This window comes from Entelurus aequoreus, linkage group LG21 (assembly GCF_033978785.1).
Source record: "Entelurus aequoreus isolate RoL-2023_Sb linkage group LG21, RoL_Eaeq_v1.1, whole genome shotgun sequence".
NCBI lineage: Eukaryota > Metazoa > Chordata > Actinopteri > Syngnathiformes > Syngnathidae > Entelurus > Entelurus aequoreus.
The window spans coordinates 23,661,270-23,920,813 of NC_084751.1; the positions used below are offsets into that span (position 1 = coordinate 23,661,270).

The window sequence follows — 259,544 nt, forward strand, 5'->3', positions numbered from 1 at the left end:
TTATATTATATATGTTTGTATTATTTTATTTTCCATCCATCCATCCATCTTCAACCGCTTATCCGGAATCGGGTCGCGGGGACAGCAGCTCCAGCAAAGACCCCCAGACTTCCCTCTCCAGAGCAACATTTGCGACTTCCTCCTGGGGAATTCCGAAGCGTTCCCAGGCCAGAGAGGAGATGTAATCCCCCCATCTGGTCCTTGGCCTGCCGCAGGGCCTCCTCCCAATGGGACGTTATTTTATTTTATTTCTGATTATTATTATTAATAATGTATTATTATTTATTTTGTCTTTATTTAATTGATGTATTTGCAAATACTATTTTGTTTTTCTGCTTTTTCTTTCTTTTTTTGGGGGTGGGGGTATGGTTGGGATATAAATAAAAAAATATATTTTGACATTTAGGGCAGACAACAGATATATGATGTACAAACCCCGTTTCCATATGAGTTGGGAAATTGTGTTAGATGTAAATATAAACGGAATACAATGATTTGCAAATCCTTTTCAACCCATATTCAATTGAATTCACTACACAGACAAGATATTTGATGTTCAAACTCATAAACGTATTTTTTTTTTTGCAAATAATACTTAACTTAGAATTTCATGGCTGCAACACGTGCCAAAGTAGTTGTGAAAGGGCATGTTCACCACTGTGTTACATCACCTTTCCTTTTAACAACACTCAGTAAACGTTTGTGAACTGAGGAGACACATTTTTTAAGCTTCTCATGTGGAATTCTTTCCCATTCCAGCTTAAGTTGTTCAACCGTCAGGGGGTCTCCCTTGTGGTATTTTAAGCTTCATAATGCGCCACACATTTTCAATGTGAGACAGGTCTGGACTACAGGCAGGCCAGTCTAGTACCCGCACTCTTTTACTATGAAGCCACGTTGATGTAACACGTGGCTTGGCATTGTCTTGCTGAAATAAGCAGGGGCGTCCATGGTAACGTTGCTTGGATGGCAACATATGTTGCTCCAAAACCTGTATGTACCTTTAAGCATTAATGGTGCCTTCACAGATGTGTAAGTTACCCATGTCTTGGGCACTAATACACCCCCATACCATCACAGATGCTGGCTTTTCAACTTTGCGCCTATAACAATCCGGATGGTTCTTTTCCTCTTTGGTCCGGAGGACACGACGTCCACAGTTTCCAAAAACAATTCTCCATTTTATTTTAGCCTGAATTCGCAATTCATCTCCTTTCTTTGTAGCTTGTAGCTTTGATGTAAGCTACCTAGCTACATGGGTCTAAAAGTAGCTAAGCTACAGGAAAAGCTACTCGTTAAAAAAGTAGCTAAGCTACTGCCAGGCTACTAGAAAATGTAGATAAGCTACGTAGCTTAGCTATAAGTAGCTTGTTACTGCCATCACTGTGTTTAATGTTCATATTAGACAATCGTAGTAATTGTAAACGTTTTATAGTCTAACGTTCGTTACGCTGTAAAATACAGTTTCGACAAAAACTTTTATAAAGTTGAACTTACGTGCCTACTATTCACGAACACTAAAAGTGCTAGTCTGAACGTGCAGCCTCCACAAAATAGAAGGCTCTGGAGCACAAAGCCAAAGGGTCTGAACGTGCGGGTCCACAACGTGGAGCCTGCGGGTCTGCAGACTTTGTCTTGTGAACAACGAGCTTACGTTCAAACATTTATTCCTCCCTCTTTTAATTTATCCAAACATGTCTTCTTTCTTACATTTACCTGAACATCGTTATCCAGCACCCTCTGCTGGTCATATGGTGTATCAGTCAGTTTAGCTGCATATCATGACACAGAAACTGTATGCCACTCGAAAGTGCAGATTTTAACCATTGGAATAATTTCGATAGTTTGAAAATATTCAACAGGCCGCATTGAAATGTTAATTATGTTGTAACCCAGTTAACTGCCTTTTTTATGCTCTTTTGACCCGTGTCACGTGGCTTCAAAATTGACACCTCATTGACTGGTTCTGAAATATGCTCGATTGCTATAGTCTTAATTTGTCGGAAGTGAGTATTACTTTTTGAAGCAGCAAATTTTTCGACAGTGAATTTTTCAGCCCTGTATTTTTAAACACAGATTTTTTTTTTACACTGAATTTTAAAACACTTAATTTTTTTTCAATGAAGTTGTCAGCATAATTCGATGTAAAAAAAAATCAGTTAAAAAAATTCAAACGTAAAATATTCAGTTACATAAATTCATTGTCAAAAAAAAAGTTTTTCTAATAAAGACACAAGACTTAGACTTAGACTTAGACTTCCTTTTTATTGTCATTCAAATTTGAACTTTACAGCACAGATAAGAACGAAATTTCGTTACATCAGCTCATGGTAGTGCAGGATAAAAAAGCAATAACATCCATATAAAATCCAGACCACATGGAGTGCCCGGAACTTAAAATAGACGAATATTGTTTCCTCAAGACTGTGTGTGTGTGTGTGTGTGTGTGTGTGTGTGTGTGTGTGTGTGTGTGTGTGTGTGTGTGTGTGTGTGTGTGTGTACGGCGGACACAGAAAAGTGCCGATGGGGAGAGATGATTTAAAGAAAAACGACGAGGGGGGAAAGAGAGCAAAGGGCCCAAAGAAAACAAGAGAAGCTGCTAAAAGTTTTGCAATCATATTAAACTGAAACATACAGACATTGTGGTAAAATATATGCACTGTCAAACAGCTGGCATTTCACAATAGCACTACAGCAATGGTGCAGCACATTTAGAGAAAGCATCCTGAATATTTACCGAAAACTAGGCAAAGTCTATTATGGTACCTAACGCCATCTTATATGTTTGCCTTGCATAACTTATGTTTTATTCAAACACAGGTGATGACATCTTACAGTAGCTTCTACAAGTAGTAGAAGTTTTTTTGTCCAAAAATCACACACCACTTTTCTAATCAATACATTTTTGAGCCTGCTCAGTGGCCTTGTGGTTAGAGTGTCCGCCCTGAGATCGGTAGGTCGTGAGTTCAAACCCAGGCCGAGTCCTACCAAAGACTATAAAAATGGGACCTATTACCTCCCTGCATCAAGGGTTGGAATTGGGGGTTAAATCACCAAAATGATTCCCAGTGCTGCTCACTGCTCCCCTCACCTCCCATGGGGTGGAACAAGGGGATGGGTCAAATGCAGTAAATGCGGTAATTTCAGCACACCTTGTAAATGGTAAATGGGCGCTTTTCTACCTTCAAGGTACTCAAAGCGCTTTGACACTATTTCCACAGTCACCCATTCACACACACATTCACACACTGATGGCGGGAGCTGCCATGCAAACCCTAACCACGACCCATCAGGAGCAAGGGTGAAGTGTCTTGCTCAAGGACACAACGGACGTGACGAGATTGGTAGAAGGTGGGGATCGAACCAGGAACCCTCAACTGTTTGTGACTATCAGTGGTACTTTAACTTTCATGTTAAATTGTTACACACATTGTCACTCAATTTAGAATATGTATTTATTAAAGTTGCAAATTGTGTTTTTTTCTTATTATTCAAGAAATATTACCTAAAAAAAAAAGTTGACTTTTTTTCATTATACTTTGTCAGAGAACCTTTTTGTTTAGTTAGGTTGTTGATTATCAGGTTTCTTTTTAACTTTTAAATAAGTAATATGCCTATAGAGTACCACTGATAGTCACACACCCTCTGCATTTGACCCATCCCCTTGTCTTGTCCCCCCCGGGAGGTGAGGGGAGCAGTGAGCAGCAGCGGTGGCCGCGCCCGGGAATCATTTTTGTTGATTTAACCCCCAATTCCAACCCTTGATGCTGAGTGCCAAGCAGGGAGGTAACAGGTCCCATTTTTATAGTCTTTGGTATGACTCGGCCGGGGTTTGAACTCACGACCTACCGATCTCAGGGCGGACACTCTAACCATGTCAAAGCCCTTTGAGTACCTTGAAGGTAGAAAAGCGCTATAAAAAGTTAAAGTTAAAGTACCAATGATTGTCACATACACACACGAGTTGTGGCGAAATTATTCTCTGCATTTGACCCATCACCCTTGATCACCCCCTGGGAGGTGAGGGGAGCAGTGAGCAGCAGCGGTGGCCATGCCCGGGAATCACTTTTGTTGATTTAACCCCCAATTCCAACCCTTGATGCTGAGTGCCAAGCAGGGAGGTAATGGATCCCATTTTTATAGTCCTTGGTATGACTCGGCCGGGGTTTGAACTCACGACCTACCGATCTCAGGGCGGACACTCTACCCACAATGCACCAATGGTTTGTGCATTTATAGGAAAATGACATCAGTTTGGTTTGTTTTATATTTTCTTCCCTCTAAAAGACGCATTGAAGCTATGAATTTGTTTATTCGATAATTCGAACAAATTAATCAACATATTACGCGATTCCTAAAATAATCAATAGCTGTAGCCCAGGGGTGTCCAAACTTTTTCCACTGAGGGCCGCACACTGATAAATCAAAGCAAGCGGGGGCCATTTTGATATTTTTTTCATTTTAAAAACCAATACAATATATATATATAAAAACTATACATTTAGGCCTCCACTCAGGCTTAATCCCGGGGGTTCCCAAAGGGTTTTGGTAAAAAAAATATAAAAAATGTGTCATTATTCAGTATTATTATTATTATTCAAGGTTTAAATCTCTAGATAAACATTAGGTTTACCTGTCAATATAGTGTTTTTAAAGATTTAAGTTGTATGCTCTTTTTGTCAAAGAAAACCCTGTTTTTATGGAAAAAAAACACAAAATATTTATATTTTCACCCAATAAAGTGGAATATTTGAGATTATATAATAATTGGAGCCTTAAAAAGGTCAATAACTCATAACTACATTGATGTTAATTCATTATTATTTTTTTTAGCAATGACACTTAAAAACAAATCACACTAAAATAATTGGGGCTCCAAAAGGGTCCTACTCATTAAAGTGTTAAAAAATAAATTATAATTTTTTTTTTACTGTCTAATTTTCACACAAAAATCTCGAGATCAACTTCAGATCTATCCGTCAATTATAAGTTGTATTGTTTATATTGTTTGTTTGTTCCTTTTAGGCCCTTCTTTAAAAAAAAACAGCTTAGTTTTTTATATGGCAAGCACAAAATATGCAACATTTTCCCCAAAGAATATCTCAAAGTGGAATATTTCATGTGACGCAATTGGAGCCTTGAATAGGTCAATAATTCATAATGACATTGATTTTGATTGATTGATTGAAGCTTTTATTAGTAGTAGATTGCACAGTACAGTACATATTCCGTACAACTGACCACTAAATGGTAACACCCGAATAAGTTTTTCAACTTGTTTAAGTCGGGGTCCACGTAAATCCATTCATGGTAAAGAAAGAAACAGCCTGCATGACAGCTTTGTGTTATTAGAGTAAACGTTGCAACATTTTCTTGTTACATTTCACCTGGTTGCTTTTTTATACCACTTTTTATGTTTGTTTGTTTTTTTATCGTATTTTTAGAATGTGCCGTGGGGCCGTTAAAAAATGACCTGCGGGCCGCACTTTGGACACCCCTGCTGTAGCCCTACTGCTAACATTGCACTCACATTTTTACCAGCAACACCATGCGAGGTTATCCTATTTGCTGTAGGAAAATAAAATGCTAAAATAACGTTTGATGTTCATAAACAAGTCCTCGGGACATATTAATGTTTACACAAAAAGTCAATTGTTCAGCTTTAAAGCTAATATCTGTTGCTTTTGCGATGATTAAAGAAGAAAAATGCATTACACCATACATGCTATCTCAGTGTTAGCTCATGTTGAGAGGAACGCCTCCGACTGTTATTTCCAGGGGAGAGTGTCACCGTTTGAAAGCAAATTCTCTTCTGAACATCAAAACGTGCCAGCGTCTCTCTGAAGACGCGTTAGAGAACATCAAAGTTTTGCTTTGCACAAGAGCCCCCTTCTCCTTTTGTGCGGTTCTGCTCGTTTATTTTGCAGCCTCTCCCACACTGGATGAGAGAGCGGGTGGAAGTTGCATCACAAAAGTGCTCATTGTCATTTGCTGCTCAAGGTCTTGTCGGCCGTTGATTGTAATCACTCGCATTCATGTTCAGGGTCTGTGCGAGACGCCTGAAGCAAAAAACAACAAGAGCGGGTAGGTCATGGCTAAGGTGTTCCTCTGATGACCTCCTCTGATGGTTTATCCTCATTAAAAAGGAATCCCTTTTTTGCCCCTTAAGGCGTTTTGTTCCCCGCTCAGATTCACGTTTCACAAGGAAGGCTTTGAAGAGGATATGACTCTTATGGTGGCCTGTATTCTCAGACCGTGTCCACACAAACACAAATATTAAAAAAAAAAAAAAACATATCTCCACTCTGGTGTTAAGCAAGATAAAAAATAAAATGTGTCCTCATAAAAACACTTTCACCAGCCTTAAAAAGCAGCCACAGCGAACATGGTCGTGCATTATGAAGCCTTTGTCTATCAATACAGGAAAATATACTGTATATCCTTAGTAAATTAAATGTATTTGTACAAAACCCAAATCAGTGAAGTTGGCAAGTTGTGTAATTCGTAAATAAAAACAGAATACAATTTGCAAATCCTTTTCAACCTATATTCAATTGAAAAGACTGCAAAGACAAGATACTTAATGTTCAAACTGAGAAACTTAATTTTTTTTTGCAAATAATCATTAACTTAGAATTTGATGGCAGCAACACATTGCAAAAAAGTTGGAACAGGGGCATTTTTACCACTGTGTTACATGGCCTTTCTTTTTAACAACACTCTGGAACTGAGGAGAACGATTTTTGAAGCTTTTCAGGTGGAATTATTTCCCATTCTAGCTTGATGTACAGCTTAAGTTGTTCAACAGTCCGGGGTCTCCGTTGTGGTATTTTACGCTTCATAATGCACCACACATTTTCAATGGGAGACAGGTCTGGACTACAGACAGGCCAGTCTAGTACCCGCACTCTTTTACTATGAGCCACGCTGTTGTAAAATGTGGACTCGTCAGACCACAGAACACTTTTCCACTTTGCATCAGTCCATCTTAGATGAGCACAGGCCCAGCAAAGCTGGCGGCGTTTCTGGGTGTTGTTGATAAATGGCTTTGGCTTTACATAGTAGAGTTTTAACTTGCACTTGCAGATGTAGCGATGAACTGTAGTTACTGACCGTGGTTTTCTAAAGTGTTCCTGAGCCAATGTGGTGATATCCTTTACACACTGGTGTTGCTTTTTGATGCAGTACCGCCTGAGGGATTGAAGGTCCGTAATATCATCGCTTACGTGCAGTGAATTCTCCAGATTCTCTGAACCTGTTGGTGCTATTATGGACCATAGATGGTGAAATTCCTAAATTCCTTGCAATAGCTCGTTGAGAAATGTTGTTCTTAAACTGTTCGACAATTTGCTCACACATTTGTTCACAAAGTGGTGACCCTCGCCCCATCCTTGTTTGTGAATGACTGAGCATTTCATGGAAGCTGCTTTTATACCCAATCATGGCACCCACCTGTTCCCAATTAGCCTGTTCACCTGTGGGATGTTCCAAATAAGTGTTTGATGAGCATTCCTCAACTTCCTCAGTCTTTTTGCCACTTGTGCCAGCTTTTTTAAAAACGTGTTGCAGGCATCAAATTCAGAATGAGCTAACATTTGCAAAACATAAGAAAGTTTTCCAGTTCGAACGTTAAGTATCTTGTCTTTGCATTCTATTCGATTGATTATAGGTTGAAAAGGATTTGCAAATCATTGTATTCTGTTTTTATATACGATATACACAATGTGCCAACTTCACTGGTTTTGGTTTTTGTACATAAATTTGTGTCCTGCACATTAATCTGATTCCATGTTAATAATTTGATTGAAAAACTTAACTTTAATTACATTGAAGATAAAAAAAAATGCATTTGTTGCATATATATATATATATATATATATATATATATATATATATATATATATATATATATATATATATATATATATATATATATATATATATATATATATGTATATATATATATATATATATATATATATATATATATATATATATATATATATATATATATATGTGGTATGCTCTTTATTGTCATTACACAAGTACAATGAAATTTCATTTTCACCACAAACCTGTTCAAGATTAGACAAACATTTTGCAGAAAACAGAACAGGAACGGTAATGGGTCGCCACTCACAGCGCCCAATAAAAGGTGGGGAAAAGGTAGACGCTGGGAGAGGATGAGTAAAAAAAGTCGCTTTCAGACTGGGCTTTTATTGAGGGGGGCTCAGCCTGGAGTGAGAAAAAAATGTTCTCTAGCAAAGCACTAAGGATGTCATGGCATGAACATTTCTTTTCACAGTTATTGCGACCAAAATGATCAGGGTTATCATTATTGTCGCGGTATTTTTAAATAGGCTCAACATTTTCAAAAAGTACTTATACTGAAATCTTTTAACACGTCTATTAAAAAAAACACAAACAACACATTCAAAATGATTTCCTTTGTAGAAGAACCATTATTGTAGATAAAAACACTGTTTCTCGGACCGCAAGTAGAAATTGAATGTATTTATGAAAACAACAAAAGCATTACAAACAAAGTAATATGGCAGAAAACAAAATAATAAAATAAAACAAATGTGAAAATTGTGCAAGATAGCACTTTATGGACATTAGACATACAAAAACAAAAACAAATGTAAGAATTTTGCAAGATGGCACCTGATGGCCGTAAGACATTTTTTGTCCATGTAGATAAAAATAGTGTTCATGAGTGTTCATGAATGATATCTCGTCTTATGCATAGGGCTGCACGATTATGGCCAAAATAATAATTAAGATAGATTTTATCAACATTGAAATCTCGAGTATTAATTATGTTAGGTAAAACAGAGTTGGGGTGAGGTGTGAATGCAATATTTAATGACAAATATTTGTGTTTTGTTCATTAATAGTATCAATGTGTGATCTTTTTCTCATTACATGATGCCTTTATCTCTATTTTTACATTTTGATAGAGCAAGATATTTTATTAAGTTAAGTACATTTATATGTACATGTACATGTTGTATTAGGACAGAGTCATTAAGAGTTTGAGCAGAAATATAGGAATAGTATAGGAATTAACTATACACAATAAAACATCAACAAAATGCTATGACACATGAATGGTTTTTAAAGTAATAACTTTACCATGTTTTAACAAAAACATGGTATTGTTGCGCTTGTAACGCGAAAGCAAGACAACTTGAAGTATCTTTTGACACACAAAAACGTGTGCGTCATTTATTTATCAAAGACGAGAATGAATGACTGCGTACATCCAGCGACTCAAAATGGCGGTCACAACAAACTCCCACCTTTGGGAAAATCACCTGACGGTCACTTAAAGGGGCCGCTCCGAATTACTCACTCTTAAAGGCCTACTGAAATGATTTTTTTTTATTTAAACGGGGATAGCAGATCTATTCTATGTGTCATACTTGATCATTTCGCGATATTGCCATATTTTTGCTGAAAGGATTTAGTATAGAACAACGACGATAAAGATTGCAACTTTTGGTATCTGATAAAAAAAAAAGGCTTGCCCCTACCGGAAGTAGCGTGACGTAGTCAGTTGAACATATACGCAAAGTTCCCTATTGTTTACAATGATGGCCGCATGAAGTGAGAGAGATTCGGACCGAGAAAGCGACAATTTCCCCATTAATTTGAGCGAGGATGAAAGATTTGTGGATGAGTAAAGTGCAAGTGAAGGACTAGTGGGGAGTTGAAGCTATTCAGATAGGGAAGATGCTGTGAGAGCCGGGGGTGACCTGATATTCAGCTGGGAATGACTACAACAGTAAATAAACACAAGACATATATATACTCTATTAGCCACAACACAACCAGGCTTATATTTAATATGCCACAAATTAATCCTGCATAAAAACACCTGCGTGTTTGTTACGCTAGCTCCTAGCTCCTCTGCTAGCTCCTAGCTCCATAGAACACGCCAATACAATTCAAACACCTGATCAACACACACAATCACTCAGCCCAAAAGACCATTCACCTAACCCAAGGTTCATAAAGCTTATATATTTAAAAAAGTTACGTACATACGCAAAAAAAAGTTGCGCACATACGGTCAAGCGATCAAATGTTTAGAAGCCAAAGCTGCATACTCACAGTAGCACGCCTGCGTCTTTGTCATCCAAATCAAAGTAATCCTGGTAAGAGTCTGTGTTGTCCCAGTTCTTGGTAAGAGTCTGTGTTGTCCCAGTTCTCTACAGGCGTCTGTGTATCGAAGTCAAAAGTCCTCCTGGTTAGAGTCTCTGTTATCCGAGTTCTTCCATCTTGACTGCATCTTTCGGGAATGTAAACAAAGAAGCGCCGTACTGTTGTTGCTGACTACGTTCGAAAAATACGTCCATTTCGCACCGACAACTTTCTTCTTTGCTTGCTCAGCTTCCTTCTCCATAATGCAATGAACATGATTGCAACAGATTCACGAACACAGATGTCCAGAATACTGTGGAATTATGAAATGAAAACAGAGCTTTTTCGTATTGGCTTCAATGTGGAAGGCATACCCGTGTTCGCCGGGCTACGTCACGCGCATACGTCATCCTCAGAGGCGTTTCGAACCGGAAGTTTAGCGGCAAATTTAAAATGTCACTTTATAAGTTAACCCGGCCGTATTGGCATGTGTTATAATGTTAAGATTTCATCATTGATATATAAACTATCAGACTGCGTGGTCGGTAGTAGTGGGTTTCAGTAGGCCTTTAACTGCATATATGAATGCTAAACAAGAACAACAATGTTATGTGCATGACGAAAAATGACAGTGAATAATGACGAGAAAGTCAAGTAAACAGGTGTGCTGAATTATGTCCTTAAAGCAACCGCTACAGTATTTACATTTTGATATCAATATAAAAGTCAAAACAGTTTGGCTAATGAAGATAACGTCTAAAAAAAAAGCGTTGTTCTTCTCTAACAACGCCTCCTGGTGGTTCAGTGCAACAGTTTGGCCAACAAAAATAAACAGGAGTGATACCTCTCACATCGAATACACAATCTTCACAGCCTGCGTTCAGTTTCGATGAGATAACAAAAAATAATAGCTAGTATTGATGTTATTTGAACACTGATACAGTTTGCAATTAAATAAAGGACGAGTGAGCATCCCAGTAAACAAACTAAAGACTTTATAAAGAAGTTGTGGTAACGTTCCCGACACATCGCCTGCTGCATGTTTCCTCACCTCATTAACTCTCAGTCACAGCAGTTCATGGATGCTGTATTGAGAAAATAAAAGCAACATCAAATAGTTTTAAAAATGTAAACAGTATTGCTAACCGTCTGAAATTTTACCGCGGTTTATCATTATACCGTTTACCGTTACATCCCTACAAGGCACATATACATGTTACGATTAGGGCTGCAACAACAAATCGATTAAAATCGATTATAAAAATAGTTGGCGATTAATTTAGTCATCTATTCGTTGGATCTATGCTATGCGCATGCACAGAGGCAATTTTTTTATAAACCTTTATTTATAAACTGTAACATGTACAAACAGCTGAGAAACAATAATCAAAATAAGTATGGTGCCAGTATGCTGTTTTTTTCAATAAAATACTGGAAAGGATAGAAATGTTGTTTGTCTCTTTTATCCGATTATTAATCGATTAATCGAAGTAATAATCGACAGATTAATTGATTATCAAATTAATCGTTAGTTGCAGCCCTAGTTACGATATACAACTCGAGACTTGCAACAAGTGCTAAGGGCGCGGGCATCCGGCCCAAAGCTGTCTGCCACTAAGGGCGCTGCTCCGTTTTCCGTCATACCACGTGGGGTGAAGCGCCAAAGGCGTGGGATTGGGGGTGGGGTATGTGTGTGGGGCGTGTATTTTTCGTGGATGCTTATGTGTGTGTGCGCCTGCAGCATGTCTCTTTTCCACGACCTTGGTGCTCTCGCAAACGCAATAGCACAGCCAGCCAGTCCAAAAAAGTCAACAGCAACAGGTGTGTGTCCATGAGAGACAGGGAAGGAGTTTGTTGCATCACTGCACTGTCCTCTGGAAGAGTCTCAAAGCAGCGACCTTGCCACATTCCTTGCAGACAGGGAAAACAATACAGATTAGAATGTTTGAGTTTGGCAAGCGAAAGTAAATTTAAAGGCCTACTGAAATGAAATTGTTTTATTTAAACGGGGATAGCAGGTCCATTCTATGTGTCATACTTGATCATTTCGCGATATTGCCATATTTTTGCTGAAAGGATTTAGTAGAGAACATCGACGATAAAGTTCGCAACTTTTGGTCACTGATAAAAAAAAAGCCTTGCCCCTACCGGAAGTAGCGTGACGTCACAGGCTGGAGGGCTGCTCACATTTCCCTATTGTTTACAATGCAGCGAGAGAGCTTCGGACCGAGAAAGCGACGATTACCCCATTAATTTGAGCCAGGATGAAAGATTTGTGGATGAGGAACGTGAGAGTGAAGGACTAGAATGCAGTGCAGAACGTATCTTTTTTCGCTCTGACCGTAATTTAGGTACAAGGGTTCATTGGATTCCACACTTTCTCCTTTTTCTATTGTGGATCACGGATTTGTATTTTAAACCACCTCGGATACTATATCCTCTTGAAAATGAGAGTCGAGAATGCGAAATGGACATTCACAGTGACTTTTATCTCCACGACAATACATCGGTGAAGCTCTTTAGCTACTGAGCTAACGTGATAGCATCGGGCTCAAATGCAGATCGAAACAAAATAAATAAATCCCTGACTGGAACGATAGACAGAAGATCAAAAATACTATTAAACCGTGGACATGTAAATACACGGTTAATAATTTCCAGCTTGGCGAAGCTTAAAAATGCTGTTGCTAACGACGCCATTGAAGCTAACTTAGCAACGGGACCTCACAGAGCTATGATAAAAACATTAGCGCTCCACCTACGCCAGCCAGCCCTCATCTGCTCATCAACACCCGTGCTCACCTGCGTTCCAGCGATCGACGGAAGGACGAAGGACTTCACCCGATCATCCGTGCGGTCGGTGGCTAGCGTCGGCTAGCGCGTCTGCTATCCAAGTCAAAGTCCTCCTGGTTGTGTTGCTACAGCCAGCCGCTAATACACCGATCCCACCTACAACTTTCTTCTTTACAGTCTTCATTGTTCATTAAACAAATTGCAAAAGATTCACCAACACAGATGTCCAGAATACTGTGGAATTTTGAGATGAAAACAGAGCTTTTTTGTATTGGATTCAATGGTGTACCAATACTTCCGTTTAACTAGTGACGTCACGCGCATACGTCATCATACTTAGACGTTTTTCAACCGGAAGTTTAGCGGGAAATTTAAAATTGCACTTTATAAGTTAACCCAGCCATATTGGCATGTGTTGCAATGTTAAGATTTCATTATTGATATATAAACTATCAGACTGCGTGGTCGGTAGTAGTGGGTTTCAGTAGGCCTTTAACCTTTTCACTCTTGTCTATTTCTGGTCCTCAAATTCACTTCACCATAAGAGCAGCCGGCGTCTCCAAGATGTCGCCAAACATTGCAATATAGTCCAAAATCGCCTAAAGTCTGAGTGCCCACAGTTCTGCTCGCATCCTCCAATTATTTGTGGCAGCTTTACGGTACTTTGAACAGCTCCAGCATCTTCCAACTTGTTGATACAACAGAGCAACGCTTATTCCAATCAGCAGATGTCCTGTTATCATGGCTCCGAAAAGGTAGATATCTTCAACGTCCTCAAATGAAAGGGTCGCCAGTCGTGTGTCCCGCAATAACCCCGCAATCCCCCAAACCAGAGATTGTGTCTATTTTGTTGAGAGGCCTGTCAATCAATGCTATTGTTTAGATTATAGAGAGAAGTGCAAAAAGAGGCAACAAGAAAGTTAAGACAAGACAAAACAAAGAAGCAAGCAGGAGATATAATGGAGAGGAAAAGGGAGCGTCCGCCTTCGATGAGTGCCATTATATATACTGTATATATATATATATATATATACTGTATATATATATATATATAGATATATATATATCTATATATATATATATATATATATATGCAAAACCCAAAACCAGTGAAGTTGGCTCGTTGTGTAAATCGTAAATAAAAACAGAATACAATGATTTGCAAATCCTTTTCAACTTATATTCAATTGAATAGACTGCAAAAACAAGATAACTAATGTCCGAACTTAGTAACACATTTTTTTTTTTTTGCAAATAATCATTAAAGGCCTACTGAAATGACATTTTCTTATTTAAACGGGGATAGCAGATCCAATCTATGTGTCATACTTGATGATTTCGCGATAGTGCCATATTTTTGCTGAAAGGATTTAGTAGAGAACATCGACGATAAAGTTCGCAACTTTTGGTCGCTGATAAAAAAGCCTTGCCTGTACCGGAAGTAGCGTGACGTCACAGGTTGAAGAGCTCCTCACATCTGCACATTGTTTACAATTATGGCCACCAGCAGCGAGAGCGATTTGGACCAAGAAAGCGACGAGTACCCCATTAATTTGAGCGAGGATGAATGATTTGTGGATGAGGAAAGTGAGAGTGAAGGATTAGAGTGCAGTGCAGGACGCCAGGATGTATCTTTTTTCGCTCTGACCGTAACTTAGGTACAAAGGCTCATTGGATTCCACACTTTCTCCTTTTTCTATTGTGGATCACGGATTTGTATTTTAAACCACCTCGGATACTATATCCTCTTGAAAATGAGAGTCAAGAACGCGAAATGGACATTCACAGTGACTTTTGTCTCCACAACGAAACACTTTAGCTTCGGAGCTAACGTGATAGCATCGTGCTTAACTGCAGATAGAAACAGAAGAAACATGCCTCTGACTGGAAGGATAGACCGAAGATCAACAATACTATTATTACTTCTACTATCAGGAGACACTGAACCAAACCCTGGACCTGTAACCACACGGTTAATGCTGTCCCGCCTGGTGAAGCCTAGCAATGCTGTTGCTAACGACGCCATTGAAGCTAACTTAGCTACGAGACCTCGACAGAGCTGTGCTAAAAACATTAGCTCTCCACCTACGCCAGCCCTCATCTGCTCATCAACACCCATGCTCACCTGCGTTCCAGAGGAACGGAGGACTTCACCACGATCATCTGTGCGGTCGGCGGCCCGGAGACAAAGGAAGTCAACCCAGACACCGGTGAGGACAGCGGCGCGGCGGCGGACGCCGTTGTGTTGCTGTAGCCAGCCGCTAATACACCGATCCCACCTACAGCTTTCTTATTTGCTGTCTTCATTGTTCATTAAACAAATTGCAAAAGATTCACCAACACAGATGTCCAGAATACTGTGGAATTTTGCGATGAAAACAGACAACTTAAGCTGGCCACCGTGCTGTTCCAAAATGGCTGCTACAATCCGTGACGTCACGCGCAAACGTCATCATACCGAGACGTTTTCAGCCGGATATTTCCCGGGAAATTTAAAATTGCACTTTATAAGTTAACCCGGCCTTATTGGCATGTGTTGCAATGTTAAGATTTCATCATTGATATATAAACTATCAGACTGCGTGGTCGGTAGTAGTGGGTTTCAGTAAGCCTTTAACTTAGAATTTAATGGCAGCAACACTTTGCAAAAAAGTTGGCGCAGGAGCATTTTTACCACTGTGTTACATGGCCTTTCCTTTTAACAACACTCAGTAAACGTTTGGGAAGTGAGGAGAACAATCTTTTAAGCTTTTAAGGTGGAATTATTTTTCATTCTTGCTTGATGTACAGCTTAAGTTGTTCAACAGGGTCTCCGTTGTGGTATTTTAGGCTTCATAATGCGCCACACATTTTCAATGGGAGACAGGTCTGGACTACAGGCAGGCCAGTCTAGTACCCGCACTCTTTTACTATGAAGCCACGCTGTTGTAACACGTGGCTTGGCATTGTCTTGCTGAAATAAGCAGGGGCGTCCATGATAACGTTGCTTGGATGGCAACATATGTTGCTCCAAAACCTGTATGTACGTTTTAGTATTAATGGTGCCTTCACAGATGTGTAAGTTACCCACGCCTTGGGCACTAATACACCCCCATACCATCACAGATGCTGGCTTTTGAACTTTGCGCCTGTAACAGTCCGGATGGTTCTTTTCCTCTTTGGTCCGGAGGACACGACGTCCACAGTTTCCAAAAACAATTTCAAATGTGGACTTGTCAGACCACTGAACCCTTTTCCACTTTGCATCAGTCCATCTTAGATGAGCTCGGGCCCAGCGAAGCTGGCGGGGTTTCTGGGTGTTGTTGATGAATGGCTTTGGCTTTGCATAGTAGAGTTTTAACTTGCACTTACAGATGTAGTAACAAACTGTAGTTTTTCAGTGGTTTTCTGAAGTGTTCCTGAGCCCACATGGTGATATCCTTTACACACGGATGTCGTTTTTTTGATGCAGTACCGCCTGAGGGATCGAAGGTCATGGTCTTGCCACTTACGTGCAGTGATTTCTCCAGATTCTCTGAACCATTTGATGATATTACGGACCGTAGATGGTGAAATCCCTAAACTCCTTGCAAAAGCTCGTTGGGAAATGTTGTTCTTAAACTGTTCGACAATTTGCTCATGCATTTGTTCACAAAATGGTAACCCTCGCCCCATCCCTGTTTGTGAATGACTGAGCATTTCATGAAAGCTGTTTTTATACCCAATCATGGCACCCACCTGTTCCCAATTAGCCTGTTCACCTGTGGGATGTTCCAAATAAGTGTTTGATGAGCATTCCTCAACTTTCTCAGTCTTTTTTGCCACCTGTGCCAGCTTTTTTGAAACATGCATCAAATTCCAAATGAGCTAATACTTGCAAACAATAAACTTTACCAGTTCGAAGGTTAAGTATCTTGTCTTTGCAGTCTATTCAATTGAATATATGTGAAAAGGATGTTAGGATCCGCTGCTCGGATCACAGTTTGTTTACTTTTTAGTGTCACGTGTGTTTTCAGCACCTTGTTTTTGTTTCTGTTGCCATGACGGCAGATTGTGCTCACCTGCCTCTGGTTAGCGTTCGGGACGCAGGTGAGCACAATCTGCCGTCATGGCAACAGAAACAAAAACAAGGTGCTGAAAACACACGTGACACTAAAAAGTAAACAAACTGTGATCCGAGCAGCGGATCCTAACAAAGGATTTGCAAATCATTGTATTCTGTTTTTATTTACAATTTACAGAACGTGCCAACTTCCCTGGTGTTGGGTTTTGTGTATATATATATTAAAAAAGTTTAATAATTAAAACATTTCATGACCCTCCTGCAGTACTTCTGCGAACCCCCTGGGGGTTATGGACCCCCTTTTGAAGACCTCTGATCCAGACCACAAGGAAGTGTGTTGAATGTAAATAATAATTGTCATAGGTCCCCTTCAGGTGGATAGGCATAAGTCCCTATTTGCCAGTAATGTTATCGTACTGAACCGACCAGAAGTAAAGTATTTCTGGCTATTACGTTATCTCTCCTGCTGCCTGGTCACATATAGAACTGAAGATGCAGTTGATGGAAAGGGGCTTAAGTGTTCACACGGTTTTGAAAAAAAAAGGTTTGTGATTAGAGCCCATCCGGATGCTTTAAGGGGGGTTAGTCATGCTATGAGCTGTACGTTGAAAAAACATGAGAGGATGACGGATGTTGGCAACAGTGACAGTGACATGAGGCTCACTCGTCTCTAGATACAAAACAACTTGGGGTTTTTTGACAGAATACTAAGTCCATCCTTCATTATCTCTAAATACTTTTTTAAATCCCTAAACACTTCCATACATTCAAAGCATGCTTTATTTTCTCATTTCTAAATACAAAATGCATTCCTTATTTTCATTTCAAGACCAGCTGACCATGTCTGGATTTAAATAGTTTAATAATCCATTTAACTGATTAAGATTAAGATTAAAGATTAAAGTACCAATGATTGTCACACACACACTAGATGTGGCGAAATTTGTCCTCTGCATTTGTCCCATCCCCTTGGGGAGCAGTGGGCAGCAACGGCGCCGCGCCCGGGAATCATTTTGGTGATTTAACCCCCAACTCCAACTCTTTGTTGCTGAGAGCCAAGCAGGGAGGTTATGGGTCCCATTTTTATAGTCTTTGGTATGACTCGGCTGGGATTTGAACTCCAACCTACAAGAATCCTTTAAATCAGGGGACCCCAAACTACGGCCTGCGGGCCGCATACAACATCCAAAATCCGGTCCCAAATTGAACATTTATTGAATTTTTATTTTTCATTTTTTTATTTTTTTTAATCTGTCCTTTATAATCCATTTTCTACCGCTTGTTACTCTCGGTGTCTCCGAGCATATTGTTTAAATTATATTTTCCCATCCATAACGTGACATAATTGCGCTCTGAATATATCCATCCATCCATCCATCCATCCATCCATTCATATATATGTATATATATACATATATATATATACATATATATGAATGGATGGATGGATATATATATATATATATATATATATATATATATATATATATATATATATATATATATATATATATATATATATATATATATATATATATATATATATATATATGTACCACCTCGGCCCGCGGCCAAATTTTTTTAACCCAATGCAGCCCCCCAAGTCAAAAAGTTGACCCCTGCTTTAAATTACGTGAAATCGATTGTTGATTAAGTTGAATTTGAAGCAATCGCAGTGCAGTACAGTAGAGCCACGCTATTGGTGGGGTTTACGTTTTGAGACCCCCCAGTGAATGGTGGGATTAGATGCTCTAAACCAGGGTAAAAGGCTGCATACTTAAAAATTAAAATCGGCAGGGACCATTTTGATACATTTTTTACTTTTTGGGGTATAGGTGACAAAGCATATGATTATTACATTCAGCTTTTCCTTATTTCATTACGTCTTTTTTGCTCTTTAATTTATTTTCTTACATTTTTATTTTTATTTTTATTTTTATTTTTTTCGACAAACAAAACTCGAGCTGTGGGCCAAACTTTGGACACCCCTCTAACCCAATTCAAAATAAATAAAATATGAATAATTATTAGCTCCTTAATATAAGGAGGATGAGCTACAAGTTTTAAAAGCTGTGCTAAACAGATCCAGCTTTAGTGAAATATTAAGCATCATGTAGCAGTATTGCTAAGTGCTAAACAAGAAATACAAACTACAAACTTAATAAAACGATAGCTTACTGTACAATGTCTGCTCTTACTTCGATGACGACTGATAGGATGTCCATATATTCCCGTTTATATGAAGGATTAATCATTATGCACACAAAGTGTTAACAAGGAAAAGACTCCCTGCAGACACCGTCTTCTGTTGTTGGTTTGTCTCCATTTCCGGGTATACACTGAATGTAACAGATGAACAACTTCTAGATTCATCCTCTTAATATCCAGATATTATCTTCGTGCCGCATACATCTAGTCAAGCATATCACTAAGGCAAGGCAACTTGCATACAATAAAAAATTAGATTAACACGATATAAAAATATAGCGTGCCATGTATGACTGCAATTAATTCGTCAGAATTAACAATATTTTGACACCCCGAATGGTAAATGGATTAAACTTGTATGGCGCTTTTTTACCTTCAAGGTACTCAAAGCGCTTTGACACCATTTCCACATTCACCCATTCACACCCACCTCCACACACCCACTCACACACTGATGGCGGGAGCTGTCATGCAAGGCCACGACCCATCAGGAGCAACGGTGAAGTGTCTTTCTCGAGGACACTACGGACGTGACTTGGATGGCAGAAGCTGGGGATCGAACCGGGAACCCTCAAGTTGATGGCACGGCCACACTACTTCTGGTGAACGAGATGGAATTTCTGTAAATAGGTGGTTATTACAATTTCTAAATCTAATTCAAGAATAAAACTGCAAATTTGCAGAGGAACGAATGCCGAACTTCAGATAGGCGAGGATCTGCTGTACTTGGCTGCAACCAGGAGGGGCGCTGTTGATTAAATCTCATCTAGTTTACTGTCTAAAGAAGACGGCTCCATCCACGAGGACCTTCACTATAACACAACTCCTCCAACATGTGCATCAAAACAGGAGTTGAGAACATTCAGATAGAGAGATTCAGCCATTCCATTAAAAGACATTGATTGATCATTCATTTTCCCCATAATCAAGTAGGGATGCAACTGCTTTTACTATTAACCATGTTTAAACATGTCACAATTATTTAATCGCAAAGGCTCCATTACACTGTGTGTTTCAGTCCTCCTTACTCGTTATAAAGCGACATTATGCTGCTACTATTTTTGACACAATCTGCACGGAACGAAAACAAAGTTATGCCAGTGGTGCACACACTTATACGCACCTATCAAGTGCATTAGCTTAAAGGCCTACTGAAAGCCACTACTACCGACCACGCAGTCTGATAGTTTTTATATCAATGATGAAATCTTAACATTGCAACACATGCCAATACGGCCGGGTTAACTTATAAAGTGCAATTTTAAATTTCCCGGGAAATATCCGGCTAAAAAACGTCTAGGTATGATGACGTTTGCGCGTGACGTCACGGATTGAACGGAAGTATTGGGACACCATTGTGTCCCAATACAAACAGCTCTGTTTTCATCGAAAAATTCCACAGTATTCTGGACATCTGTGTTGGTGAATCTTTTGCAATTTGTTTAATGAACAATGGAGACAGCAAATAAGAAAGCTGTAGGTGGGATCGGTGTATTAGCGGCTGGCTGCAGCAACACAACCAGGAGGACTTTGAGTTGGATAGCAGACGCGCTATCCGACGCTAGCCGCCGACCGCACCGATGATCGGGTGAAGTCCTTCGTCGCGCCGTCGATCGCTGGAACACAGGTGAGCACAGGTGTTGATGAGCAGATGAGGGCTGGCGTAGGTGGAGAGCTAATGTTTTTAGCATAGCTCTGTCGAGATCCCGTAACTAAGTTAGCTTCAATGGCGTCGTTAGCAACAGCATTGCTAGGCTTCGCCAGGCTGGAGAGCATTAACCGTGTGGTTACAGGTCCAGGGTTTGGTTCGGTGTCTCCTGATAGTAGAATTAATAGTAGTATTGTTGATCTTCTGTCTATCCTTCCAGTCAGGGGCATGTTTCTTCTGTTTCTGTCCGCAGTTAAGCACGATGCTATCACGTTAGCTCCAAAGCTAAAGTGCTTCACCGATGTATTGTCGTGGAGATAAAAGTCACTGTGAATGTCCATTTCGCGTTCTCGACTCTCATTTTCAAGAGGATATAGTATCCAAGGTGGTTTAAAATACAAATCCGTGATCCACAATAGAAAAAGGAGAAAGTGTGGAATCCAATGAGCCCTTGTACCTAAGTTACGGTCAGAGCGAAAAAAGATACACCCTGGCGTCCTGCACTGCACTCTAATCCTTCACTCTCACTTTCCTCATCCACGAATCTTTCATCCTCACTCAAATTAATGGGGTAATCGTCGCTTTCTCGGTCCGAATTGCTCTCGCTGCTGGTGTAAACAATGTGCAGATGTGAGGAGCTCTTCAACCTGTGACGTCACGCTACTTCCGGTACAGGCAAGGCTTTTTAATCAGCGACCAAAAGTTGCAAACTTTTTTGTTGATGTTCTCTACTAAATCCTTTCAGCAAAAATATGGCAATATCGCGAAATGATCAAGTATGACACATAGAATGGACCTGCCAACCCCGTTTAAATAAGACAATTTAATTTCAGTAGGCCTTTAAACATGGCAGCAGGACAAAGCAGCAGATTTATCCTATCCCCCCAAAAAATGCTGAAGTCCGTGGGAACATTTTGGCTACTTACAAAATGACCAGGAAGTCACTGAGGCTCACCCATTTGCAAAACCTGCCGAAAGAAAGTTACGGCTAAAGGGTACATACATCCAATATGGTGCAGCATTTGCGGGATCACCGCCCAGCTTTACACAACACAATAAAGGTAAGACACACATCAAAAGTGGTAAAGGAATGGCTAAATCAGGCTAGAATTAAGGTTTTAGAATGGCCTTCCCAAAGTCCTGACTTAAACGTGTGGACAATGCTGAAGAAACAAGTCCATGTCAGAAAACCAACAAATTTAGCTGAACTGCACCAATTTTGTCAAGAGGAGTGGTCAAAAATTCAACCAGAAGCTTGTGGATGGCTACCAAAAGCGCCTTATTGCAGTGAAACTTGCCAAGGGACATGTAACCAAATATTAACATTGCTGTATATAGAGATGTCCGATAATGGCTTTTTTGCCGATCTCCGATATTCCGATATTGTCCAACTCTTAATTACCGATTCCGATATCAACCGATACCGATATATACAGTCGTGGAATTAACACATTATTATGCCTAATTTTGTTGTGATGCCCCGCTGGATGCATTAAACAATGTAACAAGGTTTTCCAAAATAAATCAACTCAAGTTATGGAAAAAAATGCCAACATGGCACTGCCATATTTATTATTGAAGTCACAAAGTGCTTTTTTTTTTTTAACATGCCTCAAAACAGCAGCTTGGAATTTGGGACATGCTCTCCCTGAGAGAGCATGAGGAGGTTGAGGTGGGCGGTGTTAGGGGGGGGCTGGGTTGAGGTGGGGGGGTAGGAGGTAGCGCGGGTGTATATTGTAGTGTCCCGGAAGAGATAGTGCTGCAAGGGCTTCTGGGTATTTGTTCTGTTGTGTTTATGTTGTGTTACGGTGCGGATGTTCTCCCAAAATGTGTTTGTCATTCTTGTTTGGTGTGGGTTCACAGTGTGGCGCAAATTTGTAACAGTGTTAAAGTTCTTTATACGGCTACCCTCAGTGTGACCTGTATGGCTGTTGACCAAGTATGGCTTGCATTCACTTGTGTGTGTGAAAAGCTGTAGATATTATGTGATTGGGCCGGCACGCAAAGGCAGTGCCGTTAAGGTTTATTGGCGCTCTGTACTTCTCCCTACGTCCGTGTACACAGCGGCGTTTTAAAATGTCATAGATTTTACTTTTTGAAACCGATACCGATAATTTTGAAACCGATACCGATAATTCCCGATATTACATTTTAAAGCATTTATCGGCCGATAATATCGGCAGTCCGATATTATTGGACATATCTAGCTGTATATGTATACATTTGACCCAGCAGATTTGGTCACATTTTCAGTAGACCCATAATAAATTCATAAAAGAACCAAACTTCATGCATATTTTTTGTGACCAATCACTCTATCACAAAAAAATAAGAGTTGTAGAAATTATTGGAAACTCAAGACAGCCATGACATTATGTTCTTTACAAGTGTATGTAAACTTTTGACCACGACTGTACATACACACATATACATATCGGCCCCAGACACATTTATTTCTCTCAATGTGGCCCCTGAGTTAAAATAATTGCCCAGGTCTGACTTAAAGGGTGTGTTTGGAGTTGGAACACACAACTGACATTGTGTGTGTGTGTGTGTGTGTGTGTGTGTGTGTGTGTGTGTGTGTGTGTGTGTGTGTGTGTGTGTGTGTGTGTGTGTGTGTGTGTGTGTGTGTGTGTGTGTGTGTGTGTGTGTGTGTGTGTGTGTGTGTGTGTGTGTGTATGTTGATACACATCTTCCATATTGGCTCAGCCATCTGACACCTGCTTGGTCCCACTAAAGGACCAATCTAGTCCAGTCTGGTTTCCAGCAGAGACGCACATATTCATTTAACGTCTATCTGTTGATGAGTAAGACCGTGTTTACTACGACCGTAGCCATGATAAAAAACTTCTGAAGGCAAAGAGGCGAGAAGAAAATGTGCGTGAAAGTCGGAATTTAAGGCTGCCTTGCTACCGCAGCAGTTATGGACGTCTATTTAGGGCTATGGATTGGGACCCTGCTGCAGGTTTGCCAAGCTTCGGTCTACACAAACGACTGGGCAGTGAGAATAAACGCAGGGCCGGAATCTGTGAGCCGGATAGCAGAAAAATATGGATTCAGAAATATGGGACAGGTACGTACAATGACGCAACACCGCCGCAAACTACAAACACAGCAATGAACATATTCAAATACTAATGTACATTATTATCTGGTTGCAGTAGAGTCTGCATGTGTACCTAATAAAGTGGCCGGCGGGAATAGCTTTAGTCAGAAGCAAACACTGCCAAACAACATATAAAACAACATTCATTATAAAAGAGGCAACTGGAGAGGAACCATAAATTGTGTTTCGCCAGACGATGGGGGCGCAGTAAATGAAAATGTATTCTATGCAATTTGCGGAGAAACATCTGCCGGACAGGCTGATATTTATTATCCGTTCAAGATATCAAGTATTAAAACATTGATCAAATGTGACAGTCAAAGCTGCTGCAGTAAACCAAGCGATGAAGGAAAGAAAAAATAGGGAGGTAATGAAGTGTCACTGTAAGCTGCTGCAGAATTCAGTTAAAATATTAGTTTAATTACATAGACGGCAACACTTGTGTCGAGCGTAATTTACGCCTATTTCACCTCTTGCACCCTTTAATTCGCTCTCCCCCCGCCCATATAATATTAATTAAGCGAACAGTTAACCCCAAAGAAGCAGGCCTCTACTGTTTAAATCACCTAAGTTTGCAAGGAAAAGGCACGATTTATAGGCGAGGACGACACGCAAGCGATCCATTATTTAAGAGCTAAAGCAGAAGGGACTTATTTACGTCATGTAATATTATATCGTGTAAGATCATATCATGTAAAAGCTCCTGGGAGAACAGCTTCTGCGAGCACTGAGGTCAGAAATCGGTATTAAAATCTCCCAACATCTGGATTACTTTTTTTAATTAAACATATAATTTATTCTTGTCAATGGCCTCGTTATTATCGTCTGGTTGATAAAAATCTAATTAAAATGACCACCCCCACCTCCGTGGCTTGAAATAAAATCCGCAACCGTGGTGACGTGTAGAGCTGGCAGCTCAGGTTTTGGCCGCTTGAAAAATGACGCCGAGTGTACCGTTACTGCCATTGATAATTGAACAGGTGTTTAGTGCACTGGAGAGACACGGTGAGTCACCTGGAAACAAGATTCATAATATGTCATTGTCATATTATGATTGTTTAATCTACATTTAGCACACTAGGCCGGTGTTTTTCAAACTTTTTTGAGCCAAGGCGCATTTTTTGCGTTGAAAAAATCCGGAGGCACACCATTCATCCATCCATCCATCCATTTTCTACCGCTTGTCCCTTTTGGGGTCGCGGGGGGTGCCACCAGCAGAAATCATTAAAGGCCTACTGAAACCCACTACTACCGACCACGCAGTCTGATAGTTTATATATCAATGATGAAATCTTAACATTGCAACACATGCCAATACGGCCGGGTTAACTTATAAAGTGCAATTTTAAATTTCCCGGGAAACTTCCGGTTGAAAACGTCTATGTATGATGACGTATGCGCGTGACGTCGATGGTTAAAGCGGAAGTATTCGGACACATTGTATCACAATACAAACAGCGTCTGTTTTCATCGCAAAATTCCACAGTATTCTGGACATCTGTGTTGGTGAATCTTTTGCAATTTGTTTAATGAACAATGGAGACTGCAAAGAAGAAAGCTGTAGGTGGGATCGGTGTATTAGCGGCTGGCTGCAGCAACACAACCAGGAGGACTTTGAGTTGGATAGCAGACGCGCTATCCGACGCTAGCCTCCGACCACATCGATGATCGGGTGAAGTTCTTCGTCGCGCCGTCGATCGCTGGAACGCAGGTGAGCACGGGTGTTGATGAGCAGATGAGGGCTTGCGTAGGTGGAGCACAAAGGTTTTTATCATAGCGCTGACGAGGTCCCGTAGCTAAGTTAGCTTCAATGGCGTCGTTAGCAACAGCATTGCTAGGCTTCGACAGGCGGCACAGCATTAACCATGTGGTTACAGGTCCAGTGTTTGGTTCAGTGTCTCCTTATAGTAGTATTGTTGATCTTCTGTCTATCCTTCCAGTCAGGGGCTTATTTCTTTTGTTTCTATCTGCATTTAAGCACGATGCTATCACGTTAGCTCCGTAGCTAAAATGCTTCACCGATGTATTGTCGTGGAGATAAAAGTCACTGTGAATGTCCATTTCGTGTTCTCGACTCTCATTTTCAAGAGGATATAGTATCCGAGGTGGTTTAAAATACAAATCCGTGATCCACAATAGAAAAAGGAGAAAGTGTGAAATCCAATGAGCCCTTGTACCTAAGTTACGGTCAGAGCGAAAAAAGATACGTCCTGCACTGCACTCTAGTCCTTCACTCTCACGTTCCTCATCCACGAATCTTTCCTCCTGGCTCAAATTAATGGGGTAATCGTCGCTTTCTCGCCCCGAATCGCTCTCGCTGCTGGTGTAAACAATGTGCAGATGTGAGGAGCTCTTCAACCTGTGACGTCACGCTACTTCCGGTACAGGCAAGGCTTTTTTTATCAGCGACCAAAAGTTGCGAACTTTATCGTCGATGTTCTCTACTAAATCCTTTCAGCAAAAATATGGCAATATCGCGAAATTATCAAGTATGACACATAGAATGGATCTGCTATCCCCGTTTGAATTAAAAAAAATCATTTCAGTAGGCCTTTAAAAAACGAAACTCAGTTGACAGTAAAAAGTCGTCGTCGAAATTGTTGGATATGACTTTAAACCATAACCAACCATGCATCAATATAGCTCTTGTCTCAAAGTAGGTGTACTGTCACCACCTGTCACATCGCGCCTTGACTTATTTTGAGTTTTTTGCTGTTTTCCTGTGTGTCGTATTGTAGTTCTTGTCTTGCGCTCCTATTTTGGTGGCTTTTTCTCTTTTTTCATTGAAGTATTATGTTGATATTATTTGTATTTTCATTTTTAACGAACAGAAACCAGAAAGTCACAGTCGATACTATGTCAGGAAAGGTACTTCTATGTCTCCCCCTCCTGTTTATTTAGTACACAAATATGTCAGAGTACTAATGACAACAGGACAAAAATCTAATAGGGTGATGATTCAGTAATTTCTTTCTTTCTTTTAGTTTATTTCGAACATGAACACATTTACATCATAATACATCACACAAATTCATAGCATTTCATTTATATCATGCCCGAAAAGGAGTAGGAAGAAGCAAAGCTTATTTAATCCTACCCCTTTCCCACTTCAAAGCATTTACAATTATATAAAATCATTTACTGACCTTTTTATATAATAAAATAACATCTATGAATTAGTATATACAACAGTTTGTAATATGTAATTAATTAATTCAGTCATTATTAACATACTGAGATGAAGAATATTTTCAATAAGGTTGGAAGTTTTTCTCATAATTCTTCTTCTTTGTACTTTGTAAGCACTATTAATTTAAACAACCTCTTAAACTGGATCATGTCAGTACAATTTTTAACTTCTTAACTTAATCCATTCCATAATTTAATTTCACATACTGTTATGCTAAAAGTTTTAAGTGTTGTACGTGCATATAAATGTTTTAAATTATTTTTTCCTCTAAGGTTATATTTCTCCTCTTTAGTTGAGAAGAAATGTTGTACATTCTTTGGTAGCAGGTTATAGATTGCTTTGTACATCATTTTAGCTGTTTGCAATTTTACCAAATCACCTAACTTTAATATTTTTGACTTAATAAATAAAGGGTTTGTATGTTCTCTATATCCAACATTATGTATTATTCTAACTGATCTTTTTTGTAACATGGTTAACGAATGTAGTGCACATTTGTAGTTATTTCCCCATATTTCTGCACAATAACTCAGATATGGTAACACTAGTGAGCAGTAGAGAATATGAAGTGATTTTGGCCCAGGACGTGTTTTGTTTTATTCATTATTGAAATGTTTTTTGCTACCTTATGTTGTATGTTTTGTATATGAGATTTCCAGTTCATTTTATCATCTATTAATACTCCCAAAAATCTGGTTTCTTTTACCCTTTCGAGGTCTACTCCGTCTATTTGTTTTTGCGTATGATGCTCTTTCCTACTATTACCAAATAGCATTATTTTAGTTTTACTGAGATTCAAAGATAGTCTGTTTTTGTCAAACCATCTTTTTAATTTGTTCATTTCTTCTGTTATTATTTGTTATTAAAACTAACTTTAAGTCCTTTGTAACTTTACAAATGTCGTTTATATAAAGATTAAACAATTTTGGTCCCAATATTGATCCCTGCGGCACACCACAGGATATATCTAGCCGTGTTGACATATTTTCACCCATCTTCACATATTGCTTCCTGTTGGTTAAATAGCTTCTTACCCAGTTCAATACCAAACCTCTGATGCCATATCGTTCTAATTTTTGTATTAAAATATCATGATTAATTGTATCAAATGCTTTTGTTATGTCCATGAATACTGCTGCCGCACATTCTTTACCATCTATTGCATTGGTAATTTCCTCTGTTATTTTAATTAATGCTATTGATGTTGAGATATTTGCTCGAAATCCATATTGGTTCTCCACGAGCGTCCCACTTTTGTTAATAAATAAATATAATCGACTATTGAATAATTTTTCCATGATTTTGGAGAATTGTGGAAGTAATGAAACTGGTCTGTAGTTAGTAAACCGGTGTACGTCTCCTGGTGTACGTAATTGTTAGTTTTTTAAATGGATATGCAGTCCCGGGTGGCAGCTGTCAGGTGCTAGTAGTCGTTGTTTGTTTGCATAGACGCGTCCTCACAAGACGCAAAGTTGAATCATGAAATGCGACCACCTTATCCGAGCAAAAACGATGCATGACTTTTCCGGGAGAGTCATGATACCCAGCCACACACAAGGAAGTTCTAGGCCTCTATGCTTTTACTAGTTTACATCTGTTTTGTCGTGTAGAATGACGTCCTACCACAAAATAGTTCAATATGTCTTGGAACTACATCGACAAATAATCCTTGATATCACTCTACAAGTCTTTTTTTTGATAAAGTATAAATATCTACTCCATTGCAAAGTAGGATCATTTGCTCATATCTGCTTTTTGAAGGAAGATCTAGGCCCCTTGCGTACTCAGATAGTTCGCATGATGCTTGCAGCACAACAGCCATCTTGGCTTGGTTGACCACCGCTTTTTTTCACTTCAGGGAAGAAGTCACGTGACGAAATAGAAGCAATTGAAGACAGCAAGAGGTTACACTTTCGGAGACGTTATTAATTTCAAAGGATTAAACATACCAAAACACACATCAATGTCTCCAAAAGAATAAATAGTAGACCGGTACACTGCAAAAAGTCAGTGTTCAAAAACAAAAACAAAAAATACAAAAATTAGGGGTATTTTATTTGAACTAAGCAAAATGATCTGCCAATGGAACAATACATTTTGGCTTGTAAAAACTTTCCAAAACAAGTAAAATTAGCTAACTTCAATGAACCCAAAAATACCTTAAAATAAGTATATTCTCACTAATAACAAGTGCACTTTTCTTGGTAGAAAAAAAAGGAGACCTTTTTGCTCAATATGTTGAAACATATTCTTAAAATAAGTAAATGCTAGTGCCATTATCTTGACATAATGATATGCACTAGGCATTACATATCTTGAAACCAGCAAACTTATACTAAAAATTAATTTATTGTTCTTAATGGAAAGGCAACAAGGTAACCGCTTGTTACTCTCGGGGTCTACTAGCCGCTCAGGCAAATCATATTGCCAAAAAATGCATTTGTCCATTGATAACATGACATCATCGCGCCAAGTGCGTGCTCTTTCAGTCAATTAGTGCGCATATATACAGCCCCGCCCCGGGCCAAAACATTTTTAATTGTAATTTTTAAGAATTTACCTGAATGTGCATGAACTATTTCTGTTCAAAATAGTTTGAAATGTCACATGTTAAATGTTTAAATATTACTGTACTGTGCCAACTGTACTACTATATGACTGCGTATTTTCTATTGTTTCATTGAAAATAAAACAGCAAAGTCCATTTGGCTGTCATCTGTTTTAATTATGAGACAAAATTGTGTCAAAGTCATGACTCTTTTTTTTTTATGCTTGAAGTACGAAATTATTACTTTAAAAAAGTAGTTTTATACTTGTGAGTGTTGATGACACAGCTTTGCAACAGTTGATATTCTAGTTTCCAGCATGTTTTACTCAATATACTGTAGGTCATAAAATCTCAGCTACAAGCTGTAATATCTTACTGAGATAATTTAGGACCAAAACCTTTAAAACAAGTAAAACACTAACATAAAATCTGCTTAGTGAGAAGAATTATTTTATCAGATAGAAAATAAGCAAATATCACCCTTATTTGAGATATTTAATCTTACTTAGATTTCAGTTTTTGCAGTGTAGGCCTGAACGTCAAAGAGGAAGCTGCATGTGTGTGCACTTAATAGAAACAGTTTGAAGTCATTTAAGTTCAAAACAACAGGGTGAATTTAAGTGTTTATTTGCAAAAATATCCTAACAGCGCACTCTTTCGACGGCTTCGGTGCCATAAGGCTGTAAGTATACAGGCTACGTGTTATTGTAATGTTTGTCTCCCTATTTGAAGTAGTTATGGATGTAAGAATATAGCATTATACATAACCTGCTTATGTCACATCGACATGGAGTCTGGTTACACTACAATGCTATAATTGCAAACATAGCATTGCAAATTGTCAATTGTGTCATGTCTGTGTGATCATGTTTTGTTTTAGTTATGTTCGGTTTTGTTTTTGGACTATTTGTACGCTCTTGTTTTGTCACCATGACGACCGATTAGTTGCACCTGTTTTCACGTTCGGTCTCACACACCTGTTGTCAATCATGTCTGTATTATTTAAGTCCATTGTTTTCAGTTAGTCTGCCTGGCGACATCACACTTTATGATCCCTCTTCTTCATGCCATGTTCACAGTTCCTTGCCAAGTAAGTTTTTGTTTTATGTTCATAGTCTTTTTGCCTTTGTGCAAGTCTTTTGTTTTCATTAGCCAAGTTTTGTACCTCCGCTGTGAGCGCTTTTTGTTTGTTTTTTTTTGTTGTTTTTTTTTCTAATAATGTCCTGCTCAGCTTCTCGGGCAAATCATATAGCAGATGTAGATGCCCATATCGGCTGTTCAGATTTACTTTACAAAAGAGAAGTGTAGGATGCTTCTCTTGTTGCCTTACTTGTATTTTGACTTTATTAAATGTATTTATATTATCATTTGGTGCAGCCGGGCCGGAGCAGGAGGGAATAGAAAGAGAGAAAAAGGAAGACAGAGGGGGGAATTGTGGGGACAAGAGGGGGATTAGACAGAGAGACCAAAACAACAACAGCAAACACAACAACAACAACAACAACAGTGCAACATCAGCAAATACGACATGTACAAATATGATGGTAAAAGTAATAGCAAATAAGCAGTTAGCGAAGATAAAAAAATAATACAGAAATGACAATGAGCATTATTACACTAAAAATGGAGCAATATGAATACTAATAGAAATAGTGCTATTGATAATAAACAATACCAATACTTTACCTTTATTATCAACAATACAATTGTTCAAATGCAACAATACATATACGTAATGATAACTTGAGATACGAAAGAATGCAGAAAAATGGAGGGGAAGAAAGAGAAGCAACCTACATCAACCTTGTAGATTGTTATAGTAACAATAGGTTAAGCTTTGTCAGTGTGCCATGTGTTATACCCAGTTTACCCTAGGGCAACAACGTTAATATATGTTTGATGAAACGTGATTATGTGCATGAGTGTATGTGTGCATATGTACTTGTATATGTACAGTATGTGTATATGTGTGCTTGTACAGTGAATGTATATGTACAGTATGTGTATATGTGTGTACAGCGAATGTATATGTACAGTATGTGTATACAGTATGTGTGTTTGAACAGTGAATGTATATGTACAGTATATGTATGTGTGTGTTTGTACAGTGAATGTATATGTACAGTATATGTATGTGTGTGTTTGTACAGTGAATGTATGTGTAGTATGTGTATGTGTGTGTTTGTACAGTGAGTGTATATGTACAGTATGTGTATATGTATGTTTTTACAGTGAATGTATATGTACAGTATGTGTATACAGTATGTTCGTATAATGAATGTGCGTGTGGATGTACGAACTTTGAGTGTGTAAATATGTACTGTATTTATTTGTATATGTATGTGGGAGCGTAGGTACCTATGTATGTCTGTATGTATGTGTGTGAGTATATGTGAATTTGCATGTACAATACATTTGACTCCCAGTGTGTGCGGGAGCCAGAGTACGGCCCCAGCCTCCCCGAGAGCCCATCCCACAAACAGTAGGTGTGGTGCCCAGGGAACCAGGGGCCACCGCCCCCACGCAGCCAAGCCGGACAGCGACAGGAACCCCAGAGCCTGGCCCACCGCGCCGCCCACAAGGGCCAGCAGCAGGCCGCAGACAGACGCACCCGGCAGAGGACAAGGCACGAGAAAAGCAGGGGGCAGCCAGACCCCAAGCCAGCGAGAGACCACACCCCACACGGACAGAAAGGCGGGACGCCCCGCCCGAGGGGCCCGGAGACCCCCCGCAACCGGACGGGAAGACCGCCCCCGCCCCACCGGCAACCGGGCCCCCACGAGCCCCCCCCCGCCCCACCCCCGGAGAGCGCGGCGAGGCCAGCCCACGGCCACCCCACCCAAGCCGGCCGCCACAGGACCACCCAGCACGGGGCCACGGGAACCACCCACCCCACCCGCAGGGACCCCAGCGATGGAGATGGAACAACCAGCAACCGCCCCGCCGAGTCCCCCCCTGAGGTAGGGGAAATAAATAAATAAAATAAATAAATAATCAACATCAAGTCGCCAACAGAGACCCCACAGCGCAAGGTCGGGCCACACGGGCACCCAACAGGAAGCGAGACCCGCGCGACGCCACACACAAATAAATAATAAGATTAAACAAAAATAATAATAATTTTTAAAAAATAATAATAATAATACAATGAAATACAAATTAAATTAAATAAGAAATAACAAATACAAATAATTAAATAAAATAAAGTAAGTAAATAATAAAAATTATTTTTAAAAAAAATAAAAAAATAAAAAAATAAAATAAAATAAAATTTAAAAAAAATAAATAAATAAATTTTTAAAAAAAATAAAAAAAATTTAAAAAAAAATATACATATATATATATATACATATATACATACATACACACACGTGTATATATATATATATATGTATATATATATATATATATATATATGTATATATATATATATATATATATATATATATATATATATATATATATATATATATATATATATATATATATATATATATATATATATACATATATATATATATATAAAAAATAATACTAATAATAATACATTAATAAAAGCCTGGCAGGCCACCAGAACGCAGTCCCCGGAATCCGCGCCGGCCGACGAGGCAATGAGGGGTGTGCCGAACCCCAACCCCCCCCACATGCATGTGTACAAGGCCCCCAGAGTGTCTACTGTGTAGTTAAAATTAGGAGGTCAGCCATTACAGCCGACCTCCAGTCCCTATTGATGCGTGTACTGTAGCGTGAGTGAGATATGTATGCTTGTGGGAACTAATAATGCGATTAAAATTGGGGGACATCAAGGTCCTAAGTGTCTAATATGCAGCTAAGATTGAGGGATGGACGAGCAGGGGACAAGACAGGAGGACTGGAGCCCCATAGGAGGCATCCTCAACCCCCCGCCATGCCTCCCCGCAGGACAATCCCCCAAAGTCCTATATTTGTGTGACTGTGTGTGCTATAAGTAGGAGGAGTAGAGGGCCCGGACATCCCCCCCAGTCCATGCGGCCGACAACCAGGAACTACGGCCAGGAAGCCGCCCCCCCCCCCCCCCCCACGGCCCGTGACTCACACCACTTTAGCGTGACGCCACGCGAGCCCACCCCTCGCCAAACAAAGCCAGCCCCCGCCCGCCCCAACCCAACCCCGCAGAGCCCATTCCAGCAACCAAACGCAGAAAAACTGCACAGCCCCATGCCCAATGCAAACACCGCATCCCGGCCATCCACACAGCAACGTACCCATTCGAGTTCCGGCCAGGGGATGGCGCCCCCCAACTGGGGAAGAAGTCAATGCACCCCGTCCGCACGCCAGCCCCCAAACCAGCCGACAAGCCAACGCCAGCCAGCCCCCACAACCCCACAAGCGCACAGATACCAGCCACAGTCCCCCAACCACTCCAACCCAACACAGCGACGCCAACCGCCGGCAGTACCACAGCAACCATCACCACCACCGCCCGTCCGCAGTACAAACACCCGCGGCCGCCGAAACCGAAACAAAAAAAAGCGACCTACCCCGTAAACCACAACAACGCACACCCCCAGCTACCACAGAGGCCACCAACCCACCTACCCCAACTCATCCACATACAGGCCATTCGATCCACCGGACATCCACACCCATACACACACCTACACACACCTACACACATACATACACACATACACATATACATACATATATGTATATACACATACATACACATACACACATGCATGCATATACATATACACGTACACACACACACACACACACACACATATATACACTTACATACACATACATATGCACACATATACACACACATACATACACGAAAACAAAACAAACAAAAAAAATAAAATAAAAATAAAAATAAAAGTAATAATAATAATAATAATAATAATAATAAATAAAATAAAATAAACCCTTTAAATAAAATAAAATAAAAATAAACATGAGGCCTGGTTGCCAACAGTGTCCAGCGCCACCAAACCCCGCAGCCTTTCCCGCACGTCCAGGCCGCCCCGCCCACCACCCACCAGGCACCCCATCCGGCAAAAAGCCATAAGGGCCCAGCCCCGCGCCCACAGCCGGCATGCCATGGCATCTCTGCAGGCCTGGTGCCGCGATCAGCAATGCACACCGGGGCAGCGACACACACACATGTACCTACATACATACACACAGATTCCACCATACATACATACAAACGTACACACAAACACACACACGCGCACCTATATATACACATATATAATTTAACAGAATAAATAAAATGTATTAAATAGATAATTAAAAAATATATATAAGTATATATATAAATAAAATTAATAAATAAATAAGGGCGGAGTAAAACACAGGAGGGAGACCCCCGCAGGGCAGTCGGGCAGCACCGCCGGGGCCCCAACAAGGGAGGCAAGCAGCCAACCCAGCACCAGGCGGGCCGGAGCTTAGGGCGACCCCGGGCAGACCCCGCCCCGTGCCCCAGGGGAAGGAGGAAGCCCACGGACACCCGAAGCCAGAGGGGCACGAGCCGACCCCCGCCCGACAGCGGCAAGGCCCCGGCCCCACGGGCGCAACCCCCCGCCCAACCACCCACGAGAGGGGCAGCCCCCCACCCAACCCAAGGCGGCCGCCCCCAACAGCTCCACCCGCACCCCAACCCCCGCACAGGCACCCCCATCCACCCCCAGCTCCCAGACCACTCACGGATCGGCCCGCCAGGCCGGCACCAGGAAACACACCCCAGGCCCACCCGACCCCGCGGCACACGGCCCCCCGGCACCCACGACCCCCCACCCACGGAGCAAGACCCCCGGGACAGAGCCCCAGCCCCGGCCCCCATGGGAATCAGGTCAGGAAATCAATTAGCGGTGCCCAAAGAGATCTGAATTCTGTCAGTTGTTGTTTTGATTCAGCAGACATTCTTTCCATAACTACATAATCTAATAAAATGTTTTTGTAAAGGTTTATACATAAATTATTTTTTGATTTCCAATTCATGAGAATAGTTTTCTTGGCGATGCCTATTGCATTTATAAGGAGGTATGTTTTGTTTATATCAAAGTCAGTTGCGGAGAGATCACCCAACAGGCAGAGTGCGGGGGAGATGGGAATAGGAATCTCTAACGCTAATGATAGGTTCTCGCACACTCCAAGCCAAAAGTTACTCACGGGAGCGCAGGACCACATTGAGTGTAAGTAGTTATCTACCTTATTATCTGAGCAGTGTACACAAATGTTAGAGTCAGCTAAACCCATTTTATACATTCTTAGACCGGTGTAATGTATTCTGTAAAGTATTTTGAGCTGAATCAGTCGTAAATTCGGATTCTTAATCAAACGAGAAGTATTGAGGCATATTTGTTTCCAGAATTCTGGGTCTAGGCTTGTGGATACGTCTGAGTGCCATTTGGAAGTTGGGATACTTATTGTGTTATCTATTTTTGATAAGAGAGCCTATAATTTGGATAAAGCTTTGGGGGCAGATGTTTTGAAGAATTTAACGGTCGTAGGATTACTTTCCCATGTTGTTTTGTTGAATCTTGCGCTAATTACAGATTTCATTTGTATATATTCTAGGAATTTATTAGGATTGATTGCATATTGTGTTATTAAACTTTTAAAAGAGATAAAACTGTTTGCATTGATGATATCCCCAAGACATCTGACTCCTTTATCATACCATGTTGGAAAGTTCAATGGCTTCTTGTTTAAAAGAAAATCAGGATTATTCCAAATAGGCGTAAATTGACAGGGAGTGAGCGGGAATCCAGTTATTTTCAAAAACTCCCACCAAGCTGTTAAGGTAGTGCGTATATTAATACTTTTGAAGCAGTTGTGTTTTCGGAGAATTTGGTTAATAAAGAGCAAGTTAGATATTGGGATCTCCTGGCTAAGTGATTGTTCAATCTCTAACCATAAACTATCTAATAAAGTGGGATTGGTCCATTTTAATATATGTTGTAGTTTATTTGCAAGGAAGTAATATGAAAAGTTTGGGAGTTCTAGACCCCCGTAGTCTTTGGGTTTTTGTAAAGTTTTAAGGCTGATTTGTGCTGGTTTACTCTTCCAAAGAAACTGATTGATGTGTGAGTCTAGTGATTTAAACCAGATTTGAGAAGGTTTGGTTGGAATCATTGAAAAGAGATAATTAACCCTAGGCAAGACCATCATTTTCACGGTAGAAACCCTTCCCATAAGTGAGATTGGCAGTGCTTTCCAACGCGCCAGATCATACTCAATCAATTTTAAGATTGGGGAGTAATTCAAGCGATTCAGATCTGACAATGTGGAGGAAATATTGATTCCCAGGTATTTAATGTTCCCTTTATGCAGTGGAATCGATGAGGTGCTCTGAAAGTCAAAATTAATTGGTAACACAGTAGATTTGGACCAGTTGATTGAGTAATCTGAAATAGAACTGAATTTATTGATAAGTGAGATTGTATCTTGAAGAGAAGATTGTGGATTTTGTAAGAAAAGTAATACATCATCAGCATAAAGGCGTATTTTATGATGAACGGTTGCGGTATGGATGCCTTTAATATTTGCATGCTGTCGAATTGCGGTTGCAAGAGGTTCAATAAATATAGCAAACAGTGACGGAGAAAGTGGACACCCTTGCCTTGTGCCCCTCATAAGATTAAACCTTGGGGAGATTTGGCTATTCGTTCTAACCGAGGCTGTAGGGAAACTATATAGGACCTTGATCCATTCTATAAATGAGTCTCCAAATCCAAATTTCTGTAGAGTAGCTAAAAGAAAATTCCAATTCACTCTATCAAATGCTTTTTCAGCATCTAATGAAACAACAGCTGTTTTTAAATTATGAATAACAGAATAGTCTATCACATTGAGTAGACAGCGAACATTGTTGGACGATTGTCTCTCTTTGATGAAACCTGTTTGATCAGGATGTACTATATATGGAGTGACTTTTTCTAATCTTTGAGCTAATACTTTGCAGATAATTTTAAGATCAGCATTAATCAGGGAGATTGGCCGGTAACTGGATGGAAGTGTTGGGTCTTTATCAGGTTTTAGCAAGAGACTGATTGTGGCAGAGTTCATATTTGGAGGAAGGAATGAGTTTTCTTTAATCTCTAAAGCCATTTTCGTAAATATCGGAGCTAGCAGTGACCAGAATGTTTTGTAGAACTCCACAGGGAACCCATCAGGCCCTGGTGCTTTATTGTTTGGCTACTGTTGAAGAGCATCGTGAAGTTCATCTACATAAATAGCAAGATCTAAATTTGATACCTGCCTTGTATTTAATTTAGGTAAGTCTATACCATTGAGAAATGTCTCAATGTCTGAAAGAGATGGGTCAATCTGGGGTGTATACAAGTTTCTGTAAAAGTCTCTAAATATGGAGTTAATTTCCTCAGGAACGTGAGTAATGTTCCCAGCTGAATCCTTAATGGATGGTATGGAGTTTTTTTCTTTGTTTAATTTTAGTTGGTTAGCCAAATATTTGCTTGGTTTATTGTCATGTTCAAATTTTTCTAAGCGTAACCTCTGGAGCAGGAATTGACTTTTCTTATCAATTATTTCTCTTAAATCTAATTAGAGTTTTCTCATTCCGTTCAGAGTATGTTCATTTTGTGAGTTCGCATAAGCTATTTCTAATATTTTTATTTCATTTTCAAGTTCCTGCTCTAGTAAACGTTACTTTTTTTTCTTGTATGATGAATAAGAAATTATTTTTCCTCGCATAACTACTTTGGCGGCCTCCCAGAGAATGCACGCCAATGTTTTCTGGTTGATCATTAAAATCTAAAAAATCTGTCCATTCTTTCTCAAAATAGTTGAGGAAGTCTGGGTCCTTTAGTAATGATGTATTAAGTCTCCATTGTTTTATAGGTGCAGTTATAGTTTTGTTAGTGAGGGAAAGTAAGACAGGTGCATGGTCACTGATGATGATAGGATGAATATGAATGTTTGCGATATCAGATAAAATTGAGCTACTAGTTAAAAAGTAATCAATGCGAGAGAATGAGTGGTGAACTGGGGAAAAATAAGTGTATTCCCTAAGAGTGTGGTGATAAGAACGCCAGGCATCGCAAAGACCATAATCGTTCATATATTGCTTAAGTATTACCACTGATTGAGACTCACGGTGACTCCCAGTCACTCTGGACCGATCTATATTTGGATTAAATACTAAGTTGAGGTCCCCTCCTAGAATCAAGCAGTGGTTTGAGTGAGGAGAAAGTGAAGAGAAGAAAGTGTGAAAAAAGGAGGGGTCATCAACATTTGGACCGTAAATGTTGGCGATACATAAGTTTCTCCCGTCAACAGAAATATTAAGAATTATGTATCTTCCCTCTATGTCAGTAATGGAGTTATGGAATGTAAAGTTGACCTTTCTACTAATGAGAATGGCTACGCCTCTCTGTTTGGAGTTGTAACTAGCAAAGTATGTGTGTGGTTATTGCGATGAATGCAGTTTTGAGGTATCGGACTTGGAGAGGTGAGTCTCTTGTAGTAAAGCAATGTCTGCTTGCATACTCTTCAAATGATTAAGAATTTTTATATTTTTTTCCTTTGACCCGACTCCACGCACATTCCAAGTGACAAATTGCACAGTGGACATACTAAACTAGACTGTAACTAAGTGTGTGGATGTATGTGTGTACTTTATGTGTAAATAATGCATGTCTGTATCTAAATGTAAGCCTATCATGCATATATGTAGGTGTGTAAAGTGTGTATAGTTGTGCATGTATTAGCTGTGAGTGTAAATGCTGATGACGACAAGGGGACACACACAACAGGTGGAGAAATATAAAGAGAAAAACAAAACAAAAAACATAATAGAAAAAGAAAAGAAGAGAGTGGTGGATTAAACAGGTAGTGAAATAAGTAACATAAAAAGGAAAACAAAAATGTAAAACAGTAAACATGTTGGTTTACCAAAAGAGAGAGAGAGAGCATATGGTGTTTACGTGTGCGCTATGATGACGCACAGGTGTATTGTGAGCAAGAGGGGGGGGGGGGGGGGGGGGGAAGAGAGGGATTGAAGCATAATGAAATAACAAAAACAAAATACAACATTTACCGTGTTTCAGACGCTAATAATACAGCCACGGCGTGGCTTCCGGATCACGGTAAAGTTGGCCGTTGATGAAAAGTTTATCCACCGCGATGACTGCACGGCATCCTTCGGTGATGAACTTCTTGCGAAGCGGAAACAGATGGCGTCGCCGGTCGAGAATTTCCTTTGGAAACTGGTCGTTGATGCTGAAGTTGGATCCTTTCAGCTCTCGACCTTGGTTCCTCACTCGCTCCTTCTGCTTGAAGTGTTCCAATTTGGCTATGATGGGTCTCGGCCTCCTGTTCTCCGGCTTTTTGGTTCCAAGCCGGTGGACGCGATGGAAGGTGATGTTCCTGATGGTGTCTGCTGGAAGCTTGAGTTGTTTGTTCCTTTTTTGATAGATTAATTAAAAATGTACTCACATTCACGTCTTGCCCACGCCAACTTTCCGTTGCCTTCCGGGAAAACAAACCCCAAGGACCAAGTCTTGACAAATCGACTCTTATTGCTTCATTGTTTCCACCGTTGCCAAAAGTTCTAGGAACTGTCTCATAAATATGTCATATTTAGTAAAAAAAAACTAGTTTATGTGCTTGCAAACCTTACAAAAGCTCCTGATTCTAGTAAAACTCACAAAGATACATGATTACAGGCCTTTTTAGACATATTGCATGTTTGGTTTTGGAGTTATGTTTGAATAAGTTTCATATTTAGTATGACAGTTATACTGTCATATTGAGTAAAACAACTTTTTTTTGGTGTTTGCAAACCCTACAAAATCACATGTTTCTAGTAAAACTCAGTGAGATATATTTTTTCAGGCATTAATAAATATTTTGCATGTTTGGTTTAAGAGTTATGTTTGAATACATTTTGTATTGCTTTTTTCGCATTTTCTCAGGATTCTAAGAACATTACTGTCATATTGAGTAAAAAACTAATTTCTGTGTTTGCAAACCTCACAAAAGCACATGTTTCTAGTAAAACTCACAAAGATACATTAATACAGGCATTATTAGATATATTGCATGTTTGGTTTTGGAGGTATGTTTGAATAACTGTCATATTTAGTATGACAGTTATACTGTCATATTGAGTAAAACAACTTGTTTTTGTGCTTCCAAACCTTACAAAAGCACCTCATTCTAGTAAAACTCACAAAGATACATTATTACAAATGTAGTTTTGGGTAAATCCTTCGGTATATTGGCCACGGACCGAGGAGGGGCTTTTAGCCAGGCTTTGTGCTCCATGCCAAAAATTAACCAGACAATTCTTACTTCTTTAGATAAAGCTGGAGGTTGGTGTAGTGACAGCATTTAGGCTTATGGGGTCGCATCTGAGCTGGAAAACATTGACCATATATGGAGGTATCGGATGATGTCACAAGGTCGCATAATATACACCAGGAGTCACCAACGCGGTGCCCGCGGGCACCAGGTAGCCCGTAAGGACCAGATGAGTCGCCCGCTGGCCTGTTCTAAAAATAGCTCAAATAGCAGCACTTACCAGTGAGCTGCCTCTATTTTTTAAATTGTGTTTATTTACTAGCAAGCTGGTCTCGCTTTGCCCGACATTTTTAATTCTAAGAGAGACAAAACTCAAATAGAATTAAAAAATCCAAGAAAATATTTTAAAGACTTGGTCTTCACTTGTTTAAATAAATTAATTTTTTTACTTTGCTTCTTATAACTTTCAGAAAGACCATTTTAGAGAAAAAATACAACCTTAAAAATTATTTTAGGATTTTTAAACACATATACCTTTTTACCTTTTAAATTCCTTCCTCTTCTTTCCTGACAATTTAAATCAATGTTCAAGTAAAAAAAAAAATTTTTGTGTAAAGAATAATAAATACATTTTAATTTAATTCTTCATTTTAGCTTCTGTTTTTTCGACGAAGAATATTTGTGAAATATTTCTTCAAACTTATTATGATTAAAATTCAAAAAAATTATTCTGGCAAATCTAGAAAATCTGTAGAATCAAATTAAAATCTTATTTCAAAGTCTTTTGAATTTCTTTAAAAAAATTTGTTCTGGAAAATTTAGAAGAAATAATGATTTGTCTTTGTTAGAAATCTAGCTTGGTCCAATTTGTTATATATTCTAACAAAGTGTAGATTGGATTTTAACCTATTTAAAACATGTCATCAAAATTCTAAAATTAATCTTAATCAGGAAAAATTACTAATGATGTTCCATAAAAATTTTTTAAAAGTTTTTCTCTTCTTTTGTTCGTTTGAATTTTGAATTTTAAAGAGTTGAAATTGAAGATGAACTATGTTTCAAAATGTAATTGTCATTTTTTTCGTGTTTTCTCCTCTTTTAAACCGTTCAATTAAGTTTAAATATCATTAATTATTAATAATAACATAGAGTTAAAGGTAAATTGAGCAAATTGGCTATTTCTGGCAATTTATTTAAGTGTGTATCAAACTGGTAGCCCTTCGCATTAATCAGTACCCAAGAAGTAGCTCTTGGTTTCAAAAAGGTTGGTGACCCCTGATATACACTATATTGCCAAAAGTATTTGGCCACCCATCCAAATGATGACAATCAGGTGCCCTAATTACTTGGCCTGGTGTATAAAATCAAGCACTTAGGCATGGAGACTGTTTCTACAAACATTTGTGAAAGAATGGGCCGCTCTCAGTGATTTCCAGCGTGGAACTGTTATAGGATGCTACCCGTGCAACAAATCCAGTTGTGAAATGTCCTCGCTCCTAAATATTCCAAAGTCAACTTTATTATAAGAAAAGTGAAGAGTTTGGGAACAACAGCAAGTCAGCCACCAAGTGGTAGGCCACGTAAACTGACAGAGAGGGGTCAGCGGATGCTGAAGCGCATGGTGCAAAGACTTTCTGCACAATCAGTTGCTACAGAGCTCCAAACTTCATGTGACCTTCCAATTAGCCCACGTACAGTACGCAGAGAGCTTCATGGAATGGGTTTCTATGGCCGAGCAGCTGCATCTAAGCCATATATCACCAAGTTAAATGCAACGCGCGGGATGCAGTGGTGTAAAGCACGTCGCCACTGGACTCTAGAGCAGTGGAGACGCCTTCTCTGGACTGATGAGTCACGCTTTTCCATCTGCCAATCTGATGGATGAGTCTAGTCTGGGTTTGGAGGTTGCCAAGAGAACGCTACATTTTGGACTGCATTGTGCCGAATGTGAAATTTGGTAGAGGAGGAATTATGGTGTGGGGTTGTTTTTCAGGAGTTGGGCTTGGCCCCATAGTTCCAGTGAAAGGAACTTTGAATGCTCCAGAATACCAAAACATTTTGGACAATTCCATGGGATGACACTTCAAGTTCATATGTGAGTAAAGGCAGGTGGCCAAATACTTTTGGCAATATAGTGTACGTCACAAGGCGAAGCAAATCACACACGGCTCGTTTGGAACTAGGGCTGCAACTAACAATTAGTCAACGTTTATCTTAACGATTAGTGATATCATAAAGCGTACACATATTTAATGGCTCTAATTTTTCCATCAACTTCTAAATGCAGCTTAAGTTATTTTAGGCATGTGCTTACTAACAACCAATATGAGTAATTAATTCAGAAAAATTTATTTTTACTATAACTGTGCTGCTCATGCAACTGTTACAAAAAAAAATTTACTATTAAAATGTTGTCCTTTTTAAAAAAAAAAAAAAAGAGGAAAGACGAATTAAATTAACCTTGTTTATGGATTAAAAAAACAGTTAAAATAGCAGCAATGAAAACAACAATACACACAATCTAACTCCCTCAAAAAGAAAAGAAGCATTATGTGATGTTTAAAAAGCTGCACACTGGTATATTGACTATTGATTAACTCTTGGCAGTTTTAGGCTCCTTAATAGACTCAATGTGTAGAATTGTATCTTTGATTAATTCTTTAAATGTTGGCTATTTAATAGATCGTATATTTAATCTTATGATACCTCTGCATTGGTGCCTGTCAGTCTTACTGAATGTGGGTGTGTTTTTGTTCTGTCCGCATTTGTTACCTCGCCCTTTTTTACGGCATTGCAAATTGACGCTGTTTTAAAAAGTACTCAAATTGATGTAGACAAAGTTTAGCTGGCTGACTTTACTAAAATGAAAGTTAAAGTTAATTTTCACACATTTTCGTCTCACTCTTGTAGCTAGCCAGCAAGGTACAAGCTAACAATCTTACCGAGGCTGAGACCGCGTCCTCCCTTCAAATGTCCGACATCATGTTTCCGCTTCAAATGCTTGCGAATCACAGATGTACAGCCATATAAACAAGGTATGAGCAAGGTATTCATGTTTTTAACAAGAATAGGAGGAAATACAGTACTTTAATCTTAAAAAAAAAACATCTTCTCGGCTGTTTAAAATTGGTGCAGTGGATAGCAAGTTATGTATGAAGTAGCAACTCTTGTTCATTTATTGTGGGAATGTCAGAGAATAAAAGAGTTATGGTTGAAAACAACAAAAGAAGCAATCACATTCCTAAATATAAACATCCCAATGACACTGCAAACTTGTATTTTTGGTGACCTGCATCCATTTAATAATGTAGTGTTTTTCAACCACTGCGCAGCGGCACACTAGTGTGCCGTGAGATACAGTCTGGTGTACCGTGGGAGATGATCAAATTTTTACCTATATGGGTTAAAAATATTTTTTGCAAACCAGTAATTCTAATCTGCAAGTTATGTGTTGTTGTTGAGTGTCGGTGCTATCTCGCGCTCGTCAGAGTAACCGTGTAATACTCTTCCATATCAGTAGGTGGCAGCCGGTAGCTCATTGCTTTGTAGATGTTGGAAACAGCGGGAGGCAGGCTGCAGGTAAAAAGGTGTCTAATGCTTAAACCAAAAATAAACAAAAGGTGAGTGCCCCTAAGAAAAGGCATTGAAGCTTAGGGAACAAAACTAAAACTGACTGGCTACAAAGTAAACAACAACAGAATGCTGGACGACAGCAAAGACTTACTGTGGAGCAAAGACGGCGTCCACAATGTACATCCGAACAGGACATGACAATCAACAATGCCCACAAAAAGAAGGATAAAAACAACTGAAATATTCTTGATTGCTAAAACAAAGTAGATGTGGGAAATATCGCTCAAAGGAAGGCATAAAACTGCTACAGGAAAATACCAAAAAAAGAGAAAAAAAACGCCAAAATAGGAGTGCAAGACAAGAATTAAAACAGTACACATAGGAAAACAGCAAAAAAAACTCACGGCATGATGTGACAGCTCGTGACAGTACACCTACTTTGAGACAAGAGCTATAGTGATGCATGGTTGGTTATGATTTAAAGTCATATCCAACAATTGCGAGAACGACTTTTTACTGTCAACTGAGTTTCGTGTTTTAATAATTTCTGCTGATGGTGTGCCTTCTGAGTTTTTCAACACAAAAAATGTGCCTTGGCTCAAAAAAGGTTGAAAAACACTGTAATAACGTGTCATCAAGCGTTAATTTCAATATGCATCATAACAAAAAGGGTAATACTAAAAAAATGGATAGATGATAGTCCAACTCATACTGACCAGTATATACAAGCTATGGAGATGATATCAGTAGAAAAAACTGCTTTTAGTTTAGATAATAATGAGTCATATATTGGAATATGGGATCCATTATTTAAGTTTGTTTTAACTAATAAATGAACCGGAAACATGACTTATTTTATCTTTGTGGAATATATTGGGCACAAAGTGTTGTCAAGCTTATGAGATGCGACACAAGTGTAAGCCACTGTGACACTATTATTCATTTTTTATTTTTTTTTATTTTTTTATAAATAGCTGTGATGATAATGTCAATGAGGGATTTCCAAACACTGCTCTGTTGGAATTCTTTTGAATATTGCTACTGTTGTTGATATTATTCATTTTTGTCTGACTACTTTTGGATTGTTTTGTGTCATGTTTGTGTGTCCTCCCAATTGTTCTGTTGATTGCTATTCTGAATGTTGCTGGGCCGGGTTTGGTTTTGGAATTGGAATTGTATTATTGTGTATTATTTTGTTGGATTGATTAATGAAAATAAGAAGAAAAAAAAAAAAAGAATAAGAGGAAATGTTCTCACAATTTAAATGTTATCACTGGCGTTGTTTTTGTGAGTGGCAGTGCTGACCCGCTTGCGGCTGGAAAAATACGAGTGATGACGTCAAGACTATTGTCTACAAATATAGTTGTCGGTGACAAATTTTATTTAACTATCTCCACAACCTCTACATGGTTTGAATTCAAATATTGGCACTTATAGGTACAGAGCCCCTAAAGGGCGCACGAGATAGTTTGTCGTGCACACAAAAAAGCATTGGATGCGTGCGTATGGTTTGAGGTGTGTGAAAATGTCAGTTCCGGAGTTAATTCGGCTGTATTTCCAACTACGACTTTCCCCCATGTCCTTTTAGAGGTGTTGTGGCAAAATGTGAATGCCTGCGAGAGCAGCGGATTACTAGGTGAAAGACAAACACTTTATCTTCATGGTTATTGTAACGCTACGTGTTTGACATTATTTAAGACTTTATCGTGCCCGGAAAATGACAGTTTGCCTTTTCTGTGGTATTGATGAGATTTAAAGGAGTGTTGTTAGTCTGATGTTGATGTGATAAAACCTCTTTCTTGTTTGGAAGATACATACAATTGTAACTGTTATTTCTTCCTGCACATAATAAATATGTATAAAGTGTTTGGATGTATTAATTTATGTAAAATTGTCATAAAATGTAATATTGCCTGACAAAAAGTGATTCAATGTAATATTTTGATATTTACACATCGCATATTTACACACGCATATTTTACTAGAATACTCTTATGGGTATCACATCAGTGACGTGCGGTGAGGTTCATGGCTGGTGTGGCACTGACTTCATCACAGTCAGAATTACAAACATATGAACCCTAAAGAGTATCTTGTTCACCATTTGATTGGCAGCAGTTAACGGGTTATGTTTAAAAGCTCATACCAGCATTCTTCCCTGCTTGGCACTCAGCATCAAGGGTTGGAATTGGGGGTTAAATCACCAAAAATTATTCCCGGACGCGGCGCCGCTGCTGCCCACTGCTCCCCTCACCTCCCAGGGGTTGATCAAGGGATGGGTCAAATGCAGAGGACAAATTTCACCACACCTAGTGTGTGTGTGACAATCATTGGTACTTTAACTTAACTTTAACTTTACACATACAAACTGTAGCACACAAAAAAGTATATTTAATAAAAAAAAACGTTATGATGGCCTTACCTTTACTTATAAATGAAGTCCATGCGCCGCTGTTGTGCTGGATTAATGCACACCCGCCGTAGAATGCACCCCTTGACGGGAGTGTTATATCAACTAAAGCCCACACTTAAACTTTCCACATGCAAGATTGAATCTATTTAAAAAAGGTATTTAATAAGAAGCCAAAAAGTGCAAAAACAATAATGTTCGTGTTGGAGGAGTTGTGAATGAATGAAATATGAAATCCGTGCTGCAGTCTGCAAGTGTACCTAATGTTTTGGCCCTGCGGTCATTCACAACTCCTCCAACACAAACATTATTGTTTTTGCACTTTTTGGCTTCTTATTAAATAACTTTTTTAAATAGTGTAACCGAGGGTTTATAAATGTCGCCTATACTGTATGAAACTACAAAATAATAAACACGGAGGCTCCAGTTTACACGAGGACCACTTTATTTACCTTCTTTCAAAAACCTCCGCTCCACTCCAACGTGTCATCACTTCCGCTCTTAGCGCCTTCAAAATAAGAGCGCAAGGTATATACTGTATAACAGCGTATAACAGGAATTTAACATCACAAAGAAGAAAGCCCATAAAAATAGGTTACAATAGATTCAATCTTGCACGTGGAAAGTTTAAGTGTGGGCTTTAGTTGATATAACACTCCCGTCAGGGGGTGCATTCTACGGCGGGTGCATTATCCGGCACAAGGAGGCAGGATTACTGCGAGCCTCAGCCAGTGTGTCTTCGCAGCAGTTTTATGATTGCTCAGCACAAGAAATACGTTACACACATACAGTTGTTGAAAAAATACACTGTACATTATATACCTCAGCTAACTAAACTATGGAAATGTATAATATAGTTCATATAGCAATACGGTCTCACTGCACAGCAGCCCAGCAGTTAGCCGAGTCCGCAATCCATGTTGAGGCTCAACTGAGTGACGTGCCTCAACTGGCTGGTGACTCACCGCAAGTCTCTTCTCAGTATTTGAACGGCAAATGTGAAAATTCAGCGATTTTGAATAAAAATAATCTAAAACTGGTGAAGTTAAATGGAAAATAACTTTATGGTATAATCACTGGATACATATAACAATTTAATAATTTTTTTTTCTTTTTACATTTTTTTTCTTTCCATGATGGCAGGTGAGGCTGAGCCTCACCTGCCTCTAGTGACTGCACGTCACTGTATTACATATATCAAAATCAAATACCTACTGTACTGTTTACTTGTTGAAATACCATTTTTAGAGCAAATATCTACACAAATGGCCACTTTGCTGCTGCCAAACATTGATTTAAAGTAGTATTTTGATATTGACGCATCTTATCTCTGCATATTCTACTAGCATACCCTTATGGGCTTTACATATATATAAATCAAGTACCTACTGTACTGTTTACTTGTTGAAATATTCTTTACAAAGCTAAAATATACCAAAATGACCACTTTGCTGCTGCCAAACATTGATTTCAAGTAGTATTTTATTATTGACACATTCCATCTCTGCATATTTTACTAGAATACTCTTATTAGCATTACATATATCAAAATCAAGTACCTACTGTACTGTTTACTTGTTGAAATAGTACCCTTTTAGAGCTAAAAACTACCAAAATGACCACTTTGCTGCTGCCAAAAATGTATTTCCAGTAATATTCTGATATTGACACGTCATCTCTGCATATTTTACTACATTACCCTTATGAGCATTACATATATCAAAATTAAGTACCTACTGTACTGTTTACTTGTTGAAATACCCTTTTTAGAGCTAAACACTACCAAAACGACCACTTTGCTGCTGCCAAAAATGTATTTCAAGCAATATTTTGATATTGACACATCTCATCTCTGCATATTTTACTAGAATACTCTTATTAGCATTACATATATCAAAATCAAGTACCTACTGTACTGTTTACTTGTTGAAATAGTACCCTTTTAGAGCTAAAAACTACCAAAATGACCACTTTGCTGCTGCCAAAAATGTATTTCCAGTAATATTCTGATATTGACACGTCATCTCTGCATATTTTACTACATTACCCTTATGAGCATTACATATATCAAAATTAAGTACCTACTGTACTGTTTACTTGTTGAAATACCCTTTTTAGAGCTAAACACTACCAAAACGACCACTTTGCTGCTGCCAAAAATGTATTTCAAGCAATATTTTGATATTGACACATCTCATGTCTGCATATTTTACTAGAATTGCCTTATGAGCATTACATATATCAAAATCAAGTACCTACTGTATTGCGTGCACGAGATGCATATCCCAAAAAAAATGGGCTCGTATATAGGAAACCCACCTACACAAAAACAAGTACAAAGAAAAGTGGGTTTTGCACAATATGACCCCTTTAACTGATTCTCTATTTGTGCCGCCAGATTGGAGACCTGAAGTTTTACGTCTTTCGCCACCGCGATACCCCAAAGCGGTCCACGGTGCCCAACAATGTGGCGACAACTAACATGGCCATGGAGACCAAGGTGTAGTACTTGTAGCTGTACTCCAAAATCTGGGAATATTTATCAACAGCACATTTCCACATGTCAGACATTTTCAAACTAGTCTCAAAGTGGTCTTTTTTAAGTCACCATTTCAATGAACAACGGAAGACCAAGCACATGCTACATGGCTGCAACCAGCAGGGGCTCTGTTGATTTAATCTCAACTGGTTTGTATCAAAACAGAAGTTCAGAACCGGCAGAGGGACTGAGGAATAGTAACTGGACATTGAAGTCTGATATAATTATTGATCAGCTGCATACTTACATTTAATGGACACATGAGCACACGCAAAGTGGTTCAATCGAACATAACAAATGCTTACAAATACATTACTAGTAGAGTGGGAAAAAAAAGTTGACTTTAAATGCTTAAATGTGTTTCATTGTATCCATTAAACCGTATCCAATTGTATTTACAAATCCACGAAGTATGTGAAAATACCGTCTAAAAATCGCAAAATGACACAAATTCAGTCAACCATTTTGAATATTCCGCTCCGAAATTCTTTGGTAATTTCCGCAGATTGACATCACTGGAGTAGCACTTCACACTATGGCCATAGTATCAGATCAGTCATACTAAAAATATGCAAAAATTACAGAGAAATGTGCTGTCTGTCATTCACAATCCTTATGTAAGACATGAAGTCCTAAATAAAGACATAAATTGTCTGTCAATGGGGGCTATCTATTTCGCGCACAAAACCCTCTAAATAACCATCCAAAACCCGACAACAATGCTGATCGGAATATTAACCAAATATTAGCGATGTTTTTACAAGCGCTAACGCAGTCGAAATATTTTTTAGCACACAGCTCAGTAACCCTCTGCTGCTTTACTGTGAGCTGGTCGTGACGTCCTGCTGCTTCCGCATCATCGCGTCTCGGCTCGTCAAAGGTATTCTAGATTATAAATCGTGCCTCTCATTTGGATGGAGGATTTAGCCATGCATCTAGAAGTTGTTCATCTGTGACATTCAGTGCATACCTGTAGATGGAGACAAACACTATTGAAGAGGGTATCTCTAGGGAGATGTTTCCTTGTTAACCCCTTGTGTGCATCATGATTAATTCTTCATATATCCCTGTATATATGAAGAATTAACCATGATCCCAAAGTAATCGTTGTTGGCTCTCACAAAGTCTGCATGATTCGCATTGCGATGACGTGACTGGTGAGTTTATTATCTCTCAAAAAGGCTCGGGAATCTCTGAGATTGATACAATTTTAAAAATATCTATTTACTTGCAAACCTTGTAAGTCTTTCGGTGTCATGCATAATTTATAAGATAATAGCTTCAATATAGAGGCAACTTGTTTTTCCAATCTACTGGTTCTTTAAGAAAAAGATACATCAATCCCTGTTTCATTTGTGGTGGTTATTGAATAATTTATGGGACTGTTTAACCACTGATTTGTACATTGAAAAAATATTGTTTCTGTCAACTCCTTATTGTTCAGGTTTGCTATTACTATAGAAACTAGCCATACACTCTGTTAACTCTGCTAGAACACGTCTTTATCTTTTTATGGTATTTTATTGTTTTAAAAAAATGGTAAGCTGTTACACATTAAATACAGTCATTTTTACTCCTCTTTGGACATTTTTAAATGTTAAACTGTAAACAGGAGATATACTGCAATGTAGCTTTAAAAATAAACAAAACAATTACAATCAAATGTGTCTCGAGAAAGTAAAAATCTACCTAGATAGCAAAAGTAACCTCTTTGCATTTAATCAGCGATTAGATGATGTCTTGGTTAGAGACACTGATTGAACAAAAACGTTACAAGAGAGAGAACAAAACAGCAGCTGCGGTTGTTGAATGATATAAAACCATAAACAGTCCAGTCAAAGGTAAAACTTACCCGGATAACGAAGCAACAAACAACTTTTGTGGTTCCAGAAGAGCTTCCAAGAAGTAAAAAGAGTAAACAGACTGTATATTGATAAGTCTGTACAAGCCATCAACAGTTGTGGAAACCCGGAATTGTGAAGTCAAATAGATGGATGGTGGCTCAGAAATAATGAGCGTTAATTATTGATTGACTCGACGTCCCAAAGGTAGCCCTTTTGCAAACATTTTTAAAGTATTTGAATTATTAACTAGAAAATTTGTGCGGAAATTTTGATGGGCCTGCTATCTGTGCCCTGGACCTTTGGCCATATTAGAATGCCAGGCATGTCCAGGGTAAACAAAAAATGTTCTACCCATAGAAAATTGCTACCCAAACTTACTGAACCATGCGCACGCATGTGCTTCAACGCTAAAGGTTTCCTTAAAATAACCATAGCAATAATGGTAAAAACTACAAAAGCATTTGTTCCAGGACCTATTTCGGACATTTTCAGAAAATGTCATCCAACTGGTTGCATTTTTTTTTTTATAGAGCAGCACATTTTTTCACAACACCACGTCTATTTTTGTCCCGCAGCTCGTTTTTGTATGCGCCTGTCGGCATATTAAAGATAAATAAAAGAATAGAGAGATATTGTAGGGGGGTTGTAACATTTTTTCTTGATTAAACTTTTTTTCTTTTTTTTTTTAATAAAAATGTATGTACAGTCGTGGTCAAAAGTTTACATACACTTGTAAAGAACATAATGTCATGGCTGTCTTGAGTTTCCAATAATTTCTACAACTCTTGTTTTTTTGTGATAGAGTGTTTGGAGCACATACTTGTTGGTCACAAAAAATATTCATGAAGTTTGGTTCTTTTATGAATTTATTATGGGTCTACTGAAAATGTGACCAAATCCGTTAGGTCAAAAGTATACATACTGCAATGTTAATATTTGGTTACATGTCCCTTGGCAAGTTTCACTGCAATAAGGTGCTTTTGGTACCTTTTGGACATTCTGGAGGAAAGTTCTGTGGTCAGATGAAACAAAAATGACAACATAAAATCATCAGCCCGGAGGTTGGGTCTTGGGCGCAGTTGGGTGAGCAAACAGGACAATGACCCCAAACACACGTCAAAAGTGGTAAAGGAATGGCTAAATCAGGCTAGAATTAAGATTTTAGAATGGCCTTCCCAAAGTCCTGACTGAAACGTGTGGACAATGGGGAAGAAACAAGTCCATGTCAGAAAACCAACAAATTTAGCTGAACTGCACCAATTTTCACCAATTGTCAAGAGGAGTGGTCAAAAATTCAACCAGAAGCTTGTGGATGGCTACCAAAAGCGCCTTGGCAAGTTTCACTGCAATAAGTTAAGTTAAAGTTAAGTTAACTTAACTTTAACTTAACTTATTGCAGTTAACTTAACTTTAACTTAACTTATTGCAGTGAAACTTGCCAAGGGACATGTAACCAAATATTAACATTGCAGTATGTATACTTTTGACCCAGCAGATTTGGTCACATTTTCAGTAGACCCATAATTAGGGATGTCCGATAATATCGGGCTGCCGATATTATCGGCCGATAAATGCTTTAAAATGTAATATCGGAAATGATCGGTATTGGTTTCGTTATTCAATCAATCATCAATCAATCAATGTTTATTTATATAGCCCTAAATCACAAGTGTCTCAAAGGGCTGCACAAGCCACAACGACATCCTCGGTACAGAGCCCACATACGGGCAAGGAAAAACTCACCCCAGTGGGACGTCGGTGTGAATGACTATGAGAAACCTTGGAGAGGACCGCATATGTGGGTAACCCCCCCCCCCCCTAGGGGAGACCAAAAGCAATGGATGTCGAGTGGGTCTGACATAATATTGTGAAAGTCCAGTCCACAGTGGATCCAACACATCAGCGAGAGTCCAGTCCATAGTGGGGCCAGCAGGAAACCGTCCCGAGCGGAGACAGGTCAGCAGCGCAACCGATGCACAGGCTAGCGGTCCACCCGGGGTCCCGACTCTGGACAGCAAGCACTTCATCCATGGCCACCGGACCTGTGCAACTCCCCCTCCCAAGGAAGAGGGGAGCAGAGGAGAGAAGAAAATAAACGGCAGATCAACTGGTCTAAAAAGGGGTCTATTTAAAGGCTAGAGTATACAAATGAGTTTTAAGATGGGACTTAAATGCTTCTACTGAGGTAGCATCTCTAACTGTTACCGGGAGGGCATTCCAGAGTACTGGAGCCCGAATAGAAAACGCTCTATAGCCCGCAGACTTTTTTTTGGCTCTGGGAATCACTAATAAACTTGTCGGGACATATGGTACAATACAATCAGTGAGATAGGCTGGAGCTAAGCCGTGTAGTATTTTATACGTAAGTAGTAAAACTTTAAAGTCGCATCTTAAGTGCACAGGAAGCCAGTGCAGGTGAGCCAGTATAGGCGTAATATGATCAAACTTTCTTGTTTTTGTCAAAAGTCTAGCAGCCGCATTTTGTACCAACTGTAATCTTTTTATGCTAGACATAGGGAGGCCCGAAAACAAAACAAAATAATACGTTACAGTAATCGAGACGAGATGTAACGAACGCATGAATAATGATCTCAGCGTCGCTTGTGGACAAGATGGAACGAATTTTAGCGATATTACGGAGATGAAAGAAGGCCGTTTAGTAACACTCTTAATGTGTGACTCAAACGAGAGAGTTGGGTCGAAGATAATACCCAGATTCTTTACCGAGTCGCCTTGTGTAATTATTTGGTTGTCAAATGTTAAGGTGGTATTATTAAATAGATGTCGGTGTCTAGCAGGACCGATAATCAGCATTTCCGTTTTCTTAGCGTTGAGTTGCAAAAAGTTAGCGGACATCCATTGTTTAATTTCATTAAGACACGCCTCCAGCTGACTACAATCCGACGTGTTGGTCAGCTTTAGGGGCATGTAAAGTTGAGTGTCATCAGCATAACAGTGAAAGCTAACACCGTATTTGCGTATGATGTCACCTAGCGGCAGCATGTAAATACTAAAGAGTGCAGGGCCAAGAACCGAACCCTGGGGGACTCCGCACGTTACCTTAACATAGTCCGAGGTCACATTGTTATGGGAGACGCACTGCATCCTGTCAGTAAGATAAGAGTTAAACCACGACAATGCTAAGTCTGACATACCAACACGTGTTTTGATACGCTCTAATAAAATATTATGATCGACGGTATCGAAAGCGGCGCTAAGATCAAGAAGCAGCAACATAGATGACGCATCAGAATCCATCGTTAGCAATATATCATTAGTCATTTTTGCGAGGGCTGTCTCCGTAGAGTGATTTGCCCTGAAACCGGATTGAAAAGGTTCACAGAGATTGTTAGTCACTAAGTGTTCATTTAGCTGCTGTGCAACAATTTTTCCGAGAATGTTCGAAATAAACGGAAGGTGGGAGACCGGTCGGTAGTTTACCATGAGGTCAGGATCGAGGTTAGGTCTTTTGAGCAGAGGATGAATAACCACTTTTTTAAATGCTAGGGGAACAGTGCCGGAGGAAAGTGATAAGTTTATAATATTTAACACTGATGGACCTAATAATACAAACAGTTCCTTGATAAGTTTCCCAGGAAGTGGGTCAAGTAAACATCAATCAATCAATCAATCAATGTTTATTTATATAGCCCTAAATCACAAGTGTCTCAAAGGGCTGTACAAGCCACAACGACATCCTCGGTACAGAGCCCACATATGGGCAAAGAAAACTCACCCCAGTGGGACGTCAATGTGAATGACTATGAGAAACCTTGGAGAGGACCGCATATGTGGGGGATGTTGTTTGTTTTATCCCACTTACACGCTGTAATAATTCCTCTAATGTTATTTCATTAAAAATAGAGAGACTGTTTTGGAGGGTGGTATCCGTCGTATATACAGTCGTATTTGTGTTAATAGAACCCAGTTGTAGCTGGGATGCGTTGTCTTTAATCTCCTTTCTAATGAGTTCAATTTTCTTATTAAAGAAATTCATAAAGTCCTCTGCCGAATGGGTGGAGCTACTGGGAGGAGTCCCTTGTTGGGTTAGCGATGCTACTGTACTAAACAGAAATTTAGGATCGTTTTTGTTGAGGTGGATGAGATTTCAGTAGTATTTAGCTTTAGCTAAGGTAAGCATGCGTTTATAAGTTATTAGACTATCATTCCATGCTTGATGGAAAACCTCAAGTTTAGTCGCACCCCATTTGCGTTCCAGCTTTCTACATGATAATTTATGAGCTCTAATTTCTTCTGTAAACCATGGGGTGCGCCTTTTAGGGGCCCTTTTTTGCTTTAGCGGTGCTATACTATCAATAATTTCGCGCAGGGCATTGTCAAAGTTGTTAGTGAGGTTATCAATAGAGCCGACATAATTTGGGAATGGTGCCATTACCGAAGGCAGTAGGTCAGCAAGAGTCATCGTTGTGGCAGCATTAATGCTGTGGCCACTATAGCAGTTATTATTATTATTATTAGCTTTTTGACAATGAGTCAAAACTTCAAATTTTATAAGGTAATGATCGGACATTACTTTAGTATATGGAAGTATCATAACTTTGGAGGTGGTGACACCCCTGACAAGCACTAGATCTATTGTATTACCGTTGCGATGCGTGGGTTCATGTATTATTTGTGTAAGACCACAGCTATCAATTATGGTCTGGAGCGCCACGCACTGAGGGTCCGATGGGGTATTCATATGGATATTAAAGTCCCCCATTATGATTATATTGTCGGCGTGCGTCACTAGATCAGCAACGAACTCTGAGAATTCACTGATAAAGTCCGAATACTGCCCAGGGGGGCGGTAGATAACAGCCAGGTCGAGAGGTAGCGGTGTGACAGACCTCATAGTAAGCACCTCAAACGATTTATATTTATTGTTTAGGTTAGGGGTAAGGTTAAAATATTCATTGTATATTAGTGCGACACCCCCTCCCCTTTTAAGAGGACGGGCAACATGTGCATTCGTATAGTTAGGAGGAGATGCCTCATTTAGCGCAAAAAATTTGTCTGGTTTGAGCCAGGTTTCGCTAAGACCAATGACGTTAAGATTGTTGTCTCTAATGACCTCATTAACTAATAACGCCTTGGGAGACAATGATCTTATGTTTAAAAAGCCCATATTATAGGTATTGGGCTGTTTTGACGAGTTTTTGTTAAGATTATCCGTAGTAGCAATATTAACAATGTTGCGTTTATTATGCGTAGTGCACTTTAAATAGTTTCGACCATATCTAGGAATTGATATAACTGGAATTTTCAGAGTGTTTGCTTGGTGCTGCAATAGACTGGACATATCATAATTTTCCACCTCAGTAGAATGCATGTCCACCTCTGACATAGTCACAACAGAAAAAACATTATGTGAGTTGTGTTTTATTCTAAGAGAATTGCTATGCATACATGGATTATCCAGCCTGGCGCTGGCTAATTCTAGTTTAACTGACTCCTCACCCGGACTAACAGACTCTGTAATTGTCTGTGACCGGGCTTGCTCTAGTGTAGTCAGTCAAGTGAGACTTAAACAGTAGTCTAGGTTTCTAGACAGGATGATGGCGCCTTCCTGGTTAGGGTTGGTTAGGGTGAAGGCCGTCTCTCATCAGCAAGCCTGGTTTGCCCCAGAAAGAGGGCCAGTTATCGATAAACGTTAGTCCCTGTTGTCTACAGAGGATAGTCAGCCACTTGTTAAGCGAGACTAATCTGCTATATCTCTCATCATTGCCTCTCGCAGGCAGGGGGCCAGAGACAATTACTTGATGCCTGGACATCTTTCTGGCGAGATCACAAGTCCTGGCTATGTTTCTCTTTGTAATCTTTGACTGTCTCATCCTAGTGTCATTGGAGCCAACGTGTACAACTATATTCGCATAACTAGTGGTGCGATTAGCCTGTCGTACGTGTTTCCTAGGCCTGTTGCGAGTTAGCTCCCTAAGATTAGCTTCAATGTCAGGTGCTCTGGCCCCGGGGATACACTTTATTGTGGCTGGTTTGCTAAGCTTTATGTTTTGGGTGATGGAGTCCCCTATGACTAAGGTGTGGTGCCCGGAAGACTGGGGTGTAGGACTAGCTAAAGAGCTAAATCTGTTATGCGTCTCAACCGGTACACCGTAGCTTGTAGGCCGCTTAGGACTGCTACAAGCTGGGCTAGTTAGCTCGCTACAGCTAACGCTAGCAGATGTGTCCGCAACATCTAAAGTTACGCCATTACTCTGCTCTAACTGGCGGACACGGCCCTCTAGCAGAGCCAACCTCTCCGTGAGTATGGTGCAAGACGCACAGGAAGCCATTACTCACAGTGTTTTCTGTCACCGAGTGAAGTTCCTGCTGTCCTCCGGGAAGTGGTCACGGTGTGCGGGAGTAGCTTCCTACTTACCTTCTGACCGGCGCTGCCTTTCTCCGCGCTAGCTTAGCAGCTAGCTAGCTGAGGAAGAGGTGGTGAGACAGAGATCGGGTGATTTGCAAGTTACATAGTACCACTAAATATGTTTGAGAAGTAGTAAGAAAGTTGTAGAACAATTAAAATACTTAGCCTATTTCGCAACAGCGAACAGACGGCGAGCAGTCACGCACGGTGAACCGGAACCGGAAATGGTTATGTTCCAACGAACATGACCATTATCGGTATCGGTTTTTAGAAGTAAAATGTATGACGTTTTTAAACACCGCTGTGTACACGGACATAGGGAGAGGTACAGAGAGACAATAAACCTTTAAGGCACTTCCTTTACATGCAGGCCATCCCAGTCACATAATATCTACCGACTTTACTCATCACGAAATAATGCAAGGCATACTTGGTCAACAGCCATACAGGTCACACTGAGGGTAGCCGTATAAACAACTTTAGCACTGTTACAAATATGCGCCACACTGTGAACCCACACCAAAGAATGAATGACAAACACATTTCGGTAGAACATCCGCACCGTAACACAACATAAACACAACAGAACAAATACCCAGAATACCTTGTAGTACTAACTCTTCCGGGACGCTACAATATAAACCCCCCCACTAACCCCTACCCTTCACCTCAACCCCGCCCACCTCAACCTTTCATAGTCTCTCTCAGGGAGAGCATGTCCCAAATTCCAAGCTGCTGTTTGGATAGATAGATAGATAGATAGATAGATAGATAGATAGATAGATAGATAGATAGATAGATAGATAGATAGATAGATAGATAGATAGATAGATAGTACTTTATTGATTCCTTCAGGAGAGTTCCCTCAGGAAAATAAAAATTCCAGCAGCAGTGTACATAATTGAGATCGAATTTAAATAGTAACAAGTAAATAATGGGGGTATAAATGGAAACAGAATAGAAAAATATTACAATAAGAATAAAAATAAAAATCAACAATGAGAATAAAAATATAACAGTAAAATAAGAATATAAAACGAGAAACTAGGCAGTAGTGATCATGTTATGAAAAAGTATTGCACTGTTATTGTTTTGAGGCATGTTAAAAAAAAGAATGCACTTTGTGACTTCAATAATAAATATGGCAGTGCCATGTTGGCATTTTTTTTTGCATAACTTGAGTTGATTTATTTTGGAAAACCTTGTTACATTGTTTAATGCATCCAGCGGGGCGTCAGAACAAAATTAGGCATAATAATGTGTTGATTCCACAACTGTATATATCGGTATCGGTTGATATTGGTATCGGTGATTAAGAGTAGGACAATATCGGAATATAGGATATTGGTAAAAAAGCCATTATCGGACACCTCTACCCATAATAAATTCATAAAAGAACCAAACTTCATGAATGTTTTTTGTGACCAACAAGTATGTGCTCCAATCACTCTATCACAAAAAAATAAGACTTGTAGAAATTATTGGAAACTCAAGACAGCCATGACATTATGTTCTTTACATACCATACATACCAACTTTTGACCACGACTGTATATATACATATACCATTGTATTCAGGATATATAAGTAGGGGGCCCCCCCATCCATCGCTCCATTAGTTTGGGGGTCCCCTATATTAAACACATTTTCTTCATCACCTATGACAAAAAGCTATTATGTCAATGTGTTGTTCAAATAGCTCAGTATATATTGACCCACATTGGATCAGTGTTAGCATCTTAGATGTACAAAATATATCAACACCCGGGCATCCTTCAGTTTTCCTGTTATCGGATATGCAAATTGTTTTTTGTTTTTGTTTTTTTAAGGTGCAATGGCTGCAACAGCAGGTGATCCAGAAAAGAACCAAAATAACTGTTCACATCCTTGACAAAAAAACCTCACATCTTTGCACCGAAATGCAACTCTTCAAAAACCAAACGTGGAAATGTCTGTGGTATAATGTGAGTAAAACATAACGTTTTAAAGGCCTACTGAAATGAATTTTTTTTTATTTAAACGGGGATAGCAGATCCATTCTATGTGTCATACTTGATCATTTCACGATATTGCCATATTTTTGCTGAAAGGATTTAGTAGAGAACATCGACGATAAAGTTGGCAACTTTTGGTCGCTGATAAAAAAAAGCCTTGCCTGTACCGGAAGTAGCGTGACGTCACAGGTTGAAAGGCTCCTCACATTTCCCCATTGTTTACAATGCAGCGAGAGCGATTCGGACCGAGAAAGCGACGATTACCCCATTAATTTGAGCGAGGATGAAAGATTTGTGGATGAGGAACGTGAGAGTGAAGGACTAGAGTGTAGTGCAGGGCGTGTCTTTTTTCGCTCTGACCGTAACTTAGGTACAAGGGTTCATTGGATTCCACACTTTCTCCTTTTTCTATTGTGGATCACGGATTTGTATTTTAAACCACCTCGGATACTATATCCTCTTGAAAATGAGAGTCGAGAACGCGAAATGGACATTCACAGTGACTTTTATCTCCACGACAATACATCGGCGAAGCTCTTTAGCTACGGAGCTAATGTGATAACACATCGGGCTTAAATGCAGATAGAAACAAAATAAATAAACCCCTGACTGGAAGGATAGACAGAAAATCAACACTACTATTAAACCATGGACCTGTAAATACACGGTTAATGCTTTCCAGGCTGGCGAAGCTTAACAATGCTGTTGCTAACGACGCCATTGAAGCTAACTTAGCAACGGGACCTCACAGAGCTATGCTAAAAACATTAGCTATCCACCTACGCCAGCCAGCCCTCATCTGCTCATCAACACCCGTGCTCACCTGCGTTCCAGCGATCGACGGAGCGACGATCATAGATGCGGTCGGCGGCCCGGAGACGGAGGAAGTCAAGGTGAGGTCGGCAGCTAGCGCGTCTGCTATCCATCTCAAAGTCCTCCTGGTTGTGTTGCTGTAGTCAGCCGCTAATACACCGATCCCACCTACAACATTCTTCTTTGCAGTCTTCATTGTTCATTAAACAAATTGCATTTTACCAACACAGATGTCCAGAATACTGTAGAATTTTGAGATGAAATCAGAGCTTTTTGTATTGGATTCAATGGTGTACCAATACTTCCGGTTCAACGATTGACGTCACGCGCATACGTCATCATACATAAACGTTTTCAACCGGAAGTTTAGCGGGAAATTTAAAATTGCACTTTATAAGTTAACCCGGCCGTATTGGCATGTGTTGCAATGTTAAGATTTCATCATTGATGTATAAACTATCAGACTGCGTGGTCGGTACTAGTGGGTTTCAGTAGGCCTTTAAGTATTTAAAACAGGCCAAAAAAAATGGTGTATTTAAATGAGTCAACAGTTTAGTACAGTATATGTAGCCACTGATTTTTTTCTAACCCCCACAGCGACTAATTTGGATGTCCCACAATTTGTTCCACAGCTCTGCAGGCACAAACCCAAACTCTGCCGGTCCCCTATGAATATTGCTGGGGCCTGGAGGAGGGGGTTCACTGGCAGGGGTGTTGTGGTGTCCGTCCTAGATGATGGCATCAACGGAGAGCATCCAGACCTTAAACCAAATTACGTAAGTACCCCCGGGACGGGATGGTATGCTCTCCGCGGTAAGGGGGGCATTAATCATGATCAATCTAGTGCAGCGCTTAGTGTAAGAGCGCATAAGAGAGACAGATATAGCAGACATACTGTAGCTTTTGGGCCAAAATACTTGGAGAGGACTATTGGAATGGACGTTAGACGTCGGATCCACTTAAACATGGAGCGGATTAGTGAATAATGCTCTTTGTGATTGGTTTGATGAAACAGAAGACGGATAGCTGCTGGCATCCTATTATGTGCTGCTACTCATAATCCAATCTCACTCAGGATCCTCTCGCCAGCTTTGATGTGAACGGACAACACCGACGTCCTCCTCCGAGTTATTACGGGACCGCTGCCAACTAGTGAGAACTTTTCACTCTGATCTCCTTGTGCCGTATCCTCTCCAACCCCCCCGTGATGATCCTTACTTTAATTAATGCCCCATTTTCTTATTCATTCTGCTGTAATTACATCCATATATGAATATGCAAATTCCCCACCCATTTTGAGTTCTGTCTTCTCACTAGTTTGATCTAACCGAAATAGCCCAGCTTCATGCAATATGCATCCATGCTTATGTTCTGATGTTCTCCTCCTTTTTTCTCTGCAGCCACGGGACTCGGTGCGCGGGGATAGTGGCCGCCGCAATCCATTCGCCGTGCACAATAGGAGTGGCTTTCCGAGCACGGATCGGCGGTGAGTCCACGTGGAAACACTCCAGGAGGTCGGGCTTTTTTGACAAACATGACCTTTTACGGCTTGCCCCGTCCACAAACAGGCGTCCGGATGCTGAATGGGCTGGAAGGGGAAACGACGGACATCGTGGAGGCGCAGGCGCTGAGCTTCAAACCTCAACATGTGGATGTTTATTTAGCTGGCTGGGGGCCGCAAGACGATGGCGGCACTGTGGATGGACCCGGGCCTGTGACTCGCCTCGCTTTGCAGAACGGCATTGAAACAGTGAGCATATTTCTTCAAATAATGGCCAGTGGTGCTTAACTGCGGACAGTATAAGGCCCCGTTTAAACTAAGCCGGATAAGGTTATCCAGGGTAAATCCCACCTAACTTTATCCGTGTCCACACACAACAATGCCACCGTTTAAGACCCCTCCACCCTCCGTCCGCCAGCGCAATGCGACTTAATACGCATGCGCGAAAAATGCGCACGTCATAGTCACCTCCAGTGTTGCTTTGTGTGCAAGTTCTTAAATTTAACTTATCTGAACAATATCCAGTGTTGTGGTATTTCAATTAACTGGAATCCAGTGTGCTGTAGTGAATCACACCTGAGCCATCATAAATTAATCAAATCGTTAATAAACACGTAAAATTACACAATGTGACGGAGAACATTTGACAACAATCAATCCAGGAAACTAGATATCTGATCAGGATACTCCTCACTCTTTTGCCTTCACCTTCATTGTCCATTCGTTTTTGGTGACTATATACTCTGGACCTAGACGTTGAGTTTGCGACATACATGGTGGACAATAACTGATAGTCTGCTTTGCCAGTCCAAAAGCATTCACCGTTTTCCGTAGTCTTCCCTCGACGACCAGGTAATACAAAGCACACGCTACCTTTTTTATCACATCCACGGGAGCTCGCATTGTCGTTGTCTCTCCTTTGACAAATGGACGATGTTTTTCAGTAAGTAGAATCACAGCTGACCTGGACATTCGAAAGTTCTCTTGCCGTCTGAGAAGTGTTGTATCCGAAATAGCTGCAATCGCTTTCTCTTAAGGTATTCATGTGTGATTTCCACAAGCGTCTGTACATGTAGAAGAATGAGAAACACGGACATGTCTGGATGACTCGCCTCCATATTTCCAGTGGTTAGTTCGGAGTTACGAAACCGCTTTATTATGAAGCTGGCTGTGGTGCGTTCTTTCTGACGTCACTTCCTGTGTGGGGCGCGGTCTTTCCGGCGTCACTTCCTCTCCGAACTCAGTTTGTAAACGATCAATGAGTCCATACAAAGCTAAGAGCCGGAGATTCAAAGAATACACGGCGCACTTACCCGTGTAAAAAATTATCCAAGGAGGGGGACCTTAAACGATGGTTTAGTGTGGCTGAAACGGGGCCTAGGCTAAATAATTATTCGTTTAAGGGGTTATCCGGCTTAGTGTAGACATAGCCTAAGGTGTGTAAAGAGGCGTATATTTAACATAAGGCCTTTATTTGTACAAATGCTTAATAGGCCTATAACGTCCAGATGATCTAAATTTCCCTAACAAGTTCTCTTTATGTAGTTTTTGATCCTGAACATAGTTAGTTTTTGAGTAGATAACTAACTGTCGAGTCTGGCAATGAAAAGCTTCCTTTCCATTGCCAGACTCGATATGCTGCCCCATCTTGGTGTGACGTCACCTACAGAACTGGAGCCTATTTCCTCTGGATAAAGACGCTATTACCGTATCTTTCGGAGTAATAGTTTTAGAAGAAAACCTTTTTTTTTTCATATTTTAGCCACGCCAGATTATACGCCGCAGATAAACAGTACACGGTACGTTGAGATATTTACATAGAAATGTTTTGTAAATGTTTATTTACATACCTTAATTGTTTCCAAACGGTGCCTGAAAGACAGCAGTAAAACGACTGCTCAAACAAGACAGAAAAGTCATTGATATCTTTAATCATCCTTTATAAGATTTTTTTGATAAGGTTAAAGTTAAAGTTAAAGTTAAAGTCCCAACGATAGTCACACACACACTAGGTGTGGTGAAATTATCCTCTTCATTTGACCCATCCCCATGTTCACCCCCTGGGAGGTGAGTGGAGCAGTGAGCAGCAGCGGTGGCCACGCTCAGGAATCATTTGGTGATTTAACCCCCAATTCCAACCCTTGATGCTGAGTGCCAAGCAGGGAGGTAATGGGTCCCATTTTTATAGTCTTTGGTATGACTCTGAGTTTGAAGATTTTTGTCAGGTTTCTTCCTCCTTGTACTTTGTAAACACTTTGAGTTTGAACAGTTTCTTAAAGTGTATTATTTTAGTGCATTGCTGGATTTATTTGCTTAATTCATTCCATACTTTAGCCACTTGCAAAGAAAAAAACGTAAATTAGACACCTTTGTTTAAGCCACAGGTTTCAAAGCTTGGGAATAAAATAACGGTTACAGTCCGGGATTACGGTATTTTGATCACTTAATTGCATGTTTTTGTCACCTTGGTCCACGATTACGACAAAACTGATATGGTAACAGTGTGAGCAAAAAATAATTACAAAACAATCTGGATATCTAACCTCCAAGGTTTCTCATTGTAATCCCATTGGGTTTGAGTTTTTTCTTGCCCTGATGTGGGATCTGAGCCGAGGAAGTCGTTGTGGCTTGTGCAGCCCTTTGAGACACTCGTGATTTAGGGCTATATAAATAAACTTTGATTGATGATTGATTACATTTTACAGTAGTTTGACAAACATACCTTCTTTGCAAAACGGTTCTGATTCAAGTTCCGAGTCAGAGATGTTGCGCTGGGATTCTACCGACAAAAAAAGATGAAAAACACCATAATTATCCTTCAATCGCAGACTTTGGTAGAGGTCAGAGGGGCCGCAGACGCAAATTGGTAGCCACTTCTGTCAATGAATGATGGGTTCTTACTTCTCTGTGAAGCGCTTTGAGTGTCTAGAAAAGCACTATATGTCTAATCCATTGTTATTATTATTAATTTGTATTATTAACCGTACTGTTTCAAGTCTGAAGCCGAGAAAAGGGAGGCTAATCCTGACTGTGAAGCTGCAGATCACTGTGCTCTTTTAGCATGTGTACAAGTATCTTGAGGAAAACATCAGTAGAAGAGGATGCAAAATAGAATACGACCTTCTTTTTTCAATTTTTGAGCAACCGGTCTGTTCCTTTTTCTCTGTTTTCCACCGATTCTGACTCAGTCTTTCTCCCATTGAGGGTGCCCCTGATTTTCGGGATCACATTTGGTTTGAGTCTTAAATTTTCCGTCCAAACTTTGACTTTTTTGAAGTCAGACTAATTATAAAAGTGATAGCTGCAAATGATACTACTTTCGCTTGTTCCATCCAATTTTATACAAGTCAATTTGACTGTAGAGGTCCATACTTTCCTCATATTGCCATCATTTAGAAATGTATGCAGGCCGACCCCTTCTTTAGTTGTATTGCTACAACCCACAACAACGCATCTCGCAGACATATTTGGTAATTCCTTCAAATTCTGTGCGATAATAACATGATTCGGGATGAAGATGCTACCAAAACAACATACCACGCAGTATGAAATTGCCTGCAGGTGACGTCAACACACATTCTGGAGCTAAAAGCGTGCGTTCCAAAATGTGTTAGAAAACAAGCCTAACATCACCAGCGTGGTGAAGTTGGTTACTGGTTACTGGGGTTCAATATCCACCTTCTACCATCCTAGTCACGTCCGTTGTGTCCTTGGGCAAGACACTTCACCCTTGCTCCTGATGGCTGCTGGTTAGCGCCTTGCATGGCAGCTCCCGCCATCAGTGTGTGAATGTGTGTGTGAATGGGTGAATGTGGAAATACTGTCAAAGCACTTTGAGTACCTTGAAGGTAGAAAAGCGCTATACAAGTATAACCCATTTATCATTCATCATTTATTTTGGGGGTAATTGATTGATTGATTGATTGAAACTTTTATTAGTAGATTGCAAAGGAAGAGAATACATAATATGAAACAGTACAGTTTACACGGTACAGTACATATTCCGTACAATTGACCACAAATGGTAACAACAAAATCATTTTTTCAACTTCTTTAAGTCGGGGTCCACGTTAATCAATTCATGGTACAAATATATACTATCAGCATAACACAGTCGTCATACAAGTTATACATCAGAACAAGGACACCAATGTTCCATGTTGACATTATTTTTAGGTCTAGAACTATCAAATAAGTGCCAATGTTTTCAACATAAGAGGGGTTTATTAAGGGTAGAGCAAGTACACTGAATTTGAATAGTGGATGTAGAGTTGTTACTTCCAAAAGTGTAACTACCACATACTGTATTAGTATTCACAGTTACTGGATGCACTGCTGAAATGCTCAAGTGCACGCTCTCAGGCAAAGTTATGATAGTAGGACAGGGTCTTGCAAACAAAACATAACAACTTTTACTTTGACACTAAACATAGCAAGAGACAATTGCTTTCATCACAACAAGGTGAATAAAATGAGTGTCAGGTGTTGAAGCAGAACTGCACTTTTTGGGAATTTTGCCTATTGTTCACAAATCTTATGAGAGACAAGAATACATGTTTTTGGGGTTTTTTTTGCATTCGGATTTGTAAAAATCGGCTTGTTCTAGGTGGCTAGCAATGCTGCTAATGGGAGCAGTCCATTCTGCCTCTAAATTAGTCTAAATATGCAATCAAAAACCTCCAACATACTTAATTTACGATCTGTAACCTGTATAATAACTTAGCTGTAGCAACATTGTTATTGTCACAGAGACACTCACACCGCTAAGGCATTAGCCGTAAGCTAGCTTCTGCGTCAACAGCCAAATGGCTTTTGGGTTAGTAAAGCACAACACAATGCGATGGGACACCAATCTGTACTGACTGAAAAACATGAACAATCATATACAGTATCTGTAATGTATTAGCCCACATTTCAAGTTTTGTTTGTACACAGCTAGCTTGACAGTGTATGTAGTTTTACTAACAAGCATGAGGTATGTATCGTGATCAATATATAGGGACTCACTCAATGAACAGTTGTCTGTTTGGTCTAGCTGGCCGGGGACAGTTCTTTCTACTTGATTTTGGGTCAATAGAAAAAAGTTTCTACCACTACAGGGTAGGGTTGTACGGTATACCGGTATTAGTATAGTACCGCGATACTAATTAATCATATTCAGTACTATACCGCCTCTAGAAAGGACCGGTCTCGCACCCCCAGAATTTTACTATAAGATTTACATAGATTTTTTTACATTATATTGTTAATGGAAAAACAGTACAAGTTCTTATTTTATTCTGGCAAGTTAGCTGCCACATTTTCTACCGTAAAAACAAATGTACCGTCTTTCCATTTACAGTAATACACCGTTAAAACAACAACTGTAGATTTTACAGTCAAAAACTGGCAGCTCAGTCAACAGATTTTTTACGCAAAAAACAATAGTAGTTTTTTTTTTAATTTACAGTAATATGCTGTAGAGAACAACATGAAATTAATTGTCCATTTTATTAATGTATTGGGATAGTATGCTGTAAAGTTAAGTATTTTTTATTTATTTTTATTTAGACAAAAACATGTTTGGAATGTAGGATAATATACTGTAATATTTGTTGCAATATTGGATACAATTAAAGTTTCAAATGTATGCAATGTCATGCAGTGCATATATTTTTTCTGTTAAAATGAAAAAAATCAATTACATTTAGTGAGAAAATATTAAGTACTTTATTGACACATATCATTTCCAGGTGTTTGCGGGCCAGGTAAAATGATGTTGCGGGCCAGATCTGGCCCCCGGGCCTTGAGTTTGACACCTTTGCCCTACAACTACCTCTAGGGGTCCCCGCAGCCCACTGTACGTATTTATTTAGTTGGCCTTTTCTTTGGCCCACACCTGTAATGTTATTCATTTTCTCTGCCTACAGTAAAAAAAAAATGCAACTATCTATATCTTGACAAAAAATCAATGACTTGTGTGTTGTTTATGTGTGTTGGACGTGTAAGATCAGGGGTGAACAAACTTTTTCCACTGAGGGCCGCACACTGAAAAATCAAAGCAAGCGGGGGCCATTTTGATATTTTTTATTTTAAAAACCAATACAATATATGTATAAAAAATATACAATTAGGCCTCCACTCAGGCTTGATACCGGGGACTCCAAAGGGTTTAGGTTAAAAAAAATTAAGAAAATGTCATTATTTAGTATTATTATTATTATTATTATTATTATTTAAAGTTTAAATATGTAGATCAACATTAGGTATATCTGTCAATATAATGTTATTTTTTTTATTTAAGTTGTATGCCCTTTTTGTCAAAGAAAACCCAGTTTTTTATGTAAAAAACACAAAATATGAAATATTTTCCCCCAATAATATTTTAAAGTGGAACATTTCAGATTATATAATAATTGGAGCTCATAACATAACTCATAGCAACATTGATTTTAATGTATTATTATTTTTTGAGCAATGACACTTAAAAAAAAAAAAGGCCCACTAAAATGATTGGGGATCCAAAAGGGTCCTGCTCAGTAAAGTGTTAAAAAATAAATCGTAATTTTTTAAAAAACTGTTAACGCAATAGTCTCGAGATCAACTTCAGATCTATCCGTCAATTATAACTTGTATTGTTGTTTATTATGTTCCTTGTTTGTTCATTTTAGGCCCTTCTTTAAAAAAAAACAAAAAAACATTGTTTTTTATATGGCACACACAAAATATGCAACATTTTCCCCAAAAAATATCTCAAAGTGGAATATTTAATGTGACCTAATGGGAGCCTTGAATAGGTCAAGAATTCATAATAACATTGTTTTTGATTCATTATTATGTTTTAAAGAAATAAACAGCCTGCATGACAGCTTAGTGTTGTTAGAGTAAACATAGCAACATTTTATTGTCACCTGTTTACTCTTTTATACCACTTTTTATGTTTTTTGTTTTTTTTTATCGTATTTTTAGAATGTGCCGTGGGGGCCGTTAAAAAATTACCTGCGGGCCGCACTTTGGACATCCCTGTCTTAGATGAAGAGAGCAGTTATGATTTTGGTTTACAGAGTGAACAACTAAAAACTAAATGCATACACTTGTCTAAACATGGCCAAGGACACGCATTATTGTGGGTTTCTCGCACGTCATCTTCATCACTAAAGGAAAAATCTAATCTGTGGGAGAGAATTCCTCTGCCATTTTCAAGCATGCTTCATTTGTTTTTTTGAGTCAGCTTGAAACGTCCCTCCATCTCTGACTCACTGACCGTTATGATTTTGCTTAATAGTTTCAGTGACCCGCCGTATCTTGTCTATGATTAGCCAGTCCGTAATGTTTCGCTCTAACCTTGGCCAATTGTGTCTCATCATAAGAACACCAACTTATCATCATGGATTTTCTCCTTATGTATGGATGTTCTCATTCATTCAGGTCACTGTATTTTCTCCATATTTTGGGGGGACCATTTGCAGTCCAATTTTTCTCTTTGTAGTTTGTAGCTTTGATGTAAGCTACCTAGCTACATGGGTCTAAAACAGAGGTGTCAAACGTAGGGCCCGAGGGCCGGATCAGGCCCACCAACAGGTTTTATCCGGCCCGTGGGATGAGTTTGCTAAGTATAAAAATGTACCTGAAATTTTTGAATGAAAGAAACAGCTGTGTCGCAATAGCAATTCTTTGTATCTTTGTAGATGATGCAACATATATGCAAAATAAACCACATGATGTTAGTACATCATCCATCCATCCATCCATTTTCTACCGCTTGTCCCTTTCGGGGCCGCGGGGGGTGCTGGAGTCTATCTTAGCTGCATCAGTCGAGGAAAATGATCAAACTACATAAATAACATCCTGTAATTTGATTTTGATATAATTGTTTTATCTTGATTGAAAATTAACACCAATGAGTTGACTGATGAACATTATCACATAATTTATTCAGAAAATACAAATAACGACAAATAAATATTAACCGCAACATGTAAGTATAAAAAAAAAACAACAACTAGAATGTTCTATTTTGTTCTATTTTTAAACAAAGAAAACAATCTGAAGTTGTCTTTATTTTTAAGTTATCGTGCCGTGATTTTACCAGTCCGGCCCACTCCGGAGTAGATTTTTCTCCATGTGGCCCCCGATCTAAAATGAGTTTGACACCCCTGGTCTAAAAGTAGCTAAGCTACAGGAAAATCTACTTGTTAAAAAGTAGCCAAGCTACCACCAAGCTACTGGAAAATGTAGTTAAGATACATAGCTTAGCTACATGTAGCTTGTTACTGCCCATCCCTGCACATTTGTTGACAAAAGTCGGAAGTGCATTGCTGTGGGCACTGAAATTAGGGCTGCAACTAACAACTAATTTGATAATTGATTAATCTGTCGATTATTACTTTGATTAATCGATTAATAATCGGATAAAAGAGACAAACTACATTTCTATCCTTTCCAGTATTTTATGGGGAAAAAAACAGCATACTGGCACCATACTTATTTTGGTTATTGTTTCTCAGCTGTTTGCAAATGTTGCAGTTTATAAATAAAGGTTTATAAAAAATAAAAATAAAATAAAAAGTAGCCTCTGCGCATGCGCATAGCATAGATCCAACGAATCGATGACTAAATTAATTGTCAACTATTTTTATAATCGATTTTAATTGATTTAATCGATTAGTTGTTGCAGCCCTAACTGAAATAAATGCCCAGTATTGCTTAAAATGACCAAAATACGGTAAATATTGTACATATTACATATTGTTATGAATGTGTCTGTAACTACATTGTATATAGAGTTAGATTGTGTACATAAAACGTTGATGAAGGATTGGATTTTAGAGGTTTTAGAGGGCTTCGAAGGTAACAGGTAATACACTCCATTAGCCACATTTTGCAAGCAGTTCTATTAATCTTTAGAATCGTTAAAAAAAAAAGAAAAGATGTGTGTTCTGGTTGAGATTGATAGACAAAATTCTAAAAAAAAAAAAAGTGCATTTCCCCTTTAAACTTGTCCCTGCTGTTGCAGAATACCCTGAAACACAGGGTTTCATTTCACCACCAAGGTCAAAATTGCTGACATTAGATATGTTAAGTTCTTGATACTTCACCCACCCACTCCCAATGCCACCCTCACTGGTTTAAATGTAACTTAGATAATGGGGTTCACTATGTAAAGCCCTTTGAGTCACTAGAGAAAAGTGCTATATACAGTAAATATAATTAACTTCACTTCACACAGTTCATCGAACATCGAGGCCCAGTTCCGGTCAGAAGTCCACATACTGTACATATGTCATATTATCACAGTTGACTGCAGCTGATAGTTTCTCTTTAGCAGCATACAACACGCCTGTTTAACACATTTATTAGGTAGACGCTTCCTGCACTTGCTGCACGACCTTAAGACCATGCTAAAGTGTATTTTGGTTTATCCATTATTTCATGGGTCGGTTTGTCTCTAAAATAATTTGCCACAAACTGGGACAAAAATAAAACACACTGTCCGCTTGGTGGGATGTTGGCTAGAGCAGTGTTTTTTAACCACTGTGCCGCGGCACACTAGTGTGCCGTAAGATACAGTCTGGTGTGCCGTGGGAGATTATGTACTGTAATTTCACCTATTTGGGTTAAAAATATTTTTTGCAAACCAGTAATTATAATCTGCAAATACGCCGTTGAGTGTCGGTGCTGTTTAGAGCTCGGCAGAGTAACCATGTTATACTCTTTCATATCAGTAGGTGGCAGCAGGTAGCTAATTGCTTTGTAGATGTCGGGAACATGGTTTGTCGTGATCACAATGTGTGCAGGTAAAAAGCTGGTAATGCTTAAACCAATAATAAACAAAAGGTGAGTGCCCCTAAGAAAAGGCATTGAAGCTTACGGAAGGCTATGCAGAACGAAACTAAAACTGAACTGGCTACAAAGTAAACAAAAACAGAATGCTGGACGACAGCAAAGACTTACTGTGGAGCAAAGATGGCGTCCACAATGTACATCCGAACATGACATTCAACAATGTCCCCACAAAGAAGGATAAAAACAACTGAAATATTCTTGATTGCTAAAACAAAGTAGATGTGGGAAATATCGCTAAAAGGAAGACATGAAACTGCTACAGGAAAATACCAAAAAAAGAGAAAAAGCCACCAAAATAGGAGCGCAAGACAAGAACTACAACACTACACACAGGAAAACAGCAAAAAACTCAGAATACTGTATTTTTCGGAGTATAAGTCGCTCTGGAGTATAAGTCGCACCGGCCGAAAATGCATAATAAAGAAGGAAAAAAACATATATAAGTCGCACTGGAGTATAAGTCGCATTTTTTGGGGAAATGTATTTGATAAAACCCAACACCAAGAATAGACATTTGAAAGGCAATTTAAAATAAATAAAGAATAGTGAACAACAGGCTGAATAAGTGTGCGTTATATGATGCATAAATAACCAACTGAGAACGTGCCTGGTATGTTAACGTAACATTTTATAGTAAGAGTCATTCAAATAACTATAACATGTAGAACATGCTATACGTTTACCAAACAATCTGTCACTCCTAATCGCTAAATCCCATGAAATCTTATACGTCTAGTCTCTTACGTGAATGAACTAAATAATATTATTTGATATTTTACGGTAATGTGTTAATAATTTCACACATAAGTCGCTCCTGAGTATAAGTCGCACCCCCGGCCAAACTATGAAAAAAACTGCGACTTATAGTCCGAAAAATACGGTAAGTCACGGTGTGATGTGACAGGTCGTGACAGTACACCTACTTTGAGACAAGAGCTATAGTGGTGCATGGTTGGTTATGGTTTAAAGTCATATCCAACAATTGCGAGAACGACTTTTTGCTGTCAACTGAGTTTTGTTTTTTAATGATTTCTGCTGGTGGTGTGCCTTGGCTCAAAAAATGTTGAAAAACACTGGGCTAGAGTAACAGTAATTTGCAGTGGCGCCACCTTTTGCGAGGTAAAAATGAGGCGTTCGTGTAGAAAAAGGCCATTATTTGAGGATATACGACAGAATAGAAGAAAAAAGTTGTTGCATCTGCGAGGGCTCAAGGACTCTTTCACCCCCTTCTCTAATGAGCAGCATCACGGTTGATGAATGGCCTCTGTCTGCTGCTCTAATTAAAAACAGGGCCGACACGGTAGGGGCTCTGTTTATGTCTGGCCGACGGGAAACGGCGGTGAAAAAGGTGATCAGTGCTCGTGCGACGGCTACAGCAACAGCATCTACACCATCTCCATCAGCAGCATCCAGCACAGGAATGAGGCAGGCTATCAGGAGAGTTGCTCATCAACGCTGGCTACAGCTTCCACTGCGGAGGAGATTGTGAGTAGAGGGTGTAAACACTTTTAAAATACCTTCAGTGAACAGGAGCACGGAGGGAATACATTATTCCATCCATCCATTATCAATCGCCTGTCCCTTTCGGGGTTGTGGGGTGCTGGTGTAGAAGGCAGGCTAAACCCTGGACAAGTCTCCACCTCATCGCAGGGTAAACACAGATAGACAACCATTCACGCTCATATTCACACACTAGGGCCAAATTAGTTGTTTAGTATGTTCTCCCCGTGATTGCGTGGGTTCCCTCCGGGTACTCCGGCTTCCTCCCACCTCCAAAGACACGCACCTGGGGATAGGTTGATTGGTAACACCAAATCGGCCCTAGTGTGTGAATGTGAGTGTTAATGTTGTCTGTCTATCTGTGTTGGCCCTGTGATGAGGTGGAGACTTGGCCAGGGTGTACCACGCCTTCCGCCCGAGTGCAGCTGAGATAGGCTCCAGCACCCTCGCGACCCTGAGAGGGACAAGCGGTAGGAAATGGATGGAGTGGCAATCAGCCTATTCTTACTAAGGGAAAACAAAAGGCACAGGTATAAAAATGTTGTTTTTTTTACTGGTAGGCTTAAGCTAAACAACACATCAATTAGATAGCAGGTCACTTCCAGGTACACTATATTGCCAAAAGTATTTGGCCACCCATCCAAATGATCAGAATCAGGTGTCCTAATCACTTGGCCCGGCCACAGGTGTATAAAATCAAGCACTTGGGCATGGAGACTGTTTCTACAAATATGTGTGAAAGAACGGTCCACTCCTTTAGGAGCTCAGTGATTTATAGCGTGGAACTGTCATAGAATGTCACGTGTGCAACAAATCCAGTCGTGAAATTTCCTCGCTGCTAAATATTCCAAAGTCAACTGTCAGCTTTATTATAAGAAAATGGAAGAGTTTGGGAACAACAGCAACTCAGCCATGAAGTGGTAGGCCACGTAAACTGACAGAGAGGGGTCAGCGGAGGAATTATAGTGTTGGGTTGTTCTTCAAGAGTTGGGCTTGGCTCCTTAGTTCCAGTGAAAGGAACTTTGAATGCTCCAGGATACCAAAACATGACAGAGTCTGATGTAGATGAACTTGACTGGCCTGCACAGAGTCCTGACCTGAACCCGATAGAACACCGTTGGGATGAATTAGAACAGAGACTGAGAGCCAGGCCTTCTCGACCAATATCAGTGTGACCTCACCAATGCGCTTTTGGGAGAATGGTCGAAAATTCCCATAAACACACTCCGCAACCTTGTGGACAGCCTTCCCAGAAGAGTTGAAGCTGTAATAGCTGCAAAACGAGGACCGACATCATATTGAACCCTATGGTTTAGGAATGGGATGGCACTTCAAGTTCATATGTGAGTCAAGGCAGGTGGCCAAATACTTTTGGCAATATAGTGTACTTCCAACTGGAGAGAGACATTTTTTGGATTCTCACCATTTTTTATATGTTCCATAATTTGTAGGACCTAACCATAGATGAAAACATCTGATCTATTTAAATAGAGTGGGATAAACACTAAATGATCTAAATGGAGGTAATAGTAATTGTTTTTTCCTAGACATCATTTTTTAATTTGGAAAAAAAAAAAAGAGTTTAATTCATTTTGCATATACTGTGCATGCCCTTTTCCAATGAATGTCAATGACTGTTAGAATGATAAACAGCTGAAGGGACTTCATCTGCTTCACAGCCGGTGTTGACTCCACAGCAGCGCTGTGGCACAGCTAAATCCGGGTCGGCCCTCTCGGCTTCCATGGCTGCCGGTGTCATAGCGCTCACGCTGGAGGCAAAGTATGTTCACTGTGAAGCAAAAATAAATACACGACCTGAACAACACTGAAACAAACTTGTATAATGAGGTGGTATTCTTCTCTGTGTCACCTTTCCCCAGCCCTCTGCTAACCTGGAGAGACGTGCAGCACATCATTGTTCTGACGTCAGATGCCCGTCAGCTTGTGGCGGCCGACTGGAGCACGAATGGCGCCGGACACAAAGGTACTACCTGAAAAAAAATCAACTACAATAGTTCTGTCAAAAAGTCAGCCTTTATAATGTTAATAATTCATTTAACATTATTGTTTACTAATGTGCTTGTTTATTTAGACCTGCTTTTGATATACAGTATATTCGTTACCCTATTTAGTGATATGTGATGGGAAAAATATTTGAAATAACTTCTTTATTAGTTTATTTGTTGGCGATTATACACAGAAAACACTATACACAAGGGGAAAATACTCTGTACCAAATAATTGCGTTCTCGCTCATTTCCATTAGTAGTCCCTGTGGTAGGCAAAATGAATAATTCCCACTGTAGAAACACACAAACTGAAAGCACAGGTTACAAAACACAGGACAGAAACACAATAAAACGTCTTGCTGACGCACTCGGTTTCCTAAAATCCAATTTTTTTGTTTCTTTAAACAAACCTCTAAAAATGTTGTTGTTTTTTAATTCCGTTCACGTAATGCTTTATAGAAAAAGGCTGACTGTCCAAAAACGGATGTGACAGCTGCATCTGTTGGAAATCTGTGTTATCCTTGTCGTTTGTTTTAATCAACGTCGGAACAAAAGACGAGAGATGGATGTGCAGTGCCATGAATGATTTTAAAGGCAAGACAGACATTAGCAAAAGCTGGTCATATTATAAAAACTGAGGATATTATACTCGGAGTGGTTCTCAAACTTTTTTCACTAAGTACCACCTCAGAAAAAAATGCGTCTCTCCATGTACCGCCATAATGACCGACATTAGAATACAGTAGCGTCATAGGCCTGAGTATTCATTAAAAACAAGGCAGAAGTTCTATCAGGCCACTGTGACATTATAAATGGTAAATGGGTTATACTTGTATAGCGCTTTTCTACCTTCAATGTACTCAAAGCGCTTTGACACTATTTCCACATTCACCCATTCACACACACATTCACACACTGATGGCGGGAGCTGCCATGCAAGGCGCTAACCAGGACCCATCAGGAGCAAGGGTGAAGTGTCTTGCTCAAGGACACAATGGACGTGACTAGGATGGTAGAAGGTGGGGATTGAACCAGTAACCCTCAGATTGCTGGCACGGCCACTCTCCCAACTTCGCCACGCCGTCCATTACACACAGTTTGAACAGTAACACCGTGTTTGACTATAGGAAAATAAAACAGTGTACTTTAATCAAGTGATTCTTGGGCATACCACTAGATGGATACCACAGTTTGAGAATCACTGCCTTAAAGTAAGGATGCTGTTGTGTCTTCTCGTCCAGGACTTTTTAGATGCAGTAATTAAAATGTGCTAAAAATGTTGCACTGTTCGATGCCTGGGGAGTGAGTGAGTTACTCATGCTTTTACCTTTGCACTATTGTATTGCAGGGGGCAGCTCGTCTGTTTTATATGTTTTTTTAAAGCTAAGCGTGGCATCTAATGTAAAACCAAGGTACTTAAACTCTGTGACATTATCAATTTACGTACGGTTAACTGACACATAGGGATAATGTGTGTGATTTGGTCTTTTCCGTGTGTCAGATGACCGTGTCTTCTCATACATCTGAATGGTTATAACAGTGTCACAAACCGATAGAAGGTCATTGATATACAGGGTGAAGAGCAGTGGACCTGAAATGGAACCTTGTTGCACACCCTTGATCAGCGCTTTTAGAGATGATAGTTTAGTACGAGGGGCCGTTAATGACATTATTCGGAATTACCTCTTACATACACTACTGAAATGCTCTCACATAAACAACTGAAATGTTTTTTCTCTCACACACTACTGAAACACTGTCATACACATCACTGAAACACTCTTGTACACACTACTGAAAAGTTCTCACATGAACAACTGAAATGTTTTTCCCTCACACACACGACTGAAACTCTCTCATATACACTACTGAAACACTCTTATGAGAGTGTTTCAGTAGTGTGTGTGAGAGAAAAACATGTCAGTTGTTTATATGAGAACATTTCAGTAGTGTGTATAAGAGTGTTTCAGTAGTGTGTGTGAGAGAAAAATATTTCAATTGTTTATGTGAGAGCATTTCAGTAGTGTATGTAAGAGGTAATTCTGAATAATGTCCCTAAAGGCCCCTCATATATTTCTGTCATATCATTGTGAGCCAGGGAATGTTTTTGTCGCCCATACACGTACACACACACACACACACACACCAGTAATTAACTAGAGTTCTAATTGAATGACTCCTGTTGCTGCTGACTATTTTAGTTAAATAATTTCAGTGAAGATACAGATACGACATATTTTAATGTTATGTGATCACCACTATAATTACCGCTGTTATCAAAAGCTTGTTATGAGAAAAAATGGCCAGCATCTCGTACATTTAATAGATTCTTAATAACGGAGAATATTATCCTGGGTTAGAATGATTTGGTAAATGTTTTCTCTCCGCTTGTTTTCAGGGAAACTAGCAAAATAGGAAGCGTACACACTAATGAGACACTGTGTGCATAACACTGATAAACGCCTACAAACTCCCGGGAGTGTGCGAGGTTATGTGAAACTAGAGCACCTTTTATGCACCAGATAATGAGTGTCTGTGTGTATGTCTGCGTGTGTGTGTGTGTGTGTGTGTGTGTGTGTGTGTGTGTGTGTGTGTGTGTGTGTGTGTGTGTGTGTGTGTGTGTGTGTGTGTGTGTGTGTGTGTGTGTGTGTGTGTGTGTGTGTGTGTGTGTGTGTGTGTGTGTGTGTGTGTGTGTGTGTGTGCGTGTCAGTGAGCCACCTGTATGGCTACGGCATGTTGGATGCTGAGAGCATGGTATTGCAGGCTAAGCGATGGAGACCAGTCCCCACACAGCATGTGTGCGTGGCGGAAGCACCCGCCCAATTAAACAGGTATGACGCTGTGCATTCAACACTTTGCCATCTTATATCGCCACTCTCTGGCCACAAGATTTGGTACACCCGCACAATTGAATGAGATCCAATGTAAGACAGCAGATGCGGTACTGTTTCACTCCAGCAGTATCAAATTACAAAGTAGGTACAGTACAGTACTTCTCAGATGGTGGGGTGAGGTGTCAGGAGGGGCGTGAGAGAACGACACAGGTGGTGCATGGTTCCTCTATTAAAAAAAGGGGACCGGAGGGTGTGTTCCAACTATTGGTGGATCAGACTCCTCAGCCTTCCCGGTAAGGTATATTCAGGTGTACTGGAAAAGACGCTATGCCAGACTCAGGAGGAGCAGTGTGGTTTCCGTCCTGGTCGTGGAACTGTGGACCAACTCTTTATTCCAAGCAGGATCCTTGAGGGTGCATGGGAGTTTGCCCAACCAGTCTACATGTGTTTTGTGGACTTGGAGAAGGCATTCGACCGTGTCCCTCGGGAAGTCCTGTAGGGAGCGCTCAGAGAGTATGGGTGTATCGGACCGCCTGATACCCTCTCGGGGTCAGAGCTTGGTCCGCATTGCCAGCAGTAAGTTGGCCCCGTTTCCAGTGAGGGTTGGAGTCCGCCAGGGTTGCCCTTTGTCACCGATTCTGTTTACTACTTTTATGGACAGACTTTCTAGACGCAGTCAGGGCGTTGAGGAGATCCGGTTTGGTGGCTGCAGGATTAGGTTTCTGCTTTTTGCGGATGATGTGGTCTTCAACTCTCACTCGATCGGTTCGCTGCTGAGTGTGAAAAGACTGAGATGAAAATGAGCACTTCCAAGTCTGAGTCCACGGTTCTCGCCTGCAAAAGGTTGGAGTGCCACCTCCAGGTCAGGGAGGAGATCTTGCCCCAAGTGGAGGAGTTCAAGTACCTCGGAGTCTTGTTCACCAGTGGGGGAAGATGTGATCGTGGGATCGACAGGCGGGCGGGTGCAGCGTTTGCAGTGATGTGGACCCTGTATCGGTCCGTCGTGGTGAAGAAGGTGCTGAGCTGGAAGGCAATGCTCTCAAATTACCAGTCGATCTACATTACTATCTTCACCTATGCTCATGAGCATTGGGTTGTGACCGAAAGGTCAAGATCCCGGGTACAAGCGGCCAAAATTAGTTTCCTCTGGCGGGGCTCAACCTCAGAGATAGGGCGAGAAGCTCTGTCATCCGGGCGGAGTTCAGAGAAAAGCCACTGCTCCTCCGCCACATCGAGAGGAGCCAGATGAGGTGGTTTGGGCATCCGGTCCCTGCCGAGGTATTTGGGCATGTCCGACCGGTTGGAGACCACGGGGAAGACCCAGGACATGTTGGAGAGACTATGTCTCCCACCTTGGGATTCCCTAGGAGGAGCTGGACAAGGTAGCTGGTTAGAGGCAAGTCTGGGCTTCTTTGCTTAGGCTGCTGCCCCCGCGACCCAACTTCGGATAAGCAGAAAATGATGGATAAATGGATGGCTTTACCTTGGAGAGTGGACTTCCAGCTGCTTCTCCGTCAATCACGCCATTAGCAGCTTCTCCGTACTTTCGTGGATAAATGTCTGCCGTTTACATATTATTTTAACATCCTTGGCTGCCGTTATTGACTCATTCTGCTTCAGTATGGCGCAGCCTAACAGAGCTACGTTGGAACTTCTTCGCCAAGTCTGCTGCATGCTCTGTCATGTTTTTTTTGATGATTTCTTTCTTTAATTCAATAAATATCATCCACTTCTTCGTCACACTTCCTGCAAATTAGTTGGAAAACAAAGTTATTCCCATCGTTAGTTATAAACTAATGCTAACGAGTACGACCAGATGTTTTGGTCGAATCTTTCGGCTTTCACATTTGCTACGCCAGTTAATGGCGGCGGTGCTTGTCACTTAAAGCATAACAATTAGCAGAGAGACAGCTCTTATCTGAAAACACTCTTAAGTTGGGGCACTCTTAGGCTAAGGTACCATTGCAATCAATAGGCTGCCTGTTTTTAAGCGTTATATGGATGGGAGGGGGGATGCGTGAAAAATGTCTGTCCCCCAGGGGGACAATGACAGAAAATAGTTTAGAATTGCTTACTTAACCCCAATGCAAGTGGACCTGTGTTGTTGGAAAAATAAAAAATGCTTGATTTGCACTTGTATCCATGTCTCCACCAAAATTGAAGGAGTATGACCTTCCATCCTTTGTTCCGCCCTTAAGTGCTTTTCCTTTTCTGTGTTATGACAGAATCATTCATCCAGGCACCGTGCTGACGTCAGCGTTGGAGACCGCCGGCTGCTCCGGCACGTCCAAGCAGCACGTCCAAGACGTGGAGCACGTGGTGGTGCGTGTCACCGTCGCATGCGGTCGTCGTGGCGACCTTTCGATAACGCTCACGTCACCTTCGGGCACCGTGTCGCAGCTTCTAAACAAAAGGTAGCCTCCAAATGATGTCACTTTGTTAGCTCCATCTTTCAGCAGAAAGCCCCACTGGGCTTTGTTTTAGGGATGGATTTTGGCACCAAGACTGGGGGATCAGTTGTGACGCTCATCTGGTGTTTCATGGGATTTAGTTTTTTGGCGTGCTTCCCAGAAAAAATAATCCTTTTCCACATGGAGCATCATGGACAGAACAATTTGACTTTAATCAATATTTTTATGTTATAATGACTAAGTTTTCAGTTATGCAGAACTGCACTGCATCACTCTATATCTGATTTAGCTACACAAAACTACACCCCTTAAATTTCAGCAAACAGTTTTTTACAGTATATCTTCTCAAGAGACAATATTGTAAAAATTACACTTGGATATTATTTAGAGTAGTCGGTGTACAGCATTATTTAGACCGTATCTTTCGGCCCGTGTGCCAAATGTGGACCGCCATCATTCAGTCAGTGCTCAAGTCATAAACAGTGAATCCTCTAACATTGTATGAGACCAATCTGAAGCATCAATGTTTTTTTTCCAAACGTTTGTTATGTTTAAACATCGAAATTGGAATTGCAATGAAACCTCGATTCAGGAACTTAATTGGTTCTTGGACATGGTTAGTAAACTGAAAAGTTTGTATAGTGAAGCATAGTTCCCCGTGTGTGGAAAAAAAAAAAAATATATATATATATATATATATATATATATATATATATATATATATATATATATATATATATATATATATACACAGTTGTGGTCAAAAGGACATAATGTTATGGCTGTCTTGATTTTCCAATAATTTCTGCAACTCTTATTTTTTTGTGATGAATAATTGGAGCACATACTTGTTTGTCACAAAAAAACATTCATGAAGTTTGGTTCTTTTATGAATTTATTATGAGTCTACTGAAAATGTGACCAAATCTGCTGGGTCAAAAGTATACATACAGCAATGTTAATATTTGGTTACATGTCCCTTGGCAAGTTTCACTGCAATAAGGCACTTTTGGTAGCCATCCACAAGCTTCCGGCAAGCTTCTGGTTGAATTATTGACCACTCCTCTTGACAAAAGTGGTGCAGTCCAGCTAAATTTGTTGGTTTTCTGACATGGACTTGTTTCTTCAGCATTGTCCACACGTTTAAGTCAGGACTTTGGGAAGGCCATTCTAAAACCTTAATTCTAGCCTGATTTAGCCATTCCTTTACCACTTTTGACGTGTGTTTGGAGCCATTGTCCTGTTGGAAAACCCAATTGCGCCCAAGACCCAACCTCCGGGCTGATGATTTTAGGTTGTCCTGAAGAATTTGGAGGTAATCCTCCTTTTTCATTGTCCCATTTACTCTCTGTAAAGCACCAATTCAATCGGCAGCAAAACAGGCCCAGAGCATAATACTACCACCACCATGCTTGACGGTAGGCGTGGTGTTCCTGGGAGTAAAGGCCTCACATTTTCTCCTCCAAACATATTGCTGGGTATTGTGGCCAAACAGCTCAATTATTGTTTCATTTGACATCAAATGGACAAAGATAAGACCTTCTGGAGGAAAGTTATGTGGCACAATGTATTAAAGGCACAAGCGAGAGACTTTGCAGCGACCAATCAAATGAGCTCCGGAGAGCGCGGGGTGTGGTCATCCCTGCTGTGCGCTAGGGTTTCTAAACTCTTCAAAATGCGTGTACAGGGAGTGATGTCATCAAAATGACAGCTCCCAGATAGGGGGTGTGGTGGAGATGGAGATAACAGGGTTCAGGGTTGCAGGTTGGGCAAGGACAACTGTCTTTTTTAAACTAATCTGCAAGCCGAACTCTTGACATGCAGAGTCAAAAGATGTGCAGAGCAGTTGTAGTTCAGCCTCTGAGTGGGCGGCAAAGGGAGCATCTGCTCCCCAAGGGGATGGGTCAAATGCAGAGGACAAATTTCACCACATCTAGTGTGTGTGTGACAATCATTGGTACTTTAATCTTTAATCTTTAATCATCAGCATAAAGCAGTTCACGCACCATGACATGACGTACTTTGGTCTGCTAAGTGAATAACTATTGTGACCGATTTGAGACAACAATATAATTGATGCTTGTTGTGTGCATGTTATGTTGGCTTCTGTTTGCATTGGTCTTCACTTTCTCTGCATTTAAGATACGGACTGAGTTTGTTTCATTCATGACAAAGTGGTAATAAGACTTTGTGTTTATTTTTTTCAGAGTTTAATGTCTGAAGTAAAACGTTACCATAACAAAAAACAGTTATTTAACAATATTTTACAGAGTAGTTACTTTACATTTAGTTACATTTACTGTCATCCAGTTACAACTGACACTTTGGGGGCACCTGCAATGCTGGTTTGGACACCCCGATTCACACCAAGTATAATGTTTATGGTATTGTCTGGTAAGAAAATGCTTGCTGAAATGTGAGGCACAATATACCGTGTGGCATCATCATTAGACTCTGCATGATAATAACGTGACGTTTCTACTTAGGCCTCGTGACAACTCCACCGAGGGATTTCACGAGTGGGAATTCATGACAACTCATTGCTGGGGGGAACAGGCCGCTGGGGAGTGGACCTTGAGAATGCGTGATTCTCCCTCTGGAGGGAGAGAAAACTTTGAACCAGGTCTGCTGTTTATCGTCGTAACTATCACAGTGTTGTGATAAAACTTCATGAAAACAAATTGCAGGCGTCGCCAGTACCTCTTATCGAGCCTCTCCTTCCTTCTTCTCCCGTGTTTGTTCCACAGGGATGCTGAAGAAGTGGTCTCTGGTGATTTATGGCACTGCAGAGCCACCGTATCCCGTTCATCGCCGGCAAACGCGATCGGCTGAGATGCCGAAGGATGAGGACTTCACTGAAGAATACACTGGTATGTACTCCACGTGCACAGTTCTATAGAACAACATGAGCAGTTTTAAACACGACGTGACATTTAGGAGTCTTTACAATTCAAGGACTCTGCGACCCAGAATGCAGCGACGATGGTTGCGAAGGTCCCAGCCCCAGGCAGTGTGTCACGTGCTCCCACTTTTTCCTTAAATTCAAGAACAACACACGGTTTGCATAAATGGCTCCGCCTCTTGACCATGTGGTTTAGATTTACAAACACCTTTCAATGACGAACCAATATCTGTCCAACAGGATGTGTGTGTCAGAGTGTCCTAAGGGATTCTGGGGAGACCGGCGACGATGTAAGCGATGCTACTTCTCCTGTGAGAGCTGTACAGGAAGTCGTAGTGATCAATGCACCTCATGTCAACCCCGCTACCACCTGACTGAGGGGACCAATACATGCACTGCTGTCTGCCAGGAAGACTATTACCTGGACCATGGTAGGTTGTTTCTGGTCCTAACATTGCCTTAATGCAGGGGTGTCCAAACTTTTCCCACTGAGGGCCGCACATTGAAAAATCAAAGCTAGCAGGGGCCATTTTGATATTTTTTATTTTAAAAACCAATACAATATATGTATAAAAAATATACATTTAGGCTTCCACTCAGGCTTGATCCCGGGGACCCCAAAGGGTTTTGGTGCAAAAAATATAAAAAATGTGTCATTATTCAGTATTATATGTGTTATTATTCACGTTTTTAAATCTCTACATCAACATTAGGTCTATCTGTTAATATAACATTTTTTAAAGATTTAAATTGTATGCTCTTTTTGTCAAAGAAAACCCTTTTTTTTAATGAAAAAAACACAAAATATGCAATATTTTCACCTAATAAAATTTTTAAGTGGGATATTTGAGATTATATAATAATTGGAGCCTTAAAAAGGTTAATAACTCATAACACCATTGATTTTAATTAATTATTATTTTTTGAGCAATGACACTTAAAAACTATCCATCCATCCATCCATCTTCTACCGCTTAATTCCCTTCTGGGTCGCAGGGGGCGCTGGAGCCTATCTCAGCTACAATCGGGCGGAAGGCGGGGTACACCCTGGACAAGTCGCCACCTCATCGCAGGGCCAACACAAATAGACAGACAATATTCACACTCACATTCACACACTAGGGCTAATTTAGTGTTGCCAATCAACCTATCCCCAGGTGCATGTTTTTTGGTAATCACACTAAAATTGTAGGGGATCCAAAAGGGCAGAGAGGTTGTAGTTCAGCGTCTGAGTGGAATCATTTAAGTGTTAAAAAATAAAAAATAAATTTTTTTTAACTGTTTACTTTTAACACAATAATCTCAAGATCAACTTCAGATCTCTGTCAATTATAAGTTTTATTGTTGTTTATGTTTTTTGTTTGTTTGTTTGTTTTAGGGCCTTCTTTTAAAAAAACAGCTCGTTTTTTTACATGGCAAACACAAAATATGCAACATTTTCCCCTAAAGATATCTCAAAATATTTAATGTGACGTAATTGGAGCCTTGAATAGGTCAATAATTCATAATGACATTGATTTTGATTCATTATTATTTTTTAAAGAAAGAAACAGCCTACATGGCAGCTTTGTGTGATTAGAGTAAATATTGCTACATTTACTTGTTACATTTCACCTGTTTGCTCTTTAAATACCACTTTTAATGTTTTTTTATTTTTTTCAATCGTATTTTTAAAATGTGCCGTGGGGCCGTTAAAAAATGACCTGCAGGCTGCAAATGGACACCCCTGCCTTAATGTGTCATATTGTGTGTGTAAATGTTGCAAAAAAGGAAGTAACTAGAATTTTGAAGCCCTGCAACATTACTATAAGCCAGGGCTCTTCAACTGGAGGCCCAGGGGCCAAGTTCAGCCCGGGAATGACACCATTCCGGCCCACCGAGTTCAGTTACTTAAAGGCCTACTGAAATGAATTTTTTTTATTTAAACGGGGATAGCAGATCTATTCTATGTGTCATACTTGATCATTTCGCGATATTGCCATATTTTTGCTGAAAGGATTTAGTATAGAACAACAACGATAAAGATTGCAACTTTTGGTATCTGATAAAAAAAAGGCTTGCCCCTACCGGAAGTAGCGTGACGTAGTCAGTTGAACATATACGCAAAGTTCCCTATTGTTTACAATGATGGCCGCATGAAGTGAGAGAGATTCGGACCGAGAAAGCGACAATTTCCCCATTAATTTGAGCGAGGATGAAAGATTTGTGGATGAGTAAAGTGCAAGTGAAGGACTAGTGGGGAGTTTAAGCTATTCAGATAGGGAAGATGCTGTGAGAGCCGGGGGTGACCTGATATTCAGCTGGGAATGACTACAACAGTAAATAAACACAAGACATATATATACTCTATTAGCCACAACACAACCAGGCTTATATTTAATATGCCACAAATTAATCCTGCATAAAAACACCTACGTGTTTGTTATGCTAGCTCCTAGCTCCTCTGCTAGCTCCTAGCTCCATAGAACACGCCAATACAATTCAAACACCTGATCAACACACACAATCACTCAGCCCAAAAGACAGTTCACCTAACCCAATGTTCATAAAGCTTATATATTTTTAAAAAGTTACGTACGTGACGCGCACATACGGTCAAGCTATCAAATGTTTAGCAGCCAAGGCTGCATACTCACGGTACCTGGTATTCAGCTGGGAATGACTAAAACAGTAAATAAACACAAGACATATATTTACTCTATTAGCCACAACACAACCAGGCTTATATTTAATATGACACAAATTAATCCTGCATAAAAACACCTACGTCTTTGTTATGCTAACTCCTAGCTCCTATGCTAGCTCCTAGCTCCATAGAACACGCCAATACAATGCAAACACCTGATCAACACACACAATCACTCAGCCCAAAAGACCGTTCACCTAACCTAAGGTTCATAAAGCTTATATATTTTTAAAAAGTTACGTACATACGCAAAAAAAAAGTTGCGCACATACGGTCAAGCGATCAAATGTTTAGAAGCCAAAGCTGCATACTCACGGTAGCACGTCTGCGTCTTTGTCATCCAAATCAAAGTAATCCTGGTAAGAGTCTGTGTTGTCCCAGTTCTCTACAGGCGTCTGTGTATCGAAGTCAAAAGTCCTCCTGGTTAGAGTCTCTGTTATCCGAGTTCTTCCATCTTGACTGCATCTTTCGGGAATGTAAACAAAGACGCGCCGGCTGTGCACTGTTGTTGCTGACTTTGTTCGAAAAATACGTCCGTTTCGCACCGACAACTTTCTTCTTTGCTTGCTCAGCTTCTTTCTCCATAATGCAATGAACATAATTGCAACAGATTCACGAACACAGATGTCCAGAATACTGTGGAATTATGAAATGAAAACAGAGCTTTTTTGTACTGTATTCAATGGGGAAGGCATACCTCTGTTCCCCGGGCTACGTCACGCGCATACGTCATCCTCAGAGGCGTTTCGAACCGGAAGTTTAGCGGCAAATTTAAAATGTCACTTTATAAGTTAACCCGGCCGTATTGGCATGTGTTATAATGTTAAGATTTCATCATTGATATATAAACTATCAGACTGCGTGGTCGGTAGTAGTGGGTTTCAGTAGGCCTTTAACTGAGGCGTTTGGGTCAATGCAAACACAATAGCAGATCCTTGCATTGACATTTTAACCTTGCTTGCGAATCAGTGGCGGGCCGTGTGTTTCCCACCTAGGCCTTCAATGATGTCCGACTTCAATGATTACCTCTCAAAATACCATAATTGATGTCACCACATGACCATTGCTGGAGAAATACTATACAGAAACACATTTACGCACTACTGTGCATTGTACAAAACGGGTTATTTTCTGGCGCATTTAAAAATCAATAAACCCGCATCAGCAATTAAGACATATCTTAACAAAATTAAAATGGCAAAAAATATATTAAAAGTGAAAAACTAAAGAAATAAAATAGCTGAGCTAGCTTTTGGGGTTGGCCGACATCGTCTCACAAGATGTAGTTTCTCTTTAAATATACTTCTTGAAAATGGCCTTGCAAATACATGTGTTGTCTTGTCTAATCATAAAAGATGCAGACGAGGCGCGTTGGCTGAGATCTTAAAGTTTACCCCACAGCGTGCTCATCGATAACATCCAGCTGCCGGCACGTCTACATTCAACAACCTAAACGGGGCTACAGCGCTACGGCGCATGTTCTTCACTACTGTGGCATGCTGGGTAATGGAGTTCTTGTGTTACCTAGCTCATAACATCACAATATATATCTGCCTTAGGCCAGCTAGAAGGCCTTACTTCCAACGACTGGTGATCTGATTGGCTATCGCAACTGTCTGTCAAATGTTTGTGTCCGTTCACTTACAGTGCACGGACGCCCGCATTGTTGATTCTGAAGGCCACCGGCAGATTTGGTACAGCATGGCAACATAAGATAGCTGAATTCTGATTGGATAAAAACTCTATAACCTAAAAACAACAGCACTGGAAGGAGCATAATATGCCATGAAGAGAATATGAATACTTTTAGATATTTATGGAAAATAAATAAAAAATAATTTTATTTATCATGATTTCTGGTAATGTTAGGCCAGCAGAGAAGGCCTTGCTCTGATGGCACACCACTGTAGCAAATGTAGAACACTAGGGCCAAAACTTGTGAGTTACTTAACTGAGGCGTTCTTAATAATAGTAAATAATAATGGATTAGATTTTATATCGCTCTTTTCTATTGTTAGATACTCAAAGCGCTCACAGAGAAGTGGGAACCCATCATTCATTCACACCTGGTGGTGGTAAGCTACATTTGTAGCCACAGCTGCCCTGGGGTAGACTGACGGAAGCGAGGCTGCCAGTTTGCGCCTACGGCCCCTCCAACCACCACCTATCATTCATTCACCAGTGTGACCGGGACCGGGGGCAAGGGTGAAGTGTCCTGCCCAAGGACACAACGGCAGCGATTTGGATGTCAAGAGGCGGAGAGCGAACCTGCAACCCTCAGGTTTCTGGCGCGGCCGCTCTACCCACTACGCCATACCGCCCCAAGTTCTTCAAGCCACCCCTTTAAGTCCTCTCCTTTTCGACAGTTTTTTTTTTCTTTTCGTAATGTGATTTACGAAATATGTTGCTGCAGCTTGTTTCCTTCAGATACAGTCCAATAGTCATTTGTTCAACGACTTTAGTTATACTAGAGGTGTTCCTCAACGTTCCATTTTAGGTCCTCTCTGTTTCATCATTTGGACTTTTCAACTCTTGGCCCGCAAGTTTAGTTAAAAAAACATGTGATAAACTCACATTTTTTCCACAAATTCCTAAAAACATTAGAGTGCAGTCATACACATAATCCTCGACATGCTGTTTTGCAGAAAATCCTCAAAAACAGCAGCGCACACCAGTAACTGACAAAATAAATAGACCATAATCAAATGTCTACTATGGAGAATGTAGAATATACACAAATTTAACAGTGAAGGAAAAAGACTGTTTCCTCGGTTCTTAGCTTTCTGTAAATGTGGCCATGGTATAAGCCCAAAGGGCTTGACTTCACATAAATATCAGTGTACTTCATAGTGCACTGTCAGTGTTGCTTAGACACCTCAAGTCTGTTGAAGTGTGTGCGTTTGTGTGTGGTTGTGTGTGTGTCTAAGTCTGATAAATCACTCGTGTGTTTTGTTTTGATTTCCCTCCATAGATGCAAATATGTGCAGAAAGTGCAGCGAGAACTGCTTGAGGTGTACCTCCTCCAGCGTCTGCACTGAATGCAAAACAGACATGAGGTGAAGACAAAACCTCTGATGAGGCTCCCGCCAACTGCTTAGTAAACAATACAGACCGCGTGCTCGCTGTTGCATTGTGGGACACTTATTTTCTTTTTCTTTTTTTTAAAGTCTGCATCTTCAGATAAGGGTTATCATTACTTTTTCAATTTTGCATTATCACAGCATCACAGAGAAGAATGAAACAAGTCGGGCTGGGCAAAAATCTTGGTGAAGCAAAAAATACACATACAAGTTTTACAATTAAAGGGGCTGTTTGTAACATTTACACAAATGTCTAGAGGGCGCTAACTTTCCAATGTATTTTACTCAATATATCCCCCTCGCTTACGGCTTCTAGTGCATAATGACGTAAGTACATAACGTGTTGTTAGCTAATGATAGCAATTTGAATAGTTAGTGTTAGCTGTCATTGAATGTACAGTCATGGTCAAAAGTTTACATACACTTGTAAAGAACATAATGTCATGGCTGTCTTGAGTTTCCAATAATTTCTACAACTCTTATTTTTTTGTGATAGAGTGATTGGAGCACATACTTGTTGGTCACAAAAAACATTCATGAAGTTTGGTTCTTTTATGAATTTATTTTGGATCAACTGAAAATGTGACCAAATCTGCTGGGTCAAAAGTATACATACAGCAATGTTAATATTTGGTTACATGTCCCTTGGCAAGTTTCACTGCAATAAGGCGCTTTTGGTAGCCATCCACAAGCTTCTGGCAAGCTTCTGGTTTAATTTTTGACCACTCCTCTTGACAAAATTGGTGCAGTTCATCTAAATTTGTTGGTTTTCTGACATGTTTCTTCAGCCTTGTCCACACGTTTAAGTCAGGACTTTGGGAAGGCCATTCTAAAACCTTAATTCTAGCCTAATTTAGCCATTCCTTTACCACTTTTGACGTGTGTTTGGGGTCATTGTCCTGTTGGAACACCCAACTGCGCCCAAGACCCAACCTTCAGGCTGATGAATTTAGGTTGTCCTGAAGAATTTGGAGGTAATCCTCCTTTTTCATTGTCCTATTTACTCTCTGTAAAGCACCAGTTTCATTGGCAGCAAAACAGGCCCAGAGCATAATACTACCACCACCATGTTTGACGGTAGGCATGGTGTTCCTGGGATAATAGGCCTCACCCTTTCTCTTCCAAACATATTGCTGGGTATTGTGGCCAAACAGCTACATTTTTGTTTCATCTGAAAACACATGGACAAAGATAAGACCTTCTGGAGGAAAGTTCTGTGGACAATGTTGGAGAAACAAGTTCATGTCAGTAAACCAACAAATGTAGCTGAATTGCACCAATTTTGTCAAGAGGAGTGGTCAAAAATTCAACCAGAAGCTTGTGGATGGCTACCAAAAGCGCCTTATTGCAGTGAAACTTGCCAAGGGACATGTAACCAAATATTAACATTGCTGTATGTATAAAAGAACCAAACTTCATGAATGTTTTTTGTGATTAACAAATATGTGCTCCAATCACTCTATCACAAAAAAATAAGAGTTGTAGAAGTTAATAGAAACTCAAGACAGCCATGACATTATGTTCTTTACAAGTGTTTGTAAACTTTTGACCACGACTGTATATTATTTTATAACAACAACATGACTGCAAATTGTTAGTTGCTTCTCTTGGACTGCTTTTGTATGTGTGCACGTGCTCCCTGTGTGTACGTGTTGACGAGGCAGGGTGAGTGACCGCCGTAAACACCCATTATTTTATCCGGGCCGGTAAAATTGTTTGATTACATAAACTTAGTGGGGTAAATGTGAAAAATATAGACAGTGATTTTGATTGATTGATTGAAACTTTTATTAGTAGATTGCACAGTACATTACATATTCCGTACAATTGACCACTAAATGGTAACACCCGAATAAGTTTTTCCACGTTAATCAATTCATGGTACAAATATATACTATCAGCATAATACAGTCATCACACAATCCGGGGGGTGGGATGTGGAGGGGTTTGGAGGGGGGGGGGGGGGGGTTATGTTGGGTTGCTATCAGCACTTCAGTCATCAACAATTATATCATCTGAGAAATGGACATTGTAACAGTGTAGGTCTCACTTCGTAGGATATGTACAGCGAGCAGTGAACATAGTGAGCTCAGAAAGCATAAGAACAAGTAGATACATTTAAATATTTACATTTGATTATTTACAATCCGGGGAGGTGGGATGTGGTGGGGGGAGGGTGTTAGTCTAGGGTTGTAGTTGCCTGGAGGTGTTCTTTTAGTGCGGTTTTGAAGGAGGATAGAGATGCACTTTCTTTTACACCTGTTGGGAGCGCATTCCATATTGATGTGCCATAGAAAGAGAATGAGTTAAGACCTTTGTTAGATCGGAATCTAAGTTTAACGTGGTTAGTGGAGCTCCCCCTGGTGTTGTGGTTATGGCGGTCATTTACGTTAAGGAAGTAGTTTGACATGTACTTCGGTATCAGGGAGGTGTAGCGAATTTTATAGACTAGGCTCAGTGCAACTTGTTTTACTCCGTCCTCCACCCTGAGCCAGCCCACTTTGGAGAAGTGGGTAGGAGTGAGGTGTGATCTGGGGTGGAGGTCTAGAAGTAACCTGACTAGCTTGTTCTGGGATGTTTGGAGTCTAGATTTGAGGGTTTTGGAGGTGCTAGGGTACCAGGAGGTGCATGCGTAATCGAAAAAGGGTTGAATGAGAGTTCCCGCTAGAATCTTCATGGTGCTTTTGCTGACCAGAGAGGAGATTCTGTAGAGAAATCTTCTTCGTTGGTTGACCTTTTTGATTACCTTGGTTGTCATTTTATCACAGGAAAGATTAGCCTCTAGAATGGAACCTAGGTAGGTGACCTCATCTTTCCTGGTGATAACAATGTCACCCACTTTAATAGTGAAGTCAAACAAATGTGTTCTGTTAAACCACTAATGGTAACATAAGCTAGCAAATAGTGTTTGTTGTATGTTTTGCTTTGAAAAATGTTAATGTGAGGAAGCCCCTTTTAACATACAGTATGGAAGGGATTCATATGGATCTCGCGTGAGAGGAAGCACAGGGAGGGGTGTGGGGGGTTTGAATGATTTTGCAATGCAGTCTGCTGAAAATGATGGAAAGCAACACATTGCAACAGACGCTGTGGTCAAAGTTGGAATTGCGTTTTAAGATATCAACATCTACTGTGATCTGTCGGTGGATAGTTCACGACTTGGTATCGAATTGATACCCAAATTTGTGATATCATCCAAAACTAATGTATAGTATCAAACAACAGAAGAATAGGTGATTATTGCATTTTAACAGAAGTGTAGATAGAAAATGTTAAAAGAGAAAGTAAGCAGAAATTAACAGTAAATGAACAAGTAGATTAATAATTCATTTTCTACCACTTGTCCTTAATAATTTTGACAAAATAATAGAATGGAAAATGACACAATATGTTACTGTATATGTCAGCAGACTAATTAGGAGCCTTTGTTTGCTTACTTACTAATAAAAGACAAGTTGTCTTGTATGTTCACTGTTTTATTTAAGGACAAACTTGCAATAAGAAACATATGTTTAATGTAAGATTGTTTTTGTTAGAATAAAGCCCATAATGCAATTTTTTGTGTTACCCTTTATTTAGAAAAGTACCGAAAAGTGTTGAAATTATTTTGGTACCGATACAGGTACCAAAATATTGGTATTCGGACAACACTACCTGCAGGTTTTCTCGTTATTATTATTGATCTATAAACAAGTAATGTTTATTTTATTAATAAGCTACAACAAAAGCTCTGATAGTGAATATGGGCAATTGGATGCATTATTCTTAGATAGGTTAGTGTTGTTTCCTTGAAGTGTGCTAAGGAAATGGGATTAGGAGGCTTTATACCCGCCCAGCCCAGGGCCCTTGGCATCCCACACTACACCACTGCAACCTGTGACAAATTAAACCATAATGTTGAGTTAGAAGTCTCCCGACATCGGCTCTCTGTGACTCAGCTCACCTAGCGCCCGCAGTGGCAGCTGTGGGTTGGTAAGCGGAGCTCGCAGGCTAATGGCGGTGAGTCACCACTGCGCCGCCGCTTGGGTGGTGGCGGTGGGCGTCACGCCGCTTCATGCTCTCTCCGCCCTCTCTCCAGCCTGCGCGGGAACCGATGCCAGCGGAGCTGCGCGCCAACATTCTACCACGACGAGGGGGAGGGTCTGTGCAAAGCTTGCCACCGGGTCTGCGCTGCTTGCGCAGGTGAGAGGTCAAAGGTCATCGGAGGCTACACCAGATCTAGGGAGGTGCCGCTGTGTGACGGTCGTACCTTTGTGCTTTCATCAGGTGCAGGCGTTGAGGCGTGCACACAATGTGCAGAAGGTTACTTAATGGAGGAATGGAGGTGTGTTCCCTCCTGCAGTGGCGGCTTCTTCGCCACAGAGCCAAACCTGGAGATAGCTGACGGGCACAGGATGTGTAGGAGGTGAGCTCACTGGTGTGTGTTCAGGTGTGGGTGGCTTGTTTATCTGCTGATGACAGGCCCTGCATCCTGTTTGTGTGTGTGTGTGTGTGTGTGTGTGTGTGTGTGTGTGTGTGTGTGTGTGTGTGTGTGTGTGTGTGTGTGTGTGTGTGTGTGTGTGTGTGTGTGTGTGTGTGTGTGTGTGTGTGTGTGTGTGTGTGTGTGTGTGTGTGTGTGTGTGTGTGTGTGTGTGTGTGTGTGTGTGTGTTTTCCACTCTGCGCTGCAAATGCTGTCGATGGGCTCTGCCTCTACAGGTGCGACGCCAGCTGTCTCACCTGCGTCGGACCGAGCCTGGCCAACTGCAGCAGCTGTTCCAGTGGTCACAGCCTGCAGGATGGGGAGTGTGTTCTCAACACAGCATGCGCAGATGGTCAGTCGCTGCCAGCTTTTATTGGCTCACGTCCTTTAAATAAACATAACAAAACAAACAGCACATTGAGCTGTTTGTTTTCACACTTTTAAATTCAAAGAGCCAGTCATTGCTTTGAAAACAAAACAACACTTCAAGTTCATTGTAGTGCTTCCTCATCGCTCGCAATGTTAATGCCTTCAATATTTTGTTTTTTGGGTTTGTTAAACCTCGCAGGAGAGTACCAAGACGGTAACGGACAGTGTCACCGGTGTCACCCGACATGTCTGAAGTGCACAGGACCGCAAGACTGGGAGTGCATCAGCTGTGTTGCTTCACGGTAAATTGGATTCCTATGCTAATAGCCTCAATACGACGAAATAACAACAAAACAATTAATCTAAAACACTAACCTATTTTCAAACTGATGATCAGGGCTATGATTCCAGTCAAAAAAAAGAACAAAGTATTAAAAACTGTTTTACATTATATAGACCATTTATAACACAAAAAATTACAGAGGCAGATAAGAAATACAAAAAGTATTAAAAACAAGCTAACTAGCACATTATGAACATGTACAAAAGAATATTACAGTTAACTATTAGACAGGAACAAAAACAATATGAACGCAACATGGGGCATCCTCACTAGCATTATTAAAATTGGCACAAAGAGGGATTTGCCCCAACACTTCTCAGATGGAAACGTAAATAATGACATGAAGGGAAGTAGTTGAAAGCTTCAATAATTACTTTGTAAATATTGGACCAAAATCGGAGGAAAGGATAATTGATTGATTGATTGAAACTTTTATTAGTAGATTGCAAAGGAAGAGAACGCATTATATGAAACAGTACAGTTTACACAGTACAGTACATATTCCGTACAATTGACCACTAAATGGTAACACCCGAATAAGTTTTTCAACTGGGGTCCACGTTAATCAATTCATGGTAAGAATTCCAGACCAAGTTTTAACTGAGAACCATAGGTAGGAATCCCAACTCAATGTTCCTCAAAAAAGTGACACCAAAAGAAATATTGTAGTTAAAATTGTGAAAACATGCAAATCCAAGACATCAATCGATTGTAATGGAATTGAAATGGAAAGAATAAAAAGGTTACTGAAGAGATTTTATGACAATTAACATATATCAGTAACCTATGATTTCAAATCATCATCATCGGCAGTCACTCGTAGTCGAGTATGACTGTCCTCAGAATGGATGGGTTCCCATTCGGGAGGACGCCTGCGCGTGACGTCTTTTAGCGTGGGGAGACTGATGCGCCTGCAGCCACCACACGGTTCTTGGCAGAGAGGGGCCTTGATCCAGTGGCATGGATCCATGACGACTGGAGACCACCCTCTGTTGCAGCTTTCATCCGCCTTCAGTGCCGTTGTGACATGCAGTGTCATCCTCCGCCACTTCCACCGTTGAGGTCTTTGAAATGCTATTTAACCCATAGCTGGGACCCTGACAGGTACTACCACCCCGGGTCAGAGTGGACCTGGGAGCAATGATGACTGAGGGGTAACTCCACCTTCCCCAAAACTCCAGAACTCTCGAACTGAAGCCTCATCAACGGATGCAGTTTTGAGTCATACCCAGGACCAATAATTCATATAGCAATACGGTCTCACTGCACAGCAGGCCAGCAGTTAGCTGAGTCATTGCGCACAATCCATAGTGAGGCACAAATCAGTGACGTGCCTCAACTGGCTGGTGACTCAGCGCAAGTATTTGAACGGCAAATGTGAAAATTCAGCGATTTTGAATAAAAATAATCTAAAACTGGTGAAGTTAAATGGAAAATAACTTTAGTATAATCACTGGATACATATAAAAATGTAATTTTGTTTTTTTCTTTTTACATTTTTTTTCTTTCCATTGTGGCACGTGAGGCCCCGCCTCACCTGCCTCTACTGACTGCACGTCACTGGTCAGCACATGCCTCGCCCCTGCCAGCTGGCGCTCGTCGTCAGTAACATGGAAAGCGGCGGTGACTTTTCCTCCTACAGGCAGCGCTGACTGCACCTGCCCCCACACTCGTATTTTCCAGACTATAGAGTGCACCGGGATACAAACCGCAACCACTAAATTTTATTTTAAAAAAAAAGAAAAAAAAAAGGAAAAAAAAATTCCGTCCGCACCGGACTATGAGCTGCAGGTATATACTGTACGTTGCAAAATAAGTGTTTTACACAGTAAATCAGAATCAGAGAAAAAAAATCACTTTAAGCCTGGGCTTCTGGAGAGGGAGTCCAGACTGAGGCCAAGGGGGGAAAAAAACTCACAGCCATAGCACACATAAACATTTGTGTAAGAGGGAAACATCAAAGAACACAAAGAACATTAAAGATATTAAAAGAGCAGAGCTGATGCAACCAGCCACTTCTACACACAGCACTCAGTGCCAGCTCCGAACAGGCAGATTCCCAAACAAAATGAAAATAGCTAAAGTTGTACCGATTTATAAAACTGGAGACAAACACCAATTTACAAATTATAGACCTATTTCTGTATGTCCACCATTTTATAAAATCATTGAAAAACTGTTCAACAAACAAACATAGAATACTCCCTGAGAACCAATATGGTTAATGAGCTAATATTTCAACATTGATGGCTTTAATCGAAATAACAGAGGAAATTACCAATGCAAAAGATGGTAAACAGTGTGCAGCGGCAATGCTAATGGATCTATCTAAAGCATTTGTCTCCCTAAATCACAATATTTTAAGTTAAAAATTAGAATGATATGACATCAGAAGGTTGGTCTTAAACTGGATAATAATCTACAAACGTTTGTACTTAGCCAACAGGAAGCAATACATAAAGCTAGGCGAACACACGTCTACAACGCTAAATATATCCTGTGGTGTACCCCAGAGATCAATACTGGACCCAAAATTGTTCAATCTTTATATAAATGATATAGGTAAAGTTACAAAAGACGAAACAGCGTTTTCTTTAGGAGAAAAAACACAGAAGCTAACACAGATAACAGAAGAAATTAATAAATTAAAGAGATGGTTTGACAAAAACAGACTATCCTTAAACCTTAGTAAACCTTAAATAATGATATTCGGTAACAGTAGAAGAGAAAGTCAAACAAATACAAATAGACAGAAATTACCAACACAATAGATGGTAAACAGCGTGCAGCTGCAATGTTTATGGATCTAACTAAAGCATTTCACACCATAAATCACAATATTTTAATCAAAAAAATAGAACAAAATGGAGATGGTTTGACAAAAACAGATTATCCTTAAACCTCAGTAAAACTAAAATAATTCTATTTGGTATCAGTAGAAGAGAAAGTCAAACACAAATACAAACGGAATACACATTGAAAGAGTAAATCAAATCAAATTTCTAGATGTAATGATTGGTGATAAAATGAACTGGAAACCTCATATAAAATATCTACAAAATAAGGTGGCAAGAAATACATCAATAATGAACAAAGCTAAATATGTATTGGACCAAAAATCCCTTCATATTCTTTACTGCTCGCTAGTGTTACCATATCTGAGTTATTGTGCAGAAATATGGGGAAATAACTACAAAACTATCCTTCAGTCACTAACCGTGATACAAAAAAGATCAGTAGAATAATACATAATGTTTGCTGTAGAGAACATACAAACCCTTATTTATTGAATTGAAAATATTGACATTCCAAGTCCCAGCAGTCCTGAGGCTCTCCAGCAGGCTGTTCTTCAGGTTTGATTGATTGATTGAAACTTTTATTAGCAGATTGCACAGTACAGTACATATTCCGTACAATTGACCACTAAAACGTAACACCCGAATAAGTTTTTCAACTTGTTTAAGTCGGCCGAGGTCCACGTAAGTGAAGGCCATAGTGGCTAAATGCTGTTTCACTGTGAGTCTTTGTTCTAGTATTTGGTAAAGACATAAAGCCGGTGCCAAAAGACCTCAGGATCTGTAGGGGTTGATACGGTAAAAGCATGTCAGATAGATAAGAAGGCGCAAGGCCATTAAAAATAATAATAATAATAATAATATTAGAACTTTATGATTGACCCTGAAGTGGACAGGGAGCCAATGCAGCAAATTTAAAACTGATGTAATATGCTCCCACCCTTTGGTCCCCGTCAGCACACGTGCTCCTGAGTTTCATAACAATTGTAGATTTCCAATATTTTTTTGGGAAGATCAGAGAGCAGTGCATTCCAATAGTCTAAACAACAGGAAGTAAGAGCATGCATTAGCACCACTGTGTTGGCCTAAAAGAGACACAGGCGTACTCTGGCTATGTTCTTACTATTTTAAAAAAATTAAAATTTAACATTTTTCATATGTGGAATAAAACTCAGTACGGGGTCAAAAATCATGCCCCGATTTTTGTATAGATCGCGTTGGTTTAAAAGTTTCTCAGTCTGACATTCAGGACCTATCACTAAAACCTCTGTTTTCTCCTGGTTGAGCAGCAGGAAATTCATTGCCATCCATGACTTGACAAAAGTCTCATGCGTTCCCATTCTTGTTTCATAAATAGTTTAATTCTTTAGAAGCACAGCGTGAAATAACATCTGTTAGGGGCAGGCAATGTGGTGTAGAATGTGGCGGCCCGTGACTTGGGACACGGGATCGATTCCCTCAACCAGCAAAAACATAAACTTTTCCAATAAATTGCTGCTCAGGTCCTAGGAAGCTCTTTGCTACTTTGATTGGCTACAAGCTACATGCTATTTTGGGGGTGTTGTTGCAGCGCTCTGGACGAGGGTCATTGCCTAGTGGAGTGCGCCAGGGGCAAGTATGAGTCGGGTAGGCGGTGCCACTTGTGTGATCACACCTGCGCCACGTGTGTAGAGGCGGGGCCGGCCAACTGCACCAGCTGTGACACTGGTAAGGGCCAACAATGTCGAACCGAATAAATGCTGAAGATTAAACCGACGATTAATCACTACAGACAAGTTTGGACTGGAGCGTTACCTGCACGAGGGTCACTGTGTTGACACCTGTCCCGAGGCTTTTTACCACACCAAGGACAGGAGCTGTGAGCCCTGCTCGGACCACTGCAGGCTCTGCACAAGTTCCTACCACTGCCTGAAGTGTAACTCCTCCTATTACGTCTCAGATGGGGCGTGCGTCAAGCTGGAGTGTGGAGAAGGCATGCTTGGTCACATGATTACCTACAAGTTTGTTTAAGTAACCGAAAAGATGAATTACTTCCCTCTTTTAGGAGAAGTCGAAGATCCAGACTACAGTGACTGCATGGCGTGCGAGGAAGGCTGCAGGCAGTGTGTCTTATGTAAGTCTTGAGGCTGTGCCCTCCTTGCCATATTGCTAGAAATAGTACAATTAAAAGGGCATTGGTCAATTTTGGTTGCAATGTGCCCATCCACCCATACGTTTGATATACAGTATAATGAAAGGCCTACTGAAACCCACTACTACCGACCACGCAGTCTGATATTTTATATATCAATGTTGAAATCTTAACATTGTAACACATGCCAATACGGCCGGGTTAGATAAGTAAAGTGCAATTTTAAAGTTTGAGTTTGAGTTTGAGTTTAAGTTTATTTCGAACATGCAAGCATACAACATGATACATCACAAGTTCCCGCGAAATATCCTGCTGAAAACGTCTCGGTAGGATGACGTTTGCGCGTGACGTCACGGATTATAGCGGACATTTTGGGACAGCATTGTGGCCAGCTGTTAAGTCGTCTGTTTTCATCGCAAAATTCCACAGTATTCTGGACATCTGTGTTGGTGAATCTTTTGCAATTTGTTTAATGAACAATGGAGATAGCAAAGAAGAAAGCTGTAGGTGGGAAGCGGTGTATTAGCGGCCGGCTGCAGCAACACAAACACGTAGCGGCTACGTCGTAGCCGGTGTTTCATTGTTTACATTCCCGAACGATGACAGTCAAGCTTTACCATTGGCCTGTGGGGAACTGGGACAACATATACTCTTACTAGGAGGACTTTGAGTTGGATACGCATGCTTGTGGAGATGGGACATCAGAGACTCTTACCAGGAGGACTTTGAGTTGGATATGCGGTACCATGAGTACGCAGCTGCGGCTTCCAAACATTTGATCGCTTGCCCGTACGTGCGTGCCGCTATGTGCATGTCACGTACTTAACTTTGGGGAAATACACATGTATGTGCTGTATGAACTTTGCGGAGGTGAATGGTACTTTGGGCTGTGGGATTGAGTGTGTTGTGCGGGTGTTTGATTTGTATTGGCGGGTTATATGCACGGGAGGGGGGAGGTGTTTGTTATGCAGGATTAATTTGTGGCATATTAAATATAAGCCTGGTTGTGTTGAGGCTAATAGAGTGTATATATGTCTTGTGTTTATTTACTGTTTTAGTCATTCCCAGCTGAATATCAGGTCCCACCCGCCTCTCACAGCATCTTCCCTATCTGAATCGCTTCCACTGCCCTCCAGTCCTTCACCCTCACCTTCCTCATCCACGAATCTTTCATCCTCGCTCAAATTAATGGGGAAATCGTCACTTTCTCGGTCCGAATCGCTCTCACTGCTTGTGGCCGTGATTGTAAACAATGTGCAGATGTGAGGAGCTCCACAACCTGTGACGTCACGCTACTTCCGGTACAGGCAAGGCTTTTTTATCAGCGACCAAAAGTTGCGAGCTTTATCGCCGATGTTCTCTACTAAATCCTTTCAGCAAAAATATGGCAATATCGCGAAATGATCAAGTATGACACATAGAATGGATCTTCTATCCCCGTTTAAATAAGAAAATCTCATTTCAGTAGGCCTTTAATCCTTCTCTTTAAAACGCACGGTCCATCTTGGACTGCTGACCTGTCAATCACAGGACTGACGCATAGAGACACACAAACGACACCTATGAATAATTCAGTCTTTAGCAAATCTGACACACTTCTTTAACAAACTTCAAGTCTACCGTACGTGTTTTTTGTTATAAAAAAAAAAAATCCTCAAACTACGAGCGCATTGCGTTCCACAACCAGGCTCGGAACTCAAAACGCTTGTATCTCAAATCATCCCCTCTCATCAAAATTAATTGAAATCAATCTAATCTGTGCTTAGGCGACACCACGAGTTTAACATGTAACATGGCTTTTAAAAAGAAAAAGTAACTATTAGATAATAAATATTGTACGAAACACATGTACTACAAACAACTCCACTAGTTTTATGTAATGTAATAATAATATTGTTTTGCATTTACATTGGAGAGCAGACTTTTAGTTGCTGTCTTCTACGGGCTGTAACAGTAGGAACTAGGAAATCGTTGTTTATGTTGCACATGGACATATTTGACTGATGGACCAGGAAGCTCGGCAAGCTGTGCCCGTGCATCAAGCGCAATGCTGACCGCCCAGCTCGCCATGCAAGGCAACACAACAAACCGATACACTACAAATACAGCACCGACAGCCCCCACACACCTTCGTTTAGACCAGTGGTCCCCAGCCACCGGTCCGGGGACCGGTACCAGTCCGTGACGCATTTGCTACCGGGCCGCACAGATACAATAATAATTTTATAAACTACCGCATTTTCTCTGACTTAACTTTTGCCTGTCCCTCTAAACACACCAATAAGCTTCTTAATAGATGTATATTACAACTCCTTTGCTATACTACATGGGACAGTGCACATTAATGGACATATAAAATGTTAATGTGCCAGACTGTAGCCAAAGGCAAATTTTTCATGCTCATTTTTTTGCTGTTTTTATCTCCAAAGCCGGTCCGTGAAAATAATGCATACATTAAACCGGTCCCTGGTGGAAAAAAGGTTGAGGAACTCTGGTTTAGACGTGAAGGGTAGGACAACCGTTGGGACATGTTTTTAATGGTTTGTTCCTCTGAATCGGTTGTCCGCTGTTTCAACTTTGCACAGACTTTCTCAGTTCTGGTAGTTGGAGGGCAGGATTGTGTCGATCTCTGGCTGTGGGTATGGACAATTACTACTTGAACCAGTTCAAAAAGTCTCATAACTCAAATTATGCCAGCGATAAAAATTCAATAGACAGCTAGTATCACAAAATACTCGTAAAGTTAAAGTACTCGTAAATCGAAGTACCACTTCACAAACTTCAAGTTTTTCAACCAGCCTAACATCCATTTAACAAAATTCTTTAATGAGTTTTTTCTTAACATTTTAACAGTTTTTTGTCAGCGTTGACAATTTAACAACCCTCTCGACTTCTGTAACAAACTTCAAGTTAGTTCATCTGTCGTTTCTGTTTGCATCAAAGACGATTTACAAACAACTTTAACTTCTGGAACAAAACTAATGTTTTTTTTAATTTATTTAACAAACGTTTTAAAGACTTCAATGACCTTTCACAATATGTGTTTTTGTTGAGTCTTCAACACACCAAATGTACACAAAAGTAACATCACTTTTTAAGACAATTTATGATAGGTAAAATATTTGTGTGTGCAGACAAATATAGTTTTTTGAGTAGGAGATGACTCTTACTTGCTGACAGTTTTGGCTGACAATTCAGCCTTCCTCAGAGCTATCTTTGCTTCCTTGTGTGATGTGTCTAAAAACAGCTGGCCAGGCCGAGAAACTTTCAAAATAAAGTAGACACACCAGAAGCAACAACAGCTCTGACGAAGGTTAGCCGAAACCGTCAGCAGGTAAGAGTCTTCCCTTACTCCAAAAACTAGATTTGTCTACACACAAACATCTATTACCTGTGTTTTAAGATGACATGATGAATGCAAACGACCCACAATATGATCTCATCTGCAAACTTCAACACAACTAACACGTTTTTGCAAACATTGAAGACAATGCAGTAACACATTTTTTGAGCAAACTTCATCTTCTGGAACTAACCTAACCTACATTGTTGTGACCATCAAAGACAATTTAACAAATTGTTCAACTTCTTCCATCCATCCATCCATTTTCTACCGCTTATTCCCTTCGGGGTCGCGGGGGGCGCTAGAGCCTATCTCAGCTACAATCGGGCGGAAGGCGGTGTACACCCTGGACAAGTCGCCACCTCATCATAGAGCCAACACAGATAGACAGACAACATTCACACTCACATTCACACACTAGGGCCAACTTCTGTTAAACAAATGTCTTCAACTCCTGTAACAAACCTAACGTACTGTACAGTAAGTGTTTTAGTCAACTTAAAAAACAATTTAACTCTGTTGAACCTCTTGAAAAAATAATTTAACATGCTTCCTCTTGATCAAATTCTTATGCTTGTTAAAATTGTAGACAATTAACCTTAGAAAACTTTTGTTCAAGTCAAAATATTTTGAACAAACTTTCTGTTTCTCTAACAAAGCTAAGGTGTGTTTTTTTAAACATCAATGCAACTTTAACAAAATTGTATTTCTTTACGAGCATCTTCTGCTAAACAGACTTGGGGAAAAAAAACATGCACAGGTTGTTTGAACTGTTTTTTTATTTTATTTTTATTTTGCCTATCGTTTACAATCATGAGAGACAAAACAACTCATGTATTTTTTTTTGGGTGCATTCTAACTCGTATAACCTATGGGAGCCGCTTTATTGTGCCTGTAAGGCCGTTAAAAAACATTCAAACACCTCCATTAGGGTTTTATATACTTGATGTAAGTATATATGTAATGTAGTAACAGGCACATTTATAATAACATTTAATAGTTACGTATTTTGATCATTTTAAGAATACGCGGCGCATTAATTTAAAAAAAACGCCTCACAACGGTTGCTTTTTTTTTTCTTCTTCATCACTGATTATTACTCACTGCAGACATTGACAGCCAAAATAATAAAATATCACGTACTGAACAATGTCTGCTTTCATTAGGATGCCGACTGCTAGGATGTTTGTATATTCCCATTTAGGTGAAAAATGTCTCATAATCCTTGTGGGGGTGCGGGGGTACAATCGCTTTTCGTGTCGTTCTCGCCGGTTCCAGGTCCTAAATGGAGTTCAAAGTGTCCCAACTTGTCGGAGTATATAAAAGGCATGATTTATGATCTAGAATAAACTTCCAAGGAGCAGGGAAGCGAGGAAACAGCAGACTGCTCGATGATGTAAACATAGGCACACACGCTTGTGATCACGGCGCCGCTATAAATAGTTTTTCTGCGTTAGCGCTTATAATAACATTGTCACTATTACTTGGTTAATTTCAAGTCACGAAATGTAAATGGAATATTGTTGGCACTTTTTGAATGGTTATCAGATTTTATGGGCGGAATAGTGGAGCTCCCATTGGCTCCGCTGTAAGCTGACTTTTATTTACATTTATTTAATATTTAGAATGCATTGAAAAATAAATCTATTTGTGTCATGTCTTTCATAATGATTGTAAACGAAAGGCAAAATTCCCAAAATAAGTGGTTACCCTTTAAGACATTTTAAAAATAGGTTTTAATTTAACAAACATCTTCTATCAACTGACTTTAAAAAAAAAAAAATCATACACAGTACGCGACAATTTAATCTTCAAAACATCAGATTAACATTGATGACATTGTAGCAAACTTCTTTAACAAACATCTTTTACAAACCTTACACAGTGTACACTATTCTTCAACTTTTGTAACAAACCTCACGTATATTTGTTATATCGTATATTTTGTAAATATCAAAGGCAATCCAACAATCTTAACTTATTTACAACATTTCTTTCACAAGCTTCTTCTTGATCAGATTCTCCATCTTAAATGTTTTCGTTAACATTGAAGACATATTAGCATGTTCAGCACATTTCATGTACGTGTTCGTGTTACACATTGAAGACAACATAGTACCCATAAAAAAAAAATCAAAGAAAACTCTTAAAAACGTTTTTTTTTTAATAAACTTCGATTCAGACATGGAAATGTCTTGTTGCTAAACACTGTTCTACTCCACATAGTGCAAATTATTGGACCCAAGTGTACTTACTGTTAGGGTTGGGTATCGTTTGAATTCGAACGATTCCGATTCCGATTCCGATTCCGATTCTTTGTTTCGATTCCGATTCCTGGCGATTCTCGATTCCGATTCTTTTAAGAGGCAGGGTCAAAAAAAAGTTTAGGATATTTTAAATGAGCTAGCTAACCTACAGTCTTTCTGAATGAAATAGTCTGACATTCTCCATCAATTTTAATTCTATTAACTTTTTATGAACTTTACTATAAATTCCTCACAGGGCTGTTTTCAACTAGAATATAAATACCAAATCTATGAACTTGAATATAAATATTATAAATTATGAATACATTTTACCAGGGGTACACTTTCCTCAAGAGAGCTTTATTTTTGAAAACCTCATGAAAACACATTTACACATAAGTGTATGATGCTGCAGGAAACCTCATGAAAACACATTTACACACACAAGTGTATGATGCTGCAGGTACTTAAAAATGTTACCGTGCTCCCACTGATGGGCTATCCTGGTGCAGAAAAGCAAATAAACAATAAGAAACAACTATCAAAACCCAGTCCAGATTAGCAGCAGGTACAGTATAAAATCAGAGACAGTTCTTGCTTAGGAAAATGACCATATCCGCCTTCTCAGGCAGGATGCGTGAGCGTTCTGGACAGATAGTGTCTCCTGCTGTGGAAAATACACGTTCGCTGGGTGTGGAAGAAGCTTGAACGCATAAATAGGAGAAAGCGAGATATGACAGCAAAGGATAAGTCTTTTGTTGGTTCCACCGGACCACCACCATGCAGCAGGGTCGTCAGACATAAGTATCGGTGGAACGTCCTGGTACATCTGCAGCTCTCTCTCCACTTGTTTCTTGATGGACATGGAGCTCTGTTATTTCGTGGTTAATTAATTTTTTTTTATAAAGTAAAGCCACACTTTCGACCGCCGACGCCCGCTATCCATGCTTGAGCTTGACTGACTCGCTTGGCTATGCTAACACTTCCGGCGGTGGGCGCTTCTTCGTTGGTGTTCAGCGGCTTCTTCTTCTGGTTCGGCGGACATATTTTTTTCCGGTCGGCGGACTGGTATCGAAAATAGGGATCGAAATTTTAACTTTTGAACGATTCCGGGAGAATCGGAAAGTTAGTCCCGGTTCCAATCGATACTCGATACTCGATACCCAACCCTACTTACTGTACAGTTTTTCCTGTTCTAGATCCAAAATAGTTCGGTGTAGAAATATGGGGAAACAACTACAAATATGCGCTTCATTCACTAACTGTTACAAAAATATAAATTAGGATAATACATAATGTTGGATATAGAGAACATACAAACCATTTATTTATTAAATCACAATTATTGAAATTCAACGATTTGGTGCATTTGCAAACAGTTCAAATGATGTATAAAGAAAACTATAACCTGCTACCCAAGAATGTACAACAATTTTTCTCAACAAAAGAAGAGAAATATAACCTTAGAGGAAATTTTAATTTAAAACATGTATATGCTCGTACAACACTTAAAACCTTTAGCATATCAGTATTTAGGATTCAATTATGGAACGGATTAAGCAAAGGAATCAAACAAAGCACCAATATTATTCAGTTTAAGAGACTGTTCAAACTACAAGTGTTCACAAAGTACACAGAACAAGAATTATGATGAACATCTTGAACCCTTTTTTTTTCCTTTTCTTTTTTTTATTGAGACAAAGATTATTTATGTATTTAATATTTGTTTGCTTACTATGGTATATTATGTATTTATTATTTATTTGTTCACTGTTCTGTTACAGAGAACAAGGAAATTGGACAAAATTGCTATGGTATGAAAAGGGGTAGGATTAAATAAGCTCTGCTTCTTCCTACTCCTTTTCGGACGCGCTGTAATGAAACAACTGGAATTGTGTGATGCATTACATTGTATCGAATGCATGTTCGTAATAAACTGAAACCGAACTGAACGGAACTGAAAAATGGCTACAGGCACATTCCCTGAATTGTCAAACACTAACCTGACACCCTGTGATATTTTCCTTGAAATGTTAGAAATCTTGAATTTTTGTTCTGTTTGATTTCCAAAGGTCCGCTGTGCTTTTTTTTCTCTTTCCGGTCTAAAAGTAGAGCTGAGGTATTTTGTCTGCTTTCAACAGATAACCCCAGGCATTGCCTGTCCTGCAAAGAAGGCTTTTACAAGTAAGGCTGTGTGCCTTGTGTGAACTCAGCCTATGACGTTACTGCTACACTAGAATTGAATGGACGTTTTGGACTTGAGAGTGAAACGGATTTGGGTGTGTGGTTGCGTGAAGGAGCTCATCCACTGCCACCTTTGTGATCAGTTTCCAGGATGGCTGCTACAAAAACTGCCCCGCTAAAACGTACAGCGTAGAGGAGGAGATGGCCTGCGTGCCGTGTGACGACAACTGTGTGAGCTGCGACCAGCACGAGTGCTACTGGTGCGAGACTGACCTCTTCCTGTCAGGTACCACATCCCCCACTATATGAAGGACAAGATATGGCCATTCAAAACAATAATACAATTTTACAGCCTGAAAAAGCAGTAAAACAAACAGTTGGTCATAAAAGCGGTTGTTGATCACCACGTTCAGTAAACGCTTCTCTGTCAAAGTCTGCATTTAATTTTCCGGGGAAATGCCAGCAAAGACGTTTTCGAAATAAGATTACACGTAGGCCTAGAGTGACATTCCCAACTCCTGGTCTGGAATGCCAATTCTAACTTTTTGAGTCGTTTTAACATAAAATGTGTCATGATCCGTTGCCCGGATCATGTTTTGTTTAGTTTTGACTTCATCGGTTCTGATTTCAGCACCCTTGAGTTTGTGTGTTTTGGTTACCATGGGTGCTGACTAGTTTCACCTGCCTCTGATTAGTGTCCGGGACGCTCACCTGCTGACGGGCACTAATCAGAGAGCTACTTATTCCTGTTTTTCACCACAATCAGTCTTGCTTCTTTGTTACGCAACATTGACAACGTCTTCTATTTTGCTTCCTTGCAACCCATTAAGTATTTCTACGATCTTTGATTACTGTTCCTGTGCTAAGTTTCGCCATAGCTCCCACGCTATCGGCGAGCTTTTCTGTCTTTTTGTATTTTTGCATGATTCATGGACAATATATCAATGTCTCACCTGCACCTCGCCTCCGGAATTCCTGCTGCATCTTGGGAGAACGATCCGCACAGTAAAATGCGGCCCCGTCGTTACAGAATGTCTTAAACCAGTGGTCCCCAACCACCGGGCCGGTACCGGTCCGTGGATCGATTGGTACCGGGCCGCACAAGAATAAAAAATTAAAAAAAGTTGTTTTTTTGTTTTGTTTTTTTAATTAAATCAACATAAAAAACACAAGATACACTTACAATTAGTGCACCAACCCAAAAGACCTCCCTCCCCCATTTACACTCATTCACTCTCATTCGCACAAAAGGGTGGTTTCTTTCTGTTATTATTTCTGGTTCCTAAATTATATATCAATATACTGTAGATCAATACAGTCTGCAGGGATACAGTCCGTAAGCACACATGATTGTATTTTTTTATGACAAAAAAAATTAATAATAATCCCCCCCCCCCCCCCCCCCCCCACTGCCTTAAACCACAACAATTGGATTCGTACAGTGACTGCAACTTCCAAAGAACCAGCGTCCGTCTTCCAGAGCAACGTTTCTTAACTAAGGGCCGTCCAAAAATATCTGTTTCTCAGCTGTGGTCCGAATGGACCGCAGTGGTACTCTGTTGTAATGCACTGTTCCACCACTTGTAGCAGTAATGACAGTATCAAACAAACAGAAGAAGTCTGAAGCCAAAGTCATAGAGAAGTTTGTTAAGCGCAAAATTGATGACTAAAGTGGTGAAGCTTTAGTCTTTCATTTCATTGGCAATTTCTTTAAAAAACTTATTTATCGTTATTATCTATTATTAATTTAGTTAGAATTCCTTTATTTATGCACTGTGTATTGTATGTAAATGCATTTTTTTATCAGTTTTTATGAGTCCCTTCTTTTGCAGTATTTTTAATTAGTCATTATTTTGTAACGATCTAAGCCTTGATAATAATCTCTGTGATTAAAGGCCTACTGAAATGAATTTTTTTTGTTTAAACAGGGATAGCAGATCCATTCTATGTGTCATACTTGATCATTTCGCGATATTGCCATATTTTTGCTGAAAGGATTTAGTATAGAGCAACGACGATAAAGTTCGCAACTTTTGGTCTCTGATAAAAAAAAAGCTTTGCTCCTCCCGGAAGTAGTGTGACGTAGTCAGTTGTTCGCCTCCTCATATTTTCCTATTGTTTTCAACGCAGCTAGAGCGATTCGGACCGAGAAAGCGACGATTACCCCATTAATTTGAGTGAGGATGAAAGATTCGTGGATGAGGAACGTTAGAGTGACGGACTAGAATGCAGTGCAAGACATATATTTTTTCGCTCTCACCGTAACTTAGGTACAAGCTGACTCATTGGATTCCACACTCTCTCCTTTTTCTATTGTGGATCACGGATTTGTATTTTAAACCACCTCGGATACTATATCCTCTTGAAAATGAGAGTCGAGAATGCGAAATGGACAATACATCGGCGAAGCTCTTTAGCTACTGAGCTAACGTGATAGCATCTGGCTCAAATGCAGATAGAAACAAAATAAATAAATCCCTGACTGGAAGGATAGACAGAAGATCAACAATACTATTAAACCATGTACATGTAACTACACAGTTAATTCTCAGCCTGGCAAAGCTTAACAATGCTGTTGCTAACGACGCTGAAGCTAACTTAGCAACTTAGCAACCGGACCTCACAGAGCTATGATAAAAACATTAGCGCTCCACCTACGCCAGCCAGCCCTCATCTGCTCATCAACACCCGTGCTCACCTGCGTTCCAGCGATCGACGGCGCGACGAAGGACTTCACCCGATCACAGATGCGGTTGGCGGCTAGCGTCGGCTAGCGCGTCTGCTATCCAAGTAAGTCCTCCTTGTTGTGTTGCTACAGCCAGCCGCTAATACACCAATCCCACCTACAACTTTCTTCTTTGCAGTCTCCATTGTTCATTAAACAAATTGCATAAGATTCACCAACACAGATGTCCAGAAGACTGTGGAATTATGAAATGAAAACAGAGCTATTTTGTATTGGCTTCAATGGGCTACCGATACTCCTGTTTCACTGGCTACGTCACGCGCATACGTCATGATCCAAAGGCGTTTTCAACCGGAAGTTTAGCGGGAAATTTAAAATTGCACTTTATAAGTTAACCCGGCCGTATTGGCATGTGTTGCAATGTTAAGATTTCATCATTGATATATAAACTATCAGACTGCGTGGTCAGTAGTAGTGGGTTTCAGTAGGCCTTTAACACATGCTTTCATATCATTTGACAAGGTTTATTCTGTTCAACTGTCAGTAGGTTAAATATAATCATTGAATATGATTACAATTAAGAGTAAGATGACTAATTCAGTGGTAATATTTGAGTGAGGCAGCATGGTGGAACAGGGGTTAGTGCATGTGCCTCACAATACGAAGGTCCTGGGTTCGATCCCCGGGATCCGGCTTCCTCCAAAGACATGCACCTGGGGATAAGTTGATTGGCAACACTAAATTGGCCCTAGTGTGTGAATGTGAGTGTGAATGTTGTCTGTCTATCTGTGTTGGCCCTGTGATGAGGTGGTGACTTGTCCAGGGTGTACCCCGCCTACCGTTCGAATGCAGCTGAGATAGGCTCCAGCACCCCCCACCACCCCGAAAGGGAAAAGCGATAAAAAATGGATGGATGGATGGATGGATGGAATATTTGAGTGGGGCTCCGGCCCGGTCTGCAGTGGAAAAGTTGGGCCCAAAGGTCAAAAAGGTTAAGAACCCCTGCTCTCGAGAGGACATTTGTGTTTTCCGAAATGTGTAACTCTGACAGAAGAACTAGACCAAAAACAAAAGTCCACTGCAGAGAAAGCTGGTTCTTAAGAGAATATATATAGATACAGGTGCACTCAAAAGTACTCTTTAATATTATTAATAAATATTTTAAAAATACGAATAGACAACCTGAAGGAAATACTGAGTGTTTTTATGTTGTATGTTAAGAGCTATTTAAATTGTTTTTGTTTTCTTGGGTACTCTGCTAAGTACTGCAAGATAGTATATTAAAATATAATTTACAATGAGCGTTGAATCACTTTTAATGCAGCTATGAAATATCAAATCTAACAGATTGACTTTATTGACCCGAACATAACTATAAAAGTATTTTTTATTATAAGCTGTGTTTCCCAAGAAAAAAGTCTCAAAAAAGACAGGTCGTATTATTTTCGGGTCAATACATGAAAAACAGCAAGTGGCGCCAAACGACTTCTCCCCAAACAAGTCAGAGCTTTTCTTCCTGTCACTCACATAGCAGGGATCTGGACCAATGCAACCATACAGTACATATATATATTTCTATTTTTTTTTTACGATTCATTTTGTCTTCGATTTTGTGTTTAAAAAGGTATGTTTAAATCTAAGAAAAGATTTAGAGAAAATTAAATATAATCTGAGGGGTGCACCAAAACAATTTGACTTGACCTGGGGCTGCATAATTAGTTACATAGCTAAATTAAAGACACTATAGGATAAATGTGACACTCATTGTTGACAATTAACCTTTCCACTTACCTCAACTCTTTTTTTTTGTTTGTTTGTTTGTTTTTATTCAGAGACACTTCTCTGTATTTTTGTGATTTCTGTTTTCTCAGTACCTGTATTGTGATTTCCCTATCAAATGAATAAATGTATATATATATTTTTTTTTTTTTTTTTTTTAAAGTATGTTTCCAAAAACGTGACGTGAGAAAGAGGGGTCATTTTATATTCACATCAATACTGGTTTAATAATGAATAATTATGCAAAGGAAAACATTTCAAAATGGTGCTTTAGTCTCTGTCTACTATTATCTATTATAAAACCTAGTTTAACATAGCATAATACCTTTTAAAATAGATTTTTATTTGGAGTATGTAAATAGACGCATACATAAGTAGTTTAACACAACCGCAGGGTGCCGTAAACGCGTGCCAGGTTTTGCAAGTGCTTGAAAAGTGCTGGAATTTGACCCTGGTGAAGATGTATTGAACCTGTCATTCAGATAGATCCTTTTGTTTGTTTTGTCCTTCAGAGGGGAAATGCGTGTCCGTATGCCCAGGCGGTTACTACGGCGACGAAGACACAAATGACTGTGAAGAGTGTCACACAGACTGCGTGTCGTGCATTGGCCCCCACGTCCACGACTGTGCTTCGTGTGAAGAGGGCAAAACTCTGGAAATTGGACAGTGCGTGTCTGACGAGGACGTATGTCCATTTGGGACGTTTCGCAGCGGTGAGAACTCTTCAACGTTCTATTCATCCTGCCTCTTCTCCAAAATCAATCAGGGATCTTTTTGGAAACTTAAGTACTTAGTCAGAGCTGCTGAACCTCAGCCAGAAAGACTGAGATAATTGATTGAACACTCATGAAGAATCTGTACTCGACAACCAACATTTTTAACACAAAACACATTCAACAGACAACATTTTTTTTACATGCAGAATATATGCGACTTGTTTGTTACATGCAAAGTTTGGTTAACCGGTTTACGAAAACGGAGGTCAAATTTTGGCAAAAAGGTTTGTTTAAAAGTGGATCGACCGAAGACCAATCAACGTAGATTGCTTTACGTAAATTGCAGACCCTTCTTTATTCTCCCTTTCTCCTGTTTTTTTTTGTTTTGTTGTTTTTTGCATTTTGATACTTACGATCAGGTAGCGATCCACCTGCGCAAAATCTCAATAGAGTAGTATGTCAACTTACAAGCACATTGCATTCCACTACCCAGCTCTTAATGTGCCAGTAGAGTGGAAAAACAAGTTGACTTCATATACTTAATTGTGTTTCATTGTGTCCATTAAACCATATCCAATTGTATTTATAATCCCCAAAATATGGGAAAATACGGTCTAAACATTACAAAATGCCACAAATTCAGTCGGCCATTTTGACTACTATTCTTCTGCGAATATCTTCGGCAATTTCCGTAGATTCTACGTCACTGTATTAACGTTTCTGCACTCTGACCATGTAATCACATCAGTCATACTAGAAATACGGAAACATTGGAAAGAGATGTGGTGTCTTATCATTCACGATCCTTATGTAAGACAAGTACACATGTGCTTGGCTTTTCTTATGCATTCGAAATTGAAACTAAATAGCTAACAATTGAGTTAACAGATGTTGCGCCTATTATAACCTCTAAAAAACATCCAGAAATTGCCAACTATACTCCATCTACATGTCGTGACCTGAATATTAACCATATATGAGCTATATTGTTATTATAAGCGCTAACGCAGATGGCCTATTCTAGCGGCGCATTGATACCAGTAATCTAATGCGAGCTTACACTGCTGTTGTTGACACACTAAGCCAACGGCTGCTTATGCTTCCTCTCAAACTTGGTAAAAATAAATTCTAGATTATAATTCATGTTTCTCTCACATGGTAGTACACAAATGTGGCCATGGACTGAAACACTGGTCAACTTTGACATCCCCCAAGATGGCATTTTTTTTTAACCGTTAGTGAGGATTGTGATTGATTCTTTATCTAAACATAATTATGTGAGCGTCCTGTCTGTCAGCATCCTAGGAAGAGTAGAAATTGTACTCTAAATGTTTGTTTTATTATGGTTTATAATGGTTAGTTTGTATGTTTAGCAATGCTGCTAATGCTATAGTGTTTCAATAAAGCTGAATCCTGATCCGGGCTCAAAAATACAAGGTTCTGGATAATAATTTTTCCCAAAGCAACCGCTGTTGGCTCTGACCAAGTCTGCTTGATTAGCATTGTTGTTGAAGGGGAAGGGATCTTTGGTTCCTAACTCTACGTCACGGATCATGTGACTGACTTTCTCAATAACCCTCAAAATGGCTCAGGAATCTCTGTGAGATTGATACTATTTTGATCATATCTATTTATTTGGAAACTTTGGAAGGCTTTTGGTGTCATAAATCAGATATAGTGGAGTTTGCATGTTGTCCCAGTGACTTCATGGGTTCTCTCTGGGTACTCCGGCTTCCTCCCACCTCCAAAGACATGCACCTGGGGATAGGTTGATTGGCAACACTAAATTGGCCCTAGTGTGTGAATGTGAGTGTGAATGTTGTCTGTCTATCTGTGTTGGCCCTGTGATGAGGTGGCGACTTGTCCAGGGTGTACCCCGCCTTACGTCCGAATGCAGCTGAGATAGGCTCCAGCACCCCCCGCGACCCCGAAAGGGACAAGCGGTAGAAAATGGATAGATGGATGGATGATAATAGCTTCAATATAGAGGCAACTTGTTTTTCCACTCTACAGCCACAAATGTATAATTACTCCTTCCCTTGTAGATGTATTTGTTTTTATGTTCTACAAATATCTTTTTATATTATTTATCCTCGTAACTCAGGAAGGGGAAGCAGAGCACTGTCAACACTGTGTATGGTGAGGGTGGTGTTCTGCTGACCTCGACTGCGGATGTTGTGGATCGGTGGAAGGAATACTTCGAAGACCTCCTTAATCCCACCAACACATCTTCCTATGAGGAAGCAGTGCCTGGGGAATCTGTGGTGGGCTCTCCTATTTCTGGGGCTGAGGTTGCTGAGGTAGTTAAAAAGCTCCTCGGTGGCAAGGCCCCGGGGGTAGATGAGATCCGCCCAGAGTTCCTTAAAGCTCTGGATGCTGTGGGGCTGTCTTGGTTGACAAGACTCTGCAGCATCGCGTGGACATCGGGGGCGGTACCTCTGGATTGGCAAACCGGGGTGGTGGTTCCTCTCTTCAAGAAGGGGAACCGCAGGGTGCGTTCTAACTGTCTTGGGATCACACTCCTCAGCCTTCCCGGTAAGGTCTATTCAGGTGTACTGGAGAGGAGGCTACGCCGGATAGTCGAACCTCGGATTCAGGAGGAACAGTGTGGTTTTCGTCCTGGTCGTGGAACTGCGGACCAGCTCTATACTCTCGGCAGGGTCCTTGAGGGTGCATGGGAGTTTGCCCAACCAGTCCACAGGTGCTTTGTGGACTTGGAGAAGGCATTCGACCGTGTCCCTCCCCGTGTCTTCAGTAATGCGGACGCTGTATCGATCCGTTGTGGTGAAGAAGGAGCTGAGCCGGAAGGCAAAGCTCTCAATTTACCGGTCGATCTACGTTCCCATCCTCACCTATGGTCATGAGCTTTGGGTTATGACTGAAAGGACAAGATCACGGGTACAAGCGGCCAAAATGAGTTTCCTCCGCCGGATGGCGGGGCTCTCCCTTAGAGATAGGGTGAGAAGCTCTGCCAAAGTAAAGCCGCTGCTCCTCCACATTGAGAGGAGCCAGATGAGGTGGTTCGGGCATCTGGTCAGGATGCCACCCGAACGCCTCCCTAGGGAGGTGTTCAGGGCACGTCCGACCGGTAGGAGGCCACGGGGAAGACCCAGGGCACGTTGGGAAGACTATGTCTCCTGGCTGGCCTGGAAACGCCTCGGGATTCCCCGGGAAGAGCTGGACGAAGTGGCTGGGGAGAGGGAAGTCTGGGCTTTCCTGCTTAGGCTGCTGCCCCCGCGACCCGACCTCGGATAAGCGGAAGAAGATTTAAACAAGGAGACTCGGTAAAGAATCTGGGTATTATCTTCGACCCAACTCTCTCGTTTGAGTCACACATTAAGAGTGTTACTAAAACGGCCTTCTTTCATCTCCGTAATATCGCTAAAATTCGTTCCATCTTGTCCACTAGCGACGCTGAGATCATTATTCATGCGTTCGTTACGTCTCGTCTCGATTACTGTAACGTTTTATTTTCGGGCCTCCCTATGTCTAGCATTAAAAGATTACAGTTGGTACAAAATGCGGCTGCTAGACTTTTGACAAAAACAAGAAAGTTTGATCATATTACGCCTATACTGGCTCACTTGCACTGGCTTCCTGTGCACTTAAGATGTGACTTTAAGGTTTTACTACTTATGTATAAAATATTACACGGTTTAGCTCCAGCCTATCTCGCCGATTGTATTGTACCATATGTCCCGACAAGAAATCTGCGTTCAAAGAACTCCGGCTTATTAGTGATTCCCAGAGCCAAAAAAAAGTCTGCGGGCTATAGAGCGTTTTCTATTCGGGCTCCAGTACTCTGGAATGCCCTCCCGGTAACAGTTAGAGATGCTACCTCAGTAGAAGCATTTAAGTCCCATCTTAAAACTCATTTGTATAGTCTAGCCTTTAAATAGACCCCCCCTTTTTTAGACCAGTTGATCTGCCGTTTCTTTTCTTCTCTCCTCTTCTCCCCTGTCCCTTGCGAGGGGGAGTTGCATAGGTCCGGTGGCCATGGATGAAGTGCTGGCTGTCCAGAGCCGGGACCCCGGGTGGACCACTAGCCTGTGCATCGGTTGGGGACATCTCTGCGCTGCTGACCCGTCTCCACTCGGGATGGTTTCCTGTTGGCCCCGCTGTGGACTGGACTCCCGCTGATGTGTTGGATCCACTGTGGACTGGACTTTCACAATGTTATGTCAGACCCACTCGACATCCGTTGCTTTCGGTCTCCCCTAGAGGGGGGGGGTTACCCACATATGCGGTCCTCTCCAAGGTTTCTCATAGTCACTCACCGACGTCCCACTGGGGTGAGTTTTTCCTTGCCCGTATGTGGGCTCTGTACCGAGGATGTCGTTGTGGCTTGTACAGCCCTTTGAGACACTTGTGATTTAGGGCTATATAAATAAACATTGATTGATTGATTGATTGGATGGATGGATCCTCGTACTGAAGGTGCCACTAGCCGCAGGCTAACTAACTAAAACGCTATCTTAAAGCGGTTGTCTAGCAACCCAAAGCTATACAGCGAGACTGTGAGAGTTTGGACACATTTAAAGCGTTTGTGATCACACAAAGTGATCTCTAAGACAGGTTGACATAGCTCTGACCGGTCCGAGGTACGACAATTGAGGGAAATAAATTTGTCGGAAGGGCCGCTCGCATCGAAGCTCTTCGAAATGGCTGCACCCGTGTGTACAGGATGGGACATAAGGCTTCTTCAAAATGGCTGTGCATGATGATTACATACCGGAAGTGATGTCATCTAAACAGCAGCCCCCGATGGCTTCAAGCGGCATTCACAATATGAATGAATGAATAAAGCGTTTGCATACAGAGGCATATATGACGTGATGTTCGTAAACTAAAAATGTCGCAAATAGGCGTTTGTAAATCGAGGTTCCAATGTAATCAACATGATAACACATTCGGGTTGTTAAATGCTTTCCAAAACTACAGTTTGGATTGTACCACCCCAGCGATGAGGACATATTTTTACGCCCATTTAAACAAATTATAATCCTCTATTACAGGGGTCGGCAACCCAAAATATTGAAAGAGCCATATTGGACCACAAATACAAAAAAGTAATCTGTCTGGAGCCACAAAAAATTAATAGACTTATATTAGTGTTGCCAATCAACCTATCCCCAGGTGCATGTTTTTAGAGGTGGCCCTAGTGTGTGAAAGTGAGTGTGAATGTTGTTTGTCTATCTGTGTTGGCCCTGCAATGAGGTGGCGACTTATCCAGGGTGTACACCGCCTTCCACCCGAATGCAGCTGAGATAGGCTCCAGCAACCTCCCGTGACCCCGAAAGGGACAAGTGGTAGAAAATGGATGGATGGATGGATATAAGTGTTATAACAATGGCAACACATGATGTAAGTAGCTAATTAGTTATATTAGCCTACTATCAAAATTACTATGTGTCGCAGGCTGACATAAATCTTTGTTGACAGAAATGTTGAAAAATAATATTTATTTTACACATGTTTACAACATTGGAAAACATTAGTAAAACTTCTCACATGGGGCTCTAGAGCCGCGGGTTGCTGACCCCCGCTCTATTAGGAAATAATAAGTGCCATCGTACATGCTGGTTTGGCATGCAAATTAGGTTTGTGAAGTCTTCACCTTGGAGATTTCTCCAAAAAAGACTGTTACAGCAAACATTTCTATGTCCTGACTCCTTTATAGAAAACTGTGTTTTTTGTGCAGAGGATGGCGAGTGTGAGGATTGTCACCCATCCTGTGAGTCCTGCTCTGGAGAAGACAGGGACCTGTGTGCAAAATGTGCAAAAGGTCCGTGTGAGTTTTATTTAGTGTGAGCAAACTAGGCAATTTTTTGTGGGGGGGGGTTTTCAACAAAAAATCATCTAATTTACCTCCAGCTGTCTGCCGATGTTTGCTTTTCCTTGCTCCTCCAGGGCGCTTCCTGACCTCTCAGCAAACATGCGTGTCAAAATGTCCCGGGGCTTTTTTCGGCGGCCGGCTGAGCGGCGAGTGCGAGCCGTGCCCCGCCGGCTGTTTGCACTGCCTGGACTCTGAGCGTTGCACCCGCTGCCTGAGCCATCCCAGGGCGCCGTTCTTCCTGCAGGACGGCCAGTGTCTTCAGAAGTGTGTCAGGTCAGAGGTCAATCACTTGTCATACGCGCTCTGTTGACCTGATTTGAATATGCATACGCAGGTTGCTCTTTTTTTTTCAATTGTTCGCGTTGGGAATCGAACTTTGGGGACTGTTTTAAAGTCACATCTGGAAGTCCCGCTTTTACAAAACCATCCCTGACATATCCGCCGGCCATGGTTCTGACATTTCTCCTTGACATTTATGAGCAATTAAATCGACACTGCAAGTGTGTCGTGTCCTTGCAGACGAGATCCTTCAGCGTCCATAGTCTCTCCGCCTAGAAGACTTATGTGGCTGCCTGATGGGGCTTTATTACCTCCTCCAAGGAACAAATATTCAACCTCTGACTAGGAAAAAAGTGCATTGGAATACCACCTAAGTTTGGACTCGCAACGTGAGGGCAAAACAAACTTTGAGTTCATTGAGATGCAGTGCAGTCATTTGATGTCACACACAGTGGTGATACACTAACCAGTGGTGTGCCGTCAGGGCCAGCTAAGTCTTCTCTGCTGGCCTAACATAACCAGAAATCATGATCATAATTAAAGAGAAAATTATTGTTTGATTTACTTTCCCTAAATATCTAAAAGTATTCATATTCTCTTCATGTCATATTATGCTCCTTCCAGTGTTTTTAGTTGTAGTTTGTATCCAATCAGAATTCAGCTAGTTTATGTTGCCATGCTGTACCAAATCTGCCCGAGGCCTTCAGAATCAAAAATGCGGCCGTCCGTGCACAGTAAATAAACGGGGACATACAGTTGATAGACAGTTGCGATAGCCAATCAGATCACGAGTTTTTGTCAGTAGCCTATCTAGGTAGCCTGATGTTAATGAGACTGTGATTGGATACTCATCAGGACCGTTAGCGGATGAATTTAAGAACACATAGAGTTGAGAGACAGTCGCGATAGCCAATCAGATCACAAGTTGTTGCCTATCCAAGTAGCCTGATGTTAACGAGACTGTGATTGAATATATAAATAAATGATAAATGGGTTATACTTGTATAGCGCTTTTCTACCTTCAAGGTACTCAAAGCGCTTTGACACTATTTCCACATTTTACCCATTCACACACACATTCACACACTGATGGCGGGAGCTGCCATGCAAGGCGCTAACCAGCAGCCATCAGAGGCAAAGGGTGAAGTGTCTTGCCCAAGGACACAACGGACGTGACTAGGAAGGTAGAAGGTGGGAATTGAACCCCAGTAACCAGCAACACTCCGATTGCTGGCACAGCCACTCTACCAACTCACTTGTCATTCCAAAGTGAGTATCCCTTCACAAGTTTCAATTTAGCAGGAAGCGGGAAGTGTTGTGCCATAGCCAGAGAAGGATTAGGTGGCAGATATATATTTGCAAGGCCATTTTCAAGAAGGATATTTAAAGGGAAATTACATCTTGTGAGACGATGTCTGCCAACTCCGGAAGCTAGCTCAGCTGTTCTGGCGATGAAATGGGGAAATGCTCGCCATTTCCACTCGAATAAGCCGACGACGAGGGGTACCACTGGCTTATACGGCGTCGAATAACTGCTACAAATTGTGAGTTCAAATATTTAATTTTTTCACTTTTAATGTTTTTTGCAATTTAAATTTTGACAGTACCACATATGATACTGTATGTTTTAAAGGCCTACTGAAATGAAATGTTCTTATGCAAACGGGGATAGCAGGTCCATTCTATGTGTCATACTTGATCATTTCGCGATATTGCCATATTTTTGCTGAAAGGATTTAGTAGAGAATATCGACGATAAAGTTTGCAACTTTTGGTCACTGATAAAAAAGCCTTGCCTGTACCGGAAGTAGCGTGATGTCACAGGTTGTGGAGCTCCTCACATCTGCACATTGTTTATGATTATGGGCACCAGCAGCGAGAGCGATTCGGACCAAGAAAGCGATGATTACCCCATTAATTTGAGCGAGGATGAAAGATTTCTGGATGAGGAAAGTGAGAGTGAAGGATTAGAGGGCAGTGGAAGCGATTCAGATAGGGAAGATGCTGTGAGAGGCGGGTGGGACCTGATATTCAGCTGGGAATGACTAAAACAGTAAATAAACACAAGACATATATATACTCTATTAGCCACAGCACAACCAGGCTTATATTTAATATGCCACAAATTAATCCGCATAACAAACACCTCCCCCCTCCCGTCCATATAACCAACCAATATAACTCAAACACCCGCACAACACACTCAATCCCACAGCCCAAAGTACCGTTCACCTCCGTAAAGTTCATACAGCACATATATTTCCCCAAAGTTACGTACGTGACATGCACATAGCGGCAAGCACGTACGGGCAAGCGATCAAATGTTTGGAAGCCGCAGCTGCGTACTCACGGTAGCGCGTCTGCTATCCAACTCAAAATCATCCTGGTTGTGTTGCTGCAGCCAGCCGCTAATACACCGATCCTACCTACAGCTTTCTTCTTTGCTGTCTTCGTTGTTCATTAAACAAATTGCAAAAGATTCACCAACACAGATGTCCAGAATACTGTGGAATTTTGCGATGAAAACAGACGACTTAATAGCTGGCCACGATGGTGTCCCAATATGTCCGCACAATCCGTGACGTCACGCGCAAACGTCATCATACCGAGACGTTTTCAGCAGAATATTTCGCGGGAAATTTAAAATTGCACTTTACTAATCTAGCCCGGCCGTATTGGCATGTGTTGCAATGTTAAAATGTCATCATTGATATATAAACTATCAGACTGCGTGGTCGGTAGTAGTGAGTTTCAGTAGGCCTTTAATTGCTGATGCATTTTAATTGATTTTTAAATTTGCCAGAAAATAACCTGTTTTGTACACTGCTGATGGGATTCAATTTACAGTAAGGTGTAAATGTATTGCTGTATAGTATTTCTCCAGCAATGGGCATGTGGTGACATCAATTATGGTATTATGAGAGGTAATCATTGAAGTCAGACATCACTAAAGGCCTAGGTGGGAAACGCACGGCCCGCCACTGAAACTAACACACTACAAAACACAACATGAAAATTAGTGTGACTGCTCCAATCATTTCTGCATGAGGATACTTGGTAAAAAAAAAAGGTGAAAATTGTTGACAGTCAAATCATCTATTAAAAACTAAGCCAATACTGGGATGTATGTACATTTTACTGGAATGCATTGAAGAATAAACTACAGGTAAAACTCCAGGTAAGATACTTTAAGAACTATGGATCGCATCTTACATTGTTATCATTGTTTTTGTTTTGGTCAGCTAATAGGATGGATTATAGACTTAGACTTAGACAAACATTATTGATCCACAAGGAAAATTGTTCCACACAGTAGCTCAGTTTCAAAATATGGAAAGGATAATGCAGGTATTAAGTAGACTAAAACGTACCATAGTAGCAATATAAAATATATAATATATGTAATATTTACATATTAGATATAGAGTATATAATATATATTCATATATTATATTATTATATTGTATGTGGGCTCTGTACCGAGGATGTCGTTGTGGCTTGTACAGCCCTTTGAGACACTTGTGATTTAGGGCTATATAAATAAACACTGATTGATTGATTGATGTATTATATTTTTATATAATATATACAATATGTAACAAATCCCAATTACCATGTACAATATTACAGTATATGTAACAGCTGCAGCAAAAAATACAAACATTTAAATAAGGACACCATAAAATAAAGAGTAGATCCAGCAGAAACAATACATTATAAACAAAAAGAGGTAGCTAATATAGAATTTTATTTTTTTTATACTGAAAATTATCTATGTAATTTTGTCTTTGGAGTCCTGCTGAGACTAACTTCAAATTTGGTGCAAATCTAGACAAAAGTGCTACGATTGGTTTGGGGTTTTTTTCTTCACTTTTGCGACCGTACCTCATTAGCACCATATTAAATATTTCATAAGTTCGGTCACAGACGAAATTGCAGCATATGTTTTTAAAGATTTTCTTATATGGTGTGATTTTGTTCCATTTTGTGCTTTAAGCAATGATTTGTTATTCAAGGAGCTTTATTTGTTATACTCGTACACATTTGCACATACAGTACAGGCCAAAAGTCTGGACACACCTTCTCATTCAATGCGTTTTCTTTATTTTCATGACTATGTACCTTGTAGATTGTCACTGAAGGCATCAAAACTATGAATGAACACATGTGGAGTTATGTTCTTAACCAAAAAAGGTGAAATAACTGAAAACATGTTTTATATTCTAGTTTCTTCAAAATAGCCACCCTTTGCTCTGATTACTGCTTTGCACACTCTTGGCATTCTCTCGATGAGCTTCAAGAGGTAGTAATTTGAAATGGCTTTCACTTCACAGGTGTGCCTTATCGGGGTTGACTAGTGGAATTTCTTGCTTTATCAATGGGGTTGGGACCATCAGTTGTGTTGTGAATGAGAAGGTGTTTCCAAACGTTTGGCCTGTACTGTATATACTCTGTTATTCAGTTTTTACTGATCCTTGTAGACGGGTAGGATTTGGTTCAAAGCGTCCTTTAAAATTTGGAGCTGGTCACTCAAAAACTACTTGACCCGTCTTCACTGGACTTAGGCAAATAAAAAAAGATTAAAAATTTGGTGTAGATTAAAATACGTTTCTTAGCCAATTAATTTATTTTTACATAACTTTGTGAAAGGGTGGGGCATGGTCGGAGGATGAATACATAAAAATTTGGAGGTAGTCACTCAAAAACTACTAGAGCAATTTTTTTTAAAAATCAGTAAAATTTGGTGTGGATTCAAATAAAATTTTCCCAGCTCGTTCATCGCTTTTTACATAACTTTGTGAAAGAATGGGGCATGGCCTGAAATTTAGAGCTAGTCAATTAAAAAACTACAAATTTTCTCATAATTTTGTTGAGGGTGGGGCAAAATTTAATTGTGTAAAATGTTGTTTTCGTTGGATCCAGATGCTAATTTGTTAGCGACGGTAGTTACGCAACTTTATTAAAAGGTGGGGCATAGTCCAAGGAAAAAATGACTGGAAATGTGGAGTGGGTCACATAAAAACTACTAAACGGATTTATTGTAACTTTATTAAGAGGTAGACCAAGGAAAATGTGTGTAAAAGTTTGGTGTGGATCCAAATCATAATTTGTTAGCTAGTTAATACATTTTTATGTTACTTTGTGAAAGGGGTGGACGTTGTATGAGGATGAATTGCTTAACATTTGGAGCTAGTCACTCAAAAACTACTTGACCAATTGTAACTTTGTTGAGTGGTGGGACACATGGGTTAAATAAAAAGAAATGCGTGAAATTTGTTGTGTATTTAAATGATGATTTTTTTAGCTAGGTAATTTTGTTGAGGGGTGGGGCATAGGCTGAGGAAGAATCCCTTGAAATTTGGAGTAGGTCATACAAAAACTAAAAACTAACTTTCTCGTAACTTTATTCGGGTTTGGCTCATTTACCAATGACAAATTTGGTGTGGATCCATATCATAATTTGTTAGCGAGTTAATCGTTTTGTTTTTTTTACTTATCCTTGTAGACAGGTGGGGCATGGTCCAAGACTTCCTTTTAAAAATTTGCAGCTGATCCCTCAAAAAACTACTTGACCAATTTTAAGTGAGCTTTGGTCAATTCAAAAATGCGTAACATTTGGTGCAGATTCAAACAAGTTTCTTAGCTAGTTCTTCAATTTGTATCTAACTTTGTGTAAGGAGTGGGGGGTGGTCCAGAGATGAATTGCTTAAAAATGTTTAGTTAGTCACTGGAAAAGTACTTGAACAGTTTTAACTATTTTTATGGGTAAGGCGTATAGGTCAAATAAAAATCTGTAAAATTTGGTGTGGATCCAAATGATAATTTGTCAGTGAGTATATTGATTTTTACGCAATTTTATTGAGGGGCGGTGCATAGGCCAAAGAAGGATCACTTGAAATTTGAAGCAGGTCACACAAAAACTACCAAGACAATTTTCTCACAAACTTATTGAGGGTTGGGTCTTTGGCAAAAGAAAACATTTGAAAATTTAGTGTGGATCCATATCATATTTTTAGTTTGTTAAGACATTCTTATGCAACTTTGTTGAGGGGTGGGGTATGGTCCAAGGAGGAGTCACTTAAAATTGGAGCGGGTCACACAAAAAGTACTAAATTGATTAACTTTACGGTGCTAGCTAGCATCTTTTTGTTACAACAGTTCATATTTCAAAATGTTTGTGCTTTGATGTTCTGGGTCTCGGTGATAAGAATATAAAAGTACACGCGTCAGTGCCAATAAGTCTTAGGTGTTGATAGGGCTGGGTGATATATGGATGAAAAAGTATATCTCGATATATATTTGCTTAAACTCGATATTCGATATATATCTCGATGTATTTTTCGGTGAATGTGTACATATAAAGATATTCATTTTTGAGCGATATTCACTGAAATTGAACTGAATGTCAACTGTTCTGTAAACAGTCAGTGGCACTTTTATTAACCCAGTTAGTCAAGATGGGTTTAAGTGGTACAGAATTACATAACATAAATAAAAAAGAAAAATATTATTTTTACATAAAATAAATACATAGTTGTGAATCATATATATATATATTTTTTTATATATATATATATATATATACAGCGCTTTTTTCTAGTGACTCAAAGCGCTTTTACATAGTTAAAAATTGTGCAAATAATACAACATGTATCGAACTCAGATACAAAAAAACATTTGCAGGCAGGTACTATTTAATTCCCAGTCGACGATGTCGGTTCTGGGGTCCTACTAGAAGTGATCAGGGCAAAGTAAGTGACGTTACTTAATTGTGCGGTTATGATCTTCCTCACTTCGGCGTACATTTCGCTTGAATATTCTCTTTTCTCTTCTCCGACTCTCTCGTCGTCATTTGGGATGTGTGTTGTGATTTCCCTTCCTGGTTCGATGACCCGCCCTATCTTGCCTTTGATTGGCCTGTCCGTAATGTTTTGCCCTACTCTTAACCAATCGTGGCTCATCATAGTAAACCAACCAATCAATCATGGATTTTCTTATACGTAAACCAACCAATCATTGATCTTTCCCGCATATTTTGTCCCCTGCCCGTGGAGTTGCACTGGTCTAGTTCTCTTTCTCTTCTCCCTCTCTCTTCTTTTGTAGCATGTAGCTTAGCTCAGTGTTTTTCAAATTTTTTTGAGCCAAGGCACATTTTTTTCATTGGAAAAATCTCGAGGCACATCATTAGCAGAAAACATTAAAAAATTAAACTCAGCAGCCGATATTGACAGTAAAAAGTCATTCTCACACTTGTTGGATATAAATTCAAACCATAACAACCATGCATCAATATAGCTCGTCTCAAAGTAGGTGTACTGTCACGACCTGTCACATCTTGCCGTGACTTATTTTGAGTTTTTTGGGGTTTTCCTATGTTTAGTGTTTTCTATTTTGTTGTTGATTGTCATGTCATGTTCGGATGTACTTTGTGGACGCCGTCTGCTGCTCCACCTGCTGTAAGTCTTTGCTGTCGTCCAGCATTATGTTTTTGTTTACTTTGCAGCCAGTTCAGTTTTAGTTTCGTTTTGCATATCCATCGCTAAGCTTCAATTCCTTTTCTTAGCGGCACTCGCCTTTTGTTTATTTTTGGTTTAAGCATTAGATACCTTTTTAACTGCACGCTGCCTCCCGCTGTCGTCTGCATATTGGGATCACGAAAAACCATGTTCCCGACATCTACAAAGCAATTAGCTACTTGCTGCCACCTACTGAGTATTACACGGTTACTCTGCCGCGCTCTAGACAGCACATGCACTCAACAACGGCACATTATTTGCGGATTATAATTACTTGTTGGCAAAAAATATTTTTAACCCAATTAGGTGAAATGACATCATCTCCCACGGCACACCAGACAATATCTCACGGTACACTAGTGTGTCGCGGCACAGTGGTTGAAAAACACTGGCTTAGCTAACCGCTACATGGGTCTAAACATAGCTAAGCTACGGAAATCGCTATTTGTTTAAAAAGTGGCGAAGTTACTGCCAAGCTACTGGGAAATGTAGTTAAGCTACATAGCTTCGATTTTTAAGTTAATTGTTTTTATATTGAAAACCGTATTTTCTACCACTGCAGTTGTAAACCGGAATGGATTATCCAAAACTGTGCTCATTACAGGAAAACCGTAGTTTTATGCAGAAGTTTGCGTTTTACTTACTAGTTGGTCACTGGCACGCTGCTGGTGGTACAGTCAGACTCCATTTTTGCTTGTGTGTTGTTGTTGTGGGAAAGAACACAACAAATAAGCGGCGTTTGGTAATTTTAACGTAAAAAAAAAATTATATCGATATTACGATATCTTCTTAAATCATATCCATCCATCCATTTTCTACCGCTTATTCCCTTTGGGGTCGCGGGGGGCGCTGGAGCCTATCTCAGCTACAATCGGGCGGAAGGCAGGGTACAGCCTGGACAAGTCGCCACCTCATCGCAGGGCCAACACAGATAGCATATCTTGTTTAGATATATATCGATATATCTTACAAACTCCATATATCGCCCAGCCTTATATGTGTTGATCTCCTCAGGGGTTATCCTACTGGCCAGGTGTGTCGAAGTTGCACGGCAGGTTGTGCGTCCTGCGAGAAGAACGCCACCTACTGCCTGAGCTGCGAGGAACCTCTGCTGCTACACAATCACCAGTGTGTGGACCAGTGTCCTCCGGGTCTCACAGTCCGGCTCCACGAGTGCCATCATTGCCCCGCAGCCTGTGACGAGTGCAGCCCCCTCGGGGAGTGCACAGGTATGAAATCCAACGGTTTCTCTTCTTTTTCCACAATTTTTTTCCCCTCACTAAATGGTCTCCTCGCAGCCTGTGAGGAGTATCATTTCCTCCACGAAGGCCTGTGTATGGCCGAGTGCCCCGACAGCTTCTTCGGCGATGACGAGAGACGGGAGTGTTTGCGCTGCCATGCCGACTGTGATTTGTGTGACGGTCCCAACGATATCGACTGCGATGCTTGTGTCGACCCCGGGGCGATACTGTACAATGGAGCGTGTGTGCCTGTGTGTCCTTCTCATACCTTCATGGACGCCGTGACGGGAGAATGTAAAGGTAATGATCATGAAATCCATCATTCTGTGCGTACAATTTTCTCGAGTCGCTGATTGCCACTGTAAAATGTGTTATTATTACACTAAGTATGCACATATTTTCTCTGCAAATGTGTTTTTGAGTCAACCCTCCTGGGTAATCGGTACAATCCTCTCGATTTACAAATAACAATTGTTGTGTTTTTGTACTACCATCACTTATCGAGCGTGTTCAGCTCACAGGGCACTCACTGTAAATTGCACTGTTTAAAGAACGGTGTTCAACACACATTAATAAGATTAACTATTGAGCCAAATATAAGACACCTAGAAACAAGTTTGAAAAGATATCATCTTTTATTTGAGATCTAAAGATTTACACATGCAAACCAGCAGAAGGCCAAAGTGACTTTTCCCCAAGAAGTGCAGAGCTTTGCTTCCTGTCACTCACTCACACATAGGGACTGGTCCCTTTCCCGTTTGAACCAGTACCAGAGAATCGAGACCGGTACTCAAGGGTGCTGACTTTTTGTACTTTTGTGTGTGTTCATGTGTTAATAAATGTTCATTTGTTTGATAATGAAATCTCAAAAGTTTTAAATTGAACATTTAAAGGCCTACTGAAACCCACTACTACCGACCACGCAGTCTGATAGTTTATATATCAATGATGAAATCTTAACATTGCAACACATGCCAATACGGCCGGGTTAACTTATAAAGTGCAATTTTAAATTTCCCGCGAAACTTCCGGTTGAAAACGTCTATGTATGATGACGTGTGCGCGTGACGTCAATCGTTAAAACGGAAGTATTCGGACACCATTGTATTCAATACAAAAAGCTTTGTTTTCATCGCAAAATTCCACAGTATTCTGGACATCTGTGTTGGTGAATCTTTTGCAATTTGTTTAATGAACAATGAAGACTGCAAAGAAGAAAGCTGTAGGTGGGATCGGTGTATTAGCGGCTGGCTGCAGCTACACAACCAGGAGGACTTTGACTTGGATAGCAGACGCGCTATGCGACGCTAGCCGTCGACCGCATCGATGATCGGGTGAAGTCCTTCGTCGCTCCGTCGATTGCTGAAACGCAGGTGAGCACGGGTGTTGATGAGCAGATGAGGGCTGGCTGGCGTAGGTGGAGAGATAATGTTTTTAGCATAGCTCTGTGAGGTCCCGTAGCTAAGTTAGTTGGCGTCGTTAGCAACAGCATTGTTAAGCTTCGCCAGGCTGGAAAGCATTAACCCTGTAGATACAGGTCCATGGTTTAATAGTATTGTTGATTTTCTGTCTATCCTTCCAGTCAGGGGTTTATTTCTTTTGTTTCTATCTGCAGTTAAGCCCGATGCTATCACGTTAGCTCCGTAGCTTAAGTGCTTCGCCGATGTATTGTCGTGGAGATAAAAGTCACTGTGAATGTCCATTTCGCGTTCTCGACTCTCATTTTCAAGAGGATATAGTATCCGAGGTGGTTTAAAATACAAATCCGTGATCCACAATAGAAAAAGGAGAAAGTGTGGAATCTATTGAGCCCTTGTACCTAAGTTACGTTCAGAGCGAAAAAAGATACGTCCTGCACTGCACTGTAGTCCTTCACTCTCACGTTCCTCATCCACAAATCTTTCATCCTCGCTCAAATTAATGGGGTAATCGTCGCTTTCTCGGTCCGAATCGCTCTCGCTGCTGGTGTAAACAATGGGGAAATGTGAGGAGCCCTTCAACCTGCGACGTCACGCTACTTCCGGTACAGGCAAGGCTTTTTTTATCAGCGACCAAAAGTTGCGAAATTTATCGTCGATGTTCTCTACTAAATCCTTTCAGCAAAAATATGGCAATATCCTGAAATGATCAAGTATGACACATAGAATGGATCTGCTATCCCCGTTTAAATAAAAAAAAAATCATTTCAGTAGGCCTTTAATAATGAGCTGATAATGATAACTGTGCTGTCTAGTTGTTTTATCTTGATTTTTTTTTAAAATCTGAATCTCATTTGCAAGTATGCATTCATTTCAGTTTCCGTAGTCCGGAAGTCGTCTTTGCCAGTGAGATTTAGACTTAGACTTAGACTTCCTTTATTGTCATTCAAATTTGAACTTTACAGTACAGATAAGAACGACATTTTGTTGCATTAGCTCGTTGTAGTGCAGAATAAAAGAGCAATAAGGTGCACGTTTACGGATGTATGTTATATTGTCTTTATAGTCCAGCGAGTTAATCCGTTTTTGGGGAGAATTGAGGGGATTATTATGATGCGTTCAAGAGTTTTATGGCCTGAGGGATGCAGCTGTTACAGTTTGGGGACCCCTGATTTAAACTATTTTTCTATACTTTTATTGTAATATTTTCAGAATGTGTTTGTTCTATTTTTGGCCAAAGTAAGACAAAGAAAACAATCTGAAGTTGTCTTTATTTTTTTGTTTTAATGCCATGAATTTAATAGTTCGCCCCGCGTGTGCACAGATTTCCCTCCATGCGGCCCCTGAGCTAAAATGAGTTGGACACCCCTGATGTACAGTATTACAGTAACATATATGTATACATATACACTACCGTTCAAAAGTTTGGGGTCACATTGAAATGTCCTTATTTTTTAAGGAAAAGCACTGTACTTTTCAATGAAGATAACTTTAAACTAGTCTTAACTTTAAAGAAATACACTCTATACATTGCTAATGTGGTAAATGACTATTCTAGCTGCAAAGGTCTGGTTTTTGGTGCAATATCTACATAGGTGTATAGAGGCCCATTTCCAGCAACTATCACTCCAGTGTTCTAATGGTACAATGTGTTTGCTCATTGGCTCAGAAGGCTAATTGATGATTAGAAAACCCTTGTGCAATCATGTTCACACATCGGAAAACAGTTTAGCTCGTTACTACAAGCTACAAAACTGACCTTCCTTTGAGCAGATTGAGTTTCTGGAGCATCACATTTGTGGTTAAACGCTCAAAATGGCCAGAAAAAGAGAACTTTCATCTGAAACTAGACAGTCTATTCTTGTTCTTAGAAATGAAGGCTCAAACACAAAATTGTTTGGGTGACCCCAAACTTTTGAACGGTAGTGTATGTAACAGCTGCAGCAAAACAAAGGCAGCATAAAATAGAGAGTAGATCCAGCAGAAAATGGACATTATAAACAAAGAGAGGTAGCTAACATAGAAGGCGTCAGACAAATAAAAAATTAAAAACTTGAGACTTCCCGCGGGCCGAATTTTGGACACTGGTGGGCCGTAGTTTAGGGACCCCTGCTTTAGACACATGGAGTTTTGCTGAATTTTGAAGTGTTTAGGCTTTCATTTTAGGACATGGGCGAAGCATGCTGACCAAGTTTATCCTTTTCCAAAGAGCATCAAAAAGTCACAACTTTACCGTAGAGCAGGGGTCTCAAATTCAAAGATAAAAAAAAAAAACTTGGCAGCTCAGTCACCAGAATTTTACCATAACATTTACGGTGTGTTTTAGACCAAATGACTGTAAATTAAAAAACTGCGCCACTGTTGTTTTTGCGTTAAAATTCAGGTGACTGAGCTGCCAATTTTTTACCATGAAATCTACAACCCTTTTTTACAGCGCATTACTATAAATATATAAATATAATTCCGGCAACTGAGCTACTTTTTTTTTTACGCCACATCCCTGTAAATGGAAAAATGGTACCACAGAGAATTTTACGATTAAGATCTGGTGACTAAGCTGCCAAGTTTTTACAGTAAAATTTACTGACTTTTTTTTTTTTTACAGTGTAGCCCTGCGGAAATGTCATTAATGACTGTGTTGCTTGAAAGAGGTCAGTATGAAGATTCACTTTATTGCCATAAGTATTTGGCCACCTGCTTTGACTCACATATGAACTTGAAATGCCATCCCATTCCTAACCCATAGGGTTCAATATGATATCGGGTTCAGGTTAGGACTCTGTGCAGGCCAGTCAAGTTCATCCACACCAGACTCTGTCATCCATGTCTTTATGGACCTTGCTTTGTGCACTGGTGCACAGTCATGTTGGAAGAGGAAGGGGCCCGCTCCAGGAGTTGGGCTTGGCCCCTTAGTTCCAGTGAAAGGAACTTTGAATGCTCCAGGATACCAAAACATTTTGGACAATTCCATGCTCCCAACCGTGTGGGAACAGTTTGGAGCGGGCCCCTTCCTCTTCCAACATGACTGTGCACCAGTGCATAAAGCAATGTCCATAAAGACATGGATGACAGAGTCTGGTGTGGATGAACTTGACTGGCCTGACGCCGATAGAACACCTTTGGGATAAATTAGAACGGAGACTGAGAGCCAGGCCTTCGCGACCAACATCAGTGTGTGACCTCACCAACGCGCTTTTGGAAGAATGGTCCAAAATTCTTATAAATACACTCCGCAACCTTGTGGACAGCCTTCCCAGAAGAGTTAAAGCTGTAATAGCTGCAAAAGGTGGACCGACATCATAGTGAACCCTATGGGTTAGGAATGGGATGGCACTTCAAGTTCATATGTGAGTCAAAGCAGGTGGCCAAATACTTTTGGCAATATAGTGTATTTAAAATTTGGTAGCCATCCTTTGGCAGGCCAAACTAAATGACAACACAACAAAAGATGTAAGTGTCTATATTAGCTATAATGGCCTACTATCAAAATGACTGTGTGCCATAGGCTTTGTTGACAGAAATGTTGAAATGTAATATTTATTCTACACATTTTTACAACATTGGAAATCATTAGTAACATGGAGGCTTCTCAGAGGGGGACATAACTCCTGGAAATGACTGGCTTAGAAATGCCAAAGGTATACTAGGGACTGGACTTTCACAATATTATGTCAGACCCACTCGACATCCATTGCTTTCGGTCTCCCCTAAAGGGGAGGGGTTCCCCACATATGCGGTCCTCTCCAAGGTTTCTCATCCGAGGATGTCGTTGTGGCTTGTGCAGCCCTTTGAGACATTTGTGATTTAGGGCTATATAAATAAACATTGATTGATTGATTGATATAGATGTGTTTGTCCAAGTTAAAAGAAACGGCAGGCTGTCTTATTTTAATAGATTTATTACAATCTTTGCAAGCTGGGTAATGTCTGCTGTGGTCTGGAACAATATGGCACACAAATAACTATCAGAAATGCAGCCAATATTACATACAGATAATGTGTCATGAAACATGCAACTATTAAGAGGATTTAAAGGAAAATAAATTAGCTCAAATATACCTACAAACGAGGCATAATGATGCAATTTGTACATACAGCTAGCCTAAATAGCATGTTAGCATCGATTAGCTTACAGTAATGCAGTGACCAACTATGTCCGATTAGCACTCCAACAAGTCAGTAACATCAACAAAACTCACCTTTGTGCATTCGCGGACAGCATGAAAAGTTTGGTGGACACAATGAGAAAAAAAGGGGTGGCATAAAACACGTCTTAGAAAGTCGGAGAAAGTTGTATATGTAAACAAACTACGGTGAGTTCAAGGACCACCAAAATTAGTAGGACAAAATGGAATCTCTAATTCCCGAAGGATGTTTAATAGAAACAGTGGGATTTTTAACAATTAGGGAGGTTTGTGTTGTTTGTCCTCCTACAGAAATCATGTTAAAACAAAAAAACTAAAATTTTCTCTCAGAAAATGGATTGATGGATTAATACATTTTTGAAAAAGCTCCAGAGAGCCACTAGGGCGGCGCTCTAGAGCCGCGGGTTGCAGACGCCCGGTCTAGATACTTGTAATGGCAACTAACCTTCCTCTGCAGTTTACTCGGCAGGGCATAACGATGCTGACGTGTGATCTTCTCCAATCGAATGTTCCTGCGTCACACAACAATAACAACAACAGGCTGATGCCGATCCAAAGTATGAAAAAAATACAGGATCCTCTGATGAGTAATGACAAGAATAGCAAAAAAATGTTAAATGACGTTATCACAAACACATTATTAATGCAATGGGGGACAATCGGGCATGTTCAGACACAGTCCGGAAAACTGTTGCTGCATGATGCCCTGCTTGACCTACAAAACAACATAGTCCCTTTTACGGCAGTTACCGCTACTTTACGACACCCAACGTAAAAGTAGAGCAAACTAATTGAGCACAGATACATTAATATGAAATGAAAAATACAAAATACAAACAAAATACCAAATATACAGCCATTTAAGATATTACTGTATATCACTTCAAACAAACTATGATATGTAAACATACCAATCCTGTATCATTATGTCCAAAATGTCTCTCACAATAGTTAGCAAGATATAGGTACATTTTGGACATCTTCATATGAATATCATAACCTAATACATGGTACATTTCATGGTTTAATGCAGGGTTGTGCAAAGTGTAGCGTGAGAGCCATTTCGGCCTGCAGCTATTTTTCCTAATTCATAATTCATTATGAATGAGGTATATTAAATTATGTTATATTAAACATGCACCTGGGGAAAGGTTGATTGGCAACACTAAATTGGCCCTAGTGTGTGAATGTGAGTGTGAATGTTGTCTGTCTATCTGTGTTGGCCCTGCGATGGGCTCCAGCACCCCCGCGACCCTGAAAGGGACAAGCAGTAGAAAATGGATGGATGGAAGGACATACAGTAGAGGCCAAAAGTTAGAACACACCTTCTCATTCAATGCATTTTCTTTATTTTCATGACTTTTACATTGTAGATTGTCACTGAAGGCATCAAAACTATGTGGAGTTATGTACTTAACAAAAAAAAGGTGAAATAACCAAAAACATGTTTTATAGCCTAGTTTCTTCAAAATAGCCACCATTTGCTCTGATTGCTTTTTTGCACACTCTTGGCATTCTCTCGATGAGCTTCAAGAGGTAGTCACTTGAAAGGGTTTTCACTTCCCAGGTGTCATAGTTTTGATGCCTTCAGTGACAATCTACAATGTAAATAGTCATGAAAATAGAGAAAACGCATTGAAATGAGAAGGTGTGTCCAAACTTTTGGCCTGTACTGTGTATATATAACACAAACAACAATTTGCTTTGTTACCTAAAACACAAAAGCTAGGATAATGTTTTTTTTTAAATAGCTTAGCATATTCTAATGTACATTGAAATTGTTTTAGTATACAGTAGGGAAGGGATTCATATGGCCCTGTACCATGGCGGATCACTCGTGAGGGTGGTGTAATCATTTTGCAATGCAGTCTCCTGAAAATGATGGAAAGCGGCACCCTACACAGCAACTGACGCTGTGGTCAAAGTTGGAATCTACTGCCGTCTGGCGGCTGAAGTGGACAGTGCACCAATTCTTCACGTTTTATGTGTCAGGTAAACCGCGACGAATGGGGTCATACGAATCCCCCTGTACAAAATGTATCAAAGTGGCCCTCCACAATTTTTCATTTTCAGTAAAAGTTTGGACACCTCTGGTTTGATAGGTTCTAGCACTGCTGAGGAGGCTCGTTCTCACGAGGATATGCGAAAACCTTGGCAGATATCAGATAATAAATCATGTATTTTAGTAAGTTTTGGTCCTGAGGAGAAACTCCATTTCTAATTCAGGTCTCGAGCTGAAAAAGTTATGAAAGAAAAAAAAAAAACACTCAAAGTCGAAACCCAATTTACTTGTGTCTAATTTTTTATTCTACATTAAGAACTTTTCTCTCCGAGCGTGCTGAATATTTTTTTTTTTTTTGGGCTCAGACTAAAATAGCAACGCTCCTCAGACAGGCAGCTGTCAAACGCTGGAAACGGCACAGAGTTGCCTGGAGAAAGATACTCTTCTGGTTTTGTTGTTCCCGAAACAGGAGAAGAAACACGGCGAGGGCGGGGATTGTGGTTCTCCGCAGAAATCGTTGCAGGCGACACCAGCATCTTTTGTCACGCAGCAGTTGTCAGCGGCAGAACGTTTAAAAAACACTGCAACGTGCAGACACTACTTGTCAGGTTCAAACACTGATAACATCTATTAAACAAGACAAAGACGCAAGGAATCAAACAGAGACAGAATTCAATTGGGCTCAATGAGGACAAACGCGTACACCTGTACCCTTGCACAGTGTCACCACGCTCTGGGGAAAGATTGTACGCCTCCTCTTTTATTTGGACTTTCCCTGATTACATGGCAACAGCTGTTTCTAAGGGAGGGGGGTCGTAAACAGCCATCGCCTTTGATTACAAACAGTTCAAAGAAAAGGTCGTAAAACAGTTCAAAGAAAAGGTCCCTGGAGGGGAGTCAGGTCCTGCTTCCTCTCCGCTTTGTAGCTCTCGGGTCAAGACAAAATCTTTCTGTGGAATACAATACATCAAAGAAACAGAACACCTTCAAGTTGCTTCCCATCCTACTCAGTGGAGTTTTACAAGCCTTCTGCTTGGTAGGATCAAAGACAGCTTTTGTCCTCTCGCAGGGCGAGCTGAACTCAATGTAACACAAAGTTTTGTGATAACTTAGATACAATTATTCTGACACTACTACTTCAGTTGGAGATACTGTATATACACACACTACAATGTCATTCATTTTTAGACTGTGACGCCTCCTGCCTTACCTGTGAGGGCCCCTTGGCCGCCTCCTGCTCCAGCTGCAGAGAAGACCACCGGCTGCTGGAGGAGGAGGAGGAAGAGGGCAAAGGCCGCTGCGTGCTGTTGGCCGACGAGTGTTCGCCGCATCAGTATCCCGACACGCACGGAGGATGCCTTCCTTGTCACAAATACTGCCAGCGCTGCTCGGGTCCTGAGAAGAGCCACTGCTTGAGCTGCAAGCTGAGACATCTCCTACTCAGTGAGTCTCATCTTTCAAATTCATGTAAGAGAGTAAAACTTCATGTATCTACGGCTTTTTAACAGGGAAAAACGCATTACTGACCGCAATATATTACAAATCTTTCTTGCAGTGGCTAACAATCTGAAAAAAATTATAGATACCTGTGTGTATTTTGTAGTTGCCGCGGTATAATCCAGGTATTGGTGCCCTGCTTTTATTCTGAAGCTTACTTTTGCACTGAACAGGAAGTCACTGTGTGTTAGTTACAACCATAACACGTAATAAACGGACCAGTTTTTCATAGAAAAAGCCTCATGGGGTCACAAAGTTTGTGTCGACGTCGACTTAAGTGGGCACTTAAGTCGACGTCGACACAAACTTTTGTAATAATAAGACACTGTACTAATTGAAATATTTTTTGTGGTGGCTAACGAGCTAAAAAATATATATATAAATACATTTGTGCTATTTTTAATTGCTGTGTTATAATCCAGGTATTACGTGGTGCTTTTATTTTGGCGCTTACTTTGCACTGAACAGGAAGTCACTGTGTATACGTTTTAATGCTGTGCAGTAGTTGTGTTTTGCTGTTAGTTAACAATACCATAACACGTAATAAACAAACCAGTTTTTCAAAGAAAAAGCCCCATAAGGTCACAAAGTTTGTGTCAACGTCAACTTAAGTGGGCATTTTTAATAATAAAACCCTTGCGATATTTAAAAAAAAAAAAAAATGTGGTGGCTAACAATTAAAAAATATATACATATAAATAGATGTGTGTATTTTTTAGTTGCTGTGGTATAATCCAGATATTAATGCTGTGCTTTTATTTTGACGCTTACTTTGCACTGAACAGGAAGTCATTGTGTGTATGTTTTAATGCTGTGCAGTAGTTGTGTTGCGGTTAGTTGACAATACTATCGTATTTTTTTTATACACGTAATAAACGGACCAGTGTTTCATAGAAAAAGCCCCATGGGGTCACACAGTTTGTGTCGACGTTGACTTAAGTGGGCATTTTTAATAGTAAAACCCTGCAACACTTAAAATATTTATTGTGATGGCTAACAACCTAAAAAAATATGTATAGATACATGTGGTTTTTTTAGTTGCTGTGTTACAATCCAGGTATTACGTTGTGCTTTTATTTTGACGCTTACTTTGCACTGAACAGGAAGTCACTGTGTCTACGTTTTAATGCTGTGCAGTAGTTATGTTGCCGTTAGTTAAAGGCCTACTGAAATGACATTGTTTTATTCAAACGGGGATAGCAGATCCATTCTATGTGTCATACTTGATCATTTCGCGATATTGCCATATTTTTGCTGAAAGGATTTAGTAGAGAACAACGACGATAAAGTTCGCAACTTTTGGTCTCTGATTAAAAAAAAGCCTTGCCCCCACCGGAAGTAGCGTGACATAGTCAGTTGTTCGCCTCCTCATATTTTCCTATTGTTTTCAACGCAGCTAGAGCGATACGGACCAAGAAAGCGACGATTACCCCAATAATTTGAGCGAAGATGAAAGATTCGTGGATGAGGAATGTTAGAGTGACGGACTAGAATGCAGTGCAAGACATATCTTTTTTTCGCTCTGACCGTAGCTTAGGTACAAGCTGGCTCATTGGATTCCACACTCCCTCCTTTTTCTATTGTGGATCACGGATTTGTATTTTAAACCACCTCAGATACTATATCCTCTTGAAAATGAGAGTCGAGAACGCGAAATGGACATTCACAGTGACTTCTATCTTCACGACAATACATCGGCGAAGCTCTTTAGCTACTGAGCTAACGTGATAGCATTTGGCTCAAATGCAGATGGAAACAAAATAAATAAATCCCTGACTGGAAGGATAGACAGAAGATCAACAATACTATTAAACCATGGACCTGTAGCTACACGGTTAATAATTCTCAGCCTGGCAAAGCTTAACAACGCTGTTGCTAATTACGCTGAAGCTAACTTAGCAACTTAGAAACCGGACCTCACTGAGCTATGATAAAAACATTAGCGCTCCACCTACGCCAGCCAGCCCTCATCTGCTCATCAACACTCGTGCTCACCTGCGTTCCAGCGATCGACGGCGCGACGAAGGACTTCACCCGATCACAGATGCGGTTGGCGGCTAGCTTCGGCTAGCCGCCGATAGCGCGTCTGCTATCCAAGTAAGTCCTCCTTGTTGTGTTGCTACAGCCAGCCGCTAATACACCGATCCCACCTACAACTTTCTTCTTTGCAGTCTCCATTGTTCATTAAACAAATTGCAAAAGATTCACCAACACAGATGTCCAGAATACTGTGGAATTATGAAATGAAAACAGAGCTTTTTGTATTGGCTTCAATGGGCTACCGATACTCCTGTTTCACTGGCTACGTCACGCGCATACGTCATCATATATAGGCGTTTTCAACCGGAAGTTTAGCGGGAAATTTAAAATTGCACTTTATAAGTTAACCCGGCCGTATTGGCATGTGTTGCAATGTTAAGATTTCATCATTGATATATAAACTATCTGACTGCGTGGTCGGTAGTAGTGGCTCTCAGTAGGCCTTTAACAATACCATAACACGTAATAAACGGACCAGTTTTTCATAGAAAAAGCCCCATGGGGTCACAAAGTTTGTGTCAACGTCGACACAAACTTTTTTAATAATAAGACCCTGTAATATTTTCAAATATTTCTTGTGGTGGCTAACGAGCTAAACAAATATATATATAAATACATGTGTGCTTTTTTTAGTTGCTGTGTTATAAACCAGGTATTACAGGGTGCATTTATTTTGACGCTTACTTTGCACTGAACAGGAAGTCACTGTGTGTACGTTTAAATGCTGTGCAGTAGTTGTGTTTTGCTGTTAGTTAACAATACCATAACACATAATAAACGGACCAGTCTTTCAAAGAAAAAGCCCCATAAGGTCACGAAGTTTGTGTCAACGTCGACTTAAGTGGGCATTTTTAATAATAAAACCCTTGTGATATTTAAGAAAAAATTATGTGGTGGCTAAAAATCTAAAAAGAGATATATAAATAGATGTGTGTATTTTTTATTTGCTGTGGTATAATCCAGATATTAATGCCGTGTTTTTATTTTGACGCTTACTTTGCACTGAACAGGAAGTCACTGTGTGTATGTTTTAATGCTGTGCAGTAGTTGTGTTGCTGTTGGTCAACAATATTACTATACTACACATGACATAAACAGACCAACTTTTATGTCACTGTCGACATTTTCTTAATAATAAAACACAAAAAATAATTTGGGTCCTTGACCAAAAGATACATTCTTGATGTGAGAAACATTTTCAAATGGACAGTCCTACAGAAAGTAAACTTTAGAGTACTACAAGTAGAGTATTGTCATGGGCTAGGGCTGCATGAGTGCTGCCAGCATTTAGGATAGCTGTGGTTCTTTGAGGGAAAACGTGAATTTTCCACATTTCCTATGACATTCTGAAGCAGAGCATTAGCCCCTCCCTCTTTTTCTCCTTGAGGTTCATGAACTGCATCAAATCTGTGGATCATGGATCTTTGTTTACTTATTATTATTTAATGTAGAGTATTATATTCCAAGAATGAACACAAGGGTCAATAAAGCGTGTTCCATTGTAGTTTACACATCACTTGAAATTAGAGATGTCCGATAATGGCTTTTTTGCCGATATCCGATATTCCGATATTGTCTAACTCTTAATTACGGATTCCGATATCAACCGATACCGATATATACAGTCGTGGAATTAACACATTATTATGCCTAATTTTGTTGTGATGCTCCGTTGGATGCATTAATCAATGTAACAAGGTTTTCCAAAATAAATCAACTCAAGTTATGGAAAAAAATGCCAACACAACACTGCCATATTTATTATTGAAATCACAAAGTGCATTATTTTTTTTAACATGCCTCAAAACAGCAGCTTGGAATTTGTGACATGCTCTCCCTGAGAGAGCATGAGGAGGTTGAGGTGGGCGGGGTTGAGGTGGGAGGGTAGGGGGTAGCGGGGGGTGTATATTGTAGCGCCCCGGAAGAGTTAGTGCTGCAAGGGGTTCTGGGTATTTGTTCTGTTGTGTTTATGTTGTGTTACGGTGCGGATGTTCTCCCAAAATGTGTTTGTCACTCTTGTTTGGTGAGGGTTCACAGCGTGGCGCATATTTGTAACAGTGTTAAAGTTGTTTATACGGCTACCCTCAGTGTGACCTGTATGGCTGTTGACCAAGTATGCTTTGCATTCACTTGTGTGTGTGAAAAGCCGTAGATATTATGTGATTTGGCCGGCACGCAAAGGCAGTGCCTTTAAGGTTTATTGGCGCTCTGTACTTCTCCCTACGTCCGTGTACACAGCGGCGTTTGAAAAAGTCAAAAATTTTACTTTTTGAAACCGATACCGATAATTTCCGATATTACATTTTAAAGCATTTATCGGCCGATAACATCGGCAGCCCGATATTATCAGACATCTCTACTTGAAATGGAAGTCAAGCGTACAACACAAACTAAATGTTAAGCTAGTTAGCTTAATTCACATTAATGCTGTCCAAAATATGGCACAGAGGAAATTTGTAGTCCACAACTTGTTGTTGTTTTTTTCTTTCGTACTGGCCACCACATCATTTTAAAGATGGTTCTGTCAGTAGGACATTTTAACACCTTTTTCGTTATCGTTTAAATGCTAATAATGATCAATTGATGACAACTTGAGAACATAAAAATGGGCATTAAGTGTCACTCCAGCAAGTATATCATGAAAAAACTAACAGTAGCACACAAAGTGTACTTTTACGACATTGCTAAATCACCATGCTAGCAGTTAGCTGTTAGCTAGCTTGTTTACAAAGTTCGACCCAGGGGCTATTTGCTTGTTTTTATTCACCCAACAAATAATAAATATATTGGTAGTGGCAAAGTAAAACATTTTACACTCAATAATTAGCTTGTCCTGCTAAACAGTCCGATTAAAACTCTTTGTCAAGCTAAAGTTGTAGCTAGCAAGAAAATGGCATAAAGTTTATCAATAAACGGTGATAAAATGTTTACGTATTTTGTGGTCGTCTATATACCGTGTGTACCGTTATATTGTAATGTGCGTCCGAGGGTCCATTGTGCCATCAAACGTTGGTAGACATAAAAAGACGTCTTATATTTGATATGGTGCTTTTTAGTGGTCATTTTATGTAAATGCAACAAAACATGCCAAAAACAATTTTGACAAACAACATATTTTTACAGTTGTAAAGTGCTAACTATTTCCATGTGTACATCAACACACTGTGCGTGTGTTTGTGGGGACAGATGGCACCTGCGTGGATCAATGCCCGCCAGATCACTACGCCGACGAGGTGCGTCAGAAATGTGAAGCGTGCCACCCGACATGTCAGTCCTGCGTGGGAAAACACCGTCACGAGTGTCTGACCTGCAAGGACCGCCTGTTTCGAGACGGCAAAGAGTGCGTGGAGACGTGTCGCCACAGGTAACCCCCTCACACCCACCTTTTAACGTCAAACTCAATGTTGTTACTGAAGTAAAGCCCGTATTTCTATACACTATTCATTTATTGTACAGTAGGAAGGGGATACATACGGCCTCATTTGTAACGGTTTACCTGACACATGAAACGTGACAAATTGGGGGGTTAGACTATCCACTTTAGCCGCTAGATGGCAGTAGAGTGTTGAATATCATTAATTGTGTTCAATGGCAATTCCAACTTTGACCACAGCGTCAGTTGCTATGTAGAGTGGCACTTTCCATTATTTTCAGCAGACTTCATGGCAAAATGTTTAACCAACCCCCCCCCGTCCTCTCACGGGAGATCCACCCAGAATTGGTTCCATATAAATCCCTTCCCTACTGTACATACTCCAAATCTTTTTGTTATATGTATCCCATGGTCATGACTAGAGATGTCCGATAATATCGGACTGCCGATAATATCGGCCGATAAATGCTTTAAAATGTGATATCGGAAATTATCGGTATCGGTTTCAAAAAGTAAAATGTATGACTTTTTAAAACGTCACTGTACGGAGTGGTACACGGACGTAGGGAGAAGTACAGAGCGGCAATAAACCTTAAAGGCACTGCCTTTGCGTGCCGGCCCAGTCACATAATATCTGCGGCTTTTCACACACACAAGTGAATGCAATGGTCACACTGAGGGTAGCCGTATAAACAACTTTAACACTGTTACAAATGTGCGCCACACTGTGAACCCACACCAAACAAGAGTGACAAACACATTTCAGGAGAACATCCGCACCGTAACACAACATAAATACAACAGAACAAATACCCAGAACCCCTTGCAGCACTAACTCTTCCGGGATGCTACAATATACACCCCCGCTTCCCCCTATCAAACCCCCCCCCCCAACCCCGCCCACCTCAACCTCCTCATGCTCTCTCAGGGAGAGCATGTCCCAAATTCCAAGCTGCTGTTTTGAGGCATGTTAAAAAAAAATAATGCACTTTGTGACTTCAATAATAAATATGGCAGTGCCATGTTGGCATTTTTTTCCATAACTTGAGTTGATTTATTTCGGAAAAGCTTGTTACATTGTTTAATGCATCCAGCGGGGCATCACAACAAAATTAGACATAATAATGTGTTAATTCCACGACTGTATATATCGGTATCGGTTGATATCGGAATCGGTAATTAAGAGTTGGACTATATCGGAATATCGGATATCGGCAAAAAAGCCATTATCGGACATCTCTAGTCATGACATTATCACATACTGTATTTTTACAATGAACTCTGGTGCGTTTGCTAGGCTAGTGCGGTCTATTTAGCCACATACCAGCAAATATTTAAGCTCTTTTTAAAGAATATTAAAAAAATCATGACGATAGACACACATCCTGCATGGTTTATTTGAACATGGGCTGTACGGTAATTAGCGCCTCACTGCAAAGAGACCTTTGTGTGCCAGTAAAATGCTAATTGATGTGGATTTTAAATTGGCGCACGCAGATTGAGAAAGTTAAATTAATGTGCCGTTAAATTGACACCCGATTAAATATGCGAGTGGCAAATCGGTAGTTTGATCCTTTGAAGGCTATGGCAACTTCAATGAACAAAAAAAAACATTTGGGGAGAACGATTATGACGTTATTGTCTTCCCCTACAGTTAGATAATAGCACTTAAAAACAGTAAATAATTGGTGCCACTACCTCTTCACAAAGGAATATGTTTTATTGACACTTTTCAGCAGGCTCTTATATCATGAAATAATTAAATACATTCAATTAAAATAGTAATTAATTGGTTGAAATTTAAAAACAAATAAATATATGATATACTGTATATACAGTACAAGCCAAATGTTTGAACATACCTTCTCATTCAATGCGTCTTCTTTATTTTCATGACTATTTACATTGTAGATTGTCACTGAAGGCATCACAACTATGAATGAACACATGTGGAGTTATGTACTTAACAAAAAAAGGTGAAATAAATAAAAAACATGTTTTATATTCTATCCATCCATCCATCCATTTTCTACCGCTTTTTCCCTTCTAGTTTCTTCAAAATAGCCACCCTTTGCTCTGATTACTGCTTTGCACACTCTTGGCATTCTCTCGATGAGCTTCAAGCGCACCTGTGAAGTGAAAACCATTTCAGGTGACTACCTCTTGAAGCTCATCGAGAGAATGCCAAGAGTGTGCGAAAAAGTAATCAGAGCAAAGGGTGGCTATTTTGAAGAAACTAGAATATGAAACATGTTTTCAGTTATTTCACCTTTTTTTGTTAAGTACATAACTCCACATGTGCTCATCCATAGTTTTGATGCCTTCAGTGACAATCTACAATGTAAATAGTCATGAAAACAAAGAAAACACATTGAATGAAACTTTTGGCCTGTACTGTATATATCGGCTTACAGTGTAGTTCCACTACCTTGAGGACATGTTATTGATGCATTATATTGATTTCACTTTTCAGTAGGCTGCATTTGCATGAAATAGTTCAATAAATTCAATTAATATAGAAAAATTGTTTTCAAAAAAAATATAGCTGAAATTGCAGTGCCATTACCTCTTGATAGGTGAATTTTTTTTTTGATCGAAATTACATTCCATGTTTTATTTTCACTAGAGATGTCCGATAAAGGCTTTTTTGTCGATATCCGATATTCCGATATTGTCCAACTTTTAATTACCGATTCCGATATCAACCGATACCGATATATACAGTCGTGGAATTAACACATTATTATGCCTAATTTTGTTGTGATGCCCCGCTGGATGCATTAAAATAAATCAACTCAAGTTATGGAAAAAAAATGCCAAAATGGCACTGCCATATTTATCATTGAAGTCACAAAGTGCATTATTTTTTTTAACATGCCTCAAAACAGCAGCTTGGAATTTGGGACATGCTCTCCCTGAGAGAGCATGAGGGGGTTGAGGTGGGCGGGGTTGGGAGGGTATGGGTAGGGCGTAGCGGGGGGTGTTTATTGTAGCATCCCGGAAGAGTTAGTGCTGCAAGGGGTTCTGCGTATTTGTTCTGTTGTGTTTATGTTGTGTTACGGTAAGATGAACAGCAAGGTAGCGCCAACTGTCACCAACGGCGAACAATGGAGCAACAACACAACCAGGGAGACACCAGAATATAAAGGAGTGAATAGGGGCAGAAAAAGGTGAGGACGCTAATCAGCAAACATAATGCAGGTGCAGCTAAAGCAAACGAGCATTGAAAAGATAACAGGCCACTAAACTAAGGAGAATAAAGTTAAGTTTAAGTCCCAACGATAGTCACACACACACTAGGTGCGGTGAAATTATCCTCTGCATTTGACACATCCCCATGATCACCCCCTGGGAGGTGAGGGGAGCAGTGAGCAGCAGCGGTGGCCGCGCTCGGGAATCATTTTGGTGATTTAATTCCCAATTCCAACTTTTGATGCTGAGTGCCAAGCAGGGAGGCAATGAGTCCCATTTTTATAGTCTTTGGTATGACTCGGTCTCAGGGCGGACACTCGAACCACAAGGCCACTGAGCAGGTAGAATAATACTCAACACAAATCTAACCTGGTGTGACAAATCATAACAGTGCCCCTCTACTCCAGGGTGCAGCCTCTGGTCTTCAGGCTTGCACGGGTCCCTCGGTGAACTTGACTGTGTTGACACTTCTAAAAACATTTGAAGACTTGTCTTTTTAGTAAAGCTTTAGTTCATGAACATTTTAACTGTCATTTTTAATCCACTTTTTATCACTTTTTATGTTCCCCCTGTTGTTTTGATGGAATCATCGTTTTTAATTAATCTATGTTTTCTATGGCGCTTTGTGGTTTTAGCTGTGAAAAGTGCTTTATAAATAAAATGCACCGACTTAACAATAGGTGACATTTTTATTGATTGATATTATATTCCATATGTTTTATTTTCACTTTTCAGCAACATCATGAAATAATTCAATAAATGCAATTAAAATATTAATTGGTTAAATTTGGACAAAAACAATATACTGACATTAGACTTAGACTTAGACTTAGACAAACTTTATTGATCCACAAGGGAGATTGTTCCACACAGTAGCTCAGTTTCAAAGGATGGAAAGGATAATGCAGGTATTAAGTAGACTAAAAATATACCATTGTAGCAATACAAAATATAACATATATGTAATATTTACATATTATATACAGTTATTATATACATTATATAATATATACTGATATATTTATTATATTATATTATATTATATTATATTATATTATATTATATTATATTATATTATATTATACTGTATTATAACAAATCCCAATTACCATGTAAAATATGGGAGTATATGTAACAGCTGCAGCAAAAAAAAGAGAGAAAAAAAAAAAGAGAGGGCAGCATATAATAGAGAGTAGATCCAGCAGAAAATCTACATTATAAACAAAGAGAGGTAGCTAACATATAAGCGGTCAGGTAATAGAAAGATATCATCTATTGCTGTATGGTGAGTGATTATACTGCTGGACATTGCGGTGTCATGACCCCTTGATGGGTGATATTTTTATTAGAGATAATATCGGCAGGCCGATATTATCGGCTGATAAATGCTTTAAGATTAAGTACCAATGATTGTCACACACACACTAGATGTGGTGAAATTTGTCCTCTGCATTTGACCCATCCCCTTGGGGAGCAGTGGGGAGCAGTGGGCAGCAGCGGCGCCGCGCCCGGGAATCATTTTGGTGATTTAAACCCCAACTCCAACTCTTGATGCTGAGTGCCAAGCAGGGAGGTAATGGGTCCCATTTTTATAGTCTTTGCTATGACTCGGCTGGGATTTGAACTCCAACCTACCGAAAGTGTAATATCGGAAATTATCGGTATCGGTTTCAACCTCCCGATTTTCCCGGGAGGCTCCCGAATTTCAGTGCCCCTCCCGAATATCTCTCGGGACAACCATTCTCCGAATTTCCACCTGGACAACATTATTGGGGGCGTGCCTTAAAGGAACTGCCTCTGGCGTCCTCTACAACCTGTCATCACGTCCGCTTTTCCTCCATACAAACAGCGTGCCGGTAAAGTGAATCCATGCATACTTGATCAACAGCCATACAGGTCACACTGAGGGTAGCCGTTTAAACAACTTTAACACTGTTACAAATATGGGCCACACTGTGAACCCACACCAAACAAGAATGACAAACACATTCCGGGAGAACATCCGCACCGTAACACAACATAAACACAACAGAACAAATACCCAGAACCCCTTGCAGCACTAACTCTTGCGGGACGCTACAATATACACCCCCGCTACCACCAAACCCTGCACCCCCCAACCCCGCCCTCCTCATTCATGGTAAAGTTACATTGTTTAATGCATCCAGCGGGGCGTCACAACAAAATTAGGCATAATAATGTGTTAATTCCACGACTGTATACATTGGTATAAGTTGATATCAGAATCGGTAATTAAGAGTTGGACAATATCGGAATATCGGATATCGGCAAAAAAGCCATTATCGGACATCTCTAATTTTTATTGATTGATATTATAGCTAAAATAATAATTGATTAAGTTAAAATGTGGGGGGGTGGGATGACTTACATAGATTGCAACACCACTATCTCTTGATAGAGGACATTTTTTTGATTCATAATATATTTTATAGGTTTTATTTGTAGTTTTCAGTTGGCTGCATGATCATGAAATCAATGTTTAATAAAAAGAAATCAAAATGGCCTTGGAGGGTTAAAAAGGTCTTATGTACTATGTGTAAATCACTCATTGGTCATTAAACAAATAACTAGTAAACCACTTCAGTACAATTACTAAATAGACTATATTTCAAAATTGAATATTCCATTTCCCATTTTAAAGAATTAATTTAGAATTGATTTATCTATTAAATATTTCATTAGTTTGTAGTTTAACCACTACACCAGGGGTGTCCTATGGCTGCCCTTTTTTTATTAATTTTATGTATTTTTTCCATATCAGTGAAATTATTTTTGTAAATTTTACAGTAATTTTTTTTATTTTGAGTATATAAATGGAAATGAAAAAGAGTACCAATTTTTTTTTAACAGTTAAAATATTTTTTACAGTGTACACTTTCATGGAAAACTCTCTCTAAAATCATGAGTCAAGCCAATATTTAAGTACTTATTTTGATTTTAACAAAAAAAAAAATTCAGAGTGTACAACAATGTCATATTTGTTGCAATATTTGTTATATATTTTATTCCGTCAAAACGGAAAGTTGAATACATCTAGTAAGAAAAGACGCATATTAATTCCTTGTGTTTATTAACACCTGTGCTCGACACTTTCTTCCTGGCAGTCACTATGGCAACGCGGCCTCCAGGACATGCGAGCCTTGCCACCCAAGTTGCGTGGAGTGTTCAGGGGGCGGAGCCGGCGGCTGCCTGAGCTGTGCCCCGGGTCTGGTCTACTTGCGGGGAGAAGGCCGTTGCCTTGCCGTGTGTCCTGAGGGGTTCTACAGCCACGCCGAGAACTCATCCTGCGAGCGTTGTCATGCCGGCTGTGCATCGTGCTCAGGTGCAGGGAATTTAACACCGTGCTCTAATTAGTTAGTAGTTTAAAAATTAAACATGTATAACAAATATACAAATGCTAGCAACATGCATTACCTAGCACACACAAAAACATCTGTCATTATTTATGTTAATAATACATTTCGAAACTAACTGTTACGAATTACCTTAAAGAATTATTAAAGCATATAATCTGTTAATAACTTTTTACATTCATGTATAGCATTTTAATAATAGTGGCGGTACTATCCGACAGGCACTGTTATTTCTCTTGTCAAGTGTTTCCAACTTAATTAAAAACCAATAATAAAATAAATACCCTTAATGTAAACCGCTACTTTCGGGACTCTTATGACATCATGCTGAAAAATGTAAATATTTTCTCAAAAATAGCTTTTTTGTGACAAAAAATCCCACATGTGAATAGAAATATTTCTATAAAAATATATAAGTATATTAAAAAAATATATATAACAATATATATATATATATATATATATATATATATATATATATATATATATATATATATATATATATATATATATATATATATGTTTTGTACATATATACACACATATACAGTACATATTTATACATATACACACATATATATATATATATATATATATATATATATATATATATATATATATATATATATATATATATATATATATATATATATATACACATACACACACACACACATACGTATATGAATGTATATATGCATATATAAAATACTTCATGCAATAGCAATAGACTACTAAAATTTTAAACCAAGCAAACAATAAATATACAAACTATAAGTAATATCCATCCATCCATCTTCTTCCGCTTATCCGAGGTCGGGTCGCGGGGGCAGCAGCCTAAGCAGCCCAGACTTCCCTCTCCCCAGCCACTTCGTCCAGCTCCTCCCAGGGGATCCCGAGGCATTTCCAGGCCAGCCGGGAGACATAGTCTTCCCAACGTGTCCTGGGTCTTCTCCGTGGCCTCCTACCGGTCGGACGTGCCCTAAACACCTCCCTAGGGAGGCGTTCGGGTGGCATCCTGACCAGATGCCCGAACCACCTCATCTGGCTCCTCTCAATGTGGAGGAGCAGTGGCTTTACTTTGAGCTCCTCCCGGATGGCAGAGCTTCTCACCCTATCTCTAAGGGAGAGCCCTGCCACCCTGCGGAAACTCATTTCGGCCGCTTGTACCCATGATTTTGTCCTTTCGGACATTACTATACTCACTATAGGTGAGTATAGTAATGTAGATCGACCAGTAAATTGAGAGCTTTGCCTTCCGGCTCAGTTCCTTCTTCACCACAACGGATCGATACAGCGTCCGCATTACTGAAGACGCCGCACCGATCCGCCTGTCGATCTCACGATCCACTCTTCCACCACTCGTGAACAAGACTCCGAGGTACTCGAACTCCTCCACTTGGGGCAGGGTCTCCTCCCCAACCCGGAGATGGCACTCCACCCGTTTCCGGGCGAGAACAATGGACTCGGACTTGGAGGTGCTGATTCTCATCCCAGTCGCTTCACACTCGGCTGTGAACCGATCCAGTGAGAGCTGAAGATCCTGGCCAGATGAAGCCATCAGGACCACATCATTTGCAAAAAGCAGAGACCTAATCGTGCAGCCACCAAACCAGATCCCCTCAACGCCCTGACTGCGCCTAGAAATTCTGTCTTATGTAGAAATTCTATAAGTAATATATGTATATGTAATATATGTAAAAATATAAAAACCGGCATCTGACTGGAAGCTTGCAAGTGCTTTGAGGCGATGAAAACACACACACACAAAAAAGGAATAAATATAAATAAATGTTAACACCATTCCTGCATCTTCAAATTATTGAGTGTGGAAAAAGATTATTTCTGATATTTCAAAACAAACATATATATAAATACAATTTAAATGTATTTTAAAAAAATACAATTACATTGGAAAAATATAATAATTCATGTGTACTAATTATTTAAGTGATGAGCGCAATATCAGCTAGCACACAGTAAGACTTGTTGACACGCTTTAAAATATGTCTGAAAAGTTCCCATTAAGGGTAAAGGATTACAGATTAATTTTACATTGACATGTTTGTGTCCCTGCAGGGAAGAGCGCGCACTCCTGTGACTCCTGTCGACCAGGTTACCTCCTGTCAGGCGGGACGTGTGTGTCAGTGTGCCACACAGGAACGTTCCCACTAATGAAGGTACTATCAGCTATAACCAACGGCTTTCCTCAAATTCTGTAGTCCCTCCACTTTAGTTGACGCCATGCCTTAAATAATCAGTAAGTGCAATACTTGCTCCTATACTTTGTGTGGCCTCATTTTGGTCTTATTTATCAGTATTTTTGTTAATAGACCCCCGAAGGGCCCCCAACCCACACTAAACCAAACGTACACTTGGTACGTTTATGTGCACAAAAAAAAATCATTGACCTAATTTGGTTGAAAGTAGCTTTTTTAAACACATGTAAACACCTTAACAAGGTTTTTGCATGCAGCTTGTGATGTCTCCAAGATTTTGCATGGGAAAACAATTTAATACGATTTTTGACTTTTGAAAGATGTGATTACCATATGTATTGATTGTAAACCAGTATTCACTCCCATCCATTCTACGCACATGCCAGTTTTCCGACGCACAGTAGATGGCGTACTCTGTGACCAAAAAACATGTCAGATTATCATCGGTGGATAATAATTCTACTCATAAAAATACAGGATTATGAGTATTATTCGTTTTTTTACTTTTTTTTTTTTTTTTTCCAGCTACAAATCATATAGTTGATGTAGATGCCCCTATCGGCTGTACAAATTTACTTTACAAAAGTGAAGTGTGGGATACTTCTCTTGTTTCCTTATATGTGTTAAATGTATTTATATTCTTATTTGGTGCAGCCGGGCCCGAGCTGAAAGAGAGAAAAAAGGAAGACAGAGGGGGAAATTGTGGGGACAAGAGGGGGATAAAAAAGAGAGACAAAAACAACAACAGCAAACACAACAATAACAACAACAACAACAACAGAACAACATCAGCAAATAGGATATGTTCAAGTATGATGGTAAATGTGATAGCAAAGAAGCAGTTAGTGAAATAAATATTAATAATACAGAAATGACAATGAATATTATTACACTACAAATGGAGCGATACAAATACCAATAGAAATAGCACTATTGATAATAATAATAATTACCTCTATTATCAACAATACAATTGTTCAAATGCAACAATACATTTATGTAATAATAACTTGAAATACAAAAGAAAGCAGATAAATGGAGGGAAAGAAACAGAAGCCAACTATATTAACCTTGTAGATTGTTATAGTAACAATAGGTTAAGCTTTGTCAGAGTGCCATGTGTTATTGATTGATTGATTGATTGATTGATTGATTGATTGATTGATTGATTGAAACTTGTATTAGTAGATTGCACAATACAGTTTATATTCCGTACAATTGACCACTAAATGGTAACACCCGAATATGTTTTTCAACTTGTTTAAGTCGGGGTCCGCGTTAATCAATTCATGGTTACCCAGTTTCCCCTAGGGCAACAACGTTAATATATGTTTGATGAAACGTGATTATGTGCATGAGTGTATGTATGTATAAGTACTTGTATATGTACAGAAATGTACAGAATGTGTATATGTGTTTGTTCAGTGAATGTATATGTACAGTATGTGTATATGTATGTTTGTACAGTGAGTGTATATGTACAGTATGTGTATATGTATGTTTGTACAGTGAGTGTATATATACAGTATGTGTATATGTATGTTTGTACAGTGAATATATATGTACAGTATGTGTATATGTATGTTTGTACAGTGAATGTGCGTGTGGATGTACGTACTTTGCGTGTGTAGGCATGTACTGTATTTGTGTATGTATGTGGGAGCATAGGTACGTATGTATGTATGTATGTATGTATGTATGAATAATTGTGTGTATGTGAGTATATGTACAATATATTTCAATCAATCAATCAATCAATGTTTATTTATATAGCCCTAAATCACAAGTGTCTCAAAGGGCTGTACAAGCCACAACGACATCCTCGGTACAGAGCCCACATACGGGCAAGGAAAAACTCACCCCAGTGGGACGTCGGTGAATGACTATGAGAAACCTTGGAGAGGACCGCATATGTGGGTAACCCCCCCCCTCTAGGGGAGACCGAAAGCAACGGATGTCGAGTGGGTCTGACATAACATTGTGAAAGTCCAGTCCACAGTGGATCCAACACATCAGCGGGAGTCCAGTCCACAGCGGGGCCAACAGGAAACCATCCCGAGCGGAGACGGGTCAGCAGCGCAGAGATGTCCCCAACCGATGCACAGGCTAGTGGTCCACCCGGGGTCCCGGCTCTGGACAGCCAGCACTTCATCCATGGCCACCGGACCTATGCAACTCCCCCTCGCAAGGGACAGGGGAGAAGAGGAGAGAAGAAAAGAAACGGCAGATCAACTGGTCTAAAAAAGGGGGGGTCTATTTAAAGGCTAGATTATACAAATGAGTTTTAAGATGGGACTTAAATGCTTCTACTGAGGTAGCATCTCTAACTGTTACCGGGAGGGCATTCCAGAGTACTGGAGCCCGAATAGAAAACGCTCTATAGCCAGCAGACTTTTTTTTGGCTCTGGGAATCACTAATAAGCCGGAGTTCTTTGAACGCAGATTTCTTGTCGGGACATATGGTACAATACAATCGGCGAGATAGGCTGGAGCTAAACCGTGTAATATTTTATACGTAAGTAGTAAAACCTTAAAGTCGCATCTTAAGTGCACAGGAAGCCAGTGCAAGTGAGCCAGTATAGGCGTAATATGATCAAACTTTCTTGTTTTTGTCAAAAGCCTTGCAGCCGCATTTTGTACCAACTGTAATCTTTTAATGCTAGACATAGGGAGGCCCGAAAATAATACGTTACAGTAATCGAGACGAGACGTAACGAACGCATGAATAATGATCTCAGCGTCGCTAGTGGACAAGATGGAACGAATTTTAGCGATATTACGGAGATGAAAGAAGGCCGTTTTAGTAACACTCTTAATGTGTGACTCAAACGAGAGAGTTGGGTCGAAGATAATACCCAGATTCTTTACCGAGTCTCCTTGTTTAATTGTTTGGTTGTCAAATGTTAAGGTGGTATTATTAAATAGATGTTGGTGTCTAGCAGGACCGATAATCAGCATTTCCGTTTTCTTAGCGTTGAGTTGCAAAAAGTTAGCGGACATCCATTGTTTAATTTCATTAAGACACGCCTCCAGCTGACTACAGTCCGGCGTGTTGGTCAGCTTTAGGGGCATGTAGAGTTGAGTGTCATCAGCATAACAGTGAAAGCTAACACCGTACTTGCGTATGATGTCACCCAGCGGCAGCATGTAAATACTAAAGAGTGCAGGGCCAAGAACCGAACCCTGGGGAACTCCGCACGTTACCTTGACATAGTCCGAGGTCACATTGTTATGGGAGACGCACTGCATCCTGTCAGTAAGATAAGAGTTAAACCAAGACAAGGCTAAGTCTGACATACCAATACGTGTTTTGATACGCTCTAATAAAATATTATGATCGACGGTATCGAAAGCGGCGCTAAGATCAAGAAGCAGCAACATAGATGACGCATCAGAATCCATCGTTAGCAATAGATCATTAGTCATTTTTGCGAGGGCTGTCTCCGTAGAGTGATTTGCCCTGAAACCGGATTGAAAAGGTTCACAGAGATTGTTAGTCACTAAGTGTTCATTTAGCTGCTGTGCAACAGTTTTTTCGAGAATTTTGGAAATAAACGGAAGGTGGGAGACCGGTCGGTAGTTTACCATGAGGTCAGGATCGAGGTTAGGTCTTTTGAGCAGAGGATGAATAACCGCTTTTTTGAATGCTAGGGGAACAGTGCCGGAGGAAAGTGATAAGTTTATAATATTTAACACTGATGGACCTAATAATACAAACAGTTCCTTGATAAGTTTCCCAGGAAGTGGGTCAAGTAAACATGTTGTTTGTTTTATCCCACTTACACGCTGTAATAATTCCTCTAATGTTATTTCATCAAAAATAGAGAGACTATTTTGGAGGGCAGTGTCCGTCGTATATACAGTCGTATTTGTGTTAATAGAGCCCAGTTGTAGCTGGGATGCGTTGTCTTTAATCTCCTTTCTAATGAGTTCAATTTTCTTATTAAAGAAATTCATAAAATCATCTGCCGAGTGGGTGGAGCTACTGGGAGGAGTCCCTTGTTGGGTTAGCGATGCTACTGTACTAAACAGAAATTTAGGATCGTTTTTGTTGAGGCGGATGAGATTTGAGTAGTATTTAGTTTTAGCTAAGGTAAGCATGCGTTTATAAGTTATTAAACTATCACTCCATGCTTGATGGAAAACCTCAAGTTTAGTCGCGCGCCATTTGCGTTCCAGTTTTCTACATGATAATTTCTGAGCTCTAATTTCTTCTGTAAACCATGGGGTGCGCCTTTTAGGGGCCCTTTTTTGCTTTAGCGGTGCTATACTATCAATAATTTCGCGCAAGGCATCGTCAAAGTTGTTAGTGAGTTTATCAATAGAGCCGACATAATTTGGGAATGGTGACTCCCAGTATGATTATTATTAGTTAATCTACTGGCGGTTGAAGCACCCCTATCTTTAAAAACTAGTCACACCTCTGTTTTGAACTTCAATTAAGGTTCCTTGAATGCACCACAATGATGTGCTATGTGATGCAAAAGTGAAACTTTAACATAACTTTGTCCAATGGTGCCATAAATACCGTATTTCCTTGAATTGCCGCCGGGAATATAGTATTCGCCTGCCTAGAATTACAGCCGGGTCAAACTCGTTTCGCAAAATAATTAGCGCATGCTTGGCACTTCCGCCGGGTCAAATATGAGTCATTAAATGACTCCCGCCTCCTGGTGGTAGAGGGCGCTAGTGATCCTTCTTGCGACTTCCAGTACTGCAGAAGACCGGTGCTGCAGAAGAAGACAACAAGCAGCAAGCCTGAGCAGCGATCGTTTGCTTGCACTTTTAACATGGAGGATTACATATCTAAAATAAAACAATTTTCTAAACTGGACTTTCAATCGAAGCAGGAGGTAATAATCAAAGAAATATCGCCAGAGACTTTTAAAACTGAAGAAAGATAAGGAAGACTGCATTTGATCAGAAGCAGCTGCAGATGGACATCATTTATAAGTAAAGGTAAGACCATAATAACGTTTTTTTTTTGTTAAATGTGCTTTTCATGATAAGGTAAGCGCCGGAGTGAGAAGAGGTTTTAAAATAATTAGCGCATGCTTGCCCATCCCGCATGCTTTTGGTAAGCGCAGGAGTGAGAAGAGGTTTTAAATTAATTAGCGCCCCGGCGGCTATTCAAGGAAATACGGTATATTTAATTATATTTTACCTTTCTTCTGTCACCTAGTACTGGTTCCCAAATGTCTAAAGTGAGCTTTAATGACATCTGTGTTGTGGGAACAGTGAAGTGTTGCATGCTGGGTTTTCTGCTACCAGAAGGAATGAACCGTTCCGCATTTTTGCACGGGGGTGTAGTTCATGTTACGTACTCCTAATTTGATTCAAACAACCTTATTATTGAACCTTGACAGCAAAATAGATTTTAACTCATATTTCATAACTGAAAGATTTCAATGAAATATTAAAATCTTTACCAAAGCCGAGGCCATGATCATGTAGTGGCCCTAAACAATTGCTGTTTATGCCATGAATTGATTTAATGACTTAAACAAGTTGAAAAACTTATTCGAGTGTTGCCATTTATTGGTCAATTGTACGGAATATCTACTGTACTGTGCAAGCTACTAATAAAAGTTTAAATCAATCAATCAAATAGGCCGGCCTTACGTGCTCAGTTCTACTTCGACCCATAAGACAGCAGCGTTTCCATTCCAACCAAATGTAGCTATTTTGCACAAATAAAGGCCTCCTCTGAAATATACGTCTTACTTTAATAAACTGCTAAACTCTGCAGTTTAGCCACTACAGGAGGAAACACAACTACACAACTCTCGCCCTTTGCCAGGGTTCCAGCCACACTTGTGAGGACTGTGACCGCTCCTGCCTTCAATGTCGAGGGCCCGCCCCCGCAGACTGCACCGTGTGTGGCGCGCAGGCCATCTTGGAAGCCGGGGGACGCTGTCTGCTCTGTTGCCAACATGAGGAGGAGGAGGAGGGAGCGGAGGCCAGGGCAGCGCACGACTGTTGTAACTGCACGGAAACGAGAGGTATCGTGCAGCTCATAAACACTTTCGAATAAGACTGTGAATCTAGCTTGTCGTTCCAAGTCCGTACAGTAGATGGCAACGTAACTCTGCTTCTTAACACAGCTCATAACGCACCTGATCTGCCAGAGCATAAGAAGATCAGTGTTGCCAATTTAGCAACTTTGTTATTCAGATACCTCTAGCAACAAATATAGCGACTACCGTATTTAAAGGAGAACTGCACTTTTTTTGGAATGTTATCTATCATTCACAATCATTATGAGAGACGACAGATGGATGGATTTTTTTACTTAAATAAATGCGATCAAAAGTCAGCTTGCAATGGAGCCTATGGAAGTCGCTCTATTCTGCTTATAAAGCCCTTAAAAACATCTTAACGCCTCCATTAGTGTTTTATATACATGATGTACTGTAAGTATATATGTAATGTAGTAACAGGCACATTTATAATAACATTTAATATTAAAGCTGCAAGCAGCGTTGGTCGGGCCCGCATATTTGACTGATGCTAGTCCTAAGTGTCCCAATACTTTTGTCCAGTGTTAGTCCTTAGTGTCCCAATACTTTTGTCCAGTGTTAGTCCTAATTGTCCCAATACTTTTGTCCACTGTTGGTCATAAGTGTCCCAATACTTTTGTCTGTACTTTAACTTTAACTTTAGTGTTAGTCCTTAGTGTCCCAATTCTTTTGTCTAGGTGTCCCAATACTTTTGTCTAGTGTTAGTCCTTAGTGTCCCAATACTTTTGTCTAGTGTTAGTCCTTAGTGTCCCGATACTTTAGTCCAGTGTTAGTCCTTAATGTCCCAATACTTTAGTCCAGTGTTAGTCCTTAGTGTCCCAATACTTTTGTCTAGTGTTAGTCCTTAGTGTCCCGATACTTTAGTCCAGTGTTAGTCCTTAGTGTCCCAATACTTTTGTCCAGTGTTAGTCCTTAGTGTCCCAATACTTTTGTCCAGCGGTAGTCCTTAGTGTCCCAATACTTTTGTCCAGTGTTAGTCCTAAGTGTCCCAATACTTTTATCCAGTGGTAGTCCTAAGTGTCCCAATACTTTTGTCCAGTGGTAGTCGTAAGTGTCCCAATACTTTTGTCCAGTGTTAGTCCTTAGTGTCCCAATACTTTTGTCCAGTGGTAGTCCTTAGTGTCCCAATACTTTTGTCCAGTGTTAGTCCTAAGTGCCCCAATACTTTTATCCAGTGGTAGTCCTAAGTGTCCCAATACTTTTGTCCAGTGGTAGTCGTAAGTGTCCCAATACTTTTGTCTAGTGTTAGTCCTTAGTGTCCCAATACTTTTGTCCAGTGTTAGTCCTTAGTGTCCCAACACTTTTGTCTAGTAGTAGTCCTAGTGTCCCAATACTTTTGTCTAGTGTTAGTCCTAAGTGTCTCAATACTTTTGTCCAGTGGTAGTCCTAAGTGTCCCAAAACTTTTGTCCAGTGTTAGTCCTTAGCATCCCAATACTTTTGTCCAGTGTTAGTTCTTAGTGTCCCAATACTTTTGTCAAGTGGTAGTCCTTAGTGTCCCAATACTTTTGTCCAGTGTTAGTCCTTAGTGTCCCAATACTTTTGTCCAGTGGTAGTCCTAAGTGTCCCAATACTTTTGTCCAGTGTTGGTCATAAGTGTCCCAATACTTTTGTCTGTACTTTAACTTTAACTTTAACTTTAGTGTTAGTCCTTAGTGTCCCAATTCTTTTGTCTAGGTGTCCCAATACTTTTGTCTAGTGTTAGTCCTTAGTGTCCCAATACTTTTGTCTAGTGTTAGTCCTTAGTGTCCCGATACTTTAGTCCAGTGTTAGTCCTTAGTGTCCCAATACTTTAGTCCAGTGTTAGTCCTTAGTGTCCCAATACTTTTGTCTAGTGTTAGTCCTTAGTGTCCCGATACTTTAGTCCAGTGTTAGTCCTTAGTGTCCCAATACTTTTGTCCAGTGTTAGTCCTTAGTGTCCCAATACTTTTGTCCAGTGGTAGTCCTTAGTGTCCCAATACTTTTGTCCAGTGTTAGTCCTAAGTGTCCCAATACTTTTATCCAGTGGTAGTCCTAAGTGTCCCAATACTTTTGTCCAGTGGTAGTCGTAAGTGTCCCAATACTTTTGTCCAGTGGTAGTCGTAAGTGTCCCAATACTTTTGTCCAGTGTTAGTCCTTAGTGTCCCAATACTTTTGTCCAGTGTTAGTCCTAAGTGTCCCAATACTTTTATCCAGTGGTAGTCCTAAGTGTCCCAATACTTTTGTCCAGTGGTAGTCGTAAGTGTCCCAATACTTTTGTCTAGTGTTAGTCCTTAGTGTCCCAATACTTTTGTCCAGTGTTAGTCCTTAGTGTCCCAACACTTTTGTCTAGTAGTAGTCCTAGTGTCCCAATACTTTTGTCTAGTGTTAGTCCTAAGTGTCTCAATACTTTTGTCCAGTGGTAGTCCTAAGTGTCCCAATACTTTTGTCCAGTGTTAGTCCTTAGCATCCCAATACTTTTGTCCAGTGATAGTTCTTAGTGTCCCAATACTTTTGTCAAGTGGTAGTCCTTAGTGTCCCAATACTTTTGTCCAGTGTTAGTCCTTAGTGTCCCAATACTTTTGTCCAGTGGTAGTCCTTAGTGTCCCAATACCTTTGTCTAGTGTTAGTCCTAAGTGTCCCAATACTTTTATCCAGTGGTAGTCCTAAGTGTCCCAATACTTTTGTCCAGTGGTAGTCGTAAGTGTCCCAATACTTTTGTCTAGTGTTAGTCCTTAGTGTCCCAATACTTTTGTCCAGTGTTAGTCCTTAGTGTCCCAACACTTTTGTCTAGTAGTAGTCCTAGTGTCCCAATACTTTTGTCTAGTGTTAGTCCTAAGTGTCTCAATACTTTTGTCCAGTGGTAGTCCTAAGTGTCCCAATACTTTTGTCCAGTGTTAGTCCTTAGCATCCCAATACTTTTGTCCAGTGTTAGTTCTTAGTGTCCCAATACTTTTGTCAAGTGGTAGTCCTTAGTGTCCCAATACTTTTGTCCAGTGTTAGTCCTTAGTGTCCCAATACTTTTGTCCAGTGGTAGTCCTTAGTGTCCCAATACCTTTGTCTAGTGTTAGTCCTAAGTGTCCCAATACTTTTGTCCAGTGGTAGTCCTTAGTGTCCCAATACTTGTGTCAAGTGTTAGTCCTTAGTGTCCCAATACGTTCACTTTTTCACTGATTATTACTCACTGCAGACTTCATGGGAGCCAACGAACATAATAAAACATCACTTACTGTACAATGACTGCAGTCATTAAGATGCCGACTGCTGGGATGTTCATATATTCCCATTTAGACGAAGAATAACTCATAAGCCTCACGAAGATAAGGTGGGTGGAACCAAGCGTCTTTTTGTGTCGTCCTCACCAGTTTCTGGTCCTAAATGGCTGTCAAAGTGTACCAACTTGTCGGAATATTTCCTCATTCTTCTACTATACAGGTGAGATGCATGATTTATGATCTAGAATAAACTTACAGGGAGCAGGGAAGCGAGGAAACAGCATAGCACTCGATGGTGTCAACATTGGCATACATGGTAGTGATAAATAGTTCGCCTGCGTTAGCGCTTATAATAACAATATCACTAATACTTGGTTAATATTAAAATCACGAAATGTAAATGGAGTATTGCTGGCGCTTTTTGGATGTTTTTGAGGGGTTTTTATGGGTAAAAGCTCCCATTGGCTCCGTTGTTTGGGGACTTTTATTCACGTTTATTTACGGGTTAGAATGCCTTTTTTTTTTTTAAATACGTCCGTTGTCATGCAGTTCCTCTTGAAAGGTAAACTTCACTATTTGAGGAATTTTGCCGATTGTTCATATTCATTATGGGAGACAAGACCACATGTTTTTTTTTACGATTTTATAGATGATAAAAACGTTTGAAAGATGCGGCTAATGTCAGTTATCGTTGTGGCTTTCAAAGCCTTCTAAAACAACTTCAAAACCCTCTTTTTATATACACAGTGCAAGTCCATATATAATGTAGTAACAGACACATTCATAACAATATGTAATATGTTCAATATTACCATATTTTAATCGTTTTAATCATTTCCGGGACTGATTTTTATTTTGCGCATTGATTTCTGTTTCCATAGCAGCGCATGTCTGACTTCTGGCAACATGTGTGTTCCTATTTCCGGAATCAAACACGAGTGCGTTCTAATCATGGCAGACTTGGTAACAGACAACAAAGACGACTATTTTTGGACAAATGAGTATTCACAACCTTTTATGTTTAAAACTAAATATAGTGCTGCTTATAGAAGCAAACACGAAGGAAGAGTGAGACTTTGGAGCAGACGGAAGCCGGAAAAGTGAGGTGAAAGTGTCTTTGTCACTATAAATATGAAACTTGGAGCCAAGCTATTTCGACATAAATGGATTGCTTACCCAAAATCAACAAGAAATGTCCCCTGGCAACGCATGTAAGTGTCTATATTAGCTATATTAGCCTACTATCAAAAGGACTATGTGTCGCAGGCTGACGCAAATCATCTTTGTTGACAGGAATGTTGAAATTTCTACACATTTTACAACATTGGAAAACATTAGTCAAATGGAGGCTTCTCAGAGGGTGAAATAACTCCTGAAAATGACCGTCTTAGAATGGCCAAAGGTATAGATGTGTGTGTCTAAGTTGAAGGAAACAGTAGGCTGTCTTCTTCTAATGGATTTATAACAATATTTGCAAGTTGGCTGTGGTCTGGAACAACATGGCACACAAACCACTATCAGAAATGCAGCCAATATTACATACAGATAATGTGTCATGAGACATGCAAAGCTTAAGTATATACAAAGAGGATAAAAGTAAAGGATATTAAATGGTCTCAAATATACCTACAAACGAGGCATAATGATGCAATATGTACATACAGCTAGCCTAAATAGCATGTTAGCATCGATTAGCTTGCAGGCATGCAGTGACTAAATATGCCTGATTAGCACTCCAACAAGTCAATAACATCAACAAAGCGCACCTTTGTGCTTCCACGCACAGCATAAAACGTTTGGTGGACAAAATGAGACAAAGAAGGAGTGGCATAAAACACGTCTTTCTGAGGCAGCGTCGGAGAAAGTTGTACATGTAAACAAACTACGGTGAGTTCAAAAACCGCCGAAATTTGTGGTAAAAAACAGCGCTCGCCAAATACTCATCAGTGACGCATGTTTAATTTAACAGTGGTCTTTCTAACAATTAGGAAGGTTTTATGTCATGTTTGACATAAAACAAATATATTTTTTCTCCCATTTTTCCCACTTTCATCTATTTTTGAAAAGGCTCCAGGGAGCCACTAGAGCGGGGCTACAGCGACTCTTGAGCCGCGGGTTACTGACCCCCTTACCCCCTTTTAGACTATGTGGGCGGTTTGGACTCCGCTAACATTTGGCATCAAACCAAGCAGCTGTGTGCGAGTCTACGTATCTGCATGTGCACAGCAGGAGTGTTAGTTGTATTGCCTTTCAATTTTTCGTGCACTTCTGGATTAGTGTTATTAAAATGTTTACCTAAACTTGAAGGGCAGGTGGTCTTGCCACCTTTGGAGAGGCATGTTTTATAGCAGCGCCGTGTTTAAAGGCCTACTGAAACCCACTACTACCGACCACGCAGTCTGATAGTTTATATATCAATGATGAAATCTTAACATTATAACACATGCCAATACGGCCGGGTTAACTTATAAAGTGACATTTTAAATTTGCCGCTAAACTTCCGGTTCGAAACGCCTCTGAGGATGACGTATGCGCGTGACGTAGCCCGGGGAACACGGGTATGCCTTCCACATTGAAGCCAATACGAAAAAGCTTTGTTTTCATTTCATAATTCCACAGTATTCTGGACATCTGTGTTCGTGAATCTGTTGCAATCATGTTCATTGCATTATGGAGAAAGAAGCTGAGCAAGCAAAGAAGAAAGTTGTCGGTGCGAAATGGACGTATTTTTCGAACGAAGTCAGCAACAACAGTACACAGCCGGCGCTTCTTTGTTTACATTCCCGAAAGATGCAGTCAAGATGGAAGAACTCGGATAACAGAGACTCTAACCAGGAGGACTTTTGACTTCGATACACAGACGCCTGTAGAGAACTGGGACAACACAGACTCTTACCAGGATTACTTTGATTTGGATGACAAAGACGCAGACGTGCTACTGTGAGTATGCAGCTTTGGCTTCCAAACATTTGATCGCTTGACCGTATGTGCGCAACTTTTTTTTGCGTATGTACGTAACTTTTTTAAAATATATAAGCTTTATGAACCTTGGGTTAGGTGAACGGTCTTTTGGGCTGAGTGATTGTGTGTGTTGATCAGGTGTTTGAATTGTATTGGCGTGTTCTATGGAGCTAGGAGCTAGCATAGGAGCTAGGAGTTAGCATAACAAAGACGTAGGTGTTTTTATGCAGGATTAATTTGTGTCATATTAAATATAAGCCTGGTTGTGTTGTGGCTAATAGAGTATATATATGTCTTGTGTTTATTTACTGTTTTAGTCATTCCCAGCTGAATACCAGGTACCGTGAGTATGCAGCCTTGGCTGCTAAACATTTGATAGCTTGACCGTATGTGCGCGTCACGTACGTAACTTTTTAAAAATATATGAGCTTTATGAACCTTGGGTTAGGTGAACGGTCTTTTGGGCTGAGTGATTGTGTGTGTTGATCAGGTGTTTGAATTGTATTGGCGTGTTCTATGGAGCTAGGAGCTAGCATAGGAGCTAGGAGCTAGCATAACAAGCACACAGGTGTTTTTATGCAGGATTAATTTGTGGCATATTAAATATAAGCCTGGTTGTGTTGTGGCTAATAGAGTATATATATGTCTTGTGTTTATTTACTGTTGTAGTCATTCCCAGCTGAATATCAGGTCACCCCCGGCTCTCACAGCATCTTCCCTATCTGAATAGCTTCAACTCCCCACTAGTCCTTCACTTGCACTTTACTCATCCACAAATCTTTCATCCTCGCTCAAAAAAATGGGGAAATTGTCGCTTTCTCGGTCCGAATCTCTCTCACTTCATGCGGCCATCATTGTAAACAATAGGGAACTTTGCGTATATGTTCAACTGACTACGTCACGCTACTTCCGGTAGGGGCAAGCCTTTTTTTTTTATCAGATACCAAAAGTTGCAACCTTTTTCGTCGTTGTTCTATACTAAATCCTTTCAGCAAAAATATGGCAATATCGCGAAATGATCAAGTATGACACATAGAATAGATCTGCTATCCCCGTTTAAATAAAAAAAATTCATTTCAGTAGGCCTTTAAAGCAGGGGTCTCAAACTCAATTTACCTGGGGGCCACTGGATGCAGAAACTGGGTGAGGCTGGGCCGCAAGAAAAGATTTCTTAAAAAAAATCTAACATGCACTTTTTAATGAATTCACCTCCTTTGAATGGCTTTCCCGCCCTAGCAACCATCTCACTCACCATGTAGCTAGCTTTGACTGCTGCATCGCTCTTTTCGCTTGCTTTCTTGACGAAATCTTGTTGCCTCAGTAGACTGGTTTTAAAATTTGCAACCCGGTTCACTCCCCTAGTATTTTGCATACTCCTCAGCATGTCTAGTTGTATAATGACGTTTCAAATTGTATTCCTTGTGCAACGCAACTTTCTCTGTATCAACTACAGAAAAGAGCTATAAGGATTATTCATAAAGTAGATTACTTAAAACACACTAACATATTATTTATTAATTCTGGTTTATTGAAACTACAGGAGCTAGTAAAGTTACAGACATTATGTGTCATGTTTAAGGCTAAAAGTAAAACATTACCAGCAAATTTACAAAAAATGTTTGTCATCACTTCTGAGAATGAAGAGCATAGAAGAAAAGGTCATTTCAATTCTTGACGAAATCTTGTTGCCTCAGTAGACTGGTTTTAAAATTTGCAACCCGGTTCACTCCCCTAGTATTTTGCATACTCCTCAGCATGTCTAGTTGTATAATGACGTTTCAAATTGTATTCCTTGTGCAACGCAACTTTCTCTGTATCAACTACAGAAAAGAGCTATAAGGATTATTCATAAAGTAGATTACTTAAAACACACTAACATATTATTTATTAATTCGGGTTTATTGAAACTACAGGAGTTAGTAAAGTTACAGACATTATGTGTCATGTTTAAGGCTAAAAGTAAAACATTACCAGCAAATTTACAAAAAATGTTTGTCATCACTTCTGAGAATGAAGAGCATAGAAGAAAAGGTCATTTCAAACATCAGTATTCAAGGACAACTTTAAAACAAATGTGTATATCAGTGGTGGGGGTTAAACTATGGAATTCTCTTTACAAGAGATAAAAGATTGTAAAAATATATTCCAATTGAAAAAATATATAAGGACAGAACAATGAGATCATATGGACAGCCATAACTGTTTACATTTTGCTTTATATTTATTATTTTACTTATTTTTTGCCTAGTTTTGTATTTGTTTTGTATCATCCTGTGAGGTGTATACTACTTATTTTGTTTTTTTTGTTCTTTTTGTACATCATGAAGTTTTGCACTTCTTGTGTTTTTTTGTTTGTTTTCGTTATATTTGGATGTAATTGTTTGTTTATATGATATCATTAAGTAAGACTACGTACTATGTTGAAGGGGGCAGAAAAATATAAGATTTTTCTTCATCCTGCTCCTTCTCAGGCATTGGTGTGTAAATGTATAATTTAAAAATTGAGGTATAATTGTCTATCGATCAAAGATGCACATCAATGAAGGAGATAAATAAAAATGAAATGAAATGAAATAAGACACGTCGGGGTGCCCCTGTGAAAGAAATATTGCATCAAAAATCGTCTCTGTCTGGAGCCAACGGGAGGAGGGTGGGGGGTGGAGTTTACAGTTACGGTAGCACAATTAGCCCCGAACGGGTTAACATCACCACGTCTGTATCAGCGCTGGGGTCCAGTGCACCACACTTTTGTATTGTCGCTCGCTCCTTCGGCGGAGTGCTCGTCTTCCCCGCCCGGACTGTTTACAACGGGGGCGGGAGCGAGCAGGCGGGCGAGGGAGGGAGGCAGGGAGGGAGGAAGGAAGAGCGTGTGTCATAGAAAAGCGGCAAAATGTTTCTCTGCTTGCATTACGCAAGTGACATCAATGCATACTTGCCAACCTTGAGACCTCCGAATTCGGGAGATGGGGGGGGTTGAGTTGGGCGGGGTTAGGGGTAGCGGGGGTGTTTTTGTAGCCCGGAAGAGTTAGGGCTGCAAAGGATTCTGGGTATTTGTTCTGTTGTGTTTATGTTGTGTTTAGGTGCGGATGTTCTCCCGAAATGTGTTTGTCATTCTTGTTTGGTGTGGGTTCACAGTGTGGCGCATATTTGTAACAGTGTTAAAATATAAATAAAATAAAATATGACCACCCTCAGTGTGAAATGTATGGCTGTTCCTCAAGTATGTCTTGCAATAACCTGCGTGTGTCTCTAGAAGCCTCATACAACATGTGTCTGGGCTGGCACGCTGTTAGTATGGAGAAAAAGATGATGCGGTGACAGATTCTAGAGGACACTGATGACAGTGCCATCACGGCACGCCCTCGATATTGTCGAGAGCCTCATACCACAACGTGATTGGTAGATTTCTTCAGCTCCGCACACAACGCTGTCAAGCGCCATTCATTTAAAACTCGCGGGCCGCACTAACATTAAACTTTCATATTAAGGTGGGGGCCGCAAAATAACGTCTCCCGGGCCACAATTGGCCCGCGGGCCGCGTGTTTGAGACCCCTGCTTTAAAGCATCACATTACTCGATAGTTTTGAAGCCCCAATACCTCCATTAACCAGCAGAATTGCCTTTATTTGTCAATTTCCTCTCATCAATGTTTCTGCTTGTGGGCTCTGTGAGTGTGTGCACGCTGACACACTCAACATGCATTGTATATGTGGAAGTCGCTTCCTAGACACGGCACCGGAGCCAAGCGTCCAGGTTTAACAAGGTTTTTAATGATAATGTTGTCAACAAAAGTTTTCTCTCCTAGTAGAACGTGACTTTTCAGTCACGTCCGTATCCTCTCTCTCTTCCTGCTCCCGGCCGCTTACTGTTAAAGACAACAGATGATTAGATTAACACCTGCCAGCTGTGTCTCGCCGTCAGCACTGCCACGCCCCCGTCTGATGGTGCTCTGTCCTCAGCACCATGGACAGAGGCGGTGACTTTTGCTCCTGCAGGCAGCGCTGGCTACATCTCCCTCCACAGTATAGTACCCCTTTCAATTCATTGGTACCCCAGTACTTTATTAGTACCTGTACATAGTACAACCCTATTAGCAACATTTACTCATATTTTAAATGCAGTTATCAGGAGGTTAACTACAGCCACAGCTGTTAATGCTGTTGGGTATTTACCTGCTGACCTTTTGGGTTATAAACCGCCGTGTCTCACCAGGCGAGTGCGTCCTCAGCACCAACTTGGCGTTCCGGAACGAGGAGGAAGAAGAAGAGGCGAGCGGCAATCTGGCGGTCTTCATCATCGCCTGCGTCTTGCTGGTGGCCGCACTCGTCGCCGCCATCTTCCTCATCCAGCACTCCCGCTCCAAGAGGACGCCCTCCGACGCTCCCGCACGGGGTTACGAGAAGCTGGGCTCCGACGGCCACACAAGCTCCTCCTCCAACGCTTCCCACGGAGGACGCTGCAAAGACACTCAGCTGGTCGACTTCCGCCAACACCACTCGGGCGGTAAAGACGAGGAAGACGAGGAGGACGAGGAGGACATTGTCTACATGGGCCAGGACGGGACCGTGTACAGGAAGTTCCGCTACGGACAACTGGGAGAGGACGAGGACGATTTGGAGTATGACGACGAGAGCTACACTTATAGATGAAGCATGGGAGATGTCCCTCATATTAATACTTCAAATAGTATTGTGCAAAAGTCTTGGGTCACCTACAAAACATGTCCTCCAGTCTAAAAGACGACATCTTTCGTGTGTGTTGACCAAATACAAACCAGTTCAGAAGTATGTCGCTAAACACAAAAGCAGCATCCATCAAGCATGAAAACAAACAAATATAATATTATGTTCTGTATTCATTTTTATGTTCTTTCCCTTATTTTTCTTTTCTTTTTTGATTGATTGATTGAAACTTTTATTAGTACATTGCACAGTACAGTACATATTCCGTACAATTGACCACTAATTGGTAACACCCGAATACGTTTTTCAACTTGCTTAAGTCGGTGTCCACGTAAATCAACTCGCACATATTCTCATACTACGGTAAATATTCTCAGCATTTATTCAACCTAAACCGCAAAAAGGACGGGAAGCTAGCTATAATGGAGAGAGGCTTTTGATTCTCTCATTTGAAAACAAATCATTTAGAGCAGGTTAGTATAAAAAATGAGCTAAAATTTTTGAATGAAAAAAACTGCCGTTCTAAATGTGTCCACTGGATGTCGCAATAGCAATTATTTGTATCTTTGTAGATGATGCTACATATGTACAACATAAACCACATGATGTTAGTACATCAGTCGAGGAAAATTATCAAAGTACATAAATAACGTACTGTAATTTGATTTTGTTATCATTTTTTTATCTTGATAGATTGAAAATGAACACCAATAAGAGGAGTGATGAACATTATTACATAATGTATACAGAAAATATAAATAACGAATTATTAACTGCAACATGTAAGTGTAAAAAAAACAACAACATTATGATTTGTACAATTTCAGAATGTGCTTGTTCTATTTTTAAACAAAGAAAACAATCTGAAGTTGTCTTTATTTGGGAGTAGATTTTTCTCCCTGTGGCCCCCGATCTGAAATGAGTTTGACACCCCTGATTTAGAGAATGAATAAGCACTTAAAGGCCTACTGAAATGAATTTTTTTAATTTAAACGGGAATAGCAGATCCATTCTATGTGTCATACTTGATCATTTCGCGATATTGCCATATTTTTGCTGAAAGGATTTAGTAGAGAAAATCGACGATAAAGTTCGCAACTTTTGCTCGCTGATAAAAAAAGCCTTGCCTGTACCGGAAGTAGCGTGACGTCACAGGAGCTAGTATTCCTTACAATTCCCCGTTGTTTACAATGGAGCGAGAGATTCAGAGCGACAAAGCGACGATTACCCCATTAATTTGAGCGAGGATGAAAGATTCGTAGATGAGGAACGTTACAGTGAAGGACTAAAGAGGCAGTGATGGACGTATCTTTTTTCGCTCTGACCGTAACTTAGGTACTGGCTGGTTCATTGGATTCCACACTCTCCTTTTTCTATTGTGGATCACGGATTTGTATTTTAAACCACCTCGGATACTATATCCTCTTGAAAATGAGAGTCGAGCACGCGAAATGGACATTTAAAGTGACTTTTATCTCCACGACAATACATCGGTGACACACTTAGCTACTGAGCTAACGTGATAGCATCGTTCTCAAATGAAGATAGAAACAAAATAAATAAACCCCTGACTGGAAGGATAGACAGAAGATCAACAATACTATTAAACCATGTACATGTAACTACACGGTTAAAAATTCTCAGCCTGGTAAGGCTTAACAATGCTGTTGCTAACGACGCTAAGGCTAATTTAGCAACTTAGCAACCGGACCTCACAGAACTATGATAAAAACATTAGCGCTCCACCTACGCCAGCCAGCCCTCATCTTCCCATCAACAGCCGTGCTCACCTGCGTTCCAGCGATCGACGGCGCGACGAAGGACTTCATCCGTGGGTTTGGCGGCAAGCATCGGCTAGGCGTAGCAAGTAGTCCTTGTTGTGTTGCTGTAAGTATTGTACTTAGCCGCTAAGACACCGATCGATCCCACCTACAACGTTCTTCTTTGCAGCCTCCATTGTTCATTAAACAAATTGCAAAAGATTCACCAACACAGATGTCCAGAATACTGTGGAATTTTGTCGAAGAAAACAAGAGGTTTTTATATCGGGTCAGATGGGGTACAACCACTTCCGTGGATTTTGTGACGTCACGCGCATAAATCATATCCAAAGGAGTTTTTCAACCGGAAGTGTGGCGGGAATTTTTAAATTGCACTTTATAAGGCCGTATTGGCATGTGTTGCAATGTTAAGATTTCATCATTGATATATAAACTATCAGACTGTGTGGTCGGTAGTAGTGGCTTTCAGTAGGCCTTTAATGTATTTTTCGGACTATATTTAAAACCCTTTAATTTTTTCAAAAATTGACAGTGCGACTTATATCCCGGTGCGCCTAATGTACGTAATAGTTCTGGTCGTGCTTATCAACCTCAAAGCAATTTTTTTTTGGTACATGGTGTAATAAGTGTGACCAGTAGAGGGCAGTCACACATAAGATACGTGTGGACTGCAGGTTGACGCCAGTTCGTTCATTATGAGAGACGAGCATACACATGTTTTTTTTACGATTTTAAAGACGATAAAAAACGTTTTTAGCCTTCAAAGCCCTCTAAAACAACTTCAAAACCCTCCAGCAACATTTGATATACACACTGCAAGTCCATATATAATGTAGTAACAGACACTTTCATAACAATATGTAATATGTTCAATATTTACCGTATTTTGATCATTTCAATCATTTCCAGGACTGATTTATTTTGCTCATTGATTTCTGTTTCCATAGCAGCGCACGTCTTACTTCCGGAATCAAACAAGTGTGCTTTAATCATTGAGACTTTGTAACAAACAACAAAGACGACTGTTTTTGGACAAATGCGGATTCACAACCTTATACTTTTGAAGCTAAATATACTGCTGCTTATAGAAGCAAGCACAAAGGAAGAGTGAGACGTTGGAGCAGACGGAAGCCGGGAGAGTGAGGTGAAAGTGTCTTTGACACTATAAATATAGAACTTGGAGCCAAGCTATTTCAACATAAATGGATTGCTTACCCAAAATAAACAGGAAATGTCTGGCCAGCTGGACCATACAAATAACAGTCCATTGAGTGAGTCACTTTAATATCGATCAACCTCAAAGCAATTTTATTTGGTACATGGTGTAGTGATAAGTCTGACCAGTTGAGGGCAGTCACACATTGGATACGTGTGGACTGCAGGTTACGCCAGTTCAATAAATGACGCTAGCAAGTACCCGTAAGCAAGCAACACGAAAATGTTGATGTTTCATTCAGAATATAGAACATTACACACAGCGCTCAAAAATCTGTCAACATTTTTTAGTACGACTTTGGTAAGCTACGAAGCCGCACCGCTTGATGAAACGCAGACCAGTTCGGCTACGGTAGTCAGACGTACTGTGCTTCGACAGACGGACAATATGGTGTGTAAGGACCCCAAAATGGCACCTATTAGGAGAAATATTATGCAAAACCATTTTTTCTTACCTATAGGTACCTGCTGTTGTGTACTTGGTATCAGCGTAATTCCCAAAAAATTGCGCCGTAGTCAAAAAGTTACTTTTTTGTCTCTATCTATCCTCTTGTGGGGCATTCATTCTCCATTTTTACCATTTCTAATACAAAGTAGTATACTGTTCTAACTTGTATCTGTCAGTATACTCACTATTGAAGTGCTAAAAACTACCAGTACAGCAAAGATGACGGGGGTAAGACGCTGTCGAAGTGGAGCCACGTAAACAAGACCGCACACCAAACGGCGCATCCTGAAGTCAGAAAGCGTAAAACATATTTTATGCAACATTTTTACTTAAGAACCACCATTACATGTTATGTTGAACACAAGAAAGTGTTTTAAACGTAGTCAAAAATCATAATATGAACCCTTTAATGCGCCTCATAATACGGTGCGCCTTTTGTGTGAAAATACATCTGAATAGACCCGCTCATCTGCAGATCGCCTTGTAATCTGGTGTGCCTTATGGTCAGATAAATACGGCACTCGCTCTATTATGGAAGACTTGACAGTTACTTGCATTAATTGTAGTATAGTTTGTTTTATTTTATCGATCATTAGTCATGTGTGGAGAAACCTAAAATGTTGTTTAACATTATTCTTAAAATGTGTTTATATTGTTTAGGTGTTGGCCTCCTTCAAAATAAACACCTCCAGGCCACAATATGAGGAAGTATTTGTTTTTAATTTGCTGTCCTGCTCTATATTTGCATTCACTGGCTTGTAAACTGAAAATATACAACAAGGAAGGACAGAAGAATTGGGACAGTATTTAAACTATATCAGTTGATTTACTCAGAAGTGTGTCCCAATACTTTTGTGAATGTTGAAATTGTGTTGAAATAAAGTTTTAGGAAAATCCCACCTGGCGATTCATTGACTCACAAAACATAAGAATGGAACATCACAAAAGGTTCAGACACAAGTCTATTTATTAATATACTACAAGTCACGTGTGACCATCATTTGTGTACATTAGATCATCAATTAGTGTATCTTTGAGGATACATGCACAAAGGCACACATACACAGAAGATATTGTGCTTAATCCTCTTGATGTTTACAGTTTTTCCTAAAGGAAGGTGACCAAACACAATGTCGTACAGTAGCTCATCACTAAAAAGACATAATAGTAGTTAGAAACACTCGCAATGGTCACTTAATTAGGTACACCCACACTAGCAGGGACACTGCCATTGAAGTATTCATGTATTTTAGTATTCATGTTTATTATTGTATTTATCTAGTGTACCTAAATGGTAACAACTGTCTGTATTTTTTAGGATTAAATATCAGAAATCAAATATATATACAGTATATATTCATTAATTTTTTTATTTTTTTTTGTTTGTTTGTTTTTGTAGGGTTAGTAGGATGCAGTCAACCATAATAAACACTTTGTTCAATTAATATCTCTCGTATAGTTGTAAAACATATCTCGAAAATATCTATATTATCTATTTATTTTTTTCATAATCAAATATGTTTAGAATTGAATACGAGCAAGTTTACAATTTTTTGAATTTTTTTTTACATTACATTTTTTAAACTGTTGTCAGTATAATACAGTACATTTGTAAACCATAACAATCTTTTTTTCTTAAAGATTGTAATTTTCAAATGTATATTATTTTAGATTTTTTTTTTCATTACAACCGCTGTCAGTATGATGCAGCGTGTTTGTAAACCACTATCATCTTATTTTTATTTTATTTTTTTAAGATTCAAAGCATTTTTTTTCATGTATATGTGACAAGGTTTTAAAAATATTTATGACTAATATTTTTAGAATTAAATATGAAATGTATTATACCGTATATATACTGTATTTTTTTTTTTTTCATAAAATGTTTTGGCAACTGTTGTCAGAGTGATGCATGGAAATTGTAGACCATTACAATCTATTTTATATCATTTAAAATGTGTTTTAAAATGAAACATTTGAACACATTTTTAATAGTTTTAACTAATATTTTTAGAATGAAAAATGATCAAGTTTATAATATTTTAGATTATTTTAAAATAATTTTTTTGGAAAATGCTATAAGTAAGATGCAGTGAATTTGTATACCACAACAATCGATATATTTATAACATTTTTTAAATGTGTGTTATAGGGTGTTAAAAATATCTGTTAGTACTACATACTTTTTTTTTTATTGACATATCACATTTATAATTTTTTAGATGTTTTTTTTCATTACATTTTTTGGAAACTGCTGTCAGTATGATGCTGTTAATTTGTAGACCCCTACAAACTATTTAAAAAATATATCTTAAACATAACGTTACATCATTATAATAGTTTTAATACATATTTTTAGAATGAGAAATTAAGTTTATAATATTTTAAACTATTTGCATTTATTATCAGTAAGATGCAGTGAATGTGTAAACCACAAGAATCTCATTTGAAAAAATATATATATATATTTTTAAATATGTCTGATAGGGTATTAAAAATGTATGTAACAAATAATTTTTTTGGAATAAAATATCAAATGTATAATCTTTTTGATAATTTTTTTCATTACATTTTTGGAAACTGCTGTCAGTATGATGCAGTGAATTTGTAGACCACTACAAACTATTTTAAAAATGATCTTAAACATACCGTTACATCATTAAAATAGTTTTAATACATATTTTTAGAATGAAAAATGATTACGTTTGTAATATTTTAGACTATTTTTTATTTATTATCAGTAAGATGCAGTGAATGTGTAAACCACAAGAATCTCATTTGAAAAAAATACTGTATATATTTTTAAATATGTGTGATAGGGTGTTGAAAATGTATGTAACAAATACTTTTTTTTTACAATAAAATATCAAATGTATAATATTTTAGATTTTTTTTTTCATTACATTTTTGGACCCCTAAAAACTATTTTTTAAATAATCTTAAACTTATATATTTTTAAATATGTTTAAGTATTTTAAAATAAAATTATTTTCAAGTTTTTAGTATATTTAAAAACTATTTTTAGAATGAAAAATTATCAAATGTATAATATTTTAGATTTGAGCTTATTATTAAATTTTTGGGGAAACTTGCTGTCGTTTGATGCAGTGGAATACGACACTACTGTAGCAAAAAAAACAAAACAATAATAATGTTTTGAAATATTTTACATACATTTTCAAAAAAGTTTAGAAAGTTTCTAATATTCTAGAAAAAATTTTTTAAATTAGAATAAAAAAATAAATAAAAAACAGTAGTGAAAATGATGCCAAACCACAACAGTAATGGGATGTGTACCTAATGAAGTGTCCAGGGAGGCTCCATTAAATCTAGTTCTGCGTTGTGACTTTTATGCACTATTTTTGTTGTTGTCATTGTTTTAGTCACAATCTTATTCTGAAAAGGTGACATCCTGATAGAAGGGATATGTGTGTGTGAGCAGGGTGATATTATTGCTTCACTTCCTGTCATGCACACGACAACAACAACAACACAAAACAAAACACACTACTGTAGATCGAGAGTGTCGATGTATTCCATGGGAATAACATCTACTGTTCCTCCATGTGTGCATGGGACGTATTCCTATTACTAGCTGTCACATTCAACTCTAAAACGTGATATTTTTTAACACACACACACACACGCACACACACACATACACTCACAACAGGACAGTGACTTTAAGGGCCGCTGGCACCGGCTTGGTCTGCTCTGCTGTGAAGATAAATGAGTGTTAAATGAAAGAGTGTGTTTATCGCCGCTGACACACACACACACACACACACATACACGCACACACACTTACTCTGTTGTGTCGGCAGCTGTTGGCTCTGATCCCAGCAAAAAACTATTCACTCTGCAATGAAAGAAAATAATGTAATAGTCGGAGGTGTGTTGGGAATTCCATCAATCAGACTTTTTAGTTAAAGTGTGCTACATCGATTTCACTCTTTCATGATTTTCACTAGAAAAAACTTCATGCCACCCAACATTGTGTGCGTTTTTGTGTGTATGTACGCGTGTGTGTGAATTGCACTGAAACTTTCATTACATTCCAGCTAGCTTCGCGGCTAGATATGGGTGGTTGCTTTGTTGGGTCTGCTCCTGTCTCTGGACATGCTACCCCCCACCAATGTTCCCTCTAATTGTTCATGTGTCTGAGCAAACACAAAAACTCCCTGAGCATTCAGTGGAGCACATGTGAGCAACATCACATGTGGCAATACCAGCAGCACACCTGTCTCAAACCAATCTTTTATAATAACACTCAAATGAGAGGAGTCATTTTCATGAGATTATTTTGTAACATCAGTAATTTGGCCCACTTGTAATGAAAATAAAATAAATCTTGTTTTTCATAAGCTATGGATTAGTATTGTACAATATGTCTGGGTGGGGGTCCTGCTTTGGAAATCATCTGTACCCTATTCAGTGATCACATTTAGTTCCCCTTAAACATCCTCATGTTGCACAAGGAAATGTAAGCATAGGATGAAGTGTGCATTCCTGTAACTTTCTCTAGTAACAGCATTCCATGATTAATATAAATAAATTAACATTAATAATAAATGACAGTAGAATAAGCACACGTATGACTGAGGAGTCATAGTGTAACTTTGTGTAGTGTTTGAGTTGTCCGACTTTTTGTGTGGCCATAAACTCACCAGTGGCTTAGTGGTATGCGTGTTGGTGACAGATGACAAGTTGGTTTTGGCCTGGTTTGAACGGCAGAAAATGACTAGTTTTTCGAGATAGAAGTTTTTTACTCATGTTTTTGGTGTGGTTATGGCCGAATATAAACAGTTTTGCTCAATAAAGTGATCGATATAATTCCTGTCCTCGAAGCATCTCGATAGACGTTCCATAATTGAACGGTGTTCAATTGAACGGTGTTGACGAACACCGTTAGGGCCGCTTGTTGTCACTGTCACTCAGAGTTGCATTGCAAAATTACACAGAATAAATGTGTTTATTTTGTTTAGAATTCAGATGGGATTTGATTTGGAGCGCGGCATATATTTGCTGTGCGCAGAGGACGCTTGAGCAGTGCGCAATTGCGCAGGCGCGCACCTTGGAGGGAACGTTGCCCCCCACCCCAGCAGACGATGGCGTGGAACACCGCAGAGGCCACCACAGTGTATATGTGTTTTGTTGTTGTTTTACTTTTGTAGCTGTATGTATGTTGCATCAGCTCTGCTCTTTTAATGTCCTTAATGTCCTTTGTTTTCTTTTATGTTTCCCTCTTTCACACATGTTTGTGTGCTATGGCTGTGAGTTTTTTTTCTTCCTTGGCCTCAGTCTGGACCCCCTCTCTAGGGGCCCAGGTTTAGATTGAATTTTTTTTTCTTACCCCCCTCCCCAGTGTTTACCTGTTTCCCACCTTTTTTGTAAGGGCCGCCGGAAGTTGGCAGACCCGTCAGCGATCCTGTTCTGTCTCCCCGTAATGTTTGTCTGATCTTGAATGGGATTGTGCTGAAAATCTTAAGTTAGCGTCGTTAGCAACAGCATTGCCAGGCTTCGACAGGCGGCACAGCATTAACCGTGTATTTACATGTCCAGTGTTTGGTTCGGTGTCTCCTGATAGTAGTATTGTTGATCTTCTGTCTATCCTTCCAGTCAGGGATTTATTTATTTTGTTTCTATCTGCATTTGAGACAGATGCTATCACGTTAGCTCATGCTAAAGAGCTTCGTCGATGTATTGTCGTGGAGATAAAAGTCACTGTGAATGTCCATTTCGCCTTCTCGACTCTCATTTTCAAGAGGATATAGTATCTGAGGTGGTTTAAAATACAAATCCGTGATCCACAATAGAAAAAGGAGAGAGTGTGGATTCCAATGAGCCAGCTTGTACCTAAGTTACGGTCAGAGCGAAAAAAGATATTTCTTGAACTGCATTCTAGTCCGTCACTCTAACGTTCCTCATCCACGAATCTTTCATCCTCGCTCAAATTAATGGGGTAATCTTCGCTTTCTCGCTCCGTATATCTCTCGCTCCATTGTAAACAACGGGGAATTGTGAGCAGCACTACCGCTTGTGACGTCACGCTACTTCCGGTAGGGGCAAGGTTTTTTTTGATCAGCGAGCAAAAGTTGCAAACTTTATCGTCGATTTTCTCTACTAAATCCTTTCAGCAAAAATATTGCAATATCGCAAAATGATCAAGTATGACACATAGAATGGATCTGCTATTCCCGTTTAAATTTAAAAAATTCATTTCAGTAGGCCTTTAATTTCCCTTTGGGCTTATTTAAAGTATTTCTGATTGTGATTCTTGCCTCTCCCTGCTAAGTTAAAGTTAAAGTTAAAGTACCAATGATTGTCACACACACTAGGTGTGGTGAAATGTGTCCTCTGCATTTGACCCATCCCCTCGTTCACCCCCTTGGAGGTGAGAGGAGCAGTGAGCAGCAGCGGTGGCCACGCCCGAGAATCATTTTTGGTGATTTAACCCCCAATTCCAACCCTTGATGCTGAGTGCCAAGCAGGGAGGCAATGGGTCCCATTTTTATAGTGTTTGGTATGACTCGGCCGGGGCTTGAACTCACAACCTACCGATCTCAGGGCAGACACTCTAACCACTACGCCACTGAGTAGGTGTTAGCTTTTCCTCGTCCTCCAGTGATAATGGTACTGTGGAAAGGGAATGTGATCAGCGTGCTTTCACCGCCTCTGTCCAGGGTGCTGAAAACAGAGCGCCATCAGACGGGGGCGTGGCATGTGCTGACGGTGAGACACAGCTGGCAGATGATAAAAATTGCACAGGTGGTACATGTTAATCTAATCATCTGTTGTCTTTAACAGTGAGCGGACGAGTGCAGGAGGAGGAGGAGGATTGGAGCGACTGAAAAGTCAACACAAAAGTATCTATTGGAGAACTGTGAAAACATATTAAAAACCCTGTCATCTGCGCAACTGGCTTCCAGCGTGAATCTGTGAAACTGTAAGTAGACGAAGCTAACAGGTACTTAGTGCATTTTTACAATATAGAGACGAGGATAAGTAACTTAGAAGCGTCTCCACAATGTATTGATATTTCAACTAGCTAGTTATAGAAAATTGTCATTGACTAATTTTCAAGGCTGGCGACAAAACTACTGATTAATCTACAACATAATTGTGTGTGTTATTTGTTGTACTCAAGTATTTTGTTGTCGCTGTGGAACCTTGATTTACAAACCCCTTATTGTGTAAACATTTTGATTTAAGAACCTCGGACCAAATAAAAGTATGCTTTGGTGTACGACCGTTTCGATCACCCATTGTGTCCCTGCAGGGCAGCCATTTTGTGCCCGGCAGCACATGCATTGTGGGTGGGCTGACCGATCTCATTCAGTCTGCGCAGCAGTGCTGTTGTTAGCTACTGTGCTAATTGCTACTTGGTGTGCTTTTTAATTGCTTTCAGCATTTTAGCGAGTTTTGTCAGCTCAATATGAGTCCTCAGAAAGCAAAGGACAAGTGATGTGTGGTTTGAAACATTCAGGAAGTCGACACTGCCTCCTCCTCCTTTTTGAGTGCACCACAGGGCAGCTGAAATGAGGACAGTTTAGCTTGTTGTTGTTGTTTTGACTTTGTTAATAAACAGAAAGTGTATTCATCGCCCCCTTGTTATAATTGTTTTATATACAGTACTGTATAGCGCTTTATATTGTGTTCAAAGTGTACAAACTTTTAATAAAGGCCTACAAACCCCAAAACCAGTGAAGTTGGCACGTTGTGTAAATTGTAAATAAAAACAGAATACAATGATCCTTTTCAACCTATATTCAATTGAATAGACTGCAAAGACAAGATACTTAACATTTGAACTGGTAAACTTTGTTATTTTTTGCAAATATTAACTCATTTGGAATTTGATGCCTGCAACATGTTTCAAAAAAGCTGGCACAAGTGGCAAAAAAGACTGAGAAAGTTGAGGAATTCTCATCAAACACTTATTTGGAACATCCCACAGGTGAACATGCTCATTGGGAACAGGTGGGTGCCATGATTGGGTATAAAAGCAGCTTCCATTAAATGCTCAGTCATTCACAAACAAGGATGGGGCGAGGGTCACCACTTTGTCAACAAATGCATGAGCAAATTGTTCTCAACCAGCTATTGCAAGGAATTTAGGAATTTCACCATCTACGGTCCGTAATATCATCAAAAGGTTCAGAGAATCTGGAGAAATCACTGCACATAAGCGGCTAAGCCCGTGACCTTCGATCCCTCAGGCAATACTGCATCAAAAAGCGACATCAGTGTGTAAAGGATATCACCACATGGGCTCAGGAACACTTCAGAAAACCACTGTCAGTAACTACAGTTTGTCGCTACATCTGTAAGTGCAAGTTAAAACTCTACTATGCAAAGCGAAAGCCATTTATCAACAACACCCAGAAACGCTGCCGGCTTCGCTGGGCCCGAGTTCATCTAAGATGGACTGATGCAAAGTGGAAAAGTGTTCTGTGGTCTGACGAGTCCACATTTTACATTGTTTTTGGAAACTGTGGACGTCGTGTTTTCCGGACCAAAGAGGAAAAGAACCATCCGTACTGTTATAGGCGCAAAGTTCAAAAGCCAGCATCTGTGATGGTATGGGGGTGTATTAGTGCCCAAGACATGGGTAACTTACACATCTGTGAAGGCACCATTAATGCTGAAAGGTACATACAGGTTTTGGAGCAACATATGTTGCCATCCAAGCAACGTTATCATGGATGCCCCTGCTTATTTCAGCAAGACAATGCCAAGCCACGTGTTACAACAGCGTGGCTTTGTAGTAAAAGAGTGCGGGTACTAGACTGGCCTGCCTGTAGTCCAGACCTGTCTCCCGTTGAAAATGTGTGGTACATTATGCAGCGTAAAATACCACAACACTGTTGAACAACTTAAGGTGTACATCAAGCAAGAATGGGAAATAATTCCACCTGAAAAGCTTAAAAAATTGGTCTCCTCAGTTCCCAATTGTTTACTGAGTGTTGTTAAAAGGAAAGGCCATGTAACACAGTGGTAAAAATGCCCCTGTGCCAATTTTTTTGCAATGTGTTGCTGCCATTAAATTCTAAGTTAATTATTTTTAGCCCAAAGAAATTTTGTTTCTCAGTTTGAACATTAAATATCTTGTCTTTGCAGTCTATTCAACTGACTATAGGTTGAAAAGGATTTGCAAATCATTGTATTCTGTTTTTATTTACAAATTACACAACGTGCCAACTTCACTGGTTTTGGGTTTTGTATTTGCGAACGCTGATTTGGAACCAATTAATTTGGTAAATAGAGGCAGTGTGTTACCAAGGTGACAGATCACATAATTATTATGTTGTGTGTTTGTGCAAGAGTGACTTCTGACTTGAAGTTCTCGCCTGCTTCCTTCAGTTCCTGGTCAAGTCTGGAGGTCAGAGGTGAAAAAAGGTGTCAGGTGGGATCAATGAGAAAGGGGGCGGAGCTAACCCGACGCCTCACCTCATGATGCACTCTGGGATGTTGACGTTTTCCATAGGGATGAGATCTCGCAGCTCGTCCAAACTGTTGACGTATTGAATCTTGCTGCTGAACTTGGTGCTACGGGGTGGAGAGAAAGCTAAAAATACAACACACAATGTTTGGATATGGAAGTGGTCGGCCGCGTGTACCTGATGAAAGGCTTGGTGATGGCGAGGATGGTCCTGATGAACCAAGATGGATGCAGAATGATGAAGGATTTTAAATTCTTCCTCAGCCTGAATGACCAAAAAACAACAAAAGCGTGTTGGATTTTCTTTGTATGTTTAGTTTCATTTTCCCTCAAGTTTCATTGTTTGATGCTGATCACCTTCTGTCGATCATCTGGTAACATTTCTTCAGCCAACCAAGGCCTGGCATTCTTCTGTGGGGCGTGGCTCCGTTTAAATACACGATCATGTAGTCTTCTGCCACCATCAACTCCAAGGTACTGATTACAAACCTCAACACACAAAACATAATACACAGACTTAAAACCATAATACATAACCATATAAATAATAAAAATAAGCTTTCTGACCTTGGGGCCCAACTTTTCCACTCAAAAATGAACACTGAATTAGTAATCTTACACTTGATTTTAATTGTATTTAACAATTATATCTAACCTACTTACAGTTTAACATGATAAACCTTGTCAAATGATATGAACGAATGTGTTAATCACAAAGATTAGTATCAAGGCTTAGGTCAGGCTGATATGAATACAACGCAAAAAGAAAGGGATCATTAAAACTGATGAAAAATACATTCACATATACACAGTGCTAAAATAAATACATTATAACTAAATTAATAATACATAATAATATTATATATGTTTCTTAACTAAACTGTCAATGAAATGAGAGTGCAAATGAAAATACAGCTTCACCACATTAGTCATATTTTTTACACTTAAAAAACTTCTATATGACTTTAACTACAGACTTCTACTGTAAGATATTGTCATTACTGCCACAAGTCGTGGAAAATAGTATTAAAACAGAGTACCGCTGCTGAGAAACAGATATTTTTTGGCGGCTCTCGAGAGTGGGACTCGGCCCTATGGTTGATACACACTGCCATAGCACACGCATAAAATCATACTACACACACAAACCACAATACACACATCAAATCATAGTACAGATATAAAACAATAGTACACACATAATCCATAGTACAAAACTAATCCATAGTACACACAAAAAACATTGTACACACACTTAAAAACATATACACATGAGCCGATTCCGATATTGATCAACCATGAGTGATATCGACCATTACCAATACCATTCACATATATTAACTGTACATTTTTCCATGTAGTAATAGGGTGTACTATCTACAGTTTAACTATACCAACGCAATATTTAAACTAATTCCTTGTTCTCTTTTATTGTTTGATCAATACAAAGTCAATAGTACACAATAACGAACCAGAATCAGAAACTACTACTATCTACTACTCATTTAAAACCTTTGGTTTTTGTCCTTTAAGTCCTCCTGTGTCTAGGGAATTATTACTTCAGTTAGTAAATATTAACAACAATGTATGTGCATGTATATCTATATATATATATATATATATATATACTATATATATATATATATACTATATATATATATATATATATATGTATATATATACTGTGTGTGTATATATATATATATATATATATATATATATATATATATATATATATATATATATATATATATATATATATATATATATATATATATATATATATGTACTGTATGTGTGTATATATATATATATATATATATATATATATATATATATATATATATATATATATGTATATATATATATATATATATATATATATATATATATATATATATATATATATATATATATATGTATAAATGTATATACAGTCGTGGTCAAAAGTTTACATACACTTGTAAAGGAGATAATGTCATGGCTGTCTTGAGTTTCCAATAATTTCTACAACTCTTATTCTTATTCTTTTTTTGTGATAGAGTGATTGGAGCACATACTTGTTGGTCACAAAAAACATTCATGAAGTTTGGTTCTTTTATGAATTTATTATGGGTCTACTGAAAATGTGACCAAATCTGCTGGGTCAAAAGTATACATACAGCAATGTTAATATTTGGTTACATGTCCCTTGGCAAGTTTCACTGCAATAAGGCGCTTTTGGTAGCCATCCACAAGCTTCTGGTTGAATTTTTGACCACTCCTCTTGACAAAATTGGCGCAGTTCAGCTAAACTTGTTGGTTTTCTGACATGTACTTGTTTCTTTAGCATTGTCCACATGTTTAAGTCAGGACTTTGGGAAGGCCATTCTAAAACCTTAATTCTAGCCTGATTTAGCCATTCCTTTACCACTTTTGACGTGTGTTTGGGGTCATTGTCCTGTTGGAACACCCAACTGCGCCTAAGAACCAACATTCTGGCTGATGATTTTAGGTTTTCCTGAAGAATTTGGAGGTAATCCTCCTTTTTCATTGTCCCATTTACTCTCTGTAAAGCACCAGTTCCATTGGCAGCAAAACAGGCCCAGAGCATAATACTACCACCACCATGCTTGACTGTAGATTTGGTGTTCCTGGGATTAGAGACCTCACCTTTTCTCCTCCAAACTTATTTCTGGGTATTGTAGCCAAACAGCTCAATTATTGTTTCATCTGACATCACATGGACAAAGATAAGACCTTCTGGAGGAAAGTTCTGTAGTCAGATGAAACAAAAATATCCCCCACCCCCTGACAATTGTTTTTCGAGGGTACACTTATTAATGATGAAAAATTATACCTATCTGCAATTATCCATCGATCTATCCATTTTATACCGCTTGTCCCTCTCGGGGTCGCGGGAGGTGCTGTGGTCTATCCCAGCTTCATTCGGGTGGAAGGCGGGGTATACCCTGGACAAGTCGCCACCTCATTGCAGGACCAACACAGATAGACAGACAACATTCACACTCACATTCACACACTAAGGACAATTTAGTGTTGCCAATCAGCCTATCCCCAAGTGCATGTCTTTGGAGGTGGGAGGAACCCGGAGTACCCGGAGGGAACCCACGCAGTTGCAGGGAGAATATGCAAACTCCACTCAGAAATACCCCGAGTCCAGGGATCGAACCAAGGACCTTTTTTTTTGGGTGAGGCACGCACACTAACCCCAGTACCACCATGTTGCTGATTAGGGCTGTCAAACCATTAAGATATTTAATCACGATCAATCGCATTGTTCAAAGTTAACTCAAGATAATCCCGATAACCGGAAACCCTGACATTAACAAAATAAATTGTCTTACATTACGATCATGCTTTGTCAAAAATGTTTTGTAATGTTATTCTGCGATACTCGGACTTGGAGGTGCTGATTCTCATCACAGTGGCTTCACACTTGACTGCAAACCAATCTAGTGAGAGCTGAAGATCTTGGCCAGATGAAGCCATCCGGACCACATCATCTGCAAAAAGCAGACACCTAATCCTGCAGCCACCAATCCGGATCCCCTCAACGCCCTGACTGCGCCGAGAGATTCGGTCCATAATTGTTATGAACAGAATCGCTGACAAAGGGCAGCTCTGGCGAAGCCCAACCCTCACTGGAAACGGAACTGACTTACTGCCGGCAATGCTGACCAAGCTCTGACACCGATCATACAGGGAACGGACTGCCACAATCAGGCGGTCCTGTACCCCATACTCTCTGAGCACTCCTCACAAGACTTCCCGAGGAACATGGTTGAATGCCTTTTCCAAGTTCACAAAGCACAAGTAGACTGGTTGGGAAGACTCCCATGCACCCTCAAAAATCCTGCTGAGAGAGTAGAGCTGGTCCACAGTTCCACTATCGGAGGTTTGACTATCCGGCGTAGCCTCTTCTCCAGTACCCCTGAATAGACCTTTCCGTGAAGGCTGAGGAGTGTGATCCCACGGTAGTTGGAGCACACACTCTGGTTCCCCTTCTTAAAGAGAGTAACCACCACCCCGGTCGGCCAATTCAGAGGCACCACCCTCAATGTCCACGCAATGCTGCAAAGTCTCGTCAACCAAGACAGACCCACAGCATCCAGAGCCTTTAAGAACTCCGGGCGGATCTCATCCACCCCTAGGGCCCTGCCACCAAGGAGCATTTTAACTACCTCAACAAGAGAGCCCTCCACAGATTCCCCAGTGGAAGACGTGTAGGTGGGATTGAGGAGGACTTTGAAGTATTCCCTCCACCGATACACAACATCCCGAGTCGAGGTCAGCAGCACACCATCCTCACCATACACAGTGTTGACAGTGCACTGCTTCCCCTTCCTGCGGTGGTGGAAGTGGTCCAGAATCGCTTCGAAGCCGTTTTCCATGGCTTCCCCGTACTCCTCCCATGTTTGAGTTTTTGCCTCTGCGACCGCCAAAGCCTCACTTCCGATTAGCCAACTAACCAGATTATAGAACGTAAATATATTCAGTGTCTTTAATTTACACTTTAATTTATTTGTGTCCAACATGGCAACATCTGTGTCCAACATGGCAACAATTGTGTCCGACATGGCAACAATTGTGTCCAACATGGCAACATTTGTGTCCGACATGGCAACATTTGTATCTGACATGGCAACATTTTTGTCCAACATGGCAACAATTGTGTCCAACATGGCAACAATTGTGTACAACATGGCAACATTTGTATCCAACATGGCAACATTTGTATCCAACATGGCAACATTTGTGTCCAACGTGGCAACAATTGTGTCCAACATGGCAACATTTGTGTCCGACATGGCAACATTTGTGTCCAACGTGGCAACAATTGTGTCCAACATGGCAACATTTGTATCCAACATGGCAACATTTGTGTCCAACGTGGCAACAATTGTGTCCAACATGGCAACATTTGTGTCCGACATGGCAATATTTGTGTCCGACATGGCAACAATTGTGTCCGACATGGCAACAATTGTGTCCGACATGGCAACAATTGTGTCCGACATGGCAACAATTGTGTCCGACATGGCAACAATTGGGTCCAACATGGCAACAATTGTGTCCGACATGGCAACATTTGTGTCCGACATGGCAACAATTTTGTCCGACATGGGAACATTTGTGTCCGACATGGCAACATTTGTGTCCAAAATGGTAACATTTGTGTCCAACATGGCAACATTTGTGTCCATCATGGCCACATTTGTTTTTCGACATAGCAACAATTGTGTCCAACGTAGCAACGTTTGCGTCCAACATGACAACATTTGTTTTTGACATAGCAACAATTGTGTCCGACATGGCAACATTTTTGACCAACATGGCAACAATTGTGTCCAAAATGGCAACATGTGTGTCCAAAATAGCAACATTTGTTTCCAACATGGCAACATTTGTGTCCAACGTGGCAACAATTGGGTCCAACATGGCAACAATTGTGTCCGACATGGCAACAATTGTGTCCGACATGGAAACATTTGTGTCCGACATGGAAACATTTGTGTCCGACATGGCAACATTTGTGTCCAACATGGCAACATTTGTGTCCAACATGGCAACATTTGTGTCCATCATGGCAACATTTGTTTTCCGGCATAGCAACAATTGTGTCCAACATGGCAACAATTGTGTCCAACATAGCAACGTTTGCGTCCAACATGACAACATTTGTTTTCGACATAGCAACAATTGTGTCCGACATGGCAACATTTTTGACCAACATGGCAACAATTGTGTCCAAAATGGCAACATTTGTGTCCAAAATAGCAACATTTGTTTCCAACATGGCAACATTTGTGTCCAACGTGGCAACAATTGGGTCCAACATGGCAACAATTGTGTCCGACATGGCAACAATTGTGTCCGACATGGAAGCATTTGTGTCCGACATGGCAACAATTTTGTCCGACATGGCAACATTTGTGTCCAACATGGCAACATTTGTGTCCGACATGGCAATATTTGTGTCCGACATGGCAACATTTGTGTCCGACATGGCAACAATTGTGTCCGACATGGCAACAATTGTGTCCGACATGGCAACAATTGTGTCCGACATGGCAACATTTGTGTCCGACATGGCAACAATTTTGTCCGACATGGGAACATTTGTGTCCGACATGGCAACATTTGTGTCCAAAATGGTAACATTTGTGTCCAACATGGCAACATTTGTGTCCATCATGGCCACATTTGTTTTTCGACATAGCAACAATTGTGTCCAACGTAGCAACGTTTGCGTCCAACATGACAACATTTGTTTTCGACATAGCAACAATTGTGTCCGACATGGCAACATTTTTGACCAACATGGCAACAATTGTGTCCAAAATGGCAACATGTGTGTCCAAAATAGCAACATTTGTTTCCAACATGGCAACATTTGTGTCCAACGTGGCAACAATTGGGTCCAACATGGCAACAATTGTGTCCGACATGGCAACAATTGTGTCCGACATGGAAACATTTGTGTCCGACATGGAAACATTTGTGTCCGACATGGCAACATTTGTGTCCAACATGGCAACATTTGTGTCCAACATGGCAACATTTGTGTCCAACATGGCAACATTTGTGTCCATCATGGCAACATTTGTTTTCCGGCATAGCAACAATTGTGTCCAACATGGCAACAATTGTGTCCAACATAGCAACGTTTGCGTCCAACATGACAACATTTGTTTTCGACATAGCAACAATTGTGTCCGACATGGCAACATTTTTGACCAACATGGCAACAATTGTGTCCAAAATAGCAACATTTGTTTCCAACATGGCAACATTTGTGTCCAACGTGGCAACATTTGTGTCCAACGTGGCAACAATTGGGTCCAACATGGCAACAATTGTGTCCGACATGGCAACAATTGTGTCCGACATGGAAGCATTTGTGTCCGACATGGCAACAATTTTGTCCGACATGGCAACATTTGTGTCCAACATGGCAACATTTGTGTCCAACATGGCAACATTTGTGTCCATCATGGCAACGTTTGTTTTTCGACATAGCAACAATTGTGTCCAACATGGCAACAATTGTGTCCAACATAGCAACGTTTGCGTCCAACATGACAACATTTGTTTTCGACATAGCAACAATTGTGTCCGACATGGCAACATTTTTGACCAACATGGCAACAATTGTGTCCAAAATGGCAACATTTGTGTCCAAAATAGCAACATTTGTTTCCAACATGGCAACATTTGTGTCCAACGTGGCAACAATTGGGTCCAACATGGCAACAATTGTGTCCGACATGGCAACAATTGTGTCCGACATGGAAGCATCTGTGTCCAACATGGCAACATTTGTGTCCATCATGGCAACGTTTGTTTTTCGACATAGCAACAATTGTGTCCAACATGGCAACAATTGTGTCCAACATAGCAACGTTTGCGTCCAACTTGACAACATTTGTTTTCGACATAGCAACAATTGTGTCCAACATGGCAACAATTGTGTCCAACATAGCAACGTTTGCGTCCAACTTGGCAACATTTGTCTCCAACATGGCAACATTTTTGTCCAAAATGGCAACAATTGTGTCCAACATAGCAACATTTGTGTCCGACATGGCAACATTTTTGACCAACATGGCAACAATTGTGTACAACATGGCAACATTTGTGTCCAAAATGGCAACATTTGTTTCCAACATGGCAACAATTGTGTCCAAGGAGATCATCGTTGACTTCAGGAAGCACCAGTCCAGCCACACTCCACTCTTCATCGACGGCACAGCGGTGGAGATAGTAAGAAGCACCAAGTTCCTGGGGGTGCAGACAACTGACAATATAACCTGGTCCCTACACACCGGAGCTCTTGTAAAAAGAGCTCAGCAGCGCATGCACTTTTTGCGTGGGATGAAAAGAGCACAGCTCCCTCCCCCCATTCTCACCACATTCTACAGAGGCACTATAGAGAGCCTGCTGACCAACAGCATCTCTGTCTGGACTGGAGCCTGCAGTGCCTCAGACTGGAAGTCTCTCCAGAGAGTGGTGAGGACGGCGGAAAAGATCATCAGGACTCCTCTTCCTCCTACCCAGGAGATCGCAAAAAGCCGCTGCCTGACCAGGGCTCAGAAAATCTGCAAAGACTCCTCCCACCCCCACCAAGGACTGATTTCACTGCTAGACTCTAGAAAGAGGTTCCGCAGCCTCAGAAGCAGAACCTCCAGGTTCTGTAACAGCTTCTTCCCTCAGGCCGTAAGACTCTTGAACGCATCATAATTAAATTATCCCTTCAACTCCCCCCAAAATGGATTAACTCGCTGGAATAAAAAAGACAATATAACATACATCCATAAACGTGGCTCCATGTGAAAAAGTGCAATATATTTATCTGTACAGTAACCTTTTTATTTATTTATTTATTTATATATGCACCTTATTGCTTTTTTATCCTGCACTACCATGAGCTTATGTAATGAAATGTGGTTCTTAACTGTACTGTAAAGTTCAAATTTGAATGACAATAAAAAGGAAGTCTAAGTCTAAGTCTAACAATTGTGTCCGACAAGGCAACATTTGTGTCCGACATGGCAACAATGGTGTCCAAAATGGTAAAATTTGTGTCCAACATGGCAACCTTTGTGTCCATCATGGCAACATTTGATTTCGACATAGCAACAATTGCGTCCAACATAGCAACAATTGCGTCCAACATAGCAACGTTTGCGTCCAACATGACAACATGTATTTTCGACATAGCAACAATTGTGTCCAAAATGGCAACAATTGTGTCCAACTTGGCAACATTTGTTTCCGACATGGCAACATTTGTGTCCGATATGGCAACATTTGTGTCCGATATGGCAACATTTGTGTCCGACATGGCAACAATTGTGTCCGACATGGCAACAATTGTGTCCGACATGGCAACATTTGTGTCCGACATGGCAACAATTGTGTCCGACATGGCAACAATTGTGTCCGACATGGCAACAATTGTGTCCAAAATAGTAACATCTGTGTCCGACATGGCAACATTTGTGTCCGACATGGCAACATTTGTGTCCGACATGGCAACAATCGTGTCCGACATGGCAACAATTGTCCGACATGGGAACATTTGTGTGCGACATGGCAACATTTGTGTCCGACATGGCAACATTTGTGTCCGACATGGCAACAATTGTGTCCGACATGGCAACATTTGTGTCCGACATGGCAACAATTGTGTCCGACATGGCAACATTTGTGTCCGACATGGCAACAATTGTGTCCGACATGGCAACAATTGTGTCCAAAATGGTAACATTTGTGTCCGACATGGCAACATTTGTGTCCGACATGGATTGGTGTCCGACATGGCAACATTTGTGTCCGACATGGCAACATTTGTGTCCGACATGGCAACAATCGTGTCCGACATGGCAACAATTGTCCGACATGGGAACATTTGTGTGCGACATGGCAACATTTGTGTCCGACATGGCAACATTTGTGTCCGACATGGCAACAATTGTGTCCGACATGGCAACATTTGTGTCCGACATGGCAACAATTGTGTCCGACATGGCAACATTTGTGTCCGACATGGCAACAATTGTGTCCGACATGGCAACAATTGTGTCCAAAATGGTAACATTTGTGTCCGACATGGCAACATTTGTGTCCGACATGGCAACATTTGTGTCCAAAATGGTAACATTTGTGTCCGACATGGCAACATTTGTGTCCGACATGGCAACAATCGTGTCCGACATGGCAACAATTGTCCGACATGGGAACATTTGTGTCCGACATGGCAACAATTGTGTCCGACATGGCAACAATTGTGTTCAAAATGGCAACATTTGTGTCCGACATGGCAACAATTGTGTCCGACATGGCAACAATTGTGTCCGACATGGCAACATTTGTGTGCGACATGGCAACATTTGTGTGCGACATGGCAACATTTGTATCCAACATGGCAACATTTGTGTCCAACTTGGCAACATTTGTGTCCGACATGGCAACATTTGTGTCCGATATGGCAACATTTGTGTCCGACATGGCAACATTTGTGTCCGACATGGCAACATTTGTGTCCGACATGGCAACATTTGTGTCCGACATGGCAACAATTGTGTCCGACATGGCAACATTTGTGTCCGACATGGCAACAATTGTGTCCGACATGGCAACATTTGTGTCCGACATGGCAACAATTGTGTCCGACATGGCAACATTTGTGTCCGACATGGCAACAATTGTGTCCAACTTGGCAACATTTGTCTCCAACATGGCAACAGTTTTGTCCAAAATGGCAACAATTGTGTCCGACATGGCAACATTTGTGTCCGACATGGCAACATTTGTGCCCGACATGGCAACATTTGTGTCCGACATGACAACAATTGTCCGACATGGGAACATTTGTGTGCGACATGGCAACATTTGTGTCCGACATGGCAACATTTGTGTCCGACATGGCAACATTTGTGTCCGACATGGCAACATTTGTGTCCGACATGGCAACATTTGTGTCCGACATGGCAACAATTGTGTCCGACATGGCAACATTTGTGTCCGACATGGCAACAATTGTGTCCGACATGGCAACAATTGTGTCCAAAATGGTAACATTTGTGTCCGACATGGCAACATTTGTGTCCGACATGGCAACATTTGTGTCCGACATGGCAACAATCGTGTCCGACATGGCAACAATCGTGTCCGACATGGCAACAATTGTCCGACATGGGAACATTTGTGTCCGACATGGCAACAATTGTGTTCAAAATGGCAACATTTGTGTCCGACATGGCAACAATTGTGTCCGACGTGGCAACAATTGTGTCCGACATGGCAACAATTGTGTTCAAAATGGCAACATTTGTGTCCGACATGGCAACAATTGTGTCCGACATGGCAACAATTGTGTCCGACATGGCAACATTTGTGTGCGACATGGCAACATTTGTGTGCGACATGGCAACATTTGTGTCCGATATGGTAACATTTGTGTCCGACATGGCAACATTTGTGTGCGACATGGCAACATTTGTGTCTGACAGGGCAACATTTGTGTCCGACATGGCAACATTTGTGTACGACATGGCAACAATTGTGTCCGATATGGCAACAATTGTGTCCAAAATGGTAACATTTGTGTCCAACATGGCAACCTTTGTGTCCATCATGGCAACATTTGTTTTCGACATAGCAACAATTGTGTCCAACATAACAACGTTTGCGTCCAACATGACAACATGTGTTTTCGACATAGCAACATTTGTGTCCAAAATGGCAACAATTGTGTCCAACTTGGCAACATTTGTCTCCAACATGGCAACAGTTTTGTCCAAAATGGCAACAATTGGGTCCAACATGGCAACATTTGTGTCCGACATGGCAACATTTGTGTCCGACATGGCAACAATTGTGTCCAACATGGCAACATTTGGGTCCGACATGGCAACAATTGTGTCCAACATGGCAACATTTGGGTCCGACATGGCAACAATTGTGTCCAAAATGGTAACATTTGTGTCCAACATGGCAACCTTTGTGTCCATCATGGCAACATTTGTTTTCGACATAGGAACAATTGTCCAACATAGCAATGTTTGCGTCCAACATGACAACATTTGTTTTCGACATAGCAACAATTGTGTCCAACATGGCAACAATTGTGTCCATCATGGCAACAATTGTGTCCAACATAGCAACGTTTGCGGCCAAAATGACATGTGTTTTCGACATAACAACAATTGTGTCCAAAATGGCAACAATTGTGTCCAACTTGGCAACATTTGTCTACAACATGGCAACAGTTTTGTCCAAAATGGCAACAATTGTGTTCGACATAGCAACAATTGTGTCCAACATGGCAACAATTGTGTCCAATATGGCAACAATTGTGTCCAATATGGCAACAATTGTGTCCAATATGGCAACAATTGTGTGTATCTTTTTCTCACCCAGCAGCCTGCCGGATCCAAAAACTTCAGCACAACAGGCTAAGCATTAAATGTGCCAACTCAGCAGTGGCCACATGATGACAGAGGAGGATTCCGAGCATGCAACATTTCTATTTTACCTTATTCCGTCTTTTACCGTGTTATAAAACATCTGAGGAGCCACATGACAAGTCTCTCTGCTTGTGGACATTTGCCACATATTTTTTTCCCCATTTATTTATTTGCCCACCGGCCCAAACTTTCTCACGTCACTGCCAACGCCCTCTGGCAAGCTAAGTGTCAACTCCAGCACAGTTAAGTTAAGATGTGCAAGGTGTCAACGCTATATTTCTGTTGTTGGCTGCCAGGATGAAAACATCCAATTGAGGCCAACAAGGCTTGTTTACCGTATTTTACATGACAACATTTTGACACGATAAGCGTCTACTATCATTATATACAACATTTATTTACTCATGACATGTTCGGATTGTAATTGTGTTAGAAATTAACTATTGTTGTTGTTATGCTATGATTAAGATGTAGGTCATACCAAAAGTTTAAGAGAAATTATAAAACTTAAAACTAAAAATAAAGAATGGTAGCCTTTTTAATTGTTATTTTTTTATCATTTCTATTATTTGTATATTTAAAAGTTATTGTTTACGTTTTAGTTAATAATAAAAACATTAAAATATATTTAGGGCTATATAAATAAACATTGATTGATTGATTGATTGATATATTAATATTAAATACAAATATAATGAATAGCATTATAAATGTACACAATAATGTTACCTTTAATTTTGAACTGTACTTATTAATGATTAACTTAAAAAATATATAATATAATTTTGGTTTAAAAGTTAAACTTTTAAAATGTATAATTCTACATTTAGACACAATATGAATACATCTTTAATTGTGATATTGGTCAGCACAAGTGCTCTTATTATTGTTATTTTTTGTGTTATTCTCATCATCATTAATATTGTTATTATTGTCATCATCATTAATTAAAACATATTTTGATAAATGTTTTATTTAAAAATGTACTTTTATTTGCTAAAATATTAATATAATAAAGATAATACTATTAATGATAACAATAATATATTAATAATGCTAATAATAATTGAAATCTGATTAGAAATGTTTGGAATTGTATTTGCTGTAAAATTAATGATCAAAAAAATAAATAAAATTGTATAACTCTATTTTTGGACTCAAAATAAACACAAAAGTAATGTGTTTTTAATTGCGACAATTGGCAGCACACATGTTGTAACAATAACAAACACAATATTGTTATTATCATCATCATCTTCTTGTTAATATCATTGTTGTTATTGTTATTATTACAAAAATATATTTTATTTTTTTATTATCATTGCTATTATCGTTGTCATTATTATTATTCTCATCGTCATCACTTAAATTTACATTTTGGATTACAATGTTCTCATTAAAATGGGCTTGTACTTGTAGGAATTATATTACAATAATAATAATAATTGCAAAAATTAAGTTGAAACTATCTTTTCAACTTTAGCTTTGAATTAAAAAAATGTAATTAGCAGCAAAATTTGTAATCTATATAAATGTATTACTTTACTTTTTTGCATTAAAACTATATTACCCTCATAATTTATCATAATTGTTATTATTTAAAGGTAGATTTTAGATTGAAATGTTATAATTTAAATTCACATTTAATATTTAGTATAATAGTATTGGTATTAATAGTAATAGAATACGATTAATTACATACTACACATACTGTATTTACATTACAAAACCAGCATACATCCTAATTATATTTTTACCTTTTGTTCATAAATTAAACAATTTAATTAATATATATGATAATCTAAATACATTACTATAATTGTGGACTAAATTATGAAGGGAATTTATTTAGTTAGAAATACAAAACTTCAAAATTATTATCCTTAACCAACCAAAGTTAAAAGTTGCTGAAATTTTGCAGATTTTTCGGCTGTCAATTTCAGACTATCTGGTGGAGGCACACACAAGCTCGACTAAAGAGACCGTAGCAAGAAAGATGTGCTTCATAGAAAAGTCACTAAAAAAAATTGAATTTTGTTCATGTTAAAGCAGGGGTGTCAAACGTCTGGCTCGCGGGCCGTATCAGTTCCGTGAACAAGTTTAACCCGACCCGCGACCTGCAAAATGAGTTTGCTTAGTATAAAAGGAGCTGCAATTTTTTAATAAAGAAGCTGCTGTTCTAAATATGTTCACTGGATGTCACAATAGCAATACCAGTTTAATACTCATCACACATACTTAATCCTCTTCGTCCCTGACGGGACATAAGGCTTCAACGATCTGCCTCCATCTGGACTTGTCTTAAACAACATGCTGTACCTCGCCCCAGGTTAGGTTAATCTCCTTCAGCTCAGCTGTCACCGTACGCCGCCACGTGTTCTTGGGCCGGCCTTGCTTCCTTTTCCCAAGTGGAGTCCATCGTAGTGCAATCTTGGGGATGCGGTCTTGGTCCATCCTGAGAACATGCCCAAGCCATTGGAATCGGCGGCATTTGATCACTAGCACCACACTGTTGCACTTCGTCTTCTTGTATAGATGTGCCTTGGATATTTTCTCGGGCCAGAAGATTCGACAGAGTTTCCTGAGGCATCCATTGTGGAAGGCTTCAACTTTTTTCATGTCGTAGGATGTTACTCGCCAGCACTCCGAGCTGTACAACAATACAGATTTTACATTACTGTTGTAAAGTCGGACCTTTGTTCTTAAGCTATATTGCTTAGAAAAAGCACCCTGTGCCTTTCCGAGTCTTGTTCTAATGTCCTTTTGTGCAAAGTTGTCCTTACTGACAAGACTTCCCAGATAGGTAAAGCCCTCAACATAATCGAGAGCGTGTCCATTCACTGTGATTGGTACATCTGGAGTGGCATTAATGCACATCACTTGTGTTTTGGACACATTTATGTTCAGCCCTACCTGTTGGGCGAATTTGTTCAGTCTGTCAGTTTTCTCCTGCAGATGGATGTGCTTTGGTGCAAGGACAGCAAGATCATCAGCAAAATCTAGATCTTCAAGTTGGGAGAACAAAGTCCACTGGATACCCCTGGGTCTGTCAGTTGTATTCCGCATGACCCAGTCTATGGCAATCAGGAAGAGAATGGGGGAAATAGTACACCTTTGCCGCACACCAGACTCCAAAGTGAACCATGTAGATGGCTCACCATTAACAATGACGCTGCATTCAAAGTGACGGTAGAACATCCCTATGAGAGTGACCAGTATTGGAGGAACTCCATAGGCCCCAACAATATTCCATAGGGTGTCACGATGTAGGCTGTCAAAGGCTTTGCGAAAGTCGATGAAGTTGATGTGCAGAGGAGTGTTCCATTCTACACACTGCTCGATAATGTTCCTCAGAGCGAAGATCTGGTCTATGCAGCCCCTTCCTCTCCTGAACCCTGCATGTTCCTGCCGTAGCTTCTGATCCATAGCGGAATCAATTATGCCGAGTAAAATCCTGCAGAAGACCTTAGATGGTACTGATAGCAGCGTGATGCCCCTCCAGTTGTCACAATTTTGGAGGTTTCCTTTCTTGGGGAGTTTGACAATCAGGCCCTTGTCCCAGTCTTGAGGTATTACTTCCTTTTCCCAGATGTCTTTAAAGAGATCAGTAAGCACATTGACGGAGGTGTTAAGGTCAGCTTTCAGCATCTCTGCATGGACAGAGTCTATGCCGGCGGCTTTCTCATTCTTCAAGGCTTTGATGGTAAGTTTGACCTCTTCCTTACTTGGGAGAGTGGTCTCGATGTCAAGGACACTTTCTGCTGGTGAAGGGTTGGCAGGATCATCTGGTTCCGGGCAGTTGAGTACCTCACAGAAATGCTCAGCCCATCTCAAGATCTGGTCACTCTCAGTGGGGAGGGTGTTGCCTTGTTTATCTTTGACAGGGACCGGCTGGCTGGTGTACTTGCCTGTGAGTTGATTTGTGATCTTGTAAATCGAACTCAACTCACCCCGTGCAGCTGCACACTCAGCTTTCTCTGTTAGATCCTCAACAAAGGCCCTTTTGTCACTCCTTGCACTCTTCTTTACCTCTCTGTCCTTTTCTGTGTAGGCTTTCTGGACCTGCTCATGGAGCCTGGGCGATGTGCTAAGCATCTTGGCTTTCAGCTGCGTTCTTTCTTCAATTCTTTGCCAGGTGCCAGGTGTTAACCATTCTTTGTTCCCTCTCTTTCTATAACCCAAGACTTTGGTGGCTGCCCCTACGCAATACTTTTTGATGTTCTCCCACTTGCCTTGGGTGTCTGAGTCTTAGTCCGCAGGTTTGGCGAGAGCACTGAAGCGGTTCTTCAGTTCCAGGCAGAACACATGACACTGTTTAAAGATGATTGTCAGCTGACTTTAAGCGCCCTCTGGATTGGCTGCCAGATGAAATAACGAAGCAGTAGGATGCAAAAACTTAAGTCAACATGACCATCATCTTTGTAGTTAGAGTTCCGTACAGCGCACGCAATTGGTTAATGGCACGATGTGCACTCTGAACTCCATTGTAAAAATGTTTGTTTCTACATTTGTTGTTTGTTCCATTTTTTATGCTTAAACCTACCATGTTAACATGGGATAAGTTTGTAGTTATGTTACCTTTAATTCAGCTATTATGGTGTGTGAGAATGAGATATTTTTAAGAGTTCTTTCTTTATCAATAGTCATGTTTAAAGCAGCTAATATTTTCCCATGTGTACACTTTGTGCTTGTATCTTATGTCCGCTAGTAAACTCTGTGTTTCACCTTGAAGGCACTGGAATGTGTGTTGGGAGAATAATGTACTTCCTTTTTACCTTATCAGTTTAGAACAATAAAGCTGTATTTTTTTCTGGGCGGGAGGGGGCTGTTTTCCTACTAAATAAGCTGACTTTTTCCGTGTGATTTTCAGACCGCTTTTTGATGCTGCTATTATAGCATCGTGAGGGCTGGGTTCCTAAAGCTTTAGTAAAACTTGATAGTATTGCTATTCTCTCTTGGTGGTCCTTCTTACTCAACATATATGTCATCCGAAAGAATTTGGGATTGACCAGTGTCTTTTATTCCCTGAGAGGAAGACTGGTCAGACGCAACAGGTGTCATTTTGACAATTGTTTTGCTGCATGAATGTGAGCGTGAATGTTGTCTGTGTTGGCCCTGCGATGAGGTGGCGACTTGTACAGGGCATACCCCCCCTTCCGCCCGAATGCAGCTGGGATAAACTCCTGCACCCTTGTGAATCCGAGAGGGACAAGCGGTAGCAAATGGATGGATGGATGGATGGATGGATATATTATAATTTTAATATTTGAGTAATGATAAACGAATGTGTTGTGGCAGTTGCGGATGTCACCAATGCGGCGGTTTGAGGAAACACTTGATTGCTTTTCCATACACGTCTTTAATGGTGAACTTCCAGCATGAGAATGCTAAACAAGAAGTGCTTAAAGTTTAATGGCTGAGCCTAAGTTCATTGTGTTCTTCATGGTGTTTTGAAACTGCACCAATTTTTTCCTCAAAATGTTCAACTAACTTGAAGTTTTTCGCCAAGAGGATTATTTGTAATGTGTACATTTTCAGAATGTGCTATTTTTCGCCAGAGTAAGACAAAGAACACAATTTGAAGTAGTCTTTATTTTTAAATCATTATGCCATGTTTGGGAATAGATTTTCCTCCATGTGGCCTCTTAGCTAAAATGAGTTTGACACCCCTGTGTTAAAAGCATGCTAACAACTGCAGGCAAATACTCACAGGAAAAGGTTCTCCATGATTTCGTGATAGTCGTCGCTGTTGCTGTCTGGCAGGAAACAGGCGGCAAACACGATGATGGCGTTCACACCATTGCCGTAATAGCCTTAACATGTACAAAAACAAAAGTAACAGTTATCATGGCACTGACTCTGGCATTAGTGCCGTATGGTCGTGTTTCTGTGGCGAATTTGAAGAAAAATTGGGATAATTCAGAATAGACTGCGGCTAAAAAAACAAACATAAAGGTAATAATGATAATAATAATAATTTGGGAATGATCATGTTTAGCATTTAGGATAGTAATTATATGTTACCTCCATGGGAGATGACTCGCATGTACGGCTCGATGATCTTCATGTTGATGCGATGCTCCTGCTCACCGATGATCACCGTCCGCCATAGTTTGCCGTCCTGACGCTCCTCCTCACCGCCGTAGGTCGGAATGGAGTCGTACAACTCGCTTGTCCGACTTCGACTGGCTGCTCTGGGGTCTTCCAAAGAATACAAGAAGTATAAGCGCAACCGCGGGGCAACATTTTTTTCATTTTTATTGTTTTATGGTTAGCCCACCGTCCCCGTCCATCTCGTGGTCCGTGCAGTCCAGGTAATCGCCTTCATCTGGAGTGTCAATGTCATCCACATTGATGTCAAGGTCATCCGGCGTCTCCCCTAAGTCATCCTCGCTCTGGTCCAGAGAGAGGCTGATGCGAGGGGCTGATAGCTTCTTCCGCTGGGTGGGGCCTCCTTCCAGAGGTAGGGAGGTGGGCGGGGCTGAAATAAAACAAGAGGTGGTGCGTTTGATGTATTCGGCCTATCAACATGATCAGGCACAAAGATCTAAGATAATGTTGGGTTGGGACCCCCTGGAGGGTTTCAAGCAGCAGGGGAGATTTTCATGATTTTTGGTCTACACTTTAGTATCTATGTTAGAACGATACACAAGCCTTCAGCAAGGTGGCAGCCAACGTTCCCTCTAAGCTGCGCGCCTGCGCAATTGCGCACCGCTTACGCGTCCTTAGCGCACTGCAAATTAATGCCGCGCAGGAAATCAAAAATCCCATCTGAACTTTAAACAAAATAAACACATTACAATTTATTCTGTATGATTTCGCAATGCAACTCTGTGAGTGACAGGTGACAACAAGAGTGGCTCCAATTAATAAAACAATCTTTGTCAACACAGTTCAATTATCTGTCGAGACACTTTACGGACAGGAATTCCATCAATCACTTTATTGAGAAAAACTGTTTGTAACCACACCAAAAACATGAGTAAAAAAAACTTGTATCTATAAAAACTGGTAATTTTCTGCCATACAAACCAGGCTTAAACCAACGTTGTCATCCGTCGTTTCAACAGAAGCCGCTCGCTCGCTCACCTGCACCAACACACGCACTCATGGCACTTAGCCAGTGCTGCGTTTATGGCCACACAAAAAGGCGGACAACCCCAACGCCACACAATGTGTAAATGCCAGGTTGTAACACTGACTCCTCAATCAGATGTGTGCTTATTTTACTGCCATTTATTAAGAATGTTAATCTAAGGATATTATTCATGAAATATTGTCACTAGATTTCATAAATGCTAATAAAAAGATGTATTCTACAGACAGAAAGTTACAAGAACTAAATGTAATCTCTGAAAGGGATACCATTTCTTTTAAAGGCAGGACCCGCAGCCAGACATACAATACTAGCACATAGGTCATGAAAAACATGTTTTTATGTTATTGTCATTGTAAGGGGGCAAAATCACTTATATCAGAAAATTATTTTAATAAAACATTTAAATTGTTATGTCAGGTTTGGGACAGGTGTGACGCTGGTGTGGTCACAGTGTGCACGTCTGATGTTGCTCACATGTGCTCCACTGAATGCTCAGGGAGTTTCTGCGTTTGCTCACACACATGAAAAATTAGAGGGAACATTGGTGGCAGCAGTGCTCAATCTGATCGACATGCTCAATGTTCTACCCAGTAGAAACTGTAAGTGCACTGGAACACATGTACAAAACCCAAAACCAGTGAAGTTGGCACGTTCACAATTGAATAGACTGCAAAGACAAGATAATTTAATGTTCAAACTTTTTTTTTTTGCAAATAATCATTAACTTAGAATTTAATGGCAGCAACACATTGCAAAAAAGTTGGCACAGGGGCATTTTTACCACTGTGTTACATGGCCTTTCCTTTTAATATTCGCCCACCTCAACCGACGCACGGGGGGGTTGATGTGTGGGGGGCCAGGGTTGGGGGGGGGCGGGGTTTGGTGGTAGCAGGGGTGTATAATGTAGCCCGGAAGAGTTAGGGATGCATGGGATTCAGGGTATTTGTTCTGTTGTGTTTATGTTGTGTTACGGTGCGGATGTTCTCCCGAAATGTGTTTGGTGTGGGTTCACAGTGTGGCGCATATTAGTAAGAGTGTTAAAGTTGTTTATTCGATCACCCTCAGTGTGACCTGTATGGCTGTGGACCAAGTATGCCTTGCAGTCACTCATGTGTGTCTGCTGAAGCCTCATATAACATGTAACTGGGCTGGCACACTGTATGTACAGGTTGTAGAGGGCGCTAAAGGCAGTGCCCTCACGGCACGCCCTTATTATTGTTGTTTGTGTGAAAATCAGCAGACATTCGAGAGAATAGTTGCCCTGAAATTCGGGAGTCTCCCGGAAAAATCGGGAGGGTTGGCAAGTATGACGCTGTCAAGCGCCATTTATATAAACTTGCGGGCCGCACTAACATTACATTTTCATATTAAGGTGCGGGCCGCGTGTCTGAGACCCCTGGTTTATACATAGCACAAAGCAAAAAAAAACTTTGTATGCAGTGTTATTTCATTTTAAATTTCAAAAGAGTTTTGTGGCTCCCATTGTTTTCTTTAATTTGTGAAACGGGTCAAAATGGCTCTTTGAGTGGTAAAGGTTGCCGATCCCTGGTTTAAGGGGTTATCCGGCTTAGTGTAGACATAGCCTGAGAGAGCACCAGTGTGGTCCAGGTTGTAGAATATGAATATGAATACAGCAAGGCAAACCCAGCGCAGATTAAGTGGCACAGTAGTGTGCAGACATACATGAATGAGCGAGCGCTGTCCTGAAGCTGGTGCTGGCAAAAAGATATTTCCTGATTGACAACAGGTGTGTCTCCCGGTTATCAATCAAGAAACGGGCGAGGGAATCGGCGCCTTAACCAGAGATGAAGTGGCAGGAAATGAAAGCACACAGAAAAAAGAAACAAGAAAATAAGAGCGCTGGGAACAGAAAATTACACAAAACCCAGGAAAACCAAAAAACATAATTTCAACCCGGCATTAGCAATCATGACAATATGAACGTAAATGTCATTTTTAAATTATCCATCCATCCATCCATCCATCCATTTTCTACCGCTTGTATCTTTTGAGGTCGCAGGGGGGTGGAGCCTATCTCAGCTGCATTCGGGCGCAATGCGGGGTACACCCTGACAAGTCGCCACCTCATCACAGGGCCAACACATATAGAAAGACAACATTCACAGATCGGTAGGTTGTGAGTTCAAACCCCGGCCGAGTCATACCAAAGACTATAAAAATGGGAGCCATTACCTCCCTGCTTGGCACTCAGCATCAAGGGTTGGAATTGGGGGTTAAATCACCAAAAATGATTCCCGGGCGCGGCCACCGCTGCTGCCCACTGCTCCCCTCACCTCCCAGGGGGTGAACAAGTGGATGGGTCAAATGCAGAGGACAAAATTTCACCACACCTGGTGTGTGTGACAATCATTGGTACTGGGGGGGGGGGGGGGGTAACACAGGTCCGGTGGCCATGGATGAAGTGCTGGCTGTCCAGAGTCGGGACCCGGGGTGGACCGCTCGCCTGTGCGTCGGTTGGGGACATCTCTGCGCTGCTGACCCGTCTCCGCTCGAGATGGTCTCCTGCTGGCCCCACTAGGGACTGGACTCTCACTATTATGTTAGATCCAATATGGACTGGACTTTCACAATATTATGTCAGACCCACTCGACGTCCATTGCATCCGGTCTCCCCTAGAGGGGGGGGGTCACCCACATATGCGGTCCTCTCCAAGGTTTCTCATAGTCATTCACATCGACGTCCCATTGGGGTTGTGAGTTTTTCCTTGCCCTTATGTGGGCTCTGTACCGCGGATGTCATTGTGGCTTGTACAGCTCTTTGAGACACTTGTGATTTAAGGCTGTATAAATAAACATTGATTGATTGATTGACTTTAACTTTAACACTAGGGCCAATTTTTTTTTTTAGTGTTGCCAATCAACCTATCCCCTATTTTTTCAATTAAAACAAACTAAAACATAGATAAATAATGAACTATTTTCAAACCAGGATAAAATATGATTGTTTTTAATGCTCCTGTATATACATGACTACTACTACTTAACACACACACACACTTACCGGGTCTACTTTCGCTTCCTTCAGAGTTCATTTTATGCTCCGACATCAGCTCCATCCCGAGGAGGACCTGCAATAAGATAAAAACACCAACACATCCTGATGGTGTAATTATTCTACAGTACACGTGGAAAATAGTCATTCTCAAAATAAAGCTCATTTTCCCACGCTTGAAAGGAGGAGGAAGGAGATGCTGGGAGACAGCAGGAAGTGGAAGCTAGGTACTTATTACGTCATCACAACAATACCCCCCCCCCCCCCCTCCCCCCACTACCACCCGCACTACATTCCAAACAAACGACGAAGCAAACACCCGACATTGAGCTCACTCGTACTGGACGAGGCCATTAAGACTGATAATTGGCGTCTGTGTGCAGCATCCTCCTTCGTGGAGGATGCTGAGATGTTCCACTTTCACACAGCGTCTCGCCCCTCCCCCTCCTGCCTGAGTGTTAAGAAGAGCCACAAAAACACCATCAAGGTCTCCTTCTTCATATGGTTTTCTTTACTCACCGCTGCTGGAGAGGGAGCTGCTGTGAGTCAAAACATGGATCCCAGCGCCTTTACTTCCTGCTGCCAGCCTCTCGCCGGAGATACTCGGCGCGCGAACCGCTCACAGCTGCCACCATTTTATGGTCACATGACCCGGGCCATGACCATATAAGGGCAATCGCCTGCGTCTATAGCAGCTCTGCAGGCAGTGCAAGTGAGTGGACATGTGAGTTGGTTGTTATATTAATGTTGTTTTATTACTGTAAACGGTAACTCATTATTATTATTATTATTATTATTAGCCTTTGGGGTAAAAGCACTTTAAAAATAATTAAACCATGTCCATTCATCGATTTGCTACCTCTTGTCCCGTTCGGCGTCGCAGGGGCGCTGGAGCCTATCCCAGCTGCATCCGAGCGGAAGGCGGGGTACACACTGGACAAGTCGCCACCTCAATTAAACCATGTGTGCTGACATTTGTTTTAAAAACACACGAACCAGCGTTTTCCATCCATCCATCCATTTTTCTACCGCTTGTCTCTTTTGGGGTTGCGGGGGGTGCTGGAGCCCAGTGACATGCGGTGAGGTCCATGGCTGGTGAGGCACTGACTTCATCACAGTCAGATTTACAAAAATATGAACCCTAAAGAGCAGGGGTGTCCAAACTTTTTCCACTGAGGGCCCCACACGGAAAAATTAAAGCATGTGGGGGCCATTTTGATATTTTTCATTTTCAAACCACAACAAAATATATGCATTTTTTATTCATTTTACCTTTAGGGGTCCCGGGGACCATAAAGAGTCTCAGTCATTAAAATGTTAAAAACAAGTCAGATTATTTATTTTTTTAAATTATTTAACGCTTACAGTAAATCTCTATATCAACTTCAAGTTAATATAAAGTAATACAAATTAAAAAAAATGTTTTATGGCTTTTCTGTCAAAAACAACTTAGTTTTTTTTTATAGTAAAACTGAAATATGCAGTATTTAGTAATTAGAGCCCTAAAAGATCAATAATGCAGGACACCATTGATTTTAATTATTTCATATTTTTGAGTAATCACAGTGAAAAGATAAATAAAAAATCACTAAATATATTTGGGATCTAAAAGGTACCCCACTCATAAAGTGATACATTTTTATTAGGTTTTTCTTTTACTTTCAACACTTAAGTTACGAGATCAACTTCAGATATATCTGTCGATTTTATGCTGGAACTATTATTTTGTTTGTTTTATGCGCTTTTGTCAAAGAAAACTTTGATGTTTTTATATGGCTACTACACAATATATGCAATATTTACAACATAAAACATTTTAAAGTGAAATATTTGAAGTAATTGGAGCCCTGAAAATAATTCATTATAACATGTATTTTTTGTCATTATATATTTTTTTTGAGCAATGGCAAAAAAAAGAAAAATAAAGAAAGACAAAAGAAAAAAAACAGCCTGCATGGCAGCTTTTGTGTCAACATTGCAACTTTTTCTCATTAGATTTCACCTCATTCCACTTTTTTTAATGTTCTTTTTTATTTTTACAATAGTATTTCCAGAATGTGTGGCGGGCCAGTAAACAATTAGCTGCGGGCCGCAAATGGCCCCCGGGCCGCACTTTGGACAACCCTGCTAAAGAGTATCTTATTCACCATGTGATTGCAGCAGTTAACGGGTTATGTTTAAAAGCTCATACCAGCATTCTTTACACATACAAACTGTAGCACACAAAAGAGCACATTTAATTAAAAAAACATTATTATGGTCTTACCTTTCTTGCTGGACATCCACACAGCCAGCCTTTGCGTGTGTACCACGCCGTTTGAAAAGAACGGGTCTTCTGTCCCGAAGTCAAAAGCAAACCTTTTAGCTCCGGCGTTGGTCTACCTTTAATTATTACCTCCTGCTTCGATTGAAAGTCCAGTTTAGAAAACTGTTTTATTTTACATATGTAATCCTCCATGTTTTTAATAAAAGTTCAGGCGAGAGGAATAAACAATCGCTGCACTTATTGCTAACTTTTTTTTTTTTTTTTCTTCTGCTGCCGAGGAATGATCTCTGGGATCACTACCGCCCTCTACCACCAGGAGGCCGGATTTCTGCGAGCCTCAGCCAGGCCATCTTTTGCAGCAGTTTTATGAATGCTCAGCACAAAAAATATGTTACACACATAAAGTTTTTGACAAAATACACTGTACATTATATACCTCAGCTAACTAAACTATACCATAGTTTAGTTAGCTGATATAATTCATATAGCAATACAGGCCAGCAGTTAGCCGAGTCATTGCGCACAATCCATGTTGAGGCTCAACTGAGTGACGTGTATGGCGTCACATTAGTACCAAAAATCCAAGCGCTAAAAACTGTTATCGCGCGCTGATTCTCCACTTCGTGCGCGCATGCGACACCCTTTTGCGCGCGCGTGGTGCCTTTGTGCGCGCGCGCGGCGCCTTCTTGCGTGCGCTGTCATGTTTCATTTTGGTACTTTGGGGGCGGGCATGCTTAGACCGCCCCTTCTTTCTGATTGGCTTTGAAAAAAAAAAAGAAAATTAAATTTTTTTTAAAAAAAATAAAAATACAACTTCAAGTAGGTTGTAAAAAAAAAGGCAGTTGAAGTGAAACTATAGCAATGCTTTTCTTTACACTCTCTCATGCACACAGATACTCATGTTATGAGAAGTATATTGTTTCAAAAATATTAACATTAATTGTTGATATTTTAAACATCTTTCAGATTACATTGCTCGAATTCAAAAACCACTTTACTACACAAATATTAGGCCCCATGTGCAAGATTATTCTATTAGTATTAGTTATTTTTATGTTTTATCATATCTTAGCTTATTTTTATGTTTTATCATATCTTAGCCTATTGTTATATGGTCTTATTATATTTATATTTCAGTTTTTATTGTATTTTATTTTATTTTATAGTTTTTCATATTGTAGTTTATTTTTATGTTTGATTATATCTTATCTTATTTCATATTATTTTTGGACTTTTACCTGATGTGTATTTTAATTATTTTTAATCCATTTATTTGATCATCTAGTGTTTCCTCAAAGAGCCCTCTGGATCCCCACGTCCAGAGGGTTCCTGTGATTGGCTATTGTCATTGTGTTGTTATTATTATTGTTGTTGTTGTTTGTTTATTTTTATGTACATGTTTGACTGTCTTCATGGGGTGTGGGTGTTATTTCTCATTTTGTTTTTAATTATGTAAAGCACTTTGAGCTGCATTTTAAATGTATGAAAAGTGCTTTATAAATAAAAATGTGTTATTATTATTTTCAGTAATAGTACCCTTACAATCACTCCAAACCAGTTCAATAACTTACCTCTTTTTCAGCCAACATTTTTTTATCCACTTCTTCCAATGACCCGCCCTGCTATACTTCTGATTGCTCAAAGCCAATCAGAAAGAAGGGGCGGTCTAAGCATGCCCGCCCCCAAAGTACCAAAATGAAATAACAGTAACAAAAGCGATAACAGTTTTTACGCGCTTGGATTTTTGGTACTAATGTGACGCCATACACGTGCCTCAACTGGCTGCTGATCACCGCACCGTCTCTTCTCTGTATTTGAACGGCAAATGTGAAAATAAAAATAATCTAAAACTGGTGAAGTTAAATGGAAAATAACTTTAGTATAATCACTAGATACATATAACTATTTAATTTGTTTTTTTCTTTTTACATTTTTTTTCTTTCCATGATGGCAGGTGAGGCCCCGCCTCCCCTGCCTCTACTGACTGCACGTCACTGCTGGAGCCTATCTCAGCTGCATTCGGGCGGACTATAGGACAAGTCGCCACCTCATCGCAGGGGCCATTACAGATAGACAGACAACATTCACACTCACATTCACACACTAGGGCCAATTTAGTGTTGCCAATCAACCTATCCCCAGGTGCATGTTTTTGGCGGTGGGAGGAAGCCGGAGTACCCGGAGGGAACCCACGCAGTCACGGGGAGAACATGCAAACTCCACACAGAAAGAACCCGAGCCCGGGATTGAACTCAGGATTACTCAGGACTTTCGTATTGTGAGGCAGATGCACTAACCCCTGTGCCACCGTGCTGCCTTGAAACAGCGTTTTGTGGTGCAAAATTCTGCAAATGAATCTTGCTTTTGGGTAGATGGTAAAGCTAGGTTCCTGGTTCGATTCCAGCTTCTGGCGTCCTAGTCAATCAATCAATCAAAGTGTATTTATATAGCCCTTAATCACAAGTGTCTCAAAGGGCTGCACAAGCCACAACCACATCCTCGGCTCAGATCCCACATCGGGGCAAGAAAAAACTCAACCGAGTGAGATACAATGAGAAACCTTGGAGGGTGTGTCCTCCGGTGCAATGGACGTCGAGTGGATCTAGTTATTTGTGTGAGAGTCCAGTCCATAGTGGGGGATCATCTTGAGTGGAGACAGGTCAGCAGCACAGAGACGTCCCCAACTGATGCACAGATGAGTGGTCCACCAAGGGTCCCGACTTTGGACAGCTAGCGGATCATCTGCGGTCACCTAATAACCTATCCACGCAGGAGAGGGGAGCATAGCACAAAAGAAACGGCAGATCAACTGGTCTAAAAGAGGAGTCTATTGAAAGGCTAGAGTTTACAAATTAGTTTTAAGATGGGACTTTTAAATGCTTCTACTGAGGTAGCATCTCTAACTGTTACCGGGAGGACATTCCAGAGTACTGGAGCCCGAATAAAAAACGCTCTATAGCCCCTTTATAGTCACTTCCGTTGTGTCCTTGAAAAACACTTTGCTCGCCTTCCTCCCAGTGCCAACCAGACAAGTTTAAATGTAGATTAAAAATGTAGATAATGGGTTTCACAATGTAAAGCGCTTTGAGTCTCCAGAGAAAACATAAATGTAATTCACTTCCCTTTTTCTTTAGCTTATGTGTGGGGGCAAAAATAATATAAGTCAGAAGTTGCAGTAAACACCAGTCAAAATTTGTCTATATCAGAGATTACAAACTGTGGTACGTGTACCACTAGTGGTACGCCAAATAATCACTTAATTAAATATTTGATTAATTCAAGGAACAATTTCCCTTGCGGATCAATAAAGTTTGTCTAAGTCTAAGTCTAAGTCTAATTATTTAAATACAGTGTTTTATTTTCATATATTTAAACACAGTGTTACTGTTCAAAATGTGTGTAATTTTACTGCCAAATATACTTAATTATGCTTGTTAAACAAAACCTCTGCCTTGTTTTAATGAATACTCTGGCCTATTACGTTACTGTATTTTAATGTTGGTCATTATGGTGGTACTTGGAGAGCCAAGAGTTTTCTGAGGTGGTACTCGGTGAAAAAAGTTTGCGAACTACTGGTAACTAACTACTGCTTCTCCATGATGAGATCCATTTTGCGATTCAGATCTGCCCAATCCTTCCATTGCGACGAACAGCCGTTGGGCTCCTCGAGTGGCTGCCATCGTCTTCTGAATTTGACGATACACCAGAGCAATGCCCAGCCCAATCAGCAGGTGCCCCGCCATCACGGTTCCAAATAGGTAGATGTCGATCCTCGATGGAATGGACTGAGAGGCACATGATTCTCCATTTATCCCAGGAGTCTCTCACGTACCTCGCAGCAATGGTTCCATCAGGGCAGCCAGGCTCCCCCGAACCTCTTTTCCTTGTCGAAAAGACTTTGTCAATTGCGTCGAGAGTCCAGCTGATCATATCCATGTTTGATGTTTAGATTTGAGGACAGCGCAAAGAAAGAGGCTTCAAAAAAGTTCAGACAGGACAAAACCAAGAAAGCAAGCAGGGAAGGAGGGAGCGCTTAAGATACTGTCAATGTTTGGGTCAACATACGTCTGCGAGTCTCTATGTTCTACCCTGAAACATGTGAAATCAAAGCATCGATGTGTTCTGACTGACACCCATGTGAAACAATTGCTTCGAGTGGCAACAACGGAATACAAGCCAGATTTGAAGAGGATTGTCCACGACAAGGAATGTCAGAAGTCCCACTAAGTAACATGCATAGTAAGAGAAAAAATATTATATTTTTGTATGTGGACTTGGTTGAACTGAGAGTTTGTGTGTGTGAGACAGTGCACACCCCTGTTATAGTCTTTGGTATGACTCGGCCGGGGTTTGAACTCACAACCTACCGATCTCAGGGCGGACACTCTAACCTACACCCAAAAATCTGTTTTCTTGTATGTTCAAAACATTAATATTTTCTTTTCATTACTAATTTCTTGCTGTTGTTGTTGTTGTTGTTTTTCAACATTCCAAAATAAATACTTATACTTATGTTATATAATTCAGCGAAGAATGTTCAAGCTCTCGCCCTTAAAGGATGTACTAAAGCAGCACACACACCAAGCCTACAGTCATTCCAAGTACACTTTATTTGACCTACTAGGACTGTGTCAGGACAGCCGAACAGGAAGTCCAACCGGTCTGAAGCATGGCAGTTTGGTGCAAAGGAGTTCCCACCGAGCGTTGCCACACCTTAAGAGGTGTCTTGATTTATTTGTCAGCATAATTAGAGTTGGCCCAGATCAACATGCGTGACAACCTACAGACATTACACAGACAACCGTCTCCTTTCTCATCATGCAGGTTGCATCATATCGGTGAAAAACAAACGATCTACTGTCTTGTTGTCCGCGGGAAAATGATGGCCTAGTACAGTGGTTCTCAAATGGGGGTATGCGTACCCCTTGGGGTACTTGAAGGTATGCCAAGGGGTACGTGAGATTTTTTTTAAATGTCTGTCAAAAAGAACTGTGAAAAGAAATGCAACAATGCAATATTCAGTGTTGACAGCTAGATTTGTTGTGGACATGTTCCATAAATATTGATGTTAAAGATTTCTTTTTTTGTGAAGAAATGTTTAGAATGAAGTTCATGAATCCAGATGGATCTCTATTACAATCCCCAAAGAGGGCACTTTAAGTTGATGATTACTTCCATGTGTAGAAATCTTTATTCATAATTGAATCACTTGTTTATTTTTCAACAAGTTTTTAGTTATTTTTATATCTTTTTCTCCAAATAGTTCAAGAAAGACCACAACAAATGAGCAATATTTTGCACTGTTATACAATTTAATAAAACAGAAACTGATGACATAGTGCTGTATTGTACTTCTGTATCTCTTTTTTTCAACCAAAAATGCTTTGCTCTGATTAGGGGGTAGTTGAATTAAAAACATGTTTACAGGGGGTACATCACTAAACACAAGGTTGAGAACCACTGGCCTAGTACATCCAAACGACTCCCAAATACTCTGCGGTGAAATGCCGTGCGGTTAAAAAGACGAGTCAAAGATACTCTACATCAGTGGTCCCCAACCTTTTTGTAACTGCGGACCGGTCAACGCTTGAAAATTTGTCCCATGGACCGGGGTGGAGAGGTTTTTTTTCGTCATAAAGAAATACAATCATGTGTGCTTACGGACTGTATCCCTGCAGACTGTATTGATCTATATTGATATATAACGTAGGAACCAGAAATATTAATAACAGAAAGAAACAACCCTTTTGTGCGAATGAGTGTGGATGGGGGAGGGAGTTTTTTTGGGGGGTTGATGCACTAATTGTAAGTGTATCTTGTGTTTTTATGTTGATTTAATTTAAAAAAAATAACAAAAAAGTTGTATTTTAATTTTTTTACATTTCTTTTTTTTTTACATTTCTTGTGGTTGGGGACCACTGCTCTATATGACAAGTTATCTGCTGGTTTTAATCAACAGATCACAGGATCTTATTTATATCCTCTGAATGACAAGAGCGATCTCTTGTTTTTAAAAACATACCGCAAAAACACTATAGTAAGAGATCCTTTGAGTGACAGGAGCACTCTGTTTTAGGAATCGACTGCAAAAACATTAGTCAAAGAAGAGTACTCTGCTGTTTTTAGTCATCGAAGATCCTACAGGAGCATGATGCTGTTTTTAAGAACATACTGAAAAAACAAGTAAAATATCCTTTGTGCGACAGGAGCACTCTGTTTCAGGGATCCACTACAAAAACAATAGTCAAAGTTAAAGTACCAATGATTGTCACACACACACTAGGTGTGGTGAATTACCCTCTGCATTTGACCAATCCCCTTGTTCCGCCCCCTGGGAGGTGAGGGTAGCAGTGAGCAGCAGTGGTGGCCACGCTCAGGAATCATGTTGGTGATTTAAATTCCAATTCCAACCCTTGATGCTGAGTGCCAAGCAGGAGGTAATGGGTCCCATTTTTATAGTCTTTGGTATCACTCGGCTAGGGTTTGAACTCACGGCCAACAGATCTCAGGGCGGACACTCTAACCCAGCGGTGTCCAAACTTTTTCCACTGAGGGCCGCAAACGGAAAAATTAAAGCATGTGGGGGCCATTTTGATATTTTTCATTTCAAACCATAACAAAATATATGGATTTTTTGTATTTATTTTACCTTTAGGGGTCCCGGGGACCATAACGGGTCTAAGTTATTAAAATGTTAAAAATAAGTCTAATTTGTATTTTTTTAATTTTATTTAACACTTACAGTAAATCTCTATATCAACTTTTTTTTTAAAAAAGGTTTTATGGCTTTTCTGTCAAAAACAACTTAGTTTTTTACAGTAAAACTGAAATATGCATTATTTAGTAATTAGAGCCCTAAAATATAAATAATGCAGGACACCATTGATTTTAATTATTTAATATTTTTGAGTCATCACAGTGAAAAGATAAATAAAAAACCACTAAATATATTTGGGATCCACTCATAAAGTGATACATTTTTTTATTATTATTTTTTTTTTTAACTTTCATCACTTAAGTTACGAGATCAACTTCAGATATATCTGTCGATTTTACGTTTGAACTATTATTTTGTTTGTTTTATGCTCTGTTGTCAAAGAAAACTTTGTTTTTATATGGCAACTACACAATATATGCAATATTTACCACATAAAACATTTTAAGGTGAAAAATTTGAACTAATTGGAGCTTTGAAAATAATTAATTATAACATGGATTTTTTGTCATTATTTTTTTTTGAGCATTGGCAAAAAAAGAAAAAGAAAGACAAAAGAAAAAAAAAACAGCCTGCATGGCAGCTTTGTGTCAACATTGCAACTTTTTCTCCTTAGATTTCACCTCATTCCACTTTTTTTAATGTTCTTTTTTATTTTTTGCAATAGCATTTCTAGAATGTGTGGCGGGCCGGTAAACAATTAGCTGCGGGCCGCAAATGGCCCCCGGGCCGCACTGCTCTAACCAAAAGGCCACTGAGTCTTGTTTTTTTTGGAACACTGCAAAAAACACAAATCATTTAACAAGAGATCATTTGTGGGACAGGAGCACTCTGTTTCAGGGATCTACAGTAGAACAAAAATAGTCAACGAATCAATCAATCAATCAATGTTTACTTATATAGCCCTAAATCACGAGTGTCTCAAAGGGCTGCACAAGCCACAACGACATCCTCGGCTCAGATCCCACATCAGGGCAAGAAAAAACTCAACCCAATGGGACAATGAGACACCTTGGAGGGGACCGCAGATGTGGGGACCCCCCCACCCCCTGGGCGACCGGTGCAATGGACGTCGAGTGGATCTAGCATAATATTGTGAGAGTCCAGTCCATAGTGGGGCCAGCAGGAGATCATCCCGAGCGGAGACGGGTCAGCAGCGCAGAGACGTCCCCAACCGATGCACAGGCGAGCGGTCCAGCCCGGGTCCCGACTTTGGACAGCCAGCGCTTCATCCGTGGCCACCAAAACCTGTGCCCCCCTTCCACAAAGGAGAGGGGGGCAAGAAGATCTTTACTCACATTCATCTTTACATTCATACAGAAACAGAAACAATTTATGGAACTGAAAACCTTGAGCAGCATAGATCATAGTAGTCCTGAATTACAATTGAATAAGGATATAGATCCAGATATATATTTTTTCTTTCTACCAGGAATAATTCTTTTATTATACAGACAAACAATAGAAGGGAAACATTAACATTGACAATAAACTGTTGATTATTCATTTAAACAGCAGAAGTGTGTATGCTAACTACAACAACGTGAAGCATTTTGGAACAATTCAACTAACCCTTCAAAGTGATTGGAAACATGGATAGATGCTGTAAAGAGGAATGCCAAAACTTGTTTTGGTGCCAATTATACAACTTTTTCCACAATGTCATTTTTTTCCCCCAACATCAAATCTTCCTGGCAGTGTTTTGGCTTCATAAGCACCCGCTTACTTGCGAATACGATCACGTTTGTTTATTGGTAATAATAAACAAAGCAATACAATTTGGTTTTCCTGGGACTGCCGGGCTGCATCTCATGGTTGGCGTGAGCCTCAACACAGCACTCAATGTCCACTCCGAGTGTTGGTGCCACGACTAGATCAAGATCTCTTTTAAGAGCGTGTCCTTGACGGCGTTGAAGACCACTTTGGCGTTTTTTGTTTCCGTGGCGCAGGTGTAGTGCCTGAAGAGAGATTTTTGGTGGCCCTTGTGCAACATCTTATACTGCTCCAGGATGAACTCCTTTGCTTTTGTGGCGTTGTGTGGAGGCCCTGCGCCATCAAATCACAAAGAATCAAAGTTCAGCCCGAGATACAAAATGATCATCGTTGAATCACCTGTCTATCACAGAAGACATTTTATAATGAATACAGAGCAGTGATTCATTTGCATTTTCGTTTTGCTTCATTATTATTATATGTCAAAGCAAGGCTCGCCATACCTTCACGTTTTCACTTCACCAAAGTAATTCATTAATATATACATACATATATATATATATATATATATATATATATATATATATATATATATATATATATATATATATATATATATATATATATATATATATATATATATATATATATATATATATATATATATATATATATATATGAAGGAAAAGCACTGTACTTTTCAGTGAAGATAACTTTAAACTAGTCTTAACTTTAAAGAAATACACTCTATACATTGCTAATGTGGTAAATGACTATTCTAGCTGCAAATGTCTGGTTTTTGGTGCAATATCTACATAGGTGTATAGAGGCCCATTTCCAGCAACTATCACTCCAGTGTTCTAATGGTACAATGTGTTTGCTCATTGATGATTAGAAAACCCTTGTGCAATCATGTTCACACATCTGAAAACAGTTTAGCTCGTTACAGAAGCTACAAAACTGACCTTCCTTTGAGCAGATTGAGTTTCTGGAGCATCACATTTGTGGGGTAAATTAAACGCTCAAAATGGCCAGAAAAAGACAACTTTCATCTGAAACTCTACAGTCTGTTCTTGTTCTTAGAAATGAAGGCTATTCCACAAAATTGTTTGGGTGACCCCAAACTTTTGAACGGTAGTGTGTATATATATATATATATATATAAATATATATATATATATATATATATATATATATATATATATATATATATATATATATATACATACATACATATATATATATATACAGAGACCAAAACCAGTGAAGTTGGCACATTGTGTAATTCGTATATAAAAACAGAATACAATGATTTGCAAATCCTTTTCAACTTATATTCAATTGAATAGACTGCAAAGACAAGATATTGAATGTTCGAACTGAGAAACGTTTTTTTTTTTTTGTAAATAATCATTAACTTAAAATTTAATGGCAGCAACACATTGCAAAAAAGTTGGCACAGGGGCATTTTTACCACTGTGTTACATGGCCTTTCCTTTGAACAACACTCAGTAAACGTTTGGGAACTGAGGAGAACCATTTTTGAAGCTTTTCAGGTGGAATTCTTTCCCATTCTTGCTTGATGTACAGCTTAAGTTGTTCAACAGTCCGGGGGTCTCCGTTGTGGTATTTTAGGCTTCATAATGTGCCACACATTTTCAATGGGAAACAGGTCTGGACTACAGGCAGGCCAGTCTAGTACCCGCACTCTTTTACTATGAAGCCACACTGTTGTAACACGTGGCTTGGCATTGTCTTGCTGAAATAAGCAGGGGCGTCCATGAAAAAGACGTTGCTTGGATGGCAACAAATGTTGCTCCAAAACCTGTATGTACCTTTCAGTATTAATGGTGCCTTCACAGATGTGTAAGTTACCCATGCCTTGGGCACTAATACCCCCCCATACCATCATAGATACTGGCTTTTGAACTTTGCGCCTATAACAACCCGGATGGTTCTTTTCCTCTTTGTTCTGGAGGACACAACGTCCATAGTTTCCAAAAACAATTTGAAATGTGGACTCGTCAAACCACAGAACACTTTTACACTTTGTATCAGTCCATCTTAGATGAACTCGGGCCCAGCGAAGCCGGCGGCGTTTCTGGGTGTTGTTGATAAATCAGAATCAAAATCAGAATCAGAATCAGAATAGTTTTTATTGCCATTGTTTGAGAACGGGTTCACAAACTAGGAATTTTTCTTGGTGCAATCGTGCAACATAAAACACATATAACACATATTTGGTATAAAAAGAGCTGTAACTGAGCTATCAGATAGACTTAGAAGGGATTCAAGGAATTCAAGGAGCTGCTGTTAGGAGTTCTTGTTCATTTGCCTGATGGCCGAGGGGAAAAAACTGTTCAGGTGGCGGGAGGTGTGGGTCTGGATGGAGCGTAGTCTCCTGCCTGAGGGGAGAGGGGAGAATAGTGTGTGTCCATGGTGTGTCCAGGGTGAGAAGAGTGAGAAGTGAAATGGCTTTCACTTTGCAAAGGAGAGTTTTAACTTGCACTTACATATGTAGCTATGAACTGTTGTTACTGACAGTGGTTTTCTGAAGTGTTCCTGAGTCCATGTGGTGATATCCTTTATACACACTGATGTCACTTTTTGATGCAGTACCGCCTGAGGGATCGAAGGTCCATAATATCATCGCTTACATGCAGTAATTTCTCCAGATTATCTGAACCTTTTGATGATATTACGCCCCGTAGATGGTGAAATCCCTAAATTCCTTGCAATAGCTCATTGAGAAATGTTGTTCTTAAATTGTTTGACAATATTCTCACGCATTTGTTCACAAAGTGGTGACCCTCGCCCCATCCTTGTTTGTGAATGACTGAGCATTTCATGGAAGCTGCTTTTATACCCAATCATGGCACCCACCTGTTCCCAATTAGCCTGTTCACCTGTGGGATGTTCCAAATAAGTGTTTGATGAACATTCTTAACGTTCTTAGTCTTTTTTGCCACTTGTGCCAGCTTTTTTGAAACATGTTGCAGGCATCAAATTCCAAATGAGCTAATATTTGCAAAAAATAACGTTTTCCAGTTCGAATGTTAAGTATCTTGTCTTTGCAGTCTATTCAATTGAATATCGGTTGAAAAGGATTTGCAAATCATTGTATTCTGTTTTTATTTACCGTTTACACAACGTGCCAACTTCACTGGTTTTGGGTTTTGTATATTTACACCAGTCAAAGATCCTCTAAATGACAAAACTACTTTTATTGGATCAGTGTCTACTTTGTTTGGCAATGGAGCAGTTAGTATTATAACCTGTTTCACGTTTTATCAAACATACAGTATATTAACGTTGTTGCTTTAGGGTAAACTGGGTAACACATGCCACACTGACAAAGCTTAACCTATTGTTACTATAACAATTTACAAGGTTTACAAGGCTTCACTTTCTTCCCCTCCATTTATCTGCTTTCTTTTGTATTTCAAGTTATCATTACATATATGTATTGTTGATAATAGAGGTAAATTATTGCTATTATTCATTATCAATAGTGCTATTTCTATTGGTATTTGTATTGCTCCATTTGTAGTGTAATATTGCTCATTGTCATTTCTGTATTAGTACATAGTAGTACAGGGGTGTCCAAACTTTTTCCACTGAGGGCCGCACACGGAAAAATTAAAGCATGTGGGGGCCATTTTGATATTTTTCATTTTCAAACCATAACAAAATATATGCATTTTTTATTTATTTTACCTTTAGGGGTCCCGGGGACCATAAAGGGTCTCAGTCATTAAAATGTTAAAAATAAGTCAGATTATTTGTCACGACTGGGTTCTGTTTCTCCAGAAGGCAACGGAAAGTTGGCGCGAGCCAGACGTGAGTTTGAATACATTATTTATTGCTTAACACTAATAAACTACAAAAAAAGGAAGCAAACAAATGGCGCGCACAAAGGCGGAAATACAACTTGACTAAGAAACAAAAGACATGCACGTGGGCACAAAAACTATGAACAAAGAAACAACAACACTAACTGTGGTCTTAATAAACAAAACTTACTTGGCATGAAAAAACAGGAAAAAGAGCAGCATGGATCATCAGAGTGTGAATGTGTGAGGACGCCAGGACGAACAACAGAAACAGACAGATTTAAATAGTGACGAGATCAGTGAAAACAGGTGCTTGACATGACAATGTGAACCAGGTGAAACTAATGGTTGCTATGGTGACAAATAAAAGTGCACAAAAAGTCCAAAACCAAATCCGAACATGACTAAAACAAAACATAATCACAGACATGACATTATTATTTTTTAAAATTATTTAACGCTTACAGTAAATCTCTATATCAACTTCAAGTAAAGTAATACAAATTAAAAAAAATGTTTTATGGCTTTTCTGTCAAAAACAACTTAGTTTTTTTTATAGTAAAACTGAAATATGCAGTATTTAGTAATTAGAGCCCTAAAAGATCAATAATGCAGGACACCATTGATTTTAATTATTTCATATTTTTGAGTAATCACAGTGAAAAGATAAATAAAAAATCACTAAAGATATTTGGGATCCAAAAGGTGCCCCACTCATAAAGTGATACATTTTTATTAGGTTTTTCTTTTACTTTCAACACTTAAATTACGAGATCAACTTCAGATATATCTGTCGATTTTATGCTGGAACTATTATTTTGTTTGCTTTATGCGCTTTTGTCAAAGAAAACTTTGATGTTTTTATATGGCTACTACACAATATAAGCAATATTTACCACATAAAACATTTTAAAGTGAAATATTTGAAGTAATTGGAGCCCTGAAAATAATTAATTATAAAATGGATTTTTTTTTTTTTTTTGAGTAATGGCAAAAAAAGAAAAATTAAGAAAGACAAAAGAAATAAAACAGCCTGCATGGCAGCTTTTGTGTCAACATTGCAACTTTTTCTCGTTAGATTTCACCTCATTCCACTTTTTTTAATGTTCTTTTTTATTTTTACAATAGTATTTCCAGAATGTGTGGCGGGCCGGTAAACAATTAGCTGCGGGCCGCAAATGGCCCCCGGGCCGCACTTTGGACAACCCTGTAGTAGTACATATCGTATTTGCTGATGTTGCTCAATTGTTGTTGTTGTTTTGTGTTTGCTGTTGTTGTTTTTGTCTCTCTGTCTTATCCCCTCACTTGTCCCCGCAATTTCCCCCTCCGTCTTTCTTTTTTTGCTCTTTCTATCCCCTCCTGCTCCGGCCCGGTTGCACCAAATGATAATATAAATACATTTAATAAAGTCATGTACAAATAAGGCAACAAGAGAAGTATCCCACACTTCTCTTTTGTAAAGTAAATTTGTACAACTGATATGGGCATCTACATCAACTATATGATTTGCTTGAGAAGCTGGACAGGACAAAAAAATAAATACAATTTAAAAAAGTATTATACCTGTTATCACGTTAGCGAAGTAGCTCGTAGCTTACTGTATAGATAGCTCGGGTCTATATGTTTACAAGTGTTCAAAGCAGCAGCAGTGCAGTTTTAAAATGGTATAGACTAAAAAAATAATTGTATTGTCAATATACACATGTATATGTCCAGGATTTAGCATTGGAGAGATAAGGACTCAATAGAAGTTTAACCTTAGACAGTGTATAGTACCAGATTTGCAGCCGGGCGTTCTTACTTTCTCTCTCCGCCCACGTTGCCACCTCCACCTGTTGAGTGTCACTCAAAACAGATGGCTGGTGGCGGTCACCAATGTCAATATTCCGTAAAACAGTGTTTTTCAACCTTGTTTTTTGCGTTGAAAAAATCCGGAGGCACACCACCAGCAGAAATCATTAAAAAAACTAAACTTAGTTGACAGTAAAATGTCGTTGTCGCAATTGTTAGATATGACTTTAAACCATAACCAAGTATGCATCAATATAGCTCTTGTTTTAAAGTAGGTGTACTGTCACCACCTGTCACATCACGCCATGACTTATTTGGAGTTGTTTGCTGTTTTCCTGTGTGTACTGTTTTAGTTCTTGTCTTGCGCTCCTATTTTGGTGGCTTTTTCTCTTTTGTTGGTATTTTCCTGTAGCAGTTTCATGTCTTCCTTTGAGCGATATTTCCCGCATCTACTTTGTTTTAGCAATCAAATAATGTTCAGTTGTTTTTACCCTTCTTTGTGGGGACATTGTTGATTGTCATGTCATGTTCGGATGTACATCGTGGACGTCGTCTTTGCTCCACAGTAAGTCTTTGATGTAGTCCAGCATTCTGTTTTTGTTTACTTTGTAGCCAGTTCAGTTTTAGTTTCGTTCTGCATAGCCATCCCCAAGCTTCAATGCCTTTTCTTAGGGGCACTCACCTTTTGTTTATTTTTGGTTTAAGCATTAGACACCTTTTTACCTGCACACTGCCTCCCGCTGTTTCTGACATCTACAAAGCAATTAGCTACCTGCTGCCACCTCTTTCACTCAATTAGTGCGCAAGGAATATATATATGTATGTATATATATATATATATATATATATATATATATATATATATATATATATATATATATATATATATATATATATATATATATATATATATATATATACATATATATATGCCTGTAGAGATGAAATAGTCTTGTGATTTTTTCCCACACATACATATTACGCTCTACCACGGTATCGAGCACTATTTTTTTTTTTTGGGATAATCCAATTAAGACATATATATATATATATATATATAAAAAAATAGTGCTCGATACCGTGGTAGAGCGTAATATGTATGTGTGGGAAAAAATCACAAGACTATTTCATCTCTACAGGCATATATATATATATATATATATATATATATATATATATATATATATATATATATATATATATATATATATATATATATATATATACATATATATATATATATATATATATATATATATATATATATATATATATATACACATATTATATATATACATATATATATATATATATGTATATATATACATACTATATATATACATATTATATATATACATATTATATATATATATATGTGTGTATATATATATATATATATATATATATATATATATATATATATATATATATATATATATATATATATATATATATATATATGTATATATATATATACATATACAAAGACCAAAACCAGTGAAGTTGGCACATTGTGTAATTCGTAAATAAAAACAGAATACAATGATTTGCAAATCCCTACAAGAAATGTTATAAAATCCCCTGAAGAGCAGTGAAACCTGCGAAACAGGGATTGAAATAGCCTCTGTGTTTTTTTCTAACATATATTCTGCTCCAGCTTGAGTTTCCAATACTTTCTATAACTCTTATTTTTTTGTGATAGAGTGATTGGAGCACATACTTGTTGGTCACAAAAAAACATTCATGAAGTTTGGCTCTTTTATGAATTTATTATGGGTCTACTGAAAATGTGACCAAATCTGCTGGGTCAAAAGTATACATACAGCAATGTTAATATTTGGTTACATATCCCTTGGAAAGTTTCACTGCAATAAGGCACTTTTGGTAGCCATCCACAAGCTTCTGGTTGAATTTCTGACCACTCCTCTTGACAAAATTGGTGCAGTTCAGCTAAACTTATTGGTTTTCTGACATGGACTTGTTTCTTCAGCATTGTCCACACGTTTAAGTCAGGACTTTGGGAAGGCCATTCGAAAACCTTAATTCTAGCCCGGTTTAGCCATTTCTTTACCACTTCTGACGTGTGTTTGGGGTCATTGTCCTGTTGGAACACCCAACTGCAACTAAGACTCAACCTCCGGGCTGATGATTATAGGTTGTCCTGAAGAATTTGGAGGTAATCCTCTTTTTCATTGTCCCATTTACTCTCTGTAAAGCACCAGTTCCATTGGCAGCAAAACTGGCCCAGAGCAAAATACTACCACCACCATGCTTGATGGTAGGAATGGTGTTCCTGGGATTAAAAGCCTCACCTTTTCTCCTCCAAACATATTGCTGGGTATTGTGGCCAAACAGTTACATTTTTGTTTCATCTGACCACAGAACTTTCCTCCAGAGGGTCTTATCTTTGTCCATGTTATGTCACATGAAACAAAAATTGAGCTGTTTGGCCACAATAGTAGACCCATAATAAATTCATAAAAGAACCAAACTTCATGAATGTTTTTTGTGACCAACAAGTATGTGCTCCAATCACTCTATCACAAAAAAATAAGAGTTGTAGAAATTATTGGAAACTCACAGAGGTGGGACCAAGTCATTGCTTTGCAAGTCACAAGTAAGTCTCAAGTCTTTGCCCTCAAGTCTCGAGTCAAGTCCCGAGTCAAGACAGGCAAGTCCCGAGTCAAGTCCAAAGTCAAGACTGGAAAGTCTCAAGTCAAGTCACAAGTCCTGCATTTTGAGTTTCGAGTCCTTTCAAGTCCTTTTAACCACAGACTAATATTTTTACACAGATTGTGTATGCTTTTAAACCGCTGTATTTATTTATTAAAACAAGTGCATTTGAAATAGCAGGGAAAAAAATAGTACTGACATTGCAATTCATAATAGCACTATTAACCAGTCATTTTAATAGTTTAAACAATTTTAAACATTTAACTCATTCCTTTACAGAATAAACACATTTGCAAAAACAAGTGCAACTGTACTTATTTGTACAAAAGTGTTAACATTGTATTTCCATGGCATATTGCATTGTAACTAGTTCCACAGCAGTTTCTATTCTGTTCTTACCTTATCTCATTGATCTCATCTCATACTGTATGTGTGTTTATGTGTGCGTACACATGAAAAACATAACAAATACATGAACATAACAATGAACAGAGTTGTACTTTTTAGATGTCAGGGCCCTATGCAATATGTACACATATTCTTAATATAGTATACATTTCAACTGACCTTTATTTGACTATGTTTGTCTTTTTGTAGGTGGCTAAAATACGCGGTGCTGCTGACCGCCGTCTAACGTTATGTTACTGTGTGTGATACATTGACTAACGTGACGTTATTTGTAGGTACCTCATGCAACCCTGCTTAAAAAAATCACTTGACAAAAAGTATGAATAAGGTAGCAAACTGCAGTGGACGCAACATATTGCTGTGTTTGAAATGATGTTATAACCATAGACATCTTTTAAGTAGACGCAGTATTGGTTGCTGTGACGCGAGCAAATTGCATCTTGAAGTGGTGATGAGGAGCCGGCGAGCAGCCTAAACTGACAGTTGACAGGTAGAAAACAAAGATGCCGGGCTGGTGTTCAGCGTTTTCCTGCTCAAATGAGCGGACTGTTGAAAATAGGAATCGGGGGATTACTTTTCACAAGTAAGATTTAACATTCATGTACTATTGGTTGTATTTTATGAAAATAACATTACCACAGAGTTCAGAAGGAGCAAAGATCTTCAATATTTGTATGTGAAAATCACAAATAAATCTTCTGGGGGAGGATGACGCCCCTACAGGGGTTTGGTTTACAAACTTTCAGCCCCACCTAAAACAAAATTCACCAGCCACCACTGATTATGATGCATTCTCATTTTAGGCAAAATATAAGACAATACTTTCTTAACAGTATAATTGTAACCAGGAATAAGTCTTCAAGTAACAATATTCAAATACTAACATTGTTGGGTAAGACAGCATTTGGTTTTATTCTGAATCCAGTGAAACAGATTGGTGGTTTTAGCTGATATAAAGACTTTCAGGTGTTTATATATGTTTAAGTATTTGGCAGACGCTTTTATCCAAAGCGACATACATAAAAAATACATATATAACAATCACTGTAAACATGATCATTTAAGGGAAGAATGTAATACAAAATATCAATACAAAGTGTCAAGACAGAATAAACTCTCTGCTGCTGCAGCAACAGAGATACGGTCTATAAGATATATAGATATCTAATGTATTCATACATTGTTTATGTAGGATATACGCATGTATATATAACGTAATCATATTGTTTCTTCAATTTAAAAATAGCTGACCGTTTTTTCCCCCTTCTCTGGGCTTATATTCCCAGTTTTGATCTCGGACGTCTGGTCACTTATAGCATATAAGAATATTATATTACTGTTAAGCAAACTATGAATAATAAAACATGTGTCCGTTATCATAGCTACACGTATGACAAAAAAGCGCGTGAAAATGAGTGGTATTCAGTGAGGTAAAATGAATTAAATGCGCTGACAGTTCATTGCTCCTGCCAAATGAATTGCACTGAGTGGAGCGGATCACCACTCCAAGATGGCGGCCCCGCGTCTCGTCTGCGCCAGTATGCAGTAGCGCTCGATGCTGCGTCTACTTATAAGATGTCTATGGTTATGACGTTAGCAGTGAGTTTACAGCCTCACTGATTTAACTACACAGCAAACAAAAGTCATGTTACTTAGCCAATAAACGTTATCTTACATTCATAACTTACCCTTCTTTGTGCAACTTCAAATGTCGAACGAAGTTGGAAGTTGTTGCGTCTCCGTCTGTAATATTCCAACTGCGTGATTTGCATACGGCAATTCGTTTTTTGTTGACCAAGTTGTAGTTTTTATACCCGAACGAAACCAACTTTGGTATAAATCTTTCTCACTGGCGCGTTGTTTGACAACTCTTGTTCATTGGTTGTCCTGCAATTTGATTGGCTGAATGCTGTGTGATGAAAACAATGTAGATCTAATTTGATTGGCTGTTGTACTGAGAGCACACACGCTGACACGCAGCACACACGCTGATAGACAGACACGTACAAAATGAAAGCTACGGAGCGCTCCCAAATAACTTTTTAAACTTTAGGTTTTGGAGAAAGTAGCAAGTCATGTCAAGTCAAAAGGCTCAAGTCCAAGTGAAGTCACAAGTCATTGATGTTAAAGTCTAAGTCGAGTTGCAAGTCTCTTTACATTTTGTCAAGTCGAGTCTAAAGTCATCAAATTCATGACTCGAGTCTGACTCGAGTCCAAGTCATGTGACTCGAGTCCACACCTCTGGAAACTCAAGACAGCCATGACATTATGTTCTTTACAAGTGTATGTAAACTTTTGATGGTGGGGACACAATTCATAAAAAGCGTAGAACTTACCTCTGTAATTTGGGAAGTGGTCCACCACATTCGACTCTAAGACTTTCTCCTCCAGCAAGTCAGTTTTGTTCAGAAAGAGGATGAAGGAGGTTTGGGTAAACCAATTGGCTTTGACTAACGTCTCGAACAAAGCCAGACTCTCCTCCATTCGGGTCTGAGAACAAAAATGTGAGGCTCATAAACGACGTGCGATCAACCTCGAAGAACGAGGACAAAAGGACAACACAAAATGGATCTTTTAATGCTTACATGTTTCGGATCATCGAGAAAGACCTGATCGTAATCATTGAGCGCGGCCAGGAAGATAATGCTTACGACACTTTCAAAACAGTGGATCCACTTCTTCCTTTCTGAACGCTGACCGCCCACGTCCACCATCCTATGCACACAAAGACTCCGTTATTTAGGGTCTATGGACAGGAAATGACGGTTACATATACATTCGGGGCCGCCTCTACTACAGGGCAAGAGGGGGCAGATCACAATTTTTGAAGTTAAGAAAGTACAAAATTAACATGTTATAAATTCAGTTCAGTTCAGTTCAGTTTATTTCGAACATGCATACACGCATCACACATTTCCAGTTGTTTCATTACAGCACGTCCGAAAAGGAGTAGGAAGAAGCAGAACTTATTTAATCCTACCCCTTTTCATACCATAGCAATTTTATCCAGTATCCTTGTTCTCTGTAACAGAACAGTGAACAAATAAATAATAAATAAATAATATACCATAGCAAGCATACAAACATTAAATACATAAATAATTTTGTCTCAATAAAAAAAAGGGGAAAAAAAGGGTTCAAGATCATAATTCTTGTTCTGTGTACTTTGTGAATACTCGTAGTTTTAACCGTCTCTTAAACTGAATAATATCGGTGCTTTGTTTGATTTCTTTGGTTAATCCATTCCCTAATGTAATTCCACATACTGATATGCTAAAGGTTTTAAGTGCTGTACAAGCATACAGATGTTTTAAATTAGATTTCCTCTAAGGCTATATTTCTCCTCTTTTGTTGAGAAGAATTGTAGTACATTCTTGGGTAGCAGGTTATAGTTTGCTTTGTATATAATTTGAGCTGTTTGCAAATGCACCAAATCGTTGAATTTCAATAATTGTGATTTAATAAATAAAGGGTTTGTATGTTCTCTATATCCAACATTATGTATTATCCTAAAGTATCTTTTTTGTAACACAGTTAGTGAATGAAGCGCACATTTGTAGTTGTTTCCCCATATTTCTACACAATAACTCCGATATGGTAACACTAGCGAGCAGTAGAGAATATGAAGTGATCTTTGGTCCAGAACATGTTTTGCTTTATTCATTATTGACGTGTTTCTTGCTACTTTATGTTGTATATTTTTTACATGAGATTTCCAATTCACTTTATCATCTATTATTACACCCAAAAATGTGTTTTCTTTTACCCTTTTAATATTTACTCCGTCTATTTATATTTGTGTTTGACTTTTCCTTCTACTATTACCAAATAGTAGAGATGTCGGATAATGGCTTTTTTGCCGATATCCGATATTCCGATATTGTCCAACTCTTAATTACCGATTGCGATAACCGATACCGATATATACAGTCGTGGAATTAACACATTATTATGCCTAATTTTGTTGTGATGCCCCGCTGGATGCATTAAACAATGTAACAAGGTTTTCCAAAATAAATCAACTCGATTTATGGAAAAAAATGCCATCATGGCACTGCCATATTTATTATTGAAGTCACAAAGTGCATTATTTTTTTTAACATGCCTCAAAACAGCAGCTTGGAATTTGGGACATGCTCTCCCTGGGGAAGGGGGTAGCGGGGGGTGTATATTGTAGGATCCCGGAAGAGTTAGTGCTGCAAGGGGTTCTGGGTATTTGTTCTGTTGTGTTTATGTTGTGTTACGGTGCGGATGTTCTCCAGAAATGTGTTTGTCATTCTTGTTTGGTGTGGGTTCACAGTGTGGCGCATATTTTTAACAGTGTTAAAGTTGTTTATACGTCCACCCTCAGTGTGACCTGTATGGCTGTTGACCAAGTATGCCTTGCATTCACTTGTGTGTGTGAAAAGCTGTAGATATTATGTGACTGGGCCGGCACGCAAAGGCAGTGCCTTTAAGGTTATTTGGCGCTCTGTACTTCTCCCTACGTCCGTGTACACAGCAGCATTTTTAAAAGTCATACATTTTACTTTTTGAACCCGATACCGATAATTTCCAATATTACATTTTAAAGCATTTATCGGCCGATAATATCGGCAGTCGATAATATCGGCAGTCCGATATTATCGGACATATCTATCAAATAGCATTATTTTAGTCTAAGTTGACAAAATTATCGGTAGTAGTGTAGAAATCCGTTGAAAAAGGTACATGCTTCAACACTCGTATGATATCGTCTTCCCTCTTTTCTATCCATTACTTGTGTCAGGCTCCGCGAGTCCGTGAGCACAGTGCTCAGCCCTCAGTGAACCAGTGTCCACGAACTAAATACAATATATCCCAAGTACAGTTCTTTAATAGCGTACAATATGACACAGGGTGGGTGTTGGTGACGAAGGTGGGCCAATCAGATGTTTTTCATTGTGAGATGAGGAAATTTAATTTCGCACTGGCGGCGCCAAAACAAGAAGCTGTGCATTAAACATGTTCTACATAATATGTCAACACCTGGGAGAAAGTGAAGAGGATACTTATTATTTTTGACGCTATATGATGCCATCAGCAGGCAAGGCATCCATCGTGACATTACAGACTGTGAGTGTGAAGTGAATTATATTTAAATAGCAGTTTTCTCTAGTGACTCATAGCGCTTTATTTTGTGAAACCCATTATCTAAGTTACTTTGAAACTAGTGCGAGTGGCACTGGGAGCAGGTGTGTAACGTATCTTGCCCAAGGACGCAGGGGCAGTGACTGGGATGGGGGAAGCGGGGGATCAAACCTGGAACCCTCAGAGTACTGGCACGGCCGCTCTACCAACCGAGCCACACCACCATGTTGTAAACGGTGATGAAAACGACTGTGTTGGCTACTATTATTTGCGTCTGTAAACTTACCCATGCTGTAATTATCTCCAAGCTTTGCATGCTGTCCTTTATTATACAAAACCCAAAACCGGTGAAGTTGGCACGTTGTGTAAATGGTAAATTAAAAAACAGAATACAATGATTAGCAAATCCTTTTCAACCTATATTCAATTGAATAGACTGCAAAGACAAGATATTTAATGTTCGAACTGGAAAACGTTATTTTTTGCAAATGCTAGCTCATTTGGAATTTAATGCCTGCGACATGTTTCAAAAAAGCTGGTACAAGTGGCAAAAAAGACTGAGAAAGTTGAAGAATGCTCATCAAACACTTATTTGGAACATCCCACAGGTGAACAGGCTAATTGGGAACAGGTGGGTGCCATGATTGGGTATAGAAGCAGCTTCCATGAAATGCTCAGTCATTCACAAACAAGGATGGGGCGAGGGTCACCACTTTGTGAACAAATGTGTAAGCAAATTGTCCAACAGTTTAAGAACAACATTTCTCAATGAGCTATTGCAAGGAATTTAGGGATTTTACCATCTACGGTCCGTAATATCACCAAAAGGTTCAGAGAATCTGGAGAAATCACTGCAAGGCCGAAAACCAACATTGAATGCCCGTGACCTTCGATCCCTCAGGCGGTACTGCATCAAAAACCGACATCAGTGTGTAAAGGATATCACCACATAGGCTCAGGAACACTTTAGAAAACCACTGTCATTAACTACAGTTTGTCTCTACATCTGTAAGTATTCTGCTCTTGCTTTTTGCTGGTTAGCTTAGCAGATATCCCCACCCCACCCCCCCTCCACACTCCTGATTGTAAATAATGTAAATAATTCAATGTGATTATCTTGTGTGATGACTGTATTATGATGATAGTATATATGATAGTATATATCTGTATCATGAATCAATTTAAGTGGACCCCGACTTAAACAAGTTGAAAAACTTATTCGGGTGTTACCATTTAGTGGTCAATTGTACGGAATATGTACTTCACTGTGCAACCTACTAATAAAAGTCTCAATCAATCAATCAATCAATAGCTAACATGATAAAATCCTTGATGAAAAAAGTGTCCCAGGCGTCTGGAGTGTAGTTTAGGCCTTTTTAGTGAAGCATCAATCATATTTTGTAAAACTGTGAACAATAATACATAAACAAACATTTTACATTCAGCATATATCTATATACAAAAATACATTTGTACATTCCTATACAAACCATAAATACTGCTATGTAACCTATTTAGCATCCAAACCAACAAAATGCTGCCAGTAATTAGCTTTCAACAATAGGCACAAATATCTTATTAAAGCAGTCTTAAACTGAGAATACACAAATAATGTGTCACAATATACATATGCATGTTGCATTCACATAAACTTACAGGTTTAGACCTTCAAAGTTGAAAAGTAAGCTTGAAGCCTGCAATAAGTGCTGTTTGTTTGACATCTGCTCTCATACTGCTCTCTTCCTGCTGTCTGAAACACACACACTAAGCTGGCTACGGCAATACAAGAGGGTCAAAATAGAACACAGACTGCAAAACTGATTTCCACCATTAGGTGTCTTAGAAAATAATATTGTGGGGCATAACAGTAAGTGCAAGTTAAATCTATACTATGCAAAGCGAAAGCCATTTATCAACAACACCCAGAAACGCCGCCAGCTTCGCTGGGCCGAAGCTCATCTAAGATGGACTGATGCAAAGTGGAAAAGTGTTCTGTGGTCTGACGAGTGCACATTTCAAATTGTTTTTGGAAACTGTGGACGTCGTGTCCTCCGGACCAAAGAGGAAAAGAACCATCCGGACTGTTATAGCCGCAAAGTTCAAAAGCCAGCATCTGTGATGGTATGGGGGTGTATTAGTGCCCAAGGCATGGGTAAATTACACATCTGTGAAGGCACCATTAATACTGAAAGGTATATACAGGTTTTGGAGCAACATATGTTGCCATCCAAGCAACACTATCATGGACGCCCCTGCTTATTTTAGCAAGACAATGCGAAGCCACATTCTGCATGTGTTACAACAGTGTGGCTTCGTAGTAAAAGTGTGCGGGTACTAGACAGGCCTGCCTGTAGTCCAGACCTGTCTCCCATTAAAAATGTGTGGCGCATTATGACGCTTAACATACCACAACAGAGACTGTTGAACAACTTAAGCTGTACATCAAGCAAGAATGGGAAATAATTCCACCTGAAAAGCTTCAAAAATGTGTCTCCTCAGTTCCCAAACGTTAACTGAGTGTTGTTAAAAGGAAAGGCCATGTAACACAGTGGTAAAAATGCCCCTGTGCCAACTTTTTTGCAATGTGTTGCTACCATTAAATTCTAAGTTAATGATTATTTGAAAAAAAATATCTTGTCTTTGCAATATATATTAAATTGAATATAGGTCGAAAAGGATTTGCAAATCATGGTATTCTGTTTTTAATTACCATTTACACAACGTGCCAACTTCACTGGTCTTGTACAATGTGAACTTCCTCATGTTGCAAGTGTTTACATGCTTCCTGATCAAAGAACACAAAGAAATAAACATAATTTAAAAGAATCAGGGGAACTGTTGACTCCATGTTAGTTGGTACAGTAAAACACAGCTTGACAAAACGTGTAGCGTGTAGGCAGTGTTGGTAAATTTCTCTGTGTAAATAAGTGGAGAATATAGAAACTTTGAGGCCTTATTCAGCTGACCTGATGATGAACTAGTTTGAGAAGATTGCTTTTGTGTTATTCATAAGACTACTGTACTTTTTAGTTTTGTAAATATTGACTATTGTGTGTGAAGTCCTACTTAAGGTTCAATTCAAAATAAGAATTAGGCCATCATGTTAAGATAAATGTTGTGATGGCGGATAAAATGTGGATAAAGGATACTTATTTTACTTGTATTTTTTAGTTTCCTCCCAGAGACATTACCACCTTATTGTGGTTAAGAACAACCAGCAGAAGCTTCGTCCTCAGGTGGCACACCCAAGTTGCACAGGTGTACATGTGCAAACCTGTTAGCACACGCAAAGCTTTCTTCATTAATATACAAAATATTTGTTGATCATCAAAACGCCTACAATACTCGGAGAAGATGTAAATATAATTATATAGCACGTGCAATGTGATTCATCAACACTCTCTTTTGCGTTTTATTTAGTTACTGTGCAGTTCTACACGCAGCTGCAGGATCAGTGCTCGTGCTGCACCGACAGACGACGGACAGATGACAATGCTCCGTCATACGTGTGTGTGTCAAAATTTTTGGATGGTCAGAAATAAAAAAATATTAGCAGGTGGCCAAAAGTATTTGGCCACCTGCCTTTACTCACATATGAACTTGAAGTGCCATCACATGGAATTGTCCAAAATGTTTTGGTATCCTGGAGCATTCAAAGTTCCTTTCACTGGAACTAAGGGGCAAAGCCCAACTCCTGAAAAACCAACCCCACACCATAATTCCTCCTCCACCGAATTTCACACTCGGCACAATGCAGTCCGAAATGTAGCGTTTTCCTGGCAACCTCCAAACCCAGACTGGTCCATTAGATTGCCGGTGGAAAAGCCAGTGGCAATGTGCTTTACATCACTGTATCCGACGCTTTGCATTGGACTTGGTGACTTATTGCTTAGATGCAGCTGCTCGGCCATGGAAACCCATTCCATGAAGCTCTCTGCGTACTGTACGTGGGCTAATTGGAAGGTCACATGAAGTTTGGAGCTCTGTAGCAACTGACTGTGCAGAAAGTCTTTGCACTATGCGCTTCAGCATCCGCTGACCCCTCTCTGTCAGTTTACACGACCTACCACTTCGTGGCTGACTTGCTGTTGTTCCCAAACTCTTCACTTTTCTTATAATAAAGTTGACTTTGGAATATTTAGGAGCGAGGAAATGTCACGACTGGATTTGTTGCACAGGTGGCATCCTATGACAGTTCCACGCTGGAAATCACTGAGAGCAGCCCATTCTTTCACAAATGTTCGTTGAAACAGTCTCCATGCCTAAGTGCTTGATTTTATACACAGAGCCAAGTAATTAGGGCACCTGATTCTCATCATTTGGATAGGTGGCCAAATACTTTTGGCAATATAGTGTATCGTCTATTCAGCAGCATCATTTTATAGTTGCTAGAGGACTTAAGGCAGGGGTGTCCAAAGTGCGGCCCGGGGGCCATTTGCGGCCCGCAGCTAATTGTTTACCGGTCCGCCACCCATTCTGGAAATGCTATTGCAAAAAATAAAAAATAACATTAAAAAAAGTGGAATGAGGTGAAATCTAATGAGAAAAAGTTGCAATGTTGACACAAAGCTGCCATGCAGGCTGTTTTTTCTTCTTCTTTTGTCTTTCTTTATTTTTTGCCATTGCTCAAAAAGAAAATAATGACAAAAAAATCCAAGTTATAATGAAATATTATCAAGGCTCCAATTACTTCAAATATTTCACTTGAAAATGTTTTATGTGGTAAATATTGCATATATTTTGTAGTTGCCATATAAAAACATCAACATTTTCTTTGACAAAAGAGCATAAAACAAACAAAATAATAGTCCAAACGTAAAATCGACAGATATATCTGAAGTTGATCTCGTAACTTAAGTGTTGAAAGTAAAAATAAATAATAATAATAATAAAAATGTATCACTTTATGAGTGGGGCACCTTTTGGATCCCAAATATATTTAGTGGTATTTTATTTATATTTTCACTGTGATTACTCTAAAATATTAAAGAATTAAAATCAATGGTGTCCTGCATTATTGATCTTTTAGGGCTCTAATTACTAAATACTGCATATTTCAGTTTTACTATAAAAAAACAAAGTTGTTTTTGACAGAAAAGCCATAAAACCTTTTTTTTTTTTTTAAGTTGATGTAGAGATTTACTGTAAGCGTTAAATAAAAAATAATAATACAAATTAGACTTATTTTTAACATTTTAATAACTGAGACCCTTTATGGTCCCCAAGACCCCTAAAGGTAAAATAAATTTAAAAAATCCATATATTTTGTTATGGTTTGAAAAGGAAAAATATCAAAATGGCCCCCACATGCTTTAATTTTTCCGTGTGCGGCCCTCAGTGGAAAAAGTTTGGACACCCCTGACTTAAGGGGTTGATTAAAACACATTAAATTGATGTGTTTTGGTGTCCTTTAGTATTTTTTTTTTAATGACCTTTGTATTTTTCACATAGAATATATATTGATAAAATATTTCTTAAATGAACTTCTTGAAATATGCACTTTTGCATATTGAGCGGACTAAGTGCAGCTTCTCTCCCATGCACCTTCAGCGGTTAAAAAAACAAAAAACAAATGGTGTCAATGTAAATGCCCTGCACAACTGCTTGTAAAATGCCCATAAAAAGTGGTAAATGTCTGCTGCTTGTTTGAAAACATAACAAAACGCCACAGTAATAACATGAATGTGCAGGAAATGAGAGTGTCTCCGTAAATTGTAAAGTGGTTATTTAAATAACCACTTTACAATTGCACATGCAGTCTTACTAAATCACAAGCAACACGCCCACTAATAGTTAAAACGCTATTATATAGATTGCTCACGCTGTGAATCAGGCTTTCACTGTAGCTAACATAGACATTCTATGAAGAAGGCAATCTTACTACTGTATAAGCATGGAAAAAAGTGCTGGAGCATGATGGAGCAGAGTGTACACATGAGTGTACACATGATGCCCCCTTCACATTTCTGATGGCCCCCTCATATATGCCTGCCTAGAACCTAGAACTCTGCTTTCTACTTTGGATGGTGTTACAGTGCATCCGGACAGTATTGTGAAGTGAAGTGAAGTGAATTATATTTATATAGCGCTTTTCTCTAGTGACTCAAAGCGCTTTACATAGTGAAACCCAATATCTAAGTTACATTTAAACCAGTGTGGGTGGCACTGGGAGCAGGTGGGTAAAGTGTCTTGCCCAAGGACACAACAGCAGTGACTAGGATGGCGGAAGCGGGGATCGAACCTGCAACCCTCAAGTTGCTGGCACGGCCACTCTACCAACCGAGCTATACCGCCCCAATTATTCAAAGCTCTTAACTTTTTCCCAACATTTTGTTATGGTACAGTCTTATTCCATTTGTTTATGTCCTCAAAATTCTACAGACAATACCCCATAATGACAATTGCAAATGTATTGAAACTAAAAAAATTCACATGTAAATAACTATTCACGGCCGTTGCTCAATACTTTGTTGATACACCTTTGGTGGAAATTACAGCCTCAAGTCTTTTTGAATGCGATGCCACAAGCTTGGCACACCTATCTTTGCTGCATTCATCTTAGTCTAGTCAGGGAAGTGAGCAAAAACCACAGGGTCACTTTGCCAGAGCTACAGCATTCCTCTGTGTAGAGAGGAGAACCTTCCAGAAAGACAACCATACGTGCAGTTATCCACCGATCAAGTCTGTAAGGTATAGTGGCCAGACTGAAGCCATTTCTTAATAAAAAAACGTTTGCCAAAACGCACCTGAAAGACTCTCAGACCATTAAAGTTAAAGTTAAAGTGCTAATGATTGAAACACACACACTAGGTGCGGTGAAATTATCCTCTGCATTAGACCCATACCCACAGGGGAGCAGTGAGCAGCAGCGGTGGCCGCGCCTGGGAATCATTTGGTGATTTAACCCCCAATTCCAAACCTTGATGCTGAGTGCCAAGCAGGGAGGCAATGGGTCCCATTTTTATAGTCTTTGGTATGACTCGGCCGGGGTTTGAACTCAAGACCGACCGATCTCAGGGCAGACACTCTAACCACAAGGCCACTGAGCAGGAGAAACACATTCTCTGGTCTGATGAGACAAAGAAATACCTCTTTTGTTTGGAGGAAACCAGGCACCATGGTTGTGGCAGCATCATGCTGTGGGGATGTTTTTCATCTGTTTTTCTCTATTGGACGTAAGTATTCCCCAGTGTATTGTTGATATATGAAAGTATTAAAATATTAAAATGACTAGTAAAAACAATTATTTTGTTTTAGCAAAAACAATCCATTTGGAGTAACACAACCAAAGGTATGGCCTAAAACGGGGGTCAGCAACACGGCATTGAAAATGGAAAAAGATGGGGGAAAAAATAATTATTTTGTTTTAGTATGTTTTTTGTTGGAGTGCTAATCAGGCATATTTGGTCAGTGCATGACTGCTAGCTAATCAATGCTAACATTCTACTTAGGCAAGCTGTGTGTACATAGGCCACCTACTCAGTGGCCTAGTGGTTAGAGTGTCCGCCCTGAGATCGGTAGGTTGTGAGTTCAAACCCCGGCCGAGTCATACTACTACCCGGCCGACTATAAAAAAAAATGGGACCCATTACCTCCCTGCTTGGCACTCAGCATCAAGGGTTGGAATTGGGGGTTAAATCACCAAAATGATTCCCGGGCGCGGCACCGCTGCTGCCCACTGCTCCCCTCACCTCCCAGGGGGTGAACAAGGGGATGGGTCAAATGCAGAGGACAAATTTCACCACACTTAGTGTGTGTGTGACAATCATTGGTACTTTAACTTTAACTTAACATAGTGCATCATTATGCCTCGTTTGTAGGTATATTTGAGCTCATTTAATATCCTTTACTTTTATCCTCTTTGTATATACTTAAGTTTTGCATCTCTCATGACACATTATTTGTCTGTAATATCGGCTGCATTTCAGATAGTTGTTGGTGTGCCATGTTGTTCCAGACCACAGCAAACATTACTTAACTTGTCAAAGATTGTAATAAATCTATTAAAAGAAGACAGCCTGCTGTTTCCTTTAACTTGGACACACACATCTATACTTTTGGTCATTAAAAGCCAGGAATTTCCAGGAGTTATCTCACCTTCTGAGTAGCCTCAGATTTACTAATGGTTTCTAATGTTGTAAAAATGTGTAGAATAAATAATAAATTTCAACATTGCTGTCAACGAAGATTTGCTTCAGTCTGCGACACAGTCATTTTGATAGTAGGCTTTTATAGCTAATATAAACCCTTACATCATGTGTTGCCTTCATTATAACACTTATGAAACTTATATAAGACTTTTAAAGTAATTTTGATAGTAGGCTTATATAGCTAAGATAGACACTTACATCATGCGTTGCCTTCATTATAACACTTATATACGGCTTTTAATTTTTTGCGGCTCCAGACAGATTTGTTTTTTGGATTTTTGGTCCAATATGGGTTTTGTGTTGCCGACCCCTGGCCTAAAATAAAGCAAAAATGTATATCACAGGACAAAAAAAGTCCCCAATATATAATATAAAGCGTTAACAGCTTTTTGTGTGTTTTATTTTTCTGACACCTAATTCCAACAGAAAAAAACATTAAAAAAGGACTCACAAAGCAGTGAAACTCCAGCGCCGCAATTATTATGATTAATGATGATTACCTTCTTTTTACATTCAGGTAAAAGCTAAAAAAAAATATTTGTACATTGTTCAAAAGTTAGGATACTTCAAACGCTGCATGACGTCATGTGAAGTAATATTTAGAGCAACAGGACATACCAATAGTTTCGTTTTAATGTGTTCAATGTTCAGTGTCTTTTTACGCTTCTTTGACAGTTAAGATTATTTATACAGTATTTCAAACATGTGGCGTTTATATTGCGTCATTAACCCTTGGGGAGACCTGGGACCTTTGTGGGTCTTTTTTTATGGCCTTTAAAGATGACATTATGCAACAGAATGTTCATTTTAAAGGTTAGCGGGATGAAATATGGAGGAATTCATCTCAAAATGTGCATTGTCCATTCTTTGCTATGGAGTCAGTATACTTTGGAGTTCCCTTGGACCCTTTTGGCCCTTATTGACTCCCTTTTATAATGGCCATTTTTCAATACACTGTAAACCTGTTATTTTATAATACTTTTTCCATGAAAACCAAATTCATCCGAGCTTTTCCCTTTGAAATACCTGCAAATCCTATTAGAGGTTTATTTTGACCCCCTCAACCACCAGATACCGCCAGAATACCATACAGTGCCATATATTCAAATTTGATGCATACCGTAGTTGCTTTGAATCTGCCAATTGCTTATATGTAATAAAAACGATAATGGTGAGTTCGTAGTGACATAATAGTTTTGTGGATATGGTTAAAAAAATTTGTGTGCGTGCGAGCACGAATATTGCATAGTTTGTGTTTTTGCCATAAAAAAAATTGTTTTCTTTGACAAAAAGGGCATGATACATATAAAAAACAAACAAAAAAAATTGTATCAACGGCTAGATTGGTAACACTTTAGTAGGGGGAACATATTCTAAGTAACAAAAACTATTTAGAGTTATTTGGACACTAGGGGAACATATTCTAAGTAACAAAGACTTAATTTAGAGTTATTTGGTTAGGGTTAGGGTTAGGGTTAGAGGGTTAGGGTTGGGGTTAGGTGCCATGCAGAATAAGCCATTAATAAGTACTTAATAATGACTAATTAAGAGCCAATATGTTACTAATTTGCATGTTGATAAGCAACTAATTAATGGTCAATATTTTGTACCCCGCCTACCGCCCGAATGCAGCTGAGATAGGCTCCAGCACCCCCCGTGACCCCGAAAGGGACAGGCGGTAGAAAATGGATGTATGGATGGATGTTCCCCATACTAAAGTGTTACCTCTAGATTTGAAGTTAATCTAGAAATTTAAACATTGAAAGTAATAAAGATATATAAAATACATACATTTAAGACTTTTATGGCTGAAACCCATTCGGGTCCATGGGACTTAACATTCACCACATTTGAGGGATGAATTGTGCACTTTTATGACTATTCACTATTGCATAAAATGAAGAGATCTAACTCCCTTGCTATCAAAGTAGCTAATATCTTCTTACACAATCTTACCGTCAAAATGTCTCCTCCAAATTATTAGAAAATGTCTCCTCCAAATTATTAGAAAAAAATGAACATGTCTCCTCCAAATTATTAGAAAAAAATGAACATATAACATCATACTCAACTTGAAGGTAACTCCTTTGATATTAAAAGGGTACTCGATGATGCCCGTGGTTGGGACACGGACCCTCAAAATGTCCTGCTCATTGGGGATGTAATTGGGGGCTGAGATTCTGTCCAAATCGGTAAGGTAACTGTAAAGTTGAAAACACGAGTCAGCGTTTTATTACATGAACACTAACTCACAAAAGTGAGTACACCCCTCACATTCATGCAAATATTCTGTTACAATTTTATACAACGTAAAGTAGTTAGTGTGCATCTTGTATAACAGTCAATTTACTCTCAACACACAGCCATTAATGCCTGTTTTTTTTTTTAGGATTTGGAATATTCTGTCAAAACTAATGACCTTTGTTCCCTCCTCTCATGTGTCCTCTTTCATATTTGCCTGTTTTCCCAGTCGTTGCTATGGTGCTCCGTTGCTATGATTCTTCTTCAACTTTGTTAAATCAATATTTGTTCATGCAAGATTTCGGGCTTGGAGGACAACTGCTCAATGATGCATTTTAGTATTTATGTGTGGGGTCTGTAACAGAACTATCTTCAGATTTGATGAAGAGACAGGGCTGCGGAGCTAGCGGTGAGCGCCAGGACGGACAAGCTTCACAGTGAATGAGCAGGTATCGGACACCTCTATCTCCTTAGAGGCATCCTCGCTCATCCATGCAGACTGGACACTGGCCGGGAGTTAGTGGGCGGCCGAGGGTGGAGTCAGCTCTCGTGGTTGCTTTGTTGGGTCTGCTCCTGTCTCTGGGCATGCTCCCTCAACCCAGCAGGCGATGGCGTGGAACACCGCAGGGGCCACCACAGTGTATATGTTTTTTTAAATGTATTTGTTTATTTTTTGTAGCTGTATGTAGAAGTGGCTGGTTGCATCAGCTCTGCTCTTTTAATGTTTTTAATGTCCTTTGTGTTCTTTGACGTTTGATGTTTCCCTCTTAAACGCATGCTTATGTGTGCTATGGCTATGGGTTACGGGACAATCCGACTTAAATTAAAAAAAAAAACAAAACAAAAAAACGGTGTATATGAAAATAATTGTGATACATTTTTTTTGCCATATCGCCCAGCCGTAAGCGCCTTTTTTGGGTTCATGATGGTTGTGAGGTGAGGCCTGGTGGATATCGGTTGCCGCTGAGCTTTGTCGCCGGGGATGGGGGCGTCCCGCAGCGCTTGGAGGGGTCTCCCCGGCTCGTTGCTGCTGCTCTGCTCATTGTTAAAGTTAAAGTTAAAGTCCTAACGATTGTCACACACACACTAGGTGTGGTGAAATGTGTCCTCTGCATTTGACCCATCCCCATGTTCACCCCCTGGGAGGTGAGGGGAGCAGTGAGCAGCAGCATGCACCGCGCTCGGGAATCATTTTTGGTGATTTAACCCCCAATTCCAACCCGTGATGCTGAGTGCCAAGCAGGGAGGCAATGGGTCACATTTTTCGTAGTCTTTGGTATGACTCGGCCGGGGGGTTTGAACGCACAACCTCCCAGTCTCAGGGCGGACACTCTAACCACAAGGCCACTGCAGCTGGTAGCCAGCAAGACGCCACTTGCATTTGACACCTGAGGTGTAGAAGGTTGTGGCACCACGCCAGAAGTTGGCCAACCCCGAGAAAAAGTTGGTCCGCCCGGAAGTCAGTGCCTCAGACTGTTTTCACTGCTGGACTCTAGAAAGAGGATCCGCAGCCTCCGTAGCAGAACCTTCAGGTTCTGTAACAGCTTCTTCCTTTAAGCCATAAGACTCTTGAACGCATCATAATTATCCCCTTAATTCCCCCCAAAAATGGATTAACTCGCTGGAATATAAAGACAATATAACATACATCCGTAAACGTGGATGCATATGCAAAAGTGCAATATATTTATCTGTACAGTAATCTATTTATTTATATCTGCACCTGTAGAGCGGGGCTTGTGGACCTGCAGCGAAGCGGGGTGTGCCGGGACCGGCTGGGAGATCAGCGACAGGTGCGTAGATGGCCCACCTGGGCCTGCTTGTCTAATCACCTGTCGCTCTGTTAAAAGGCAGCAGCCGGGGAGGAGAGAGGAGTTGGAGTTGAAGAAAGAGCGAGACAGACAATCACAAAAGAATTGCTGAAAAGCAAGACAATTTATTGAAAAATAAACAGTATTGTAAACCTGGACGAGACCGTCATGTCAGTGCTTGGTGGTCCAAAGAACCCGGAGGAGAGAAACTTCTACAATTTGGCGCCCAATGTGGGGCCACCGGAGGCGGAGAAGGCCGACCCCCTGACGGCTCTCGCTCGTGCTCCAACTCCTCTCTCCTCCCCGGCTGCTGCCTTTTAACAGAGCGACAGGTGGGCCATCTACGCACCTGTCGCTGATCTCACAGCCAGTCTTGGCACACCCCGCTTCGCTGCAGGTCCGCAGGCCACGCCCCCCTCCACAGCACCTTATTGCTATTTTATCCTGCACTACCATGAGCTAATGCAACACAATTTCATTCTTATCTGTACTGTAAAGTTCAAATTTGAATGACAATAAAAAGGAAGTCTAAGTCTAAGTTGGTCAACTTTGGAAAAAAAAAAAAAGTTTGACCGCTGGGAAGTTGCAGGGTCAACTTAGAAAATGTTTTTGTCCGCCAGGAAGTTGCATGGTCAAAAAAAGTTGGTCCACTCTCTCACGCTCTGTCATATGAGTGATTATTGGTTGTTATCGTCTCTGCTTTTCTTTTTATTAAGACTTTTGCTCAGTTTTTTTTTGTTTTTTTTCATTTTGTTTCTGCAGTGAACCACAGGCACATGATTAACGAGCCATGGGCCGTGGGTGGCCCCTTGGGCGGCATTTTGTGCATCCCTGCTTCTGTGGCTCTTCTTCAAGGCCATCAAACATTTTCACTGCGGAATGTACTCACTTTTTTTGCAGTTCTGACAAAGTGTGCCAAGTTATTTTGAGGGTACAATAAATGCACACTGTAATACTCACATTTGTGAGCTACCTTTTGACTCTGAGCTCTGCTGTTTGCTTCTGTCTTTTAGCAGGCGCGTCGGGCTCATATTCATGGTGTGTGTTATTTGCAGAGAAATATAGAAATAAACGTACTATTTGGCAGAGTCAGACAGCTGGAATTGCCTTCTGCGACGATAACAACTTTGAATGCCCTGATCGTTCCAAATCTTCCTGATGGCATCCACCTGCCACGCCTCCAACATTTCGACTCTTTCAAACTGGACTTCACTCATCCTCTCTGCAAGTTCCTAAAACAGAACAGAAGAGAGAAAGGGTAAGATGTTGCATGCATTAGGGCAGGGGTGTCCAAAGTGTGGTCCGCAGTTAATGTTTTACCGGCCTGCGGCACATCATTCTAAGAATACAAAATTTTTTTTTTTAAAACATTAAAAAGTTGAATAAAAGAGCAAATAGGTTATGCAAAGAGAAAAAGTTGCATTGTTAACACAATTTTTTTTATAATTTCTGAAAAAATAATAATGAATCAAAAGCAATGTTGCTATGAATTATTATTGATGGATTTAAGGACAAAAAGAAAATTAATACAACAAATCAAAAAACATGAAAATTGTTTTTTTTTAAATACATACACTAATTATATACTTATACTAATTATTATATTGATTGTTATTATAAATATACTAAATTAATTACACTATATATTATCTGAAGCTGATATAGAGATTTAAGTGCTGAATGTAAAAAAATAAAAAATAAAAAAAGCATGACCCTTCTATGAGTGGGGCACTTTTGGACCCCCAATAATTTTGGTGGAATTAAAAAACACCTCTCTTTGCTAAAAAAATAAATAAAAATAATAATAATAATACATTCAAATCAATTTTGCTATGAATTATTGACCTATTTAGGGATCCAATTACTTCACATTAAATATTCCACTTTGAAAATGTTTTTGGGAAAAATATTGTATATTTTGTATTTTTGCCCAAAAAAATAGGGTTTGACAAAAAGCTCATAAAATGTAGAAAAATAAATAAATAAATAAATACATAAATACATATATATATATATATATATATATATATATATATATATATATATATATATATATATATATATATATATATATATATATATATATATATATATATATATATATATATATATATATATATATATATATATATATACATACATACATACATACATACATTTTTTTTTTTCCTCCACCCTGAAACAAAAGGAACACAAAAGAAAACTTACGGATTCAAATCCACCAAGAACCCACCCACAGTTGAGGAGCTAAAGGATTTTGAGAACGACATGCTCAAAATGATACAATCAGTCAAATTCAAGCCAGTCCGCAACCCACTCCTCACCAAGCTGAAAAATGACACGGCGCGCATCAAGAAAGTAAGCAACCTCATCATAGCTGCCGATAAAACCACAAATTTCTACAGAATGAACATACAAGAACATAACACTTTACTGGACAGAAGCATCACCAAATCATACAAAAAAGCACAACCCAACACTTTACAGAACATCCACCTGGAAAACAAACGGATCGCGGCTGAACTGGACATCGAGGACAGGGTGGACGCTACAGCCAACAAGGAAGCCCTCATCACATTGAAGGACCACAAACCCAACTTCGCAAATAACCCATCATGCCGACTAATAAACCCAACTAAATCCGAAATAGGAAAAATCAGCAAAACAATCCTGGACAGAATCAACACAAAAATTACAGACAAAACACCACTCAACCAATGGAGAAATACAGCAGCAGTAATGAAATGGTTTAGCAACATCCAAGACAAACAACAGCACAACTTTATCTCCTTCGATGTCGAAGAATTTTACCCTTCCATCACGCAAGACCTACTGACCAAAGCACTAGACTTTGCCTCGGACTACGACTCAATCACAGGCAACGAAAGAAACACCATCATCCACGCAAAGAACTCCATACTCATCCGCAACGGTACACCGTGGCAAAAAAAGAACAATTCAACATTCGACGTCACTATGGGGAGTTTTGACGGAGCAGAAACGTGCGAACTTGTTGGGAGTTTCCTCCTCTCCCAGCTTGCTAGCCTCAACCTGAACCTTGGTATTTACCGTGATGACGGACTGGCAGTGTGTCGCGCCTCGCCAAGGAGCAACGAGAATACCAAGAAGCGTATATGCCAAATCTTCAAAGAGAACGGTCTACGGATCACGATTGAAGCCAACAAGCAAACCGTCAACTTCCTCGACGTCACTTTCAACCTGAGGAATAACAGCTACCAACCATTCACGAAACCCAACACAACACTCCAATACGTGCACCATGACAGCAACCACCCACCCACCACCACGAAAAGAATACCTACCGGAATTAATAAAAGACTATCGATGCTGTCATCTAGCAAAGCTGAATTTGACAAAGCAACCCCCCCGTACCAAAAAGCACTTGATGAATGCGGATACAACTTCACCCTCACCTACGAACCCACGCCAGGAAACCAACCAAAAAGGAGCAGAAAACGAAACATTATCTGGTACAACCCCCCATACAGCAAAAACGTCTCAACTAATATTGGCCACAAATTCCTCACCCTGATCGACAAACACTTCCCCAAAGGCAACACCCTAAGAAAAGTATTCAACAAGTACAACATTAAATTGAGCTACAGCTGCATGAACAACATGCGACAAATCATTTCAAACCACAATAAAGTGTCATGTCTGTGTTAATCATGTTTTTGTTTTGCTTGGGTTTTGGGCTCTATTTTTAGTTCCTGGTTGCACTTCCTTGTTTGGTTTGGTTTCCATGGTCACCCATTAGTTTTCACCTGTCTTGTCACGCACCTGTTTCACATCCTCATGTCATGCACCTGTCTCACGTTTTCACTAATCATGTCAACAGTATTTAAGGCCATTTTTGCCAGGCAGTCGGCCTGGCGACATCACACTCCTGCCACTCTGTTCACCCTCACGATCCATGCTGCTCTTCCTTTTGCCCCTCTTGTCATGTCAAGTAAGTTTTGTTATTGTTCATAGTTTTTTGCCGTTGTGCTAGTGTTTTGTTTTCATAGTCTAGTTTGGTACTTCCGCCATTGTGCGCGCCTTTTGTTTTCATAGTCAAGTTTTTTCCCTCCGCTGTGAGCGCTTTTTGTTTATCCCCTTTTGAGCCTTTTTTGAGTTAATATATTAAACATGTCCTCACCTGCACGCCACGTTTGGTCCAATTCCTTTGCACCACGGGAGAACAAACCACGCCATGAACCAAGTCCTGACATAAAGCAATTGAAAAGGAGCCGCCCACCACCAGGCAGAACGACTCCAAAACCGACAAAGGCTGTAACTGCCGCAAGAAACCTGATTGCCCTCTCAACGGGGGGTGCTTACAACCATCAGTCGTTTACCAAGCAAAGGTAACACGCAAGGACATTAACACATCCGACACATACGTAGGATTAACTGAGGGAGAATTCAAAACCAGATGGAACAACCACAAGGCTTCTTTCAGATGCAAAAGCCTGCAGAACTCTACAGAACTCAGCAAACACATTTGGAATCTCAAAGACAATAATGTTGAATACTCAATAACATGGCAAATTCTTGCATCCAGCACACCTTACAACAGTGGAAATAAAAGATGCAACCTATGCTTAAAAGAGAAACTGTTTATCATATACCGTCCAGACTTGTCATCCCTCAACAAGCGCAGCGAAATTGTATCAGCATGCCGTCACAGAAGGAAACACCTCCTAGGTAGCACATGAGTCAATCACCACGCCCCCACGCCTGCCTGTACCCACCCGCTCTGTGCCCTATATAAACCATGGTATGTGAATGCTTCCATTAAAATCTCCTGAAGATTGAGGAAAACCCCTCATGAAACAGGCCTGTAGAGATGAAATAGTCTTGTGATTTTTTCCCCACATATATATATATATATATATATATATATATATATATATATATATATATATATATATATATATATATATACATATATATATATACTGTCGATGAGTTGGCGACTTGTCCAGGGTGTACCCCACCTTCCGCCCGATTGTAGCTGAGATAGGCTCCAGCGGCCCCCGCGACCCCGAAGGGAATAAGCGGTAGAAAATGGATGGATGGATGGAGGGATGGATATATATATATATATATATATATATATATATATATATATATATATATATATATATATATATATATATTCACCTGCAGTTGAATTAGAGATTCAATCGTTTGATTAAAAAAATTATATATGACTTATTTTTAACCTTTTTTAAGACTGAAACCCTTCTGTGTCCCTAGGACCTAACTTGAGGGGAACCCCAAAGGTTAAAAAAAAAAGTGTATATTGGTTTTAAAAATGAAGAAAATATCAAAATGCCCCCCGCATGCTTTGATTTTTCAGTGTGCGGCCCATAGTGGAAAAAGTTTGGACACCCCTGCATTAGGGGCAAGTGTGGCAGTGCAGTCCACTTATACATGTCATTTCCCCATTGTGGGTTCAATAAAAGTAGATCCTATCTTATATCATTCAGGACTCCATTAGCCGTGAACTAATGCTTCTGGGATAATGTAGCTGGAAAAATGCACGCTCTGATTATCACGGAAGCATTGACTCACAGCGGTGAGTCAATGCTTCCGTGATAATGTAACAAGCGATCTAATTGGATGGAGTCAATAAATGAGGAACAACAACAACTTGGTGCAACATGACCACACATGTAAGTTGTTTTATTAATTTGGTTATTTGAACCTGAACATTGTGGGTAACGTTTTATAAACATAGTGGTATGGAGTAGGGTTGTACAGTATACCAGTATTAGTATACTAATGAATCATATTCGGTACTATACCGCCTCTAAAAAGTACCGGTCCCCCCCCCCTCCCCCCACTCCCTTTTCTATCAATTGTCCTTAATAATTTTGATAAAATAATAGAATGATAAATGACACAACATGTTACTGCATATGTCAGCAGATGAATTAGGAGCCTTTGTTTGTTTACTTACTAATAAAAGACAAGTTGTCTTGTATGTTCACTATTTTATTTAAGGACAAACTTGCAATACGAAACATATGTTTAATGTACCGTAAGATTTTTTGTTAAAATAAAGCCAATAATGCAATTTTTTGTGGACCCCTCTATTTAGAAAATTTTCGAAAAGACCCGAAAAGTATCTAAATATATTTTGGTACCGGTACCAAAATTATTTTTGTACATTTGCCTGCAATGTAACAAGTGATCTTATTGGAGACCAAACAGTACATCTGTCCAGTACTCTGTCTGGTTGTCTTTTTTGCACAAACCTAACGCTGCGTCTAAAAAAAAGTGAATGCGCTGAGTGGATAGGTTGAGAGAGAGAGGAAGACCAGGCGAAAGACAGCAAAGCGGTCTGCCTGCGCAGAAAGCAGTAACTATCGTACGTTAAAATTGATAATAGCAAATATGCAGACACATGAATTAAGCACAAAATAAATTTATATTCATGCAAAAATAAAAATTTTCAATTGTTCAATGTTCAATCCTTTTTTTCTTCTCGAAATGGCATGGTAGTGCTTACAAAATATATTATTCTGTGCTCAAAATCTCCCTTTGCAACCTCAAAATTAAGGCACAGATATAACTCCATACCCCGGTGGGCATAATAATGGAATGGGGCCTCCCGATGGGTATGAGTCTGGACTTTTGGAATAGTTAGGATGCCAATGCCAGAAGACCTGCGGGACCGCAAGGGCTCATATGATAAAAGCAGTTCGGAAACATATAAGAAAGTCCAAGACTATCGAGGCATTTAAAAAAACAGTAACACAAACCTGAAAATCGGTTCTGGGACATGCAGGGCACCAATGCAGTGATTTTTAGTGGTTCTCCACAACATTTTTTTGTGGTCCACCACATCATTTTATGTGGTATGCCAGATTTTACGTGGCCTGCAAAAGGCTGGAAATAATAAAGCATTTTTTGGCTAAAGGTATTTGTTCTTTCAATTTTGAGAGAAAAATCAATTGCATATTTTCTACATCTGATCATGCAACAAGATGTTCCAAGCATTGTTTTGTTATCGAAAATAAATACTTAAATATATCCTTGTCACGGTCACCGGGACTTAGGATTTCAAAGCAAGGCATTAATAAGTACTTAATAACGACTAATTAAGAGCCAATATGTTACTAATTAGCATGTTAATAAGCAACTAATTAATGGTGAATATGTTCCCCATACTAAAGTGTTACCTAATATGTATATATATTCACTGTTAGAAGCAGCCAAAATACGGACCTAGCCAAAAAACGAGTGTGACACCCCTGCCATAATAGACTTTATATTTAATACAGAACAGTGAAAAATTTTGAAAATAAACATGCTTCATGATCCTTCCTGGGATGTTGGAGAAATTGTTACTCTGTGCGATTGTTGGCTTTTCCTTCATATTGTGAGGCACATGCACTAACCCCTGAGCTGCCCACAGTGGAAAGCCGGTCCCTGAAAATAATGCCTACATTAAACCGGTCCGTGGTGCAAAAAAGGTTGGGGACCCCTGTACTAAAATACGCATTCAAGCTCAAAAGGAGGAATATTCAACTAAATTGTTTTTGGGGCCACATTTACGGAAAGCCAAACGTCTCCCTACACTATTATTTTTACTTTGTATATTTTGGAAAACCAGCATCCTCTAAAGTAGACAATTGATTTTGGTCTAATTATTTTTTTTTAGAGTAACAGGAGCGCTGTAGTGTTTTAAAGGACATGGTGCAAAAATGCTGTTCAACGAACATCTTTCTGACAGCGCTCTAGTCTTTTTAAGAATCTGCTGCAAAAATGTGAGTCTCTCACAAGTTTTTTGGAACTGAACTCACATTTTCTCAAGTATTAGCGTCGCAGCCTCTCCCATGAGCACAACTTCAGTGCACAAAAACAAAATTATTATAGAGGCACTGCAGGACTGCTTCTAAAATGCCCAAACAAAGTGCTGCGTGTCTGCTGCTTGTTTCAGAACAAAGCAAAAAGCCACAGAAGGGAGCATGCGAACATGAATGTGCAGTAAAGGAGTCAGGGATTCCCCATCATGTCATTGTTCGCGGTGCCCTGCCACGACAAAATAAAAGCCATCACACCTTTAAAAATGAGGGGAGTGGGGGTTTACGTGAAAACAATTTAAGTAATATATTATATGACTGCATTATTCATGCACTATTGACTACTGATGCACCAAATATTCGGCCACCTAAAAATGACTTTGATTACTGAAACAGCACTGTTGAAACAGGATGTTGTGATGACGTAAGCAAGGCGCAAGCAATTGTCTGGAGCGGAGGCAGCATAACTGCCGACTGCGATGTGGATGTACTTTAATAAATCTATATACTGTATAGGGCTGGGCAATAGATCGAATATACTCGATATATCGCGGGTTTGTCTCTGTGCGATGTTGAAAATGACTATTTCGTGATATTCGATTATACGTTCTCACGCAGTTGCTTTTAGCTGCGGCCATTACACTACAGCCTTTTTTTTTACTCTTTCTTGTCTCTCCTTCTCACAGAGACATAAAACAAGCGCACCTTCTTACATACGTCACATACTGTCGCGCGTGCAACGTCATACGCCCTCGCGGAGCAGAGAGGTAGCGGCATGGGTAAAGTTAGCTGTGGCAGGTGGTGCTAGCGGAGCGGTGCCAGTGGTAATACGAGCGAAAGAAGGTGCGAATCTGGTAACAAATGGAGGAAGAATGAATTCCCATCGTCTGGCGGTGGTTCGGCTTCAAGCGGGAAGATGTTGAACAGACAACCGTAATATGTCAAGTATGCAGCAAAAGCGTTGATACAAAAAGGAGCAGCACTACTAATTTGTAGCATCATTTGAAAAGTCACCCGCTACAGAGTGAAGAGTGCTTGAAACTCAGCATGTCAACATCTGCGGCCGGTGCCACACCAACAAAATGCCAAAGCAACCAGCACTGACCCAATTCAGCCTGGCGTCTTCCATTTCCACATAAACAAACAATAGTCAACAACAGAAGGAGATAACGTCCGCAGTAACCTACCACATAGTGAAGGACATACACTATTTGATTTCCTATTATGCAGCTAATTTTTATTTGACAGTTATTGAAATATCTTGTGTGACATCATGCACAAAAGTGCACTTTATTTGTTTTAAAATATTGTAGTGGCGTTTTGTACAAAAAGTGCACTTTAATTTAGTGTTGTTTTGATATGTCATCTTAGTGACATCATGCACAAAAGTGCACTAATAGCTTGTTTTAAAATGTCTCTGACAATCTTGCACTTTCTGTTTTGAAATGACATGAATGTTTGTGCCACTGCTTAATAACTGTTTAATGAATACAGTTTTGGTAAATTGACTTAGTTGTGATTTCCCTCTCTGCATGAAAGTTTAAAATGAGCATATATTAATGCAGTATGAACAAGAATGTTTTAATGTAGACACATAGAATCAAAATATCAAGATACTGTATATATCGTGTATCATGACATGGCCTAAAAATACTCAGGAGCGACTTATGTGTGAAATTATTAACACATTACCGTAAAATATCAAATAATATTATTTAGCTCATTCACGTAAGAGACGAGACGTTTAAGATTTCATGGGATTTAGCGATTAGGAGTGACAGATTGTTTGGTAAACGTATAGCATGTTCTATATGTTATAGTTATTTGAATGACTCTTACCATAACATGTTACGTTAACATACCAGGCACGTTCTCAGTTGGTTATTTATGCGTCATATAACGTACACTTATTCAGCCTGTTGTTCACTATTCTTTATTTATTTTAAATTGCCTTTCAAATGTCTATTTTTGGTGTTGGGTTTTATCAAATAAATTTCCCCCAAAAATGCGACTTATACTCCAGTGCGATTTATATGTTTTTTTCCTTCTTTATTGTGCATTTTCGGCCGGTGCGATTTATACTCCGGAGCGATTTATACTCCGAAAAATACGGTAAGAGTAAATGAACAAGTAGATTAACAATTCATTTTCTACCACTTGTCCTTAATAATGTTGACAAAATAATACAATGATAAATGACACAGTATGTTACTGCATACGTCAGCAGACTAATTAGGAGCCTTTGTTTGTTTACTTACTACTAAAAGACAAGTTGTCTTGTATGTTCACTATTTTATTTAAGGCCTTAACTGCAATAAGACACATAGTTTAATGTACCGTAAGATTTTTTGTTAAAGTAAAGCCAATAATGCAATTTTTTTGTGGTCCCCTTTATTTAGAAAAGTACCGAAATAATTTTAGTACCGGTACAAAAATATTGGTATTGTTACAACACTATGTGGATCTTAGTAGAGCAGGCCTAATGTGTTTTTAGGAATTCGCTACAAAAATGTTTTGAACTGAACTCAGGGGGCCGTTTATATAGCCCTGCTCTAAAGTGTGTTTTCTCAGATTATTCGATTAAAACGAACAATATAACTTGATTACTAAAATAATAGTAAAAAGTAATACATTCCACTAAACTCTCTGCAGTTGAAACGGTGGTTCTTTCTCCTGGTATGGAGTGGTCGTTACATTGACAATCATCACCATCACAATGATACATAGCTATGGAACTAGAGCAGATGTTGTCTGAGTGAGTGATATCACTAAACAACACACTAGGTTAGGTTTGCTCATTTCAGCAAACCTAACCTCACAGTGCAAACTGAATGGAATGCTGATTGACAAGGTACATTAGCATTTGGCATTGGCTTTGGCCAAAGTCAAGCATTTCCTCTTTCACACACGCACACAAAGTTTCTCACAATGTTGCTGTTGTGGGCGTAGTTTATGTGGAGAATATCCATGGCCTCGATTAGGTTTTGGATGGCGGTGATGATGTTCTGGCTCACCAAGCGAGCAAAGGGTTTTCTTTGAGGTTCGGTGTAGCCGTTGCCATGGAGGATCCTCATCTGTTTGATAAAAGTGCTCTTCCCGCTTTCTGCCGTCCCTAAAGAGGTTGATAAAGGGGAAAAAAAGGGAAAGTGGTCAAAAGAGATATGGATTAAAGCAGGGATGTCAAACGTACGGCCCGAGGGCCAGATCAGGCCGCGGGAAGAGTTTGTTAATGAAAGAAAACAGCTGTTCTAAATGTGTCCACTGGAGGTCGCAATAGCAATTCTTTGTATCTTATGCTACGTATGTACAAAATAAACCACATGACGTTAGTACATCAGTCGAGGAAAATGATCAAACTACATAAATAACATCCTGTAATTTGATTTTGATATAATTTTTTTATCTTGATAGATTGAAAATGAACACCAATGAGTTGACTGATTTAGACTTCCTTTTTATTGTCATTCAAATTTGAACTTTAAAGTACAGATAAGAACAAAATTCTGTTGCATTAGCTCATGGTAGTGCAGGATAAAAGAGCAATAAGGTGCAGATATAAATAAATAGATTACTGTACAGATAAATATATTGCACTATTTCATAGGCATCCACGTTTATGGATGTATGTTATATTGTCTTTATATTCCAGCGTGTTAATCCATTTTTGGGGGGAATTGAAGGGATTATTATGATGCGTTCAAGAGTCATACGGCCAGAGGGAAGAAGCTGTTACAGAAGGTTCTGTAACAGCTGATAAAGGACTGATGAACATTATCACATAAGTTACTCAGAAAATATAAATAATGACAAATAGGGTATATATACTATTAACCGCAACAGGTAATTGTAAAAAAAAAAAACATCATTATGATTTGTACAATTTTATAATGCGATTGTTCTTTTTTTCTTAAACAAAGAAAACAATCTGAAGTTGTCTTTATTTTTAAGTTATCGTGCCGTGATTTTGCCAGCCCGGCGCACTCGGGAGTAGGTTATTCTCCATGTGACCCCAGATCTAAAATGAGTTTGACACCCCAGATGGGGTATATGTGATAAGGGTAATCAATACAAACAATGGACATCAATTAGTCGCGCTGAGTTGATGATTCACTCCCTTGAGCTTCCACAGGTTTTGTTTGTTTTGGAAACGCCTGTCCTGTCAGATTTTTATTCAAACTTTACTTTACGTCTGGTTTGAATCGGGACACAAATACTTTTAAATATGCACTCAGATCTACTATGTAAGAACTGAATACAAGACCCTATTGACCATATTGATCTAAGGATTCATAGATGCAAACAACTTCTCATCACACCCACAACGTTGTCAGGTTTTTTTTTTACAGCTGTTCTGAATTCTAATTACAATTTCCATGTAAGTACTTCTTGCCTATTACACAATGTTTAAGTAAGTTGCTATTGCATTTTTACTGTACTTCTATTTCTTCTTCCAATTTTTAATAAGCTACCCACAAACTCCACTAACGCACATTCTTTATTCGAAAATGGTCACTTGGTAAATGTTAAACACAATAAGTTAGCTACGGGGTAAAATTTGATATTTTAAGACGTGTTAAATTATGCCATAGTACTCCAATGTACCATGCGTCGAAATAAACCTCAACCATGACCACGATTACAACGATAACAATGCTGAGTTGAAGCAATTTAAAACTATGACCTACTGTACCTAGAGCGGTTTCTAATATTTGACTGTTTTAGCATTTTTCAAAATAATATTTAGATTAAATAGCTCTTGTATTGTGCAGTTAGGAATAATGAACAAATACTGTAAGTCCAATTGTCACACTTACCTAAAAAGAGGAGCTTTATGACCTTCTTAGATTTGTGCTTGTCCATTTGAATTTGTCTTTCTATTGCTTTGTTAATCCTGTCCTGGAGTTTCCCCTCTTCAGACTTACAGGGCGGCATTTCCGTAGTGCAGGTACCTAGCGCTCTTACAGAGTAAATAAAAATGGTATTACCCTATAATAAATGGCGCAGGTGTCCATTTAGGGAAGTTTCCCCTGTCTGCCTTACATGAAGTGAAATCATAGTGACAGTAAGGTATGCTGAAAGTATTTTAATAAGTGGGTGAGGTCAAAGACAAGTTGTTTGTCGGTTTTAGTTCCTCTTCCTGGTTGTTTATGTATCATTAAATTCATCGTTTTCCCATTACTTTACTCAGACATAATTCTTATAACTAAAAAACCCGGTCTAAGATGATCCTGACTCAAAGCCACTAAGGTGTGCATATATTGCTATGTATATACAGTCGTGGTCAAAAGTTTACATACACTTGTAAAGAACATAATGTCACGGCTGTCTTGAGTTTCCAATACTTTCTACAACTCTTATTTTTTTGTGATAGAGTGATTGGAGCACATACTTGTTGGTCACAAAAAACATTCATGAAGTTTGGTTCTTTTATAAATTTTTTATGGGTCTACTGAAAATGTGACCAAATCTGCTGGGTCAAAAGTATACATACAGCAATGTTAATATTTGGTTACATGTCCCTTGGCAAGTTTCACTGCAATAAGGCGCTCTTGGTAGCCATCCACAAGCTTCTGGCAAGTTTCTGGTTGAATTTTTGACCACTCCTCTTGACAAAATTGGTGCAGTTCAGCTAAACTTGTTGGTTTTCTGACATGGACTTGTTTCTTCAGCATTGTCCACATGTTTAAGTCAGGACTTTGGGAAGGCCATTCTAAAACTTTCATTGTATCCTGATTTACCCATTTCTTTACCACTTTTGATGTATGTTTGGGGTCATTGTCCTGTTGGAACACCCAACTGCGCCCAAGACCAACCTCCGGGCTGATGATTTTAGGTTGTCCTGAAGAATTTGGAGGTAATCCTTCTTTTTCATTGTCCCATTTACTCTCTGTAAAGCACCAGTTCCATTGGCAGCAAGACAGGCAGGCCCAGGGCATAATACCACCACCACCACGCTTTAAGGTAGGAATGGTGTTCCTGGGATTAAAGGCCTCTTTTTTTCTCCGCCAAACATATTGCTGGGTATTGTGGCCAAACAGTTCATTTTTTGTTTCATCTGACCACAGAACTTTCCTCCAGAAGGTCTTATCTTTGTCCATGTGGGCCCGGCCGTGCACAGCCCGAATAGGCAACATGGGTCCCCCCTCCAATGAGCTCACCACTCATAGGAGGGGCCATAGATGTCGGGTGCAATGTGAACTGGGCGGCAGTCGAAGTCAGGGCACTTGGAGGTCCGATCCTCAGCTACATAGGCTAACTCTTGAGACGTGGAACTTCACCTCGCTGGGGGGGAAGGAGCCAGAGCTGGTGCGCGAAGTGGAGAAGTTCCGGCTAGATATAGTCGGACTCACTTCGACGCACAGCAAGGTCTCTGGAATCAGTTCTCTCGAGAGGGGCTGGACTCTCTTCCACTCTGGCGTTGCACGCAGTGAGAGGCGACGGGCTGGGGTGGCAATACTTGTTTCCCCCAGGCTCAAAGCCTGCACGTTAGACTTTAACCCAGTAGACGAGAGGGTAGCTTCCCTCCGCCTTTGGGTGGGGGGACGGGTTCTGACTGTTGCTTGTGGTTACGCACTGAACAGCAGGTCAGAGTACCCACCCTTTTTGGATTCCCTTGAGGGATTACTGGAGAGTGCTCCCTTGGGTGACTCCTTTGTTTCTAGGCGCAGTCAGGATGTTGAGGGGATCCGGTTTGGTGGCTGCATGATTAGGTCTCTGCTTTTTGCAGATGATGTGGTCCTGATGGCTTCGTCTGGCCAGGATCTTCAGCTCGCACTGGATTAGTTTGCAGCCGAGTGTGGAGCAACTGGGATGGGAATCAGCACCTCCATGTCTGAGTCCATGGTTCTCACCTGGAAAAGGGTGGAGTGCCATCTCCGGGTTGGGGAGGAGATCTTGCCCCAAGTGGAGGAGTTTGAGTACCTTGGAGTCTTGTCGATCTCACGATCCACTCTTCCCTCACTCATGAACAAGACTCCGAAGTACTTGAACTCCTCCACTTGGGGAAGGGTCTCCTCCCCAACCCGGAGACGGCACTCCACCCCTTTCTGGGCGAGAACCATGGACTCGGACTTGGAGGTGCTGATTCTCATCCCAGTCGCTTCACACTCGGCTGCGAACCGATCCAGTGAGAGGTGAAGATCCTGGCCAAAAGGTGAATGCTACATGCTAATAAGTTAGCGCTAGTACATTTTGAGATCCGGATTAAACAGATAACGCATTTCCACTGCTATTTAATGTTGTTAGTAACTGTTTAATTTGTTTAAATGACAGTTGTGGTTATAGGGATCATTAGAGAAATACAAAAAGATCGCTATTTTAGTCAACTGTTGCTTACCAGTTGTCTCAAACAAGTAGGTTTCTATTTTATCATACCACCAGCCAGTGTTCATTTTGACAACAGTTTTTTTTATTTAGTTTTAGTTGTAGTCTTTTGATGAAAATGTATTTTAGTCATATTTTAGTCATGTAAATTATATAGTTTTAGTCGTCTAATTCCTCAACATTTTAGTCGACTGAAATTGGAGTAAATTTTGTTGACTAAAATATAAAGCATAACAGACAACACATCTTTGAAGTTGTCTTGAAAGCACTTTCATCAATTATTTATTTTTACAGAGCATCTCGAAAACTAAATAAACAACAAGACCAGCATTCCATGAATATTTCAATAAGTACATTTCACGCTAACCTTATCGTGTGTTAATATTTTAGCTGAAATTAAGCATTTTTTTTCAAATGTTGAATAAAATATGACTAAAATTGTCACATGAAGAAACAAACTAGTTTTATTGTAGATTGGCAGGCAAACTTGCCTATGGATATTAAAAAAGTAGTGGTTGAGTAAGCAGTCTTGCTCCCGCTCTACTGGCTGTATGAGTCATAATTAGGATAAATATTAGTTTAGGCCTAGTTACCGTTGCGAAGATGTCTTGATGATTAGCCTGGAGCCGGACCTTCAAGTTGGTTGTATTTTTACCGCAGAAAATTAAGCCAAAGGGGTTTACAACTTATCTTGTTGTTGCAAAAGTAAAATGTCTTCATTTGTTTTCTCTTTCTTTCAGGTTTAGAAGACATATTGTAATGATGCGTGTAACAATACAGTAAGGCTGTAACGATATAAGAATTTCATATCACGGTTATTGTGACCAAAATTATCACGGGTATCATTATTATCCAGTGGCGGGCCGTGCGTTTCCCACCTAGGCCTTCAGTGATGTCCGATTTCAATAATTACCTCTCTAAATACCATAATTGATGTCACCACATGACCATTGCTGGAAAAATACTATACAGGAACACATTTACGCCCTACTGCGCATTGAAACACATCAACAGTGTACAACTGGGTTTTTTCTGGCATATTTAAAAATCAATTAAAACGCATCAGCAATTAAAAGATGTGGTACTGTCATAATTAAAATTGCAAAAAACATTAAAAGTGAAAAAATAATATATTTGAACTCACAATTTATAGAACCTATTCGTGTACCCCTCGTCGTCGGCTTATTCGAGTGAAAATGGCGGGCATTTCCCCATTTGATCGTCAGAACAGCTGAGCTAGCTTCCGGGGTTGGCCGACATCGTCTCACAAGATGTAGTTTCTCTTTAAATATCCTTCTTGAAAATGGCCTTGCAAATATACACTATATTGCCAAAAATATTAGGCCACCCATCCAAATGATGAGAATCAAGTGCCCTAATCACTTGACCCGGTGTATAAAATCATAGGATGCTACCTGTGCAACAAATCCAGACATGAAATTTCCTCGCTCCTAAATATTCCAAAGCCAACTTTATTATAAGAAAAGTGAAGAGTTTGGGAACAACAGCAAGTCAGCCACAAAGTGGTAGGCCACGTAAACTGACAGAGAGGGGTCAGCGGATGCTGAAGCGCATAGTGCAAAGACTTTCTGAAAAAGTCAGTTGCTACAGAGCTCCAAACGTCATGTGACCTTCCAATTAGCCCACGTACAGTACGCTGAGAGCTTCATGGAATGGGTTTCCATGGCCGAGCAGCTGTATCTAAGCCATACATCACCAAGTCCAATGCAACGCGTGGGATGCAGTGGTGTAAAGCACGTCGCCACTGGAATCTAGAGCAGTGGCGAAGCCTTCTGTGGACTGTGAAGTCACGCTTTTCCATCTGGCAATCTGATAGACAAGTCTGGGTTTGGAGGTTGCCAGGAGAACGCTACATTTCGGACTGCATTGTGCCGAGTGTGAAATTTGGTAGAGGAGGACTTATGGTGTGAGTTTGTTTTTCAGGAGTTGGGCTTGGCCCCTTAGTTCCACTGAAAGGAACTTTGAATGCTCAAGGATGACAAAACATTTTGGACAATTCTATGGGATGGCACTTCAAGTTCATATGTGAGTAAAGGTAGGTGGCCAAATACTTTTGGCAATATAGTGTATATCTGCTACCTAATCAACGTTTTGTTCTCCTTCTCTGCTATCCCGGTCTGGCTACGGCGCAACACTTCCCGCTTCCTGCTAAATTGAAACTTGTGAATGGATACTCACTTTGGAATGACAAGTGAGTATCCAATCACAGTCTTGTTAACATAGGCTGACCATACGTCCTCTTTTCCCCGGACATGTCCTCTTTAGCGGGGGTGTCCGGGCGGGGTTTCTTAAATGCCTCAAATGTCCGGCATTTTGAGTTAGGGTTGCGTGTATTTTCAATGTACTTTCAGAGTTCAGAAGGGGTTAAACAAAACAAACTGTGAAGGTGTGCGCACGCAGAAACATTCATGAAGGAGGGGCAGAGACAGAGAGCGAGAGAGCTAGTGAGTGGAGAGACAGACATGAAAACAAGAAATGCCGAAAAGTAAATGCAACTTCACGGATGATTTGCGGAAAAAGTATTCGTGTTTTCGTCCTGGCTGTGACACACGGGAAGCAGAATGCACTGTGTGCAAAGCAGGAACGTATGTATCTGTGGCAAATAAAGGGGCCAACGATCTACAAGCCCATATCGACACTACAAAGCACAAAACAGCTGTGCAGGGCGAGAGCTCGTCTGCTGTTTTTTGTTTAAATGTAATTAACTTCGTTTGAGGCATTATTTATGTTTATATTATATACAAGAGGTTATTTTGAATATTTCTACCTCTGCACTTTTTTTCCAAAATGTGAATGTTACAGAATATAAGTGTGACTTATTTTGTTACTGTCAACCAGTGTTGGCGTTAACGCACTTTTTGTTTCTTTTTAACACATTCAAATCAGAAAGGATGCAGATTTTTATTATTTTACCATTTGTGGCCCACAGCTAATGTTTTAAAGGCCCACGGCACATTCTAAAAATACTATTAAAATAAACAAAAACATAACAAAAGTGAAATAAAAAAGCTTACAGGTGAAATGTAATTTAGAAACAGTTGCAATGTTGACTAATAAAACAAAAATGTTTTTTTTTCTTTTAAACTCTCATTGCTCAAAACATCATAATAATAACCAAAATCAATGTTATTATGAATTATTGACCTATCAAAGGTCCTGATTACTTCACATCAAATATTCCACTAAGAAAAATATTTTTGGTGGAAGATTTTGCATATTTTGTGTTTGCCATAAAAAACATAGTTTTGTTTGACAAAAAAGGGCGGAAAACAAACAAACAAAAAACACAACATAAAAAACTAAAACATTTTGAAATGAGGAATAGATGTGAAGTTGATGTAGACTCCAGAGATTTAAGCGTTAAATATAAAATGTATGTATGCCCTGGCACACCATTATCATCGTTTCATGACCGAAGCAAAACAATTTTTACACTTTTATACTGAAATAAATACACCTACAACTTATTCAATAAAAACATAGAAAAAACTACCAGCAGCGGTAAAGTTCAGATCCATGAAGGAAAGAAGAAAGTGAATGAATGTTTATAACTGAATACATTTACATATGTATACACATTTGTTTTCTTTTGTATTATTTTTTTTAATGAATTAAGTAACGTTTATGACAACCTTTTTCCAAAACACAACATAGAATGTGAGATATAACCGGATAATGCATACATTTGTCATTTATTTTCAAAACGCTTACAAAAAAGTGGTACCCCAAAAATGTATTGTGGCACCCCATTTTTATGACTTAATGGGGTCCCTAGGACCCCATTTTGAAAATTCCTAGCGCCAACACTGCTGTCAACAGAGGAGAAAAAATGCTTTATTTAAATAAATATATTATTTATGAAGCAAGTTCGAGTATCATTGGCAAATTTTCACCTAGTCTCGGCCTTGGCGTGCTGCCCGCCTTGGCACGCATATATGTGTCCTCTTTTTGGGATTTCAGAATATGGTCAGCCTAGTTAACATCAGGCTACTTAGATAGGCTACTGTCAACAACTTGTGTTCTGATTGGCTATCGCAACTGTCTATCAACTACATGTGTTCTCAAATTTATCCGCTAGCGAACCCGATGACTATCCAATCACAGGACGCGTAAATGTCACGTTCAACGTGAGACCATCTGGAAGGGGTTTCTTATGCCTCACTGAAGAGTTTGATTCTTGTCTTGTATCTTTTTTTAATAGCTAAATGTTTGTTGGTGTACTGTAAATATTGCTTTTTACTGTAGCACTTTAATATTGATTTAAATGAAAAGTGCGTAAAAATTATAATCTATTCTAATTAGGGTTGTACGGTATACCGGTATTAGTATAGTACCGCGATACTAATGAATCATATTCGGTACTATACTGCCTCTTCCCGTCGTAGGCGAGCGATGATGGTTGTGGACTTGTGGTTGAGGGAAGAATTGTTTCATGTTGGATGCTAGAAAATGTCAGATGCATTGTTGCAAGCATTGTTGCAGCTCTATGATTTTTGAGCACATCATGAAATGCGCGTTTACTAGACGAGCGGGTGTAGCGTGCGGCCGCGCACGGGGTTTTCGCGGCTTTGTAAAGATCCGAGGGATGAGAAGCTGAAGAGAACAGAGACGCGCGGCGTGTTCAGGGGTTATAATGCATGCTTGATGACAGCTTTTGGTCATTCTCCGTGTGGTGGTGTCACTGATGTAGTATTAATACTTTTTTTCCCCTAATATTTTTGTGATCGACTGCTAGGGTCCCAAAGATCGACTGGTCGATTGCGATCGACGGGTTGGCGACTCCTGACTTACAGTATACAGCAGAGGTGTTACGTTCGGCGGGGGAAGGAGACGACACACTGCAAAAAGTCAGTGTTCAAAAACAAGAAACAAATAAAATAAAATTAGGGGTATTTTATTTGAACTAAGCAAAATTACCTGCCAATAGAACAAGAAAACTTGGCTTGTCAAGACTTTCCAAAACAATTAAAATTAGCTAACCTCAATGAACCCAAAAATACCTTAAAATAAGTATATTCTCACTAATAACAAGTGCACTTTTCTTGGTAGAATTTTTTTTTTGACCTTTTTGCTCATTATGTTGAAAAATATTCTTAAATTAAGTACCGTAATTTCCGGACTATAAGCCGCACCTGACTATAAGCCGCACCAGCTAAATTTAGGGGAACATACAGATTGCTCCATATATAAGCCGCACCCGACTATAAGCCGCAGGGTTTTGATGTGTAATTACCGTAGTATATAGGGGTTCCTGCTACCACGGAGGGGATTGTCGGGACAGAGATGACTGTTTGGGAACGCAAAGCGTCCCATTTATTAACAATAAATCTTTCAATCATTCAATCAAACTTTCACATCTTTGACATGGCGAACAGCATTCGTGCAGAGTACAAATAATACAACGGTGCAAAGTAATACAAAGTGCTCACCTGTACGTTATCAAAATAACC

General features: G+C 39.8%; 3 protein-coding genes across 6 annotated transcripts; 1 reads left to right on the forward strand and 2 right to left on the reverse strand.

Moving 5' to 3' along the window:
* Positions 1 to 43,668: 43,668 nt before the first annotated feature.
* On the forward strand, positions 43,669 to 168,411 carry pcsk5a (proprotein convertase subtilisin/kexin type 5a). Its single transcript, XM_062031209.1, has 37 exons — positions 43,669 to 43,975; positions 49,322 to 49,423; positions 59,506 to 59,640; positions 61,116 to 61,259; positions 61,559 to 61,635; positions 61,884 to 61,969; positions 62,052 to 62,233; positions 73,100 to 73,294; positions 74,989 to 75,089; positions 75,190 to 75,293; positions 78,029 to 78,149; positions 80,378 to 80,566; positions 83,050 to 83,186; positions 83,311 to 83,433; positions 83,501 to 83,621; positions 83,706 to 83,896; positions 89,123 to 89,207; positions 93,310 to 93,413; positions 93,498 to 93,636; positions 93,928 to 94,043; positions 94,260 to 94,362; positions 98,769 to 98,905; positions 98,970 to 99,170; positions 99,243 to 99,311; positions 107,060 to 107,102; positions 107,246 to 107,388; positions 112,080 to 112,280; positions 117,985 to 118,068; positions 118,194 to 118,392; positions 126,930 to 127,144; positions 127,214 to 127,456; positions 135,910 to 136,164; positions 141,445 to 141,622; positions 147,949 to 148,166; positions 150,277 to 150,377; positions 156,217 to 156,418; positions 166,781 to 168,411. Exons 1-37 carry the CDS (start codon positions 43,955 to 43,957, stop codon positions 167,215 to 167,217), a joined length of 5,502 nt encoding a protein of 1,833 aa, XP_061887193.1. The 5' UTR covers positions 43,669 to 43,954; the 3' UTR covers positions 167,218 to 168,411.
* Positions 168,412 to 170,730: 2,319 nt separating this feature from the next.
* On the reverse strand, positions 170,731 to 203,252 carry prune2 (prune homolog 2 with BCH domain). Of its 3 annotated transcripts, XR_009823640.1 has the most exons (12): positions 202,743 to 203,252; positions 202,233 to 202,299; positions 198,392 to 198,592; positions 198,136 to 198,312; positions 197,822 to 197,924; positions 180,494 to 180,625; positions 180,315 to 180,401; positions 180,145 to 180,243; positions 180,032 to 180,070; positions 177,253 to 177,381; positions 174,503 to 174,553; positions 170,731 to 174,411 (listed from the first exon to the last, which is right to left on the reverse strand). XR_009823640.1 is itself a non-coding variant. In XM_062031212.1 (11 exons), exons 2-11 carry the CDS (start codon positions 202,285 to 202,287, stop codon positions 174,378 to 174,380), a joined length of 975 nt encoding a protein of 324 aa, XP_061887196.1. In that variant the 5' UTR covers positions 202,288 to 202,299; positions 202,743 to 203,249; the 3' UTR covers positions 170,731 to 174,377. The 3 variants fall into 3 exon arrangements, 2 of the variants coding, with proteins under 2 accessions (XP_061887196.1, XP_061887195.1); XM_062031212.1 differs by lacking the exon at positions 177,253 to 177,381 and having other exon boundaries at positions 170,731 to 174,408; positions 202,743 to 203,249; XM_062031211.1 differs by lacking the exon at positions 177,253 to 177,381 and having other exon boundaries at positions 202,743 to 203,246.
* A 9,426-nt stretch (positions 203,253 to 212,678) lies between these two features.
* Positions 212,679 to 251,779, reverse strand: LOC133638521 (guanine nucleotide-binding protein subunit alpha-11-like). 2 transcript variants are annotated; one of them, XM_062031213.1, is made up of 7 exons: positions 251,565 to 251,779; positions 249,678 to 249,862; positions 240,011 to 240,165; positions 236,954 to 237,082; positions 224,208 to 224,337; positions 223,959 to 224,112; positions 212,679 to 213,250 (listed from the first exon to the last, which is right to left on the reverse strand). In XM_062031213.1, exons 1-7 carry the CDS (start codon positions 251,680 to 251,682, stop codon positions 213,075 to 213,077), a joined length of 1,047 nt encoding a protein of 348 aa, XP_061887197.1. In that variant the 5' UTR covers positions 251,683 to 251,779; the 3' UTR covers positions 212,679 to 213,074. The 2 variants fall into 2 exon arrangements, with proteins under 2 accessions (XP_061887197.1, XP_061887198.1); XM_062031214.1 differs by lacking the exon at positions 212,679 to 213,250 and adding an exon at positions 215,122 to 215,322.
* Positions 251,780 to 259,544: the final 7,765 nt, after the last annotated feature.

Coding starts and splice junctions, on each gene's coding strand:
- prune2 (XM_062031211.1), bottom strand. CDS start 202,287: ATGGAGCTGATGTCGGAGCATAAAATGAACTCTGAAGGAAGCGAAAGT. Junction 180,402..180,493: donor TACCAGATGATCGACAGAAG/GTGATCAGCATC, acceptor TTGGTCATTCAG/GCTGAGGAAGAATTTAAAAT. Junction 180,244..180,314: donor ATCACCAAGCCTTTCATCAG/GTACACGCGGCC, acceptor TCCACCCCGTAG/CACCAAGTTCAGCAGCAAGA.
- pcsk5a (XM_062031209.1), top strand. CDS start 43,955: ATGTACAGCCATATAAACAAG. Junction 59,641..61,115: donor GGAAATGTCTGTGGTATAAT/GTGAGTAAAACA, acceptor TTTGTTCCACAG/CTCTGCAGGCACAAACCCAA. Junction 141,623..147,948: donor GTGGAGACGTGTCGCCACAG/GTAACCCCCTCA, acceptor TCTTCCTGGCAG/TCACTATGGCAACGCGGCCT.
- LOC133638521 (XM_062031213.1), bottom strand. CDS start 251,682: ATGCCGCCCTGTAAGTCTGAAGAGGGGAAACTCCAGGACAGGATTAAC. Junction 249,863..251,564: donor CATAAAGCTCCTCTTTTTAG/GTAAGTGTGACA, acceptor CAACCTCTTTAG/GGACGGCAGAAAGCGGGAAG. Junction 224,113..224,207: donor TTCTCGATGATCCGAAACAT/GTAAGCATTAAA, acceptor TTTTGTTCTCAG/ACCCGAATGGAGGAGAGTCT.